The sequence below is a fragment of the Thamnophis elegans genome, chromosome 6 (assembly GCF_009769535.1).
Source record: "Thamnophis elegans isolate rThaEle1 chromosome 6, rThaEle1.pri, whole genome shotgun sequence".
NCBI lineage: Eukaryota > Metazoa > Chordata > Lepidosauria > Squamata > Colubridae > Thamnophis > Thamnophis elegans.
The window spans coordinates 41,136,930-41,425,287 of NC_045546.1; the positions used below are offsets into that span (position 1 = coordinate 41,136,930).

The 288,358-nt window shown below is 36.5% G+C and overlaps 1 protein-coding gene across 1 annotated transcript in view; it reads left to right on the top strand.

Annotated features, from left to right (window-relative positions):
- VGLL3 (vestigial like family member 3) overlaps positions 1 to 1,504 on the top strand; it is a 19,876-nt gene extending 18,372 nt beyond the window's left edge. The window contains exon 4 of the mRNA XM_032220009.1: positions 1 to 1,504. This exon is cut by the window's left edge and continues 973 nt beyond it. The gene's annotated coding sequence lies outside the window, so the exon portion shown is untranslated.
- The last annotated feature ends 286,854 nt before the right edge of the window (positions 1,505 to 288,358 follow it).

Sequence of the window (288,358 nt, forward strand, 5' to 3'; positions counted from 1 at the left end):
CATTAATTCCATTCTTACTGTTGAGCACAAAATAACTAATGCTAGCCTAATTCTTTTCAGCTTCAATCTAAATTAAAACACCTAGTTGGTACTTTAGAAGCCACTTTATATTGCACTTGTACATGTCTCTCCCCCCCTCCCATTGCAAATTATTTGGAAGTTTCCTACTTATACCAGCCTTGAAATGCATGATTATGAAGTACTTTAAGCAATCTATGTAGCATGTACAGTAGACTGGAAAGTACTAGGTGATGCTGCAAAGAGATTTGGTGCAAGTACAAAAATGAAAATTTAAGCAAAAAAGTCATCTAGAAAAAGTCTGGCTTTGTTATTGCTAATGGCTGACACTGACTTTATTAGACATACAGGTAATCCTTGAGTTATGAATGTAATAGAGCCTGCCAATTGCATTTGTAACCCAAGGATTCATTAATTGAATTACGTTAAATTAAATGCATTCGTTAATTGAATGTGCAGGTTGTTAAGTGCACATGAGGTATCAGGGGGGAAGACCATGGGGGACCTAGTGCTGGAACAAGCCACTTGTTTCTGAATCAAGTCTCTCCCAACTTACTGTGATATCTCATGCTCCCCCCCGCATCTTGCCCCGCTGGGTCTCCCTAGGCACCGGGCTTGTTTGTTAGCCTCCCAGATCCCAATTGCTCCTCACCATTCCATGTCTGATCCCTAACTTATTTTTCAAAGATCTTCAGATTTCCAGATCTATGTGGCAGAAACAGTGACCATCTTTAGTCAGACACTGGTGAAGCTATAATAATGAGAGAACTAAGAAAAGCAGCTTCGCCAGCTCTGCAAGCCTGATGACACAAATAAGGTCTGCACTGATTGGCTGCTGCTGCCTTTGCACCCCACTCCATGAAGCTGCTCACTCAAACCAGCCACCCAGTAACAAGCAGAAGGCATCTGAGGCACTACCCAGGTCAGAACCAAATGAGACCTGCAGGGACACTGGCCTCATGGCAAAAAAGCAATGGGGCAGGATGGGGGGGAAATAGGCAGGAGACATGTACTACCATCTCTATAGTCAGTCATAAGGATGAATGACCACTGTAACATATGTAACTTCCAGATTGGATCATAAGTACTTTTTTGGGGGGTGGTCATCGCCATAATTTTGAATCATCACTAAGTAAACTCTCACAACTTAAGGAATACCTGTATTTAATAACTCAATGAACATTTTGTTGAATCAACTGTTTAGTTGAATATGAAAAAAAGACATTCAACAACAATTTCAGTAAGGTCAGAGAGGTTAACAATAATAAATATGGCAAGCTTACCATCAAAATATTAAACACCAGTATTTAATGAAATTTATTAAAATTGTGCTTTGATTTCTCCAAAGTTACATTTTAACTAATTATGGATATTTCTCATGGAAATCATAGAATGAGGTGTGATGTACGCATAAGGGAAAATGGCTTTTGTGATTTGGATTAGGCTTTCTGTTTGTAACCTGATACATTTACAGAAAGCTCACTAATGTTAAATACTGGAATAAAGTTGTTCTTTTTTCATAAGCATTTTTCCCTTGCAGTCTATTGAATGTCTTTTCTACCTCTCTTCAGAACTGTTTTTTTACCCTGAATATATTATATTGATTTCTAGTTCATCCAAAGATTTCAAATGTTCTGAAATGTCATGTTTTCTTCCCTTCAATGTAAAGCTTTGATCTACTGAAGTTGTTTAAAGTTTTCCATGCTCAGAGATATATGTGCCTTTAAAAAAGAGGCAGGAAAAGTGTCACTGCTTGAAAAGGAAAAGGAAGGAAAAAGAGCTATGTGAGAGTAGAAAGAAGCAGAAAACCAGGAAGAACCGAAAATGTACAAACTGAGTCAGCCATCAAGTTGAGGTTATTATTCATTTTTAAAAAAGGAGCCAAGATTATATAAACTAAAGAGGGTAAAGTAAATCCTCTTTCTATAGTCTTTATTCTTTTTGGGGACATTTTTTCAAATGAAGTTCTCTTCATTTAAATAAGGATTTCAAATACTATAGGGCATTGCCAATCATCTCTTCTTTCTGGCGGCCGAAGCTCATAGTTCATTCACAATTCACCTCTGCCAGATAATCCAATGAAATTCTTGCATTTTATTCTGTAAGTTGACCAATTAATAAATGAGACATGCGACAGAACATTTGCTGGGCTGCTGTATGTTCCTATCGTAGTGGTAACTTGAAGTTCCAGCATATAACAAATGTGCTTGAATGATCAATTAGCTTAGCATTCATTCATAAACCTCAATATTATTGCAGCAAAATGTTAATTCTCACTAATAATGAATTCTAGTTAGTTTAATATTGCTTAAATAAAACATTTCTTGTGTTTTGTTCGACATAAGAATGGAAACGTAGGAAAGCATCAGAACATGTCCCTCCTTATTTACTTCTGAGGTTGCCTTTTGCCTTTTAGATTTCATTATTACTGATTCACAACTATCATGTTGTAGAGAAATGAATGACAGATAAAATTACAGCTTTACTCTTCAAGAAAGTACAAGAGACTGGTTTGAATTATGGGGAAAAATTATTTCCCAGTACTGTAAGAGCAAATCAAGGTCCCTTGGCAAAGAGAGTTGGAAATATTGATACTACAGACTGTTTTTACAAAAAAAAAATTCCTCAAAAAAATAATTAACTAGCTCATATTTCATAATCATGGCATTACCATTACAAATTGTATGCACATCATAACCTTTTGATAAATGAGTTCAAATAGATAATTTTATTTCTACACAGATTTATGCATGTAGAGTTCTGTTTTTCTAGGTGTGGGAAAGCTAATTTTTTGTGCTATAGGCAACTAGTAAACTGCATACAAATAAATGGCAGCAAATTTTCACAAGCAATCATCACCCATCATATTTATTTGTCATTTTTGTACTATGAAAAGGAGACTACAGTGATGAACGGGATCAGGTTGTAGACTTTTTTAACTGGAGATAGAAAAGTTCTTCATTTGTTTAGAAATACTTCATTGTGTAATATTGTTTTATGTCTCTTTTGCAAGAATAAATACAAGTGAGTAGATAATCCTATATTGCATAGATAAATTTAAAAAAATAGGATCATAAAACCAACCCTCTTCCTGCCACAAGCTCTTTATAAGATTAGGATTCAATGAAACAAACAGGAAATTCATCTCAAAATTCAACATATTTATTATTCAATGTATAAGTCCATCTGCCCAATTGGCACTGTGGGCAGTTAACAATATCTAAAAGCAAGCAAAAGCAAAACTAAATATAGCCAAGGTAAAAAACAATCAATTCACATTTAAAACTATCCTGTCATGAAAAACCCAACACAAACATGGTCCAGAGCAGATGTGGGTTCCTACAGGTTTGGTAGAACCGGTTCGTCAAATCTACCGAACCGGTTAGAAGAGGTTCCACCAGTGGACCCGGAAAGCAGGCCACAACTACAGAAGAGGTTGAAACCCACCACTGCTACACACACACACACACACACACACACACACACACACACACACAGAGAGAGAGAGAGACTGACACAGAGAGAGAGAAAAAGAGAAAGAAAGGAAGAAAGAACAAAATAAAAAAAGAAAAGAGAAAGAAAAAGAGTGAGAGAAAGATGAAAGAAAAAAAGAAAAAAGGAACAGAGAGACAAAAGGAAGGAAAGAGAGAGAGAGAGAGAACACATGGTCGGCAAGCCACTCCCACCAGGTCACATGGCCAGCAAGCCACTTCCACAAAGGAGGCCACACCCACAGAGTAGATTCCAAAAAATTTTGAAACCCACCACTGGTCCAGAGTCTCACAAAATGATGGTGGATCCTTTCCATAGAATTGTCCAGTTTGAAAAGAAATATAAAGGCCACAATAAAGATGTTTGAAAGTTGTCACTGGGGAACATATGAATTTGCCTTATAGTATTTTGGAGATGCTTTGCATTCTTTGAGACAATCCGTACTTTAAATTAAAAAAAAAAAATCTAATTTTGTGAAATAAACATACGGGTAAATAAAGGCAATATACTGTAACATTAGCCTTGACACTGTAAATGTTTCTAATAAATGCAAAGTACAATATCTATCATCACAGAAAGATAAATAGTGAGACAAATGGTTTGTCTGCAAATATGAGTTTGTATTATTATATTCTTTTTCTAAAAAGTGACTTAATGGTCTGGACATGGTATATTAAAACCTCACTAGGTACATTTCCATAAATCTAATACAACTGGATTAAGGTTATTACAAAAGCCGTTTGTTTGCAAATGTCAGGATTATAACTGCATTGCTTCATATTTCATCAAAACAATCTCAATCTTGCTGATCTTGCAAAGACACCGGGATTAGGGATGGTAGATTTCTTTTAAAATATACCATTCTGCCTCGTCACTTTCTATCCAAACCACTTGCTGAAATAAAGGTGATAACAAATTTTCTTCCACTTGATTAAGGAAGGAGTAAAACAAAAACAAGAAAAATTTGAAATTAGGTTAGTATCCTGTGACATTTTCAGCAGATCTCTATGTTAGGTGGACACGTAACGAGGAAGTACTTCTGCAATGGTCCAATTTTGCTTTGTGGTATTGCTGTTTCTGCTGGCCATTTACATCTTTTACCACAATGAATGCAGCATACAGATGTAAAGATGAGAAAGATGCAGATAGATTTTATTTTTTCTGTGACTTCTGGGTTAAATAGAGTATGAGAAGTACAGTTGATGGCTCTGGGATTTGGCAGTCCACTCCCTACCCACTGTCTTAAATTCTCAGGTTTGAGCTTTATAAATCAAAGTCCCCCTTTTAAGGAGATAAGACTGTTACTACGTTGTAACAGAATAATAGAAAAATCATTCTTAGTCCAAAAAGAACTAACTTTCATGAATCAACTGAAAAAGAATGTTGACAATTTTTTTCCAAGACTACAGTCTTTTCAAACTACATGAATTTTCATTGGGCCAAAAAGATATTAATAACACACTGTCCCCTGGCATACATAACAATTCTTTTCTAGATAGTGATCCCAATACTGGAAATAATAATATCCTTAATATTGTATACAAAAAAAATTAAAATGAGGGATAAACATTAAAGTGTTGAGTTCCTATTTTTAAGCCATTGGAAACATTCTTATTCTCCCAAATAAAATTACTTTTATTTATTTTCTATACGGAAATGGCTATTGATTGTACAGCAAAGAACATGTGGCTTTGAATATTATAGAATTTGTTTATATGCTATATCACAGATTTGAAAATGCAGGCTGTTGCCAGAAATATATTGATAACACTGATTTCCAGAAAACAGTGTAATAGATTCTGATACAAAAAACCTTTATGAATGTCTTTGTTAACAACTGTAACTATCAGTAAGATACAAATCCAGCCATTGCCAGGATTACTTCATTAATACTATTTGAATGATAAAGGACACTTTTGGGGGCCTGGGGGCAGGGGTGAAATCTACTTACCTTTGCTACTGGTTCGGTAGCAATGTAAGCGTGCATGCACATGCAGAGCATCAAAATGACACCTGGGCAGATGGGTGAGAGCCCCTGAAATCCTGTTTTCTAGCTAGTATAAATCATGTGTCACAGCTGATTGTTGGAAAAATCAGTTCACCTGAACCAGAAGCATTTATTTTACTCCTGGTTCAGGGAAAGTGGTAGCATTTTTACTACTGGTTTGTCCAAACTGGTAGCATTTCACTCCTGCCTGGGGGCCTTTGTTATGGTTTGCAAGTTGTCTACACTAATAATAATAAAATAATAATAATAAATAATAAAATTATGTGCTTGCAAATATAGATTAGCATATTTACAGTGTCTTGAAATAAATATGTAGTATAAATTATTGTGAATTCAGAATATTATGAAATGAGTTTCAGTTCTTGCATTGCATAGTGCATCACTGGACCAACAGGAATGTCATGCAACTATAAGGCATCCAACAAGACTTCAGAGCAAGCTACAGAAGCTGCAGAATCGAGAAAAAAATTGCCATAGTTCATGTTTACCCTGTAGTGGGAATACCTGTCATTATATCTGTTTTATAATATATTTATTATCCAACTCTTCGCTGATACAGTTTTGACAGGCTGCTTCATTACTTGCAACAGCAGTAAATATCTTTGTTTCAATGATTTCCATGACCTAAAAATATTGATTTGTTCTCCCCCACTCCATAAAGTAAGGCATGATCCTTTTATTCGAAGGAAATGGATGGAGACTAAGACATCTGGTAAAAATTTCCAATCATTGTTTTTCCTTTTTCTTTTGGGAATGAATTGATGAGAATATTTTGAAGAGGAACATATATGTAATTTAAGCAATCGCCCATCAAGAAGCCTGTGCTCTCTGATTATGGTCATTTGTTTTATATCCATGGATTTCAGTTGGATGTGCATATGCGTGCTGAGTGCTGGATGGTACCCAATATCTGCACATCTGCAGCTAGTTTTGTTATTGTTTTGCACTAGCAGGGAAAAATTGAGTCAATCCTCTGTTGCTTTTCAAATCATGCTTTGTAAATGATGATTGTATGATTCTTTTACAAAAACAGGCAGCTTGTCTCCAATACTACAAAGATCACTGCATCACATATTAATTCCTTTTTCATCTGCAGAATTCTAGAAGTATAGTCCCAATAGCTAAATAATAAAAGAAACATTTTATCAATAGAACTACAAGATTCATTATCATTCCAGGTATATATAGAGAGATCTGTTTTCTTCTGGTTGAACTCAAACAAAAAATATGTGTTGAAGAATTATCCCCCCCTCATCATATATAAAAGCAGAATCATTGAGTTCATACTGAAAAGAAAGAAATCACGTTATGGTTTAGCACAATATATAATTCTACTGTAGTTTTTAAACCATGATTATAGCTTATGTGAAGCCAGCAAACTATGTATGCATTCATATATGTATATGTATTATAGTATATAATAATGTATTAGTGGTTAAGAAACCATTGATATTTTATTTATTTAGTTATTTATGTAGCCTCCCATTGGGATTCTGGGCAGCTTAAAATTAAAACATACAAACATTGAAAACAATGAATGTTTTTATGCAGTACAGTGACTGGGGGAGCACAGACATTCAAAAAAAGTATAACCATTTGATGAGATCTACACTGGTCTCTGATCTGCAAGCCAGATGGCAAAGCCAGGTTTTCAAGTTATTCAAAAGGCCAACAAGCTCATGGCCAGCCAACTCCATGGGAACGATGTTCCATAGGGTGGGTGCAGCAGTTGAAAAGGCCCTATTCTTGAATTCTTACAAGTTGATATTCTCTAGCAGATGGAACCTGCAACAAGCTTCTTCTCCTGGATCTATGAGTAGAGGACATTTGAGATAAGTGGTCCATCAAATAACTTGATTTCATGCCATTCAGCACTTCATGGGTTATTATCATATCTTAAATTGGACTTGGAAGCAAATTGATAATCAATACAGCTCTCAGAGTAGTAGTATGTAATGTGCACTGATCCATGCTACTTCAACTGGGATGATCTGAAGTTTCTGAATACTCTTCAAAGACAGTCCAACATAGAAAGAATTATACTAATTCATAAATTCATACAGAAGGTTACCATGGAATTAGTGACTGAGTGTAGAACTCCTAATCTATGAATGGGTTCAACTGGCACATAACTCAAATGTGACAAGACTCTCTTAGTCATAACTGCCACCTACTTTTTGAACAGTATTCATGAGTCCAGAAGGATTCTTATATTGTGCATCAAGCATGGTGAATTCCTAGATTAAAATGTTCTCAAAATCCAAAGCCATTCAATCTTGCCAGAGTTAAACCAAGTCTATTGTTTTTCCATCCAAATTTGTATAGTCTCTAAGTACTGAGTCAGGACATTGGCAGCATCACTTACTTCAACATGGATGGATGTGTATAATTGGATATTGTCCACATACTGATACCTTAACAACTTGATGTAGATGTTAAATAGGAGCAGTGAAAATCAGGGGTGGTTTACGGCAGGCACTACTGCTGGTTCGCTTGTGGACACACTGCATGTGCAATAAAAATTGTTCTGCGCATGCACAGAAGTAAAAAACCAGATGGCGGTGCCTATGGCGCCACCCAGAGAACCGGTTTGGGAGTGTGGCAGGCCTGGGTTTCTGCCAGTTCCAGCAATCTAGGCTGCCAACAACTACTGGTTTGGCCGAACCGGTCCAAACTGGTAGGAACCCACTACTGGTGAAAATACAAAACCGTGCAGTGTTCCACAATTTAGGTATGGAGGATAGGATCATGGCAAGATTGTGTCTCAAAACATCCCCACAGGGGCTGCACCAAGGCTAGTATCAAGCTGAGTATGAACCTCAGTGATTTTGTCAAATCCTAAAGATGTATTCTGGAATCACCTCCACCAAAGCAAATGTCGTTTACCCTAAACAGAGCCTCCAGTCTGCTATCCTCAGATAAATAAATATGGAGACTTACTGATGTGAAATATTGATATCTGATATGCATCCAATAACATTCTGATTATGAGATAAAATTCTTCCAAATCAATCATATAAAGTTATAAAGTTAAAACTTATTAGTATGCAAAGAAGGTGGAAACCTATAATTAAATGTAAGTATATTCATTTTATGAATAAAAAGAAATTAGATATGTAACAGACTCCAATATATAATGTTCCTGAGATGGATGTGGATTTCAATTGTTTCTGGATCTATTCCCTGTAAACTCCTACTTGTAACCATTCCTATATACATATAAACCAAACATAATGAACAGGAATAAAATAGATCAGTACTAATTAACAATAAGCTAATCGAGATCATTTTCTTCTAAGTAGCCTACAGACAGCATTCCAATAAAAATGTTTAACCAATAGAAATGTTCAATCACAGGAACATACCAAATTTCATGTAGTTACAAATCCCTAGTCATAATATCATTTGATGAATTGGACATCAACTCATCTTGGGGCATCTTTTGTGCATAGTAAACCCCACTGGACAGAACTAAGATAAAGATTGTTGAAACTGAGATCACACAATGGAATTTACATAATTAGTACCTTGCTTTGTTAATTTTAGTGGACTGTACTTTGCCAAATTTGTTATCTATCCAATCCCTTCATGGGGTTCACATTATATGGGTAGGCCAAAGTACAATATATTTATTTTCTAGGTTACTTACATTATGTGAAGCCAGCCAATTTTGACAAAAAGCAAAAATTATTTCAATAAGAAACAATTAAGTAATAATCTATAGCAGTGGTGGGATTCATTTTTTTTTACTACCAGTTCTGTGGGTGTTTCTTGGTGGGTGTGCCAAGGAAAGGTTACTGTAAAATCCCAATTCCCTCCTGGTCAAGGACTCGGGAGGCAGATAATAGATGTGGGCAGGACCAATCAGAGGTGGCATTTACCGGTTCTCTGAACTACTCAAAATTTCTGCTACCGGTTCTCCAGAACTGGTCAGAAACTGCTGAATACCACCTCTGATTTGTATATACAGGGCGGGGCATAACCTTTTCCTAGGGGGTCACAGCAACACTTGTAATAACAACACAAATAATTCATACACCATTCGAAAGCCCATCAAAAACTGAGTTTATTGACACGATTTAATAGTCAGTATGACCACCATTAGCCCTTCGAACAGCATTCAAACGAGGTGGATAAGAACACAACAAATCTTCAAACAGTTCCGTTCGATTTTCCAGATTTTTCAACACAGTTTCCAAATTCATTCTCAAAGTTTCAACCGAATATCGATTTTGACCTTGCTCCTGAATCATCAGAGCTTCCACTTCATCCTTAATTATGGCCCCAATGTTCTCTGCCGGATTGAGATCTGGCGAATTTCCCGGCCAGACGTCATTGCCCCAAAATTCGACATTGTTTTCCTTTAACAATTGCTGAGTCGCATTTGCACGCATGCAAGGAGCTTTGTCATGAAGAAAGACAGCCTCACCAACCACCAAGACATTGTCTGGATCACTGAGAAATGGAATGACATTCTCCAATAAAATTTTCTCATGGAAATAACTGCCATCCCAGGATTCCCCTTTATCCTTCAAACCCAATGCAGTTTCTTGGCTGTGAAAATGACGAAAATCCCGATGCAAGTCGGATTGCGAACGATTTGTCGATATCGTTCATGTTTGGCGATGTCGTCGACGTCTTTAGCCCAAATTCGATCGTTCTGGAAATTCGGTTTTCGAATGGCATAAACGAAGAATTCGTCAGATGGCGCCAAATGAAGAAATCTTCCTCGGTCCATTCAGACAACCAATCGCACAACCAAAGCCGATCTTGAACGTGTGTTTGAGTTTTCAATGGTTTGCAAATGACGTGGAATGGCTTCAAACCTTCTCGTTCTCGATATCGGCCGATTGTCCTTTGATCAACTCGTTTTCCACGAATTGAAGGATTTCTTGGGTCACTTTTCGGTTTCCTTTTCGTTGTTTGCGACTGCCAGTTGCAATGATGGCTTTGCTTTCTTGGGACAGTTGCAGAGGACGCCCTTCTCCAAATTTTGTGAAACATTCTTGGGCTGTTTTGTTCCAATTATCAGTAACCCAATCCGGATGACGTTTCAATTTGTTTGCAATCCATTTTCGATTGATAAACGTCGCTCCAGCATCGCGAGCCTCTCGAAAGGCAATGCATTTTATTCTGTCAATGATCCTTTGTTCTTCCGAATCGAATTTTCCAGCCATTCTTAAAGCAAATTTAACATTTAATAGCTCATTCAATTCAGTTTTTTATGGGCTTTAAAATGAGGTGTCGCGGAAGTTGTAAACTGCTGTCGATCTTGCTGTGACCCCCTAGGAAAAGGTTATGCCCCGCCCTGTACATTGAGAACCACAATCACCAAATGCCATTTCTATCCAGGAGTTCTATATAACTGTTGGAGGTTGAAGGATGCTGTGTATACTGTATGTGTGTGCATTTCTGAAAGCAGCAATCTAACTTTACAAAAGAATGATGAAGCACATTTCATAATTATATATGAACAAAAGGTGATTTAGCAGAGGAAATACATTATAGCTACAAACAAAAGCTAGTACATATCTAAATATATCTTACTAGGATAGGAGACAACTAACATGTTCTCTTTGTGTGGGATGCTTGTGTGTGTGTGGTACATAAAAGGCAGAATGAAGTGACCTCTGAATAGCAATGTCTTAGATAAAGACAGAATAGAGGGGGACAGAATATATTCTTAACTATCTATCTATATTTTACTACTCCCTTGTGATAAGTTGGTCATAAAGTACTCCAGTAGTACTTCCAATAGTGTCAGCAATTGTTAAATAAATGCCATTTTCAAAGGTAGCATTTCAGGCTTTCGGAAGATGAAACCACTTGGGACATGATCAAAGACCATCAATCTTTTAAAATGCCAAAGATGCTCCATCATGAGAAATAGCCCATCTATGGAAGCTAGTTGGCAATGATCCAAACATCATTTCATAAAGCATCTGAAACAATTTTTCTGTAGCCTCTGAAGCTTGAAGACTTAGGGCACTGATGTCATTATATTAGCACCTAATGTTACATATTTAATTGATTTTGTTGTTTTATGTTATTATTTGATGGATAATTTTAATTGTATATTTTGTTTTATAATAAACTGTAATGTTCTGATTTACCAGCATATAAAGATAATAAACAAACCAATTTAAATGGTGTAACAAACAAAAAAAATTGAAAACACAAATAGATGTTTTATTTGTGAGACAAAATTATTTCTGCCATGAGTTCACATTTTGTGTCTTCTGGAGATATTCTCTTTTCTCCTCCACTGAGACATATCTAGTTTACATCTTGGTTTACTGCAACTTGCAGAGAGAATACAAAAAAGACAACAATATTTGGAATTCATTTGGTACACTCTTGAGTCAGAAAGATAAGATACTTTGGCTGCATTTCTAAGAACATATAGGTCCAATGAATATTGGATTGTACATTATTTACTTATTTATATTTCACTCAGGTTCTAAACTCTGACTGTCAAACTAATCTTGGTATGATTTCTTTTACCATGTTGCCCTAAATAAATATCCAGTACATTCACCTTTAAGGATCCAGCATATTTTTCTGTCTCCCAAATTTACTAAGATGCAAATGCCACTGCCTAATTGTAAAGGGAAATCTTTGGAAAGGAAAAAAAAGTTAGATAAGGCAGAAGACAATGGTTAACCACTTCTGTACTATTGAAAAGATATCTATATGATTATGTTCATGTACTATAATTATTAAATCAAATTTGCTTTTTGTCTTCTGCCTCTGATCTACTTTAATACATCGTGTTTTGGCACTTTGTCACAAATTTTTCTGGTGGAATAGATGTCCATCTTAAAGGTGAGCCAGCTGCGGGACCACAAGCAGAGCACAATAAGGAGAAGGTAGCTTTTATTAGTAAAAAAATAAAAAAAATCTATTTTATATTATTATCTCTAACCAGAAAATGTTTTAGTTAGGAGCAATTTGTTAGTTGTCATTTTATATTAAGCTGTGGGTGGAATTATTATGTGTTAAAGAATATAAACTACATCCCTTAGACAGGTCAAACACAATCAATCATGGTTTATCACTGCATCTTCACTGCAGAAAAACTGTTCATGCCTTTTGTCTGTTGGAAGAAAAAAGAGAACAAAGTAGTAACTCTCACAAATATCCAGCTGATTTTGTCATTCTTTCAGTAAGAAAACTAAGATAATTCAGGATCAAGGTCCCCCTCCCCATTATTGTAAAAATCTTAGTTTTTCTCCACTTTTGAGAGAAATAGATAAGGAAAATAACTGTGGTCTCGAACTCATTCCTCTAGCTAACAAAATAACATTGCTTATAAGTCATCAGGGTTAGTTTTGTACTGGCTTTCACTAAAAACAGAGCAAACATTTTAAAAAGTTTCCAAAATAGTTTTACCCAGGGAATGCATATCCACAGAGGTCAGTGTTGCCAGACATATTAGTGATGAATTTTAAAATAAACATAGGGATGTTTAGAAATATTTGTTGTATGCAAATATGTAAAACATGCAAAACAAGGCTAACAGCTGTGGGGTGTTCTCACAAGCCACATGAATAAAACCTCTCCCTGCCCCCTGCCCCCTCCCCTCAATAACAGGCACAGAAGATATTTGATGGCCTTCTACTCAAGAAGAACAATAGATTATAACTGTGAAGTAAGATCTGTTTTTTCAAAACTGTGAAAGCAATGCAAAGTCTCATATTCACATTTTATTTCTTTCCTAGATCAATTTTCAATTTCTATTACCTACTAAAAAGTAAAAAGATATTTAAAATGAGTTTGTCCAAGAACAAAGAGATTACCATTTCTGTTAGTCCCTTCTCTCATTTCTTATCTAATTCGTATCTAGATTACTTTCCTGTTTTTTTTATTGTGAGGGTTGGGACTTTTTCAATGAAGCAAAATGAGTGCCCTACACCTAAACCAAAGGTGTAAAATCATGGTTCTGAGTATTAGTAAATTTGCTGCTGAATTTGAATGGTCAAAAATGAATAGACAGATTGAAGCACTCATTACATTATGCCTATTATTTGCTATTCTTAACTGGCTCCATGCAAAGGAAAAGTTGGAACTTGCATTGCTAACTCAACCTGTTACAGAACTGTTTGGTTTTTAAATTATTTATTGAAGAACTACAGAATAATTATCTTAAAATGCTAAAATTACCATTACTTTTCTATGTGTTGATATGTTTAGACCCAAATGTAAATGCTATATATAGAGTTAGACAAGCTTTCTCTATATTAACTTAAGTCGGCATATCTGAAGCTGGAATCCAAAGAATCTGGAAAACAAATTGAAGGACAGGGTTTGCAGACCCATTCTGTTCAAAGACTGTGGTTCAATACATTATACGAAGCCCTAGGCCATACCATTCAAATACAGTACAGTCACTATTACTGAGAACAGATTTCCAAGATCTCAGATGAGAATCTTTTTTGGAGATGGGAATCTTTTTTGGAGATTCCTAACACAAAATTATGGTTCTCTCTACTGTTAATTCTAAATGCTATGTCCATGTTCTTCATCATTTAATTCCCAAGAACAATAATATTTAATAACAATAAGAAAAAAATATTTCAAGTTTTTTTCTGAAAAACTATGTAATCTACTTAGAATGATTTATTGAATTTCTCTTGGTTAGCCAATATATTCTTATTCATTTCAATAACATTCATATGATATGTGCATCACTGGAATTTAGCACTAAAGCCATATCAGCATTTTATATTTATGCACTTTAAATTTAAGAATAGCTTTTGTTTTCTTTAACATTGATATATCAGATGCAAAACAAATATTCCAGATAACAAAAGAAGCATTCATCAATAATCTCCAAAGATGCAAATGTGTGAACTGAAAAGAAAAAAGGACCACCAGCAGCAAGGTAGATGGACTCAATTAAAAAAGTGATGGTTTATCCTTGGAAAATTGAAAATTGATCAGTGTGAAGAATATCTATCTATAGTATTTCTAATATCATCAATAGCAATTTGATGATCAATTAAATTAATAATTAATTTAATCAATATTGTGTGTACATATATTTTTATACATCTATAGCCCCCTGCCATTTTTAGTATGTACCCATCAGTAAATCTGGAATTAAGGGCATGAATCACTCCATATTTGATTATCCTATAGATTTTTTAGAAGAAAAATGTGGGTCTACCTCCTTTAAGTCTAATTAGTTTTCTGTTGAGAAACACAAAGTGTGAGTTGTCAAAATAAAACTTTTTCTCTCCTCTCCCCAACCCCCTTTCTTGTTTTGTTTTACAGTTACATTCCAATATAAGTAGATGGCTGATTAGACTAACAAACATAACCACAGCTGTTAGAAGTCTAATACTACTTAGGCTGCCTCCTGGCTTTACTTTTGACAAGTACAAAGACATATGGTAATGTTACAATATTTTGTCTCCGTGTGTTGCTAAGCTAGACACTTTAGTTCAGATGCTGAACTCATTAGAAGGAAGAGAGGGAGGGAAGGTGGGAGAGGGGCTGAGAGAGCGTTTTAGTGAAGATCTTAAAACAAAGACAGATACAGGAGGTGAAAATGGGGATAAATTAATAAGGAAGCCCATATACAGGTAACTCAAACTATAAGGAGTGAATGTGTGACGAAAGTCCTGATATGCATTCCATATGAAGCAACTGTGAAGAACCAAATGAAGAGTCAGGATTCAACTTTGAAACTGGTGAAAATATAGTCAAGGAATAACCTTGAAAAAGTTTAAATATCTGGGCTATAGTGAACTATTCTATGGGATAATACGAAGAAAAATGATAAGTGAAAAATCCTGGACAATGGATGAAGGGCCAGATGACAGGAAGAAAATTAGGGGAACATCAGGAAAGGTAGTCTGAAAGCAAAAGAAGACTCTAGAAAGATAATATAACTTATTGTTGCATATTGAATGAATTAAATGCTTTTTAATTTGGATGCTTGCACTAAAGGGAGTTAGGCAATAGCTTATGGTGCTTTCATTCTCTAATTCTAACATAAACCGTTAGACTATGACAAAAATTAAATGCAGTTAAATGCAGGTAATATGACTGCCTACTCATTTTTAAAATTAAATTTGTCTTCAAGCACACTGAAAAATGACACTTTGATTACAAGACTTGGAAAAGCTCTAGTTTATGCACTTGTGTTCTAGTTCCTTAAGCAATGATTCTAACATGCCTTTTGCTTTAGAAAGATTATTTGGTCCATAGTATGTTAGATATTTGCATTATAATTAAGACTCTGAAAAAGTCATATTTATATATACATTACAACTAAGACTTTGGAAGGGCTTTATGTATGCACTAACTAAGCATTTACTCATTTATCCAGACCTTTTCTATATAAGACCTCCTTTATTTATTCTTCAATAAATATCCAGGTAGAGAGTATGATTTTCAATGTATTAGGGCTTCTTGATTCAAAAATAACTTTCCAAATTGCCTGGGTTTGTGCCATTATATGTATAATACACTACACTTAATTAAATTTGGATACTTGATTACTCACCATTACTTATAATACTATTTTATTCTGTTTAATATTAAATAAATAAATCTGCCCAGATTCCCTTGGGTGAGATGTGCTGTGTTATAAATTGAATGTTATATTTTTATAACTTTTATGTATAACCTATTTTTTAAAATAAATATTTAGAACCCAAGACAACTTTTAAAGTCACAATAGTTATATTTTAAAAAACCACACCAGCAGACTATAACAGGGATAGATGTGGTACAGGAAAAAAATACTTTTATAACTTCAGTCTGGCTGGTCTAAAACATGTTAGTTTCCTTCCTTCCTTCCTTCCTTCCTTCCTTCCTTCCTTCCTTCCTTCCTTCCTAAAATCTTAACAAAGACAATTCAGAAATATTATATATTTAGAAACTCAACATGCACCAATTTATGGTAGCCATTTCTCATCTTTATATATAGAATAATTAGCAATCAACTGCGTACATAATATTTATTACATTAATTGATTTACAGAATTCTGATGGGTATTAATAGGTATTTCAAATTTCATATTTTGGGAGGTTAAGGTAGTAAGTAATAGCCTAAAAATAATTGAGTTCTTGAAATCTGGTGGCATGAGCTCTTTGAAGACTGCCACTAATCATATTCATGTGCAAAGTACTGAAACAGCAAAATCAAGCTGTGTATGAAAAGATACCAGAACTGAACTTTTATCAGTAATCATTTTAATGAAACATGCATCTAATTATGTACAGTAGATAGATAGCCCAAATCCTAAAGAACTGAGATGTATTTAGTCTAAGTCATTCTATTGCTCTCTTGAAATAAATTGATCAAGCTGGCCATGATTAAGTCACATCTCATTAATTTCAATTAGACTAAGATATTACTTAGCTTTGAAGCCAATGATTTTCAGAAAAGTTTTGTGCAAATAGCATCCTATTTCTAAGTAATGACTGTCCTCTAAGCAGCAGAAAAATCACATTATCAGCTATGGAAATCAAAGACCCACAAACAGAAGCTAAGAAACAAATAACAATTTAAGCTTTCAGTTGCCTTCAGTATATTCAGTTCTAGTGGTTTATGTCCAATTTTTCACAACCCTATTGACCATAGCACACCATGACCCCTGCCCTTCACTGTCTCCCCAATTAAGAGTTTGGCCCAATTAATGTTCATTGTGTTGATGACACTATCTAACCATCTCATTCTTTGCTGTACCCTTCTCTTTTGCTTTCAATGTAATCTGTGTACTATTAAAACTCTTGTTTGTCATTATCTTTATCTGGGTGAAATGGTGCATCATAGGGCAACAATTTTTAACCAAAATAGTTCAAATGGGATAATTACAGAATGTATCTAAAATCTGAGACCTATGATTCCCTAGGTAGTAACATTAGGGAAAGTTGTAGATGTTTCAATACTACTGACTGCTTCTGCATTGGTGCTGCAGTCATGTTATCCTCATTGTCAACAATCTGTGATAGTTTCTCAGCCAGTCTCTCAAGCACTCACTGCCTCTCTCCCACCCAGCAGCAAGAAATTGATCAATCATGTGGCTGTAAAGAAGCAACAACTTTAAAGGCACATAAAGGAAAGCCTGGATATTTTTATTACTTTATTGCTCTTCTCTGACACAAACACATGCACATATATCTATATACAGAATTCTCTGAAATTTTTTAAGTCAGTGTTCTGGGTCAAGTGTATACCATTTCTTCAAGAAGTTGGGACACATCCTCCCTTTTCAATTTTCCCTATATCACTGTCAAACCCAATAAAGTTTTTTGTCTGCTTTTTATTTTCCATCGTTTCTATCCCTTCATTATCCCCACGTCTTCTTCATGTTTTCCGTCACTTCCTGCTTCTCCTCAATATCTAACTTCAAAATTCTATTTAGACTTGATTTTAGTGATTTATGCATTTTTTAAAATAATTTCAGGTAGTTTTTCAAATTCCCACCTTTCCATAATGTCCGGTTCCAAAATTACAGTTCTTATTTCAGAGTTCTGGTCCATCTTAAATTTAGCTAATTCAGCTGATGTGGAAAGGAAGAGAGGAGGGAGTCAACTTGATCCTTTGTTCTCCCTTCGGCAAAAAACCCTTTGTATTTTCCCAGTTCTTGATTTTATTTTATTTTTTCCCTTGTTACCTTCCATCTCTCATTGGTTATAATTGATATATTAATGAGAATGAACTCAAACATATCAAGTCTACGGTATGTTTCTCTTCACCTCCTGCTTTTTCCAAATTCTGATTTATGACAATTGGTTAATTAATACTTCCTGCTCAGAGTTTCACATTCCATTTGCAGCACCAGCAAGATTAGGTTATCAGTGATAAAATAGTGCTTTTTTCTTGATTTTTCCCCCTTGTTACATTCCTCCTCTCATTAATTGGAGTTGCTTAATATATGTTAGTTAGAAGAAACTAGAACGAAGTGAAGCAAATATCCTCGGTATGCTTTGGTTTCCATTTCACCTTTCTAGTCTCTTTTAAAGACACAATCTTTTCAAATTCAAATCCAAATTTAAAGTTTGTGTTTAAATGAAGGAGTTGAAAGGGGAGAAAGGAGAAGGAGAGAAGAAGGGGAAGTAGAGAAGAGAAGGATGACAGATGGAAGAAAGGAAGTAGGGAGGAGGAGGGGAGAGATAAGAAAGTAATGGATAGAGTACAAATACGGTGTATGTAGAGCAGAAGAGCCAATAATTGTTTTGGGGAGTTGATGGTAAGATGAATTGATGAAACATTTAACAATATAATATGATGTTGGTTATGTAATAGTATACATGTGGTTATTAAGAGCCTAGGTGGCGCAGTGGTTAAATGCAGCACTGCAGGCTACTGCTAGATCAGCAGGTCAGCGGTTCAAATCTCACCGGCTCAGGGTTGACTCAGCCTTCCATCCTTCCGAGGTGGGTAAAATGAGGACCCAGATTGTTGGGGGCAATATGCTGACTCTCTGTAAACCGCTTAGAGAGGCCTGAAAGGCCTATGAAGCGGTATATAAGTCTACTGCTATTGCTATTGCTATTACTGCTATTTGTTATGAAAATAAAAAAAAATAAAAACTTTATTAAAAAAATAATACAATTAAACTTTGGAAAATGTGGAGTAATTCTAACTGTAATAAAAAAATCCTCCATCCTACCTGTACTTAATTTATGATGCTTGTATATATTTAAAATAATGTTTCCCTTAAAAAAAAATGAAATAAGATAATAAGCATAAGACCACCAATATCTTGTAATGGTAACTCGGAAGTGAAAGTAGTTTCCCATAAGATTAGATCAAGAACACTCTGGCATGCATGATAGCTTTAAGTTTATAAAACAATTAAAATTTTTGATATTGGTAGTCAAATTATGCAATGGATTGGAGTCTGAAAGGATCTGCTTGATTTCATTCACAGCAATGCAATTAGAAAAATAGGACTTTATCTGCTGGCCCTGTCTCATTTAGCAGCTGTGCTATAAGCCTTAATAAGAATGTGGGTTTTGGCTAATATCTGTAGTCACTGAAGAATCCATCAACAGGCATTTGAAAGTGGGGTGTGCCTAGTAAACAGGAATCCACTAGCCTCTCAAGAGGTCACTGATTAGGTATGGAGAGAGTCATATGAAGATCTCTTCAGGAAATTATTTGAGATGATGAAAGAGGTCATTACAGAGCCTCTGTTTTCTGTGTTCTTGGCACTGCATTGAAACAGGAAATCAGTACAAAATCTGGCCTAGTTTATTGAAGAACATATCTATAAATTTATGCTAGAGGTTTCTGCAATAAAATTATTGCAATTTTATATTCATTGAAATTGTGAAATACTAATATAGGGAACATTTTCTGTTTTCTTCTTAACTCCTACATAATTTGTCTACATAATTGGGTCAACTATTCCACACCAACATGTAATTTTTTCCCACATGTATGAGTGGCTCACACTACTCTCTTACTTCTGATGCTGATCAGAAGTACCATTTCGGTTCTCATTAACCTTGGCAGCTTTGTACCTCTGGTGGTTTTAAAAACAAAACAAAACAGGGGGAATATATTTATTCAAGGCTTCTATTGTTGAGCTTTGAAAGACTATTTTTGCAAGAATCAGCAGCAATTACATTTTCCGCTCCAGATTAAGGAGATCATAATACTGTTAGTCTCTGAGCTATCAGATTTTTAATTAGCTTAATGATTCTTGAAATTTTACATTCTCCCAGAGGATCTGCAACTGAGTTCTTGGGATGAACAAATCTGTCAATGTCAATTTCACCCAGGTTCTCATTTTTTCTAACTTTAAATTCATTTTGTCCTGTTTCTGCATCATTGCCTTTTTTAAAACATGAAAAACGATTTCTCCTTTGGTAAGCACTTTTACCTTATTTTTTGCAAAGCATGCTGTAATATATTGCATTAATACAATTTTTTGTTTGAATATTATTTTTCCCATATTTTCTACAAATAATTTTTAACTGCTAAAAGCAGTACAATATTCACAAAATGTAACTATATAATGTTTGATTTTTATTACAGAAAAGGCTAATTATGTTTATATAAAAGATGAATCAAATTATTTGCTGTTGAAGTTCTAGATTTAGATGGCTTATTTTAGGACTATTTGATGAACTGATTGTGTTTTTATTCTCAGAAGAGTTTATGATCTACACTTTCCAGATTAATCAAATAAAAAAAGTCTTCTTTTTTCTCCTTACTCTTATTGCTAGGAATGTTTTCAGATTTAGGCTGGAAAAATCCAGAAAGCCAATCAGTGACAGGACATAGTGGGGTTTTTTTTACTTCTATGTAAGGACCTTTGAATCCTTGAAGATGAAAGGAGAAGATTATTCTTATTAATTTCACAAAATATAAAAAGTGTGTGTTTTCAAGTTGTTTTAAACAAGAAATTGACAAAAAGACAGCGGGATTCTCAGTAAGAATATCTGTAGAAGGGACACTAATTAATTTATAGCTTGTCCAGAGCTTCATTCTGATATTCATTACCTACAAACTATAACCTATAAATTATGAGTGAAGAATTCATAATTTAAAAATCTTCCTCCTTTCCATCTCCCCCTTTCTTTTACATCTGTTGAGCATGTTGTGCTCCTCAATCATCCAACTCGGCTTGAGCTTCACAATGAGCTCACTGTTTGAAAGCATGTTCAGATGGCATTTTGTCAAGCCATTTGCTTGCCAGGGGTTAAGGGGAGAGAAGCAGAAACAAAAGTCTGCTGCACCATCATCGGCCTGCAATCCACTTTTCAGCCTACAGAAAACTGTAAGTGACCTTGTCAGTAAGACATATTCTTTCTTTACTTTTTTTTTTGAAGAAGCCTTACTGCCTACAGGAAAAGGATACATTTCTTCCACCCTCTCACCACCATTGGTTCCAAGTCTTTAGAAAAAAAAAGCATTTGAGGATTGTTTTCATAAGGTTTTCTTTAATTTGGATTTTCCTGGGTGAGAAATTTCATTTTTGTGCCAATTGGATAGCATTTTGCACAGTACAATCATGTATTAAATGTAAGAAACCCATAAATAATGTTCTCTTCAAAAAGGCATTTCCAACCAAATCTGAAAAATGATTTGGTGATGCAAACTCTACTGAAGTTAGAATAGAACTGGGTATGTGACTCCTGTTTAAGTCCTGTAAAAAGCAGTTGTGTGGCTATATATTTTTGATAATGACAACTTACATTTATTTATCTCTTCCCAAAATGAGTCAGCTGTGATTCAATGAGATTTAGTTCCAAGTAAATATGTCCCTGGGATTGCATTTATGATCCTTTGCACTTGATGAGGATAGGATAATAGAGCAAATTGAGTGCATAATTCACTGCAATGCAGACAGACAGGTAAACAAAATACCAATCTTGAGACACAATGGACTTATTGACGGTGCTTTAAGCACAACAATTTCTAACTAACGCAGGTCCTGATGTCAGTGTGCTTCAAGTGAAGGATTCAGTAGAGAAACATTTCTGTTCATTAAAAAGTAAAGTACAAAAATAAAGTACAGTTCTGTAGTGTAGCATAGCTTTGGTATATTCTTAAACTACAAACAGCAGCCTTTTTAAGCATGGGAAAGAAGAAATTATACAAAATTCAGAGAATCAAGCAACAATTCCTGAAAAAGTGAGGTAAACCCCCAATTCTTTGTTGTTTCTCTATACCAAATGGTATGCTGGCCATGTCCTCCCACCATGAGCTCTGTCATCCACCATCTGGCAAGTTTCAAACAATCCCTAATGTGCCTTCACTATTTCTGTAAACTGCTGCACTTAGGTGTTATACACATGATTTCTAAATGTATTTTGTATTTTGCACTTTTGCCTAGACAGTGCAGTGAAGATAGTGTGCATGCAAAACTGCTTATTACCATATTTTTCACCAAGGTTTTGAAGAGGCAAATTAAAAAAAAAGTAGGTAGTTATATAGAGGGATAGAGAGGGGGAGAAAGAGAGAGAAATACAGTAGGTAGGTAGGTAGGTAGGTAAAGGGAGAGAGGGAGGAAGAGAAAAAAAAAGAGAGAGAGAGAGAGAGAGAAATACAGTAGGTAGGTAGGGAGACAGAGAGTGTAGGTAGGTAGATAAGGGATAGAGAGTGAAATAGAGAGAAATAGAGTAGATAGGTAGGGAGAGAGAGAGTAGTAGGTACATAGGTAGATAGAGGGGGGAGAGAAATACAGTAGATAGGTAGGGAGAGAGAGAGTAGGTAGGTAAGGAGGAAGGGAGAGAGAGAGAGAGAGAGAGAGATACAGTAGGTAGGGAGAGAGAGAGAGTAGGTAGGTATGTAGATGTTTCCAAATGTATTTATCCATGTGCTGGAGAAGGAAATTGCTGACAATCTATAGCACCTAAGACTTTGTTTCTGCTGGCACAGCACTTGATCAATGTAATTATCAATCAGTTAAAGAGCTTTCCAAAAGGGAAAAAAAGTTTTTGCACTCTGCAAATCTCCCAAAAAAGTCTTTTATTAACATTGGCTTTACTATGTTCAGTCATAGCTGGGACTTCACTAAGTAATTAAAATATTAAAAATATTAAAAAGTGGCAGGAATCATATTTCTTATGAAAATAAATGGGAAAACAGTACTTGTGTAATTTGCTTTTGTTTATCTAAATGAAATGTTGTTATCTAAAACAGATAGCTAAAGCTTACAGCTAATGATGCTCTAGTTACATTTCATATTCAGGAAAAAGTCAACCATCAATTATTAAGTAACATCAGACGATCTTTCTACAGCTCTCAGCATGTATGCAATAGCATGGTAGATCATATGGAATTAAAACACTTGCTGTGTTTATCCTACCATAACTGTAGTAAAAGCACAAGCCATTTTAATGGATGCTATATTATTAATAACCCAGTTCTTCCCAGTTCAGATCACAGTAGCAAGTACAGACCAGTGATCTGCTACCAAAATGACATAGTCATCCATGTACATAGGCTACAATAATGGCAAAATTATGTGACTAGTTAGATTTCTGATAAATGAGTACATTCATCCAAAGAAATATTTTGTAGCTAATTTACTCTTAGCAAATGGCTAAGTGCAGCCTGTTTTCACATTTAAATAAACTTGTAACATTACCACTTTTTTCCTGCTCTTGTCTCAGTGTAAGAGTTTTCAACACCATTTCAGAAATTTGCACAGAAAGAACTAACAGGACCACATAATGTTTCTAAAGTCTTTCTGGAGGCATTTCAGAACAGGCCTTTGGGGAAATGCCTAGTAAATAAGGAATTTACCAAATGACATATTTATTCAGTCACAACATTTTAATAACCAACAAGGTACTCCTGAGAGTAACTAATATACGTCTCACATAAATACATCTGAGATTTATCTGCAGAAAACATTTTTATGGGTTAGGAGGATTACATGTTTAAGAAGTACTGAGGACAACATTTTTTTGTAGAACAATTAAGATAATTTTCTCTATTGAAATAGAAAAAAAACTATGTTTGTGCAGATCAGGAAATGTAATGGAAAGCATGTTCTGTTCCTACAATGAGGTGAAACTACATCCAAATCCAACTAGGATTATATTGAATCATAATTGATACTTTTATCATTTAAGCAGATATTTTTGGATTCTGGAAGAGTTCAATCTCTTTCTGTGGAATGTGGAAATAATTGTTGAGGCTAGACTTTCTAAAAATACCACCTCAAATACTTTGGTTTTAAGCAAGAGTGCCAACAAAAAGTATTAATACATACACTCATGGTATGGTATTGCAAGAATAATAATTTTCTTATGATCATAATATCATCAGTATAGCATTTATATTACAGAGCCAGTTTGGTGTAGTGGTAAAGGGACCAAGCTAGACAGTGTGAGAGTGACACTATAAGTTCAAATCCTGCCTTAGGTTCAAATCTGGGTGACTATGGTCATGTCACTCTCTCCATCCTAAAAAAAGGCAATGGCAAACCACTTCTCAAATCTTGCCAAGAAAGTTTTATGAAGGTGATGGCCAAGGGTTAATAAAAGTTAAAAGTTAAAAAACCAAAAGGAATATAATGATAGATATTGATACCTGCATGTAATTTCTTCTCATCAGGGACAGCCTTCTATATGTTTGGATTCTTATATATTATGAAAAGGCCATAGTTCTATAATTTAAACAAATATGTGCATACATTACTGTAAGTTAGTAGTATGTTATGATACTGTCCAGAAGGAATGCAATTCTCAGAATCTGATGTTGATAGGGAATTATAAGAGCAGGAGTCCCAAGATCAACAGAAGGCACTGAAGGGAAAATGTCAAAAATGTTTGTCAAAGTTTTAAGAAGACATATTTGTGGGGGTGATTTTTTATTTTTACTTTTTAAATGAATGTCTGAATAGGACAATAAAAATTATGGATTGGAACCAGAGGTGGTATTCAGCAGGTTCTGACCAGTTCTGGAGAACCAGTAGCAGAAAATTTGAGTAGTTTGGGTAACTGGTAAATACCACCTCTGACTGGCCCTGTTCCAATCTATTCTCTGCCTCCCAGCTGATTGGGAGGAAATGGGGATTTTGCAGTATCCTTCCCCTGTCACACCCACCAAACCATGCCCACAGAATCGGTAGTAAAAATATTTAAATCCCACCACTGATTGGAACTATCCTTTGGCTTCAACGACAAAAGTTCTTAGTGCTCTTAATAAAATCTAAAATGGTATCCTTAATTCCTACCAACTATAAAAAAGCTGTGTAAACATGTAATATTCTGATATCATTCTAAATCATTAGTATTTTTAATTATCTCAAAAGACAGAAATAATTCACAAAAGCATGATTCTTTTCAGGAATATTCCTATCACAGGTTCATGATTATCAGCTCTGCAATTTGTTGAGTCAAATTGTTGTGCAGACAGCTGGCCCACAACCATAGAGCGTGCGCCAAGAGTGGCCACTGCCAAAAGACTCGGGTTGGAAGCCGCGGAAAAAGCCATGCTGGGATGGCAGCGGCGGCACCCTGGCTCCGTAATGAGAGCTGGACCATGCATCGTGAGGCTGGGAAGTGGGTGAGCGAGAGCGGAACAGCTGCTCACTCAACCTCCCTCTCCAGCCTTGCAGAGTGCCATTCACTACATTTGGAAGGCACCAAGCTGCAGGAGCCGGGCAGCGGAGAACAGGCGCTCACACTGCTTGGAAATACCCCTAGGTCAGTGAATGGCGCTGTGCCCGGCTGCAAAGGGGGTTTGCCAGGTGGCTGTTCATGAGTGTGGTCACTTCATGGCTGTTGTGTTGCGTTGCTACGACAGTGCAACACAGCCATTCACCCATGAGGCTGTTCCCGGCTTTTTGGGAGCCCGCTTGCAAGAGAGCAGCCACCCGGCAACCCCCCTCTTCAGCTGGGCACAGCGCCGCTCACCAAACTAGCAGGATCCCAAAGGCGCCAAGCAACACGATCACCTTTGTCTCCCCACAGGTTCCCGCAACTTGGCACCTTTGCGATACTGCTAGGTTGGTGAGCAGCGCTCTGCCTGGCCGGAGGTGGGGGGTTGTCCAGGGAGCTTATATGCAGAGGGGGACCTTATATTTTTGCCCACCAGAAAAATGTGGCATAGCTGTATTATGAGGACATGTATTTTTGGGAAAACACAGAAGGGAAGAGAAGGGGGCAGTGTATTTTCAATAGCTAAAGAATCAGGGCTCTATAAAATTTGGGGCTACATTATTTTTTTTTAATTTTAATTTAATAATTTATTTAAAATGTTTGTTGCATTGATTTTAATATTTATTAAATAAAAATGCTAATTTACAGTAGCATTTCTTTCCAATTTATCCAATATTATACAAGCGACATTGTATAATACGTCACTCTATCCAATCTTTTCTCCATATGCTATTTTTGGAACCAGTAGATGTGTCTTTTCTGCCATAGCTTTTGCTGTCTGTAATATTCTCCCTTCAGATATCAAGATGATCTTGGTCAGTTAGCTTTTCACAAGGCCATGAAAACTTTTTTATATGCCCAGGCCTAGGGCCAAAATGTGTTAATGGTCCTGTTTCCTGTTTATATTACCATCCATATTAACAATTTCACTTAGTGCTGTCTGTCTGTCTGTCTGTCTGTCCGTCCGTCCGTCCATCCATCCATCCATCCATCCATCCATCCATCCATCCATCCATCCATCCATCCATCTATCTATCTATCTATCTATCTATCTATCTATCTATCTATCTATCTATCATACTGTTTAAATGTTTTTATGTTTTATGATGTACATTTTCCAGGATTATTTTATGAGATGGCAATTATTTAATGAATTATTTTTTTAAAAAAATTTCTGATGTAATGATCAATTCATTTTAAATACGCTGTTCTAGATTTTAAATTTATAAAGTACTAATAATCAAATTTATAGTATTTAAAGAATACAATTCGAGTTTAGAAAGTGTGTTTTAATAAACACAAAACTCTATGTAGAATTTACTGGCAGATTATACAAATGGAAAATCATAGCAAAATCACAATTATACAAAATTTCAAATGGAAAAAACAAAGGTAGTAAATGTGGCTCCATTAAAAGTTTAATGAAGGTTAAAAATATCTACAAAGGTACACATTAAATGGAAAATCAGTTTCCAAGGAAGAGTATATAAAGATGGTTTCAAAACAAAATTAAAAATCAATTGTTAGATAAGGAAAATAGCAACAAAAGTAAAAATATTTGATATACAAATTGAAATAAAAGATAATAAAATCTGGGTGCCCCAGAAGCCTGCTGAAATACTAAAAATAAGGAAGAAAATATGTTTTTGTTCATTCAGCTCTATCAGGTAATTGTGAAAGAGCAACATGCAGCTTTAGGCTGATAAAAATAATTAAGAAACATTTATTTTTAAATTTCAAATCTCCAGGACCAGATGAATTGCTTTATAGACTATTGAAGGAACTTGCTGATGGTCTGTGAAATTCTATCTCTTATTTTTGGGAAATGTTGGGGCAACTTGGCTGAAAGATGACTTGAATATATTAAATGTAAACTTCTAAAAAGGAACAAAAGTCAAATTGACTTCTAAACATGAAACAATATTAATCTTTCAAGGGAGGAATTGATTATCAGAAGTAAACATGAATTTATGAAAAAGACATATCTTTTCAGATTGTCCAGTTGCAATCTGACCTTTGTGCAACTGAAAAAATGTTAGGTAAAATTAGTCCTAGTGAATATATACCAGATTTGTGTATTTGAAAAAGAGGGACCATGAAAATTACAGGTGAATTTAATTAAGTTGTCTCTAAATTTCCTCTTTATTGTTTGTTGGTTTGATTTGTTGGTTTACTGTTCCAGGTTTACACAGCTTCTACTTTGGAAACAGGCAATTGTTTATTTACATATATAAAGAAATCTGCACTTCGGATTATTATTGAAGCTTACATATTTGAACATTTTAGATAATAAATATCAGCATAATGATTGGTTAGTCACAAATATGTTGCAGTTAGTAAACATACAGTTGCAATAACACAACTAAAATTAATTTATGTGGAGTGAGAAGGATTACAATGGAAAATTTAACTCCTGGTTTACTTGCATTTGCTATATATCACATTTACAGAATTTGAATCCTGGATGGCTTCAGGTATAATACTTGCATAATAATATAACATTTGTATGAATAATTGCAAAGTATAATTGCTATAATGAGTGCAAGCAAGTCAAGAATGTGCTCTAGAACATATGTATAGTAACATTTGAACTTTTTATGAATTGATTTTTTTAAAAGGTTCCAAATGGCCAGATGTAAAATGTCATCACAGCATTAACAGTAGAAGAATCATAATGTCTTAGCAGTTTCCTCCAGAACCTCATCTTAACAAATGGTAGAAGTAAGTAATAAAAATGATCATGGTTAAGTAGTTAGAGGCCATTTTCTGAATTTCAGTAAACTCAACTCTAAACATTTCAATAGTTCCTCATATAGAATTTTGAGTTATATTGCAGGGTGGGGGGAAATAAAGAGATAAATATACTATAACATAATTAAAATATTGCAGACCCATGCTAATCAAAATGTCATTATCACTGCCTGCAAGTCTACTAGGCAAAGAGGCAGTTAAAGAGATATATCATTTGGGCTTTGATCATCAGCAAGCTTTTTGAATTTTTGAAATGACTTAATTTCTGGTAAATTACTGGGGTTGTGTTATCCTGATGTAAATTATCTAAGAGGATGAATTAACTGTATGCTTCCAACATTCACAACTACCTTAAGTCAAATCCCATTGTAAAGTTTGTTCACATTGTAGTATGAATATTCTGCAGATTTTTAATGTTGAAAAGAATTATGTATGGTATTAGAATTCTTGCCCCATTGTCTATAGTTTTCTCCTAATACAGGTATTCCTCAATTTCAAACCACAATTGATCCCAACATTTCTGTTGTTAAATGATATATCTGTTAAGTGAGTTTTGCTCTATTTTACGACATTTCTTGCCACAGTTGTTAAGTGAAGCACCACAGTTAATAAGTTAGTAACATAGATGTTAAGCGAATCTGGCTTCCCCATTGGTTGATTTTGCATTGGTACACAGCAAAGGTCACAAGTATGAGTCAGTTGCCAACATCTAAATTTTGATCACATAATCATGGGAATGCTACAAAGGTCATAAATGTGAAAAATGATCATGTCACTTTTTCAGTGCCGTTGTAACTTTGAATGGTCACTAAATGAACTGTTGTAAGTCAGGGACTATCTGTATTTTGAAATTGAAATCTCTGAGTAATTTATATCTATGTGATGATATGTTAACAGTGAATCATAATTTGGTATCATGATGCATTCTGCACAGTTTAATGCAACTGTAAGAATTTTAGAGGATAAAATATTCCATAAAATCACATGCCTAGTTTATTTTTGTTGGGGACAAATTTTGTGGATTGATTCCAGCATACTGTTCAAAACAGTTTTATAAGTTAACTCAATAAGCTTTATTATTTGTACAATTGATTGAAGTTCATGCTTTTACTGGTAATTTCTGAATAAAAATATTCATAGATGACAAAGGACAAATATATTGATTGAAACAGAAACTTCATTTGTGATGATTATATAAAACAAATAGATGAATATTTTATGTTCAGATTACTTTTACACATTATGCGGGGAGATTCCTGTGCAAATAGTATAATCAGGTCTATGATATATTTTTGTGATTACATCCATTTCAAAATGGATTTGGTAAAGCTGAACAGATTGTCAAAAACATAGTTTCTATGTATTTCCATAATGCTTATGGAATGTTATAATGTTAGTTTTTAAGTTCTTTCTTATCCTTGTCCTTGTCTTTTGTTCAGTGTTATGTGCCAAATTAACACAGTTATGACTGTAAAACCATCAGATGTCATGATATTAGTGTATAGGACAATGTAAACATGTATGTAAATAAATAGGTTTATTGTTCTAACCAGCATATTGTTCTAACTAGCATATAATATACCATAAAATATAATAAACCAACAATAAAACAGAAAAAATGTAAAATAAATTAATAAAACAGTACTTGGTGTAAAAAGTACTGCATAACAAGTATAGCAAGATAAAGCCAAAGCTATAGCTAAGAACATGTATTCTTTTCTAAGTTTAACAGAAGAGCAAAAGTAGCAGCTTGGATGCTGACATTGGGAGAATGTCTACCACAATATAGGTAATTTTTTGGAGATCTAAAACCTTGAGCTCACTTGCCATCAGTATAGAGTAGTGGAGTAATGAAGGCATTATGGACATTGAGATGATAAAAGAAAGATCATTAACTATTATTAATAATTATTAAAGGTCTGGTAATGCATAGTCCTTGGGATTCATTAAAGTATTAAGGTTCTTGGTTTTATAATTTTATAAATATATAATTTTAACTGTAACTTGAAGGCATTTTCATATATGTTATTACTGTAAACTACTGAGATCAATTTTAGCAGATGGAAAATATTAATGAATTAAAAATGAAATTAATGATGTGGCATGGAGAACAATAGTCAAACAATATAAATATAGTAAAAATCAATACAAAATTTACAAGTATTTTTATTATCAACATGAAAAAAATGAAAACATAATTTAAATGCAAGAAAAATACTGATTTGGCTATGGTAAAGCTTGGATTAAATAAATAAAAAGTTGAAAAATCTGGAGTGTCTGCTGAAATCATCCCTGAGTCAAAATAGATGCTTTAACTGTCTTATTCTTTTTTGTGTTAACTGTTATGCAAGGCTCATTACAAAACAATTTATTTAGCATTAATATATTAAACTCAAATCTTAAGAAACAATGTTTATAAAAGATAAAAATGATTTCATTCATTATGCAATGATCCTTAAAGATCAGATGATGTATTCCATATGTTTTTACACTATAGTATCTCAATACTTTGGAAATACATTGTATAAGTAGGATTTTTGGCTGTACCAAGAACAACAAGGAAAATGGGGGGATAAACAGATAACATCAAGATAAGACAAAAAAGATGTAGATTTTTCTTGTTATTCTTTCTCATGGTTGTCAATCACTGGAGTCTGTTCAACAATGCTTCATCACACAGACTTCCCTGTCTTTTGAGGATATTTCCTACAAATAAGAACACAACCTAGAATGTAATTCTTCATAGGAAGTCACATGATTTTGAAATAAAGCAGAAATTGTTATACTCATAAATCTTGTGGTTATTTTCAAAAGAAATATTTGGTTACAGTTGAAACTATTTTATCTGATGAGTTTACTTCACATACTTCTGCCAATTTCATTTCAGATACATCTTCCAATTTTGGAAAAAGACCACCAAACACAGTCCAATTAAAATTCAATTTGTAATAACTCTCATTAACAAATAACTCTTCAAACTAACAAATCCCATGTTATTATCTAGTTTGCAAAAGCCAGAGGTTATTCAAAATGCAAAGACAAAGTCTATTATTTCTTTTCTAAGATAAATGTCATGGAATTATAGTGTTGTCACTTGTCTGGCTTCACCTAAGAATGACTTGATTGACAGTACCCTAGGAGATGTCAACAGTCCATCACCTCCATTGTAGTCTTGCGTACCACAGCTGCCTTGGGACTTCTTTTTCAGATATTCCTGAAGAGCTGTCAACATACTAGAATGATGACTTCTTGTGGAGTTACTTGGTTAAGATAAGGTGCCTGCCTAAGTGAAAGACATCAGGCATCTACAGTACATGAATGGACGAGAAAGAACCTTATTACAGTATAGATCCCCTTCAGAAAGCACAGAGACTGAAATGTCCATATGAAAACATTATTGACAGGTCTTCTCTATTTTCTGCTTTGCCAGAAGAGGCTCTGACAGTTTTAAAGACAGAGCCTTTGTAGAAATCAGCAAGTGGTAGAACATATACTCGTCAATTGCCTGCATAACTGACATTCCATCCAATGTCCTGATGGAGGACCAACGTCCTACCTTCCCCATCTTTTTCCTTCCTTTTTTAATATTGCTAGAGCAGTAAAACAAGAACCCTTTTTGTGCTAATGGCACAAAATAACAATATCTGCCTATCCCAGGTCCTTGGAAAGGACTCAAGAGGTGGAAAAAAAATGCCAAACCCAATCCAAACATCTGTGACTGTGTGGCCAACCATAATAATGCTTCTTAAAATGTTTGTGGGATCTGTGGTCAATAAGTTTACTTATGAGAGGAACACTGGGGCAAAGCAAAAGTCACAAAATTGAAGGTGCCTGAAATTTGTACAACATTAAAATGGACTTGTGAAAGCATTTTACTTTTTAAAAATTCCAAGTCTTCTAGATTGACTTGATTAGTTGTACTGAAACCACAAAGTGGGAGAATTGTTTTATCCTATATTTATTTAGAGTATGAAGAGAACAAAAGTTTATGATTCTTGGAGGAACTTGTTGCATATATGTTAAAGAATAACTCACGAATAAACAATATAAAGGGATTGACAACAGAAGATGGATGATGGGTTGCTCAAGTAAGTTGGCACTTCACTGGTGACTGGGAAAGCATTGATAATATTTCAGTATATAAATGATGTTTATGATGACCTACATTAAAACCATCATCATCGTGTTGATGATGTTGCCACACAGGAAAAGAAAATTAGAAACTCTAAGACAGAATTACAATGGAAATATGGGATGTAAGTAACATGAACACAGAAGAGCTCAGTAGAGTGAAAGATGAATTTAAATGACTACAAATTGACATTTTAGGCATTAGTCAATTTAGGCAGACCAGGATTGTACATTTTCAATCATAGAATCCCACTGTTTATACTCAGGACATGAAAAACAACAGAGGAATAATATCGTTTCAATGGCTGTGAAGAACATAGCAAGGACAGTATTTGGCTACAATGCAGTCAAAGACTGAATGGTATCAATTAGACTTAATGGCTCATGGACAACCTGTTAATATGACAGTTATCCAAGTTTATGCTCCAGGTACTGATGCAGAAAAATAGGAGATTGATGAATTATAGGTAGTCTTTGTTGAGTGACCTCTTATTTAGTGTTTTCTTTTATAAAAATAACACAACAAACTCGTTTGCTTTCATCATAAGAATACGTGTAGGTTATTATGCTTTTTATTGCAATACAGGAATTTGAACAGGAACAGTACTTTCATGTTCATGGTGTTGATTTTATGTGCTTCCTCACTGTAACTATTCCAAGAGGTGAAAGGGGCAGAAAACCAGTTTCTCCAAATACTTGCCAAATGGTGCCATCCTGTTCTGCTTTTGGACCATCTTCCTATGTAATTCATTGAAGTTAATGAAGAATGATATGGACGACAAGCAACCATGCTTCCAGCTTTTACCTTTACACAACTATATTGGTTTTACAGAAATACATCCAATCTAATGCCATCTTTGAAATCATAGCATCAGTGAAGGGCCACATACTTGACTTGTCCTCTTTTCTCAAAATCTCAAAAAAAGCAATAAAGTAACTATTACAATTATTTTCATTTTCAGAAATATTCAATAAATTAAGCGGTGATTTGCAGCAGCAGTCTTAGCTTTTGGTTTACCAAAGAAATGCTAGTGGAGTATCAGAGAGGCCTATGTGCCACAGGTCACCAAAAATATGACCACACAAGCAAAATTAGTGACCATAATATTTAACAACTCAATTTACAGTCATGAACTGTTCAGATTGGAGGCACTAAAATAACAGAGACTAACTTCATTTTATAATGTATGGACATACAGAAACACCATAGGTTTAATTCCAACTCTAAAAATGTATGACTCTTCTGTAAATCATTCAGAAATTGGTTATAAGGAAATGAAGTTTCGTGGATTCAGAATATGGGTGCAGGTTTTTAATAGGGTGGAATAATATTTTCAAGTTATGATAATGACATTTAAAAAGAAAATAGATTCTCTTTTTAAAATAACCATAATACATACAAATTTTAAACAATGGCATTTTAAATAATTATTTTCAAGACTTACTGCTAGCAACATGATGATTTTATTTATGTTGGTTCCAGTGGAATTAATACAATTTTAATCTTGGGAACACTTACTTGTAATTATACTTTACACATATTTATAATTTCTATTTTGAAGTGCTCTTCACATTTATAAAATCATAAAACATTCATAGAATCAGGTTAATTGAAACACATTTCTGTTTATACAGTAGACTAGTGATTTACAAGCTTAACAGGGAGAAAGAATATACTAAATGCTGTAAAATGAACTTCTCATTTGTAAAGTATCTTAGACTAGTTTTCCAGAATTGTTATCATAAAGTTTTGAAGCTAACACTTGTTCCATCATTTTATAATATATGCAGATAAGATATGCATAATCTCATTCACTCATTAAAAGACTTCAAACATCTGCTATATATTCCAATGGGTACTTCCATTTTCATAGATATGTTAGAACAGATACCTCCTAAATTATTGCTTACCTGCCTACTGAAAGGTAATAAAGAACATAATCCACCATAGTGTAATAAAATTCCACATATAAACCTCAGTCTTGAATAAAATTACAAAACAAGTGTGATTATCAAGTCTTATATTCCCAGAATATACAGAATCATTTGTAGCTTAAAGCCTACATTCAAATCAATTCTGTCTTATAAATCACATTATTTTGTATTCCCGATAGTTCTGGTAATTATACAAGATGGCTAGAATAGTTATTTTGTTCAGCGCAACAATGTCAGAATCACATGAATTCTTCTGGGAGACTATGTGTAATTTTAAGCTTATATGGACTAAATCTCACAAAGTGGGATACTCTTGTGAGGTTTGAGGCACTTTTATTTTAATTTTCAGGGAATCAATCATCTATATTATTGTATTAATCTATCTGGAGATGGCTGATGTTGCAGTTAAAGGCCTAATAGGAAAAATGAAACCATATAATTGTTAAAAACATATATTAGTTCATGTGTGAAATGGCACATATAGAAACTGAAAGTAATCTTTTATATTCATGTGCACTAAATGTGTACTCACATTTATTCCTCTAACACTTAAGAATAATAATCCTAGCAAAACCATTTATTTAAAACTTTAGCAAAATGATTTCAAAAAATACCAAGAGAAACAAAGGAGAGATTTAGAAGGAACAAGTAATTCTTCTTTGTTACCATCCCAATAAGAGATCTTCTTTGGCTTTAGATTTCAAAGCTGGAAATATGACTGAATAAGTATTCTTGGCTTCTTGTTTAAGGTACTATGTTTAAATATCATAAGGCGCTTTGATTATATGTTCAAATGGAAGCAGCAATTCAAACGAATCCTGAGCAAATAAGCCTTTCAGTGGCAGAATACTGTGCAGATTGATTTGTCCATTACAGAAAGCAACATTACTTCAAAAATCCCTTATGTGATGTTTTTATATATTTGAATCAAATGCCTTTCTTTTATAAAAAGATTCATCTCTCAACCCAACTATGCAATTGAAAGAAAATTCTTCTAGCATAACTGTGATCATAAGGTAAGTGATCCAGAAAACATTTAACCCCAAGATTTTGACATTTACAGAACAGTGGTAACACAAGTGTAGGTACTATGGCTACATAAACAAAAGATAATTTGAATAGTTATTACTATTCAATATTGTTTTATAAAACCATAAATATTTTAGAATGTACAGACACATTTTGTATTTAAAAATCATTCTTTGCAAAATGATTTTGGTACTAAATTGTGATAATGATGATGAGAAATATTACTTTCAACTACTTCAATGCAGGGCAGTACAAGACATCTGTCTGGCTAAGTAGTTGGCTTACTTAGACAGGCGGGTGTCCACAGGGAGGGACGCAGTGGTGGGATTCAATTTTTTTTTACTACTGGTTCTGTGGACATGGCTTTGTGGGCGTGGCAGGGGAAGGATACTGCAAAATTCCCATTCGCTCCCCACTCTCAAAATTTCCACTACTGGTTCTACAAAACCTGTCAGAACTGGCTCAATACCACCTCTAGATAGACTCAACAAAATAGACAGTCGGCATAATCATGTGACCAAATTCCACCTTTTTAAAAGTGTGACACGTCTTACAGAGTAAATAGGACCATCTACTGCATCTGAAAGCATTAAGATTACATATATACATAAAACTAGTTGCACACTTCTTTGCACACTTTTTCTTTTAACCTTTGATATGTTTATTTATTAAGGCCTTGTCCTTAACAAATACTGTGCTGTATTTTAAAAAGAATATCCAATAAACTGTATATGAAACAATGAGTCAAAAGAATATCTGAATCTTCCTATTTTCAATGGTGAATCACTCTTAATTCCTTTTAGCGTAATTATTTGTTGAAAAATAAAGAGTAAATAAAAGGTAATGGCAAAGGTTTCTCCTGTCCAGTCATTTCTTTTTTTATATAAAAAAGTTTTTTATTTTTAGATAAACATAAAGCAAACAGACATAAACACACACAAAATAAAACCCTTCTCCAATTACTTAGTGTGTGTCAATTAGTTACAAAACATTTGTGCTTTTTCACAATAGTCTTCATTTGCAATTTACATAAAGACTCATATTATAATTCTAATATATATAATATTTATTTATTTATTTATGCACATACATATATACATACATAAATTTGTTATGGTTATTAAACATTCATTTGATTATAGCTATTATTACATCATTTTTACCCCTCCACTTTCAGATGCGCATGTGCGATGATTAAGATGGCTGCAAGGCTCTGTCCGCTCCAAAACTAGCGACGAAAATGCAGGAAAAACCGCGGGTAATATCTTTAAAATACAACACAAGAGGCTCGTTCGGGGAGCCCAAGACCCAGGGAGCCCAAAAAGATCAGTCAGCGGTAGGGGCTACCTCTTTGGGGATAGCCCCGAACCGCAAGGGCTCCGGCGTCTTTGGCGGTTTCCATGCTGGTCGGGCCGCTCGGCAGCGAAGAGGAGAATTTCGGCTTGGAAATGGCGGCGGCGTTTTCTGGGGGCTCCGTCGCTTGTTCCATCTTCTAACTGTGCTTGCTAGCGGCGGGAGCGCCCCACGATTGTGCGACCACCCCCAGGACCATCTCCGGGCCATTAGGACACTGCAGCCGCGGACTGTGGAGGCTTGGGCGGCTTTAGCGATCTCCGTGCTGCCTTATTTACACCAGCTGTTCAGCGGCGAGGAGAGGAATATCAGCTCGGTGGCAGTGGTGTTGTGTTTCGGCGGCCCCATTGCCTCCCCCACCCCTGCCCTCCGTTTGTCTGCTGTGGGATTGCGGAACTGGAAAGACCATCTCTGGATCCTGCAGACCTGGAAGATCCCATTGGCCTCAGAGACTCCGAAGCTTTTCAGGCTGCCTTGGCCATTTAACACTGAGGGAGCAAGCCCCATCTTGGAAACAGCAACGGGGTCTCTAGGCAAGTACAACGCCTGTTTCATCTCTTACCATTTATTTTTAATGGTGTGCCACTGGGAATCTCTTGGAGTGGCCCTATTTCCAGAAGAAAAACTTTGGATTTGTACTGCGGGTGGACAGATGATGATTGCACCGCGGGTTTGTTTTGAACCCCCACAGGACCTTCTGACTAACAAAGTTATAGAAAAAGAGAGGGGTTATAAGACACTCCCCCATATGTTTTTGCTTGAACTATAACTGGCCCTCAGCCATTTCAACTCTGATCATTGAGAGCCGACTTTTACCACCTGATCTCGCACTTTAAATTAATCAATTGCGCAATTTTTAATTTCTCCCCTTTTCTTTCATCTTTCTCTTCTTTCTTTGTATGGGATATGTATGAGATATGTGTGAGATGAATGAATGGCCCACTTTTATAACCATATTGTTGTAAAATTTTGTGTTTTTTAACTTTCACGTGGGGACTGCTTGGAAGAGTGTATGAGTACGCATGATTCGGAGGACCTGCCGGGAGATGCGGGGGCCACGGGGGTGGTTGAGGGGACTAGAGACACGGGAGAGGGTCGGGGTATTACGGTCGTAACAGGGAGAGGCAGATATGGCGGGGACTTTAGGGCAGGCCATTACCGGGGAAGGAGGGTTCACTACATTACAGAGATCCCTCCTTCCGGCCCTAGGAGTCCCACTCCGAGACCAGATGGCGTAAGCAGTCAGGACCCTGGTCTCAGGCTGTTGTCGCTAAATGCCAGGTCTGTTGTACATAAAGCTCCTCTCGTCTGGGACTTAATTTTAGACGAGAGGGCAGACCTGGCATGTATTACTGAAACCTGGCTGGGCCCAGAGGGAGGAGTCCCCCTTGTAGAACTGTGCCCAGAAGGATTTCAGGTGCTACATCAGCCGAGAGCCCAGGGAAGGGGTGGGGGTGTGGCCGCTGTTATCCGAGAGTCGTTAGTTCCTCGTAGGGTCCCTGCTCCGGAGATTGTCGGGTGTGAGTCTTTGCTGTTAAAGTTGGACCTCAAGGGTCAAGTGGGTCTGCTGTTAACGTACCTGCCTCCCAACAGCGTTGCAGCAGCCCTCCCCTCGCTCCTCGAGTCGGTAGCTGAGCTGGCAGTTGAGTTCCCTAGGTTGATGGTCCTGGGGGACTTTAATTTGCCGTCGCTCGGTGAAAACTCAGAGGGGGCGCAGGAGTTCATGGCTTCCATGACAGCCATGGGCTTGACCCAAGTAATTCGAGGCCCAACCCATTCGGCGGGACACATGCTTGACCTTATATTTCTCTCGGAGCAGTGGATTTGTGATCTTGGTCTGAGGGGGAACGACATCATACCCCTGTCGTGGTCAGACCACTGCCTACTGAGGCTCGACTTTCGGAGACCAAACCCCCACTGTAGGGAGGAGGAACCGACCAGGTGGTTCCGCCCCAGGCGTCTTATGGAACCGTTAAGGTTCCAGACAGAGCTTGGGGTTATTCCTGACACTTTCGCCCACAGTCCGGTGGAGACTCTGGTTGCTGCGTGGCACTCGGCAGCATCGGAGACCCTCGACCGGATTGCGCCACTGCGGCCCCTCCGAGGCGGCGGATCCCGGAGACCTCCTTGGTTCACCGAGGAACTCCGGGAGATGAAGCGCCGGAGGAGATGCCTAGAGCACCGTTGGAGGTCCGATAAGTCCGAAGCGAACCGAGCAATGGTAACCACCTGCACCAAGGAATACACCAGGGCACTTAGGGCTGCAAAAAGATCCCATATAGCCACCTTGGTTGCGTCCGCTGAGTCCCGCCCGGCCGCCCTGTTTAGGATAACCCGCTCCCTACTGAACAAAAGGGAAGCGGGGGAACCCTTGCAGGGCAGAGCCGAAGAGTATGCCCAATTCTTAGCGGACAAAATTGCTCGGTTTCGGTCGGACTTGGACTCCACCCCTGCAGCTCCAGCCGAGGCACAGGAGGATCAATTTGAACAACTCTGGGTTGAGTTTCAAGACGTTACCCCCGGGGATGTGGACAAGGCCATGAGGGCTGTAAGTACCTCCACCTGTGTACTGGATCCGTGTCCCTCATGGTTAGTTACTAACTGCAGTGAGGTGACACGAGGCTGGATCCAGGCGGTTGTCACCGCCTCACTTCGGGAGGGGAACTTCCCCGCCGCACTGAAAGCGGCGGTGGTGAGACCCCTCCTGAAGAAGCCATCTTTGGATCCAGCTATCCTTAATAATTATCGTCCAGTCTCCAACCTCCCCTTTCTGGGGAAGGTTGTTGAGAAGGTGGTGGCCTTCCAGCTCCAGCGGTCCTTGGAGGAAGCAAACTATCTAGACCCCTTCCAGTCAGGCTTCAGACCCGGTTACAGCACAGAAACCGCTTTGGTCGCATTGACCGATGATCTCTGGAGGGCCAGAGATGGAGGACATTCCTCCATCCTGGTTCTCCTCGACCTCTCAGCAGCTTTCGATACCATCGACCATGGTATCCTTCTGCGACGACTGCGGGAGGTGGGAGTGGGAGGCGCCGTGTTGCGGTGGTTCTCCTCCTACCTCTCGGACAGGTCGCAGTCGGTGTTAGTGGGGGGGCAGAGATCGTCCCCTAGGCCCCTAACTTATGGGGTGCCTCAGGGCTCGGTCTTATCCCCCCTACTATTCAACATCTACATGAAACCGCTGGGTGAGATCATTCGCAGGCACGGGATTAGATACCATCAATATGCGGACGATACTCAACTGTATCTGTCCGCCCCGTGCCAACTCAATGAAGCGGCAGACGTGATGAACCGCGGCCTCGAAGCTGTTATGGACTGGATGAGGGTTAACAAGCTCGTGCTCAACCCAGAAAAGACCGAGTGGCTGTTGTGTTTCCCTCCCAGAGATTCGACCAATATTCCATCACTCAGGCTGGGGGGTCAAATTCTACACCCCTCAGAGAGGGTTCGCAACTTGGGAGTCCTCCTGGACTCACAGCTATTGTTTGACCACCATTTAATGGCTGTGACCAGGGGGGCATTCGCCCAGGTTCGCCTGGTGCGCCAGTTGCGACCCTACCTGAATCGGGAGGCTCTCACAACAGTCACCCGGGCCCTTGTGACCTCTAGGCTGGAATACTGCAACGTGCTCTACATGGGGCTGCCCTTGAAGAGCATCCGGCGACTTCAGCTAGTACAGAATGCGGCCGCGCGAGTGATTGTGGGTGCACCTCGGTTCACCCGCATAACACCTATCCTCCGCGAGCTGCGCTGGCTACCTGTCGATCTCCGGATGCGCTTCAAGGTGCTATTAGTCACCCATAAAGCCCTACATGGCAGTGGATCTGGATACTTGAGAGACCGCCTTCTGCCAATTACATCCCTGCGACCAATAAGATCACACAGATTAGGCCTCCTCCGTATACCATCGGCCAGCCAGTGTCGGCTGGCAACTACAAGGAGGAGGGCCTTCTCAGTAGTAGCCCCGACCCTTTGGAACGAGCTCCCCGTAGAGATTCGCACCCTCGCCACCGTCCCGGCCTTCCGCACAGCCTTGAAGAACTGGCTCGCCCGTCAGGCCTGGGGGCAAGGATAGTTCCCCTCCCGAATGATGAATGTATGTTGTTTACTATTTTATTATATGTCTTATCTTAATGTCTGTATTCCCCTTCCCCGATTTTATGTGAGCCGCCCTGAGTCCCCTCAGGGAAAAGGGCGGCCTACAAATATTAATAAAATCTCAAAATCTCAAAAATCTTTATGTAAAATATTCTAAATTAAAAATATATTTATATTACGGCATTTCATTGCATCATCCTGAAATCATCCAATAGTATTACATCTTTATATTCTATTCTATATAGAATTATTTATCTTTTATAACAAAGCTTTTCAACATTGTCTCCATAGTCCTCACAATTTATATAAAATTTCATATTATAAATCTAATATGTATGTATGTATGTATGTATGTATGTATGTATGTATGTATGTATGTATTTTGTGTCACAACCCCTGGTATGCCCAAATATGGGAGGAAGCATACTGCTTCCTTTCTCTGTCTATCGGCTCATCCCAAGAGATAATATATATGCATTATTATCATTATTAATCATTTAACTATTATTAATTTATTTCATACATAATACTCTAAATTTAACCAATTTTTACTTAATTTTTATTCTAACATTTCATTTCATCATCCTGTATCCTTCCAATAGTAGTCCTATATCTCTTGCCATTTATGGTATTTGTATACTAATAGTTTTCTTGATAAGTCTTATGTAGAATTCTCTTGGTACCTTGTTGTTCCTTGTGTATCTTGTAAAGACTCGAAACCCTCCCTCTGTTCCTTCCATCCGCCTGCCTTTAGTTATCACCTGTGCTTCTGCCAGAATTTCTCCCATTGTTTCTGTCAAATTTTCTCTCTTTTCTTCTTCCATGTTTTGAGGTTTGAGATAGGGTTCCAGTTTGTTAATCTCTCCTTTCAACATTCCACTCCTGTCGTTTCCAACCACACTTTATTTGCTAGCAATATCAACAATTTTCTTATCATTTTGTTCATATTTTTCTTCAATTTTTTGAACTCTATCCTCAAATTTCATCATCATTTTATAAATATTCTCAACTCTTCCCTCTATTTTTTCTGTTTTTTGTTCTATGTTCTCTATCCTCTTTTCAATGCTTTTTGTACTTATTTGTACTTTTTGAATTTCTAACATAATCATTTGCAATGTTAATTCTTTTTTTTCTTCATGTTGCACCATTCTTCCAGATAAACCTCTCACTGAGAAGAAACCTTTTCCTGGAATAAGCAATTATTTCTCAAGTATCAAATTACACAAGCAACCTATATAGATAGATTTTCAAGTACTTTCTATGACGCTTCAAAAAAAATAACTTGAGTTCCTAAGTATTGCACTGCATTTTCCTTTTCCAAGTATTAATAGTTATCTGGCCCTGATGATGTAATACACTAGTGGAAATACAAGCTGCTATTAGCTGGCTTATCAGCAAAGAGCAGTGTTTCTGTAACTGGCATTAAAGTGATATTGCTGGCCAGTTAGAAATTAATTAGTGAGTCAGTTTTATTGTGGAGTGATAATATTTAAGAAAAGAATAGTTATTAGTAAAAATGACTGAATTATTCAATTCAGTTAATTAAATAAGTAAGGGGCCCTTTGTGTGATTCATAATGCTATAATCTCTTTCTCTACTGATTTAGAATTATAAAATTTTCTAAGCATATGCTTTCCTCCCCCATGAATTCAGATATCTTTGTGTTGTTGAAACAGGAACTAGGGATGATGAAAGATACATTATTCTGATTTTTTGGAGTTAATCTCATAGAATTACCATTTAAAAATCCTCGCAGATGTTTAATATCATAATAGTTGTTAGATACAGTTTTTCTCTACAAATCTACTATTGAATTTAGCCCCTCATAATGGAATGTCAGAGACAAACTACTAGATTATCTCTTAGCAGACCATACTACTATATAGACCATAAAGTAGCCAAACTGTACTTGACTGCCATCAGGGTCAGCCAGCAGATATTATCTAATAAAATTGCATTGCTTTGATAGCTTCACAATTTTAACTTCTCCCGCTTCTTTTTATTTTTATCTCTTCTAATTCTTTTAATTGTTATTTTTATCAACTATGTAGAATGTTAGATGTTATATATATATATATATGATATACATAGCACACACATACACACACATAGTCAAAACCATAGGATTTATTACTACTACAATTCAAAATACATATTACTATTGTGTATATATGCATGTATGCATAGTTAACAAGTGAATAAAATCCCCCAATAATAAGACACTTTCCTTTTGATTGTCTTGTTGTTGTTGGTTGCGAAGTCATTCCAATGCATCATGACCCCATGGACAATGTTCCTCCAGGCCTTCCTGTCCTCTACCATTCTCTGGAGTCCATTTAAGCTCATGCCAACTGCTTCGGTGACTCCATCCAGCCACCTCATTCTCTGTCGTCTCCTTCTTCTTTTGCCTTCAATCTTTCCCAGCATTAGGCTCTTCTCCAGTGAATCCTTTCTTCTCATTAGGTGGCCAAAGTATTTGAGTTTCATCTTCAGGATCTGGCCTTCTAAAGAGCAGTCAGGGTTGTTATCCTCAAGGACTGAGGAGATCAACCCTGACTGCTCTTTAGAAGGTCAGATTTTCTTAATCTATCATAAACATTTGTCTCAGGCTCAATTTATTACTATGCCACTATTATATCTATCTTCCTCTGTTTCACTAACTATTGCAGAACTATCACAATTGTGCTTTTTAAAGACTCACTATCATTAAGATATCTTTGGTGTTTTCTAAGCTTTGTTGTTTTCTTCCAGACATTTCATTAACCCAAACTGGGTAATATCATCACTGTTAGACCCTTCATTTCAATCCTGAGCTACAAATATTTTCTTTATCTTATCATTATTTTCATGAATTGAGCTGTTGGCAAGACAATAAAGAAATAATTCAGGCAATAAAATATAGATACTACAGTTCATAAAATTGCTATGGTCCAAGCTCTATAAAATTTACAGACATTGTATCAGTTTCACAGAGATACCATAATGTTCAACTCTGCCCTGCAATTTAGGGTCTTACTTTCAAAGTGATTTTCTGAGGAGCAGAGGAGCAATAAGGATTTTAAGGTGATTGATCCACAACTAGCCCAACATTATGATCTGACTTAATATACAAATATATCCAAAAATACAGTATAATCTCCCCCCAGTGAAATTGTGTGAATGCCTAAGAGAACAGAAGCTGACACATCCTTTATAAGGTATAAAGTCAAACTTGATGATTTTCTGTAAATTTGAAAGCACTTTATAATTATATACTTATAATTTGTCAGCAGTTGTTCACAGATTTAAAATAAGAAAACAGTAAATATGGAAGGTGCAGATGTTTGGATACCCTTCTGGTTAATACCTTTTAATAGCTCTTTTGGCAGAACTTCCGCTGCTAAATATGTCCTGTAGCCAGCAAAAAGACTTTTCTATTCTTACATAGATATTTTTTTCCCTGCAATAAGTCTTCTAGTTCAGAAATATGTTTTTAATGCAGTATTTGTTTAAGATCTTCCCTCGGGTAGTCAATAATATTCAAAACTGGGAATTATGAAGGCTATTCCAAAATCCTTATCATTCTTTCATATAAGCACTTCATGGTTGATTTGGAGATATGTTTTAGATTACTGAAATAACCAGTCTCTTTGAAATTCTAATTTCTTATCTGACTGTAGTAAAGCAACATCATGCCACATTGTCTTTTAATTTTTGTTACTTATTTGGGAAAGAAAAAAAAAGGGCTTTCAGCTCGTAGTATAATTTATCATATCTGTTCTGACTGCTGAAACAGCCTGGCCCAACTTGATGTCCTGCAGACATATTGGATCTGACTGTAATGGCTGGGAATTTTGGGAGTGTAAATGTGTACCATCTGGACTCCATGTTGGCTGAAAATGCTTTGAGTTCTAATCCCAGCATATCTTGGCAAAGTTGATCTGAGGCAACCAGTATGATATGATCATTTTGAAAATTAAGTGTTATCACTATGATTAACAGGAAATGAAGGATAAAACTAACTCCTGTACTGACAAGTTTAATCCAGTGTTAAGCCCATTTTTTATGTTCTTTCACAATTCCAATAATTACTTATTTCTTTGCCAAATTAGACATAAAAATTCCCAAGCACCAGTGTGACATAGTACAAATTAATAATAATTTTAAAAAAGCATTTTTTTTAAAAAAAAGGTTAATTTTAAATTAACTATTTGGAAGGAGATGGGTCTGATTCCATTCCAGACAACGGCTACTCAATACACCTCCATAAAAAAACATTTATAGGAAGAAAACTTCAGGGTAGCTTTTAGTTTTCTGATATCTGACAGTACAGATATGACAAAAGTAATGGCAATAATAATAATGCAGTCGATCAAATGAATTTCTGTACATTAAATTGCTTATCTCTCTCTCTCCCCGTCCCTCCCTCCCTCTCTCATTGTGTGTGTGTGTGTGTGTGTGTGTGTGTGTGTGTGTGTGTGTGTGGCTATGAATATAAATTAGGAGAAAAATGCAGAGAGCAAATTCTACCTGAATATGTATTTTGAACCTGCTCCTTTAGATATTACATTTTTATTGTTCTCACAAAAACTGTTTTAAATATAGTTCCAGTTTGAGAACTACTGAACTCAGATTTTCTCAAAACAGTCATGTGAACAGAATTCTGATTTTTTAACACTCATCAAAGAAAAGTTCATTTGTTCCTCTTTACCTGAAGGGAGAAAAATGCACAAGTGTAGTACACCTGTTATTTGGGTGATTATGTGACCAACTGCACAAGAATGTAAACTGTCTCCTTAAAGATCCTTGTCAGTGAACAAGTTATAAATCCCTGCAAAGTCAGACAAATTAGCCATTCTTGTTTTTCATACTGCTCTGAGTCTCTCACATGGCATTCCCAAATAAGGCATTATAGTGTAAGCCAACTCTGACCACTAGTAATGACTTAGCTGCAAAGGAATTATAACAGTCTGAATAACAGCGGTTTGCACTATGAATGTCTCAACTACTCCAGGAATGCCTGAGCAACTCTACAAACGTTCTTCTCATTGACTAGTCTGAAAGGCCAAGAAAGTCAGCACATTTTGAAATTGCTGTTGAGATGCCATGACAATAGTTCAGCAAGGCCATTTATTCTATGCAAATCAGGGGATACCTGAATCTTTTCATGTAGTCAAAGACAGAAAATGAAATAATTCATTTGTTCTTTGTCCCAAGGCACTTGAATAAAGGAACTAATACAGGAAAGTAATATATGTGCAAGCTATCATTGTTTTTCTAATTTTATTTTTTAGAGTAGGTGATTTCATATGTTGTGACAGTCTGTTTGGTCAACTTTGTTTTATGATTTGGTATGTTGTGAGAACTTGCCAAGTAGCTTACTCAGCATGTAAAAATCCCCAACCCACGATTAAATAAAGCATGGCTTAGTATAATGTGAAAATGCAATTTCAAAAATTAAATTTAGCTTTATAAATTATATTTAGGATCATGTAGGTCATCCTTGACGTATGACCACAGTTGAGTCTAAAATTTCTGTTGCTAAGTGAAACATTTGTTAAATGAATTTTGCCCCATTTTACAACCTTTCTTGCCATATTTATTAAGTGAATCATGGCAGTTAAGTTAGGAACATGTTAATTGAATCTGGCTTCTCCATTGACTTTACTTTTCAGAAGGTCGCAAAAGGTATTCACATGGCCTGAGCACATTGCAGTTACCATAAATACATGCCAGTTGCTAAGCATCCACATTTTGTTCACATGACCAGGGATATGCTGCAATGGTCTTAAGTGTAAAAAATAGTCATGTCACTTTTTTTCAGTGGTGTTGCAACTTTGAATAGTCACTAAATGAACTATTGTAAATCAAAGTCTACCTTTACGGCAGTGGTGGGTTTCAAATACTTTTAGAACCTCTTCTGTAGGTGTGCAACTACAGAAGAGCCACTTTGTGGGAGTGGCTTGCAAGCCATGTGACCGAGTGGGAGTGACTTGCCAGCCATGTGACTGGTGGGCGTGACCAATTTGTAAAATGTGGTGAAACTCACTTAACAACACTCTTGCTTAGCAAGCAAAATGTTGGCTCAGAAACTCTGGCATTTGAGGCACACAAGTCTTAAAGCTGTCAAGTTACAAGACCCTTACACCCCTAACCCTTTAGAAAAAAAACAAACCCCAGGAGTGTTCAAACTTGACAGCTTTAAGACTTGTGGACTTCAACTCCCAGAATTCTTCCTCCAGTCATGTTGGCTCAGGAACTCTGGCATTGAAGCACGCAAGTCTTAAAGTTGTCAAGTTACAAGACCCTTGCACGCCTAACCCTTTAGAAAAAACCCCCAGGGGTGTTCAAACTTGACAGCTTTAAGACTTTAAGGTTTAGATAGGACTCTTAGAGATGGGCGGGGCCATTGGTGAGCGAGCCAATGAGTGAACAGTGGGTGGGGCAAGCGTAGTGGAACCAGTTCTAAACGACACAGTAGATTTGTGGAACCTCTTCTATAGAAGAGGTTAGAACTGGCAGGAACCCACCCCTGCTTTATGGCCCAGGATAACTTCTTGAGGATTTACCTTTGCCCACAATTAGCTTGGCTAAAACTTTATAGCACAATAGTCTTCTTCGTATTGCTGTTACCACATAAAAGCTTATAAAAGTGTTTCAGGGATGTTTCATTTCTCAGCTAATCTGGATAAACTCATTAGGTGAGTAGACAGAGAGTTGTTGGGATATAAATGTTCTAGCTCCTAAATCCAACTGAGAAATAAACCTATGCAAGACAAATATGGGGTCCCCCTAACTAACTTGCTCAGACTGAAGAAGCTACTTGAATAAGCAGCAAAATGTCTTGAGCCAACCAGAAACGAAGTCCACCTGCCATGACTAAATTTTCACACAACTCTATCTGGATGACTGAGAATCTTCATTGACTCAACGTATAACTCATTTGAAAAAGTACACTATTATGTAAACAAAGATGCTCAGTGACAGGGCTATGGTATTTATCTCACTGAGGCTCTATCTATGTCTTTTAAAATATACATCATATAATAGTCTTCAGAATAATGGTGCTAGAAATTAAGAAATTAAGAACTAGACTCCCACACTTTCTTATGTCAGCATCAGCAACTGCCTCTCATGGCTGTGAAGGAGTGGCTATGTAGTCTATGTCTTTTTTATATTTTATAAAGGCATGCATATTTGTGGTCATATGGAAAACTAGTAACTACTAAATATATTATTTCTCATCTACACAGTTCTATGTTCCAAAATGCAGAAATGGCTGAGTGTATTCCATCAATTTTGGTTACTGAAAGATAGTTCCAAGCTATTCTTATTCTTTTTCAGCAGGTTCATGTGTAAGATAAAAAATGGCAACATTTCAGATTTTGACAGTTATTGTAGATCCAGAAGTTGACACCATATTCTAATGAAAACTCTTCTGAACAATAAAAAGATACATAATGAAATTTCCTGATGAAGACAGCTTATAGTTGATATGGAGAATTTTGAAAGCTTTTGAGAATAGTTAAATCAACATTAGACATTTGTTTATTGTGCAAAGAGACTAAGAAAGAATAACAAACACAAATAGAGTGAAATTCTACACTATGGTAATGGCTTGTGGAGCCTACACTTCTAATTGTTTAAGCTTTTGTTTTCATTCCATTTTATCATTCCATTCCATCAGAGCCATTACTCTATTGCCATCTGTTTTTGCTGAAATAGATGAGCACAGATCTTCCTCTGGATATTAAGACAATGAAGAATGCTATATGTTTGTTCTTTACAATTCCTACTTCATTTAAGATATAAGGATAGGGAGGGTCTCCAGATCCACCTGCATTACTGAGTCTTTTAAGTTGTACAGAAAATTTAGACCATGTAGCAGAAAGCTGGGCATCAACAATCCCTCAACAGTGTATTCCTAAGATCTTAGCCTGGAAATAGTTCATACTTTGAAATGTATGACAAACCTTTGATGCCCAGGCTGTAAGCACTTTCTTTCCTTGTCATCGCTCTCAAAACAGATTGTGCATGTTTTAAATAATACAAATTAGCTGCAAAATATTTCACAATGGCCAACATGGGATGATTATGTAAGCCTAAGCAATGATGTGTTGCTTGGCTGCTTTCAAAAATCTGAAAACAAAACCCAGAAGAAAACAAAACCCAGAAATGATTATTTCTATGCTCTCTCATGTCCTGATTCACTCCATTTATAATAACAATGCCCACTTCTGATGATAAATGATTAGTCAGTTTCCTTGTAAAAAACATCACCATTGCCTATAAAACATTGTTTCAACTCCGTCATTGATTGGTTCCATTGCCATATTTTTAACTTTAAGTATTGCTTCCATATATTCAAACTAACTGTGATTTTTCTATATGATGATTGATTGTGCCTTATGCTTTCTACTTTGCATCTCTGATAAACAGATGTTCAGTCTCATCTTTGCAATGGTCTTTTCCACTTTTTGAGTGATTCTGTAATGACTCATCTGCCCTATAAATTGTAGATGGATAGGACATCGCCTCATCTTTTCATTGCTGATTTCTGTATATTTTCATTTTTGCAATTCGTAGCGTGTACAATTTCTTGCCTAAGAAAAACTTCACAACATGAGCTGCTAGCTGTGTTTTCTGGAAATTCAGAGGTATATAGTCTAGTCTAGGTATATAGTCCCAATTAAATTGGGAAAAACTGCTCTTCCATTTTCATAGAAAGTAACCTCTGAAAAGTTTCCATAGTTGACAAATAACAAAATTCTATGCTAGAATTCTATTGATTATATCCAATGTTCCTCCAGCAGCTACAGGTGCTACTTTTAGAAAGCATCCTCTTTTTATCCTTGCTGTAATGGTCAAAGGTCATTGGTGAACTCTGTGATTGTATAGTGATTTGAATCTTTTTTTAGTCCTGTTCCAGTGCTTGCTGAATATTGCACAAACAATATATAGTTTTGCCTACTTTTGCCTGTTTTAGATCAAGAATATATAAGACTGGTGATTTATTGCAGAGAAAATGTGCTTCTCATAAAAAACCTCTCAATGAAGATTCTGATAGCAATCTGAAAAGATTTGTTCTGGCTAATGAAATCTGCAAAAACTGCTGCCAAATGAAATACTTTTATTTAATGTTCCATCTAACAATTTTGGGGGGAAGGGAGAAGGACCATACTTTTATATTGACTCTTGGCTGCTGACTGGATAGGCGCTTTTGCTATTTATGTATAGTCTTCATTGAAACTTGGTGCATCCAACTCTCTCTCTCTCTCTCTCTCTCTCTCACTCTCTCTCTCTCCCTCCCTCCCTCCCTCCCTCCCTCCCTCCCTCCCTCTCCCTCTCCCTCTCCCTCTCCCTCCCTCCCTCCCTCTCCTCCTTTACTACTGTTTACTCATATTAGACACTAAATACATATCCTCTGGGAATAATGTTTAGGGATGTGAAATACTCTGGAAATAATTCAGAAAAGGTGCTTCAAACCTCTCTGCCCTCTACAACTGCCACATGATCCTAAGAAAAAGAAATGTTGGTCTTTTAAATAAGTGCAAACAGGTGCTACTTCAGATATAGACATGAAAAGTGATGCAAAACACTTCTCCAAAACACATAAAACATGAAGCAGTGCATAGATCTACAATCTAACCAGTTCATTATTCCCATTTATGCCCTACTGCCAAGATAATTTATCACACGTATTAATTCCTTCCCTAGAGTAGTATGACTGTCACTCTTCTCTTTCTTTCTTCCTGTTTAATGTTCTTCCTGCTTGTGGTTTGTTTTATAAGCCTTGGTAACAGTCCACTGACTTATAGATACTTCTGATTAATTCAAATAATATATGAATTGAAGTCACTTTATGACTTTAATTAATTAATTAACATCCGGACTATGTCAATGGCAAATGTTGTGATCAATGTGTACCACTGAAAGACGCATGAAAAAGAAGAGCCAAATTATCACTGTGACCATCCAAGAGGAATCAGATGCAATCTGCTACCATTATGGCCTCAAAATGCTCAGAATATTATAAATTTATTGTTATTCCAGAAAAGTAAAATGCATTAAAAAATCCTAGGAACATGCTACACTTTTGTAGAATTCCATATTTGATTTTATAAATGAGGTTGTTATAAAATAAAAGTTTTTTTCTGTCTTAGTTTAAATTGTTTGAATCTAAATTGAACCATTACAGAATAAACACAATTTCTAACAATATATACATTATTATATAAAAACCTTTCAATGCTTCAGTGCTATTAAAGAAAGCACCCATTCTATCCAAAGCATATGCTGTATTTAAAGAGACAGATATACAACAAGAACCATTTTCATATATCTGATGAAATGATATGTGACCCATAGATGATTTGGTCACAGTATGTTTGTTAGTCTTTAACAAAAACGTAAAATTTCCTGTGTTTGCTGTAAAACATTGACATGATTACTCGTTTCCATTGATTTATTCTCTGTTAAAATTAAAACAGTATTTCATGAATGAAGTAATATCAAAGTATTTTTATCTTCCTTTTTTATTTAGGACTAGAAGAAATTCATTAGTCTCCAGCTGCCCCCTAGTGGTTATAGCTACAGTTGTAGAAGGAATTATTTATTTAGGTTCTGGATTTTTCCCCTGTTGCAAATATATTACTTGCAGGACCACCTCTCATCCCATCAGATCTGTCAAGAAAAATATGGTCTGAGTCCCTTGGGTAAAATAAGTGTCATCTAGGGGAACCCAGGAAACATCCCTTCTCTGTCACTGCCCCTGCTTAGGAAACACTTTACTAACAGATGTGGCAAAGATTTTCCCTAGTTCTTATGGCCAGATGGAACTTAATATATGTGTTGTAACTTGGTTCATAAGGTGCTGAATTATATAAATTACATTTGTTTGTTTGTGTTTTTTATTTATGGGCCATCCAGATTTGCTTAAGAAATATGTATCTTCTAGCTAAATAAACAAACAAGCTCTTCAGATATATATTTTGGGCAGAATATACAAGAATAACATAATAACAGAGTTGGAAGGGACCTTGGAGATCTTCTAGGCCGGAAACCCTATATGTATATACATATATAGAACATAGAGCATCGACTCATAAAACTGGAACAAACACTGGATGTCTTTTTATACAACCCTCCACTCAAGGCAGGAAACCTTATACCATCTCAGTTAAATGTCCAATCTATACTTGATAACATTCAGCAATGGTGCACCCACAATCCAGGAGGCAAATTGTTTCATTGCTCTCACTGCCATTGTCAAATTTTTTTTCTTATTTCTATGTTGGATCTCTCTTTAACAAGCTTATACCCATTATTTCTTTTCCTGCCATCTATTATTTTGGAGAATAAATCGATCCATTCTTCTCTGTGACAGCCCCTCAAGGTACTGGAAGACAGCTATCTTGTCACCCCTAATCCTTCTCTTTTATATGTCAAACATGCAATTCATCATATTATTTAGTCCCTTATTATCTTTGTTATTCTTCTCTACACACTTTCTAGCAACTTGGCATCTTTTTTGCTTTATGACATAAAGCAGCATTATTAGTTCTCTTGATTTGGATTTTATCCTTCTGGTTATGTAGCCTAGGATTGCATTGGCCTTTTTGGCAGCTTCAACATACTGCAGGATCATATTAAGTGGTTGTCCATTAGGACACCTACATCCCTGTCACAGTTACTTTGTCCTATGTGTACTTGGATCAGGTGCAGAAATCAGCTTGTCTTCTTTATCATTGGTTGGCTGCAACCCAGGGTCGTGCAGTCACTAGAGGCAGGGGAGGCGTGGCCTCACAGTCATGAGGAAAAGGAAAGAATTTTAAAGAATTTTTTTTAAATAATTAAAGCCAAGGTAGTTGCTACCAGATTCACAGTGACTTGGAACAGTGCTTAGTGTTAACTATAGGAGGAGGCCAGAGAAATAGGGGCCTCCTATGCATAAGCAATTTTTCGCCTTTTAAGAGTTAAGCAAAGGTTAACAAGCAAAAAATTTCGTATGCAAAGGAGGCACGTGTTTTCTCGCCTCCTGTAGAGGGCATTTTTAGAGGCTTTTTAGAGTTCTCTGGGAGCAACTAGCTCAGTCTGACTCAGAGCTCTGGCCTTTCATGAGGGCAGGGCAGGCAGAAGCAGAGTTGAAATCGTCTCTGAAACAGCTGGAAAAGGTGTGTGTGGGGGGAGGGGGGAGGAAGTCAAAAAGTTTGATCGGAAGGCAGCAGGGGAAGGGGGTTATGGCAGAGGAGCTGCTTTCAAGCCTTTGGAAAATATATCCAATCCAACTTCTGTGTTTGTGTTTGTTTGAGAGTGAGTGAGTGAGAGAGAGATCCAATTTTTCTGTGTGTGTGTGTCTGTTTGAGAGAGGGGGGAGGGAGAGAGAGAGGGAGGAAGGAGGGGAAGGGAGAAGAAAAAAATGGGAAAACTTATTTTGCAAGGGGGAAAAATGCTGTCACTTTAAATTGGAACTGAGCATGCCTGGCTGTGGAATTCTGGGAGTTGAAGTCCACAAGTCTAAAAAGTGCCTCACCAGCCATAAAGCTGACTGCACATCACTGCTGCAACTGTATGCTTTTCCTATCTGAAGCCTCAGGGTTATCCTGCTGCAGCTGTACTTCAGCCAAATCCCCCTCCGCCCCTCTCTCCTTTCATACCTATCTATCATCTATCTACTGTGTTTCCCTGAAAATAAGACAGGGTCTTATTTTGTTTTGAAATAAGCCTTGGCCTTATTTTCAGAGAGGTCTTATTATTTTTGAGGTGCAGGAGGCAGCAAGCATGGTCATAGATACTGCTGGGTTGCAATATTTTTGAGGAGGGCTTATTTTCAGGAGAGGGTTTATTTTAGCTCATGCACCCAAAGGCCCAATTGGGCTTACTATCTGGGAAGGTCTTATTTTTGGGGAAACAGGAATATCATCTATCTATCATCCATCATATCATCCATCATTTATCACAAAGTGTTGTGACATTTCTGTGTCACCTGTCCTATAGCCATCTTCAGCTGATGTTACAGGTATTTTTTTCAGAACTCAGGTGACTCTAGTTACTATCTTCCTGCCAACATTCAGTGAGAAAATTGAAAAATCTTCACTCTAACTCTCTCCCCTCTGTAATTGGATAGACACAAAAATGTTGTGTGAAGCAAACAAGCCTACAAGCCTTATTCCTTATCCCTCTCAAGCCATCATCATGTAAAAAACCCTGAAGGCCTGCCCACTCTGGGCTTTAATTATTTCTCCATTCTATCTAGTTCCTAGGATGCCAAAAAGTAAATAAAAAGGATATTCAGTCTCCTTCAGCAAACAGTTGCCCTTCCCTAAGTAAGAGCTCTGTCGTTTGCTTCTTTGCCTTCAGCACCGAAGTACTTTCACTGAAACAATTGCCAAAAGAAAATGTGTACTGAAATCTCAAGAGCTCACTGGCCCTCTGAAATAGCCTAGTTTCTCTCCCTCCCAGGGCTCTTTGGTTTTATCTCAGTATTCCAAATGTCTTTGAATGTATTATTTATCATACTTAATTATTCTGAAAGTGTACTGCTGTATATTTTTAGTGTGTATGGAGAGTACATACCATATTTTTTGGAGTATAAGACCCACCGGAGTATTAGACACACCAAGGCTTTGAAGAGGCATTTTTTTAAAAAAGTAGGTAGGTAGATAGAAAGATAGAGCGGGAGAGAAAGAGAGAGAAATACAGTAGGTAGGTAGGAAGAGACAGAGAGTAGTTAGGCAAGTAGGTATATAAAGGGATAGAGAAAGAGAGAGAGAGAAAGAGAGAGAGAGAAATACAGTAGGTAGGCAGGGAAAGAGAGAGAGTAGGTAGGTACGTAGATGTTTCCAGGTGCATTTATCCATGTGCTGGAGAAGGAAATCACTGACAATTTGCAGCATCTAAAACTTTGTTTCTGCTGGCACAGCACTTGATCAATGTAATTCTCATCAATCAGTTAAAGAGCTTTCCAAAAGGGAAAAAAGTTTTTGTACTCTGCAAACCTCCCAAAAACAGCTTGTTTTTTTGCAAAAACGGGCCCCATTTTTTTTTTTAAAAAAGGCATGAATAGCCTTGGGGAAGCTTGCACAGTGCTCCGGGTAGGGCAAAAATGAGCAAAAATGGCCCATTTTTCGTGAAAACTGGCTGTTTTTTTGTCCAAAGAATTTCATGTATAGCCCTATGGAAGCTTATAGAATGCTGCTGGGGACTAGGAGGATGAAAAACGGTCTGTTTTTTGTTCATTTCTGGCCTTCCCAGCCCCCAGGAGCTCTCTGAAAGCCTTCATAAAGCTATGCATGGCCATTTTGGTGAAGGGGGTGGGGCTTCAGGAGGCAAAAATTGCTGTATTCAATGTATAAGATGTACTCAGATTTTCAGCTTCTTTTTTGAGGTAAAAAGGCGTGTCTTATACTCCAAAAAATACAGTACCTTAGTACGGAACTATTTCTTGTTCTGGATCTAATTTTTTCCCCCCTACATAGAATTTATAGCTGAAGTTTTATTTAGAATTGAATAGAATAGTGGTGAGATTCAAATTTTTTTACTACTGGTTCTGTGGGTGTGGCTTTGTAGGCATGGGGTAGCTTTGTGGGTGTAGCTTTGTGGGCGTGGCAGGGGAATGAAATCAAAATCCCCATTCCTTCCCACCACACTAACCTGCTTTCCAGCTACGTTCTCCTGTTCAAGGCAATAAAAGAAGATCAGTTGGGAGGTTGGGAGGCGGGGGGGGGCAGTCTATTTGCTGGTTTTCCGAACTACCCAAAATTTCCACTACCATTTCTCCAGAACCTGTCAAAACTGGCTGAATACCACCTCTGGAATGGAACCATTAGAAACATGCATGTGTATGTGTGTGCACGCACGCGCGTGCGCGCGCGCGCACACACACACACACATACAAACACAGGTGAGGACAAAGACTGAGAGAGGGGGACATTGAACCACTTAAAATTGATTTGTGCATTGCAAGGCATGACATTCACATGTATATCCATGGCCATTGTAGAACTAAGCTAACTTATTCACCCATAAGCACTTAACTGAAAACAGCATTTATTTTGTCCTAGATTGAAAGGAAATAGGAAAAGTGGAGGGGCGGTTGGCTCAGCACTAGCTAAAAATGACATTCTGTAAGCAGATTAATCTTTCAGTTGTTTTAATAAACTCCTCAAAGGCTTCTCTCATCTATTCTACTACTATGCAAGTTTATGATTTTTTAAACCTCAATTTTCTGGTTTAGCTTGAATAGGAGAAAAGATTGCTTCTTTAGCACTCACGGTAATGAGATTTATAATAATATGAGTTTTCCAATTGCATCATTCAGCCTTCAGCTTCACTTCCAAGAACACACCTGCTCCATGCCAATATCTCAGCTCAACAAATAGCCTTCTTTTCATTGGAGCTTAATGGAAATTAATATAAGAGGCCCTGTGTATAATACTAAGAAATTAAAGTAGGAAAATGGAACCAGCAGAAGATAGAGGACGTATTATATAAATAGAAAACAAGAAAACGCAAACATGAAAGAAGATAAAAACATTCATTCCTTAATTTAACTCCTGAAGCTCTTCATTTGCATTTGAAATATAAGGAAAGAGGCCAATTTTTGTTTCTGGAATGATGTCTTCTTATCTTGTAGGTTTCTGAATGAAGAATGGTTATGTAATTATCTGCCTAAGAGAAACTAAATTTCATCCAGTCAAACAAATTCAACTGAAGGTCATAATATGCCCTGAAGCAAATAGGTTGTAGTGAGTCTCTCATGAAGTCTCATCTTCTAATTTAATGCAACTGCAACCATACACTACATGTTGTTCTTTAAACTGCTCACGTTTTTCTTTTTGAGGAACTCATCAATTCTATTCAGCCATGACTTTTTGTTATTCCCTTTTGCCTTGTAATTTGATTCTTTTCCATTCTCTCTAAGGGCAAGTCTACTCTTTTTTTTAATTTGCTCCCTCACCAGTTCCAGCTACCCATAACTTCTTGAATGCTAAGACAGATGATGTCAGGAAAAGAAAGGGAACACTCTATATCAGTGTTTCTCAAGCTTGGCAACTTGAAGATGTCTGGACTTCAACTCCCAGAATTCCCCAGCCAGCATTCGCATTTGCTGGCTGGGGAATTCTGGGAGTTGAAGTCCAGACATCTTCAAGTTGCCAAGGTTGAGAAACACTGCTCTATATCAAAGCCAAAAGAAAGTATATGAAAATGGGATGTGAAAGCATCTATGCAAGCAAACATCTGCAAAAGCAAGTGGAAAAAATGAAGATTAGTGAGGAGGGTACAATCCCTAAAATGATCTATTGGTACAGGCCAGTAAGTAAGCATGGATGGAAGGCAAAGATGCAAAAGGGTGATCTGCTGGACCATGTCCTGGTCATAGTTCAAATCCAGCCCCATTTACCTCCTTGCCAACTCACTGCAATGCAGATTAATATTCTTAAAGTCATATCAAAGGAAGTTTTTATTTTGAAAAGGCAACTGGACTGTTTTTTTTTTTTTTGAGGAAAAACAAGGTGTTCGCTTCCTATCCTGAAACTTTCATCAGTTGTATTATATGCTGTGGGAGATGGAAGGACAGTTGAGATTTATTGGTGGAATTATAGGTTCTGACAAGGATAGGTTATGACAGAATTCTTAAAGTCAGTTTCAGGAGCAATTGAGAGCAGCATTAGCAGCCTTAGTCTAGAACTGTCATAAACTGTATAGCAAATAGCCTGAATCTGCAAGTCAGGAAGGTTAGGGCCTAGAATGGCTTAAGACTGGCAACTAATGCAAAAAAACAACAACAGCAACAATTTTTTTCAGTATGTTAGGTAAAAAATAATAATCAAAGAACTGATAAGTCCACTAATGAGAGCAGATGGCAAGAGAGTAATAGGCAGCAGGGAGAAGGAGAACTGCATAATTTCTTCTTTGCATCATCTTTGCAAAAAGAAGAAATAGCACATCCAGTCAAAAATTGCATTGAGGGATATAGACCAGGTCAAAATAGGCAAGGAATTAATAAGAGAATACTATGCACTTTGGACAACTATGAATAGAATAGAATTCTTTATTGGCCGTGTGATTGGACACACAAGGAATTTGTCTTTGGTGCATATGCTCTCAGTCTACATAAAAAGACATTTGTCAAGAATCATAAGGTACAACACTTAATGATAGTCATAGGATACAAATAAGCAATCAGGAAACAATCAATAACAATATAAATCATAAGGATACAAGGAACAAAGTTACAGTCATGCAGTCATAAGTGGGAGGAGATGGGTGATAGGTATGATGTAACGTGACCAGACGTCCCGCTTTTGGCGGGACACCCCCGCCTTTTGATGCATATTCCCGCGTCCCGCCTGCTTTTTAAAAAGGCACGCTTTTTTTGGCGCTGGCAGCTCCCGCCCATCAGCTGCTGGGCTGGCTCATCGTTTCGTTCTATGCTACCTACAAATTTAAGCCAGCCCAGCCTGCCGCTCACTAATTTGATTGGCTTGACTCCAGCCAATCAGTGAGCTGGCCAACCAGCTCACTGATTGGCTGGACTCCTTAGCTGAGGACGCATGCGCGAGTTCTCCATTTTATTTCGTCTTTCTTTCTTGTTGGGGTTGCAGCTGCTGCGCTTACTCACTGGTGGTGAGTATGTTTTGTATTGTCTAATTAATTTGGTACCGTGGGAATCGGGAGGCGCTGGGGGGAGGAGACGTTGCTGGTCGCCGCGTGCTGCCTCGCTCGCGGCGGAGGAGGAGGAGGGGAAAGCAGCCCGGCGTTGCTGGTCGCCGCATGCTCCCTCGCTCGTGGCTGAGGAGGGGGAGGAGGGGAAGCAACCCGGCGTTGCTCGCGGAGGAGGAGGAGGAGGGGTGGAAGGCAAGCAGCCCGGCGTTGCGTTGCTCGCGGAGGAGGAGGAGGGGGGGAAGGCAAGCAGCCCGGCGTTGCACGCGGCGGAGGAGGAGGAGGGGTGGAAGGCAAGCAGCCCGGCGTTGCACACGGCGGAGGAGGAGGAGGGGTGGAAGGCAAGCAGCCCCGCGTTGCGTTGCTCGTGGAGGAGGAGGAGGAGGGGGGAAGGCAAGCAGCCCAGCGTTGCACGCGGCGGAGGAGGAGGAGGGGTGGAAGGCAAGCAGCCCCGCGTTGCGTTGCTCGCGGAGGAGGAGGAGGAGGGGGGAAGGCAAGCAGCCCAGCATTGCACGCGGCGGAGAAGGAAGCAGCCTGGCGTCGCTGCTCGCCGCGCGCTCCCTCGCTCGCGGCCAGGCTTTGGTGGTGCCTTTCCCGCTCTGTGCGTGCTGCCCAGACCAGACCTCTCTTCCTTCCGTGGAGTCCGTTCGTGAATCCATGGGATTCGCCGCGGAAGGAAGAGATATCGGGGGAGCGGCGGATGCCAGCAGAGAACGTCCCCTCGCTTCTGGGCCTCCCCGCTGCTGTCCCGATGTCTCTTCCTTCCGTGGAGTCCGTTCGTGAATCCATGGGATTCGCCGCGGAAGGAAGAGAGGTCGGGGGAGCGGCGGACGCCAGCAGAGAACGTCCTCTGGCTTCTGGGCCTCCCCGCTGCTGTCCCGATGTCTCTTCCTTCCGTGGAGTCCGTTCGTGAATCCATGGGATTCGCCGCGGAAGAAAGAGAGGTCGGGGGAGCGGCGGACGCCAGCAGAGAACGTCCTCTGGCTTCTGGGCCTCCCCGCTGCTGTCCCGATGTCTCTTCCTTCCGTGGAGTCCGTTCGTGAATCCATGGGATTCGCCGCGGAAGGAAGAGAGGTCGGGGGAGCGGCGGACGCCAGCAGAGAACGTCCCCTCGCTTCTGGGCCTCCCCGCTGCTGTCCCGATGTCTCTTCCTTCCGTGGAGTCCGTTCGTGAATCCATGGGATTCGCCGCGGAAGGAAGAGAGGTCGGGGGAGCGGCGGACACCAGCAGAGAACGTCCCCTCGCTTCTGGGCCTCCCCGCTGCTGTCCCGATGTCTCTTCCTTCCGTGGAGTCCGTTCGTGAATCCATGGGATTCGCCGTGGAAGGAAGAGAGGTCGGGGGAGCGGCGGACGCCAGCAGAGAACGTCCCCTCGCTTCTGGGCCTCCCCGCTGCTGTCCCGATGTCTCTTCCTTCCGTGGAGTCCGTTCGTGAATCCATGGGATTCGCCGCGGAAGGAAGAGATATCGGGGGAGCGGCGCCGCCAGCAGAGAATGTCCCCTCGCTTCTGGGCCTCCCCGCTGCTGTCCCGATGTCTCTTCCTTCCGTGGAGTCCGTTTGTGAATCCATGGGATTCGCCGCGGAAGGAAGAGAGGTCGGGGGAGCGGCGGACGCCAGCAGAGAACGTCCCCTCGCTTCTGGGCCTCCCCGCTGCTGTCCCGATGTCTCTTCCTTCCGTGGAGTCCGTTTGTGAATCCATGGGATTCGCCGCAGAAGGAAGAGATATCGGGGGAGCGGCGGACGCCAGCAGAGAATGTCCCCTCGCTTCTGGGCCTCCCCGCTGCTGTCCCGATGTCTCTTCCTTCCGTGGAGTCCGTTTGTGAATCCATGGGATTCGCCGCGGAAGGAAGAGAGGTCGGGGGAGCGGCGCCGCCAGCAGAGAACGTCCCCTCGCTTCTGGGCCTCCGAGAGCGTGGACGCAGCGGCAGCTGCCCGCAGACAACTTCCACGCGCTTCCAGGGCTCCTGTCGCTCGGCAGAAGCTCCTGAAGCGTGTGGAAGTTGTCTGCGGGGTAGCTGCCAGCGCACCCACCTCTCCTCCTGCCTCTTCGTGCATGGGATCACTGCCTCCGAGAGCGTGGGAGCGGCCGCGAGGAGTCCGTTCGTGCAGCGCCCCAACCTCTCCTCCTGCCTCTTCGTGTATGGGATCGCTGCCTCCTGCCGCAGGAGGAGAGGTTGGGGCGCTGCACGAACGGACTCCTCGCGGCCGCTCCCACGCTCTCGGAGGCAGCGATCCCATGCACGAAGAGGCAGTCCTGCCTCTTCGTGTATGGGATCGCTGCCTCCGAGAGCGTGGGAGCGGCCGCGAGGAGTCCGTTCGTGCAGCGCCCCAACCTCTCCTCCTGCCTCTTCGTGCATGGGATCACTGCCTCCGAGAGCGTCTCTTTGGTTCCCTTCACCACCTCCTCCTCCTCCTCCTCCTCCTCCTCCTCCTCCTCCTCCTCCTCCTTTCTGGCGCCCCTTCCTTAAAGATTTGGTACCAAAGCAATGGCGGTGAGGTCGTGAGGAAGTTGTGTCTTTTGGATTTTGCTGCACTGTTGTCTTTTCAATGGTTCTCAGACTGGTTGAACCTTTAGCAGCTGGGGTGATATTCTTTACTGTTAAGGTTACAATTGGATGTGTTGGACGAATCTTAAAAGATGAAGCTTTTATTAAAACGTTTGACTTAACTAAAAACGTCTTCCTTTTTCTTCTTCTTCTTAAATATGATTTATTTATTTATTTTTACTTCAGAAGTTTGATGACTGTTGTACAAACTAATCCAACCTAAATGTAGAGGAGGAGAAGAGGAGGGGGGTTAAAAAGAGCAGAAGAAAAAGAAAAGAAAGCATGAAGAAAACATAAAGAAAACATAAAGAAAGGGATGGGAGGGAGGGAGGGAGGGAGGGAGGGAGGGAAGGAAGGAAGGAAGGCACTTTATGTTGAAACAGAAAATATTATATAAGGAAGAAAATGGAAATAACTTAGGAAGGAAGGAAGGAAGGAAGGAAGGAAGGAAGGAAGGAAGGAAGGAATTGCACTTAATATTGAAGGAAAAGAGAATGAAGGAAAAAGTATTGGAAGGATTGAAAGAAGGAAGGAGGAACAAAGAATTACACTTAATATTGAAATGGAAAAGAAAATATAATGAATGAAAGAAGAAGTATAGGAAGGAAGGGAAGGAAGGAGGGAAGGAAGGAAGGAAGAAACAAAGACTGTTGAAACAGAAAAGATAATATAAGGAAGAAAATGGAAAGACGTAGAGGAAGGAAGGAAGGAAAAAAGGAAGACAATGTTGAAATGGAAAAGAATATAAGGAAGAAAATGGAAAAAATTATAGGAAGAAAGGAAGAAATGTACTTAATATTGAAACAGACAAGTGAATGAAGGAAAAAAATATTGGAAGGATTGAAAGAACAAGGTTTTCCTTGTATGGGATTGATAGTGTCATTCTTAAATTTATTCCCCAAAATTTTTCCCATTTGTCTAGTTCAATGTTATAGCCAAAGTTCTGTGCCCATTTTATCATTGGTTCTTTTACAGTTTCCAATTTCCTCTTCCATTTGATACTTCAAGAGGAATTTGTATATTTCCCCTATCATCTTTCTGTCCAGACTTTGAATAATTTTATTCAATTTGTGTGGTTCTGTTTCAATACCATATATTTTAGTGTCTTTATTGTATTTAGTTTTAATTTGGAGGTAGGTTAGCCAGTCACCTTTCATATTCTGATCTGCCAATTCTTCAATTGTTTTTAAATTTCCCTGTCTGTCAATTAGATCTCTGTATCTTAGAATTTTGTTCCAATCTGTAAAATTTGGGTGTGTCGTTCTTTCTGTTGGTGATAGCCAATTTGGGGTTTTCACATAGTGGATTTTTTTAATTTTGAGCCATTGTTGCAGTAAAGTTCTAATTAAATGATTTTGAAAGTATTTGTGCGTTTTATGTTTGTCATTCATTCCATAAGAAATTATGCCAGCCTGGCTGCAGGTCATGGCCTTCTAAGATCAGAATTCTTTTATTCTTTAACTCAATCCAATCCTTTGTCATTGTCATTGTTACTGCAGTTCCGTATATATAGGCTCCCTGTGTGCTTCCATCCATCCCTACGAAGATCTGCTGACTCTGCCTGCCTGCTGGTAAGTGAGCTGGGTTTTTTCTTTTATTTTTTTAATGTATTTTAAAATAATATTTTATTTATTGTGCATATGATTTTTAAAAATAGTGTTATTCTGTGTTGATTCTTTTTTTAAATTGTCTTAAACTATTTAAAAAAAGATTCTATCCAAAATAAATTGAAACAAGCCATTTTAAAAATTTCTATGCACAATACTTTGAAATGGACTCAGGAGTCATGATTGACACTGAGTGAATTTGCACTTTTAATAATCAGGAAGATACAATGGCATTGAAAAAAGTGACTGATGACCATTTTTCACACTTAGCGACCGTTGCGACCATTTTTCACACTTAGCGACCGTTGCAGCATCCTCATGGTCACGTGATCAAAATTTTGTTTGGCAACAGATTCGTATTTATGCTGGTTTCAGTGTCCTGGGGTGACCTTTTGACAAAATTTTTTTTTTTTAATAAAGCCCCCCCCCCCCCCCCGTCAAGGGTGTCCCTCTTTTCCAATCTGAAAATCTGGTCACCTTAGTATGATGAGAAGACTAATAGTAATAGTAATGAAGCCCTAGTGAATAGTTTGACAATGGTTAGAAAATTATTTGTTTAGCAGAGTGATGGCATTCGGGGAAAAAACTGTTCTTGTGTCTAGTTGTCTTTGTGTGCAGTGTTCTATAGCGTTGAAACAATTTATGTCAAGGATGCAAGGAGTTTGTAAATATTTTCACGGCCATCTTTTTTACTTGTGCATTGTACAGGTTCTCAATGGAAGGCAGGTTGGTAGTAATTGTTTTTTCTGCAATTCTAATTATCCTCTGAAGTCTGTGTGTGTCTTGTTGGGTTGCACCAAATGGTTTTACATCCCAAGTTTCTTTTATTTTTTTATACAGGTTTTTTTTTCATTTTCATAACATATAACCACATGTATATTATTACATAACCAACATCATATTGTATTATTAAATGTTTACATCAATTCATCTTACCAACAACTCCCCAAAACCAATTATTGGCTCTTCTGCTCTCCATACACCTTATTTGTACTTTATTCATCACTTTCTTCTCCCTCTCTCCTCCCCCTCCCTACCTCCTTTCTTCCCTCTGTCATCCTTCCCTTCTCAACTTCAGTTTCATATTTATCAATATTCCATATATTTTAACCGTTATTTAGTTATCTTTCCATTGTAATATTCAACCAGTTAGCAACTCCATTTTATTGTCATATTTAGGAATAAAGCCCTTATCTTAACTTTATATTTTCCCATATAGTAGTTTCTAGTTATTTGATTTTTTTCCTAGTAAGTCTTTTGTCCCACTTCTATGTTCCTGTCTTCCCCCTTTTCTTTTTTTGATACAACCACTCTCTTCAATTTTCCCCAGGTCACTATCAAAAGGATATTTTATATTTTTCTCTGTTGGGGCATAATCTCCTCCTTCAATTTTACTTATGTCACTAACAACTTCCAAAACCACTTTTGTCTGCTTTTTATTTCCTTTTGTTGGGACACCTCCCCTTTGTACAATTTTCCCTACACCACTGCCAGGACCAATGGAGTTTTTTGTCTGCTTTTTATCTCCCTCCATTTCTACCCCTTCATTGTCTTGCCCCTCCCCCCATTTTCTTTGGATACTTCTTTAGATATCTGCGTCTCTGGATTCAGAATTCTATTTAGACTTGATATTAATGATTTATGCATTTTTAAAATAATTTCACATAGTTCTTCAAATTCCCAGTTTTTCATGATGTCCAGTTCCAAAGTTACAGTTAATTATACAGTTCTTATTTCAGAGTTCTGTTCCAAATTAAATTTATCTATGGGAGATATGGAAGCCATCTTGATCTTTTGTTCTTTCTTAATGTCTAGTTCCAAAATTGCAGTTAGTTATACAAGTCTTATTTCGAGATTCTGGTTCACCTTAAATTTAATTCAAACCAGAAGAGAAGCTGGGGCCATCTTAAGAAGAAGAAGAAGAAATAAAAAAAACTTTTGTATTTCCCAGTTTTTGATACTTTTATTATTCTGTTATTATTCTTTCCCTTGCCACCTTCCAGGTCTGGTCGATTGTAGCTGCTCACAATATATTACTTGGAACAAACTTGCAATCAGCCATATTCAGGTATTTCTCTTTGCCTCCTACTTTTCCAAATTCTGGTTTATGGCAATTGGTTAATTAAAACTTCCAGCACAGACAAGGTTAGGTTATCAGTTATCAGAAAGAAGAAGTGCTTTTTTTTTTTGGAGTTAAGATATATTAGTTGGAAGAAATTCAAACAGAGTAAATCCTTCCGAATGTTTGGTTTCTATTTCAAATCCAAAACCAAGTTTAGAGTTTATACTTGAGTGGGTTTGTCACCGCTCTGCTTTCTCCCTTTCTGTCCAAAATAGTTTCAAATAAATACCTTTTGGGAGGGCTGGGGTTTCAATCCTCCATTTTCCTTTTCTTTCTTTCTTTTTGAAATAATCCCGATCTGATCATCAATATTATTTATGTTGTCAAGATTTCTTTGCCTTTCCCAGGTTTGATTTATGGCTGTGGGTTAGATAAATTTTCTTACCGGTCTTTTACAAGAAGCCAGTATCTTGTCAGCCATATTGCCGACTGCCACCCCGATTCCGATTCATAGGGCAAATCTCCGACCTGCGAGGGACCTGTTGCCTTCCTCTGGGTCTGGTGAGATGCTGCCCTTCTGCACCCTGCCTTCCAGGGGGGTTCTTATCAAAAAGTATCTCAGAGACAGGGTTTATGCGAGGCTCTTAATAGCCTACACACCCCATGTCTGTCCAGCTGAAGAACTTCCTGTCGACTCTCTACATCCCAAGTTTTTGAAGAAGCTGGTAGAAATGATCCCAGAATTATTGAATGTCATCTTTCAAAACTCTTCTAACACAAAGGAACCACCAGAACCCTGGAAAAGAGCTACTGTGCTTCCAATTTACAAAAAGGGCAAAAATAGCTCCAAGAAACTATAGGCCAATCAGCCTGACATCAATACTTGTGACAATGTCGGAAAAGATAATCAAGCAACTAATCTGTGAACACCTAAAAACAAGCAAAACTACTACTAGAAGCCATCATTATTAAATAGATAGATAGTACCACCACCAAATGGACTTACATTTGGCTGACCAACCACACGCAGCATGTAGTCCTCAATAGAACTACATCTGAATGGAGAGAAGTTTGCAGCAGGATACTCTGTTCTGTCTTGGGCCAAATGCTCTTCAACATCTTCATAAAATGATCTAGAAGAAAGGATAGAAGGGGAAATTATCCAATTTGCATTTTTATTACTATTCACATTAAATGGAAAAAATGATGAAAATGAAAAGGTTCATGGTTCTCCTCTACATGTAAAAGGTAAGGATTGGTTTAGCTCCCAGGAATAAAAAAAATATTAGGTAATTAAGTAAGAACATTCTTCCTATGGAAATTTAGGTTTCTTATAACTTTTCAGGAGCTTCACTGGAATAAAAGTAAAATCACAAAAGCTTAGCTCAGCTTACCAAATACTGTGAGAACAAGGGTCTGTAATTAGTTTTAAATCGGTGGTACATTGTTATATGGTAATGTCCTTTGCCGAACCTTTCATTTAATGGTACCTTATCAGACCTGGGAACTATATAAATAGAAAGGACTTTTCTTTGTATCTGATGAATAGCCGTCTGATTTGCTGGCCCAGTATTTTCTGTTCTGGATTACACCGGAGCTCCAGGGTATCACACAAATTTTTGTTTATCATCTGTAGTCTTTTAAACCTAGCATTTTAAATCTAGAGGAAACCTCAAGTTTACATGAGATATGACTAAACTTCAGCTCTGGCATACCACATAAGTGAAACATTTTCAGCTGCCAAAGAATCCTCACTAAGTGCCCCAGTTTGCTCCAGATATGCATACCTATGGAGAGATTCCAATGTGCAAACATATACAAGAAATCCCCATGTGCTTACTTCTCTATTTATGTGATTCTGTATATAGAGGTAGCATTTTCTACACACAATTTTCAGGTACTTTTATGCTGAACCCCCTTTTCCAAACTTCAGTTTGTAGTGATTGTTTTTATTTCTTATTTGAAGTGTTGAGAACGAGAAACAAAAATAATTGTTCCGCCTGAAGTTGCTACAGATCATGCAGAAAGAAGGAAGGAAGGAAGGAAGGAAGGAAGGAAGGAAGGAAGGAAGGAAGGAAGGAAGGAAGGAAGGAAGGAAGGAAGGGGATATATAGTCAATCCTGATGAGAAGGGCAAACTGGCAAAATTGTTGCAAATTATTTGCCTGCTCATTTTGTCTCCACTATTAAGGATTGCTAGTAGGATTTGAAGCCAGGAACAGAAAGGCAATGTAAGAGAAGAGTTCCCTCCAATGGATAAATAAAGCCATAACATCTCTTCCTGTATCTAAAATAAATGTAAAAATCCTAGTTTTATTGTGATTTCAATTGCACTGAAAATAAATTAGTTCACCTTACCAACTCAACTGACACGATGGGAAAATGTCATCTTAGCCTGCTTTCAAACTAGCAGAGGGATTATACAAATTTTACATTTCCTGTAATAATATGTCCTGTTCATTTTCAAAGTGAATTCTTGTACTTTTAGGGTTTATTTTGACCTACTTTTTAGAAAATAGCATTTCATGGACAATCTTGTAAGCACAATTATATTTTTAAGACAGATTGGAATTTAGTAGTCCACTGTATATGAGGGAAAGAAAAAGTTAGGTTGATTTTTTCGAAGATTACAAAAATGTGTTACAAAAATATTATAAAAATGTGACAGATTGTTAAGTGATACAAGGAGACAGCATCTACTCAATATGGCTAGTGATTTATTATATTTTGACAATTGGGAAAACATAGTAATTGAAGAAAAGAGAATTAAGCGTGGGACAATGATAAATGGACAGATATAAAGTTAACATAGTTTAAGAATGCTTGGTGAAATCAAACAGACTTCTTTAACTGAAAACTTCAAAGTTGTTTTAGACCTGCTGAAGGATACCAAAGTCGATATAATTCAGAAAGAAAATACTGAAGGAAAACTTTTGATCACCAGAAAAGCAATGCCAAAGCAGTTTTCCACATGTTATAGCAGACCTTTAAAATCTTTTAAGACAGTAATATTGTTAATAAAAAGAAAAAGGCTTCATAAAAACTACCAGCTTTAGTAGGCTGGGCCAAAGTCTGTCATCAGCCTGTGTTGTAGAGCACCCAATTATATGCATCTGAGAAACTTAAGACCAGGATAGGAAAAAATAGCTCTTCTTCATGTTGCTGATCAGAAGTGGTATTTAAAGAATACTGGCTATAACTAGTGGACTATAGCCTTTAACTACTCTATGCTCCATTAATTTATGCATGACTTATTTAAAACCTTCTAAAATGTTGTCATTACCCATCAAATTGTAGAGAATTCTGTAGTTTAGCTGTGAACTGTATAATGAACTAGATCTTCTATTAGCCTCTACATTGTGCTTCTATAAATAGCACATTATATGATATATTTTCCTATAATGACAAGGAAACATATCTCTGTTTTCTATAAATCTAGAGTGGAAGTAGGTAATTTCTGATTGGATTCAAGTTTAAAGGAAACTTTCTTTATCACTGAATTTATTCTGGAATTGGCAGGATTCAGCAGGCAGGAGAGAATAGAGTAGAATAGAATAGAATAGAATAGAATAGAATAGAATAGAATAGAATAACAGAGTTGAAAGGGACCTTGGAAGTCTTCTAGTCCAATGCCCTGCTTAGGTAAGAAACCCTGCACCATTTCAGACAAATGGTTATCTAACATCTTCTTAAAAACTTCCCGTGTTGGATCATTCACAACTTCTGGAGGCAAGTTGTTCCACTGATTAATTGTTCTAACTGTCAGGAAATTTCTCCTTAGTTCTAAGTTGCTTCTCTCCTTGATTAGTTTCCATCCATTGCTTCTTGTTCTACCTCAGGTGCTTTGGAGAATAGCTTGTCTCCCTCTTCTTTGTGGCAACCTCTGAGATATTGGAACACTCCCTTAGTCTCCCCTAGTCTTTCTTTTAATTAAACTAGACATCCAGATCCTGCAACTGTTCTTCATATGTTTTAGTCTCCAGTCCTCTAATCATCTTTGTTGCTCTTCTCTGCACTCTTTCTAGAATCTCAACATCTTTTTTACTTTGTGACAAAAACTGGATCCAGTATTGTAAGTGTGGTCTTACCAAGGCATTATAAAGTGGTATTAACACTTCATGTGATCTTGATTCTATCCCTCTGTTTATGCAGCCTAGAAATGTGTTGGGTTTTTTGGCAGCTGCTGCAAACTCCTGGCTCATATTTAAATAGTTGTCCACTGTGGGAAAAAAACATGCATTTTTTTTAATCTGCCACTAAGTAAGTTGTGGCATTTTACATCTAAAAAACAGAACTACGACACAAAACCATTGGAAATACCAATATGACTGGCTCAGCTATTGGAACTTGTTGGATCCTAAAAGGCCTTGGCAACATTCTAACCTGGAATAGAGAATGATTCAAACAATTGCCCTTAATTACTCTCTCCATCTGCTACAGAAGGCCCTATGAATGAACTGGAAGAGCTAAAGCAGCAATTTAGATAGCTAATGCGCAGGTGGAGGTAGACTTGATTAAAATCTAATAAGGCACAGCATAAACTCCATTTGAAGTTTTTACGTGTTATTGCATTTGTAGCATACGGAATGCCTTTTTTCTTCCTTCTTTTTCTTTCCAATGCACATGTTGTATCTCCAAACTCATGTTTAGATGAGTTGTTTTGGATTGTGACATGAAAAACTCAAACCTTTCAAACTGCTTCTCAAAGCTTCAATAGTTAATTGCTGAACCTTTATTTTTTTTTAAAAAAATATTCTAAGATATTTAAAGTAAAATACCAGAAGCTTTGATAGATCTCGATTCTCCTGATTTTCAGGAAGATTGTGAAAAATTAACTGTTCCAGAAGGCTTTTAGGATTTATGTATATGTAGAAAACAAAGTGCCAGGAATATTGTATTAATCATATTTTTTAGAACAATTTTATATTATATTTCTGATTATAGACTATTGTATATTACCATTTTTACTGCATTGGTTCTGGATATTGTTTTCATACTATCTGGCCTAGTCTTGACCAAAGCAGTTGATAAATTTGTAAGTAGATAGAATTATAAAATAGTTAAAAATAGAAGTAAATAGGTTAATGATTTTGGCCATACGGTAATAAAATTTTCATTATTAGGCCTAAACCAATTGCTATTAATAAGACAACATTGCACTGATGGCATTGTTTTAAATATGTCTTTCTCTTATAGATAGGAATACCCACCCACCCCGGCCCAATTTTTATTATTTTTAGTTTGGGTGGGCTTTTCATATTGCACCATGTTTACTAGGTTTAGGGTGAGGAGAGGTTCTTCAGACAGCTGGTATGGGAGGAGCAGCCCTGTCATTTATCTCATTTCCCTATCCTCCCCTTTCTCTTCCTACAGGCTCTCCAAGGGCTGGATGTTAACAAATTACCTTAATTATTCCCACACTCCATTCCTTTGGTGGTGGATATGGTACAAGCCATATGCAACTCTGTAGGAGTAAATTTATAAATGGAATTCCCAAAGTTTAGAGCTCAGAAGGTGATTGAAAGTGGAATTGATGGAAAAGGCCTTCGAGACCATATATTCTGAGCAATGTCAAGAATAAGTACTGCAATCTGCACTGCTGAAATCATGCAGGCAATGGCTTAATTACTATAATTAGCTTGGAATCAAAGCCTATCACAGAAACTTAATAAGTCCCAAGCATAATAAGTTACACTCTGAAATAGCTGATTTTTAAAAAATAGACTTACAGCAAAATGAGAAACAAAGAAAAGATAAATACTTCATTTAAGTATTCATTTATATTTGAAACACTTTGATGCTATGCTGGCTAGCATATTACAAAGAACAGAACAGTATAGTGGAGCTATGTATAATGCTATTTTAAAAAATTAATACAATAATTTTCAAATATGATGCTTGTAGTTGAAAATATTTAAGCTTCATAATGATTTCATGATGCATATATCCTTTTTTGCCACTGTCTTTTCACATAAGTGCTGTATGTTCTTTTTAATGTAATTTTATTCCAAAAAATTAAAAAGGAAAATAAAACTAACACAAACTAACATAAAATAAAAAATAACAAAAGAAATAAATAAATCAGAAAGAAAGCTAAAAGTAAAAGAGAAGAAAAAAAGATAAAGAAAAATGGAAAAGAAAGGAAAAGAAGTAGTTTCCTACCTTCTTTTCAGCAATTGTAAATACAATGATACATTTGCCTTTTACTCTAAGTTCTCAACTTGACTCACTTCTTTTTATGACATCTCCTGTTTAATCAAAATCATAAATCACAAGCTCACTTTTTCTGTTTTATAAAAGTGGTTTCTAGATAAATATATATAGATATTGTCTTTTATCAAAGACGGCAATATCACCAACTCAGCAAGTTCAATCATCTTCACTAACCATTCCTCTAATGTGGTAGTTGCAAATCTTTGCACATACAACAATCTTGCGACAGTTATCATATACAAAAAAAGAAATGTTCCATTACTTTTTCCCAGCTATTAAATTGATATTTAAAGTTCTCTGAATCAGTATGTAGAATCTAAAACATTCTAGGTTTTTTTTACATGTCTGCCAAGCTTTATAAAATGTCCCTTATTGCTTTTCATATTTCAAGCATAAATTTGAAGTGTCTTCATACATTGTGGACAATTTATCGAGTGACATATACCTGGTATGTCATATTTTTTTTAGTTTTCCTATTAATATTTCAATTCCCTTTCAAAGTTATTCTAAATCCAACTCCATACCATTTGCAAATTATATTTGTACATTTATTTTTAAAACGGTACTCCCACAATCCTCTCAACTTGCCTTATATTTCTATTTACTATTTCAGGAGCCAAAATAAACCACAGAGGATATAGTGGACATCCCTATCTTGTTCCTTTCTGTATCTCACAAGTCTTCGTTAGATCTCCAGTTACAATTATTTGTGTTTTCGGTGAGGTATAAATCAATCTTTCCCATTTTATAAAGCTCTGTCTCTCCAAACTTCATATCTTTCAAAACTTTGAACAAGAAAGTGCAGTTCAAACTGTCAAAGTCCTTCTCTATATCTAAGAAAATCAATATGGCCTGTTTTTCATTATGTTGCTTCAAATACTTCAAAATGTCCAAGGCAACATATGCGCACACACAGTGACTGTCATGGATGCACTCATGCACACACAGACATACAAACACAAACATACACACAAACATTTAAAAATTATAATAAAAGAATAAAAAAATTATGAGCAGAAAATTAAAAAGTAGAAAGAAAAGTTAAAAAAATAAAATGTTATATTACACACACACACACACACACACACACACACACACACACATTCTATAGAGCATCTATAGACCACTTCTACATACATCTGTTACCCAGGATAACAGTATTTCTAAGTCCTCATAGAGATGCATAAGCTTGTGGAAGAAGAAATGATGGACTAAAAATAGTGCTAAGAAAAGTAGAGTTGTCATTGTTACGTATTCAGGTCCGTTCGATGTCATGCCATAGGAGGGAGAGACCTTGGATGCTGATTGGCTAAGCCATCTGACAGCAGGGTTTTTAAGGAGCTGTCAGACGGGGAAACCTCGTCTGTTCATTCATAGTTTAAAGCAGTGGCAGTTAGCTAGAGATGTTAATAAAGTGTTTGAACTAAAGCTGTTTTGCCTCATTTGTCTACACCCACCTCCAATGTTCACAATATTGAACAATCACCATGATGAAGAACAAAAACTCAGTGAGTTCACTGAATCACAGTGGTTTTAGGAGAGGACAAAAGACCACCAACAAATGCTCCAGACAATTACTCAGTGTTTTTAAAAGTATACTAAGTTTGATTCTTCCTTTTCTAATCACAATAATCATATGAACACTGGGCCACTGGCCTTTCAGCTCCAACGGGCCTTGGAGGAAGCTAGCTATCTTGACCCCTTCCAGTCCGGCTTCAGACCTGGTTACAGCACAGAAACCGCTTTGGTCGCATTGACCGATGATCTCTGGAGGGCCAGAGATGGAGGCTATGCGTCCATCCTGGTTCTCCTTGACCTCTCAGCGGCTTTCGATACCATCGACCATGGTATCCTTCTGCGACGACTGCGGGAGGTGGGAGTGGGAGGCACTGTTTTGCGGTGGTTCTCCTCCTACCTCTCGGACAGGTCGCAGTCGGTGTTGGTCGGGGGGCAGAGATCGTCCCTGAGGCCCCTAACGTGTGGGGTGCCACAGGGTTCGGTCTTATCCCCCCTACTATTTAACATATACATGAAACCGCTGGGCGAGATCATTCGGAGGCACGGGATAAAATACCACCAATATGCGGACGATACGCAATTGTATCTGTCCGCCCCGTGCCAACTCAATGAAGCGGTGGACGTGATGAACCGGGGTCTGGAGGCCGTTAAGAACTGGATGAGTGCTAACAAACTGGTACTCAACCCGGACAAGACCGAGTGGCTGTTGTGCTTCCCCCCCAATAATTTGGCTAATATACCAACGCTTAGGCTGGGGGGTCAAATTTTATACCCCTCAGATAGGGTCCGCAACTTAGGAGTCCTCCTGGACCCACAGCTGACTTTTGATCACCAGCTGTCAGCTGTGACCAGGGGGGCATTTGCCCAGGTTCGCCTGGTCCGCCAGTTGCGGCCCTACCTAGACCGGGGGGCTCTCACAACAGTCACTCGAGCCCTTGTGATCTCTAGACTGGAATACTGCAATGGGCTCTAAATGGGGTTGCCCTTGAAGTGCATCCGGCGACTGCAGCTAGTCCAGAATGCAGCCGCGCGAGTGATAGTGGGCGCACCGCGGTTCGCCCACGTTACACCTGTCCTCCGCGAGCTGCACTGGCTACCTGTTGGTCTCCGGGTGCGCTTCAGGGTACTGATGACCACCTTTAAAGCACTCCATGGTAGTGGATCTGAGTACTTGAGAGACCGCCTTCTGCCGATTACTTCCCTAAATCGACCAATTAGATCGCACAGACTGGGCCTCCTCCGAATCCCATCTGCCAGTCAATGCCGACTGGCGACCACACGGAGGAGAGCCTTTTCTGTTGCTGCTCCGACCCTGTGGAACGAGCTCCCCATGGAGATCCGTACCCTCACCACTATCCAGACCTTCCGCGCAGCCCTCAAGATCTGGCTCTCCCAGCAGGCCTGGGGATAGGCTTCCAATTCACCCGCCCGAGTGTTTGATTGTTGAATGAAAGTTGTGTTTTACTATTTTTTCTTTGTTCACATATTGTTTTGTTTTTGACCTTGCACCCCCCCCCCTGTGGTTGTAAGCCGCCCTGAGTCCCCTCAGGGAAAAGGGCGGCATATAAATCCCAATAAACCTATAAACCTATATCTAAAAAAAATTAAATTCAATGTAAGTAAAAAATAAGGTTTCATGCTTAGGCAAAAAAAGCCAACTGTGCAGGTACTGATGAGGTAAAACTTGACTCAAAACTGGTACTAACTGTGAGAAGGATCTCAGAGACCAAGTGGACAATCACTTAAATATGAGCCAACAGTGTGCAGCAGCCACCAAAAAGGTCAATGAAAAGGTCAATGAAGTCCTAGCCTGTATTAATAGAGGGATAGAATGAAGATCATGTAAACTATTAGTACTGCTTTGCAAATATTTGATAAGACCACACTTGAACTACTGCATCCAATTTTGATCACCTTAACATAAAAAAGATGTTGACACTCTGGAAAGAGTGGAGAGAAGAGCAACAAAGATGATTGGGAGGTAGGTTGGGGTGGAGGCTAAAACAAGAACAGTTGCGGGAATTGGATATATCCAGTCCAGTGGAAAGAAGGACTATGAGAGACATGATAGCAGTGTTCCAATATTTGAGGGGCTGCCACAAAGATGAGGGGCTCAATCTTTTTTTCAGAGCACCAGAAGGCAAGACAAGAAACAATGGATGGAAACTAATCCAGGAGAGAAGCAATTTAGAACCAAGGAGAAATTTCTTAACAGTGAGAACAATGAACCAGTGGAATGGCTTGCCATCAAAAGTTATGGGTGTCCCATCAAGAAGAGATGGACAGGCATTTGTCTCAAATGGAATAGGGTTTCCTGCTCAAGCAGGTGGGTAGACTAGATGACCTCCAAGGTCTGTTCCAACATAGTTGGAACATAGTCCATAGTTCAACATATAGGTCAACATAGTTCCAACATAGTCTATGTTCAATATTCTCACGTTCAGAAATTGCTTAGTGACTATTTTTCAGCTATTAGAAACTATTAGAGTGACACATCTGAAAATACTAGAATACTACTTCACAATTAAACACAGTTACCTTAATAAGACATTGGACTGTTGATTTTATTTTTGTTGTATATATTCTAGTACAACCTCTGGCAATTTCCACAAACAAACAGTCAGAAAAACCAACCAACCAACAAACAAGCAAATAAAATGACTAAAGCACAGTAAAATCAATGTAAAACATATTTCTTTTTTTTAATAAATGTTTTTTAATTTTAATTTAAAACAGGTACAGCATCTTTCTTTACATCTGTAGAAAATGTGTCAATCAATTACAGATAAGTTTTGGTACATCTCCTCCACAGTCAACCAACATAACTCATATTAACTCAAGCATTATTATATATCCATTTTCATTTAACTGTAATTATTATTTAGAGATATTAATAAAAGTAATAATCTTGAACAATACCTGCCCACACTGGTGGGAAAAGAAAAAATCAAAAAGAAAGGGCAAAAAAATAAAAATAAAATAAAAAATAAAAAATAAAAATAATACAAAAAAAGACAAAAACGACAAGGGACAAGGCAGGAAAACAAAACAAAACACAGGTATCTATTATAAAAAAAAGAAGTATATCAACTGGTTACAACATGCTTTGGTGCTTCTCTTCCATTAACTCATATTAATTCAAATATCTTAACTCGAATATTTACCATATCAACATCATTATACCTCCAGTTTTAATTACCTATGGTTATTTAAACATCCTTCATCCTTAGCTATGCCAAAGAATTAATCCATAACACATGCTGACATTTCATTTACTTATTTGTAAAATCCTCTATTATCATCAAATCCTCATGTCCTATTTTAGCTGAACATCCATAATATTTAATTATATCATATATCATAACATTTTCCCAGTATTGATTAACATTTGATTGTATGTATTTTATTTAGTTTTTTTAATAGTGATAATTATTGTAGTTAATACTCTTTATGTATAATCTAAAAATGTTTTCTCATATCCAATTGTTATTTATCATATCAACTCCACATTATATACATTACTATCAATATCAATTATTATTCAACTATATCTGTTACAAAAAAGAGCAATTAGGTTTAGCTAGTTTTCAATTGTATTCTTCAATCTATCAGCCAGTTCCAAATTATATACATTTCTATCCATATCAGTCATTATTCAGCTATATCTATTACAAATTAAGGTAATCAGATTTAGCTAATTTTAAATTGCGTTCTTCCATCTGTCAGCCTGTGTCTCTCCAATAGCAAAATCTTCTCAAACCAATTGCCACGCGTTGGATAAATTTACCAAATGTTTTTATAAGCAAGTCCAAACAAAGATATCTTCGCACCTTTTGGCTCTGAATGTCGGTGGTGAAATAATAGTGTTGTCCCGGGCTTGTAAAAATTTTCAAATTGACTATAATTCTCAGGGGTGGAGTTTTCATTTCTCTTACACTCTGTCTCTTTAAATGAATCTTCTTTATAGCTCCCCCCCCTCCTTTCTTCCTCTGAGATAGACCAGACGCCATTTCTCACATTTTCCATTTGTATTTCAGGAACATTCAAACATTCAACGATCTCAGTTTTTCCTTCATATTTTAAAATCAGATCCAATTTTCTTTCCAATCTCTGAAAAGAGTCAAAAAGCTCTCGACATGCGGAAAAAAGAATCTGGAGTGAAGCCATGATGTGTCGCAGTTAAAAATTACAAGTAAAAAGACGCTGAAAACTGTGCAATCTTATCTGATCGTAAACACAACCAAGTAATAAAAATGTCAAATCGTGAAAGGCTAATTAGTAGAGAGTAAACTTTATGATCCACTTAGAGAGAATCAGAGGGGGGGGGATGTCGAAGAGTTCCTTGAAGCTTTTAAGAAATAAAGTAGCCACCAGCCATAAGTCCATAAAAAGGAGACCAATTCGCCGCTAGATTCTTCTATTCTTTGGTTTCAATTAGCTTAGGCTTTTAGCGCGGACAGTCTCTCTTGAATAATAAAATCAGCTTACCAGATGACATCACTTCTGCCATTCTTAGGGGCAACCTGCAGTTTCATTTAGCACGCAGCTAATCCAGAAAGGAATTGGCAAGATACCCCCCCCCCCGAGACTTTGCGAACGTCTCTGAGGTCACTGGGTCTCCCCTCACCTTTCACTGTCATCTCCGGGACAGTTAGGGTTCAAAAACCCGTCCAAAAATCCTTCGGTATAGAGGAATTTCAGGAATAGCCTGAAACTCCATCTTCTCACTGCTAAGCCCCGCCTTCTTCCAATGTAAAACATATTTCGATTAGGAACAGTTCTCATAAAAATAATCATACTTGAAGGCCTTATTTAACAATATTATATAACACTACTCTACAAAACAAATACATGAACAAAATAGGTGCCAATGAAATATCAGTAAAAGATGGGGAGCTGGGAGGAATTCCAGAGAGAAGCAATGAGGCTACCATTCCCATTATCATATCTGGAATGGCAATGTTTAGAGAGTTCAATGCAAGTTACAGTCAACCATTTCTGAAGGGCACAAGTTGTGATAAAAGCTATGTTAATCCCTTGAAACATTTAATCAGCAACAATAATAAAGACATTAAATAAGACAGAATTACCACATTGTTTAAAATATACTTCATTTGATTACACACCACAAACAGATCATTGGATACTGTTCATGTATCAGTATCAAGTATTAAGGAGTATCTGCACAAAACAGAAAACAGAGATAATAGGAGGATGACTCGGATGCATACCATTTATCAGCATTTTTCCTTAACAACTTATTCACAGAACTAGTACATATGAGCAGCTGACACATAGCAGGTGTTCTAAACTACATGCTGAGAAATTCATTGAATGTGAGCAATCTTATCACTGGGATAATTTTCGCCACTGCAAAGGCTTGAAATGATGTACTTAAAAAGAAGTGTTATCTGGTTGTGATGTTGCAGGTATTTTATCCTACAGAGACACTTCTATTAGCCCAATTATTTTAAACTGTTCTGTTATGACCACCCATTTATCTAGTTAAGCTACAATTGACCCTACTATCATAGGATTGTTATGATTTGGTGCACCGACTTCTTCACAAACTTCTAACTTTTATTGGGGACGAGGGAAGAGATGTGTATGAGAGACAGACAAGCAGGGGTGGCTTCGAATATGGCCTCTCAGGAAGGTGATTGATTCTGCAAACCTAAAAAGTCGGGAGGTTTCGTACTGCCACATATCTAATCTAAGTTTATTATTTGCCATTTTCTTTAGTTTATTTGCTTATTTTCACCTTGGAAAAATATTAGCAAATGTTTTAAGAGAAGATACATCAACAATTGTAGTTTCAGGTATTTCGGTATTCTGTCTATAATACCTCTCAAAATCTATTATTATCATTTTCATTTTTCCTCAATCCCTTTCAAAAAAAAATTTCTTCACTTTAAATAATTATAACATTCAAAACAATTCACTTTCCTCCACTGTAAAGCTCTGTTCTTCATTTGTTTTGTTCTTCAAGTTTTCTATAATAACAAAACTTTTTATTTTGAACTAAACCCTTCGTGGGAACCCAGTTAACCCTCTTCCATTTGAATTTAAATTATTCATGTTCTGGGGATTAACAAACAGGTATTTTGAAATGGGAGAACATTACTTCTCTATCTTTTTTTATTTCAAAAAGAAGAGAGAGAGAATAGATCAGAATATGTTTGAGACAAAGAGCACTCTGTTTTATAACACAAAAGGTTGGTTCATGTCATAAAATCAAAACCACTTCCTATTATCAAAGCTCAAACACATTATTCACATGTCAACCATATTTATAAATATATTCCCCATGGAGTTGAACTGAAAGCATGAAGTAAACAGAACACAGGGAATTATGAAGATGAATTAAGAACAGTAGTTACATGGTTTAATTGCTTCATTAGTCAATTAAAAGAGCAATGCTTTCACTTTAAAGTGAAGATTTTAAAGGACAATGTCAGGGCTACAAACATTAACAGGGATTATTAGAATTTTAGGAGTCTTGTTGATTCCATATGATCAGGATGAAAAAGGAATGACACAATTGCTATACTCTATAGAGAAAACTTTATTCAAGTCCCATATGCTACCTGCAACTTTTGACTCCTACTTCTCTCGTATCTATAATAATTTATTTGGGACACTTAATTTTAGACAAGCCAATGAAAACATAAGAAATGTAACTAGTCTATTTTACTTAGGTTATACAAACTGCATGCATGTATGCCTATGGAGATGTGTGCATGTGTGAATGCATGCATGAATGCATGCATGCATGCATGAACAAATAAATGAATGATACGATACTGAAGACCAGAAGCCTCCACAGGGTGCATCAAAGATGCCAAAATGGTATGCATGACCACATAATCAAATATCCACACTTTTTACCTGCATGTGATACATTCAATACACATTAAAAATTGATTCGGTTATTCAGTCACAACCATGTTGACTTAATGTATGCTCCCTGCAGATGCACTTACTGAGGCCATGCTATGGATTGTGCAGTTATATACACTGTTCTTTGGCAATTATTACCAGTGGCCATTTCATTCTTATTCTTTTACATATTAGAAGTCTTGCAGTGAAAAAAGAATGATCACAGGAAGAGCCAACATGGAAAAGTGGTTAGAATGCATACTGCAGACTACTTTAGTTGCCTGAAATTTGGCAGTTTGAATCTCACCAGGCTCAAGGTTGACTTAGCCTACCATCCTTCTTAGGTCAATAAAATGAGAATCCAGATTGTTGGGGGCAATATGCTGACTCTGTAAATCGCTTAGAGAGTGCTGTAAAGCACTGTGAAGCAGTATATAAGTCTAAGTGCTATTGCTATCACTATCTGCTTGGAGGGGAAAGCTAAAAGGACCTTAACATTTGTAACATAAAAAGGAAGTTAGGACTGGTAATCATACAAACGATAGTACTAGCTGCTATGTCCCCAAACATGAACATAACCTTCGAATTCTTGCCATCAAAACATGAATAGATCAAATTTAAAAACAAATTGAGCTAAGTTCTGCTCAGTGTTGTTAATACTTTTTCATCAGCATTCTGTGGCCTTGTTTGTTAAATCCCAAACCAGTCTTACTGATATACTGCATGCACTAAGTACTTTGCTGTTAGAACTTAACCATACAGTGAAGCCTATTGTCAAGGTAAGTTTTGTACTGCACAGTTCAAGTAGCGGTTCTAATACACAGTTCTCAAATTGGTTTTACTTGTCATTTGTTTGGGACGGCAATTTACATGGGCATAGGAAAACATAGTTTAATTTAAAAGCCTCTGATTCTTTATGTGAAGATAATAGCACTAGTCAAGTAATTACACAATACAGATAGTAGTGATGGATCATATTTTGGCAGAACTTAAAATACTGATATACTGTGAACATGAACCTTGCTACAATAGGAGGTAGTCTACAATGAAAGGATATACAATATGTCTCTCCACTCCTACTCTGTCACTTTCTCATCTTTCCTGTAAGAAATTCATATCAATATTTGTAAAGAGATCATTCATTTTTGAGTGACATTGCTATATTTCATAAGATTAAGAACATCTCTTTTTGAGACTCAAGAACTGATGAGAACTGATTCTGTTATCTCTTCTAACTGGTTATTGGAAGAAAAAGGCTAATGTTCAAATCCATCTTAAAATTGATAGTGGGTTATAGATTTAAGGATGGTTCTCTGTTTTATACCTGTATGTATTTGTGGTTGATTAGAATTCATTACATTATTAGCAATTTATTATTTGGTTTCATTTAAACATCCACTGTTATTTCTCAACATGGGATGCTCAAAACTTCTTTTCATACATGATGTCAAAAATTAAGGCTACTTGATAAAGTGGTCTCAAAATATTGAAGAACTAATAATGTTGGATACATGGGAAAGAATATGGGTAAGAAATGTGAAGTTCACACAAGCACAAAATCTGAGAGAAAATTTTTATAAGATGTTTTATAGATGGCATTTAGATCCTAAAAAACTGGCTTCTATATACCCGAATGTACAGCCTAAATGTTGGAGATGTGGTTCTCTCGATGCTACATATTTTCATATATGGTGGACTTGTCAAAAGGTTAAGGCATTTTGGATAAAAATGTGGTGGATTATGCAAAATATTTTTAAAAGAAGAATAAAGTTTACTCCTCAGTTATTTTTATTAAGTATATGTACTGAATTTACAGCAGTAGACTAATTTGGTTCTGCACTTAATAACGGCAGCAAGACTGTTGGTGGTGCAATACTGGAAGAAGGAAGACTTGCCTACAACTCAAGATTGGACATTGAAAGTCACAAACCTAGCCGAGATGGCTAAAATATTGGCATATCTTAAAGACCATTCAAATGAGAGATACAAACGAGACTGGAAAAAATGGATTGACTATATACAAAACAAATACGGAACTAAGAAATTACAGATAGCCTATGCTTAAGATTAGGAATAATTTAAACTGCTTAAAGTTAGTGCAACAGGAAGAAGCTGAGTTTAATGCAGAGATGTTATTAACTTCTTTTTTTATTTCCTTTGTCTTAATATATTTTAGACTGTATTTGTTAAAAACCTATACCATGTACGGGCTCTGGGAAGTCAGGGGGGGGAAGGTAGGTGGGGTATTAGGGGTGAGGGGGGAGGGGGGATATATAGTATGTGTTAGATTTTATAGTAACGCGATTGCACTTGTATACTGTTGCTCTTTAATTTCACTGTAAAAATAGGACAAGCTGAATATATTAATAGATAGTAGAAATACACCGAAGGGAGGAGTAGAGGGCTAGAAGAAAGAGGGGTAGAGAGGGTGGGAGAGAGGACGGGAGGGAGGGTGAGAAGGAAGGGAGGGAGTGTATTGGGAGAGAGGAGTGATAGAGGGGGAGGGGAAGTAGGGTAGAGGGGAATGTTGGAGGGAAGAAGGAAAGTTGGAGGGGGGCAAAAGAAAGTGTGTATGGAGGGTCGAAGTGGTACATTGGGTTTGTATTTTGGGGGGTATTGTTGACAAGAGGAATCGCTGTGTTTATTGTTTAATGTTATATGGCCCCGGTTATGCACAGTATATATGTGACTGTACGAAATGAAAATGGAAAATAAAAACACATTTACTGGAAAAAAAATTAAGGCTACTGATAGATTAGATTGTAAAACAGACAATCTAGAATTCTTTTGACTGGTGCTGGGGGAGCTTCTATATTTAAAATTTATCTATTTGAATCTGGGAAAGATATATCTCTGAGAACAGTTGCTGTTGAAGAGTTAAGCAAGGCAGATTAACATATAGTCCCAATAGATCTTGTTTCAAATAATTCAGTCTTTGGGGAATGTGTGCTTGGTACTGACAGAATTAATTTATCATTGATAGTTCTTCTATCTCTCTGATAGAGATGAGATTGGCCATTTTATCAATGTTTATGGTTGGCTTCAAATTAACTTCTTTGGCTTTGTGCCCGACTTTTCTTTCAAATAATAATGATCCAACAACAAGTCCTTGAATACTCAGCTTGGATATGTTTTGCAAAGGTTCATATTTTTTAAATTTCATTTCAAATTGATGGGATAGCTGAACTATTAGTTTTATTTTAAATACTGTGCCAGTTAAAGTTCTTAGGAAGCCACCAATCATTTTTACATCAATTTTTGACATGTGAATATAATAAAGCAGCTGAGTGAAAGAATAATAACTGTGAAAACTGTATATGCTTATTTATTTTATTTATAATTGAAAGTGTTATTTGGGATCTTTGAAGATCTTGAGTGAAAAGAAAACCTTTTAAATGATTTTCAGAGAGGGGGATAATGGAATTCTTGTTGGAAGAACTTCTACACCTGGAAGAAATTGAGATAAGAATTTCTTCTTAACTTGTGACTTAGACAAATCTCCATTTTAATGTCATATGAACAGATAACTTATTCAATATCTTGCAAATTCTGGAATGTAGCTTCATTGCCTCTGCAGTGAAAAGTATAAGTATAAATCTTTATTACAGTCAAAGACGAACAATACACATTAGTTTTTTACAATATGTTAAAAAGTACTGACGTTAAGATATAATTAAAAAGTTTCGCATGGAAAAGGCAAATGACCTATATGAACTGTTAGGACTATTATCTTCATTACATAGATTAATTAACCCTGGAACATTAGGTAAGATGTAGTTCATATTTTGGGGGAGAGGGCAGCTTCTATTATATTCTTCCCCATGGTATAATATCATTAATGACTCACATTGATTATGTAATGAAAATAATTCATCATTCTTTGGGTAAGAGCACAATTTTGTATTTTTTGAAACTACTGAAAAAGAGTGTTCTTTTTTTCCCTTCCTTCATACCTAGGTCAGGAAGTCTAAAAAGCACCACCTATTACAATAATTATAGAGCTCAGTCTTTTAATAGTCAAATATATTTACCAAGTAAAAAAATACACATAAGTATATAAGCCAATAGATTAAACATTTATAAAAGTTGACAATTATTGGATCATATCAAACATGGTTCAAAGCAAAAACCATTTGGCAGTGTATTATTTTCTCTGGACTTTGAGAGACAGGTGAACATTTCCACAAATATTAAAGTATATTACAATAATGTGTGAATTCTAATATAATTTTTGGAAGCTGAACTAGAGCTAAATTGTCTAGAAAATTCAAAGAAGAGTAGAAAAGGTACTTTGCAAAAGGTTTTCAGGAAAAATGCTTATGTTGAAATCTTTCCTATGTAAGTGAAGGATCTGAATATGGTCATTCTTTCTAAATCAATGAAACATACCTAGGAATTTGATATTTACATCAGGGTATTCACAGATGGTCTCCTTGATGTACACCAGCTCTCTTTCTCATTTGACTTAATTTTTAAAAATAAGCTTTAATTTTTAAATGTGAACCCTATAAACTGGCATACTACAAAGAAAGACTACAGACTTTATTCTAACCATTATTTGTAAGTATATAGCATAACCCAAAAGAATTTCCAAGTGCATCCCTAGAAGTAAAAATGATGGTGTTTTTTTTTGCAGCTCAATAATTTATATGGAAATGTACTCATCCACCTAGGAAACATAAGAAAATAGGAAATAACAAAGGCAGCAAAGACTTAAAACTGTTTTGATACTAGTCATTTCTAATACAGAGGCTATTTATTTTATGCATTTTATCCAAATCAATATTTCTGAAAACAGAAAACAAGCTACTGTGTCTTAGAAGAAGAATCTGATTACTGATATGTTGCCAAACATTATATTGTATTCATATTTCTTTATCCAGCATATATTTGCTTTCTAGAGGTCTTGGAAAACTTACACTGCAGTAGAATTTCTAAAATATAATTAAGTCCAAAGTTTACTTAATTAAAGACAAATGCAGTTTTATGTTTTTCCTAAAAGCCTGTCAATATATTGCACTAGAGAATTTGAAAAAAGTATATTCCAAATGAAAATATTCAGCATCATCTACGCAGAGCATCATATGAAATATAAAGGCAAGTATTATTAGCATAATTACAAGGCTACTTTAAATTGCTGTTATCAACTGAAAGAATTACTCATGCATCTATAATATTATATTTTCCTTAAAGCATATTAGAAGACTGCACGACTCAGCAAATATCTAACTGCCTTTTAATTATCTTCTACACTTTTTGCCAGAGACTAATGGGAAGAAATCTCAAATCATCAATTGGTTTACTGACATTTCAATGAAACAAAACAAAACAATTCTTTTTCTTTAAAAAGTATAAGTATCATATACTGGACAATGAATATGCATTGTATTCACAAATAAATTTTAAGTGTGTAATTATTGCTTACTAATAGTACTTAAATACTGCTGTACTGCTATTATACATAACTTTGTATTACCTGTTCTGCATAATACACACCTCAAAGAACTGGAGTCAATCCATTTAACAATGCATTCCTATGCTTGTTTGCAAACCTTGTTTTGAAGGCCTTTTAGAGGGCAAACAAGGTTGGGACCAGCTACACTTCAGGAAAAATGTTGTTTCATATGGCAGGAGCCATGACAAAAAATGCTTTCCTATGAGGTCCCACTCAATAAAACTCCCTAGCTGATGGGATCCATAGCATGTCTCTCCTGCCAGACCTGATTGGATGGGTATAAATGGGGAGAAGCAGTCCTTCAAATAACCTGTCATGTGGTGCATTAAAAGCAGTGGTAGGTTTCAATTTTTTTTAGAACCTCTTCTGTAGGTGTGGCCTGCTTTGTGGGAGTGGCTTGCTGGCTATGTGACCAGGTGGGAGTGGCTTGGCAGTCATGTGACTGGGTGGACATGGCCAACTTGTAAAATGTGGTGAAACTCACTTAACAACACTCTTGCTTAGCAACCAAAATGTTGGCTTAGAAACTCTGGCATTTGAAGCACGTAAGTCTTAAAGCTGTCAAATTACAAGACCCTTGCACCCCTAACTCTTTAGAAAAAACCTCCATGTTCAAACTTGACAGCTTTAAGACTTTAAGGTTTAGATAGGACTCTTAGAGGCGGGTGGGGAGATTGGTGAGCCAGCCAATCAGTGAGCGGTCGACAGGTCAAGTGTGGTGCGGACAGGTGGGGGAGGGAGCTGGAACCAGTTCTAAACGGCATGATAGATTTGTGGAACCTCTTCTATAGAAGAGTTTAGAACTGGCAGGAACCCACCCCTAATTAAAAGTCATAACCAATACCCGAAATTGGACTCAGATATATGCAGTTCACAAAGCATAGTATTAACATGTTCAGTTTTTGGACCACACATATAGCTACTGCATTTTGCATTATCTTAAGTATCTGATTAGTCTTCAAGGACGGTCCCTTGAAGAACATACTATGTAATCCATCCCGGAGTGACTAGGTCATGAGTGACTGAAAAATGTAAAAGTATTTTTTATATCTAACTTTTATTTCTTTCCCTATAAATTTCAAGCTTGTGATTTTAGGACAATAAAGAAATCCATTGCTTCCTGGGTAAGATATTCATTTAGATTTATAAGTGGTGCTGTGACATCTCCCCTTCTGCTAGTCTTACCTTCTGCAGGCTAAACTTACCCAATCACTTTATTCTTCACAGGACTTGATTTGCAATCTCTTCATTATCTTGATAGCTCTTTCCTGAAGTTACTCTGTTTGTTAAAATACTTTTTTAAGTGTTTCTTAAAAATTTATCTATATCTTACAATTCATAGATCTTTATTCACAAAAGTGAGAAAATCAGTTTGAAATAATAAATAACTTACTTTCATTATTATTTACTAAGTATTCATCATTTTGTTTTGTTTTTTAAAATTTTCAAAATCATTGTGGTAAGCAGAGCAATTGCCAATAAAAAAGACTAGTTAAATTTTGGAAACAGTTAAAAACTATTCAGATGATAATCTCTATGCAAATCTCCTTCCTGTTATAAAATCCACTAATCCTTATCAGATCAGATCAGATTCTTGCACCCAAGCATACACATAACATTTCAACCACCAATAGATTAGATATAATTGTGCATATTTGTAATCTAAAATGTTTCTTTTGTGATTAGAATCCCTTGGCCTGTGGCAACTAAAACAGCCGGAGCAATTCCATTCATATTGAATACATTTATCCCTTAGAAGATTATTACACAGATAAAAAACCTGTTTGGAGTTCTGAGCTTGGCTTGTCAAGAAAACATTCCCATAATAATCAAAACATTAAAATTATAGGCCATAGCTGTAGATGTACTAATTAGGAATCAGCAGGAGATTCATCAAGTTTCTTGGCACATTTCTTGGTTATGTACATTATTGAGTAGTAAAAGCCGCAGCAATTTTAGTGTCTGACAGTGCCCTTGACAACTGAACAACTATAATACAATATCTATCTCCTTTGCATCTGATTTTAGTAACCATATACCCAGATGTTATGGAATGTAAGAAAGTGAATCCTTTTTCAAAACAAGTAAATATGTGACACTCTTGCAACCCAACTCTGTGCATATTTATTTGAAATCACATCTTACTATGTCAAATGGCGCTCCTTAGGCATTATATTTCATACAGCATCCTAATGTTTATTAATTTAGCAAAAGGCCACTGCCAGGACTATAATTACTACCATTGGAAATTGTATGTGTGTGTGTGTGTGTTTGTGTGTGTGGAATATATCTTGTATCTTGTATCTTGTGGTATGTTTTTTAATTGTTTTGTAACAAATGCGATTACATTGTGCATGCCCTGAGCCTTTTGGAGACATGCTGCGAGATATTATTAACAGGTTTTTTTTTAAGCTGATACAAGTAGCATATCAAAAATTTCTATCAAATTTGGGATCAAAGAAATAAAAGCGGGTAAATTTCTTAAATTTTGCAGGGAATGAAAAATACTCCAATCTTTTCTCAAACAAAGGAATTTTTTAGATATAAAGAGTTTCCTCACAGCATCCCTTGGTATTTAATGGAATCATGGAGACCATATGCATCATTTGAGGAAGAATTCTACAAATGACCATTCACAAACATAGAAATGTACAAAAGTGCGACATTTCCCATATTAGGCTATGTGAAACAGTTATTTTCTACAGCAAATTCTTTTTCATCAGATTTTTGGGGAATAACGGAAGAATATTTTTCCTAGCAAGTAGGAAAGTTGTTAACCCAAGGAAGGGAATATTATTTGTCAGTCTGCAGAGCACATACTTTGAATGCAGAAAGTTTCAATTTCTAACCCGGGTACCCTCAAAAAATTTGGAAGCAAGTGATCACGAAGCCTCTGAGACTGGCTGATAGTCACAGTAGATAAAAAACGGCTTAGGTGGACACACTTTCTCTAAGGACACAGTAGATTTCTATAACTGCCTTGAAACCTCGGAAGTGGCTGTGATTAGAAAAGTTCAGGGATATATAACCACCAATATTTGTCTAGACTTCAAAACTGCCTTCTGTTCTAAGTCTGCTTGCGTAATACATTTCTTCTACTATAGTTATTGCAGAAGCATATCCAATGTTTTCCTTTAACCTAGGCAGAAGGGATCCTTGAAAATTCATCCGATTCAAGATGAATCCCTTCCTGCAATGTTTCATTTATGTTAGGAAAGTTGTTAGAATGTACTTACTGGCATTGCATGTTTTCTATTCTTTTCCTGTAATTACTTTTTGATACCAACATTTACATAACTGGGAATTTTATATTTGAGCCCCCATCAACATGGAAACAAATCTGGAATTGTGTGTACGATATTTATATCCAAGACTGAGGAATTGTACTTTCAGCTTTCATTATTTTATATAAGTCTCTGACCTTGAAGCTGAGGACCGAATAAAACAACAAAACCAAAACTGATCTCTTTGGGTCTAAATTTGAGCTACCTAATTATATGAATGCACAACACATTCATATAAATTAAAGCTGATTCCAGAAACATATAATTAATCATTTTTTTCTTAAGTGGAAGTGTTAGATCTCTAAAGAACAAAATTAATTGATAATTACTACTTCATATTTTTTTTAAACCCTCAAATTTCAAAACCATTCTAACTTTTTACTGACATCTAGTGGATAAGATAAAAATTGTGTCCTTCAGATTCTAATAAACTGAAAATCTTCTAAATATTGACAACCGGGTTTAAAATATTTCTATTACATCTGGAATAAAGCAATGAATGTTCTTATCAGAATGAGGGGAATTCCTAGAATTAACTAGTGCAAAATATTATATTTAACTTGGATCCTAACTCTGATTACCTGTATCTGTTTCAGGCTGGTATCAGGCTAGGATACAATGCAGAGACAGCACTGGTATCACTTACTGATAGCCTTTGTCAGAGCCAGAATAGGGTGGTGTGGTGATATTCTTCAGTGGCTCCCCTCTTTCCTCAGTTTCAATGGAGTTGCCAGGGAAAAATATCACATCTGGTGCTTATATAGTTGCACTTCCCCACCAAACACTGGTACACAACTTTAGGGGTCCATCTGAACTTTCAGCTATTGTTCAAAAGGAATTGCCAGGAGTTCATCATCTGCCCCAGTTGTGCCTTTTCCTTGATCAGGAAGTCTTTCACAAGTTACTCATTTCTTGGTAACCTTACAATTGGATTGCTGCTCTAAAGACCGTCTCAAAATTCAGCAGCACAAGCAGTAATGGGTGCTTTTTGGTATGCTCATATGTTACTGCTGTTACACAAGCTGCATTGGCTGATGGTTGTCTTCCAATTAAAATCTGTTTCTAAAATGTTATATGGCATAGGGCCCTGACATCTGGACATGACTTGTCTCCAATATTTTCTGCCTGCACAATATTTTTCAGCAGGATGGGTGCACTCTTGGTCCCTTCTTTAAACATTGTCATCTTGTGGTTCCAAGGTTGTATTTTCTGGTGCAATTCCCATTTTGTGAACAGCATGCCACAAGAGTTTCTGGAAATAGCACTTCATAGTGCTTTGTTCTGCTTTACAGTACTTTCTAAGTGGTTTACGAAATCAGCATATTGCCCCCAACAATCTGAGACCTCTTTTTACTGAATTCAGAAGGTTGGAAGTCTAAGTCAACCTTGAGACAGTCAGGATTGAACTCCTGGCAGTGAACACAATTAGTCTGCATTGCTGCCTTCTAACTAGTCTTTTCTTCTAGACCTGAGGTTGATTGTTTGTCTATGGATTCTGTCTCGTTTCAGTTGTTTGAGTTTTGTAATCTGTAAACCTGTAAAGGAACAGTCTGGGCTGTCTCTTTGGGTTTTATTTTAATTGTCATTTTTAATTTTAACCCCTTTTTATTATATGGTTATAAATGTTGAGATATTGTACTGTTTCAAAAGAATGATATTTTGTGATATGATTAGAAGTCATTACAATTCTATTACTTAGATAGGTTAAAGTTTTGAAAATAGAGAAAAGAAATAAAAATTCTTTTCTTTTTGAAATTCTGATAACTTACATCAGAAATGATTTTTACTGTACTCTTTAGCAGAGGTGGGTTCCTGCCAGTTCGGCCAAACTGGTAGTAACTTGGTGACCTGGGTCTCTGGAACTGGCAGAGACCCAGATCTGCCAAGCCCCTGAACCAGTTCTTTCGGTGGTGCCTATGGCAGCACCATCTTGTTTTTGCTTTCTGCGCATGTGCAGAGCAAACCAGCAGTAGTGGCAACTGGAACACACCCTATTCTCTAGTATATAAAATTTAACCTAGGTAGCAGTATACTGCATATAGGTAAAGGTAAAGGTCCCCCTTGCACATATGTGCTAGCCATTCCCGATTCTAGGGGATGGGTTCATCGCTGTATCAAAGCTAAAGAGCCAGTGCTGTCGGAAGACATCTCTGTGGTCATGGGCCTGGCATGACTAGATGCCTTAGGCACACGGAATGCTATTACCTTCCCACCAAAGATGGTCCCTATTTTTTCTACTTACATTTTTACATGCTTTCAAACTGCTAGATTGGGAGAAGCTGGGACAAATAACGGGAGCTCACTCCGTTATGCGGTGCTAGGGATTTGATCTGCTGAACTGCCAACCTTCCTGATTAACAAGCTCAGTGTCTTAGCTACTGAGCCACCATGTCCTTCATATTGCATATATAACAATATAAATAAATAACATATGAAAACATGACTCATCTTCTTGATGAGCACACTTGAACTGTGTTTTATTCGGTCAGAGACTAGTAATCTGACCCTTCTACAGAGGAAAAAAACAACAACCCAAGAGTTGTGTCAAATGGATAGAAATACATTTTAGTAACTCTTGGAAAAGACTTCTTTCCCCAACTTAGCAGAAGCTGAAAAATTAAGTCTAGCTTTTATAGGAGATCAATATCTCCTTCAGTTCAAATTCCATTAGACTTAAATCTGCTACAAAACTTTCAAGCCCAAATCCAATTCTACTCCTTCACTTAAAGAGCACCGCTTTTAGCCATTTACCTGTAGATGATTCAGAGTGCATATAAAAATCTATAAAGTTCTCTTTTTTCATGCCATGATCACAATAGTTCTTACACTTTCAAAGAATGCTTATGATGATATATTTCAAGCATTAACTGAGTAAATGTGAGCTATTATAGAATATTTTCAAGATTTTCATCAAAATCTTTATTCTATCCAGTCACCACTTTCCATCCCCCGATGCCAGTGGCATTTGAGAAGAAAACAATTTGGGTAAATGGAAGCACTTTCCACCTTAACAGAGCTACCAAACCGGGCTGTAAGTGTTGGGTCCATCATCTGATGGGAGAAAATTGCTTCTTATCTCTTTGCTACCATCTAGTTGTCTCAGTTTTGAAGCACAGATCTGGTAGCTGAAACCTTGTATTATTTATTTATGAAGTTTAATATCACCTTAACTCAGATGACCTATAAGCTGTTTATAAAAATTAAAATAAGTAAGTTCAGTTTTAAGAAGAACAAATTAGTAACTTAGTCTTAGGAGATCATAAAAAGATCTGTTGTTTCTCATGAAATTTACAACACATCTTTTACAACACATCTTGTAAGACTAAGTTACTAATTTGTTCTTCTTAAAACACATGGTGTCGAAATTTTCCTTTCTAGCTAGAATTTTAGGAGCATTCTCCAGCTATTGTTTTAGCCCTGTTGAAACAATTCTTGTAAAAAGGACAGATTTAAGATTAGGTGTAGCCCTCCTACTTTACTGAATTGAGTACTGGGAAAGCACTGTTTCAAAAGAAAAATAATAGAAAAGAGGTTGTTTTGCTCCATTGTATTATGTCAAAGATTTCTCAAACCATATTTTTTACTTCAAAGTGTCAGTGTTTTACTGACACTAAACCTATGGACAAAATGCTCCAGGCTACTAATGTAATACCCTTTCACCACTAAGCAGTACGTTTGTTAATCTTTCCATTTTCTATACGGCTACAAAAACAATTAAAGAATCTGCATATTTTCTCATAAAGTCTCCATATACTGATTTTTTTCAGTCCAGAAAAGTCATTTTTCATTAAATTAATTTATAAAAATATCTACTAACCACCAACCAATTACTTACAAAAATGCACATAGTCTTATAGTCCAACTCCCTGTTCAGGCAGGAAACCCTATACCATTTCAGACAAATGATGGTCCAATCTCTTAATAAATCTTTAGTGTTTGGAGCACCCACAACTTCTGGAGGCAAGTCATTCCACTGATTAATTGATTTAACTGTCAGGAAATTTCTTCTTTGTTCTAGGTTACTTCTCTCCTTGATTAGCTTTCATCCATTGCTTTTTGTCCTGCCTTTGGAGAACAGATTGACCCCCTCTTCTTTGTGGCGGCCCCTTAGATATTGGAACACTACTGTCATTTCATTCCCAGTCCTTCATTAAAATAGACAGATCTAATTCCAGCAACTGTTCTTTATATGTTTTAGCCTCCAATCCCCTAATCATCTCTGTTGCTCTTCTCAGTACTCTTTCTAGAGTCTCAGCATCTTTTTACATTACTGGATGCAGTACTCCTTAGATTTATTCTCTGTTAGGAATTTAATTCTCCTTGATATTTCAACAAAATGCATATTGCAGAGTTTCCTAACTATTATGTATTCATGGACTGATTGACACGTTTATTTATTTTAGACAAATGTTAGTTGCATTTCGAATTGTGGAAATCTTATAACTAACTTCATTTTTATTGCAAGCGTCTTCTGTTTACTGAGATTATAATTCAGGATGTTCATAAACTCAACCATCACTTGATAATTTAATTTTTAATACTCTTAGCCATTATTCTGTTTGTATTGAAAAAGCAATGAAGAGGATGGAACATTGCCATTCTTAAGAGCAATTCAAAGAAATAAAAGAGATTTGTAATCCATTTTACTGGAGAGAATTCCAAATGCCCAAAATAAAATGCATGGTTTAAGATCAAGGACAAATGTAGTTTCACTCATCAAGCTTAGTGATCTGCTATATCTTCTATGCATGTCAGAAACAGTAATAAGAGTAATAGTGATGTCCAGTGAAACTGAATAATTTCATAGTAAGCCCCACTTTGCAGTAACATCACTATGCAAGCCCATCTTTTATGTTCCTGCATTGTTATATCTTTAGGGAAGAGCGTGCACATTGACATTGCTATACAGTAGATGCTCAGATCCTACAAAAGCATTTCTTGCTTTTTGCTTATTAGTAAAAAAAAAAAAAAAGACCAGGAAGCTCAGCTCACTTGTTTTCCACTAGTAATTGCCAATGATCATCTGAAAGCAACTTTCTGTTACTAGCTTTTTCATTTTTATCAAGCATATTGTAAAATCCTTGCTATAAGTAATTGGAGAAGAGACAAAACAATGTTCTGTTGAATAAAATAAAGTTCTATTTAAAAAATAGAAAATAAGGAATTCATTCAATTTTTAGATTTCAAACCAGAGCACAGCAAAGCAGAATAGCTTTATTTGGCCAAGTGTGGTTAGATATGCAAGGAATTTGTCTTCAATACACAAGCAATCAGTGTACTTGCAAAGCAGCAGAAAAGTACAGCATCCTAATCATCATCATTGTCTGGCTAACATTGGCAAAACCTACCTGATAGTGAAAGATCCAGCAAAACAAGAAGCACCAGGCAATTACAAGTCACTTACCTGCTTACCAACAACTTTCAAATTGCTAACTGGTCTGATAGCTGATGGAGCCCAATGGCATCTTGTTGAAAACAAGCTCTTTCCAACTGAGCAGAAATGAAACCACCCCAATAGCAAAGGAGCAAAATATCAACTCCTAATTGACAAGATGATTTTGTAAAGAAAAGAAAGACACCTGGATATAGCATGGATTAACTAAAAAGCCATCTGCCTCTCTACCACTTGACTGGATTATTAAGTGTCTAGAAATAATAGGAGTCGGTAGAAACATCAGATGCTTTGTGCAAAGATCAATGGCTCAATGGAAGACATGGTTGAAGGTCAATGGTGAGAGACTGGAGATATTAATATGAAGTGAGGAATATGTCAAGGAGATTTACTACCAATACTACTATTTGTCACTGTCAACAATACTGAGTAACTCAGGCCATGGCTATCAAACATCTCACTCCTTTACATGGATGATCTGAAGCTCTATGGAAAAACACCATCTGAAATAGAATCACTGCTCAACACTGTCTGTATATACAGCCAAGATATTGCAATGGAGTTTGGACTGGACAAATATGCCACACTGACAATCAAAGTAGGAAAAATAATGAAAGCTGAAAGAATCAACATGCCCTATGAAAATAACATCAGTAGTCTGGAAGAAGATGATTGCTACAAATACTTGGGTATCCTTCAAGTTGACAACATCAATCACAGTCAAGTAAGAAAAAGATTAGAGATGACTACATAAGATATTGAAGCAGATCTTAAAGTCCACACTTAATGGGGGAAATACCATCAAAGCAAACAACACCTGGGCAATTTCAGTTATTAGATATACAGCTGGAATGGATTGGACTCAAGCAGAAATAAAAGCAATGGATATATAATGACAGTGAATCATGCCTTTTATCCTTGCAGCGACATTGACAGAATCTACCTACCAAGGTAAATAGATAGGTGTGGAAGGTTGCAAGTATACCAAATGGTTGAAAAAGAAAAAGAAAAGGCTTTTGAAAAATATCTAAAGAACAATGAAGAAGATGCACTGAAGTAATATTCCTACACATTAGGTTCTGATGTTTCCACTTCAAGTCTTGGGAAATTATAGAACCCAAATATGTGAAGGACTCTACTACTGACACCATAGATAGGTGAATCAAAACCATACGGTTGAATATGGCAATAAAGAGTAAAATGGAAGGGCTCCTCATAAAATCCACTATCATCTGTTCAGTTTTAAGTATATTCACCTCCAGATTGTTATAGTTCACTACAGGTTGAGTTGTTCAATCTTCCATCTATATGCAGATTCATCACTGTCTCAAAATGAGGCCAAGACTGTTATATTGTCTGTGAACTTCAGAACTTTAACAGAGGATTCCCTTGAGGTGTAGTTATTGATATAGAGGGGAAAAAGCAATGGAGAGAGCACCCAGTCCTAAGAACACACAGTCCTAAGGGATGCCTATGCCAATTGCCCATGTAGTGGTGTATGTTCTGTATGTTAAATAAGTATTATAACAGGACCAATCTAAAGATTGTCTAGAAGACCATTGATCCAATTTAGTTTAGTGGTTAAAACATCAGTCTAAATCTATTGATGGGGCAAATTAAAGGAGGAAAAGTAACATTCCCTAGCATAACAAACAGTAACATTTAAGGTAGTGGAAGCAGAAAAACAATACATTGAAAGAATGTCAAGAAAATGTGCCTAAAATCTTTTTTTGTAATAGATGAAAGGTTAATAATGGGCAATGTCCATTCCTGATATCCAAAAACAGTCAACAGTCAGTGCTGATCCGTCCATGATCACTATATCTAGCTACCAGGAAATAATTGCAAATTCATGCTTCTCAGACACATACTGTATTGAAAACTTCAAGCATATTGAAATGTGCACAATGTTTTGTTACTACGTATTTGTGAGAAAGAATAAACTCTTTAAGCAGTTTTATACTAATAGGAATCTGTCATTGAATCACCTACTGTGGAGGGAACTGTGATTGAACTCTTCACTATGCATATTCATGAAAAAATTAAAAGAAATTATGCATAATTTACTGCTGCCTGGGAACTGAATTGACATGTGTGATTTCAAAACTTTACAGGGGATATAAAGAAATCACAAAGTATTTTTAAAATTCACTATCATTTGGTGCACGTTTAGTGTCAATAATTTCAGCCACATAAACTTGTTTGTTGTTTGTTGTTATTTATTTATTTATTTATTTATTTATGATTTGATATGGTTTTATTTGATTTCTATAGCTGCTCATATCTACAAATGACTCTGGATGGCTCACAATTCAAAACTTTCCAAGATGCCAACTATTTACCACTCTGCAACCTGTCAAGAGAATCAGTGATATCATTTGTTAACAAAATATGGGATTAGATTACTGAAACGGTGAAAAACTGATATTTTAGATTGTATTATTGAAATTACAAAGACATAGCAAAACAACTATTTCTAAGCTTTACTTCTACAGACTGTATTTTTGAAATGGTATAGAAACGTAAATAAAATATTATACCATACAGACAGTGTGAAGAAAATTGATGACTTATTATATCTTAGATATTGTGTACTTAGATCAGTACATCAGTTAACTATTAAGTAAAAATAATTTGAAAATCCTCATTCTCTTTTCAGCTGTCAAAATAATACATTTAGTTAAAAATCTATATCAAAGTGAACTGTCACCCACAGGCAATCCATTTGCAAAGATGGAGACGATAAAATACATCTTAGTTATGTCCACTTCACTGCAGCAAGTGACCTCCAGGTCCTTAGTGATTCATTTTAAAAACACTTTAGACAAGGCAGTGTTATGTGTGTTGAACAGAAGTGTCTTTCACATTTCTTTTAAAATTAAATGCCAATATTCTTTGACAAGGGTAAAAATGACAAGATGGAGAAGCAACAATGAGAAATGAACAAAAAAAGTAAAAAAAGTAAATTTCAATGTTGCAGGTGACTACATTACCCCGAGATCTCATTTTCACTCATAAGAGCTCATCTTCTAAAATTATCCTTATTTTCTGCTCTTAGGCTTTTTTTTATGGCTTTAGGATGGATCTACCTTTGCTCACAGATAGTTAGAAAGAAGGGACAAAATAACCACTTTGGATTATAAGCGTTGTAAATTTAATGTGAACACAACCACATCCTATACAACAAACAGGAATTTGATAATATATGATAAAGCCATAATGTATAGGACCAAGTTTTTAATTTGTTCTGCGATATATGTAAAAATTGTTGCAATGCCCTGTTGAATTGGAACAGCACATAAGATCTAATTTGTCAGTCAGATATTGTAAATAGGCAGGCTGGCAGGCACGCGGTCACAACCAGCGAACTAATGTGCTGAAGCTGACCAGGCTGTTTGCTAAGGACACTAGCCAAATGAATACCGATGGATGCTGGTAGGCAGAATTTCTTTTTCTTATTTTCTTCCCCAAAAAGGTGTGTCTTATACTCCAAAGCGTCTTGTACTCCAAAATTACGGTATATTACACTCCTTGAAAATTCAACACGACGTACCAGAAAAGTCCTGAACAATACAGACACTGGTTCAATTTCACCTGATACAATTTTACATGAAACCCAAAAGTCCTGAAGATATAATCAGAGAAAGGTTATAACCAGAGAGCGGTTATAAGAAAAAATACATTTTTCTGTGTTTTAAATTTAGCGCCAAAGTACCTATTCCTTTAAAGTATCTCTTACAATTTTTGCTTTTGTATGTTGCCATGTCTACATGTCTAAAGGCTTGTTTTGAATCAGAAAAAAAACAGGAGGCATAAATAAATTATATCAGAATGCATTTGTGATGAAACAAAGTATGGTGCTCAAAATTTTTGGCAAACAAAATCAGCAACATTTTGTAAAACATGATATGATGTTAGAATGCCAAATTGCACATCATGACTGATCAACTAACTGTGACTTTGGGTAATAAAGATTCCACATGGATCATGTTGCTCAAACAACATCTTGAATATAGAGGCAGACAATATTATTCAGAATTCCCTACAAACAGCTTAATATTTCCCTTTCCATTTATCACTGTCCAATAATGTTGCTTAAGGTAACAGCAGAAAAGATAATTTTGGAATGAAAAGCCCGACACCATAAGAGAATGCTATTTATTTTTACAGGTTAAAAATGTCATGCCTAATACCATAATTTGTTATCAGTCATATTTATTTAAATTGTCTAAAACACATGAAACAGTCTGAATTATTAAATAAATTGTAACATTTATGGAATGAATATCCTAGAGAAATAATAATACAATGGATGTTAAGTATAACTTTTTTCTCTGGAACAGTCTTGATGTAAAGTTGATGCCTGACTTTTATATTTAACAATATCTATAACTTTTTAAAACTTGAAGTTGAATTTATGGTGGATTATTTTAAGAAAGTCTATTTTTATATGGTAACATATTATTTATGCCTGATCTCCTTTTAAATGTGTTAAATTTTGACTCAAATTTTTTGCTACTGCAGTTTATTGAAACTAAAATTCAAAAACTGAAGATTGTTCTATAAACTTTTTCCATATAGATCTGATATCTCTTCTTTCTCTGATTCTTTGATCATTCTCAGCTAATGATCTCATAAACTTTTTTTGGCATGGAATGTTATATTATTATTATTTTCAAAATTCAAATTACAGTGGCCTACATATTGGTTTAATATGGAAAAGATTCTTAAATTCTTGAAGCTTACAATTGAATAAAATAATAAGCAATACTACATAAGTTAGGATAATATTTAAATGATATATGCAGTTATATTAAGATTCATTTCATTTCCAGACTATAAATTTAGGGAAAAATCGGATTTTTCAACTAATAAATATCAAATATTTATTTATTTATTCTAAAAATATTAATAAATATATCATACACATACACAAATATATAAATATACATATTTATGATACTTCCAGTCAATTTATTCATCTGTGGTGTTGTGAAAGGAATTCTTGTGAAGACTTTGATCTTGATTATAATCTTGATATTCCTTGACAGTATTTTATCCCAGTATAATTAAGCCTTCCTAGCTAAGAATGGCTTCTGCTACATGCTACTACCATGCTGAAACATCATAGTAAATGTGTTTAAGAATGTAATCTTAATAAAGTATTAGGTTAATTGTATGCAATGCTCAATTTAAAATAGGGTTTTGTTATCAGCTACTCAATAGAAATGAATGTATTATCTATATGTCTATGATAATTTCAATCAAAGCTATACATAATTAAACAACATTGTAACACTGCTTAGGATTCTGTAATGAGGCATATTTACATATCAGCCTTTTCATTTGCTTATTGAATCAGTTTTGAAGTGATGAAGCATAATGGTAGAGAGTTTAAGCAAAATACCCAGGATGTTCTGGCTTCGAAGCTTAAATTCACCATGAATATTCATGAAGTTCTACAAGAATCATTATTTTTATCTTTAAACCTATTAAAAATAGAAATAATAATATTAGCTTATTCTACAAGAATACATCTTGGGATAATATCCCCTTGAAAACTAAGTTTAGATGCTTACCTTTTAAGTTTTAAAACTAATATTGCACTGGTATAGTAATGAATAGTGATATTGGAATGCAGAACTTTTAAAAGAACTATCTGAATTACAGAATGATTATTTCACTTATTAGAAAAATGGGAAGTTTATCCAGAACTTGTTTCTTTCTGTGGCAGTGGCACTAAAGAGATATGAAAATACCAAGAGGTACTTCTTAAATTACAGGTAGTAAGATTCAATTTGATGTGGAGAATCAAGTTTCAAAAAAAAAACAACAATCCCAAAAGAAATAAACAAATAAATATCAAGCAATCCCAACAAATTCTATATGTGACTTAATTCAAGGTTAGATCATAGGCTATGAAGAGTTTATAAAAGTAAACAAAAGGTGTTGAAAAATCAAGAAGGTGGTAGTCCCTTTAGAAACCAAGTTTTCAGCCAGATAGAAACAAGGATTTTATTTAAGTAAGTTTCTGAAACATTTCCTCTTTTAAGGCAGAAATAGCAGGGTTAAGTAAAAGGCAGCAGACTCCATAGTGTTCAGTCCTTGGTGCTTTCTAAGTTTGGCTGTTTGCTTGAAGATATTTTATTACCCAACTAGATAACATCTTTAGTACATTTATCCTAACAGCCACTATGTAAGAGAAACATGCAGAAGACTAGCAAAGCATATGAACATCAAGCAGAAGTCCCAATACACAATGAAAATTCTTAATCTCACAAAAGTGGATAGATTAAACTAGGGGTCGCCAACCAGAAACCACTCTGTGCAAACAAGCAAAGTCCCATCTGCAGAATGCAAGCAGCACACAAAACCATGTCCCTTCTAGTCGGTGGAAAAACCATTCTCCATGGAACTGGTTCCTGGTGCCCACAAAGTTGAGGATTGCTGGATTAAACCATAGTTTTGACTGAGAAACTGTCAGCATCCCAGACCAAGCTAAATTCCAAAACTTGAGGGAATTCCTAGAAGCTAAATATTCAGATAAATCAAGCTCCAAGAGAAAAACACAGAAATATACAATATTTATACATTATTCAAAATAAACAATAACAAAGCTAAAAGGGAACAAAAAGAGGAGAACACTTGCTTGTCAGCAATTATCAGCAAAATGAACAGGGATTAATACCAGGATTAACACCAGACAAACAACCAAGCAGTAAACAATACCTTAATCAAGGAGCTACCAATTGAGAGAAACAATCAGCCAGTAAATGGCAGCCTAATCAAGGAACTATGAAGGAGAAAACAATCTTCCCACCAACACTAACAAGGCAAGATATTGTATATAAATAGAGAACAAATCCCACTCACTTCTAGTACTAAAGATGTTAATTAGATATTTGTTACTAATCTGGTAACAAATATCTGCAAACAAAAAAGGAACCAAAAACTCTATAGTTTAACCCTGAGCTGCATGTTCCCTCTATAGATTTATAAGTAATTTACACCAGTGTAAATAATTTAACAACTGGCTCTCTGCACTAATGATTTCTTCCAACAACCAGTTCCCCCAACTGCTCAGAAAGATAACAATTGCTTCTTTCGAAGTGGTGTGAACTGGCTGAATCCCACTGATTTATACTTAATATTATTGTTATACATAATTTAAAAATTGTTCTGCAATTCCTATTAACTTTTACTTTTCCCCATACGAGTTTTCCATACATAAAGAACTGAAACATGATATTTCTATTCAAATTAGCCTTTTTTGCTGGGTTGAGTTTTTTTTAATAATATAGAAATTGGTATTTAATTCTGTAATTCTTATTTAAGGTTATTTATATAAAGAATTTAAGTTTGGACTGTTATTGCTATATTGTAGAGAAACAAAACATGAAGCATATTCAGCCAGTGGCTGAATTTCTATCCACTCTGTCTGGTACATGAAGTGGACTGTGTACATTTATATAAATTACTTAAGTTTATACACATATATTTCTTGGATGGTTTAGAATGGAATTTGTTGCAGATTTTCACTTTGCTATATCCATGTGCATTAGCAATAATAAAATTACTTTATACAATGGCTCACCTAGACTTTTAGTAATGATGATAAGTGGCTGTAGAAAAAAACTGCAATAACTTTTAATAAAATATATTTGGGTATTATCTAAACATTCTCGGATAGAAATAATAGAAGGATATAGAAGAGTAGAGAAAAAAAATAAAGGATGAACAGATTTTTTTTAAAAAACTTTTCATAAATGTTATATTTTGAGTGTGTAAACCAACCTTGGTAATAAATATTAAATTTAGTTTTGATAATCAACAAACATTTAACTAAATTTAATACAGATTTTTAATACTTTCCATTTATCTTGAAAAAATGAAATCCTCTAAAAATAAAAGGTAATTATCTTTTGTATGTTGAATGATTTTCTTTCTTGATTATAGCTTGTGACTGCTGAATTGTTGTGTGATATTATCAGATTTTATTAATTGGCTTGATAAGAGAGGCCACCTTCATAGACCTTTTAGTTAAATATGGCTTTATAATTCTAAGCTATTGTACATTGTGAATTACATTAAAGTTCTTTCTTAAATACCCTTGACCTCATTAAAAATAACAAGACCTCTCTATAGCTTTGCAAGCACTTAGCTATGCTGAAGGGTGTTGCAAAGAGGGTGGAATATATTATAAAGTGCCATACAAAATCCAAACTAGGTATGCAATTAGTGAACTAATAATACAGGTGCAAAAGTAATTCCTTAGAAACTGTTAATTTTGACATCAGTAAGTAATTATCATATGTTGCTAATACAGCATAAATGCATAGCTCTTGCTGGTTTAATAACATGGCTCCAGAAAAGATAGGATTTTAAACATTGTAAATATAATCTTAATATCAGAAACATAAAAATATAGAATATATTTTATACAATTACACTGTATTGCTAAGTAATTAAAAAAAACCTCTACATTATTTTTCTGGATTACACTGTGAGACAAGCATAATGTGGCTCAGAATGAACACCTAGTTGGTTGTTTTGTTTTGTTTTGTTTTTATTTACTTTTCTATAACAGCTAGAGCAAATATAGCTTCTCTGCTTTCTCTGTAATGGTGCCCTCCTTGTAGAGCATTTTCTTCCCTGATGTTAGGTTTTCTCCTTCTGTGCTTTGAGAAGTCCCTCAGGACTTGATTATATCATCTCAACTTGGGGGTCTTTGACAACTGGAGACATTTTTCAATGTTCCACTGTGAGTAATATTTGAGCCATAATGTTTATATATTTTAATTGTTTATATTACATGTTATTGTATTATATATAAAATGTATATATTATTATATACATATAAAATGTATATATTATACATTTTAATAGTTATTGTTATGCTTTTATAATGATATTATAATATTTATTATAATATTTTTATTTAACTTTGTTTTAGATGGGTGGCATATAATTGAGATGGATGGATGGATGGATGGATGGATGGATGGATGGATGGATGGATGGATGGATGGATAGATAGATAGATAGATAGATAGATAGATAGATAGATAGATGATAAATAGATGTCCAGTTATAATAAATTTAGATTTAACTGCATATGAGTTTTCTTCTTCATATTGTACTTGTGGTGCTAGCCTTAAAATGTTGAGTGAAAAAATGTTTGTTTTATCATGAATATTTAAGAATTGCTTTAATATAGCCCAGAAATATCCATAGCCTTATGCAAATTTCCACCTATCGCCTGAGAATAGTTCCTGATTTTATTTTAATTTGGTTGATAATACACAATACTCCTACCTTTGTGTATCTGTTAGTTTTATATACTGCCTTTATTCTAGAAGTATAAGGTTGCTACTCAATATAGTTCTATAGTTCCATTTCCTTGTCTATCTTATCCCCATAGATATTCTCGCAAAGTTGGTTGGATTTTAAAAAGTGGCAGATTCTCAGCTGCTCATGAATTTCCATGGCTCAAATTGGATTAGGGCTGGATCTACCTGATGTTCATTCAATACTTAATCCAATGTGATTGATTGATAAAAGCCCACTGAAATCCCTGGTAATATTGGAAATGTGATTATTTTTCAGAAATCAGTTCTCATTGCAAAAATGCAATATTTATCTTCCATGTCATTCTGTAAGAATAGATGATTATGGAAATTATTTGTCATTAAAAACATTTATATTCACTGTTTTCCATATTTTGTTCTCAGCCTGAAAATAAAATAAAAAATACATTGTTTTTAGGTCAATTTAAACCTACAGAGATGATAGCTATTAACCACTGGCAGAGAGTTGCAGGAGTCTGTCACACCCGAAAATGGCCCTCTTGAGCTCCATTTCCCTGGGAGAGAAAACGGAGCTAGGGAGGGCTGTTTTTGCTGGCAGAGGTTTGCAAGAAGCTGTCGCAGCTGAAAACAGAGCTCAGGAGCCTGTTTTAAGTGGCACAGCACTCAGCCACCATAGGTGACCCCGACATGAGTGATGTTGGCCACACCCACCCTGACCATACCCATCCCGCCCTTCCAAGGTCAAACACAACCGTGATTCAGCCATCAATGAAATCAAGTTTAATACCTCTCTGTTAAATCATTCTGCCTTGCTTTGTGAACTTTGGTTACTGTTCTCCTTAACTTGAAATTTTTTAATTACTAAACTTTTATATACTGGATTATCATTATAAATGTTATAATTAACTGAAACTGGACATATATGAACATATTTGCTTGGAATTCTTTTGAATCAGTTTAGCTATTGCATTTTATTCCCTGGCTGGTACATTTCAGCTGACTGTTTCTATTCAAAAGTAGAGGCAGGTGCCAATTTGGATTTGATTGTGCAGAGTCCTTGGTGCTCTGCCTGAGCTTGGTTATATTTTTGCCACTATTTCATCACCAAACCAGGTAACATTAACAGTGCTTACATCCAAGCCTAGAGAGCACCAAGAATCCCACACTTTATCTATGTAGTACAAATATTCTTCTCTATCAGATCTAATTGTTTACTGTTATTTTACATTCCCAGTCATTCATCAAGGATTAGACCTACATTACTGTGCTAATACAGTATCTCTCAGTAGTACACTGGAAATGTTTTAAATTCATCTTTACCAGTAAAACCTAAAAACTACTTTCTTTATATTGGGAAATTGTGTCCTTTCACAGTCTTTATCAACATCAATTGTCCAATATAACTTCGTAGTTATACTGGAGATTGCATGATTTTTACTTCTATAAGGAAAAAATATATGTTTTCTATTAAAAACTGGTTATTTACTTTTAACTTTTTGTGGGGGAAAATCCTCTCATGCTTTCAATGATAACACTGTTTCAAAGCTGCTTCTTCTTCTTCTTCTTCTTCTTCTTCTTCTTCTTCTTCTTCTTCTTCTTCTTCTTCTTCTTCTTCTTCTTCTTCTTCTTCTTTTTGTCATTCAGATATCTTGACCTACCACATAAAAGTATTCCAATTAAGACTTTTCTTGTGAAAGATTATGGATTGGATTTGTCATTTAAATACCAGTTATCTTTCTTGGGTTTTAGATGAATGGTATATGCAACATTAAAAAATGGAGGCATTTTCAGAGATCATGACCACTGTAAATTAAATAATATTACAGTCTAAACCACACATTCATTATCGGTAAAACATTTATATACTTTTATCAAAATAACTGTTTCCAGAAGTGCCATCATATAAGAAAAATGAGAGAGAAGTGAAGAGGTCACATAGACTTGTGCTATCATAATAGGGTAAATATGAAGCAATATATTTAAAATAAAATTGCCATGCACTAGTGTGATAAGGGAATCTCTACTTATTTTTGATGAAATTATTCTTCTCAGCAAATGTATCAAGGCTAATAAAAAAAGGCCAGGAATGAATATTATATGGTGTTTGGAAAATGTTATTGAGATAATAAGATAATGAAAGTAGGAAAAAGGATTATGACCTGATCCTTTATTCTGGCAGAATTTGCACTGGGCAAAAAAAGCATGATCTTATAGTTGAAACCTGTTTTATAAAAACTGACTATATTTGCTATCAGGCTAACAGTTCTTCTCAGGGGCCATTTTTCCTGTGACAAGATTAATAAACATTTCAAAGATCTTGTTTTGTAATACTTACACATACATTTTTTCTGTTTTGTACTCCTAGAAATCAGCTTCTGATATACAGCACATGCATTCATCAAAATAATAATAAAAAAAACTATTTTTGTTGGTAGAAATGCTTTATATCAATAGTAGGATTTAGATTTCCCAACTGTATCTTTTGAAAAAGATAATGTTCTGGAGAAGGTTCCAGAGATTTCTTTCCCCACTATAATATACTGTAGAGAGAATTTGTTTTTATTTTTTGTTCCTGCATCCTTGTGGAAAAATGAAGGGCTTGATAAATGTGTTGTAATTCTGCTGGGCCCTCTTGCCAGAGCTTGTCAATCCAAAAGCAGTGTTTCAAAATCAAAAGTGCCCACAGCTTCTAAATCACTTCTAAACCAGTGTTTTAAACACACATTCTCTTATTCTTTTTCTGAAAGAACTACTTATTAATTAATTAAGTTTACTTGCTGCCCAGCTCTACAAATCCTGGGTTTTTTGGACATCTTATGTCCAGGAGCACCTAGTTCAGTTCAAATTATTTTATTATGATTATGGCTCAAAATAAAATTCAAAATTAAAGCATACACATTGCAATAACGAGTAGAGAAAACCTACATGTGACTACTTATTTTTAGTTTTCTTTAATTAATTGGATTTTTTAAAAAGAATACAAACAGTCTATTTTATTCTTAGACATATCTTTTTGCCTTGGTGAAATGCCATGCAATATTATTGAGTGCAGAGTGCTACCATGCTTTATAAAGTATTTTGTGCCATTTATTCCAGTAATCATTATTATGTTGCATAACTTCACACAAAGAAATAAGCCACCTATTGACCACAAGCTCAGCCAGTGACAACAGCAAAATACATTTTAAAAGGCTGTGGGTACCAAAGAAGTAGGTCATTCTCAATATACACATAAAAATCATCCAATACCACTTATTCATTTGGGTTGGAGTGCTTAGTCTTTTATGCATATTTATTTCCTTCTCCATTTAAAATTGTTTTATTTCATTTTCATTTTCATTTTATACAATCACATATATACTGTGCATGATTAAGGCCATATAACATTAAGCAATAAACACAACTCTTCTTATATTCCAAAATACAGAACCAACATAACGCTTCAACCCTCCATACACCCTTTCTTTCTCCTCCCTCCAACTTTCCTTTCTCCCCTTCAGCATTCCCCTCTTCTACTTCCCCTCCCCCTCTAACGTTCCTTTCTCCCCCTCCCTTCCATCTCACCCTCCTTCCATTCCCCTCTCACTCCCTCTCTACCCCTCTCTCTTCTTTCCCTCTACTCCTCACTTCGGTGTATTTCTACTATTCGTCAATGTATTCGGCTTCTTATTTTATACCAAAATTAGAAAAAAAAGAAAAAGGCAACAGTATACAAGTGCATTCTTGTTATTTTAAAGATTAGCATAAACTATGTTTCCCCCCTCCCCCCCTCCCCCCTATGATCCCCCCTCCCTTCCCCCCTTCTGACTTCCCAGATCCCGTACCCGGTATAGCTTTTTATCAAACACAGTCTGGAATATATTAAAACCAAGTAAGTTAAAAATTAAAAGAGAAAAGAAAAAGGTAAAAGAAAAAAATAAGAAAAAAAAGATCAATAAACTCTCTGTATTGAGTTCAGCTTCTTATCATTACAAAAACTTAAGCAGTTTACATCATTCCTAATCTTAATCAATTAATTACCTGCAGGATTTCAAAATATATTAAAACCAAGTAAGTTAACCAAGTAGAATTCTTCTCTAGCTAGGGGCCTTATCTCTTTATCTAGATATCTATCTGTTTCAAAACCCTTAATTTGTCCCTTTTATACCTCCTTCCTCTATGACACAATTTAAACACATCTCAAATTCTTCTCTCAGTTTTCTCTTCCAGCTCTTCTCGTCCCTGCCTCTGTCTGTATCCATATACATACACACACACATACACACACACACACACACACACACACACACACACACACACACACACATATATATATATATATACATACATATATATATATATATATATATATATATATATATATATACACACACACACACACATACATACACATACATATCTTTTATATTCATTCGTACTCCTCTCATATATGCTCCGCCTTAGTCTCCTGCAAGCTCCCTGGATGTATCCTTCCAAGCAGTATATTCAAATAACAATTTTTACAATCATCAATATACTTTCCGTCTCAAAGTAAGCTCTCATTCGACCTCCACTACCCTCCCGTCTACACCACACCTCCCACCTCCATCCAAGCTGGGCCGCGATCCAGGAGAATCACGACAATCTCCGCCCTCCTCACCCTGGAAAATGAGTCATCAGTAATTTATATAAAAATTCAAAATTATCCATCAAGTCTTTTTAAATCCCATACAATAAATCTTCCAAAGAGATCAGCATCAGTTCGTTCAGCCTTAATGTCTCTTCATCGGTATACAACTATACCATTTTATGCAAAACAAAAGTCACAGAATGTTGACCAAGTTCAAAATTAAGAAAATATTTTGGGTCAGTTAATTTAATATAATTTTCTTACAGAGAAATTATATCGTTTTTGAGCTGTTTGATATAGCAAGTTGTTTACTTTCTCTTTTGTAATGAGTTCATACATATCTCCTTAATCAATGGCTGATGATCATAGATGTTGCTGCGATCCACTTTATTTTCCATTCATCTGGGAGCACGGCTAGGTCCTTGTTCTCCGGTCTCCTGCTCTTCCGGAAGGGGAAAGCGATACTTCCTGTCTTGTAATTGTGTGTTCTGTTGTTTCTCTTGTCCTTCTCTTTGTCTTTCTCCAGGTCCAGGTGATTCAGGATGTCCCACCTTTAGGATCTTACAATAAAAATCTCGGGCTTCCCATACAGAGTTGAGACGATATTTTTGCTCACCGAATGTAATTATAATACCAAATGGCACATCCCATCTATACTGTATCTGATGATTTCTAAGTTCTTTGACTAGAAAAGCATAATCTCTCCTGGCTCTTAACATTTGGGGTGGTATTTCCTTGAAAACAATCAAGTCCTGTCCGTCAATTTGCAGCCTGGTATTATAAAACTCTTGTAGTATCGCATTTCTGGATTCTCTTGTAGCAAAATATATAATTACATCTCTCGGAAGCTGTCTCTGTTTTGCCGCCCACGAATTATGACGGTAAATTTTCTGGATCTGCCAGTCAAAGTTGAATCCCGGACTTCCCACCAAACGACTGAAAGCCTCTAAAAAAATCTGTTTCAAGTTCTCCTGTTCATTTTCATGCAATCCCCTAACTCTTAATGCAAGCTCCATCTTTTTATAATTTGTCATAACAAGTTGTTTTTCCGCGTTTTCAACTTTCTGTTGCAGCACTTCAATTTTGGATATCAGGTTAGTGTTGGCTTCCTCCAGAAGCTCCAGCTTATCTTCCATTCCAACAACATAGTCTGTCAATACAGTTACAAATCCTACCATATCATCCTTTGTTTGGGCAATCCTGGTATCAAGCTTATCACATAAGTCTGTAATAAGTTGCTTCATCTCCTCTCTAAATTCTTTAAGAGTCTCAAAAAGAAATTCTTTCGTTAACAAATCTCCAGTAGGGGGGCGTAGAAGATAAGGGCTGCAACTTTGTAGCAAATGCCTGAGATGTATTGCTAAAAGGACGTCTCCCCAACTTTGATTTTGGTGCCATTATAGAAAGGAAGCAAACAAAGTTCTCAGGTCCGGTCTCTGCTCACGTTGATTTCAGATAAAATAATTTCAGTAAACTTTTAGAGGTTGGTAAGAGGAGATTTTCAAGGGAGTGGAGCTAATTAGTTTGTAAGAAGTTATTCCTTTGATTCTGTGCCAGGAAGTTGGAGATATATCATTATAGCAAATGCGGAAGCTATAAAATTGCCATTTTGAAAACAATTAAACAAAGGAGTTTTTTTATAACATTGAAGCTGGTATTTTTGATAGAAAAAAACAAATAAAGTTCTCCGGTTCGGTCTCTGCTTGTATTAATTTTCAGTAGCTTAGTTTCAAAACATTGTCCTGAGGGGGGGGGGGTTTCCTTGCCTTGTGCTGTGAAAAACAGCTGAGAAATTCTGGCCGGAGTTAAATGACTCAGCCTTGGCTGATCCTCCCCCTCCGTTCACAGCCAAAAAAAAACAACTGCAAACTTCAAAGAAGGTTCTTACCGACTGAGTCGCTCTCTGCTTTTTTCTTGCCTGAAAAAAGAGATATCTATTAGATATTAAATAGATAACGAACCAGAACTCTGGGGGCAGCTCAGTTAAGCTGCTGGCGACGGCAACCCCTCCCCGGAAGTTCTTTATTTCCTTCTCCATAGCCTATTTCATTTCACTATTCATCAAGTATCCTTCTTGATACTTTACATTAGGATGATCTCACTTCTGTGGCATTTTGTAATGAAATTATTTTTATTCTGCTCCAAGCAGTTTCTATAACATATTTCTGATACCCACTGACCATTCATTCTGCTGGTAGGTTAATCTAAGTTGATATGTAACAATGTTATTTGATTTGGCTTAATTATCTTCTAATTCATACCTTTATTTACCACAGGCATTCTAATTTCATTCATTCAGTTCTTTCTCTTCAAAGTCTATTTTTCTCAATTTCACTATCCATTACAGTGAACCATAGCATGCACTACTACAAATCTATGAATTCCTACTTTAATATCCCTCGGCAGTAATCTACTGTAGATAATGCTAATTCATACTTTACCACCCATTATTACCATTTACCAAGATCTCCTATTTATAGATGGACAACTACATAAATTCATTAAATACATTCATACATATTTTCTGGTATGTATTTTAGATCATTCATTCAAAATAAAAGCTAAACTTTCACTTCTATGGGCATTTATTCGAATGAATTACATGTGGCTATATAATCTTAATGCACACCTATTACATCCTTTCCTCTTCTTAGTTTTTATTTTGTATCATGTTATTATTTCATATCCTTTTCTATTCATTCCTCATATATTTCAAGATGTAGCTATATTTCATATAGCATCAATATGAATAATAAATGCATACAAACAGATTAACAGAGTTGGAAGGGATGTTATAGTTCTTCTAATCCAACCTCCCCACCCAAGCAGGAGATCTCATGAATAATAAGTTATTAGCTTATCCAAGGGTTCACATTATGTATTTTATTAAGAAAGAGGACATTAGGATACCACAAATAGCTGACTCATGTCACATGCAATAGTTCATGCTAATGGTAACAACACAATAGGGATAAATTTGGAACACCAAACATAATCAAAGCCTACTATTAACCCAAGCACCCTTGCATACCCCAAATATCTTTGCAAGCTAAAATGTCTAACCTAAAGACTACTTTCAAAGTCTAAATTACTTCTGACTGCATTCACCCAAGTAGGTGAGATGTACAGTGTATTGGCTCTATTATGAAACATTCTTCAGCTATATTTTGATTTATTGGCTGCATAGAAGAATAGGTTATACTTCATTGTGGTAGGCGTTAACTTTGACCAGCCTCAAGTCTACTCTTCTCTCCCCTCTACCATGTTATGAAGTGGAAATAGGAAAAAAATAATGATTATTCAGTTAACTGCAGTGCAGCATTTTATCCAGACCCTAAAATGTAACTAACTTTGACTACATGATTTGTTAAAATAGGTCAACTGCAAAGCTCTAAGACATTTTTAAACAAACCATAATTAAAATTAACTATAGTTAATCATGCTGCTTTGAGCAACTTAACAAGCTAGCATGAGCAGGTATAAAGTTTTAAAATTCTTGCAATAATATTTTGTGAAACCAAAATTAGCCCAGGCACATGATTGTGCAAACAAAACCATATGCTATTATCTCCGGCAAATTGATGCTAATATCACGACCTTTATAAAAGTCTAGGGACACATGCAGAAGTTATTTAGGAAGATTTAGAGCACTGAAGCCAAGAGCGAAGATCTTAATGTTCCAGCAATGATTTTGATAATTAATTGGCAGATAATTTAGACATACAAACTGGAAAATCTGAAACTACACTTTAGGCAGGTTTTTTGAATGACATCCAAGTAACTGATCACAGTCTTCTTGAACACTGCTGGCTGAAATAAATTTGCTTGCTGATTATCGCAGTCTGTGCAATAAAGTGTACATCAAATATGCAGGGGGTGGAACAGATTTAATGAACCATAGAAAATGCTGTGGATTTTTTTTTAGCTGCAAGTATAATATTATCTATATGGATGCTACTTTCCTGAAATAATGACTGAAAATACTGAAAAAATAATATTATTTTCTTAAGCCATAACCGCATACCCCCAAAGCAACGTCTATCCAAGCATACTTTTCTTATTGTAGTCTGTGTCATGTCAGGCAGTGAGAGTTTCAGGCAGAGGGATTAACTCTAACTATATCAAATGGAATAAAAAGAACTGCAAAGTGATATCAAGATAGTTATAAATTGGTGGCTGGGATTCCTTCAGACATGGGAAAGTCTTATGGAGTCAGACATGGAAAAATATTGGTTCTGATCTGATTCACTGATAAATGAAGTCTTGAGATGAGAATTGTTGTCCTTGGTTAAAATAAATCAATCTTTTAAAGACTGGAAAAAGGAGAGCTGGTACATTGGCTGTTATGAGAGTTGACAACGTATAGGCTGAGAAAGAATACAAGTAGACAATAATCCCAAAGTATGACTGGAATCTGTGTGAAAGTAGAAATCCATGGGCTATTTATAAATTATACTCCAGTGAATTTTAATGAAAAATAAAATCATAGACTTTGGAGAAAAAATATGCAGCCTTCTGAATGAATGCAATTTAAAGAAAAATTAAGTAACTAATGAAATGTGGGAGGGGAATGTCACTGTCAGTGAGATAGACAGCATATAAATTTAATAAGAAAGGAAATGAAATAAGAAAAATAACAAAAATGTAATTGAGTTGTTAAGAAACTACAAAATGAATGTGAATTTTAATAACTGTATGACTATGGACTTAAAAAGGGTGTGTTTCCAGTATTTGGCTTATGTCTACAGACAGAGAGCGCAAAGGAGTAAATAGTGATCAAGAGCATGACATTTGATTCTTTAAATAGTCACAACTTAAACTAATAAATAAATAACAGGATAAATTTGTACTATAGGCAATTTGCAGTCTGTGCTTATCTTCAGTTCATAAATTATATGATTACCTGTTTTCTCTCTGTGTGTGTCTCTCCCTCCCTCCCTCCCTCCCTTTACTTTACAGAACTATCCAAGGTGCAGTTGTAATTCTGTGTGGATAAGGTTATAAACAAATGAACAAAAAGTAACCAAAATAAAAATAAACAACTGAAAATACCCATAATTCTCTTAATTAGCTCATTTATTACTGATAGCTCAATGTATGGAAGAAGAGTCAGGTTTTTAAAGACTTGTGAAAAGGTATTTGTGTGTAAGGATGGGGTGAGGAATACTGCTTACAAGTTTGGGGCCAGGAAGCAGAAGGCACACTTTGTGCGTGAATGCACTGTTTCACACAGGTTTTGTGGGATTGACAGAGATGATTTGAGGCAATTGGTCCTGAAAGTAACTTACTCCTGTTTTATGGAGAGTTTAATACAGGAGTATCAAACTTGATTTCATTGACAGCTGCATCAGGGTGGGGTTTGATTTTGGTGGTGGGGGCTTAGTTAGTGTGGCCAGGGTGGGCATGGCCAGCTTGATGTCATGCAGCCCTATACCGGTAAAATCTGAGCCCAGGAGGGCCATGCATGGCCCTCTTGGGCTCCATTTTTGACTGTGATGGCCTCCTACAGCCGTCTGCCCTCTGTCAGCAAAAATGGAGCCCACAGGGCCACCCTGGAAACAGCAAAGGACTGGCCTGAAGTGCCTCTTCCAGTGAACACAGAGTTTGGGAGGGCTGGGTGCGCCCCCTCCCTGGGCTCCATTTTCTCTGTCAGAGAGCTGCAGGACACTACCTCAGCTGAAAACGCAGCTTGGGAATGCCATACATACTCCTCTCAAGTGCCATTTTCACTGACAGAGGCACCAGTGGGCAGTCCTTCGCTGTTTCCAGGGTGACCCCATGGGCCAGATCTAAGCCCCCCATAGGCCGGAGCCAGCTCACAGCCTTGAGTTTGACAGTCTTGGTTTAATAGATCATAACCAGTATTTCAAATTGCATCTAAAAGTCTACTGGAGCTACCTGAGCTCATAGAGCAATGATGGAACATGGATAAATTGTGATGGACTCATAACTATCCAGGCCATTAGATGCTGAAAAGCAAACTTCAAGAGCAGCATTATAAAGAAAACATTGGTATATTCCAAACAGGAAGTGCCATGTAGGAGGACCTCCTGATCCATGAATGGCACAATTGGTGCATAAGGTGGAATTATGCAAAGGCACTCTTGGCCCCATTTATCAAATGGTCTTTGAATTAATTTTCTCTCAGTAAGTGCTACTCCATCTGGAACTAATGAGAAGTTTCCCAGCTCTGGGCTACCTAAGACCACAATTACTGTTTTGGACCAGAATTCAGATTTAGACTCTGACAAATGTCTATGGAGAATTCAGATTTTAGACCCTGACAACATTGCTGCAGCAGGGGATTGTCAAGCTTGGGAATCTTCAAACCATGATTCATCTGAAGAGGCTGAGCAATAGGCACCTCCTGATCAGCTGCAGCAGTCAAATGATGAGGCACAATGTCCAAGTCCCAGGTCTTGATGCATGCAATAGCAAGCAGAACAACCCAGTCAATGAGGCTTCTCACTAGGCAAAGGACGAAGATTGGGAAATTATAACCTCTTTGTCTTTAGTCTTTGTTGGAAACAACTATTTGGAATCCTAGTTTGTGACTCTTGCTCTTGAGTTTATTTACTATTGAACTTTGAATACTGCCTGACCAGGGGTGGGTTCCTGCCTGTTCTAACCTCTTCTATAGATGAGGTTCCACAAATCTACAGTGCCGTTTAGAACTGGTTCCAGCTCCCTCCCCCTGCCCATCCGCCCATCATCAAGATGAAGAGTGAGAGGAGGAATTCTGGGAGTTGAAGTCCACAAGTCTTAAATCTGTCAAGTTTGAACACCCCTGGGTTTTTTTCTAAAGGGTTAGGGATGCAAGGGTCTTGTAATTTGACAGCTTTAAGACTTGCGTGCTTCAAATGCCAGAGTTTCTGAGCCAACATTTTGGTTGCTAAGCAAGAGAGTTAAGAGAGTTTCACCACATTTTATAAGTTGGCCATGCCCACCCAGTCACATGGCTGGCAAGCCACTCCCACACGGTCAAATGGCTGGCAAACCACTCCCACATGGTCACATGGCAAGCCACTCCCACAAATCAGGTCACACCTACAGAAGAGGTTCTAAAAATTTTTGAAACCCACCACTGTGCCTGACACAGCACTCAGCACTCTGACTCCTGGAATTAATTTGGACCACTCTATTGCTGCTTAAACTGCAAACAGTCTTATTCAGGCAAGCTATCTTTGCACAGACCCCGATTTATGTCTACCGCTTTCTACTTAATTCCATAGCAACTGTGTATGCATGTATGTGTTTTGCTATCTGAGACAGAACATTTGTTTTCAATCCTTAACTCTTAAGTGACTGAATAAAATTTATTTTGTCTTTGAAAAGCATTGCAATAATCCAGTATGGAACAACTGACGGCTGAAAATCTCAATTAATTTAGCAAATTGCCTTACTCACTGTTCAACTGCAAGCTAGGTGGGTTCAGCCAGCACAGGAAACAGTCGCATATCCTTCACATCATAAATATTTCATTTATCAGAAAAAATTGACAAAATGTTATCTCAATTTCATAGTTTCTCGGATCAATGTATAATTTAATACAGAAATCTGAACCTGAGATCTTAAGGCTTCCCTACACATAGAGTTAAAGTTGGATTTGCCATACATTTACTGAATGGAACAGCTGTTAAGTGAGCGCAGCAGAATTTTTAGTGCAACAGAATTCTTGTTAGAGAACTTGGTTGAATTTAGTCAGCATTACAAACGATGTTAATTACAAACAATTAATAGTCATATTTGTGAAATAAAACTAGGACACTGCTCTACATATGTGACTTCAGGTTAATTTCTCAGGATTCAGCCTGGAATGAAGGAGCCTTGGTTGATCAGTTCCAGTAAGGGTGCTGATGAAATCCTAGATGAGTTGGTTAGAACTGAATGTCTGGATACTTGCATTAAATAATATACAGTATGTATATCTTTGACTAGATGTTTGGTTACAAAATGAAAAGTTAGAAATGAAAGATACAAGCTTATTACCAAACTTCCTGAAATGGAGGGTTAGGATTAGGGTACCCAGGATACTAGGCTGTCATTAGCCTTTCAAGAAACCATCTCCAGCAAGTTCAGAATAAATGGTCACAGCTCAAGCCCAAATATCACATAGCCTTCCATCTAAACATCTGTTACTTACTTACTGTTATCCTGCACCTTACTGCAAGCCATAAATATTCAAACTATGATTGACTCAGGTAAACTGCCAAATTATGGACTTACATTTTCCGAAAGAGCAAGGAATATCCACCAATTTCATTCAACCCCTATTGATGATCGAAACCAGTGGTGGGATTCAAATAATTTAAGAATCGGGTCTCTGCCCTAAAGGCCAGCTGTACAGTCATGGCTTGGTGGTCATGTGACTGGCTAGTCATGGCCAACTCAATGTCACTTACACTGATGAGCACTTCACCTTAGCTGTTACAATGTAATAAGGTTTAACCAGAGAGGCAGTTTCTGTAAGCAGGGGAATAAAGATTAGGTTAGAAACAATACCAGAATGTTTCCTTCCTGCCTTACAGGATTAGCCCTTTGAAATGGAAAAAAAACCAAAATAAGATTTCTTCCAACAATTGGTTCTCCGAATTGCTTAGAAAGTTAACAACCGGTTCTCCCAAATAGGTGTCAACTAGCTGAATCTCATGACTGGTTGAAACTCTTGATGATGACCTTTACATTCAGAACAAATAGTCAGGTCCACACCTAAGCTTTGAATTTGTTTAGGTTAACATTGATAACATGTGGAATGCACTCCATTTCCATGTTATTTTAGAGCTTGAATAACTTCAAGCTCATTATCCACATATTATCTTATCCGAATGCTCCATAATCTGGTCACCTGGTTGCAGAAATCATGTGAAATCAAGTACAGTTTTTAACAGCAGCTGAACTCACCAAATAAACTTGTCAAGTCTTACCTGCCAAGTATGCTGAATATCAAGATGTATTCAGGGGAAAAAAGGAAGCAGATCAATTGCTTCCTCACTGAACTAATGATTGCCCCTCAATTGATCTTGTTCCAGAGGGGCCAAGGTTCCATTGATTGCTTGTATTCACTTTCAGTACCCAAAGTAGCTACTAAATTTCATACCGTGTTTCTCCAAAAATAAGACCCTGTCTTATATTTTTTCCCACACAAAAAAGGCACCAGATCTTATTTTCAGGGGGAGGAGGGAATGTCATCCACTGACTCACCTCACTTGCGCATTGCTCCTGGCCTCTTTTTCACTATCAGAGCTCTTCAGAAACTTCTTCAGCCAGCAAGACTTTGCTGAAGGCCTTTGCAGTTGATAACAGAGCTCTGGATTGATATGGAGCTCTGTTATTGGCTAGAGAGCCCTTCAGGAAAGGCCTTTAGGAAAGGCTTCTGCTTTCTGAGTAGGTCGTATTTTCGGGGAAACACAGTATGTAAAAACTTGAAAATAGGGTTTACTGCAGTTATTAGTAGAACCAACTGCCTCCAATCAACTCTGTACCTTAGGTCAATTGCCTAAGGCTTGAACAGTAATTTTTTTCAGATTTACATAATTATTTGGATGCATCTAAAACAAAACACACAAAACACCACACCTCTAATGACCAATTCCATCATTGGTCCAGAAAGATAACATTGGAACACATCAAGAGGTCCAAAAGAAGCAGTTGAAAAATAATTAAATATAATGTCTAAAGTACTTTATTTTTATGAAACATGATATATTACTCTCAATATAACATGCAAATAAGAAAATCATGCTACTTAAATGGTATGAAATAACATGTTTGCTTAGAAACAATTTCCACTGCAATGCATTTTAATTAGAATGTTGCTTCTCTTTTCCTATACATAGGATGACAAATGTATTCTGTATTTTGTAGATTCTCAGGAAACCAAACTAATGAAACCTCCCCAGAATATAATAAAAAATAATCTGTTTTATTCTATTGTAACAGAACCTAGGTGATATCAGAGTTTAGGGGAAGGCCCTTGCTCATCTATGGACGCTTGGATTGCTACTATAAAAAAAAATCAAACAAATGCTATGTATGTTATATTGAATGGAAAGGTATTATAGAAACAAAAATAGTAAGGAAAACTTTTAAAACTTGCTGAATTTCAAACTTGTTCAGAATTTGTATACTTTGTTCGTATGATACAAGAACCTATTAGTAAAAGTAGCACACTACATATAGTAGTAACATACTACAATAGTAGTAGTATAGAATAATAGTAGTAGCATACTACATATAGTAATGTAATAGAATACTGCACATAGTAATGTAGTAGTATAGTGTAATATGTCCATTTCTTGCTTTCTTTTATGACCATTTCTCTATCTACAGCTGTCTGTATGTGTTGGAACTATAATCCTCAGAGCTGCAAGGAACCAAAGCTACAGTGGATCTGAATTCTACAAACTTAACATACCACAACAGCAACAAACTGAGGAAGACTGCTTTGGATTCACCTCTAGCATGGCAATAAATTCTGTGATTTATTTGTGTCAAGCCATAGCTCATATAATGCCCCCATCCTTTTTTTTCTGAAATTGTCACATCCACCACAATTGTGAGATTTTCTTATTAAGTTTCAGAAAGCTATTTACAGGGGGAAAAGTAATATGGAAGGAATTCTTCTCTGTGCTGCCATACACGGCATTCTCCTTCTGAATTACTATCACAAGCAAATGTGCGAGTGTTGTCACTTATTCATTGAAGAAGTTAGGTCCTGCTGTTACCTTTTGATAACACCATTTAGCAGAGCATATTTTACAGAAAAACTTATTGGACAGAATATAAAACTCCACAAAAACTAGTCTGCAAGACTATTACTCTGCCTGAAATCATTAGGACTTTCCCTACATCCAAAACATTTGCAATATCTACAAATAATCAAGCAATGGTTGAAAATGCAATTCTGACCTCAACAATTCAAAAATCCATTTCAGATAGATGGGCCCTGTAATCAGTAAAAAATGATTAGATTTTGCATGCCCACTAGACCATTTTGAAAATGCAATCCTTTCAAATCCATAGGAATAACCATGTGCAAAACCAGAGAATCAACACAGCATGATACTAAACCTAAAACTTCAGTCAATCATTACAAATAAGATTACTAATAATTGGATTAGTCAGCATTCTTCTACTGTTCGAGTGTCACTACCATTTTAAAGGAAAAGAGGGCAGAAAATAAAACAAAAACTTGGTATTCTTGTTTTGTGAATATTGTGAATATTCCACAATGTTCCAAATCATATTAAATAGTTTGCTATATGATTGCCTAAATTTCTGTATAGGTACCAGTGGTGGTTTCAAAAATTTTTGGAACCTCTTCTGCAGATGTGGCCTGCTTTCTGGGTCGACTGGTGGAACCCCTTCTAACCGGTTTGGTAGATTTGACAAACCGGTTCTACCGAATAGGTGCGAACTGGTAGGAACCCACCTCTGATACAGACTGTATATACATCAATCACAGTTTTTAATTATTCATATGCATTTCATTTCACTATACATCCATCTATGATCCTTGTCACCTAATTTAACAGTAACATAAATGGAAAGAAACTAAGAGAGGAGTGGAGAGAAACTTCTTATTATTCTCTTCACAAGCCCCCAAGTTTGCCTATAACCTATGAATTGGACTACTTTGCAGTCTTGGATAGTACTGTGTCATTGTCCAAAACTAGTGTAAGTGAAAAATTGCAGAGGTGAATGCAGCCCAGAAATAAAATGTTTGATTTCACAGCATTGATGAACATGAGCCAAATATGGAAAAGCAAGGACATCAGCTGGCAACAAAATGTAGGCCAGTCTGCTCTATTGTGTTCCTTGTGGCTATTTATTATTGTGAAAGGTGGAGCTTAAAAAAGCAAAACAGGAAGAAAATTGACTGGTTCTGGTAAAGACTCCTGAACATTTCTTGGGCAGCAAAGGTGGCCAACAAACAAGTACTAGAGCGCTGTTATGCTGACCAGGCATGTCACTGAAAGGCAAAATCACAAAACTGTGTCTCACTTATTTTGGCTATGTCACATGGGAAAATTCACTGGAGAAAGCAATTAGGTTTGGAAGAGTTAGCGATAAAAGGAAATCAGGACGCCAAAGATCATGGTGACTGGACACCATCAAAGCTAACATCACTCAGAACATTAAAAAACCCTCAAAGAAATAATGCAAGATCAGAAGTGTGGCAAGACCTGGCCCCATAGAGTCATCAAGAGTTGGACATGGCTGTATGGATATCATCATCATCACCATCACCATCATCATCATCAAAGTTGAAGGAAACTTTTCCAATGTTCTGGAAAAACTTCCACCTCAGACCATGTTCTTCTGGTACATGCAATTAGTACAATTTGCTTTGTAGGGGATTAGTGTTCTAGAAGAATGCTCAAATAAAGCCTAAGTAGTATCAGGATGGAATACCTTTATGATCAATCAGTCAATCAATCAGAATAGAGCTGGAAGGGATCTTGGAGGTCTTCTAGTCCAAACCCTGCTCAAGGAGGAGGCCCCATACCATTTCAGACAAGTGGCTGTCCAGTCTTTTCTTTAAAAAAACTCCAATGATGAAGCATCCACAAGATCTGAAGGCAAGTTGTTCCACTGGTTAATTGTCCTCACTGTTAGGAAGTTTCTCCTTAATTCCAAGTTGCTTCTCTCCTTGAATAATTTCCATACATTGTTTCTTCTCTGGTGCTTGCTGTGGACAATAAATTGACCCCTTCCTCTTTGTGGTAGTCTCTCAAATACTGAAGTACTGTTATCATGCCCCCCCCCCAAATCCTTCTTTTCTCTATACTAGCCAAAACAAAATCCGCAACCATTCTTCATATGTTTTAGTCTCCAGTTATTCAGGCAACCTTAAGGATATGGCTCAGAGTCTATTTCAGATATCTGCTATAGTTACCAAACCCAGCTTATTCATTTATTAAGCATTAACTTTTCACTTCTCAATTTGAAGTAAGTCACCATCCATCCAGGTCCCTTACATTTTTCCATTTTTCTTTCTTTGCTTATGTGGACCACTTTCTCCTTTTCTTCTTGCTTATGGAACCCATTTCTCCTTTTTATGCCCTGGAACATGTTTAGTATTACATATTTAAAATTATAGCATTGTCCCTAACTTTTTATTAGATAATTAAAATGTGTCTTCTTGGTGGCATGGTTGACATTTTTTTCTCAGTTATTTTAAAGTTTTATTTGACATGGAAAAAGAAACTAAAAAGTCCAGCATCAATGTCCTATTTGTGTCTGCCATTAGAGGAAGTCAAAGTCAAAGTAGAGAAAAGGGCTTTTATCTTCAGGCTGACAAGCAATTTCTTAAACAGAAATTCAGATATTGGCATCTTGATCCAATATGCTGGAAAAGAAATCTGAGTTGGCAATCTTTCTTCATGATCTCAGCAATGACCAATTAATCCTTGAAGTGAGACTACTTTCTTTTCCTTACTCAATGCATGCAATAGAATAAAATAGAATTGGAAGGGATCTTGAAGGTCTTTTAGTCCAACCCCCTGCTTAGGCAGGAAACCCTATACCATTTCAGACAAATGGTTATCCAATCTCTTCTCAAAAACGTCCAGTGTTGGAGCATTTACACGTTCTGGAGGCAATTTCTTGATGCTCCTGGGTTGTTCATCCCACCCCTTTAAAACAGTGAGCTATTTTGTTTTCTGAAGATCAATGTCCTATTTCTATGCTCAGTTCTGCTTTCCTACAGAGGTTATTTCAATAATTTCTTGGTCAGCATTCTATCTGCTTAGGATTTCAGCATTTTCATGCCTGTTAACTTATTTTGTACTGCTTGTATTATCATATAGCAACAGCAATAGCACTTAGACTTATATACTGCCTGATAGTGCTTTTACAGCCCTCTCTAAGTAGTTTACAGAGTCAGGTTATTGCCCCCAACAATCTGGATTGTCATTTTACCCACCTCGGAAGAATGGAAGGATGGAAGGCTGAGTCAACCTTGAGCTGGTGAGATTTGAACTGCTGAACTGCAACTAGCAGTCAGCTTATGTAGCCTGCAGTACTCTAACCACTGTGCAACCTTGGCTCTTTCATATAGTGAGTGTCATAGGTCTTATGTCCTTCTCTGTTACATTATTCTTTTAGGAATGTTGTTTGTTCCCACTTCATATACTTCATGTATACAGGAATCAGTGTTGAACAGGTAGTTTTATAAACCTATCATTTTCTACCATGTTTTCAATATGTGCAATAGGAAGACTGCATATTGCTTGCAATAGATTCTGGTCCACACACATTAGATTTTGCCTTTTGTAAGCATTTTTCTTCATTGCTAATCTTTGATTTGATAGCTTTTTAAGACCTGAGGAGTTGTCCTTTCCATTTTTTCTGAAGATGTTGAGCAGATAGAACTATATTAAGTGGTTGGAGTTTTTCTTCCATATCCATATCAAGAAATAGGTCAGCCATCCCAAGAAACATGAACTTTCTCCTTGGTTGTTCATTTTATTTCTTTTCAGTTGTCTTCATTCACTTTATTATATTACCAGAGTACCTTTTCCTCCTTTGAGTCATCCTCTATCTTCTTCTGGTTCTGGACACCTTCTGTAGTATGCCTTCTTTGGAACTCTCTTTCTTCTGGTCTTCATGGAGAGTTTTCTCTATGATATGTGTTCTTTGATTTTTCTAAGGATCCTAAAGAAGACAGATTTTTCAGCCCTTTCAACTTTTCCTGCGCAGGCTGATAAATTTGCATTTTTGGATAAGGCTAGTAGCACTTTTCTGGTTTCTCTTCTTCCAATAGGGCTTTAGGTTGCCCTAGTTCTCCTCCTGTGAACTCTCCTATTTCTATTTATTCATTCGCTTGTGTGCTTCTAGGAGCATGTAGCCTTTCTAAAGAACGCTATCTGGTACTGAGCTTCTTGCTAAAGTATGCCATTCCAAGTGAAGATGATTAATGCTGCTGTAATCCTCTTCCCTTCAGATCATGTGATCACATTGTATCAGTGGTGGGTTGCAAATATTTTTACTACCGATTTGGGTGTGCTCCTGTGCGTGCTTGTGTGTGCAATGCTTCTGCGCATGTGCAGAAGTGTCCAGGCAGGTGGGCGGGGCCTCCTATTGCTGCTACTACCGGTTTGGCTGAACTGGGCCAAACTGGGAGCAACCCACCACTGCATTGTATAATCAACAAACAAGGAAATATATATATACACATTCATGCACAAATAAACACACACATACACAAACAGCCCAGCTTGCTCAGATCTCCCCCCCCAAAAAAAATGAAGAAAAATTCTACATCTCACAATCTTTCACAAAAGTCTTATATTGTTGCTTCATTTATTGTATGTTTGCTTTCCTATATTGTCAATCTACATACAGGCATCATGCTGTATTCTAGATTATTCTCAATGGTACTTCACCAATCATATATTTATTGAATTTAAAGTGTTACGTAAAGATAAAGCTTCAGAGGAAAGGATGAATAGGAAATAACTGTTCATAGAGATTGTCTATGGTTGACACAAAATTAGGTTTCAACCTTCTTTTGGAAATTCAAGGAAAGAGGGCACTAAAGGGGAAAAAAACCCTCAAAATTTCTAGGTGTTACGTTTAAACAGGAATTGCTGTTCATATTTTGGTATGGATTGCAGCAGAACAGAAGGAAGTTGTTGCATATTCTCCTACAGATTTTCAGGGGGAAACAATCAGATTGGTGCAAACTCCACTTGTAATATTTGTAAGTGTTGCCTCTTCATTTTCTGCTCAATCTAAACTATAGAAGTACTGATTAAACCCAAGTATATCTGAAGATTAATGTGTAAAGCTAGAGAGAACCCAGATGAATACATAACAGATGACTTCCTGCTGTTTTAATATTGAGCCATGTGAAAACATGAGTCTGTGGGAAAGGATGTAATGTACTTCAAGTATCTAGGCCTGCAATCCCAGAAGATGTATCGTTGCAACAGTTCTAGCTGAATGAGTTCTAATTTGCCACTCAAGTGGCAACCTACCAGGTAATAACTATGAGGCTTATACAGTGTGCCTAATGTAATGTTCTGTGCTCTCTTTTTAAGACAGCAGCTGATGTGAAAATTTGTCAGCTTCATCAAAGTTTCTGTCTTCTGTCTTCTATTTGAAACACATAACTACCAGTAAAAATAAGAACAGTGTCTAAGATGGGCATGGAAAATTTCTCAGTAAGTGCTGCACTAAACTTAGTAGGTAATGTAGTAGAGTCAAAATAAATTGGGGAGAGAGATTGAACCTTTGGGGTCCTTGATTTTCCCATTATTTATCTAGTCCTTAATTGGGTGAGGGGACCTAGGCTGAATGTTTTGATCTTGCCTGCTTTGTGCTATTGTTTGTTTACATTAACATCCAACCACAATAAAAGTGACTTCCAGAGGTAGGAATTAGGGAGAGGTAAGATCCATAGGTTTTGTACCTTTCTTCTGACTTTTCAAATGAGTGACATGAGTGAAATTTGTCACTAGCAATTCTAAGGCTGTCACTGCTAATTACATACATGACAGTAACTTTCTAAAATGTGGAATAGCTTTTTTGGTCTTAAACTTACAAGAAAAGATCCAAATTTAGTCCTATGTATTTCCTTTTTTTCTGTCTGTTTTGTCTTCAAAATTGAAAGTATATTTTATCAGACAAATATGTTTTTATGTACAAGCATATTATTTTACCAATGAAAATTTAAATTTTTAATGATATCACTTTCCATTGTCTTCTATATAGTCTCTTCAGTTTTAATGGGTTCTTATTTATTGCTCATGTTACATTTACTACTCATATCTTGATATGAGCAGTAAATAGATGATTATCTATTGACCAAATTGTTCTTGATACTGAAATAATCAATATTGTGTATACATACATGCATAGCAATTCTACAGCATTAAGTTTTTATAACTTAAGTTGGAGATACTCTTTAACTTTTTCATTATATATATAGAAAAATAGTCAGATAAAAGCATGTTAGACAGCAAATCAGAATATGAGAAATATTCCATAATTCAGAATATAAGAACTTGAAAGCTTGTTAGTCATCCTCAGCTCTTTCAGTGAAGGTCTCTATGAAGGGCTTTGAAAACTAAGTACATCCGGTTACTTGAGAAAAAGTAAATCATGATATATGCTGCTCTCATTCTATTTAGGGATAGAATACCATAAAAATATAACAATAAATTAAATTTACAATTTATTGTATTGCAAAGAAATCTGTCAATTAGTCTTCGGTCTTCTTTGTTGCCTTTAATTTTTGATCTGAAAAATCCTTTACAAAAACATAATTAAAGAGAAATCACTGGATATTCAAGAAGTAACAAATAAAATGGGAGACATATATTTTTGTTGCTTCATACATGGTAGAGTCCTGCACATGGTAAGAATTTTTTTCTGTTTTGTCTCCCCCCCCCCCTTCTCAAAACCAAATTGATAACATGGTACAAAACAGTGGAAAACCACTTTATATGCCAATAATTTTAGCTGGTCTTCATAGAGAAAAAAATGCCACCAGTATCACTTATGTCTTGCTTTATTAAAGAATACTGAGATGAACAGATAGGCATGTAGCAGCTGAAATAAATTAGAACAGCTTTTATTAACAGAACACAAGTCAATGATAACTATTTACAATTCAATAGCAATAGCAGTTAGACTTATATACCTCTTCATAGGGCTTTCAGCCCTCTCTAAGCGGTTTACAGAGTCAGCATATTGCCCCCAACAACAATTCGGGTCCTCATTTTACCCACCTCGGAAGGATGGAAGGCTGAGTCAACCCTGAGCCAGTGAGATTTGAACAGCCAAACTGCAGAACTGCAGTCAGCTGAAGTAGCCTGCAGTGCTGCATTTAACCACTGTGCCACCTCGACTCTTCAGCACCTTGCCCTGCCTGATAGCTATTTATATTCAAGCTGTCAAGCAGGGCAACCAATAACAACAGCAGAAACAGTCCGAGTTCAGCCAGCCATGCCTTAACCAATCAGGCGCAGCTTAGCAGTTGCCGGTTGTCAGTCATATGTCAAGAACTTGCGGCTGGTCGTAAGTCAAGGACATAATACTGCTCCCTTAACAAAGGCGCATGCGCAGATGTGGCACAAGTGTAGTAGTTTAAATAGGCCGGGTGGCGCCAGACCCACCCAGAATGATGCAGTAGCAGTGCTGCAGGCAAAGAAGCAGGGCATGCCTGTGGTAGCTCCTCTACCATGGAAGTGGAGCTCTGGGTGATGACAGGAGGACCCTCCCCAACAGGGGGTGGCATCTGAGAAAGTAAGTCCAACAACAGTGGTGGTTCGGCTTTAGGCTGGTAGTGGGCTGGTGGCCGGCTGGTGGCAGCATTATAGGAGAGGCCTGACTCAGGGAAGGCCTCGGTTGGTAGGCGGTGCCTCAGTTGGTCCACGTGATACTGCCATTCACACCCATCTGGGAAGCCGACCCTATAAGAACAGGGTCCAGTTATTTGGGTGATAGTGGCGGGCACTCACCTAGGGTCCCCAGTGTAGGACCTGGCGTAGACTAAATCCCCCTCCCAGAAAAATCTAGGAGGCTTCTGGGACAAAAAGGAGGAGGACTAATGTAGTGAGGATGTAACCTGTTCAGGATAGTCCTCAGGCAGTGGCCCATCAGCAGCTCTGCAGGGCTTTTGTGAGAGATGGGGTAGGTGGCTGAATGCTGGCCCAGGAGGTAGGCCATGATTTTGTCCGGCCAGCCACCATGGCCCATTCTACACAGAGCCTTCTTGGCCGAGCCTACCGAACGTTCTCCCCGGCCATTACAGGTAGGGTGCGGTGAGGGTATGGTGGATGCCCAAGCCAGCCAGGAACACCTGGACTAAATTGTCAGCCGTGAATTGGGTGCCATTGTTGGACACCAATGTGTCCGGAATGCCATGTGTGGCAAAAAGCTGGCGCAGCTTATGGATGGTGGCCTCAGCGGTGGTGGATGTCATGATGAAGAGCTCTACCCACTTCAAGTAGGCATCAACCACCAGGACATTCTAGCCATGGAAGGGCCTCATGAAATTAACGTGGAGCCTGGACCAGGGCCCTCGGGGTAGGTCCCACTCCCTAACCGGAGCTGCCGTGGGGTGCCACTTCCCTGGGCGGTACTGCAGCATATAAGAATTCACCACCAATAATTCAATCCATCTGGACATCTGCAGTGAAGGAATTGGTGGGGTGGGCTGGTCACCGGCCAGAAGCCCAAGGAGAGGCTTGTGGTTGGTGATCACGTACTTGAGAGACCACCTGCTGCCAATTACCTCCACCCGACCGATTAGATCCCACAGATTAGGCCTCCTCCGAATTCCATCCGCCGGCCAGTGTCGACTGGCGACTACCCGGAGGAGAGCCTTCTCTGTGGCTGCTTCGACCCTCTGGAACGAACTCCCCGTGGAGATTCGAACCCTCACCACCCTCCAGGCCTTCCACAAAGCCCTTAAAACCTGGCTGTTCTGTCAGGCCTGGGGCTAAAGAACCGTTGCCCCCGTCTCGAATGGTATGACTGCTGTGTGTTTTAAACTATGTATTATTTTGTGTCATTTTTAATTTTGTCTGTATCCCCCCCTTCCCTGGTTGAGTTGTGAGCCGCCCTGAGTCCCCTTCGGGGGGAAAGGGCGGCATATAAATAAAATCAACATTCAACATTCAACATTCAACATCAAGGTGAAGTGCCGCCCGTAAAAGTAATCATGGAACTTTTTAATCCCGGACACTGCAGCCAGAGCCTGCTTGTTGATCTGGCTGTAATTCCATTTGGTGGAAGATAGTGTCTGGGAGTAAAAAGCAATGGGGGCTTCCGAGCCATCAGGAAATACATGGCTCAGGATAGCCCCCACACCATAGGGGGAGGCATCACATGCTAACGTCAGCAGCAGCATGTCATTATACTGTACTAGGACAACCGCTGATGTAAGCATGGCTTTGACAGCCGCGAGTGCATGCGCTTCGCGGCTGCCCCAGTGCCAGGCCATCGATCAGTTGAGCAACCAATGGAGCGGCTCGGCAAGTGATGCCTTGTCGGGAATGAAAGGTGCATGGAAATTGAGGAGGCCAAGGAACGCCTGCAGCTACGCCTTATAGGTAGGAGTGGGGGCGTTCCTAATGGTGGCAAGTTTGGAAGAGATGGGGTGGATGCCCTGAGTGTCCACTAAGAAGCAGAGGAATTCCACCTGGGGAACAGCAAAAACACATTTGGTGAGTTTCAATTTGAGGCCCGTGCCCCTAAAATGTAGGAGGACCTTCCGAAGTAGTTTGATGAGCCCTGATCGACTGCTAGCAGCAATTAGGACATTCATTAAAATATGGGACCACACCGGGGAGCCCATGGAGCAATTGCTCCATCAGGCTCTGGAAGATCCCCGGGGCGACGGATATGCCTAATTGTAGCCTACAGCAGCAGAAAGCACCCCAGTGGGTGATGATGGTCTGGGCTGTGGCTGCCTCATCGTCCACCAGAAGCTGCAGATAGGCCTGGGCCATATGCAGTTTCGCAAAGATGTAGCCCTGCCCCAAGGAATTGGAACAGGTGCTGCACCACTGGAACTGGATATGGGTTTGCCTGGAGGCCTCTATTGATCGTCGACTTATAGTCGGCGCAGATCCTTATAGAGCCATCGGCCTTAATGGGGACCACTATGGGGTCTCCCATTTGGCATGGTCGATGGGCTCAAGATACCCTGTGCCAACAATTTGTCAAACTCCGCATCAACTAGAGGCCTCAAGGCAAACAGCACCTGCTGTGCCTTGAGCCAAATAGGAGTCACCTGGGGGTCAAGGTTGAGGCAGATGGGTGATCCCTTATATTCACCTAAGGTGCTGTCGAAGATGTTAGCGAACTCAGAGATGATGTCTTCGACAGATGTTGAGGAGATTGAAGTTTGTGGACCCCCAAAAGTGAAAGGCCAAGGGATGGGAACCAAGCAAGGCCCAGGAGGGCCAGCAGGGGCTTCCCAACAACCAGAATGGGAAGCCTGCCATGGAAGGCCCCGTAGTACACCCAAACACAACAGCAGCCCAGGGTTGGAATCTGAGTCCCCTTCAGGGTGGTATCTGCTGGATTCAGCTGGCTTCTGGAGATGGCAGGACACATCTTGGAGAGAGTGCTCCAGGAGAGGAGGGAACGGGAGGACCAGAATCCACCTCCATCACACATGGAGCCCCCTCAATGAGCACAGAGACAGCAATCTATTTTGTGTCAGCTGAAGCCTTGCTGTCTGAGGCAGTAGAGGCATCATGGTGCTTGTCAATGGCATAGCAGTCATCTCTCTGAGACAGCTGCCGGCGCTGTTGGTGGCTAGGGGCCAGTCAGTAATCGATTTGAGGCATCAATGGCAGGGTAGTGTGGCTCACATGAGTGAGTTGGCCCTTCTTATTGCAGTAGCAGCAGGTATCTCCTTTAAAGGGGCAGGTTGCCCGAGCATGGTTGCCGCTGCAACCCATGCAGCCAGTTGCCTGGGATGGGCAGAGGCAGGGACAGGCAATCTTCTGGTTTGTGCTCTGATGCAGTTAACCTGGTCCTCGTCTATGTCTTCAAAGAGCTAATTCATCAATGAGGCAAGGTCATTGGGGGGGGGTGCAATCAGCTGATGGCAGCATTGAATCTCGGCCATAGAATGGTCCAACAGTTCCACGGCTCTGGCTTCATATACCATCTGCTGTGGGGTGATATCAGCCCGGGCTAGCAACCTCCGCTTGAGATAGACATCCCACACCCTGCACACAAATTGTTCGACCAGGGAGTCATCCAGATCGATGAACTTGCACTGGATGGCTGCTGTACAGAGGGACTGTAGGAACTGGCTGACCGTCTCCATGTCCTTCTGAACACACTGATGGAAGGCATATTGGCGGTCTATGTGTGAAGGTGTAGGTACATAATGATTTTTTAAGTTAGCAATCAAAGTGTCCCAAGTCAAAGCGTGGACTGGCAAAGGTGAGGTGAGGGCTCTGGCAGTATTAAACATCTCTGGTCCACATGAACTGAGGAAAAAATGCATTTTCTGTCCTCAGGCAGCTGATCATAATTGTTAGCAATTAGAAAATACTCAAAGCATTTGAGGAACCCGGACCAAGATTCAGAGGCCGAGCCAAAAGGCGCAAATTGCGGCAGTGAAGCCATAGCTAACAACAGGAGAAAAAAGTGTGAGAAGAGAAATTAAAAAATATTTTTCCTTCTTCTTACAGCTGTTCTAGCCAAAGACCTTCAGCATCCCATCTTCGTTGCCAGTAAAGAATATTGAGATGAACAGATAGGTGTGGAGCTGCTGAGGTAAATTATAACAGCTTTTATTAACAGAACACGAGTCAACGATAACTATTTACAATTCAGCACCTTGCCCTGCCTGACAGCTATCAAGCAGGGCAAGCAATAACAACAGCAGAAACAGCCTGCGCTCAGCCAGACACGCCTTAACCAATCAGACGTGGCTCAGCAGCTGCCGGCTGTCAGTCATATGTCGAGGACTTGCGGCCGGTCGCAAGTCGAGGACATAACACTTATTAAAGGCAAATTTCTTTCTTTTTTGTTAGATATACGATGCTTTATAGATACAGGTCTGAAGCAACAACATACGTCTCACGATTTAACTGATTGAAATAGATGAGTTTACACTTTTAAAAAAAGTTTAAAAACTAGGAACAGAAACAAAAAATCTTCACACAAGGCCACTCTATATCATGGTGCCAGGAACTGAGTTTATTATATGTGATGCTTTCGTTTACTGCATATAATGATAACCTTAGAGCAGTTTCAAGGCATCCCATACATTGCCTTCTGATAATACAACCATTTAAGTTAGATCAGTATTATTTCACACTGCAGAAAGAGCATATGCGTGTGGGTGGATATAGAGGATGAGAAAATGAAGCCTGCCTAACAGTTTGAAACAAGGTACTGGAAATATACTGTACGATCTCTAATAATATTACGTTGAAATGCTGTATCCATTTTCCATCCAACAAATGAAATTGAACTAAAGGGAACTTATTTCTGAGTAAAATTGTGTCTCTCTCTCTCTCTGTATCACAAACCAAACAGAAAGAAAAGTAGCTTTTCAGTAGCTACTTTTGGAAAACTATGGTGATTTGACACAGGTTTGTACAAGACAAAGGTAATGGATCAAACTTTGTTATTAATTTCTTCTATGTAATTTTCCCAATCAATCACATTTCAGAAATATTTCATCCTTCAATATCATGAAAATGTAAGATATCTTATTTATTACATTTTTCTTAATAGGAAAAACAGCAGTAAAGATAGACAATAACTTAGTTTGGAAACATTGTGCACACTGAAGAGAATTAAACCTTTTTTCTCCAGCTTCATGACTGTCATTTTTTTACCTCATCTTTTGGTTTTATGAGGAATGAAGAACAACAGGATCTCGGATGGATGCCTGAAGGCACCAGACTGGTTCAAGTGAATAGGTAGTTCCAATCAGCAGCTGGGCCCATCTACCCACCCCAGCGCTATCCCATCCTATATATTGTTGTTTGTTTGCTTCCATTCGTGCATGCTCACATTTTCGTGTTCTGGGTGAACCGGTTGTTATAGTATATGATGTCCACCTCTGATGCAGTTCCACATTTTTAAAAAGGTTATGAATTAAACCTATTTGTACTTAGCTTTAATTCTACACAAAGAATATTGCAACAAATTCTTACATACTTGGTTTTAGATGACATGGATTTTTTTTGTTTGTTATACCTTTGAAAATAACAGCAATATAACTAAAAAATTATGGGGCTATTTTGGGAAATACCCCTTGATATTAATGCTTTTGTTGGAGTCTATGATTTTTCAGTTTTGAAAAGTGCAACTTTTTTTTAGAAATAGGTATTCATTTTTTATTTAGATTTAGATTATTTATTTATTTTAATTAGATCATACCATTTATAACCTCAGATATGAAAAATCAAGAAGAAACAGTGGCGCTTTCATAGTCTACAAGCATATAGCAACAACAATACTTGGGTACAAAACAGTTAATGGACAAATAACATCAATTAGACTTTGCTGATAACCTTTTAATATGACAGTTATCCAAGTCTCCAACTACTGATGCAAAAAACAAACAAACTAAGAGGTTGATGAGCATTAGGGCCAAGTTGTCTCTGCAAGTCACAGAACATGCAAGAAAGATAAGTTGCTTGTTGTTGGGAATGTTGACGTTAGGAATAATTAGAGGAAAATGTAATTAGACTGTATGGCCTAGGAAAGCAAAATGAAGCAGGTGAACAATTTATCAATTTCTGGGTATTCATTGTTTTGATTGCTAAAATGTTTCAAGAAACTAAAATGACCCTTTTAACATTGGCATTATCAGACCAATCAAATCAAACTGACTACATTGTTGGTGCAAAAAGGTGAAAAATTCAGGTATAAACAATAAATAAATATCTAGAGGCTAACTATGGAACAGATTGTGGACTGCTCAGGTAGAAGTTCAAAGTTAAGCTAAAGAGGAAGAACAAAACCAACCAGTTTCTATGATATGATCTTAAATCTATAAACCCATTTCTTTCACTGGTATCCTAAAGGACTTCAAAGGACATGCAGTAATTCATGCAAATATCAAACATGGAAGGAGTATGCTGAAAAGATGACAGAACATTGAATAAATTCTGTATTTAAAAGAAATCCAAGTATTAGAAGATAAAGTTGGGTCAATACTTCAGTCAATACAAATACTCATATCCCTATGAGTAGCCATAGGGATATCTATGGAAATTTGATAAACAACTGATAAAAGAATTTTTTCTGGATCCCTTCCAATCTGGGAAAAATGCAAGCAATTAGGACTCAAGACAAACAGCTTTTGGAAAGTAGGTTTCTCTTTATTTATTCTCTTTATTAAAAAAAAAAAAACCAAGGGAGCTTATTTTTGGACCAGCTATCTACTTCCTAATACATCAGCAAGATTTTATAGGATTTTGAACCCTTTGTGTTATGCTTGTGAAGTGGCCACAACACATCTTATATGTCAGCTTACATATCAATATCAAAGAATGGAGAGTTAATAGTGTGCAAGCTTTATTTAATAAATTAGCAAAATAATCTTTATGATCATCCATGCAGATTAAAGCCCTATATGAAAAAAAAAGATATAGATTCTCAAGTTTTAGAAAAGATTACATAATGTTGATGTATATTGGATGATTGAGAAAGCCAAATCTATACCTATATCCTGACTATACAGTACATTGAAGAGGCTATAAAGATAAGACATTAAAGATGCAATGTTCTATGGCAGTGAAACTTGGATGTTGAAGAAGTAGAATAGAAACACTAATGAGGGTTTTTAACTTTGATGTTGGAGAGCATTCATGTGCATACCATGGATATTCAAAAATAAACAAATAGATAATTGAACAAATCAGTTGAAGGTTCTCACTGAAGACACAAATAATCAGGATCATATTATCATATTTTGGATACATTAAACACAGAGCTATTTATACTGAGTTGTCTATATTGTTGGAAAACGTAGAAGGAAAATGATGACTAGCAACAAATTGGATGGACCTGATTACAACAGTAATACATACATTGTTGAAAGAATTGAAAGGTCAAGTTCAGGACCATCCTGTAAAAGGTGTAGCTATATGATTGATAACAGTTTTCACCAATTTGATGGCAATCAATAATACCCACTATATAATTTTATACTATACTGGATTGACATTTTCATTGAGTTCTCAGCAAACCAAAATTCATCCAGTCCAGCTCAGATCACATAAAACTATTTTGAAAAATAGGATGGGGAAGGAGGGTGTACATTGACTGTAAGAGAGAATTGACTGGTCCAACTAATTTCTTCTACAAGGAGTATCAAGTATTCTGCAACCTAGAGGAGAAGTGATAACAATTCAGAACATTTCCATGGCACTGTAATTATGAGAAGTAATTAATATATTTATTAAAGTAGCCCCTGTCAAAAGTATCTACCTAGAAGAGTGAATGTGAACATTGAGGAAAGTGCTATATGTATCTAAAACCCCATTTTTGCTATATATCCCTATAAAATATTTTAAAGTGGGATATTTTTAATGGTGCAGTATCAGAGTTTTCCCAATAGATGGAACCATCCTCAATGCAGTAAGCCTGAGCAGGTACAATGAGTTGTATGAAAATAAAAACCGGTGCTAATATTTGTACTTACTTTTTAAAAAATATTTTGAATATAGTATATTCCTCAACCATAGAAGTATCTTTATTATTGAACTTAAATGCTTTAAATAAAACATTATATAGTCTTTTACCAGCATTCTAAGTGCTATCGCTATTATCACATTTTTCCTTTTCATGAATATAATGATTTACAAATGATTAAAGGGATTTGCAGTCTCTGGGCAAAATTGCTATTAACAGTTCATTACTAAATTTGCTAAAATTTAACCCCTCCAATAAATACTAGCTTTCTCTAGATTTGGTGTCTCTAGTTTTGGATTTCATTTTCCATTTAGTTCCCAATTAGATATAAAATTCAATATAATGGAAAATGCCAGACTGAAAAAAGATTCCATTAATGTAAGTGTTTAATTATGTAAGAGAAACAAAATTGCTTAGTTTTCATATTATATGAATGCTATTATAATAGAAAATTAACATTATACATAAACCAATACAAGTAACCAATGTGAAAAATCAATATGGATCAATCAATACCCTTAAAAGACTGTTTAAAGCAATGTTAATGACTTGATTCACATGATATCAGTTATCTCATGGTAATATGGGTGTCCAATAAATTTCATAAATAATTTAATATTTCGGGACCAGAATTATGAACATATTGTTGGGAAACTCAAAGAGAATTATACATACTATATGGGGGTGGGGTAGGGTAGAGAATAAGTGAACTTTCATTTTGGCCTTACAAAGCTACTGGACAGCAACATATTAAGATGAAATATTTAATTATTTTATCTGAATCCCTCATACATAAAATCAAATTGGCCTTTAAATTGCTAAGAAAATTATAAGTATACATATACGTATGTATATGAATAAGCACACCGACCCACACACCCATCCACACATTGAAGCCAAGCAGTGATTGGGAACTATGAATTTTATCATCAAACCATAGATAAAAGTAAGGTGAGATTTTTTTTTTTAAAAAAAGAAAGAAATGCATTTACTGACCAGAGTCACTAAATTCTTGTTTCAAAAAATCAGTGCAGGGTGCTTCCAAATGCAAGCTGCTGGAGGAAAATGTGGAAGAGATAACTCTATTTATATCCTGTTTATCGGCTTCCTAGAAACATCTGACCAATTGTGATAGAAAACAACAGGCAGGATTAAACAGAACTCTGAACTGATCAAGCAGGCTTTTCCTTGGTTTCAAATCACTTTATATCAATCTGATAGATCAGATTTTTCCCAACCTTGTGCTGTCCAAATTTGTTTGGACTACAGCTCTCAGAATGTCCTGCTATGTAATAGATATTCTGTAAAAGGTATTTTGAAGAAAGTTTCTATTAAGAAATAGACAGTTGCTCCTATAAAAAATGAGCAAAAAGTGAAGTAAAATAGACATTTGCTTGCCTTCTCTTCACAATAACAGAAAACACATTGCAACAAATGCAAAAACAGTATCCTCCCAATAAAATACTAAGACTAGTTTCAATTATCAATATGAAGATGCATTCAACCTTTTCTTCACTGAGTGTCTTTTTTAAGAAAAAGGAAGAAAACAATCATCTATTTGCATATAAATCTGGCCAACTCATTTTCAGAAAGATAGAAACCCCAAGAAAGATCAAAGAATAGCAACAAAATAATTACAAAACAGTTGGGATTTGCCTATAAAGAAGATTAAAAGAGCTAAATAAATATGTAAAGTTTGGCTAAGCACCATCTGAAGAGAAGCACTCTAATCATCTACAAATATTTGATTGGTTTAAACACTTGGGAAAGTGAGGAATTGCTTTATGCAGAATGAACAGGAAGGAAGATAAATTAAGAAATTTAGGTGGAAATCAATTCTCCTTATTAGATGGTCCATTAGCTTGTAGGTAGTATGATAGCAAATGTACAACAGAACAGTATTCTGCCTTGATACGAAGGAACTACATGACCTGTTAGGTCTTTTCTATCCTGAATATTTATGATTCTATAATTAAGCATTATTAAATATAATTGCCTGTGCCAATGGTTGTCTCTCACAAATGTTTGACTAATACCTTGGGTCAGAAGTGTGCAATTATTATCTAAGCAAAGGTCTTTCACTTTACCTCATCCACTCCATTGAAATTACCTTCCAGATTTGATGATTTACAAGAGCTTTCATGAAAGCCACCTGTTAGATCTGGAAGTACTTTCTGGCACACAGATCTGAAGCAAGAATGATAAAATAAGAACTGAGATAAAAGGAGGAGCATGAGGGATAGCTGATACATCATGTGTGATTCAGATAGAAGACCCCTACGTAGGTGAACTAATTTAAGCTTTGTGGAATAAATGATTATGTGAGGGAAAAGAAAGCATACCATAGATATACACCTGGTGATTACTTTGGCTTTTTTGAATCCTAATCACATAGTAACTCATATCCTCCCTCTGCACTGCAACTGATGTTCATATGCATGGGAAAGGAGCTATTTACAAAAAAGCAATTTCAGGAAAGAAGTATTGTAATTTCATGAAGGTAGCTAGATGAAAATTTTAAAAAACTATTTTTCCTCTTTTTGCATTTGTTTTCTGGTAGATGTCATGATTTGCTTTCAAAGACTTTCTAGTGAAGTATCCAATCTTTTTATGTGGGAAGAACTATGATAAAAGGAAGTCAAGGGAAGTTTCCACAACAATTGGCATCTTCTATCATAATGGATGAAGACGACGTGTCTCATGTCCACTACACTAAAACATTCAGTCAGCAATAATTGCAAGGGTTTACTGTTAAATAACGTGAATAAAAGTAAGAGGTCAGTAGACAGAGAAAGATAGTTTCTCCCACAGAATATCTCTGATATCATTGTCCATGTCTTTTTAGCATCAGGCAAGGAAGGTTTTTTTTCTTACATGGCCTCATAAATTTTCATTACACTAGCTTATTTTTTTTAGCTATACGACATAGCTTATTTATTTATGATTGTATTTTAAGGCAGTTTCTTTTTAAAAAAAAACACATTTAACTGAATTTGAATCCATATCCTTTTTATATTGTCTTTATATTTTACTCGAGATTTTTCAAATACTATCCTAAGATATCTTAGAACAAGGTTCTTCAGCTCTTTGGATCTGAAATCAAATATATATACTGATACCATTGCCATATCTATCAGCATTTTCTTAAAGCAAATGTGTTTTTTCATGAGAATACCTTCTTCTCTTCAAGCTATTGGTGTAAGATAATGATGTTCATTATAATTGCCTGTACATTCTGTCATTGTCTGGAAGGCACTTCATATAATAGTTATTTTGGCCTAGACTGTTTAATTTAGACAAAATGATGATGAATACAAAGCTTTAAAATTACCTGTCTAGGAACAACATATTGTAAATGAAAAAAAAAAAAAAAGATTGAACCTTATCCTTTAGGTTTGATGGGAAAATATTTGTTCACATTTAAAGTAATTGCACTTCCTGAACTTTATGAAAACTACTACAGTTATACAGATTTACTAAACACAATTGATACTGGCAACTCAATTGATAAATGAAGTGGTTGCTAAATGGAAATCGTGTGATTGACAACTCTTTTCTGACAAGATTAACCAGTTTCATAACTTTGGTTTATGAGGGAAAAGGATTACCAGAGAATAAGCAGGCACACACTGGGGAATACACATCAACAACAATGTGTTGACACTGGCAACTTCCAGAGCATTCCTTTCAACCTGTACTACTCATTGTGTGCCTGCTTAGTCTCTTGTAATTCCTTCTCCCCAAACTCTCTAAGGGGAAAAAATCCAACAAGACAGAAAGAGGATAATGAATACCAACTGCAATGGTGATCATGTGACTGAGGGAGAGCAGTGTTGAAACTTTGAATGGTCATTGAAGGATACAAGCAAGGACTACCTGTATATGGATATCATAATATTTTAAAATGTTGTGATGTAGTTATGTACACATATACAATAACTAAAAAACATGCAAAGTATGGATAAATAATAAAAATATTCATGTGAATTTAAAAAGTAAACCCAATGAAATTAAAGAAAATAAACAGAATTAGAATTTATAGAATTGCTACCTCCAGTTTAGATATTTACATCTGGAAATCAGTGGCCAAAACTTTTTCTTACCTGATGTGAAATTCTTTTTATTTGACTTCATTCTGAAATTTATCAACACCATAGCAGAGTTTTAATATTTTTCATAAATAAAATTCTTAACTTTATATAATAGAATAGGTTACTTAATTTGCAGTTGCAGTATTTTAAGTGATTGTTCCTAATTAGTACCATGCACTAAACATCTTCATTTTTCAGTCCAATACTGGGAATCCGAAAATACATTTGGGATCACATGAGACAAAATATGATAAGATAGTTGGCTGTGTGAATTCTCAGACAAGCAGTTAAGGAACGACTGTTATATAATTAGTTTCTCATTGTAGTTTCTGTGAATCATAAGAAAGGATAAATAGCAACCTTCTTATCCATAAGAGGCAATCAAGGGTAAGAAAGCCATCCAAAACTACATCTCTTGGAAATAAAGGCTACATGTTGGTACTGAATCTCTGTGATATGGATCATAATATTAATGAACTTAAATTGGAGATCAACATAGAACAAGATGCATGACAAGGAAAAGTATTTTACAAACTATACTGGGAAAAAGATGGAGTAAAAATAAATAGTGCCTATTGAAATCACTTAAATTTGCATACATACATACACACATACATACATACATACATACATATATATTTCTTCTCTCTCTCTCTTTCTCTCTCTCTCTCTCTCCATATATATATATATATATATATATATATATATATATATATATATGTGTGTGTGTGTGTGTGTGTGTGTGTGTGTGTGTGTGTGTGTGTGTGTGTTGCATTTGTGCTGATAAATATCTTTCGCAAATTGATTTCAGTGGAAAATGATACTAAAAAGGAAATTGAACGAGGAAAGGAAAAAGGAAAGTGAAACATGGACACCAACCAGAGGTGAGTTGCTATTTTTTTACTACCGGTTCGGGCACACACTCGCACGTGATGCTTCTGTGCATGTGCAGAAGCATCCGGGAAGGTATGCAGAATCTCCCGTAGCCATTACTACTGGTTCGGGGGGATCCGGGACGGACCGGCAGCCACCCACCTCTGACACTAACCTCAGGTAAAGACCCTTTAGGAGTCAGGCATACTAGACACTTAGAAGATTCTAAATGTTTAATTTTGATTGATTTTCTCAGTGCTAATAAGACCTGAGAAAGACAGAAAAGTGGATGCATCTCTTCAAAAGGTGAGGAAAGTGCTACAGAACTTTTGAAACACGGAGGAAGAGAAAAAAAACTACAATACTTGAAATATGTCATTCTTAAAGATTTCTTCACAGAGTGATTCAAAAATGAACATGATTGCATAACACTTACTAAGTAAATGTTTGCCAGCATAATGATTTACTGTGTCTCTTTCACCATGTCAAAAAAGTTTATGTTAATTTGAAGGAGAAATTTTGCTCCTTCAACAATAATGCTTGTAAAATTAACCCTTGTAGGCACTATATTATGATAGAAGGTATGGTGTCCTAAACCTCTATTAGGATCTGAAGAATAGTTAAGAGAACTTCTATGATCACTTACCAAAAAATTCTTTGATCATTTCCTCCTTGTATTATAGCATTGATTTTACATTGTGCATATATTTGTGTTTCTGCATTGTAGTAATGAAAAATGTAGATTTTTAAAAATACTTTACCCTGTAATTTTCCCCTTCATTTTGTTCAAATGCATTCATAGCGTTCTTTACAATTACCATTTCTATAGAAAATAATAGAAATAGTTTATAATGTATTAATAAAATCATTTTAATCTCTGCATAGTGTATCATTTCCACTTTATAAAAAGTGAGACATATATGGGAATACTTCTAACATGTGCACTTTAAGGCTGTATATATTCAACAAGGGAGGAAGAAAAAATTCTTGCCAAGGTTGCAATCTATTTCAATCCTCTGGAACGGAAAGATTTAGTAGAGAAATGTAATGTGAGCACAATTCACTTCAACATGAATTTTCTTATGTGAAAACAATACAGATAAAGTTCCTAAGGTATGGAGGTGATCCTAAATTTCAACCTTTGATTTTGCAGAAAGTCCCTGGAATCACCTGTTTCTAGTTTGACATTGGTGATTTTTCTTGCAAGGATTACTCTGATTAGAATTTTCATCATATTCTGACTTCTAAACTCTACCTTAGAGTCAGAATGTTTAAACTGGACACTAATTTCCTTGAATTATTCATGTGATTTTATAAGGCCCAAGTAGCTTATTAAATAAAAGTAGCAGCCATTGTATTTTTCTTATCCTAACCAGCGTGAATGTACTCTATTCCAGTTAGATCTGGATATTCAATTATTTAAAATATCCCAGAGAGACTCAAATCTGAGGAACTAATTTATCATACAATGATATGATTGGAATAGACTTTGAAGCTATTTTATGCTGTTCCACTGCCCAGGGCAGGAACCTTCATTCCAGACTCATAGCTATCAAATGTTTGCTTGAAGACCTCCATTGATGGAGTGCTCATAAACAGAAGATAGAAGACAGACTGCTCCATTACTTAAAAGATCTTATAGTCAGAAAATTCCTCCTTAGTTGGAATTTGATTTCCCTCTGTAAAGCTTCCACTCATTGCTTCTAATACTATTTTCAAGCATTATGTAAAATATGAGCTTTGGTGGCGGCAGTGATTAGAATGCAGTATTGCAGGTTAACGCTGCCCACAAGCAGGAGGTTGATCCTGACTAACTCAAAGTTGGTTCAGCCTTCTATTCTTCTGAAGTTGGTAAAGTGAGGACCCAGATTAATGGAGGCAATCTGCTGACATTTGTAAACTGCTCAGAAAGTGCTGCAAAGTATATGGAGCAGTATATAAGGCTAAGTGCTATTGCTATTCTTATTGCTAAATCTATACTGTCCACTCACTCTGATAGTTCTTTAAATATGGATACATTGCTGTCATTATTTTCTTAACTCCTCTTTTTTTAGACTAAACATATTTATTTCTTTAACTATTCTTTATATTATTTAACTTACAAGCCCTTCTTATCCTTGTCCATACACTTTCCGATTTCAGTTTCTTTTCTTTATTGTGGTAAATGGAACTGAATATTCCACGCATAGAATATCCAGAATATAATATCCCAGGTGCTGTTCTGACCAACGCAATATGCAGCAGAATGATTACTTCTCATGATATAACATTAAACCTCAGTTGATGCAGTCCAAGACTGCAATGGTTCTTTAGAAGGCTGAAACACCCTGCTGGCTCACAATTAAAATAATTATAATAAGTAATATGCCAATCCACTTCTCTCTGTGATCATGCATCTACTAGATGTAGAAACTTATATATATTTTTACCATCGAGTTTCATATTTTGGCTAGTCTGACAATATCCTCTTGAGCCTTGAACCTGTCTTGTGAGGTATTAATAATAAATGGCAGTTTTGTGTGATCTACATATGTGATGGACATCTTTTAACTTGTCTAATTTTGAAAATTAGTAACTAGTTAATGCTTCCCTCCATGTAGACGTTGATCCATTAAGGACCATCGCTTGAGAATAGTTATTTAGCTAATTGTAAATTTATCAAATAGATATGGTGTTTGCTTCTACATTGTGAGTTATCCAGAATCAAATAGATTCAAGCGGTGTCTAAATTAAATAAATAAATAATAGGACCATCCTTCCCTACTTGTTTGACTTCCTTGAAGAAGGTAACTGCAATTAATTTCATTAAGTTCCTTACTGAAATCTAAGTACAGAATATCTATAGTATTCCCTTGGCCTACTAATCTAGTTGCCTTATCAAAACAAGCAGTAAAAATTGCCCGACTTTATCTGTTTTTACAAAATTATGTTGCCTTAGAATAATTATTGTGTTTCTTTCTAAGTGCCTGCAAACCCGTTGTCTGATCATTTGTTTTCTACAATTTTCCCAGGTTCTAATGTCAGGCTGATCAACTACCCAAACTGGACTGGGTGATCTTTGCTTTAATGTATAACCACTAAAAAGCCGTTTATCTCTGGCCGTTATACCTTTTACATACGGAGGAAAACTGTCGTTTTATTGACTAGATATAAAAATGTCTGACTCCCAGCAATAGTTTCAACTATAAAGTGACTATAAAATGACAAAAAAAGATGTTGATCCAGATAAAGAGCTATACAAAACAAAAAGAAAATGACTTATTTATAATATATACCAGTCCATATATTTATTTAAGGTTCTATATAGATACTTGAAACAAAGTTTTTTGAGCGCACCAATAAAATAGAATAAAAAAATCAGTGTTCCACAGAGGGTTTTTTCCCCAAATGCCAATCCTCTTCTAATAAGTGCTTCAAATTTACTTCAGTTTTCTCTACTTTTGTGGGTTTCACCTTCTTTATGTTCTCTCTGTTTTTACCTCTTTCTTCCATCTTTCTTAGTTTAACAATTATCATGCTTGTTGCAACTTTGTTATTACATTGGATAATGTACTTATTGTTTTTCTTTAATCAGTATCTAGTACATACATTTAAAGTCATTTAAATATATGAACACACACACACACACACCATCACACCAGGGGTGGGTTCTGGTAGGCACTATTGCCGGTTCGCTTGTGTGCACACCACACAGACATGCACATTTTATATATGCCGTGCACACACGCGCAGTACAATTAAAATTGTTCTGTGCATATGAACTGAAAAACAATATGTCGGCGCCTATGGCACCACCCAGAGAACTGGTTTGGGGGTGTGGCAGGCCTGGGTCGCTGCTGGCTCCAGCGTCCCAGGACACCAAACCTCTACCGGTTTGGCCGAACCAGTCCGAACCGGTAGGAACCTTCCACTGCATCTCACACACAATATATGTACCTACTGTACAAGCATTTCTAATCATTCTAAAATATTCAGAATATTTAAAATTTTAAAAAGTTACATAGTTTATCTGTTGCAGAGATTTATAGAATGAATACTACGTATGTCCATTTTAGCACAGGTCTTCTTCACCCAACATATGTTTCTTAATCTTTTCTAGATGCTGATTGCTCTGTTCAGTTATTACTCCTCTATTCAGTTATTTTGATAGTACATGTAGTTCTGTATTATGTCCTGACAACAATTTATTTAATGACCATTCAAAGTTACAATCCCACTGAAAAAAGCTACCTATGACCATTTTTCAAATGTACAATCATTGCAGTATCCCAATAAGCATGTGATCAAAATTCAAATGCTTGGTAATTGGCTCACATTTATGATGATTGTTTCAGTGTCCCAGGACCATGGGACCATCTTTTGCGACCTTCTGAAAAGCAAAGTCAGTGGGAAAACCAATTTCACTTTACAACTGTGTGAGTAACTTAACAACTGCAGTGAGTCACTTAACAAATGTGGCAAGAAACATCGTAAAATGTGGTAAAACAACTATCTCACTTAACAAAAGAAATTTTGGGCTCAGTGGTGGTTGTAAGTTGAGGACTACCTGTATACCAACTACATACACACATAGAAATAATATAGAATATAGAACATAGAATAATAGATTTGGAAGGCACCTTAGAGGTCTTGTAGTCCAACTGAGGTAGTCCATGAGTCCATGAGCCAAGGTGGCGCAGTGGTTAGGGTGTAGTACTACAGCCACTTTAGCTGACTGCTAGTTCTGTAGCTCGGCGGTTCAAATCTCACCGGCTCAGGGTTGACTCAGCCTTCCATCCTTCCGAGGTGGGTAAAATGAGGACCCAGATTGTGGGGGCAATATGCCGACTCTGTAAACTGCTGAGAGAGGGCTGAAAGCCCTATGAAGTGGTATATAAGTCTAACTGCTATTGCTAACTGCTATTGCTAACCCTCTGCTCGAGCAAGAGATTTATTGTTAAAATTTATATGCCGCCCAATCCCAAAGGATCCTACATAATTTCATATAAATGGTTGTCCAGTCTCTTTTTGAAAGCCTTCAGCACCCAAAACTTTGAAGGCCAGTTGTTCCATTGCTTAATTGCTCTAACCATTAGGAAATTTTTCCTTAGTTCTAGATTGCTTCTCACCTTGGTTACTTTCCATCCATTGTTCCTTGTCTTGTCTATTGGTGCTTTGGAAAATAGCTTAATTCCCTCATCTTTGTAGGAGCCCCTCAAATATTACAACAGTGCTAACATGTCCTCTACAGTCCTTTTCATTAGACTAGACATACCGTATATACTCAAGTATAAGCCGGATTTTTCAGCCCACTTTTTGGGCTGAAAAAAGCCGCCTCGGCTTATACTCGAGTCAGTGAAAAATTTGCCCAAAATGGAGGAGAAAAAGGGGTGGGGCCATGCCACTGGATGACGCTTGTGAATGGCCCGGCGCCCCTGTGAGTTTCCCCTCCCTCTGTGTCAGTTTGCCGCGCAGCGCGCACCGCACCATCCCCCCTCCTCACGTTCTAATGTAATGCAGGGCTGCTTACGATTCCCCTTCCTCCCCCTCCTGCTGCTCTGCAACGATGTCCCACCTCCTCCTTGTTATGGCAAGCAGCCACATAGCAATGTCCCACCTCCTCTGGTACAGTGATCCAATGATAGGAATCACTGTGCCGTGTGTCATAGGAGGCGGGACATCGCTCCCGCGGCTGCACGGGACATCATCATCACAGCGGGACATCAGCATCATGAGGTGAGTGAAGTATTTCATTGAATACACCGGTATTGTGTGATAATAATTTGTTATCCAGAGCAAATTTTTACAATGGCTACTGTATATTTAATGGGCACAGGCAGACTGTATATGTTATTCAATGGGCAATGGCATTATTGGTATCTATTTTTATTTTTGAAATTTACCGGTAGCTGCTGCATTTCCCACCCTAGGCTTATACTCGAGTCAATAACTTTTCCAGTTTTTTGTGGTAAAATTAGGTGCCTCGGCTTATATTCGGGTCGGCCTATACTCGAGTATATACGGTATCCAATTCCTGTAACCATTCTTTTTATATTTTAGCCTCCAATCCCCCAATAATTTTTGGTCCTCGTCTTTGCACTTTTTTCAGAGTCCCAATAATTTTTTCAAGTATTGTAGTGATCAGAAATGGATGCAGTATTCCAAGTGTGGTCTTACTATGGCTTTGTAAAGCAGTACTGGAACTTCATGTGACCTTGATTCTATCCTTCTGTTAATGCAGCCCAGAATTGCACTGGCTTTTTTGGCTACTGCTGCTGCACACTGTTGGTTCATATTTAAGTGATTGTCTGCTAGGACTACATGATCCCATTTGCAGTTACTGGCATTAAGCCAAGTTTCACCTAGTCTATTTATACCGTTGGTTTTTCTTACCTAAATGTAGGGCATTTAACCAATGTATGTTTTCTATGTCTTTGTAACTCTGTTTGTATTTCCCCTCCCTTTTTGAGTTGTGAGCCGCCCTGAGTCCCTTCAGGGAAAAGGGCGGCATACAAATAAATTAAACCAAACCAAACCATTACTTTTATAATGAAAGACTTTGTCTTAAAATGCATAATAGCTAATAATGAACTTGTACACACAGACACACACACATAAATGCCTATGTACGTACATACGTATGTAGGTATATATGTATCAGTGGTGGAATTCAGCCAGTTCACACCACTTCAGGAGACCGGTTGTTAACTTTCTGAGCAGTTTGATGAACTGATTGTTGGAAGAAATCATTAGGGCAGAGAACTGGCTGTTAAATTATTTGAATCCCACCACTGATATGTATACACAAATGTCTCCCTTTATTTATTTATCAGCACAAATGCAACACAAAAATAGTTTTCTGCCTGGAAGGCTCCTAGGGTGGAGCTGAAAGGCAAAAGGGAAGCAGTATGCTCCCTTTTTGGGCATATTTGGGCATACCAGGTGCTTTGACATCACACACATACACACACACATACACACATACACACACATACACACACACATACACATTTCCAGAGCTAAAAATAATTTATACCTTTTTTTTCATTTTCTACAGAGTATGGAAATATTTTTCCCCACAGAGTAGGGAAGTAAAAATGCATACTTCTAGAGTTGTAAAATATATAGCTGTTTACTCATGTGTAGAGAACAAATTACTTTTTTGGTAGCCTGAGAATATTAGACTTCTGAATTGAGGGATATTTTTGTTATCTTAAAGAATGTCAAGTCTTCTTTTACTGGATAATTTTTTTAAGACAACAATAAGAAATTACTTTGCAGCAGTGATGTATTGTTAAACTCAAGGCTTCACATATTTTGCATTTCTTTCTTTAAAAAAAAAAACAGTTTCCTGGATAGCTTCTGTGAAAGATAATTTTCTTCTCTGACATCCTCTAGATAGTATCTGTAGATTGTCCTGAGGGGGAAAAGAATAAACTCCCATTAGTGGCCAAAGATGACTATTCTTTTGCAATCAACATTCTGAATGAAATGATTTCCTTCACCCAAATTTCTTCATCTAGTTTAAACTCTCAACTCACAGTTATATGTCTGAAAAATCTACTTTGATATAGTTGCTGAGGGTGATTTTTTTTGTTTCTTTGCTTTGTTTCATTTTACTTCTGTTTTGCTATGTAAGGTAGCACCAGATCAAATTCAGCATTTACGTTTATACAGGGTTAATTCCTGGAATAAATGAAGTATGAATAAATGAAAACTGTCCTTGAAAAAAACAGAGTGTATTTCTGTCATATCAAATAGCTGCTAGTAATTTTAGAAGCCACATTGTTTCTTTTTAAATTTATTAATAGCTACCCATGAGTGGGGATTTATTTTGGTCTTCTGAAGCATCGTTCTTCCTAATCAGGAAAAATAAAAGCATTCCAGCATTGTCCACTAAGTCCAATTCCATATTGCCTATTTAAGCTGATCCATCCATTGCTCATGGCAGTTTAAAGTTTTTTTTTTTTTTAAGTTCAGGATTGCATAGTTTCTTACCAGTGGTGGGTTCCGATCCCGTTCCAACTGGTATGGTTGGAACAGGCCTAGCGTCTCCCACATGGATGCGCACAGCACACATCTCATGCCTGCCTGAGACGCCTTGGCAAACCTCCACGATGCTCCAGCTGCTCGGCGAAGCATTACGCAGGCGCCGTACACATGAGCTCCATACTGGAATGGTACCCAGTGCTCTGGGCAGGTTCCGGTACGTCCATACAAGGCCATACTGCCTGCAACCCACCACTGTTTCTTACCCTTTTTCCTCAAGCACCTTGAAGATGATAAAAAGATGCAACTTTTCATTTAAGAGGTCTTCTGTGAAGTAGCTAATGAATGGTTGTGATTAGCCAATAAGAAAACAAAGTGCTCTATGACAAAAGTACTCATGGCAGTTTAACAGCACTTTCTAATGACAGAAAACATGCACCTGCTACAGGAAGCCATGAATATGACCTTGTAGAATCTACTTGGAGATGGTTATAACAACATATTCAAAAACACGCGTTGTGCCTAGGAAACAGTGAGAGGAAGAGACACACTGATGATTCCCTGGGGTGTAAGAGTGACAGAAGAGAAAATGCAGTCAGACTTCTAAGTTTCCTGATCTGGTCAATCATGAAGGGTATGATAACTGGAGGTCAGCTATTCATTGGGAGATAGTAAAAGCTGACAGTGTTCACTTTTGCTCTTGGAAAATGATTGTGGTAATGGTGCAATTAGGTAATGTGGATGAACCTTAAAAGGTTCATTATGACAGCTGCAAGTAAATGCAGTTAAAGCTAAGAAAATATTTTTGAATAAGCCTCTTCTTGATGTGTATGATGCAGAGGTGGTCAATTTTTGGCCTTCCAGATGTTGCTAATTACATCTACAGATGAACCTAATTGGTATCCCTCACTATTAGCTCTGCTGACTATGGTTGCTAAGGATGTAATTGAGAAATGCCTGGAGGCCACAGATTCCTCATTCAGGGGTATAATATATAAATAATATATATCCAAGTGCTTCTTTTATGGCTAAGATATTTATCAAGTCTCACTCTAAATATATAGGAAAAATAATAGTAATTCTTCTGAGAATTATAGTAAAGGTAATCTACACTACCAATTAAAATGTTGTAATGCACAAATAAGAAAAAGACATCTGGATATACCGAGAAGGAAGAAATACTTCAGTTGTGCTACTGAAACTGGAACATGAAAATCTAGGCAACCTCTAGATAGAAATAAATATAATACATGATGCCATTCAAGATAGATTTTTGCATCTTGTAGGGTAGTCATAGTTGAACTGAAAGTTAGTCCCAGAACCATTCAGTCTTGAAAAGGTTTTAGATCAGGCTACTTGTCTGCAAGATGTTCAAAATATTTTGATTAGTATCTACTAATCAAATTCTACTTTATCCTTGGAGAAAAAGATAATAGAAAATAAGAATCGTATAAGAGTGCATATAAAAAAAAATCAACTAAACATCCAGAACCTATTTAATGACTTGACAGCTAGTGTCTGTCTGTCTGTATAAAAATGTAAAAAATCATCATGTTCTTGTTTATCTTCAAATTTGTTTCCTTTCATCATGCAATGAACTCCAACCACATACCTTTAAAATAAGAAATATCAATACCACATCCACTCCTTGGTACCTCCTCCAATTTTGTAAACATGTATACAAAAATAAGGAATACTACTCCTAGATTCCTCTGTTACTTATCTTGTATTTCTTATGTTAATATAAAGATGATGAACTAATACTATACTTGCAAAAAGAAATTTTCCATGAAATAATGAGAAAATTTTAACAGATCCCTTGATATTTCTTTAGCTGGCTATTATTTCTGTTTGTTTTACTGCAAATGATTTTATCCAAATTGTAATTATTTCATAAAACCTAAAGTAGCTTAAGAGTTTTTATGGAACACATCAATTTCACCAGACACAATGATATTTTCCCCATTTCTAAGTTATATTACATACCACCCAGAATCTTTTCCAGCTCTTAGTTTTACTCTTCATATGTTTTTGTTATCCATCCAGGCACCATATCTGGGTATCTCGCAGGCACTATATGTGATAATCTCTGCTCTAAAAGTCCTGCATTTAATTTACTTATTTATCTTTGTATATTGTTTGAAGTCTCACATTGTTGCCTCTTCAGCCTTCTCAAAGGTCCAGACTTTTCTCTTCTGTCAAAGACCTTTTTTATGTTTCCTTTTCCTTTCTATATTATTTGCTTCCAAAGAACACCACATATTTGCCTCCTCCAATCATTCTGGTGGATGATGTGAGAGATAATTCTCCTGATTGTGTTATATACTGAAATATTGTTTGGAGGTCTTTGGTAATCCTGTATAACAGGGTGTAACATTCGATGTAAGAAACTATCTTTCTTATGGACTGGAGATATCTCAGTTTAGCAATACTGGGGTTTCTGGATCTCAAATATCTGTCAAAAATCAGATTAAATTCAGTACAGTTTTTCTAATGGCCAGCAAACCTCATTAAGATATATATGGAAAATCTAGGTTATCTTGTTTGTCAAAAATTAATAATAATTGGTTGTAGAGTATAAATTGATAATAAAATATGATTTTGAGCACCTGAGAAAACTTGCCTGTAGTCAGAGATGAGTTCCTACCAGTTCGGCCTGGTAGTGGTATGGTGGTCTGGGTCACTGGAACTGGCAGTTCCCCAGTCAGTAAGTTTTAATTGAACTGTGCATACATGCACAGCAAGCATCCAGAGCGCATAGAACAAGCTGGTGATAAAGTTGGCCGGAACCCACCCTTGCCTGTATGGAATAGAATACGTAACAAAAAAATAAGATGTCATTTGACTTCTGAATAACAATACTAGAATGGATTGTGAAATAATAACAACAAAGCAATATGAATGATGAAGATGGACAAATAAAGATGAACTTTTGTCTTTTTAGGTGTACTGTAAAGTGCACCTAAAAAATGCACTTTACAGTACACCTAAAGTGAAATGCTGGTCCAAAATGTCAGTGAGTGGATTATGGCAAAGAAATCTTACAGCCAAAATATGACAAAAGAATATTTTTTAAAAAAAATCAAGCAAAAGTTCAAAATAACAGATTGGGTTAGAAGGAAAATGTATACCGAGGAGACATAAAATATTTTCAAATAATGCTTATATTAAATAGTTTTTGGAAGGTGAAAACAATGGGATTTTTTTGGCCAGGGGAGGGGAGAGGGGGAATGTCTATTGAAATCAATAATCCAGTAAGTAAAAATATATGAGCAAATCATATATTAAGAATCTAAAAAGTGTATCTAAAATAATTATGTGTATTAAATGTAATTTAATGGTGTAATTTTAAATATTAGTAGGACCTCTTTCCATGTAAAAAAAAAATCCTTCAGCAAAACTTGGAGTCATTGAAAATTTGTCCTATGCCATAGCACAGTTCCATGCCATTTCACTTTAAATAAACTCACTCATTTCAAGTAAATTTAAGATTGCTAAACCTAAAAATATTTTATTACAGAGATTATCACTCTACCACCTCTCTCTCTCTCATTCCCTCTCTCCCTCTCCCTCCCTCCCCCTCCAGGTTTTCTTGCTCGTTTCCTATTAGTTTTGTTTCCTTATACAATTAAGTGGTTTGGCTTTTTAAAAATTTATGACTTCATTGATGTTTTTAATCTTAGGTTTTAAAAAGTGCAGTGTATCGTTTTGACTCTAAAAGAAGACAGATATAAATCTTTTAATCCAACTAAGTCAATTATTCTGTTCCACCATTAACATTGGCTGAGTTTCCACAATCCATTTAAAACATACTTATTACCTACTATGTCCTAGAACTCTAAAAAAACATTCTAGATACTTTTTTTGTTTTGTTTCTTAATTTGTTTCTTAATCTTGAACAAGACCTTTTTGCTTTTATTCTTATTCTTAAATTCTGTCTACTTATTACCTTTTCATAATCCCAAACTATTTAAAATAGTTTATTTGACCATCTTTGGGTGGCCCTCTTTGCTCTTTTCATTGCTATAGTTATTGATTTGTTTGTTAAACTTCAATCAATTATTATAACTATGTTTAGATTTCATTAAGTTATGTCATTTATTATGTATTTATATTATGCATGTTTTGATTGTCAGTTGTGCTCTGAATTCCTGACAGTTTCAGTGATACAGAAACAAAAATAGATCACAAGCCTCATCCTGTAAGCAATATTATTCTTTTCACATTCAAAGTAATAGAAATTAATTGTTCAGATTTTACAGAAAGCACCCAACATTGCAAAGTTTCAATTTAGTTTGCTTTTATTACTATTACCTTCCTGGTCAGAGATAGACAGACACAAAATGTTGGATGATCTTACCTAATGTATACTCAGTATTACTGATGCAGAGACTGGCAGAAATTTCAGAGTGAATCCTTTGCATAGAGTTTCTACATGCTTAATTTTTACACAGATATTTGAAGTTGGAGGAAAAAAATAGAGTTCAATTTCCTTTTTGTAATTTGAAAGATGCCCTTTGTTGATCCCTAACTAATTGTACTATATTTGGTAATCAGCAGATGTCTAGGTACAGTCCCATTAGCATATGGCTTTTGATTTGTATGAAATATTTTTGATGTTGTTTTTTAAAAGAAAGCAAAAAAGAGACTTCTTAAAGCTGGTCTTTAAAGAGTGCTCAATTACCATATTTTTCAGACTATAAAACACACCACAGCATAAGACACACCAAGATTTTGAAGAGTAAATGAAAAAAAAAGTTTTTGCACTCTGCAGGTCTCCCAAACCCTGTGCACCCCTCATTTTTTTGTGAATACAGACAGTTTGAGAGGCTTGCAAAGTGCTGCTGAGGGCTGGAGGGGGCAAAAAATGGCCCATTTTCCTCTTGTTTTTGCCCTCCTCAGCCCCCAGGAGCACTTTGCAGGTCTCTCAAACCCGCTGCATGTCCATTTTTGTGAAGGGGGCGGGGTTTCAGGAAGCCAAAAATGTTGTATTCAGTGTATAAGATCCACCCAGATTTTCACAATCTTTTTTGTGGGGGAAAGGTGCTTCTTATACTCTGAAAAATACAGTAATGCTATACTGCAGTGAGATGAGCAGCAAACAAAGTTAATAAATACAAAAATAAATAAACATTAAGTATAAGATTCTGTCCTGGTGCTTTTGAAATTGATGACATCTTCAACTCCTGACTACTGTGGGCATTACTTATTATAACTTTATGTTTTAAGCAGTAGCTCCTCCACTGGGTTTTCCAAGTAAATGTATTGTTTGGGTTTTTTTTTGATTAATATTCAACCTTGTTGAACTTTGTCCCTACAGATAAGTAAGTGATCAAGATACAGCTGGATTGAAATAATAATAATAAAAAATAGTGACCCGCCCAATTGAAATGAAGTTCAATTTCAGAAGGAAATATAAGTCAATACATTCCTTAAACAATTAACATGAAAAGAAGGTAGAGAGGATAAGCTGATAAGGATAATGTCAGGCCTGGAAGCCATCTTTTGAGTTGAGCCTTCAGGCCTGACACATTTATTGTGAGAGAAAACTGGGAGGGGGATTATATGTAGTGGGGTACATATACTCAAAATAACAGTCCTTTCTCAGAGAGCCAAGGACATTTGCCCTGCACCTGGAGTGGGGTAACTGGGAGGCATCTCCAGTTGTGATGGTGCTTGATTGGACCATGTGATGGACATGTGGGTGCTGTGCAGGGACTTGAACTTTTGTTTGAGAGGGGAAAACCTGGAAACTTTCAGATTTGGGTTTTCCCAGATGTGCCAAAATGACATCTCTAATAAAATGGAACTTTGAGGAATCTTAAGCCTCAGAGTCTTCTTTCATTAGGGATGTTACTTGGAATCCTGACAGATGATAGACTAGGAACTTTCAGCAGCTCCAGTGGTTCTCTTTGCCTATTATTGCTTTAAATCCAACTAAATATATCATTTATCTCATAATAGCTTATTGCTATATTTGAATCATCATTATTTATTTATAAATGGATGAAGAGGTAATGTATCTTTCTGAAGAAGATGGAAAATGTATGTCGTCCTCTATCTTTATTATGTTTTATGAAACAGTAGGCTAGATTCATGTATCATGTTAAAATGTACTGTAATCTTGTTTTGGCTTATTACACATCCATTCTAAATATGAACAAGATATTCAAGAAAATTCTACCACTAATTGTGTTCTAAGATGCTGAGCTTGTCAATCATAAAGGTTGGCAGTTTGACGGTTTGAATCCCTAGCACTGTGTAATGGAGTGAGCTCCTTGTCCCAGCTTCTGCCAATCTAGCAGTTCGAAAACATATAAAAATGCAAGTAGAAAAATAGGAACCACCTTTGGTGTGAAGGTAACAACATTCCATGCACCTTCGGCAGTTATTTATGATGGCCACATGACCATGGAGAGTTCTTCAGCTTTAAATGGATATGAGACCTGCCCCCTAGAGTCGGGAACAACTAGCACATATGTGTGAGGGGAAGCTTTACTTTATACATTCTGAATTATGCCCAGCAATGGATTTGTCTATGTGAGGTGTGATTTCAGCACAAAAGTGGACAGTGACTGGTGAAATTATATTATAAATTAGCTCCTGGAAAAATGCTCAGTTTCTGTGTAATTTCTTTTAATTATACCATAGGATAGACTCAATTTTTTTGAGTTACAATTGTGTAATGACAGTTGGCTGTCATTGTCATGATTTATGAAATAACTAATCAATATGGAATTGGAGTCCTTTCAAAAAATGGACCATTTTTTGTTTCATTCATTTGATTCCTGGCAATTCAGCATTCAATATGCATTGTCAGAATTGAACAGAGTGGTGATGAAAATGGGATGAAGCATTATGAGATGCCACTGCAGATCAGTCAGTCATCTGAGATTATTAATCACCTTATTGGAATCCTTCTCATCACACCAGCACTGTCTACTCAATAACCTTTATAACAAAATTAAAAAAAAATGTACATGTTAAGAAAGAACAAAATATTACTGAAAATATTTAAATGTATTCAGTTTATTATGCCTATTAAATTGAGGAAACAATAATTTGCAAATGCAAAGATAATTTATAAGTAAATAAAGATGTGAAGTTGGCATACTTGATCCCAGTGAATGTTATGGACTTATCCATGCAGGAAAGAATTGATATATGATAGCAAAAGAATTCAAACTATATAAACATGCTAAATTAGTCCAAACAGAAAAGGATGAGAAACAATTGGAACAGAACTGTGAAATGAGACGAAATATACAAGGAAAAAATAAGTGAGAATAAAAGAGAATTTGTCAACTAGACAGATTCTTTGGGTATTAAAAGTTTCTTTACCATGTGGAATGGGAAAAAGGATGATTATCCTTAAGATTAGTTGTTCTGTTTGCTTCACCTAACTAAAACAAATAGGATATTGGTATTAATACCCCTGTGGGGAGGTAAATGAGTAATGAATGTCATATCTGTTTTGGGAGATTGTGTACGAGGCCTACATGACATAGGAAAGGGGTCTACATGACACAGGAAAGGGGTCTACATGATACAGGAAGACCAGGTATTTGGGGATGATCGATAACCTGGCTAAGTGTATAAAAGACTGTGAACAACTGCCTTTCGGAGTTCAGATTTTTGCTTGACCAACTGCTGAACCTTTGTGCAAATAAACCTCTCCCCCTGACAAAGAGCTGGTTTTGTCTCATTTTCTGCTACAAGAAGACTTAAAATGTTTGAAAAAGTGAGATGGAAGACTACAAACCAAATCACTAAAAGTAATATGCAATATGCAGAAGGCCCATACACTAAAACACATAATTTACTTTTAAAAAGTCTGAAAGATTCTGTTAAAATAATCAAATAGATGCAAAAATGGCATTATACAGAAGCCATAATGTATGGCTTATGTATGCTGTATGTACTAAGCAACTATGATGCTTAGTACAAATATTGCATACATAGCAAAACGTTGCAGTATATTTCCAAACATTAATACAAATCACTGTTCCCTCTAAGGTGCGCGCCTGCGCGGCCGCGCATGTTGCAAGAAAACCCCGCGCAGAAGTTTTTATCTGCCGCGCAGAGATTTCTTAAGGAAGCGTGTGGAAGTCCTTTGCAGGCGGCTACAACTGAATCCGGCAGTGCTGTTGCCTGTTGGAGAAGGAGGAGGCGAACTAGCCTTCCACCACCGCCCACCGCCAGCCCCGCTGCTCTTCCCACCCCCTTCTTAGCCCCACAGTCCAGCGGTCGCAGCAAAAGCAGCCCCGGGGCTCCGCTGCCGCTCCCCACATTTTCTGGATGGGGTCTCGCAGGAAGGAATCCCCTCTCCAAGGGATCACCATCCAGAAAATGCGGGGAGCGGCAGTGGAGCCCCGGGGCTGCTTCTGCTGCAACCGCTGGACTGTGGGGCTGGGAAGGGGGCGGGAAGAGCGGCGGGGCTAGCGGTGGCTGGCGGTGGCAGGCTGGTTCGCCTCCTCCTCCTCCTCCAACAGCACTGCCGGATTTCCGCCTAACACTGCGGGGGTGCCAGCGGGAGCTTTGGCGGCTTCACCTCAGCCGCAGCGCTGGGCAGCAAATGTGTTGGTGCTGTTGGAGGAGGAGGAGGAGGCGGAGGCAGCAATAGCACCTGAGGACAGGACAAGAACCAATGGAAACTTGTCAGGAGACTCAAGCTGGAAATAAGGAGAAATCTGACAGTAAGAACAATTAAAATCAATGGAATCTTAATTTATTTGCTACAGGTTTTCAAAAGACTGGAGGGCCATTTGTCTCAGATGATATAAAGACTCCTGCTTTGGACAAGGCGCTGGACTAGAAGACCTCCAGTATCCCTTCTGATTCTATGATTTTAAAAACCACAAGCTTTTTACAGCTCACTTGCAACGTTACCAAATTTAATTCAGCCATTTCCTTTTGTTATTAAATGGGTATTGCTAGTTCAATGCACATGCACTCCACTTTTAAGATGCTGAAAAAATCCCCATGACCTGCAACAAAATTCATTCTTCCACTCTTATCTTGCCCTAACTTCTGATAGGTTCCTGAAATATAGATCTATAAAATTTAGTAAAAATATCTATTTTAATACAGACTCGTAAAACAGATTGGGACAAATGACATTAGTGTTCTGGGATAATAGCAGGTTTACTCTATTTGGATTTTCAGATAAAAGGTATCTTTTGTGCTAAGTTCTAACAATGTAGTTCTCTAATGTAACTATGAAACAGTCCAAATATATAGTTCCCCTCAGGGAGGAATTCTGGGAGTTGAAGTCCACAAGTCTTAAAGCTGTCACGTTTGAAGACCCCTGGGGTTTTTTTTTCCCTAAAGGGTTAGGGGTGCAAGGGTCTTATAACAACAGCTTTAAGACTTGCGTGCTTCAAATGCCAGACTTTCTGAGCCAACATTTTGGTTGCTAAGCAGGAGCGTTGTTAAGTGATACTGATATTATATAACACTTTTAATTAAGTGGGTACCTTGAATAAACATAACTTTGAGTTTCAAATAATACTGATTTTGTTGTTGTCTTAGGTGACATATGTGAAAAAAATTCAGGTGCTCAGGCATGAAAATATGCCGCTCAAACACTATACTTTTCCGCTCACACTGAAAAAAAATTAGAGGGAACATTGATACAAATTAACACTTTTTCTCCTATTTGGAACATGGGAACAGGTTTCAATAAAGGAAAATATTTGTAGCTCAGGGTTGAAAAGAGAGGTCCTTGGTGCTCTCTGAGCTTGCTTGTTTTCTTGCAGATATTTCATTATTCTAACTAGGTAACATCATCAGTGCTTACTAGTAGTACTGTTTGCTGCATTCCTTACTAGCATTGATGTTACCTAGTTAGGATAATGAAACATTTGCAAGAAAACAAGCAAGCCCAGAGAGCACCAAGGACCTATCAGTAACAGGTTTATTGAATCAGGTCACCAATCAGGGTGTTGTAGGTTGGGCACAAGAGACATACTATATGGATTCTCTCTCTTGTGCATCTATCAGGTAAGGTTGAATTTTCAAGATCAGTCACCATTAATAGGTTTTATGTACTGTATGTATTCAATCTCCTTTTAAAGCCATCCAAGTGAACAATGTATCATATAGTAATGAATATCAAACGTTAGTTATATCCTGTAAGATGAAATGGTCCTTTTTGTCTGCTTTATATATCCTGCCAATCAGTTTTATTGCATATTCCCTGGTCCTAGTATTTGACCTACTTTCTCTGTGCTAGGCATTTCATGTCTTTCCAAATATTTGACATCCAGTTTTTCCCCTCTCCAAAGAGTGCCAAATATTCTAATTTTCTTGTTATAAAAAAGGAATGAATATGCTAACCATTTGGCATGATCTCTTCCACAGTTTTTCCAGTTTGTTCCTTTTTGTGCCTTGCTATTATTATCAGATTTTGCTCTTCTTCTTACAATATTCCTAAAGAGTTTGGATATCCCATGGATTCTCTTTTAATACTTGGTTGGTTTCCCTGACCGGCCCACCCAATCAGTTAGGCATCTATATAACAATTTATGTGAGGTACAATAATTATTAAACTATTATAGTAGGTAAAGTGAAATAAAGGCTTTAATGGAATGAGAAGTATTAGAATGCCATTCATAGGAGACAGTGGAAGAAGAGTTACAGTTTTCACATCCTGCTCCCTTGTGCAAAAGTGAGATCTAATGTAAAATGTGAATCTGTTCAGTTATTCTCATTTTATTTTTAAAGGAAAAGTTAGTTTCTCTCTCTCCTCGGCCTTCAAGAGCTTCCTTGACAGTGAAAGTCTAATTACCATGTTTAATTTTACTATTTTAGCATGCTCTGCAATTCTTGTCATTGTACAACTGGGAAAAGAAGTTATTTTACAGCAGCTTCTTGATTCTTGGCCTTGGAAGAATAAAGCTGCAACACAGAATCCTTTGATTGTTCACCCTCTTAAAATTACCTTTCTTCATGTTTTCCTTTGTTAAGAACTCTCTTTGCATTTGCTTCATATTTTGGGATGGAAGAATATGTTTGCTTTTTGGTAGTTTGTTTATTCTTCTGCATTCAAACAGTGAAAAATAAAATACACCACTCTCTTTTCTATTCTGTGATCTTCCTGAATGCAATATAAAACCAATTGAGCAATAATCTTATAAAAAAAACGTTAAAGATTTTACTCTGCTAGTCGTTGTGGTTTCAAGGCCATTGAACTAGAGCTGTCCGAAGATATTTCTGCAGTCATGTGGCCACATGATGTTATGACGTGCTGTTACCTTCCCACTGAATGGTACCTATTTATCTACTTGCATTTGCATGCTTGTGAACTGCTAGGTTGGCAGGGATGAGGTGAGGAAAGGAGCTCATTCTGTCAGCTTGCATTTGGGTCTCAAACCTGGACTGCCAGCTTTCCAGTAAACAAGGCCAACATCTTAATCACTGAGCCACTGTGCACCCTAAAGACATAAAAGACTATTACAGTGTTCAACCTACTGAATCTACCTGGAGGTTGATACATAAAGAAATTCCTAGTAAGAAAAAAGAAATCTTGTTGGAAAGAAATGTTAACATTTTATTGCCTTTCTGTTGGCAAAATGTTTCATTTCCCTGACAGATCAGAGAAGAGTACAGTATCAAAGATTAATTCTAAACAATTTTGTTTAGCTATAACTGACAAACATGGTTTTACAGTTTTAAATTGTAATGTATTCAGATATCGCTACAAATATAGCAATCAGTAAGATCAGAATCTAGCAAAGTTAAACACACTGACTTCAGAATTAAGTGAATGTTTAATTTTGTTTGATTTAAAGTAATAGAGATGAGATATATCACTTATCCTAAATTTTACATGTTCAATTGTATAAGACTAAAGATAGCTATGAAATTCACCTACTGGGGATTTGCTACAGGACACATCATTGCTGTACTGGCATAAATATACCATAGTAATATAGAATAAGTTACAATTACTACATTTTCTCTTTGTCTGGTCCCACAGATAGTTCCTGAAAACTACTTATAAAAGTATTGCATATGAAAAAATTAAATTATATCCTTAAAGTTATTTTATTATATTAAGGAGAATATTGGTGATCATTTATATATAATTTGGACAATGTGATATTACATTTGTGTATACTGTATGCCACACAAGTTCCTTCTTTTTAAGACCCAGGTATTTCCACCTTTAAAACAGAATAGAATAAAATTCTATATTGCCGAAGTGTGATTGGACACTCAAGAATTTGTCTCTGGTGCATAAACTCTCAGTATACATACAAGCAATAAGTGATAAATCATGATCATAGTCATCATAAAAATACATTCATCATAAATCATAAGATACAACATTTAGTGATAGTCATAGGATACTAAATAAGCAATCAACATAAATCATACTAGGATACTAAATAAAACAATATAAATAGTAAGATACAAGCAACAAAGAAGATAAGGAGATAGGTAATAGGAAAGATTAGAATAATAATAATAATAATAATACCCCATAATAAGTCTGTTAATAATTTAATTATCCCTCTACATATATTTAATAGGGCAAAGTATTCATAGACCTGAATGGAAGTGCCTGCATTTTAAAAATAAAAAATAGATTTAATGCAGTTAAAAAATAAACATCAGTAGATTCAAGCATTTTGTATCAGTACTAAACTTACAATAATATGGTTAAAAGACATAGAACATAGGGTCTATGTTCTATGTTCAACGACTTAAAATAGACATTGAATAAATATAATGGTAAGACTCCACGACAAACTTTTTTCATCACTAAATGTACATTGTTTTCTTGTTTCAACAAATAGTGCAATATTAATATTGTTAGGATTAGGTTTCATAGGCTCATATACTGCTCTGATTCTTAGCAACACTGTTTATATGATATAGTATTTTTAGAAGTATGTTTTAAATATGTTCTTTCACAAAGTCTTTCTTTCTAAATTAACTGCTTCTGAGAAACTTTTGAAAATCATATATAATAAACATGGAAAATTATAAAGAGTGATTGATTACAAAGACGTCAATTTCCTGACCAAAGAGGCTAGCAGAATTGGTAGTCTTTTTTTTTGTAGTTTCATTCATGCATAAGAAATACTCTTATGCAATTTTGACTAAGTTTGCCATAAAAATCTCATAGTAATTGCCTGAATTATAAGAAACTGACAAACCTATATATATTCACTGATGATTTGTATTAACTCTTTAGACCTCTTACCTATTCTCAAAACAAACTCAGATAAGGCTGACAAAACTAGCACAAACACCTAGGATTTGCATTATCTCTTTTGCCTATAGAGTCAGCTACGACCATTACATAACCCCAATAGGAATCAAGAAGGTATAAAAATAGATCCACTCTAAACTCCATTTTGTCAGCTGCCCTGAACCACAAACCCTAGTGGTTCTGTTCATCAATAAATGGACCTTATTTCCAATCAGTTTCCAGCATCCATTTGATTTCCAGTGTCTTTCTCTTGGCTTGGAACTGAACCAGATGGATTTTTCTTCCAACACTATTTTTGTTCAACTTGGTGAACATTGTTAATTAAATATTGTTTTACACTCAAATATTTTTTTAAAAAAATAGATTTTCTTCAGATAGTAAAGCAGTATTGCTATATGGAATATTATTGGTTTCTCAGTGTACAGAAATTAATGATATCATTAAATCAATTTTTTTCTTTTATTAATAAATTTTGCTTCTCTTCGTCCTATGACACAGAATAGGACAACACTCTATAAGTATATGGAGTTTTATAAACTAAACCTCAAAACTCCCACATGGTTCTAGAAACATTTATCTCTTTTCTAAAAATAGCAAGCTGATCTGCAAATCTTTAGCAACTACAGTTCAAGAAAGTCTGCTGTTTTTGCTAGTCGTAGACTGATAAAAAGGCGCAGAGAATTACTTTTTGTGAATCCTATTTTATTCTAAACTCAACATAAAGAATAGTTATAAAAAAATCAGCATATGTTTAACTCAATTTCAAAATACTGTATATTCACATATAATCAGTTCTGTGCAGTTATAAGACATATAAAATAACACACATGCCATCCAACAGTATTATTCATTGGATTGGAAAGAGACATTAAATACCATATGTGGTTATAATTTGGAAATGCTATCCAAATCATTTGGATCAATCATATTGAAAAAAAGACTTTGATGAGTTATGTACATGTGTATGATTTATGAGTTAAATCTATACTGACAGAATCCTCATTTTTCTGTCAAGTTATTCTTCTGGTACTATACCATGATCATTATTATGGAAACAGAGCTTGATCTGGCATATAGTTGATTCACAATCACTTGGCAGTAATGAGAATCACAGAATAGGTGGCTAGTCCTATATATTATTATTTTTTTTGCAAAGTGAGTTCCTTCATTTGGTTCTGACAATTTTCACACTAAAATAATCACCTACTATACTAACATAAAAATCATTTCTCAGTTAAACTCAGTTTTCCATTTCACATGATGCATTATCTGGTACTGAGCATATGCGTGGGGTTTGACTAGTTTATAGTTCAGTATATTATATTAATATAATATACAAAAACAAATGATACAGTATATCATTTGTATTGTGTGTGTGCACTTCAGGAATAGCCATTTCTGTTAATAATGCTAATTGCATTAATTGTTTGAATTGCTGTAGCTTTAAGTATATAAATAGATTTGTTCCAGATTCCATTTATGATGTATAACATGCAAACAATAATGGGTTTAGAATAGAACTAGGGACATAAATCATATAAAATCTGTAAGGTATTCTTAACACTTAAAGGAAAAAATGGAGAAGATCTGAAAAGATCTCAAAGTCTGGAAACAAACACAATCATTTTCAAATTCTTATGTCTCATCATAAAAAGATGAAAATAAATTAAAATTTTAAGGTTATGTAAATTTAAAATTTAAAACTATGCAAAAAACAGAACAAAAACAGAATCAAGAAGATGAACAGCTGGGGATGAGATGTTCTTAACCTGTCAACCACCTCCAGCAATGAATGTCCCCTTGGGGCCCCAAGCCAACCTATAAAACCAAATTTTAATACCTTCCCAGAAGGCCAAAACAATAGGAGTAGTTCTCATTTCCAGTGGTAGAATGTTCTATAAGGTTGGGGTCAAATGATGATAAATATGCCAAGGTGTGAAACCAATTGACATATTAAGGAAGGTTAGTCCTTGCTTAACAACTCCTTACTCTGAACAGTTCGAATTTATGATTGGTGTTTGGAATTTCAACTTTTGCAGTGTTCCTATTGTCATGGGAGTGTGATTTAGGTGCTTGGCAATTGGCTCACAATTATGACACTCTCAGGGTCCTGCAGTCATGTGAACCTCACACAGTAGTTCTGTGCATGTGTACTAATCAATTGATGAAAATAACAATAAATTCATTGTTATATACTATGCCTTGCTTTATTAGTGCTGAATATTAAACATAATAAGAAAAATATATGAAACATTCAAGACAAGCTATTCTAGACAAATACATGTTATATTGATTACTGAATATTTTAATGATCTGCTATTGCATACTAGCAACACATCTAATTATTGATTGTGGATGTGTGTATTCACCTGCCATGGGTCAGACTCAAAGAAATGGCAAAGAAATAATGTAGATGAAAGCTGTTGAGATATAGCTGGACATATACTTCAATTCCTTGGACTTTGATGTTAAGATTTTACTGTGAAAAAAATAAAGTCTCCTTTATATAAGTTAATTAGGGAAAAATAAATAGCAGGTATATATCAACAAGATCAGGGATCTTTTTTATATATACTCTTTAAGGACTGGTTGAACCTGCCAGATTTTTCAGCCAGCTCTGAAATACTCAGACTCCTAGATTATTTACCAATATTTAAAAATCAGCTGGGTCTCTTTTTATATTTATATTTTCCAAGCTAAAAAGGTGGTTTTTATAAAGTTCATACTGAGAAAGTTCTTAATGGAGATAATGTACTATCTCTGGAATTCTAGAAGCTGTGGCTCACTAAAATTCAGACTGGCTAAAATTTCTGTAAAACTAAAATGGTTTTGGTTTTAGTTTTGGCTTGCCTCTTCAGTTCTTCTGGTTCTTGACCCTCAGATCCTACACTGTTTCCTTTCCTATGTTTTCCTTACACATACATACACAGGCATACAGATTTTCTATGTCAACTAATTTGTACTGTAGATTGCTAATAATAACCTTGTGAAACACTGAGTAATTAAAGCCATATGTTTATTTTTTCTGCTGGTGAAGAATTGATTCTTTAGCTATGTGTAGAACCTAAAAAAATCACTCTTTTGGTCCAGATCAGTGGTGGTATTCAGGCAGTTTGGACTGGTTCATTGGAACCAGTAGCGGCAACCTGGGCCATCCACCTGCCTTGGCGCAATGCCATCCTATTTAGCCATGTTTTCTAAGCCATGCACATGTGTACATATGCGCAAGAGCCAAGCGCATGTGGGGAAGCATTCATGCCAGGGGTTGGTTTCAGCTGGTGTTACTGTTGGTTCACTCATACATGCACTTTGCGCATGTGTGCTGGTTGCGCACTGCGTGCACATGCAATTGTTTTGCGCATGTGCAGAACTAAAAAAAGATGGCGGTGACCAGGGAACCAGTTCGAGGTGTGGCAAGCCTGGGTTGCTGCCAGTTCCAGGCCAGAATGCCACTACCGGCCGAACTGAGCCAAAGCGGTAGGAACCCACCCCTGATGCACAAATGTGTGGAAGGCACGTGTGCGAGCAAAGCAAACTTGCGCACACGCACACACATTTTCGGTGCATGGCTAACTGGTGGTAAAATTATGTGAAATCCAACTCTGATCCAGATGCCAATTTTCATAATATAGAAATATTGTTCAAAAGAATATTAACATTTGAGAATATTAAATGTTGTGTTCAAGTTGAGTTAACACATGCAATAATTTTCCTCTCCCAAATGAGAAAGTATTTTATACTAGACATATAAGTGGAAGGTTAATAGCACTGTATATCCAAAAATATTTATACCAGTCTTTTCTATATAAGTGCAGTGGAGTCAATACGTCTGAAATATTTGTATTGAATAAGATCTAATCTAAGATATACAGTATTGAAGGTTTTTTGTACCAATGCCAACTTCCCTAGTTTCCCTTTAGGTCATTTAAATCTTTTGACTTTTCCTTCCCTTTTTTGTGGATTGGTCTGAGGATTTTTGTTGTTGCAGGGACAGCCTTCAGCAAGGCAATAAATTTAAGTCCTTGTTCACAATAAATTGGCATAAGGGAATGAAGATAATCACAGATAATCTTCAAACTGCTTCTGAGCATTTGGTGTGCGAGAACAATGAAAATGCATAAATGCTTTTGGTTAATACTTGCCTTCCAAGGCCAGTAAATACAGACAACAACCTGAGCATATTGTGATGTAACTGAACTCAGAGATAGTTAGAATGGGTATGAATTCTGTATGGTAAAGCTAATTTTCATTATCAGATCATAAAGCTTTGAGGTATTGAATACATTTGTAGGCTTCAGAGATACCAAACTCAACAGAAAAAAATAGAGGAAACTCTTAAGAGTTCCATGATTATTTGCTGTGGATAGTGAAATGAAATTGTGCCCTAAAATGTCAGCATAATAAAACTGAAGTTTAAGAACTTTCAGAAAAATGTAATACTATAACACATGTTTTCCTAGATACAATGGAATTTTTTATCATTCCTGACATATACTTATGCTAAAAGAACTTTTGACTTCAGAAATAGGGCATAGCTGCGCTGGCATCCAGTAACTTCACAATTCAAGGTGTTGGTCATGATCTATAAAGCCTTTATGGCATAGGGTCAGACCACTTGCCATATCTTTCTCCCATTGTTTCTGCTTTCTCCACCAGATCTAATATTGAGGGAAAGCTTTAGATCTCATCTATTAAACAATGGTAACTTGTCGGACCCTAGAATTGTAACTTCTTGGTGAAATCAAGCCGAGCACTTTTAACATCCTGCATCAGAAAGTACATCCGGGCAATCAGGACGTCAAAAAGAACTTACATTGCCACTCTGATTGCGTCCGCTGAGTCGCGCCCAGCCGCCCTGTTCAGGATAACCCGTTCCCTCCTAAATAGGAGGGATACAGGTGATCCTTTGCAGGGCAGGGCTGAGGACTACGTCCAGTTCCTCGCGGAGAAAGTTGCTCGGTTTCGGGCGGACCTGGACTCCAATCCTGCAGAACCAGCCGAGGCACTAGGGGATAATCTGGTAGGTCATCGCTGGATTGATTTTCAAGCTGTTACCCCTGAGGACATGGACAAGGCTATGAGAGCTGTAGGTGCCTCCACATGTGTGCTGGACCCGTGCCCCTCCTGGCTGGTTGTTAACAGCAGGGAGGTGACACGGGGCTGGATCCAGGCGGTTGTTGCCGCTTCCCTTCGGGAGGGGGTCTTTCCCCCCACTTTAAAGGCGGCGGTGGTGAGACCTCTCCTGAAGAAACCATCTCTGGATCCAGCCGTTCTAAACAACTATCATCCAGTCTCCAACCTCCCCTTTGTGGGGAAGGTTGTTGAGAAGGTGGTGGCCTTTCAGCTCCAGCGGTCCTTGGAGGAAGCCAGTTATCTTGATCCATTCCAGTCTGGCTTCAGGCCTGGCTACAGCACAGAAACCGCTTTGGTCGCATTGACCGATGATCTCTGGAGAGCCAGGGATGGAGGCCACGCCTCCATCCTGGTACTCCTTGACCTCTCTGCGGCTTTCAATACCATCGACCATGGTATCCTTCTGCGATGACTGCGGGAGGTGGGGGTGGGAGGCACTGTTTTACGGTGGTTCTCCTCTTACCTCTCGGACAGGTCGCAGTTGGTGTTAGTCAGAGGGCAGAGATCGCCCCCTAGGCCCCTAACATATGGGGTGCTGCAGGGTTCGGTCCTGTCCCCCCTACTTTTTAATATCTACATGAAACCGCTGGGCGAGATCATTCGACGGCACGGGATAAAATACCACCAGTATGCAGACGATACACAGTTGTATCTGTCCGCCCCGTGCCAACTCAATGAAGCGATGGACGTGATGAGCCAGGGCCTTGTGGCTGTTAGAGACTGGATGGGGGTTAACAAGCTTGTACTCAATCCAGATAAGATCGAGTGGCTGTTGTGCTTCCCTCCCACTAATTGGCCAAGTGTTCCATCTCTCAGGCTGGGGGGTCAAATACTACGCCCCTCAGATAGGGTCCGCAACTTGGGAGTCCTCCTGGACCCACAGCTGACTTTTGAACACCATTTGTCAGCTGTGACCAGGGGGGCATTTGCCCAGGTTCGCCTGGTGCACCAGTTGCATCCCTACCTGAACCGGGAGGCTCTCACAACAGTCACTCGTGCCCTTGTGACCTCTAGGCTGGAGTACTGCAATGTGCTCTACATGGGGCTGCCCTTGAAGAGTATTCGGCGACTTCAGCTGGTCCAGAATGCAGCCGCGCGAGCGATCGTGGGTGCACCTCGTTTCACCCACGTAACACCTATCCTCCGCGAGCTGCACTGGCTGCCTGTTGATCTCCGGGTGCGCTTCAAGGTGCTAGTTGTCACCTACAAAGCCCTTCATGGTATTGGATCTGGGTACTTGAGAGACCGCCTACTGCCAATTACTTCCACAAGGCCAATAAGATCCCATAGACTAGGCCTCCTCTGAATTCCATCAGCCGGTCAATGTCGACTGGCAACTACCCGGAGGAGAGCCTTCTCGGTGGCTGCTCTGACCCTATGGAACGAACTCCCCGTGGAGATTTGTACCCTCACCACACTCCAGACCTTCCGCGTAGCCCTTAAAACCTGGCTGTCCCGACAGGCCTGGGGCTAAAGACTTCAACCCCACCCGAAGAGTATGATAGTAGTATGTTGTGCTTTTTAACGATGTATTGTCTTCATGTGTATAACTTGTTTTGTACTTCCCTCCCCCTGAATTGTGAGCCACCCTGAGTCCCCTCAGGGAAAAGGGCGGCATACAAATAAAGTTAAAATCAAAATCAAAATCAAATCAAATAGCTTCCACCAGATATTCCCAGGACATTTCTGTCAGGTGGGTAGATGTACTCTGTTGACATCAATGTTTTTTCATGTGTGATGTTATTGTGTAACCTTGGGTGCTTATAAAAATACAAGACAACAATGTCTTTGTTAAGGAGCATACATGGTTACTAGACAAACCTATGTCTAGTATAATGTAAGTTTGCAAAAGCCAAGCATCAGAATAAAAAAAACTCATCTTGACTCTTAAGACACATGTTTCTGGTGGATATTCAAAACCAAGGTTGTCAAAGAAATACAGGTTGTCCTCAATTTAAGACCACAATTGAGCCTAAAATTTATATTGCTAAGTAAGACATTGTTCAGTGAGTTTTGCCCCATTTTATGACTTTTCTTGCTACAGTAGTTAAGAGGATCATTGCAGTAACACAGTTGTTAAGTGAATCTGGCTTCCCCATTGACTTTGCTTGTCAAAAAGTCACAAGAGGTCATGATGTCAAACTCGCATTGTCACGGTGGAATCACATGACATATTGCAACTTTTTTCCCCTTTGCTAAATCAGACGTGGGCCTGGCCAGCACATGACACATCTGTTGTAGCCTGTCATCTGTCAGCCCATCCAGCAGCTGAATCAGAGGAGGAGGAGGAGGCATGGGAGTCAGGGTCAGCATCAAGGCAACCTGAATGTTCCAAGGAGAAAAAGTGAATGGAGCTGGCAGAGAGACAGAGATGGAGCCTGGGCCATCTTTCAGCTCTAAGATGGAGAGTCAACAGCCCCCAGATCTGGAGGTGACTGATGAGGAAGAGGAGGAACAGCTGGGTCCAGTGCCTGATGCATGGATGTGCAGAAGGCAGCAAAGAGGAGAACAGTGGAAATTTATGGGCCGATCCTTGGGAAGTAAAAACCACCACTGCTAGAGAAGCCCCACCCTAGCTCTGGGGATAAAAGGCAGAAGGTGGAAATGAATAGATGTGGCAGACAACTATTCATCTTTCAGCTGGATGGACATTAGCCTTCACTGAGAGAGAAATCTTTTGCAGGGGCTGCTGGTGCTCCTAATAAAGGAATCTTTGAGTTAACTTCAGAGTTGTATTTGAGAAGCTGTTTCAGAACAGCATCCGGCCCATGGACCATGAGTTTGACAGCCCTACAAAAGGTGACATGGCAACCATCATAAATAGTCAGAGCCAGTTGCCAAACATCTGGATTTTGATCTCATGATGCTGCAAAGGTTATAAGTGTGAAAAATGTCATAAGCCACTTTTTTGTAACTTTGAACGGTTACTAAAACAACTGTTGTAAGTCGAGGACTATCTGTAAATATTTTCAGGCATTAAATTCCATCATAAGCAAATTTCCTTTTTTTAATGTAGCTTTTCTAGACGTGATAAAGTTTTTACAAACTCACCTAATGGTTAGATGTGATTACAGCATGCCATTTACCATCTTTGTTTTATTTTTCCTCAGAGATCCAGTATGGCTTGCAGTTACCTACTGATAGGCAACAGTGAAGACTAAGAAAAGAGATAGGTGTGAGAACTGAATCTGTGATAAGAATCAACAATGCTCAGTAGCTTTCAGCAGTTGACCCTGGATACTGAGGATATATATGTAGCCTATATATCATTAAAGTTTATAATTACCTGATTGAGAAAATGAAATTGCCCAGGTTTTTTAATATTACAAAGTAAGCATTATTTCCAAGAAGTTTGCTTCTTGGAAATTATGCAGGTATATTGTCAAAGGCTAGTTTAACTAACTTGCTCAGATAGCAAATGCTTTTTTTGAGTTCTATAATGTTAGCTTCCTGCTTTGCTGAAACTCTAATTGAAACTCCTGGGTGTTCTGAAATAGCAGATTTTGTGCAAACATAGACAAAAGAGTGGTGTGGGTGGTTTTTTCTTTTCTTTTTTGGAAAAAAAATAATCTTTATTCTCATTGAAACCCTCATTGATTGTTACAAACTGCATGACTAGGCTGTCTGATCAGGCAGCCTTTGTTGTCCTTCCTGAGTATCTCTTCTCTCATTTGGGTTAATTAATCCTCTTAAATAGTTCCAGCAGATGCTTTATATGGCTGTTACACCAACTCAGTGCTGTTTTTCTTTTCTCTCAAGTGTGATGGGTTTTCAGCAATAATAAGAGGGCTGAAATTCCAAGCACATCTCTGCTGATGCTATTATTCTTAAACCTGAACATAATAATGTAATATGCACCAGCAAAGGTTCTAAAAGAAAAAAATAAGCAAATTTGGGTATTTTCAAAAAAAGCCTTTACATATAGACCCAATATAGGCCCAACAGTTCTGAAACAGCTGGATTTATTGCCAGAAACATTTCAAGCCTAATTGTCCTTAGTGTATAAAAGCTTAGTGGGTTAGGCACAAAGTACTTACAGAACCAAAATAATACTTTTGGATATCCTGTTCTACAATCTTAGGTCTTTAGTGGAAAATCTTCAGTCCTCAGCATGAAATAATATTAGCATAAAATTATACCATTCCCCATATTGTAGAATAAATTGCTATTAGAGTTTAGGTAAAGGTAAAGGTTCTCCTTGCACATATGTGCTAGTTGTTTCCGATTCTAAGGGACAGTGCTCATCTCAGTTTCAAAGCGGAAGAGCCAGCACTGTCTGAAGACATCTCAGTGGTCATGTGGCCGGCATAACTAAATGCCAAAGATTCACGGAACACTGTTACCTTCCCACCAAAGGTGGTTCCTATTTTTCTACTTGCATTTTTACATGCTTTCGAACTGCTGGTTTGGCAGAAGCTGGGACAAGTAATGGAAGCTCACTCTGTTACACGGCACTAGAGGGTTTAGAGTTTAGGGGTAGGTTTAAAATCTACAGATAGTTCTCACTCTACTGCTGTTCAGAAGACCAATAAGGACCTCAGTTTTCACCCAGACCTTTGGCAAAGGCAGGTGAGATGCCTTTCTTCATTCCATCCACACTGTCATTTTAATCATTTTTTTTTACCTTTTATCAATTTTAGTTTCTTTCTTTGATTGCTATGCCCAAAGTTGTTGAAGTTGGGTGGCATTCAAACTTAATATATTAATAGTTTGCAGTATAAATTTGCTTAAATAAATTATAACTTTATCCAGCACTTTTTAGAAATTTAAAAGTTTTAGCATTCAGTTCCACTGTTGTATAATTTTAAATAATTTAAAATATTATGCATCACAAAGATTTATATTTTCTTGTAAGCTGCCCAGGGTTTTTAGAATAGACAACATCTAATTTATTTATAACTAAATTGTAGTGGAAGGTTTTATTGAAACTAAACCTGAGAATATATGATAAAGCTAGCCTGTACCTGTACTATTTTCAGTCTCTCCATTAACACCTATGTTCTATCCTGGTGCCATAATAATGTGAGTTATCCAGCCAGAGGACATAAGGTTACATTTTTTTTCTGTGACTAAAATAAATTCTACTTCTACAATTGTGCATCTCTGTTTCAAATCCATCTAAATCCACCTGTGCAAGGTGGCAGTTCAAATGCCGGTTGGCCTCATTCAGCTTGATCTGACTCACAGTGTTATTATCAGATTACACCAATTTTATCCCTCATCCTATTTGAACAGGAATAGATGCAAATTGAATGAACAGATGCAGCCTCAGGATTACACTATATGTAAGGTAAAATGCCCTGCAGTGAAGCTGGATTCTTGCTGATTACATTCATGCAGTTTCCTCGCAGCATTACATGAGGGGTTTGTTACCTTCTTCTGAGATGTTTATTTCCTGTTGATCTTATAAAGTGCATGAATTAATATTTAGGAAGTTAAATTTTGTTTATGTTTTTGAATATACCTACATAGATACCTTCATAGGGTTTATGCTGCTATCAGTTTTAAGTCCAAAATTCTAAGTGACCGATTCAAACCTGAGAGGCGATAAACCCTTTAATCTTTGCAAATAAAATAAAATATTAAATGGCTTCATGTTATTTACACCAACCTTCAAAAAGGTTTTGAATCTTTTGATTTATACAAACAGATTTTTTTACAATTATGTTTTAGTATCTTTTATCTGACATAAATACTGACTGAAACTTAGAGCGCTCTGCTTCGGTAATGACCGCACTTTCTGTAAATTATTTCCTAAAGCAAAGTGTAAAAAGAAACAGATTCCCACTGATTGGACATTTGAAAAAACAACTTTGTAGGATAGATGTTTAGAACATTCTTAAGCTAAAATACAATTAACTACAGCATTGGAATGGACTTTAAAAGCAAGGGGGTGTAACATACCCCAATGTCACTATTCTGTAGCATAAAAGCTTAAGAAACTGACAGTACACTATCTTATGAAACATATTCTACTATTTAATGTATATAACAAATTTCAAGTTGGAAATCCTTTCTTGGTATAAAAGTTAGAAAGAAATTGAATTGAAAGGAAAACATTGGCAAAAAAAAAATGTAAATTTAAAAAGTATGGAAGATTCAAAACAAGTGGGATGAGAACACATGCAGATGGTTACCTGTAAATTGCTCAACCAGTATGAACAAAATATATGAACATGAACGTGCGTAAATATATTTTAAACAACTTTATTTCTTTCATGAATAGGGCAGAGTATTGCAGAACTGTAAACAGTACAATCCTGGAGTGGCTGCATTTCTTTTTTCCATTCCAAGTTCCAAAAACTTTGCATTGGAAGAAGATAGTAACATATGAATATTGCCGAGCCTTGACATATCACTTTTTTCACTGAAACAATTTGCCATAAAAAATGAATACTTAAATAGGGCCTTGGCAATGGGCAATACTACCTCTGCCAAAGGTTTTTTCTACCACAGAATCATAGTAAAAGTGCCAGTGAGGGTTGATTATTTAAGATTAACATGACTCTTTTAGAATATTTGTATACTCTCATACTTGTATAGATAAAGGAGGTGAGGGATAATTTCCAATGGATAAAAGAAACTGAAGTTTTTGATGAATACATCTCTTCTGCACTTTTCAAGCCTGTTATGAAGACCAGAATATATTGCAGAGAAATTAAACATTATATTAAATACCTTAAAATGCAGAATATTATGTACAACTCTTTATGTATACTCTGAGGTTTTATGCATATGTGTGTGTGTGTGTGTGTGTGTGTGTGTGTGTAAATGTTGGTCATAAAGAGATAGCTTGTCAATCATTTGCCATTTTCATTTTTTTAAACCTTGTAATTTTCAATAATGTGGAAAGTGCATGTGTATTGCTTATTCAATGATAGCTTCCCTTGACTGATTAAATCACTGTCTTCAACCTTCAAGGAGTCAAAGAATAAGTGATATAGTGCTATTACACAGATAAATATACAATTGCACTGTAGTTCTTAATTCGTATGACAAAGGATAAAAGTATGCCCCAAAATACTGACTATTAAAATATATACTTTACAATTACATGAAGATATATAAATACCTACAATTATAATGGACCTTGTGAAAAGAAGTCATTCTTTTCCATCTGTTTAAGTCAAATAGGTAGAAAAATATTTCATAAAAAACAACAAAATTGCACTTTAAAAAATGTTCTGTAGCAGTGACTGATAACTAACAATGTAATATAAATAGCGTCCAGTTCTGGCATTCAGATCAAATGTGTTGTATATTCACCATACAAGCACACCTAATAAACCTTGTCTCCTCCTAATAATATCAAGTTAGGACACATATACAAAAAATGCTAATGTTTGGAGGATGGGAGAATCATCACAAATACACTAAGGCAGAAGCTTGTCCATCCCAAGGATAAAACACCCAGACACAAAATGAGCAATGTGATATATGCAGTCCAATGCAGTGAGGCATGTATGGATCTATATATTGGAGAAACAAAACAACCATTTCACAAATGCATAGCAAAACATAGGAGAACAAACCCATCAGGACAAGATTTAGCAGTCCATCTGCATTTGAAAGACAAAGTCCTTTCTTTTGAAGACAACAAAGCCCACATTCTGGACAGAGAGGACTGCTGGTTTGAAAGTGGGGTCTAAGAGACCATTTACATTAAGATTAAAGAGCCCTCTCTCAACAGAGGGGGTGGAATATGGCACCATTTATCTCCTGTTTACAACACTGTCTTTTCAGCAGTTCCAAGAATATTCCACACCCATTTGCACTATTCAGGTAACCTTAAAGGCACAGATAAACCTCCAGGTGGCTTTAACGACTCTCAGAAACAGTGCTAACAACGAGATGATTGCAAGGAATATAAATCCTTCCATCTTCTACCATTTAGTCAGAACTAAAGAAGCTTCTTGGATGAGAAATGAAACATCTTCAAGGAAAAACAAAGTCCAGTTGGCCTTTGAAAAAGCATCTTTGGGACATAAAATAAATGCATTTCTTTTAGTAAGGCAGTAGAACTGATTTTCAAGCAGCATAGGTGTAAGTATTTAAAAAACATGCTGAGAATACCCGGCATGCACATGGGTTAATCAATAAAAAGTTATGTTAGAATAATATCTTTTTTTAACCAACACACTGACTGATAGTGGAGACAAACGAATGCTGTGAATGTAATATATTGTAATGGCAGTAAAGCACTTGGCAAGATATTTCATGATTTCCTTATGGTCAAATAGACAAATATGACCTGGATGGTTTTGTAACCTGATGAACAGATGCTTGTAATTGATTTTGTATTATCCCAGAGTGTTGAGTGGAGTTCCTTATGTTCTATTTTTTCAAGTGTTATTCAACATATTTATAAATGACCCAGAGGATGGAATGGAAGGGATACTTATCAAATTTGATGTCAAGCAAGGAAAATTTAATACATGAAGTCAACATTATAATTCACTGTTCTGGAACAGACAGGATGATATATATCTGTGACAACAGTAATATTCTGCATTTGTGTGAATTCTAGTAGATTAGCAACTAGTAGAACAGCAACTCTTGTCAAGCTGCTATTTTAAGTTTTATTCATATTATTTCTTTCTGTAATTTCTATTTTTTAAATTATAAATCTAAAATTTTAATAAATTGAATTATCATGAAGAGTGCAAGAATGTATGATTGTTACAAAGACGTTATAACAGACTAACTGAAGTTTTCCTTGGGATACCTAGTTGTATTTCACTACAGAAGTCATGTCAAGCATAATGCATAGAAATAAGAAATAAGGCTGTAATTTGTTATGATTTAAACTGACCTAGTGAAGAATAATAATTATCTTCTCATCGTCTTAGCATTTTCCCATGAATACAGGATTCATTTTTCAGTTCAATGTATGCTATTCCATAGAATTCAAGGCAGCAACCAATTCCAACTGGATGATATTCATGTAGTGTTAATTGTGTCCTGCAACCGTTGATTTGATCTGATCTTCCAGGCATATGCCATCAATGTTAAAGTGTAGCAGTGAATGTGATGACATTGGGTGCTGGCAGTGGTGTAATTCAAAATTTTTTACTACCGGTTCTGTGGGTTACAGAAGAAGATCCAGCCAATCAGCTGGGACTCGGGAGGCAGCAAATAGATGGGGGCAGAGGCAGGCAGAGGTGGTATTCACTGGTTCTCCAAACTATTTAAAATTTCCGCTACTGATTCACCAGAACCGGTCAGAACTGGCTGAATACCACCTCTGGCTGCTGTTCATGTAACTTTACTACTGTAGGCATTTTCCCCACATTCTCTAGTATTGCTGCAATGGTTGTATGCTACTGGAATGTATTATTGCTGTTATGGTTAAAAAGGAATAAGCTGAATGATGAGCAGAGCATGTCATGTAAAGGATGTTCAGCTCTTTAGTGATTGGCTAGCACTCAACTCATCTAATGCTGCTGGTGGACTTCATGGCATGGAGTATTGGCTGACCACCAAAAGTTCTAAATGCTCTTTAAAATTTATGTTGCTTCTCTACCTGGGGCAGAAAACTGTACAGAGATATAGATTAAAAATCAAAAATTAAAATGTCACAGAAGTGGGAGATGAATGTGTAAAAGACACTTTGGAGATTTATACTGATAGATTACTTTGTAAATGCTTCATTAGTTGACTACTGTTAAACCATATATTCTCGTTTGACAAATACATTTATTTCATTCTTTCTCTCCTGAAATGAGCCATGTGATGATTCAGAAGTGTCCTTCTATCACTGCAATAGTGATACAGATAAGGTAGATATACATAGAAGATTCTCTACCCAATTAGAATGTTCATGGATTTATCTGAACAGAAATGGAAAATCATAATCATAGAATACTTCCAGGCCCTGAAATAATTATCTATTTTAAAGAATGAAAAAGCCAACAGTAACAAATATCAATACATCTTAAAATGATTTCTTAAAATGATTTCTTTCATGTAAAGTTACATCCAGGGCATATATAAAGGTGTATAGACAAATATATTAGCATAAAATATTTTTTCCTTACAGTTATGTTTAATTCTTTTCCTTACTAATTGAGAAAAATACAGAAGTAATTTAAATAGGATAATACACTGAAATTTTAAATTCTTACTCTGCTTTCATAATGCACATCAGATTAATCAAAAACACTGAAAATTATGAATCAAGAATGCAAACAATAGGTCATAAAGCCATCAATATAAGTATCACAATAATAATAATAGTAATAGTAATAATAATAATAATAATAATAATAATAATAATAATAATAATAATAATAATAATAATAAATAATAATAAAACTCCGCCGTTGCCGGTTGAACCGGGATCCATCTTGGAAACAAACCAGTTAATGTACAGCGCAGCTGTAATAGTCACTAATGAACTAGGCATTAAAATTAAAGTACCTAGTCACACAACAGAAAAAGCATCAAAGCCAAAGTGGAAAATCCGTCTAGAACAAAAAATCAAAAAATTAAGGGCAGATGCTAGTAACTTAAAGAACATGCATGAGCAACGGCTTAAAAACAACAAAATCATAGATCGGCTAATCAGAAGATATAGATTGGATACAAGAAACATCAATGAAGCTGTAGAGATTGTAAAACAGCAGATAACAGCAACAGCTAGAAAAATTGAAAGATATGAGGCACGAATCCTCCAATATAAACAAAATCAGCAATTTCGATCAGACCAACGGTGTTTTTATCAAAGTCTTAATGTGAATGGTGTCACCAAAAGTGAAAAACCAGAAAAGCAGGCCACAGTTGAATTCTGGAAAGAATTGTGGGAAAATGCAAAGGACTACAACAAGGAAGCAAAGTGGATACATGACTTTGAGAAAAGCATTGGCAACAAACAAATGCAAGTATTAGAAATAACAACTGAGATGATCAAAAATCGAGTTAAAAAGGTAAAGAATTGGACATCACCTGGAAAGGACCAATTACATGGTTTCTGGCTCAAATATCTGACCAGTTTACATGCAATATTGGCCAGGCAACTGAATGAAATTTTACAAAAGGGCCAAATTGATGAATGGTTGACAACTGGAAAAACATACTTGATTCAGAAAGATCCAACTAAAGGAACAACACCTGAAAACTATAGACCAATAACATGCTTACCAACAACCTTCAAATTACTCACAGGCATTATTGCAGATAACATGATGGATTATTTGGAAACAAACAACATCTTGCCAGTAGAGCAAAAAGGCAACAAAAGAAGGAGCAGGGGCACAAAAGATCAGCTCCTAATTGATAAAATGATATTAGAAAATTGTAAGAACAGAAAAACGAACTTGAATATGGTCTGGATTGATTACAAAAAGGCATTTGACTCACTGCCACATAGTTGGATCATAAAATGCTTAAAAACAACTGTGCCTAAGAAAATTTTAGACATCACACTGGTTGAGAAAAACAAGGTTACAATCATAGATATCGCAATACCAGGTGATAGCAGGGTCGCCGAGAAGGAACATGAAAAAATCGCAAGATACCAGGACTTAAAAATCGAAATTCAACGACTATGGCACAAACCAGCAGTGATAATTCCAGTGGTAATTGGCACACTGGGTGCTATTCCAAAAGCACTGGAATTACATTTAAAACAGTTAAAAATTGACAAAATCACCATCAGTCAAATGCAAAAAGCTGCACTGCTTGGATCTGCACGCATATTACGAAAATATGTTACAACGTCCTAGGCCCCTGGGTGGGGCCCGACTAGTAACCAATGCCAAATCTGGCGAAACAACTGGCTGCTGTGATACAATTGTATAATCATCATCATCATCATCATCTTCCCTATTCTTCAACTGGAAAGAATTATAACTAAGCAAATTTAAATTCAGTTCAGGTCAGATCTTGACTTATTGCATTCTAAAGAGCAATCTGATATGATCATCAGACTTCATTTTACTCATAATAACCTGGAATGGAGGAGAAATAACCAGGAAACTTCTCTGCTTCTATGAGAGCCAAAATATTGTAATGGAAGCTGAAAGACCATAATATAAGTATCAGATAAGCTTGCCTGGGAAGGACATTCATAATGTTGAATTCAACATAGCCAATAATATCTTTTAGATTTTTGAAAAAGATATTGGATATTTTATGGTTCTTTATAAAAAGACAGATTATTTTGCTTTTTAACAAATAAGTCTATAAATAAGGCACAGGTTGCTTTAAAGGGTGAGGTGTTTGTTTAGAAACCTCTAAGTCAGTATTCATAACATGGATTTTTGCTAGTTTCGGATTTTTTTCTCAATTCTATGGCAAATCTGTTCACTTGATGGGATTTTATAATTGATACATTGATTTGGTATCAAAGAAAGAAGGATCTCTCAGACTGCATGTGTCTCTATGTGTTTTGATACTGTTCGACTTCATTATTAAGCAATAATACCAAGCTGTTCACCAAGATTGTTGCTAGCAGGCTTGAATAGTTCCTGCCAAATGTGATTAATGCAGATAAAAGTGTGTTTATTCAGTGGAAGAGATTGACAGGCAATATTTATCATTCCTTGGAGGGAAACTTGGGATTTCCAGGTTGTCATTAAATTGGTGATATCTTCAGAACTGAGGGGTATTAGTCCAAACTGAAAGAAATAGTTGGGAGAAACTTACATTCCTATCATTAGCACAGAAAATCAAAGTGATTCCCTGGGAATTAGATTTGCATCTAAAAAGCTACTCTTGGTAATGAACATTCATTCCCAACAAAAAAGCAAATAGGCATCCTGCTAGCAGTGACAATATTTTTTTTTTAAAAAAAAATAGGAACACAACAATTGCAATCACTGACTGAAACAGTAGATGACTTTGTTTCTCACAGGCTGATACCATAAACTTCAGAGGGAATAAGAGGCCTTGTATTTTGTAAATTATCACAATCTTTAGTAACTGCACTGAGACTCAGGATTTGCCAGCATCTTCATACTGTGTTGCAACCATGTGCTGTAGCTATGAAATAGAGAGAATAAGGTCATTTTATTTCTTCTATTGCTTCCACTGATGCAAATGAGAATCAGACAGATTCTTTGAACTGAAATTCCCATGCTGTATTCTTCACAAAAGCGACTAGTGTACCATAGAAATGAATTCAATTTAAAAAAAATGAAAAGCTCCCCACTGTATCCTTGCATGATTAATGGATTGTCTACCCTCAGCCAGGTTTCCATTATTTAGGCTTTACTGGAAGCAAGTAATGCTTCTGGGTTTGAGGTATCTTTAGTTCATGGGCGCACAACTTTTTGGAATCAAGGAGTGTAAAAGTTGAGATATATTTGTTGGTAGCACACAAAGACCAAATTGAATACAGCCAAAACAGGAAGTGGCAATGGTTTTAGTAATCTCTCTTTCTCTTTCTCTCTCTCTCTCTCTCTCTCTCTCTCTCTCTCTCTCTCTCTCTCTCTCTCTCTCTCTCTCTCTCTCTCTCACACACACACACACACACACACACACACACACGGTGAAATTCATTTTTTTTAACTACCTGTTCTGTGTGCGTAGCTTGGTGGGCATGGTAGGGAAAGAATACTAAAAAATCCCCATTCCCACGCCACTCTGGGACCAGCCAGAAATGGTATTTGCCGGTTTTACGAACTATTCAAAATTTTCGCTACCAATTCTCCAGAACCTGCTGAATTTCACCCCCGATATACACTAACATTTGCATTCCATTTTTTTAAATAAGCAGTTCTCCTTTCCTCTCTCTGCCTTACTCAGTTTCAAAATTGCTTAATTTTAATTCCTTGAAAATTATCAGCAAATGAAGATTGCACAAAAAGGAGTTTGTTTAACTCTTGATCAGAAGGGCTAAAATGTTTCAGTTCAGGATTCATCAAATGGCTTATACAGAATCCTACGTTTTCACAGGAGAAAGGGGGAGGGGAAACTATCTGAAAGGGAATGAGGATGAAGAAAGGTCTTAGCCATTTGTGGAAGGTTGTGTGTGTGTGTGTGTGTGTGTGTGTGTGTGTGTGTGTGTGTTTTCCCTTAGTTCCCTATGGAAGGTTTCTATAGAGCAATAAGGATCTGCAAAGGACGAAAGCCAAGAACAGCAATAGCCATTTGGAGACTTATTCCCTTTATCCCTTGTAAAGACAATTTGCTTGTTCCCTTTAATTAATAAGGTTCAGGAAAAGAGCAAGGCTTCTCATCTGTCATTTAGAAGTTCTATCTCTCTCACCCTTGTTGATCACTCTGTTTGAAGAAATATCATTTTGGATTCAGTTCCAAGTGGGGAGAAAGAGAATGGAAACATGGTGGCTGTTTGGACAGATGGTTTTTAATGGTGGACAGGAGCACATGGTTTGAAATCCTGGGCAAAAAGAAAGAGATGGTGAGAGTGCCTGGGTTTTATGCCTTCTCTGAGCTTTTGAATTTGAGCTTGTGTTCTCATTGGTTGTCAGACTCCCATGGAGCCATACAGGGGTAAGTTTGTAGGTTGTCTGTGTCCCAGGCTTGGTTGAGCCTGGCTGGGTGATGATTTAATGAAGGGCCTTTGGGCAATTCCTCCTATGGGTGTGCCTGGAGGAAGTAGATCATTGTTATGTAGACTAGACTGGCACAGGCTATGAAAGGTGGGGGGATGTGTTTCTGCCTCCCTTTTAGGGGAAATATTCTGCCCTTTTAATATTTCCTAAAACATCTCATTTTCGTAGGAGAGGGGTGAGTGCTAACTACAACCCATTCCAGATTTTTTTTATTTTATTTTTAATGAAATTCTACTATCTTTTGAAAGCCCTGCTTTAGGTCATTCAATATTTCCTATACATATTCAATATTTCCATGTAATGTGGAAGAGAAGGTGACAATACTTACATGCCTGACATTGCTTAACCATAGAAAGCTAAGCAACATGGTTACTATATCCACAGCAAATTGGCTGGAAATTTCCATGGGTATTGGCTGGACAAAAAAAAAAAAAAAAAACCCATCTTGAAATAAGCTTGTGGCAAGCAAATTCTGAAACACTAATAGGAAAAAAAACACAGGTAGAATCACCAGGAGTTAAAATTTTGCTCTGAAATTTTCAGAGTAATAATGGTAATTTTTCTGAACATCATTATTAAAACTTTGTGTAAGTGAGACATGTCTTCCATTTAAAAGTGTACAAACGATCAACTGTATTTGAAATATTACTCTAAACTTGTCTTCTCCCACAAACATATACTGTATATATATTCAATTATTCCCTCTAGCTATTGCTTGTGGAAATGGTAAAGGAAAATACCCCTGCTGTTGTGACTTTGAAAAAATAAGGCATGAACTTTTGACTTATGATTCAAAGACCATTCCCTGAAAATAATGGAGACACAAAAGAGAGAACTAGAAAAGAACATAGGTTGTTGCCTTGGTAAATTGTGTTCATTGTATGTGAATACAGAGAGAGGATGCCTTTATATATGACAGTGGGATGCCAATCAATCTACTTTACTTGAATTCAGCTCACTGGTTTTTCAATCTGGCAACAGTCCAAACCAAGATTTCCTTTAGCTTCATATATTTAGAATGAAGTATGTGTACAGTTTTCTGCTCTAAAGTCATAAAACACAATGCTATGGTGGCTTTGTTACACAACCATAAGAATCACGGCATTACTGATATTGGAATCAAATCTCCCAGTATTAAAATTCAGGTTGGTAATGGAAAAGATTAAAATTACCTCTTCAAGATTGGAGAGGTCTCACTCAGAGACAAAAAGTGGACATCAATCCCCTTCTAACCTTGTAGGAAATGTTATTGATTCAGGAAGCAGCATGAAAAGAAGTAAGGGCATATCATGTTAAATCCTGGGAGGCACTGGATTCAGAGATCTTCACTAGTTTCCAAAGACAATATTGACTGGATATAAGCTATTTTCCTGTTCTAAATTATCTCAAGCAGTGATAATGAATCTGAGTAATAAAAAAGAGACTACAACAGCAATAGAGAAACATGGGGGAAGAGATAAGGCACAAAATATTTGAAACATCCAATATAAGAATTCTCAGAAGATATAAGGAAGATTCCATGTTTTGCTTTGAGTCACACTTTAAAATTGAAACTTGAATAGAACAGAACTGGAAGGAGCCTTGAAGATTTTCTAGTCTAGCCCCCTGCTCAAGCAGGAGAACCTATACCATTTCAGACAAGCAACTGTCTAGTCTCTTCTTAAAAACATCCAGTGATGGAGTGTTCATGATTTCTGGAGGCAGCTGTTCCATTGGTTACTTGTCCTCACTGTTAGGAAGTTTCTCCTTAATTTCAGATTGCTTCTCTCTTTGATTAGTTTCCAACCATTGTTTCTTGTCCTGCCGTCCAGTGCTTTGGAGAATAATTTCACCACCTCTTCTTTGTGGCAGCCCCTCAAATACTGGAATCATGTCACCCTAATTCTTCTTTTCTTTAGACTAGGTTAGGAGTGTCAAACTCAATTTCATTGAGGGCACATCAGGGTTGTATTTGACCTTGGAGGGCCAGGGTGGGCATGGCCAGCTCAACGTCTCTAATGTTGGGGCACCTGTGGTGGCCTGAGTCCTCTGCCAGCAAAAACAGGCTCCCAAGCTCCATTTTCAGCTGCAATAGTCTCCTGCAACCCTCTGATAAGAAAATGAAGCTTAGGGGGGCTGCCCATGGGCCTTGCAAGCTCTGTTTTCAGCTGCAATGGCCTCCTGCAATCTTCTCCCAGTGAAAACACATGCAGCTGCATGCAGCCCTCCCAAGTTCTGTTTTCTCTGGCAGAGGCATCACAGGACGCTCCTTTGTTGTTTTCAGGGCAGTCCTTTGGCCCAGATCTAAGAACCTCATGGGCCGGATCTGGCCTCCAGGGTTTGAGTTTGACATCCCTGAAGCCCAAAACCTGCAGTGTTCTTCATATGGTTTAGTCTCCAGGCCTTTGATCATCTTAGTTGCTCTTCTTTGAATTTTTTCCAAAGTCTCAACATATTTTTGTAGTATGATAACCAAAACTGGTGACGGTATTCCAGGTGTGATCTTATTAGGATTTTATAAAACGACACTAATATTTCATGTGATCTTAATTCTATGTCTCTATTTACACAACCCAGGATTGTATTAGCTTTTTTTGGCTGCTGCTGCACACTACTGGCTCATATTCAAGTGATCACCCACTAGAACTCCAAGTTGCTGTTCTCACAGTTCTCACAGTTGCTGTTTTTGAGACAGGTCTTGCCTAATTTGTACTTATACCTTTTTCCTGTCTAAATGTAATCCTTTGCTTTTCTCCACATTAAAATTCATTTTGTTGGTTAGGGCCCATTGTTCAAGTTTGTCAAGATCTTTTTGGATCCTGATCTTGTCTCCTTGTCTTCTGGGTGTTGGCTATTCCTGCCAGTTTAGTGTCATCTGCAAATGTTATGAGTTTCCCTTCTATTCCCTCATCTAAGCCATTAATTGAAGATATTGAAGAGTCTTAACAGAGCCTTGTGGTACCCCATTGCTTACTACTTTCCATGTGGATGTAGTACCATTACGGACTACTTGTTAAATATGGCTTGTAAGCCAGCAACAACTCCAACTGGTGATTATGTAGTCTATTCCATATTTTTCTAGCTTATCAAGAAGTAGATTATGGTCTACTTTGTCAAATAAGTATTAATAATGCTCTTGCATTAGCAGAAATAAATATTTATTAATTCAGTATTCTTTTGCACTTTGATTCCATCCTTTCTTCAAGAAACATAGCACTGCCAAGGAACATAGTTTAACCTCTTTTTATACTTCTAATAACTTTATGAATGAAGTTATCGTAGGGGACCCAGACCAGAATTTCCCAGTGATTAGGTCTTAGATTAAAAAAAAAAAACACTAAAGCCTGCTTCTTGAAATAATTAGAGTCATTGAGAGGAGCACACACAAGCATAATAAAATATTAAATTATTCTTATTCTATTTATTAAAATGAATATTTATTGATTAAAGGAAGTTTATTTCATGAAATGAAATTTGATTCTTGTCCATAGCCCTTATGCACTGCAGGCAATGAAGCCAGAAATGGGCTTTCTTGTTAAGCAAAAAGTAAAACATCTTGTTAGAGAGTTTGGGGATTCAATCCTCTAGCATCAGCTAAAGGCCAAAAGTGTTTGTCTTGCATGTCTATATGTCACCTCTGACTCCCTTCAGAAATCATTTGAACAGAATTGGAGACTTCCTCTGAGTGCTTCTGTATCTTGTGACAGCATGACCTTATGATAGCATGCAGATAAACAAAATAGGTCAGAGATTACTTTCTTTCCTATCTCCCTGGGCTGCTGTTGTTGCCATTCATTATACTGCTGCAGTAAAGATTGGGAGGATTGCATAAGCATGTCTTGATCTCCAAGATTGCAACAGAATTTGAATCAGTTTGGGCTGATTCACTGTCTCCAAATTAAAATTCCACACAGCTCACATCACAGACTGCGGAATTTTTCCACTTGCAAAAGACAAGGAAACCGGGCTCAAATTCTACAAGCTTTAATTAGAAAAGGATTTTTTTAAATAAAAAAAATTGTCTTAGGGATGCTTTCCCATGTGACATTCTAAGAGTTCTACTGAAAAGATGAGACTAATCTGCTATACTATTTTTTAAAACTTAAACCATGTTTCAAGGACAAATCCCCCCCCCTTTAAAAAGAAGTAGAAGAAGGATTAGTTTTTATTGCACTGTTTCTCATAAAACTGACACTGGTGAAGCTTTTAAAATTCTGTGAATGACTTGTGTAAACCTTTAAGAGGCTTAATAAAAATGAAGTAGGATGTTTTGACTATGCCTGCTGCTTCTGAAACAGTATCAGGAGGCCCTCACCCAGAAGAATCACAGAAGGTGGGTATAAGTACATCACTCTATTCCAAGCAGATAATTGATACAATCAGTTAATTGATACTATTACCCCAGGACATTTCTATGAAAGGCCAATTATAAAGAGTATTTCCTTTTGGGAAGAAAATTACATTCTGAAGGCTTTACTCTACAATAAAAAAGTTCATGACTATGAAAACAAAGACAGAAATTACATCATAACATTGCTTGATATATAATACCTCCAGCAGGTACAGACATGTCATTTATATATGAGCAAAATATTTCTAATGTGAAACAGTTTGAGACTGAAATGTTTGATTCAAGGTTGAAATACTCTGCGCCAAGGTTGAAATTTCTATTCTGAACGAAAAATGCTGCAAAATTGTTTCAAGCTTGAAATATTTCCCAAATGGTTAGAACTGTGTTGGAACCCATTAGAAAATCTCTCTTGGATTTGCAACAATTGTTTTAGCTATGATCACATATATAATTATAATCTTTATATGTTTCAAATTAATTGAACAATAGAGCTGGAAACAATCCTTGATCCCATGCCTTGATCACAGCATTGTCATTTATTTAAATGCAGTGAGTTAATTATAGATGAACTTGCTAAGTTTGTAGACTTTTAAAGCTTTTTACAAGATTTCTAATGTTAATCTTCCAAGACTAAAAATCATGTTTGGAATACAGCAGCATATACTTACGGCTGTCAGCTCTAAAAAAGGGAGTTAAAATATCAGCAACCGAGAGACCTGCAGAGGGGTAGGATTAGAGAATATCCAACAGTCGAAGGAGGCAACACCCATTGATGTTGGTATCAAATTCTGTTCCCTACGTTCTCTGAACTTCATAAATATTTTCTACTTAGATGTAAAATATGTATACTTCCAGGGGGAAAAAAAGAACTTGTCCACTAACAGCTTAATAAAATACATATCTTACTTCTCTGTAAGAGAATATGTCCTGTAGGAAGCTAATCACAACTGAACTTGTTAAATCCTATCCTGTGTTAAAACTGCTTGAGATGATGTTCTTGATTATTTTGAAACTATTTTAGGAAATATGGGTGAGATGAAAGTAAATAGGATACTATTTTTCTTTTGTTTTTCCTAGTAAACTGTGCATCAGTTATCCATTTCAGGAATCCATTTCAGAAAAAGCACAATTAATAAAATGTTTTGGGTCTAGAGTTGGGTTTAGAGTTGATGGATTTTTTGTTTTGTTTGATGCCTTCAGGTCTGTCTTCACTTCTGAAAACTGCATGGACAAATTCATTTTTGGAAATGGATTTCCTCTTCTTCCTGGGTTTGAGACACAATGAATAGCCTAAAGACACCCAACTCCAATTTCTTTAACCACTGCACCAAATTGGCTCTCAAGGATTCAGAATACCCCTGCATAAATGCTAAACACAATTGCATCACAATTCTGGATCTGTATTTGGCATGTTCATCCATTTTAGCAGCTGCCTTTTATACATTTTGCTGATGGCATAAATTTTATAGCAAAGGTTCCATGCTTGAACTTCCAGAATATTGTATGTCCTTGAATGTAGCTTAAAATTATTTTCACATGGCATTAATATATTTAATAGGTCACAGTTTTGGATGATTTTTCCTTACTAGGAAAGCTCATTAGAGGTTGTACTATTTCCAGCAGTCTGAATCTAATTAAGATCTCTATTGGCAAGTAGAACACACTCTATTTAGCAAAGAGGAAGAAAGATGCTGCAGATATTTTGTCCCAGACTGCTGTTATCCATCATTTCCAAATTGTTAGACTTCTAGAACTGCTAGGAAACTGGCTCCCCTCCCCTCCAAGAGGCAGCATTGTGCGCACACACACAAACACTCAAAAGTGTTTAGTTTTTCCAATCTTTGGGTTTACTCAAGTCTATTGGCACTTTTTTTGTGAACAATAGTTCAAAAATTCTGCAAAGATACCGCACTCATAACAGAACATTAAACAAAATCTGTTATTTTTATGGCATTATGTTTTAACTGTGTTCAGTTTGGATACAGAAAGAAATCCCTACTAAACTAAGTTATTGACCTTCTTACCAATAGCATCTGCAAATGTAGTAATATATTCTGTGTTCTGAGTTATGTGAGGTTTCCCCAGTAGTTGCAGTTTAAGAAAAATATATGAGCCTGGCCATCTGCCATTGCACAAATAATTAATGCCTGCAGTGGGAAGTTGACTAATTTGACCTATAATAAACATCTTTTTCTTTGAAAGCTTTTAAGTGGCTGGAGTAATCTGACACGATAGTGCCACTTTTGGCATCTTCCTTAAAAATCTGATCAGTGTCACAAGTTTGTGACAGCAAAAGTTTCCTGAACAGCCTGAGTGCTGACACCTGGTGAGCAGGTGGGTTGCCTTGGCAACAAAATCCTAGCAAAGAAAAAGTAATTGCTAAATAGACCTCAGCATCAGGACCAACTGTAGCCTACTGTGGGTAGAAACAAACACACAATCAGAAGACTAATTACAAAGAGCCTGATAAAAGCCACAAAGAACAAGAAGACCATGCTGCAGATCAGGAGCAGATATTACTTTATGTGGTTGAGAACCTGGTAAATCTACCGTATTTATTTTTTCTGTGGTCTTAATTATGACTAGTGACTAATATAATAAAATAAGCAATCCTACACAAACTGGTTAAATATTCATTGTTTTTACTTGTATAGCCCTTAAAATTTTTGATGTCTACAGTTCAAATGCACCAAATTTGGAAACTATTTATAGATCAAAAGTAGCCTAATCTGTAAACATTTTATTCTGTTTATGAGAGTTTCTTTAGTAAATCCTTTTTGGAACGATTATCTGACATACGGTGCACAAAACTCTGAAGGTTTGATTTATGTGAAGATGAACAACGTTGACTTTGGTAATTGGCATCCCATTTACGCAAGATGTTATGGAATATGATAGAAAAGGTGTTTTAGTTTTAGAAGTGCATGCCATGAAAAATCCTTGGGCCTTCCTGAGTTGCAGCTTGGATTTTAATATGGAAATTCATGAGTATATAAATCTTTTGAAAAAATAATTCTTTAAAAATAAATGGTAAAATATTATTGGAAACTATGGCAGAAATCACTGTAGTTACTTTAAATCAATTAATTTTTTCAGCTTCAAATGGAATTGGTCTTTTAAACATTGAGAACATTGGCAATATATTCATTTCAAGCATGCTTTCATAGCTCAGTGTGGCCCAGATGCTTTAGTTGCTTCAGAGATAACCAAGGTGATTTATTTGAGAGAATCCATGATTAAAATCAAGCCTAAAATTTATATTTTCTTTCCCATTCAATTTGTTCCAAATTTTGGAGACTATTTCAACAAGTCCCTCAGTTTCTTGGCGAGATTTTTAGGATTTGTTTGAGAGAAAGTGAACAACCTGCAAATATCTTGGCAAGGTTTCTTCTTTGAGAGAATATGATTAGCCCCTGGCTGTCTAGATAACTTTGTGCTTAAGGCAAGACGAGTATTCATAGTCTCTCATTTCCTGCCTGATACTTACATTGAACTGGCTCTCAGAATTCATATTTACGAATAATCAAACAGTTAAATAACATTTTAAAAGTGATTACCACTGGGATTTAATAACAATGTACCAAAGAATAAGAATATCCAATAATGCCACATCAATGTTACAAGTCTTTAAAAATATAAAAGTATATCTGATTTTGAGATTAAAATTGACTTATCAAAACTTTGTATTTTCAGGATACTGTGTTTAAAAGGATGAATATCACATTTCCTTTGTGAAAAATGTAAAATTTTAGGGTTTATGACCAGCATGATTTACTTGTGAATTACTATCATGTTTTTCATCTAAATAAGTAAATTTGTAGAAAAATACATCAATGTTACTTTTTATTTATCAAATTATAGTGTCCTTAGTTTAATGTACAGGAACAAAGTTTAAGGAAGTTCTTTCATAGCACATATCAAAACAGAAATCTCATGAAAGATTCAATTACAATCTTTACACTAAACTAATGTGCCATATTATCAATAGCACTTAGGCTTATATACTGCTTTACAGCCGTCTCTAAGCAGTTTACAGAGTCAGCATATTGTGCCCAACAGTTTGGGTCCTCATTTTACCCACCTCAGAAGGATGGAAAACTGACTCAACCTTGAGCCTAGGGAGATTTCTAGTCAAAAGTTTGTTTTTTTAACATACCTAATCCAAAGTATACTAATACATCTTAACAAACATTTTTTGAGTATTCAATAATATATCAATTCCTTTTGCCTAAAAGCCTCTTCAATTTTTGTTTGCTTTTCTGCTTTCCATACATCATAATTCATCTTCAGCTCTTCTCTTCTATTTCTCTTTTCCTCCCTACCTTCTTTCTACACTCTGCCCTCTATCTCTTCTCTACTTCTCCTTGCTCTCTCCCTCTCGGATACAAATTTTCCACTATCCTCATAATGCTGTTACATACTTTTACATCATTAAGCTCCCCTATTTTATCACATTTTATGATTTTAACTATATATTATTAGGCGTATTTCCATCTTTTACCTCCATTTTTCCCCCTTCTTCTAATAACTTTCCCAACTAATATTTTTCTTATTTGTAACCCGCATAATCATTTCACCTTCCATTATTAATACATATCAGCTAGCCTCTTTTTTGCTTGCAATCCTTTCTATACCATACACACATATTACATTTCATGTTACAGTTAATTAAAGTTCACAATAGCATATGCTTTACAAACATTCTCCATCTTTCCCCTCTCTCTCATCTACCAATTTTTATTTTCCCTTCCATTTATTTTTATCTTCAAATGTTTTATTTTCATTTTTTCATTTTCATTTCTTACAGTCACATATATACTGTGCATGATTGGGGCCATATAACATTAGGCAATAAACACAGCCATCCTTGTACTCCCCAAAATACAAAACCAATATACCACTTCAACCCTCCATACACCCTTTCTTACTCCCCCCTCCAACTTTCCTTTCTCCCCTCCAACATTCCTCTCTCCTACTTCCCCTCCCCCTCTGTCACTCCTTTCTCCCCCTCCCTTCCATCTCACCCTCCTTCCGATCCTCTCTCCCACCCTCTCTCCCCCTCCCTCTTCTTTCCCTCTTCTCCTCGCTTCGGTGTATTTCTACTATCTATCAATATATTCAGCTTCTTATTTTTATACTAAAATTAAAAAAAGCAACAGTATACAAGTGCAATCATGTTACTTTAAAATCTGGCACATACTATATTTCCCCCCTCCCCTCCTCCCCTCTATGACCCCCCCTCCCTTCCCCCCTCCCGACTTCCCAGAGCCCGTACACGGTATAACTTTTTATCAAACACAGTCTAAGATGTATTAAAACCAAGAAAGTTGGGAAAGAAAATAATAATAATAATAATAATAATAATAATAATAATAATAATGGGGGGGAGAAAAAAAAAGAGAAGAAAAAAAGTCAGTAAAATCTCTGCGTTGAACTCAGCTTCTTACCATTACACAAACTTTAAGCAGTTTACATTGTTCCTAATCTTAATTGTTTGATTACCTGCAGGATTTCCCCAGAAGTTATTTGTTGATTCAGCTTTTGCCTGTACTCTTCTCTAGCTAGGGGCCTTATCTCTTTATCTAAGTATCTGTCTGTTTCTAAACCCTTAATTTTGTCCCCTTTGTGCCACCTTCCTCTATAACACAATTTAAATACATTTCAAATTTTTCTTTTGGTATCCTCTTCCAACTCTTTTCATTTTTACCCTTGTTTCTGTCTATATATTTTTTTTGTATTCATCAGTACTCCTCTCATATATGCTTTACTTACATCTCCTACAAATTCCCTGAATATACCCTTATTCATATTCAGAACAAAGTAATCAGATAGCAATTTTTAACAATCATTAATATACTTTTCATATCAAAATAAACTCCCATTCGACCTCCAAGACCTTCTTGCCTGCACTACCCTTCCCAATTCCGTCCAGACTGGGTTATGATCCAAGAGAACCCTCGCCACAATCTTTGTCTTCTTCACCCTAGAAGATAAATCATTAGTGATTTGTATAAAATTCAAAGTTGTCCATCAAGTCTTTTTCCCTTCTAGAATTAGGTCTAATGCGATATATCTTCCAAAGGGATCTGCTTCAGTTCACTCAGCCTTAATGTCTTTTCTTAAATATACAACTATACCATTTTTCTTTTGCGTAGCAGAGGTCACAAAATATTGACCAAGTTCGAGGTTGAACAGTTATTTTGGATCAGTTAATTTAATATGAATTTCTTGCAGACAAGTTATATCGTTCTTGAACTGTTTGAAATAGTAAAATATTTTCTTTCTCTTCTGTAAAGAGTTCAGACATAACTCCTTGATCAATGGCCGATGATTATTGAGGTTGTTGCAATCTGCCTTGTTTTCCCATTCGTCTGGTAGTCGTACGGCTAGGTCCTTGTTCTCTGGTCCCTTGCCCTTCTGGAAGGAGGAAATGGTGCTTTCTGTCTGGTAGTTGTGTGATTTGCTGTTTATCTTGTCCTTCTCGTAATCTTTCTCCAGATCCAGATGATTCAGGGTGTCCCACCTTCAGGGTCTTGTGATAGAAATTTCGGGCTTCCCATACAGAGTTGAGACGATATATTTGCTTATCAAATGTAATTATAATACCAAATGGCACATCCCATCTATACTGTATCTGACGGTTTCTGAGTTCTTCCACTAGAAAAGCATAATCTCTCCTGGCTCTTAGCATTTGGGATGGTATTTCTTTCAAGACAATCAAGTCCTGTCCGCCAATTTGTAGCCTGGTATTATAAGACTCTTGTAATATCACGTTTCTAGAGTCTCTTGTAGTAAAATATATAATTATATCTCGAGGAAGTTGTCGCTGTTTTGCTGCCCAAGAGTTAATGCGATAAATTTTTTCGATCTGCCAGTCAAAATTGATCCCCGGTCTTCCCACCAGACGATTAAAGGCCTCTGAGAAAATCTGCTTCAAGTTCTCCTGTTCGTTTTCATGCAGCCCCCTGACTCTTAATGCAAGCTCCATCTGTTTGTAGTGTATCATAACAATTTGTTTTTCTGCATTTTCGACTTTTTGTTGCATCACTTCAATTTTGGATGTCAAGTTAGTGTTGGCTTCCTCAAGAACCTCTAGTTTATCTTCCATTCCAGCAACATATTCTGTCAATACAGTTACAAGTCCCACCATATCGTCCTTTGTTTTGGCAATCCTAGTATCAAGCTTATCACATAAGTCTGCATTAAGTTTCTTTATCTCCTCTCTAAATTCTCTAAGAGTCTCAAAAAAAATTTCTTTCGTTAGTAAATCTCCAGTAGGGGGCGTAGAGGGTGAAAGCTGCAGCTTTGTGCCAAGTGCGTGAGGTGTATTCCTAAAAGGACGTCTCCCCGACTCTGATTTTGGTGCCATTATTTCTTTTCTTCAAACAATTATTCAACAATTATTCAAACTCTGCTGGCCCGTTGTATAGCTTGCGAGAGAAGAAAGTATTAGGTCCCCCCTTTATTTGTTCTTAGAAGTTTTTCAAAAGGTTTCAGAAAAGAGCATTGTAACAAAGCAAGTTTCAAAAGATTAGCATTGTTATGAAACAATTCATATTCATCTCTGTTTAGAATGTCTCTATAGTAACAAGGAGGCTTTTACAGCTTTTAAAAGTTGATAAGAAAAAAATTCTTGGCAGGTCTTCAGAGAAACAAAACTAATTAGTCAGAGAATGCCATCTGGCTGTTCCTTTGATCTTTCTCTCTGTCGGACAGTTAAGAATGTGGCATCCGCCATTTTAGGAGCTTATATTTTTTTTAGAAACCCGATGCACAAAGAAAGCTCTTTCTTTTTTAAAGAAAATTTTAAAAAAAGGGGGGGACAGATAAAGTTCTCAGGTACGGACTCTGCTTGTATTAATCTCAAATAGATATATCAAAAATTGTCCTAAGCGGGGGTTCCTTACTTTGCGCCGTAGTGGTTACGGCAGAAGTTCCTGGCTCGGAGGTGTGATTCAGCCTTCGGTAGGCCCCCCTTCCATTCGCAGCAAAGAAAAAAGCTGCAAACTTCAAAGAAAAGCTCTTGCCAGCTGGATCTCTCTCTCATCTTCTTTGCCTGAAGAATGAGTTTATCTACCAGGTATTTAGGCAGATAACGCAGCCAGGAACCCGGGGGCAGCTCGTTAAGCCACCGCCATCAGCAAGGTCCCGCCCCGGAAGTCCCCTTCCATTTATTTTTAAAGAATCTTAAATCCCAATCTCTGAACTTCTGCTTTTCTCTGTTATTTATATATCTTTTCTTCCCAGTATTTTTATAGCTTTTTGCTGTACCATTCATCGTGCCTTCTTTAGGATTTCCTTTTGTCTCCTCAGTCTAGTTTCCCTTTTTCTTTTCTTATTATATTTCTCTCCTATAATAAACTCTTTTCTTTCTTTTATCATGCTGCCTGTCTGTTCCATTCTTTTCTTTTTTCCCCTTTCTTTTGTTTTTTATTGGGACACGCTCTTCCCTTTTCTTTGTATCCCCATTAGGTCCAATGATCCTTTATCTGCTTATTATTTTCCTCACTCTCTCTTGCTTTTTCTGTCTTTGGGTTTTCATTTTCAATTCTTTCCATAATATCAAAGCTATCATCCTTTCTCAACCCTAATGATTCACACATATTTTTCAAATTTCACATATTTCTTTAAGATCCCATCCCTCCATAATGCCCAACTTTTAATTTGCTATTTTCATTCTTCAGGTCTTAGCTCAGTTCTTTCAATTTCAAACCTCCCCCTTTCAAACAAAAAAGGAAAAGGGTTTCATTGTAAAAGAAAGTAGTCAAACTGTTTGTGCTCAGTTCAAAGTCCCCCAAAATCAGGAGCAAAATCATTTTCTTTTGTTTTTCTGAATGGGTTCTTTCTAGTAGAAATGTAAATGTAACTTTTAACTCCATGAAGACACAAAATGCAAATTGTAACAAAGAAGTAGGAAAGGGGAGGGGATTTCTTCTTTAGATTTTAAATCGTGTTGAAATCATGTTGAAAGCAAGTCTCTTGGTTCTTGTTATTAAACTCTGGCCACCAGCTCCTTCAGTTCCCAATTTCGTCTCTGCCTGGTAATGGTTGTTTTCTGGTAAATATCTCTGCTTCTTAGCTTTGTTCTTTTTTTTTCAGTCAGATATCCTAAGTTTTGAATATAAACTTTAATCTTTAACTCCACAGGAGCACAGAATACAATTGTAGCAGAAAAGCATGAAGGAGGTATTCTTCAGTTTTAAATCATAGCTCCAAGGGATTTAGGGTTTATCAATTACCTGCTATTAATCCAAAATCTTTCCAGGGTTCAAGTTCAACTAGAGAGAAGATTTTTTTCTGTATTAATAAGCTATTCAGTCCTTCTTTTAATTCCGCCTCCTAAACTGGGTAAACAGTCCGTCTTTGGGCTTTAATGTTTTTAACCCACCATCTTTTTTCCTCTCTCTTTTTTTTACCATGCAGTTCCCAATTCCTCCATTTATGCTAGTTTACATTTGAATTCTCTCCTAATCTCAACTCCACTCTTATTCTATTGATGGGTTTTAAATCTTCTCACCTGATTTTATTGCTTTGTCCAGCCATAACTCCTGTTCTTGTGCTTAGCCCAGTCGCCTCCAATTTTATGACAGACATTTTGCCTTGTCTGCCTCCCCCATTGCCTGGTCATAGAGCTAGTCTCTGTCTTTCAAGGAACTATTTTCTTCTCTCTTGGCTACTTGAGATGCCACTCTTTTTTCACTTTCTCTCCAAGAAGACTCTGGTCTAAAAGACCCCCAGGTAATGGTTTGTCAGCGCCGAAATTCATGAGTCCCTCAGGAGCTGTTTTCCAGTCTGTCTCATTGCGGCACTAACCGGAAGTCAGATCGAGCCTAGAGAAATTTGAACTGCCAAATTGCAGGCAGCTGAGGGTCAACAAATTAGCCTGCAGTACTGCACTCTAACTACTGCGACCCCATGGCTCATATTGTTAATTAGTTTGAGAACAGTCCTGCATGTTAAAGGATACATCTGAATGACCATTCGAAAAAGACTAAATTTTGAAACAAAGCCAACACTATGGTAGCATTCAACCTGAGGCTTTTATTTGAACTTGGATGGCATAGAGTTGTAAATGCTTGAAAACTATGCATATAATTTATGCTAGAGCCTACCTTGAGTATTAGTCACCATTATTGTTGGTTTGCTTGGACTGAGACTCACAATAATCATTCTCTTTTAATGACCCCATAATTCCTTGCGCGGTGGAATCTGGGCAACTGAATGAGCTTGCAGAGTGATTTTTAATGGCCGTATGCCCTTCCTGTCCTCAATGCAGAATTTTGTTTAGCAGATATATTCTCAGTGGTCCGAGAGAGAGAAATATCTGCCTCTATCTAGGATTGAACTCACAATCTCATGATTATGAGGTGAGAACTCCACCTCTAGGCCACCCTACCACTCCTGGGCTGCGACTCACAATGAAAGTTATACAAGAATACTTACTGAGATTTATATCATTCTTTCCATCCAGAGGAAGAAGGGGAGGAAAAGGAGGAGAGTGTGGGGGGATTATTTTAGTCTTTGGTGGAACCTTTTGCTATTTCTCAAAATGCTATTGATGTAGATAGTGCTGAATTAAAATATCTTATTTTCTCACTTCATTGTTTTACTATCTAGTACTGCATCAATATACCTTCATATTCACAGAGATAAAACCTGGAAACTAATTTTATGTCTACAGTAAGAATTATTAGATAAAGCATAGTTTTAAAAAATGGTTAAAAGGACATTCAAACTGAAATTGCATGTACAGGAGGCATTTCGTGGTATAAATTTAGTTCTTAAAGGTTCCTAAGGACACTTTTACAATTGACTTCTGACCTATCAACCTTTCCTTCAAAATGCATCCATGCCTTCACTGTATCCCCACAATTCTCCAGATTCATCATGAATCAATCAGATACAGTCCAAGTCACTGTTCAGCAAGTTTCTACTCAATCCTTTGGTTACTGCTTCATGAATTTATATTAACCGTTAGAGATAAATATATGAAAAGTATTAGAATGATGGTAGGACACCAGGTACTTTGGCTTGAGAGGAAAAGAGAAAGAACCAAAGGTGGGTTAGGGTGAATATTTTCAACAAAGGGGAAATGGCTTGCCTCACATGTTTGACACTGTTATTAAAAGACTATTTTTATAGCAAAGCAATAGAGTTTAGGCTTATATACCACCCATAGTGCTTTATAGCACTCTCTGAATGGTTTACAAATGCCAGCATATTCCCTCCAACAATGTGGATCCCCATTTTACTAACCTCAGAACAGGGACGTGCAGTCACTAGAGGCAAGGGAGGCGGGGCCTCACCAGTCTCCTGAGGGAAAGGAAAGAATTTTAAATAATATTTTTAAAATAATTAAAGCCAGGGTAGTTGCTACCAGATTTCAAGTCACAGTGGCTTGGTGTCTGCTCTCAGTATTAACTAGGAGGAGGCCAGAGAACTCAGGGCCTCCTTTGCATAAGGAATTTTTTGCCTTTTAAAAGTTAAGAAAGGGTTAAAAAGCAAAAACTTTCATATGAAAAGGAGGCACTGATTCTCCCGCCTCCTGATCGGGGAGCAGCGAATCATGCCTTATGAGCACGCTTACATTGAGCACGCTTATGTTGGGTGGACAAGAGGAGAGTTGAGAGAGTTTCCACAGCTGGAAAAGGTATGTGGATCGGACGGAGGGAGGGGGGGATTCAAATTTATTGTAATTAAATATGTAATTTTCTTTATTGTGGAGTGTATGTGTGTGTGTGTTTTTCTTTCTTCACAGCAGTACGGTGGGGTCGGAGGAGGTGGGGGGTTGAGGTGGCGGAGTGCGGAGGCCGCTTTGTCCCAACAGGCCAGGCGTCTCGCATTTATGTCCACCATAAACGTGAGACATCTGGCCTGTTGGACACAATGGTGGCGGGGGGAGGAATGGGCTGGGTGGGCTGGCTGGCTGGGGAGGGGGGAGCCCTTTAAAGCCCTGCTGCCACATCTTCCCAGCAAGACTTCCTTTTGCTTCGCGGTTTCCCTTGCCTGCCTTAATAACTTTAGAGTGCCGGCAGGCAGGGCTCGGCTGCCATTCAGCAAAACATGTTTCGCTGAATGGCAGCTGAGCCCATGCCTTTAAAGTGCTGGCTTGCCTTCTGGGCCAGCCGGCGCAGAAGGCAAGCCGGCACTTAAAGGCATGCTGACACTTTAGAGCTCGGCCGCCATTCAGCAAAACATGTTTGCCGAGCTCTAAAGTGCCGACATGCCTTTAAAGTGCTGGCTTGCCTTCCGGGTGTCCCGACTCCATCTGAGATGCTTCTCGCCACCATCACGCTCCACCACCTTGCCCCCTGCCTCCTCCGACGAACAATCCTGCTGCCCCGGCCTGCAGCCAGCCCAGCACCGAGCGGGGAGGACGAGGAGGAGGAGAAGAGTGGTGAGTCTTTGTGCCGGCTGGCCGGCCAGGCAGGGAGCAGGTCAGGAGAGGGATGGGTGGGCTGGCTGCAGGCCAGGGCAGCAGGATTCTTCACTGGAGGAGGCGGGGGGGCAAGGCAGTGGAGCGCAACGGCGGTGAGAAGCAACACCCCCACCGCTGCGTCCAACAGGCATCTCGTGTTTATGTCTGCCATAAACGCGAGACGCCTGTCGGACACAGTGGTGGGGACATTGCTTCTTGCCGCTGCTGCGGTCTTACCTCACCAACGGTAACCCTCACTGCATGTCACTGCCTCAGAAGGAGGGATGACTAAGTCAACCCTGAGTTAGTCAGAATTGAATTTTTGGCTATGGGCAGACTTTGCCTGTAATATTGCATTCTAACCACTGCACCACCACAGCTCTTATAACATTTGCCTGCACACCACTGCAAGAGTTAATTGGAAGTTAGCTAGTACACAGCAAGAGTTAAGTGGAAGTTAACTAGTATTGCAGAAAAGCTGCAGTAACCTGCTGACATTGTATAAATGTAGCAGCAAATGTCGTTGATTCTAAAAGTGCTTCTTTGATGTTTTTCTCTTTCTAGTGGGAATTATAGCACTAAAGTGGTCAATATATGAAATCTAGTTTCTGAAGATTTTTTTTAGATGAAAGAGATCAGTACAGCACATTGTTGGATAAATGATGCCTGTCTATAATATGGATTCCCCCTCCCCCCATTTATATCATATAGTTATCAGGTGGTATTCAGCAGGTTCTGACCAGTTCTGGAGAACCAGTAGAGGAAATATTTAGTAGTTCGTAGAACCGGTAAATACCACCTCTGATTGGCCCTGCACCCATCTATTTTCTGCCTCTAGAGTCCCAGCTGATTGGGAGGAAATGGGATTTCTGCGGTAACCTTCCCCTGGAGTGAGGAGGGAATGTAGATTTTACAGTATCCTTCCCTTGCCATGCCCACCAAGCCACACCATGCTACAGAACTGGTAATAAAAAAAACATTGAATCCCACCACTGGTTGTTATGCTGTATATATATATATATTCCGAAAAATGAATGAACATTCTGAAGTCTGAAGAATTTGCCTTCCTTTCCCTTTCCATTTCCATTTCCCAAAGTTTCTAATCCAGTTAGTCTCAAATATCAGATCATAAGGAAAGTGAGACTATTGGAAGGAAACAGAAGCCCTGGAATACCATCAAATTTAATTTGGATTTTATAACAAATAGCCTAGTTGATTTGCCTACCAATCCTATTCAAACCTAAGGGAGTCTTTAGTCAAACTCTACTAAGTAGTCGGGAATCAAATGCAGATTTTGCATCCTACCAAGGTCTGTCTGTCTGCCATTCTCTGTTTTCTAATTTTAGTTTCTTGCTTTAGAAATAGATGGTTGAGCTCTGAGGCAAATTAAAGGCTCAAATGACCAGAGCCTTTGAGGCAACAGAACACACAGTGTTGTTATACATGTAAATAAATGCTATTCTGTATCTATATAGAACATTGACAAACAATCTGGATAATGTAATGTAGATATAACAAACTTTTAAACTAGTTCTGTAGAATAAGATTTTTGAAGCATTAAATGTGGTTCTAGTTTTTTTATAGCTAAGTATATGTTTTGTACAATTTTAGATAACATCTTGCCAAGGACTTTTAAAATGAAGGAGTGTTGCATCTTAAGTTTCTGAGACTAATTTATGCAATACAAATGTAACTCTCTTAACAGTTAAGGTAATGTGAGAGAAATTATAGTCATAATCCACAGGATAAATTCATGGCTGCTATGAAATCCTAATAATACTTTTCCAGTAGACTGACATATCCAAATACAATCAGAAGGCTGTAATTTATATAATGAAAAAATACTCCTGAAATATGTTTCTTCCAGAAAGTTAATATTGGTATGATTCTTTAAAATAAGAAATAACAATAATAATAACATTCCAAATCTGAAATAAAAAACAATAGTTGAAAAGCTTATTCCCTAAAATTATTTTACATTTGCACCTTCCCTTTTCAAAATATGACCATGTAAAAAAAAACTCTCAAAGCTTCATTTTTTAACATTAATTCCACAATCAATGTCAAAGTACAGTGTATGATTGATAAACTACAGATATACCTAATATGTTGCATCAGCAATATTATATTCCCAAAATATATTTGTTAGCAAGCATTGGAATAAATGATCCTTTTGGAATCAATACATTTATATATTTTCTTGGAATTAAATATTATTGAGAATAATGAGGCTCACTTCTGAAGGTCATACACAGGATTCCTTTGATAACATAATTAAATCCCAATATAAGTGCAGAACCAGTTTTATTCTTGAAAGTTTAAAGTAACTAGAATCAATTAGGATTACTCCTTTCTTCCCTCCTTCCTTCCTTCTTCCTTCCATCCATCTATCCATCCTTCCTTTCTCCTCTCCTCTCCCTCCCTCCCTCCCTCTCATCCATCCATCCATCCACTCATCTTTATATAGCTATTCTCCTCACATAAATGATTCTGGGTGCCTTACAATAAAATTGATACAAACAATAAAATACACAATTTAAAATAAAAAAAATGTAACAGCTGAATTTCAAAAAATAAGTGTCAATAAAGAGATGATCTTTATCCGGTTATTAGAATAAAAACATTATTATAAAAAAGCGCAGAGAAGAGGAACAAAGATTATTACAGACCTGGAGACTAAAAGCTGATGAATGGTTGCAGGAATTGGGTATGGCTTGTCTAGTGAAAAGAAGGACCAGGGATGACATGGTAGCAATGTTCCAATATTTGAAGGTCTGACACAAATAAGAGGGGTCTAAAACATCTGAAGGTAAGAAAATAAACAACGGCTGTAAGCTAATCAAAGAGAGATAGAACTAAGAATAAATTTCCCGACAGTGAGAATAATCAACCAGTGGAACAGCTTCCTTTCAGAAGTTATGGGTGCTCCATTACTGACAGCTTTTAAGAGGAGGCTGGACAACCATCTGTCTGAAATGGTATAGGGTTTCCTACTTGAGTAAGGGGTTGGACTAGAACACCTCCAAGGTCCCTTCCAACTCTGATATCCTATGTTCTAGCAAACTCCCAGGTCAGTAATAAAGCCAACTTTTTATGATCCTGTTAACAGGGTCAATAGGGTTGGTGTTAATCTAATTTCAGGAGAAACAACGTTGAAAATGCTTAGCTGATAGCACTTAGGAGCATGTCTTTCCTTGGGTTTCAGCCTACAATTTGCCACTCTTACTTAAAATACTAGGTAAAAAATAGTAGCAAGGAGATGCAATCTAACATAAAACATGCAGCCAAGTTTTATAATGATACATCTCTTGTGAGATTTATTCTTATTAAAGTAACAAATTAAGCACATATTAAAAGTGATGGTCTTCATATAGTTTCACAGAATAAAGCACATATTACTTCATTTTCAAACATTTCTCTAACTGCTTTTATAATTACTATTGTAAAATAAAGCATTCTTAATCCAGAATGTATCATACACTGAAATAACAGGGTTAGAGTATGGTGCTGCGTTTCCAGATATTGGATGAATGCCTGGAAGTTGCTTAAGAAACAGCTGTGTATTTAGCATTTAAAAACATTTAATATACAAGATATACTAAGAAACTTGATATCAACATAAATATACAACGCTGAGATATTTTGCAAAGAAATTTTGTTTATATAGTAACTAATATGAATTAAGAAATATAGCAATTGTGTCAGAAATGCCAATTAATTCTGAATGTCTTTTTATAAGCATGCTTGCTCTAAAGCAAAGATTCTAATATACCTTAATTTTGTTCATAAAAATATGGTTACTATTGTAAGTACGTACCTTTATTTAACTTTTTAAAATGAACACGAATTATTTTCCACCCTGCAGAATTATTCCTAATGCCTTCCTTAAAATAGTTCTCATTTGAGCTCTCAAATGGAAATACTGGAGTATTATAGAATTTTAAAAAATATGAATACAGATAGCTGTATGCCATCTGCTTATATTATCTGTGCATATCTACTAGGAAGAGATTATCAATCTCATCATGAACTGCATATACATTTGTTTCATGAAATGTCCATTTAGCAAATTCAATACTGAGATCCTTTATGTGATCCAGAATTTGCCAAAAACTGATCATATTTAATTATTCATGCCTACAGCCATTTCAAAGATGCTGTTTTCCAAAACCAAAAGTTCAAATGCCTTGATTGGAAACAGTACGAAAAAGGATACATGGAAAGTCTATGAAGATTCTCAATCATCCAGATCATGGTTGTCCCAAAGATGCTTTTCCAAGAGGCAACTGAACTTTCTGGTTTTTCTTTGAAGATGTTTTGTTTATCATCCAAGACGCTTCTTCAGCTCTGAAGCTTCAGAGCTTCTCGGATGAGAAGCAAACCATCTTCAAAGAAAAAAGAAAGAAAGTCCAGTTGCCTCTTGAAAAAGCACCTTTGGGTCACTTCATGGAAAGGAACATCAGCTAGCCAGCAAGCAACTCAAAACTATGAGTCCCAAGGCTGGAATGCTAAGTAGAATGTTTAATTTACTGACTTTTAAAATGCAGCATCTTACTATGTGAGAGCCAGTTTGGTGTAGTGGTTAAGGCATCAGGCAAGAAACCCAGAGATTATGAATTCTTGGACCAGTCATTTTCTGACTGCTGCAGGAAAGGAAGCAGCGACAAACCACTTCTGAAAAACATTGCCAAGAGAACTGCAGGAACTTGTTCAGGCAGTCTCTGAGAATCAGAGACGATTAAATAGAAGAGGGAAAAAAGATCCTATTATGTGCTTAATCTAGCAAGTTATTAATTCAATCTTATTACAGCTTCCATTATATATATAATCACAATATAGCACTATTTAAAAGCCTAACATTAAAATAATGTATATTTACCATTTACAAATGCCTTATGGTGGATAGAAAGTCTTGTATACTATCTACAGTATCATGCTGTTAGGTTCCTTATTTGTACTGTTGCATGGATGCTGGTGGATCTCAGTCACTTTCAGGAAGTACTCTTCACTTCACAGAATGATTCCCTGCATGAGAAACACTGTTTCCTATTCATATATTCCTATTCTGATAATACAAAGTACACAGTGATCCATTAGCTATTATTGACAGAGTTCATTGTAGAGATGAAAAAGAAAACTGAAGCCTTCCAGCAGTTTTCTTTTGAGTTATGAAATAAAATCATGGGGAGAACAGAAAGAAAGAGGCGTTAACTTTCCTTCTGCTAAACTTTTACCTTTTCAGGTGTCTTTTTATACTTACAGACTATTTTTGAATACTCAGCGGCAAACCTCTATTGATCTTTCCATCTGAATGCTAGAATAGCATTGTAAAGAGTGCCTTGCTTTCAAATATTCTTTTTTAAAATGTGACTTGCTGAGTATAACAACTTCTCAGAAAAAAAAACTCTTTTTTAATCCATTATACAGGTGCACAGCTTTATTAACTATTGTTAATTATTGTAATTGCTGGCAACTTTATTCTAATCCAAATTCTTGTTAGATTGTGGTGATTCCTTTTTAACATCATTGTACAACTGATTTTTTTTTTCTGAGTCACAAGAAAAAGAAAATGCTGGTATTTTCTTCTTTAGCCTCTGCAGTTTATTTGGTTTTAGTAAACATATTATTTCAGAAAAATTCATACTCCTTTCACATATGCTCCATCAATATCCCATTTGTGATCTTTCTTGGAAAAATCACTTTTCCACATCTGGGTTTTTTCAGATACATTGAATGTAACAATATTTTCTATTTGCACTCAAGTACAGTATAATTTTCATTTTCATTTCATTTTTCTGCAGACATAATATACAGTATAAATTGCCTCTCCCTTTCAGGCCAACTCTCTTTTCCTAAATTATATTTATTTACTTGTTTATTTTATCATGTTATAGCAATAGCAATAGCAGTTAGACTTATATACCTCTTCATAGGGCTTTCAGCCCTCTCTAAGTGGTTTATAGAGTCAGCATATTGCCCCCAACAACAATCCGGGTCCTCATTTTACCCACCTCGGAAGGATGGAAGGCTGAGTCAACCCTGAGTCGGTGAGATTTGAACAGCCGAACTGCAGAACTGCAGTCAGCTGAAGTAGTCTGCAGTGCTGCATTTAACCACTGCGCCACCTGCAGTGCTGCATTTAACCACTGCGCCACCTTTATTTAATATTTTAATTTTTTTTTTAATTTTATTTGGATTTATAGGCCGCCCTTTTCCCTGAGGGGACTCAGGGCGGCTTACAATCATTAGGGAGGGGGTGAAATTCAAAACAAACAATATGTGCACAAAATAAATAAAGTAATAAAAACACAACTTGCATTTGACATTCACACTCGGGTGGGGCAAATCGAAGACTTATCCCCAGGCCTGTTGGGATAGCCAGGTCTTAAGGGCTGCGCGGAAGGCCTGGACGGTGGTGAGGGTGCGTATCTCGACGGGGAGATCGTTCCACAGGGTCGGAGCTGCAACAGAAAAGGCTCTCCTCCGTGTAGTCGCCAGTCGGCATTGACTGGCAGATGGGATTCGGAGGAGGCCCAGTCTGTGCAATCTTATCGGTCGGAGGGAGGTAATCGGCAGAAGGCGGTCTCTCAAGTACTCAGATCCACTACCATGAAGGGCTTTAAAGGTGGTCAACAGGACCTTGAAGCGCACCCGGAGATCAACAGGTAGCCAGTGCAGCTCGCGGAGGATGGGTGTTATGTGGGCGAACCGCGGTGCGCCCACTATCACTCGCGCGGCTGCATTCTGGACTAACTGCAGCCGCCGGATGCACTTCAAGGGCAGCCCCATGTAGAGCACATTGCAGTATTCCAGCCTAGAGATCACAAGGGCTCGAGTGACTGTTGTGAGAGCCTCCCGATTCAGGTAGGGTCGTAACTGGCGGACCAGGCGAACCTGGGCAAATGCCCCCCTGGTCACAGCCGACAGATGATGGTCGAAGGTCAGCTGTGGATCCAGGAGGACTCCTAAGTTACGAACCCTATCTGAGGGGTATAAAATTTGACCCCCCAGCCTGATAGGTGGAACATTAGCCAAATTGTTGGGAGGGAAACACAACAGCCACTCGGTCTTGTCCGGGTTGAGTACCAGTTTGTTAGCGCTCATCCAGTTCTTAACAGCCTCTTAATATTATATTTAGAAATCACACATTTCCCTCATTGGGGACTCTCAGCAGTCCCAAATATTTTATTTTAAAATATTATTATTTTATTAAAATATTAAAAACATACAAATAGTATACAAATGTAAAAGAGGCAAATAATGGTCAGGTAATGATGAGAAGTCCTTCTTCCTGGACCCCACTAGTCAGAATTCATGACTAGGTGGACAGGCTGATGTAAAAGGATGAAGGCAGTTCTGTAGATAAGCTGATCCCATGCTGTTTAGCGCTTTAAAGGTCATAGCCAATTGGATTGGATTGCATTGGATCCAAAAACAGATTGATAGCCAATGAAGCTTGTGCAGAAGTGGTGTTACATATTAAAAAGTACATCAAGATACATTAAGATACAGATATTTCAGCATGTTATTTCTTGTCCCTTCCTAATTCGCTTTCCAGATCTTAGTTATTACCAAACGTATTTCAGTAACAATTACTATGTGACCCATAAAATGAATTAAATCACACTGTGGTACTATGGTCAGTGGATAAATGTGTTATATTTCATTTATTTAAGCACTTTTTATTTTTTTTTAAAAAAATCAACATTGTTCAATAAGAACTATACACAATATGAATTAAAAGAAATGATATAAAATGTAGGGTTAAAATTATTGAAACAATAAAAAAATAACTGTGTATAGAATACATGCAATGTAATTATGTAGGGTCACCAGTAGATCAAAAAGTGGGTTGATCAATATTTTCAATGTATAGCAACAACATTCTGTAGAATGGCCGATCCTATCTTTACTATACCTTAATTCCACAAGAAATAATCAGTAAAAAGAACATCCACTTTGAAGTGCAACTGAATGAAAATCAGAAAGCCATGATCTGCTCATTTTGATCAGATATACATTTTTGGTAATCCTGTATTAGTCTATATTTCATTATACATTTTGGTGCTGGCTTGTCTCTGAACCAATATATGCCTTATTGTTTAATTAAAATGACTGAATAATTTAATGAGCATGAGCCCTTGGAGATCCAACTCCCTCCTTAGGCAGGAAACCTTACACCACTTCAGACAAATGGTTATCTAACATCTTTTTAAAAACTTCCAGTGTTGGAGCATTCACAACTTCTGGAAGCAAGTTGTTCCACTGATTAATTGTTTTAACTGTCAGGAAATTTCTCCTTAGTTCTAAGTTGCTTCTCTCCTTGATTAGTTTCCACCCATTGCTTCTTGTTCTGCCCTCAGGTGCTTTGGAGAATAGTTTGTCTCCCTCTTCTTTGTGGCAACCTCTCAGATATTGGAACACTGCTATCATATCTCCCCTAGTTTCATTAAGCTAGACATACCCAGTTCCTGCAACCGTTTCTTAAATGTTTTATTCTCAAGTACCTTAATCATCTTTGTTGCTCTTCTCTGCACTCTTCATAGAGTCTCCACATCTTTTTCACATTGTGGCAACCAAAACTGAATGCAATATTCCAAGTGTGACCTTACCAAGACATTATAAAGTGGTATTAACATTTCACATGATCTTGATTCTATCCCTCTGTTTATGCAGCCTAGAACTGTGTTGGCTTTTTTGGCAGCTGCTGCACATTGCTGGCTCATATTTAAATGGTGGTCCACTAGGATTCCAAGATCCCTCTCACAGTTATTAATATTGAGCAAGGTACCACATTCAGTATATTGTACCTGTACATTTTGTTTTTCTTGCCTAATTGTAGGCCTTTACTTTTTTCACCATTTAATTTCATTTTGTTAGATAGTGCCCAATGCTCAAGTTTGTTAAGATCTTTTTGTATTTAAAGCCTATCTTCTGGAGTGTTGGCTGTTCCTGCCAGCTTGGTGTCAACTGCAAATTTGATGAGTTCCCTATTTATCCCCTCATCTAAATCATTGATAAAGATGCTGAAGAGCACTGGGCCTAAAACAGAGCCTTGGGATTCTCCACTGCATACTTCCTTCCATGTTCAGTTCCATTGAGGCCTACACGTTGAATGAGGTTGGTCAGCCAGTTACGAACCCATCTGGTGGTGATGCTGTCTAACCCACATTTTTCTACTTTATCTAGTAGTAGGTTATGGTCTACCTTATCAAATAGCTTACTCAATTCAAGATTTCTGCAGTTATGCCATCCCACCCTCCTACTTCCCAGCCTATTCTATATCCAAGAATTTGCTTTACAAACCAATTGCCAGATAGGCCATTTTAGAAGAAATGACTACAACTTAAGGCAATCAGACTGAAAAGACACTTCTATAATCTATGATAAAAGAAGAGAAGGAACTTTACATCCTGTATAAATTTATGAAGTGAAATCAGATATATTAGATATAAACTCTCCATTTTCATCTGTGACAAGCAAGAAGATAAGCTTTCAAATTGTTTTAAAATTTCAGTTTATTTTGCTTTTTATATTACTTTACTCTTCAAAAAGCCAAAAAGAGAGGTCTTCTTTTCTTAGATTTTAGGTTTAATATAATGTGAACATTCTGAATGGATTAACTCAGTGCAAACATTTTGAATTGTAAGCACAGAAATGACAAGAAATAAAGATGTTTCCTTTTCTCTATCCATCCCACCTGTCCTATATGGACCAGGAAGAAATTGTGTAACTATTCTGCTTTAGATGAAGTCCTCTAACTACTTGCTGATAAAGTCAATTTTCTCATAGACAATGTAAGGTTCTTCAATACATGTCTCAGGACTGAAATACATATGTACTTTTCAGACTTACAATTTTTATTTGCATGGGGCTTTTGAAAACTATGGACTATTGCTTAACACTACTTGATTGTTTGCTTTAAAATAATTGTAGATCTCCCATATTATACCAACTTTGTCCTGGGTACAACAAAACAAGAAAAATCAATACTAGGGGAAAAGTAGCATTGTAAATTATTAGCTAATAATATTAAAGAAGATTGCTCATAGCTGTATGAGGTTAAAGTTGACCAGTTTTGTCTTTGGGGCTTTGTCAAATGCGAAGTGGTTTAAGACATTCAAGAAAATGTATCTGAGACTCTTTATTCAATGGATGTCACAAGGACTTTTCAGGTCCGATACCAACATGATGTCTTGCAATGAAGCTTTCTCCCCCCTAAAATCTTGTTCCTGGCAACTATGCTGAAATTAACCTATATGTGCAAAACATTTCTATATCTGCTGTTGATTTAGCATTATTGAACATTGAGTTAATCAGTATAAAATAGAACTCTCTACATTCAAGTATTATGCCTATAACTCAGACTAAGTCTGACATATGTTAGCTATACAAACAAAAACGAGATACTTTAGCAAGAATACTTTTCCATTTCAATAAATGTTGTCTACACTGATTCCTGATATAATTCATAGGAGTAAAGGATATCTACTCAAACATCCATTTAAAGCCTGTACATGTCTAAGTGGTTCTCTAAAAAGTATATCCATCCATAACAGTTTCAGACCGAGTTGTATTCTACCTCCAGTGCTTTTTAATTCCTATCTCAATGATTTACAAAGATTCCTGTGTGTTGCAGACACTCATGATGTCTGTGCAGACACAGAGATCTGTGACAAATTTGTTAATATACTTCTATATGCTGATGACATTGTTCTAATAACACATTTCTGAATAAGAAAGACTGCTACAAAAATTTAAAGCCTATTGTGGTCTTAATTATATAAACTAAGTCTAAAGTGATGGTATTTCACAGAAATAATGTGAAATATAAGTGGCAGATAAATGAGGAGCCTATTGAACAAGCAAATACTTTGACTTATTTAGTGTTGGTGGGTTTTGCCAACACTGATTTGTGATTAAATTTTTTTTTTAATTGGCATGAGCAAAGTAAGTACTAAGAGATTATTCAAATTATTAACAACTTGACTTTTATGCTGAAAGCATTCAGGACAAAAATAGTCCCAATTCTGACTTATAATGCAGAATTATGAAGCCTTAATAAAGGCTACTCTACTTGAACAAATGGGTTCACCGACCAAAGGGCGAACGACAAAACCGCGCCCGACTAAACTGCATCGCTGATGTCATCAACAGGGGGACAACAGCGTGGAGACAGAAGCACGCTGTCAACCCTAAACCTAAACTTAACCCCTAACCCTTAACCTAACCCTAAAACTAACCCTAAACCTAACCCTTAACCTAACCCTAAACCTAACCCTAACCCTTAACCTAACCCTAAATCTAACCCTAACCCTTAACCTAACCCTAAACCTAACCCTAACCCTTAATCTAACCCTAAACCTAACCCTAAATCTAACCCTTACCTTAAGTTGAATCGGCTTTCTTTCAAAGCGCTATTTAAAGCGCCCTTCTTTCTCCGCACTGGCTGTTGTCGCCATGTTGATGACGTCAGCGACGCGGTTTAGTCGGGCGCGGTTTTGTCGTTCGCCCTTTTGACGGGTCATGGAACAAGTGCAGTCCTGTTTTTTAAGATGCATATTGGAGACCTAAAAGAATAAATTTGCTCTGGACTTCTAACTGTTGCGGTGGTATCAGATGTGAGGAGCAAGTCTCCCATGCAGAGTTCTCCCAGTAGGAGGGCTCTGAAAGGAACTAAAGCCACCCTGTAGGGGTGATGAAACATAGAAGGGTTCCCTGTAGTTCAGAAAGAGCAGCAACTGTCCTGCTGGACTCAGGGTTTCTTCCCCCTCCCTCGATGAGGAGAAGATGGTTCTCATCTTCATGGTTGCCATGAAGCTGGGATAACCGAGGCAACAAATAAATATGCAGGAGCAATGCAGATGAACAGTGATTGGAGCTGGGTGGAAAGATTCCTTTTTATTTAAACCCCAACTTTAAAGAAAAAAGAAAGAGGAAAGATCAAAAAGAGATAGAACTATTTTTTAAAGCGGCAAACTATCATAGAGAGAAAAATCCTAGACCCGAAAGAAAGGAACTAAGGGGAGAAAAGCTACAAATCTTTTAAAATATAGAAAATTGGACTTTTAAATTGGGCAGGGTCTGTTCAAAATGCTGGACTATCTACTTGAATTTACTTGAATAGTTGACTTTGCTTCCATAAACTGACTAAATATGGATTAATCAAAGCTATAAGACTTGAAATAACTTTGAAACCTAAGCTGATGATGCCATCTACTGGTAAATGAAATACACCAGACCCCTACAAGTTTTTTAAAAAAATTGATGAGAGAAATAAATAACATTCACCTTGAGGACTGTGGTGACACTTACTGTTCTATAACTGATTACTTTATGATTACTGTAGACTCTATTATGAGAATAAGGAAGACTTTTAAGTAAAGCAAAGTGACTTTTGACTTGCAAAAGCTTTCTGGACTACTTAAATGGAACTGGTTAATAACTCTGAGATGTAAAGGACTATGATTACTGAACTTTCTGAGGAGCAACATTGGACTGGAATATATTGCTTTTGGACTTGAGTAAGAGCAGGACTTGTTAAATTAAGACAAGATGCTCTGGGAAAGGAGTGAGATTTAAAGAGAAATGGTGTTGATGTTTCAAAGTGTTAGGGGCAGAGACGTACAGTCAGGGAAGGCAGGGGAGGCAAAGCCTCACCACTGTCATCATGAAAAGAAAAAAATGTAAAAGGAAAAAGGCTGAGGTAGTTGCTGCCAGAGTCACAGTGAATGACTCTGCCTAGTGCTTAACTGTTTAAAAAAGCCTCTAAAAAAGCACCCTATACAGGAGGAGGCAGGAGAATGACGTGCCTCATCTGATCTGACTTTATGATCACTCGAGCAGAGTTAAGCAAGGGTTAAAAGCCGAAAAATTCCTGACATAGATGAGGCATGTCATTCTCCTGCCTCCTCCTGTAGAGGGCGTTTTTTTAGAGGCTTTTTTAAACAGTTAAGCAGAGTCATCCATGGTGACTCTGGCAGCAACTAGCCCAGCCTGACCTCAGTTCTTGCCTTTGTCCTTTTACATTTTTTTTTCTTTTCATGATGGCAGGCAAGAGCAGAGTTGAAATCCTCTCGGAAACAGCTGGAAAAGGTATGTGTGGGTCGGAGGGAGGGGGAGGAATTCAAACTTCATCCTTCTGGTGCAACTTTGTCTGTGTGTGTGTGTGTGTTTGTTTGTTTGAGAGAGAGTTTGTTTGAGTGAAGAGAGAGAAGGGGGTAGGAGAAGCAGGGAGGGCAGCCCACCTTACCTGGCTGGAGGGGTGTCGCCTCCAGCTTCAGTCCAGCCTGCGGTGCTTGCAGCCCACGCCAGCTCCTCCAGGGACTCCCAGGCTCGGCACCGTGGAGAACCATCATGAGAGAGGCTGGCCAGGTTGCCGGGTGGCAGTAGAGGTTCCCTTTGTTCTTTCGGGGGGGAAGGGGGGAGAGGCTTCCTCCACTCCATCCATGTCCCACCTGCACTGCCCTTGCCCAAAAAGAGCGCCCCAGATGCCGCGCAGCTCTGGCAGGCAAAAGAAAGCACTTTAGTAAGTGAAGCACTTTCTTTCGCCCGCCTGAGCCTAAAGCACTTTCTTTCACCCACCTGTGCTTGCGGCAGAGCTCAGGTGGGTGAAAGAAAGCACTTTAGTCAGTGGAGTGTCAGGAGAGAGGAGAGAATGCTCAGGCATTCTCTCCTGTCCCGCAACACGCCACTGATTAAAGCACTTTCTTTCGCCCGCCTGTGCCCGCTTAGGCAGGCTGTCCCGAGCACAGGTGGGTGAAAGAAAGTACTTTAGTCAGTGGGGTATCGAGGGAGAGGACTGCCTCACCAGCCATAAACCTCACCACACGTCACTGGTTAGGGGTACTATAGAGAAAAATCACAGAGAGATAAACAACCTAATGCAAGGTATATATGAGAAAATAGAAAATATGCTTCAACTGATAATGAATGAAGATTAAAGAGTCCAGGAAAGAAAGGAGATAGCAGAAAGAATGGAAGAAAAGATGCAATGGACAAACCAGCCAGCAAAGCAAGAATATGGGAAGAAGTTGATAAATATAATAATGACTGATGAAATAAATCAAGGGAAAAGCACTTTGAGAAATTTAAAAATAGAATTGGATAATCGGGAAGATACTTTTGAAAAGAAAATTGGGGCATGGGTGGATATTCGGGCAGTTTAGAAAGATATAGATGGGAGAAATATTCAATCTGAATGGTGAAGATACAGATATTGATAGAGATAAAGATCCAAGAGATCCAAGAGGCAAGTTAGATAGATAGATAGATAGATAGATAGATAGATAGATAGATAGATAGATAGATAGATAGATAGATAGATAGATAGATAGATAGATAGATAGAGATAGATGATAGACAGACAGACAGGTGTAGAGGTAGAGGTAGAAGTGTATATATACTTTTATTTTTCTAATATAATGATGGTATGATTAGAAATTTGAATAGAGGTAAAATAAGAATACACAACTTTATATGAAGCAATAGTTAGATAGAAAGATTGGAGGTTGAATAAGGGTACTATAAGATATATTTGCTATTGCTATTGCTATTGCTATATTTAAATAATGGGAAGATGATACTTGATTAGTATATTGTGACTTTGAATAACTAAATAATGAAGGGCTATGCCTTATATAAACGTGTATTAATATTAGAATTAGCAATAGTGAGCTGATTAGAAGTTAGAATAGAGGTAGAAATAAGAAATAGGAGGAAATATTAGCAGATATAATTTTTAAAAAATAATTTTATTGAATATTTTAATTTTAAAAACACCACAATAAAAAACAAAATACAAAACATGCATAACAATATAAAGTTTACAGCCTTCTATATTGGCTTTCCTGATTGCCTTTATAATTCTCCATTCTGCATTGCCCTCCTATTGCTTTTACTTTAATATAATTATAATGTAATGTAATGTTTATATCTTTTTTATATAATAGAATAAAAGTAATAATTTGATGGAAAATATTTGAGAGGGCAAGATGGTATTACTGTGTATGCTTACAACATTATTGGCATTAAAATGAAATATTAAAATATTGAATAACTAATTTAAAAAAACATGTATATTAATACTAGAATTATATATGTTTGATTAATATAACAATTATTACGATTATCATTATTGATGTTTGTATCAAAATGAATTATACCCAAAGACCACACTGTTCATGTATTGATATTGATGTACATTTAAAAATAAAAACTAATAAAACTGGAATAAAAATCTCCAGAAGTTGTAGTTGGTTGAAAATGCACTGGCCCACATAGTTTTGTGTAGGCCTAGGTGTGGACATGTGTCATCTCTGCTACAGGAATTTCATTGTCTGCCAATTTGTTTCAAGGTCCAATAAAAGGTACTGGTTATCACCTTTAAAGCCCTATATGATTTGGAACTAGGTTATTTAAAGGATTGTCTTCTCCCAGTCACATCTACCCAACCTGAGTGGACAGACAAGGAATATTGCAAGTCTCCTCTCTTAAGATGGTGTGTATCTAGTGGGACCAAGAAGAAGCGTCTTTTCCTTGGTGGGTCCCTGACTGTGAACATCCCTGCAGAAATTAAATTGCCTCTCACTCTTTCTCATAGCCTTAAAGACCTGGTTTTGACAATGGGCCTGGGGAGCCCAGATGGGATAAAGCCCATCAAGTGGCTAATTTGACTGACTTGTTATTGTTGCCAGAGGGTTGGAGGGGTGTAGCTTTTTATTGTTTTATATATGATATTTTTATTTTTGTAATTTGCCTAGAGTTACTGAAAATGAAGTTGGTAGCCATTTATAAGTGTTAATAGATAAATAGACAGACAAACAAACCAACAAACCAGATGGATATCATTATTTTTATAAAGCCAATTGACTTTATTCACCTTCTATTGCTGTGATAAAAGTATAAGAAACAAAGAATTATTCCAACATTTGAAGCTAAATACTCTGTAGAATTAGATTTGGTTCAGAAATCATAGCAATCCTGTTCTGCCCTAGTAAATGTGACACGAGTTGTTCTATTGTAATGATCCCTCCTCATCCCACTCTTAATTGCTTTCAAATAATACTAATATAAAAAGGTTAGCTGTGTGAGAATATTTCTGATTCCTGCTGCTAATTATGAGTCTGCATCTGCACATTCTCTACACACACACATGAACACACAATCATACAATTATAATTACTCACTCTCACACACAAATATAATCATAAAGCTATAATATTTCAAATATACATAATATCAATAGCTCAAGAAACATGTCAGCCACACAACTGAAGCAACAATTTTATGATCTACTGACCTGTAAATTCTTAAGTACTTATAATAGTTTCATTTCATACAAGACAGATGCCCCCCACCACTTGCTCACAGTTCTTGACAGCAATATTTTTTTTGGTCCTGTTTGCACCTAATAAAACTAGAGCCTTATAGAGGATAAATTCTATATTTGCTCCCCTTTTGTACTTGTAGACGTAAGTAACATATCTACACATTGACTTTATGACTCCTTGGAAATTGAACATACCATTGTTGTGGAAAGCACTTGCTGGTGTTTGAGTGACACAAGTGTAACCTATCAACAAAGCCTAAGACTTCTTTATGCTCTGTAGAAACTGATAAATAGCATCAATTCAGTTAAGTAGGCATTTCAAATCTTTTATTTCCAACAGAAGTTTGAAATCATAAAGCTAAAAAATACCAAAGACTGATAACACAACTATGGTACAGTAAATGCTTTACCTTTTCTATTTTATTTACTATATTCCAAGTTTTCCTATAACTGTTTAATCAAATACCAAAAGATAAAATATTACTAGATAATAACTAGATACAATAACTATAAAGCACTTTATTTCATGGCTATATCATTGTTTCCCATTCCTTTAATTAAAATAAGTAGAGATATTTACCTGAAAATCATTGATTCAGAGATCATGCTGCTGAATGATGTTCATTTCATAAACAAATTGATACATAATAGCCCATGTATATTCAAACCAAATGAGTAAAACAGTGAAATAAAAATATATAATGGCATAGGCAATTGGTGGACCTGGCATTCATAAATATTCCTTACTCACTTATACTGCTGTCTTTAGGTATACTTGCTGAATATGGTGCCATACTGTGTTTATCCATGAATTTAAAATAACAACCTCACACAAAAGAAAGAATAGAAAATACCATTTTATATATAAAATAATTTTCTGTGCAATTTCAGTTTCCCCATCTTACCTGTTTAATATTGCTGTTCCTGATGAAATGACTCCTGAAGTTTTCTCTTTCATCAATAAATAGTTGCATGGATTGCACTTATGTGTGGATATGTACCTTTCAGAAATCATACATTAAAAGATGGAAAAGCAGGATTTTTTTTTTTTAAAAAAGTGAATGGTTAAAATTAATTCTCTGTAAAATAAAGTATTCTGTTTATAAAATTAACTTATCTTTCTTATGTATAGTCCATCTGTTTTTTCATCATGCAGAGAAACATACAGGCCATAATCATATTTCCTTTCAGGAAGACCTATTAAAAAGTAGAAGATTTAAAGGCTAAAAATGGAAATAGATAAACTACTGCAAAACATTTTAAATTCCTCACTGAACAGCTAGTCTTATCCCTTTAAGGTGGAACATATTTGAAAATTGTGGTATTGATCTTAAACTACTCTTCAAAGCCAGAAAGCCCCATGTATGTCAAGGTCGAGGCAGTTCAAATGGGTATAAAGATTTTTTACAAGCTTATGCTCTCTACAAGAATCTGAAATATTAACAGTCTAAGCAAATTGGATAGTGGAATTCAAGGTGGGACTTGGATCTCCTATGGGCACAAAAAGACTTGTGATTGATGATGTGTTTACTTTGAACCCCTCCCTCAGGCTCAGCTTAGTCCTCTCCTACAATACATAACTAAGAAAGAACTATACAATCCTGCCCACAATCATCTTACCCAGTGGTGGGATTCAATTTTTTTTACTACCAATTCTGTGGGCATGGCTTGGTGGGCATAGCTTGGTGGACATGGCAGTGGAAGGATACTGTAAAATCTCCATTCCCACCCTACTCCAGGGGAAGGATATTGCAAAATCCCCATTTTCTCCCAATCAACTGGGACTCAGGAGGCAGAGAATAGATGGGGGTGGGGCCAGTCAGAGGTGGTATTTACTCGTTCTCCAAGCTACTCAAAATTTCCACTATTTCCCATTCTCCAGAACTGGTCAGAACCAGCTGAATACTACCTCAGATCTTACTTTTATGGCTCTCAAAAGTGTTAACATGACTGGTGAGCACACTTTAAAACTTGTCCACCTCTGATACAGATTGAAAACATTCTGGAATTAGATTTCTAAATTCAAAGAATATTTATTTCTTGAAAAGGAAATATGTTATTTTTAAATTTTCTATAGCAGGATGCATTGTAATTCTTTTGAGTGGTTTTTAAATGTCTTACCTTTTTATGGCCAGAAGATAGTATGATGGTAGTAATACTGGTACTTCTCAACTTACAACTATTATTGTGTCCAAAATTCTCATACTAAGTCATGCTGGTGCATAAATGGGTCACTACATTACCACTTTTACAACTATTCTAAATGAACAATGTAGTCATAAAATGAATATAATGCAATGGACATTTTTTTTCTGGGATGTAGAAGTAAATTCTGGTTTCTGGCGAAAGAAAGTTGTAAATTTCATTCATATGACCACTGACTACTTCAAATGGCTATAAAATGTGGACTGGTTGAAAAATGCCAAAAATGAAATCCCATGATTGCAAAGGAAGGGCAGCCATCACAACTTTGAGGTTGTATGTAGCCCTGGGAATGTCCATCATTGAATAGTTGTTAAGTCCAGAACTATAATATCTTTAGTGATTGAAAGGAATGACAAATATTACAATTATTATATTTAATAATTATACTAATTTGAACTGTAGAAGAATATTGTTTTGTTATTATTATTTATATATAGATGTCCTGCTTCCTTTTCTTCCATTTGAGGAAATTTTCTCAAAGTAATAATAGACTATACTAATTTTAATGGGATCTTGTCAGTTGGTTTAATCTCTGACATCATCATAGTACGAAAACAAAAGCCACTTGATGCTAATGTTATCAGGTCATGACCTCTACTGGAATGAGTGATTACCTTTACCTTAGCCCCAATCCTGTATGGATTCAATTTAAAAAAAAACTAAATGAATAATTAATTCTAGGCTTTAGTTTGGAAGCAATCCCATGTTGTGAATTAGAAAATAAATAATATGCACATAAACATGGTTGCAAAGTTTAATTGATAGACAAATGCACAGTAGGAGCAAACTGTGCCATTTTGTAAGAAAAAAAACAACAATGTTTGTTTTACCCTTCAACAAGATTAAGATGGTAACTTACTTCCACTTGGCAAAGTGAAACTGATAACACAAATACATACATATAAGCATTTTGATGCACATCCTTAATAAAGTTTTATTTCTTCTCCAGCAGGACATGAAGATTAAGGCAACAATATATTTTAGTATGACAAAGTTTAACTACTAACACAAATACTCACACACATATCCCTCAACTCAGCAGAAAGAAACAATATCCCTTTGGCTAGATGTCTAGATCAATAATTATGGTTCCTGACAGGTGCTGAAGTTAGTTAAACTGCATTTAATTTCAGTTGTAAATCAATCACCCTTTTCTGTTAGAAGATATAAGAGTGATTTAAATGCTGCTGAGTTCTTAAACCATGCTGAAAACTTGTTACAATACAATATTAATGTGTTGTGAGGTAATGATTTACAGTTAATGGTCAGCATTATTAAGACTAAGGAAGGACATATTGTTCAGCTCCTAAGAAGTTGAATCCTATGGTATTCAGTCAGATTCTAGGAGGGGAAAGATGTCATCTGGTTGATTTTGGTGCTGAAAGAGAAATTTTCAATTTGTAATCCATGTGCTGTATTTGTTAAACAGTGGGCTGTTATAAAACAAGAAATCATAATCAAGACATAAATATATACCATAGACTGGGTATTTCCACAGAAAACACAACTGACTTTCACAGATACACATCTTTGAAATACCTCTTGATATAACAAGTAGTATGGGGTGGCTTTTGGGGGGGGAGGGGCTCACAGACTTCAACAAAAGCATTTATGGGTGGGAAAGTATTTGTGTACAAACACACTGCATAAGTAATAAAAACATATGGAATGTCTTGTTCTTTCTTATATATTGTGTTTTTCAACTCAGTGGACTATGTGTCAACCAAATTAATGCTGCGTACAGATGCATTTTTTTCTCTGCTTGATAATAATGCATTTTTTATTGTATCTGTTCATTTTAAATTGATCAGAAATAAAATCTTTGATGGTCATGAGACCATGATCATTTTCTTGAAGTGCATTCCTGTATAATATGAAACCAAATTTAATACAACTTTCAGACTCTAAATTCAATAAAATAACTGTGTCTGTTAAAAATAAAAAATAGCAAAAATAGAAAATGTAAAATTAAATGGAATCTGTTCTGTGTCTTCACATCCTGAAAAACAGGGGGAATATGCATTTTATTGTCACGATCTCCAGTTATTATTGACCATCATTCCTTTTGGGTTGCCCTTTAAAAAACATTTGTTGCATAAGGCACAAACCTAGCATCAGTGATTTATTTCTGAAATCCCTTGATACACATGGTGGCATAAAGGTCTTAAATCTGCTGACTAAGATACATTGCATGTTGGAGTGCAGTGCACTTAACAAATGATAATGTAAAGTACAGAAAATATATAGCATCTGAAGTAGGGAGTGCAGTAACTGACCTGATAAGAAGTATTTTAACACAGCATATGAATACATATTGGGGTGCAGGGACATTACTTTGACTTCCCACAAAAAAAATATCAGAATTTAGTTGGTACATACCATTTGCTAAGTACATGAGTAACTTGCAAAAAAACAAAAAAACAGGCAAACTTCTAAAAGGAATTATAATTAAGCATGAACAGTAAATACATAGTATATCATCCATAATATCAGTAAGACAAACTCTCCAAGACTATTGAATTTTGGGAATAAGAACACATCTTTTTTTTACCTTGAGCTTCAGCTGTGAGAGTATAGTTAGGTCTGAAGACTCAGTGGGCTTGTCAGAATAACAACCAGGGAAGCTTACAGGGAAGTATTGATTATAGTTCCACAGGGCCCTGCTGTAGGCTTTTGGCTGATCAATATTTCTATCAATGACTTAGATGAGGACGTTGAAGAAACACATCTAATCACAGATGACTCAAACCTGGGAGGGTGTCTAATCCTTTAGATGAGGGAGATATTCAAACAATCTAGATTTGAGCAGCAAGTTTGAAATAGGATGGAATTTTGCAGCCATAAAAGTAAAATTCTATATCTGGAAAATAAAAATGAAAGGCACATAGGATAGAAACCTAGTTTGGTAGTAGTACATGTACAAGAAAGCTGGGAGTCCTTGACCACTGAAGTTCAACAAGCGACAGCAGCGAGGTGCAGTTTCTAAAAAAGTAAATATTATTTTGGAGTACATTAATAGGAACGTAGAGACTAAGTCATTGGAAATGATTCTTCCATTTTATGCTTGCTCTTATATTCAGAGTTGGAGGATTATAGCCAATTTACCAGAGTCAAAGAGGAAAGCAACAATTTGGAATGAATTCACTGGAGAATTAACAAGTTGGTGATGGAAACCAAACACTATGAGAAACAATTAAAGGATCTGGGTACATTTATCCTTCAGGAAATACTTCAGAAACTAGATACGCTAGCAGTTTTCAAATATCTGAAGGTCTATTACCCAGAAGATGGAGTGTACTTATTCTCTGCTTCCCCAGATAGCAGAATAAATAGACTAAATAGACTAAAATGACTAACGGAAAGTAGAACCCAGAATTTCCTGACTGTACAAGTTATCAGACAGTGTATACATGTACCTATATAATTGCTGCCATATAAGTCTCAATGGTGCTTTTTCAAACGCCAACTGGATTTTCTTTTTTTTTTATTTGAAGACGTTTTGCTTCTCATCCAAATAGTTACTTCAGTTTTGCCTGGATGGTGGGGAATGGAAGGATTTATATTCCTTTCAGGCAGTTGGTCATTTGCATTCTTTTATAAAGTTGTTGATGCCACTTGGATGTTTATCTGTGTCCTGTGGGTCATCTGAGTAATTTAGAGGATTGTGTTATAGACTGGAGATATGTCATATCCCTCCCACTCCGTTGAGAGAGGGCTATTCAATTTTGACATACATGGCCTCTTTGACCCCTCTTTCAAACAGTAGTCCTCTCTGTCCAAAATGTGGACTTTGCTATCTTTAAAAGAGTGGCCTTTGTCTTTTAAATGCAGATGGACTGCTGAATCTTGTCCTGATAGGTGTGTTCTCCTACGTTGTCATGCTTTTATGAAGTGGTTGTTTTGATTGCCCAATGTACAGATCTCCACATGTATCACTGCATTGTACTGCGTACACCTTGTTGCTCAGTTCAGGCCACTCTTTTGAACACAGCAAAGTCCACATTTTGGACAGCTGATTTGAAAGAGGGGTCAAAGAAGCTATCTATGTCAAAACTAAACAGCTCTTTCTCAATATATAGGGAGGGATATGACATCATCTATCTCTAGTCTACAACACAGTCCTTTCAGCAGTTCCACACCCATTTCCACTATTCAGGTGACCCCAAGGACACAGACAAAACTCCAAATGGCCTCAATGATTCACTAAAAGAATGCAATTGACCAGCTGTGTGCAAGGAATAGAAATTCTTCCATTGCCCAACATCCAGTCAGAGCTGAAAAAGCTTCTTGATGAGAACCTACTTCTTCAAACAAAAACAAGAAAATCCAATTTCCTCTTGAAATAGATCCTTTGGGGTAACCATGATCTGGATAACTGAGAATCTCCATAGACATGCTTCCATATAAGTAGTCAACTTTTTATTGGAGATTTTCAGATAGAGGCTGGTCTAACGAATGGCTGAGATTGGATAGAAACAATATTTTTTTTAAAGAGAACCCTTTCATTCCCTTAGCTAAAAAGAAAAGCCATTCCCTGTCAGGATCTGTGGAGATTTCAAAGTTACTATTAATCCATGATTTCAAGCTGAATAATATTCTTGCCTAGAATTGATGGCATTTTTGCTAAGCTCACTGAGGCTACATTTCATCAAAATAGACAAAGGTCACACTTTTTAGAAAGGAAAAGTCATGAACCAAATTCCACAAGACACCTATAACTTTTCAGACGTTATAATTGTTACCAAAGAAAATAAGTCCAACCTTTGCACAACCTCCAAACAAAATTACAAAAAAATGCAGCACACAAAGAAATCGTTATACATAGCATATAACAATGTGTTTTATAACCCAAAACATGTTTGCAGAATAGCTTATCCCCTGAACACCATTGTGAAACTGTGGTTGCATTGCAGCTTTAGATTATAAACTTTAAAAGTGTCTCTGATTTTCTAAATAAAATCAAGGTTGTCATCATGAGGGAATGGATTCTGCCATAATATTTCATCTTCTGGGAACAGGAAGTTTTCAGTTGTTGAAATGCTATTATGTAATAGTGTCTTCATTAACTCCTCAATGGTAGTTTATTGACAGTAATTGAAAAATCCAGTTAAACCTTTTCTGTTTTAAAAGAAAAATGTGTGTGTGTATGTGTATGTGTATGTGTATGTGTATGTGTATGTATATGTATATGTATATGTATATGTATATGTATATGTATATGTATATGTATATGTATATGTATATGTATATTATTTAATTTTATATATTTAATGGCTTATAGCAGAGGTGGGTTCCTACCAGTTCGCACCTATTCGGTAGAACCAGTTAGAAGAGGTTCCACCAGTGGATCTGGAAAGCAGGCCACCACACCTACAGAAGAGGTTCCAAAATTTTTTGAAACCCACCACTGACCCCCCCACACACAGAGAGAGAGAGACAAACAGACTGACACACAGAGAGAAAGAAAGAGAAAGAAAGGAAGAAATAAATAAATAAATAAGAAAAAAGAAAGAAAAAGAGTGAGAAAGAGAGAAAGATGAAAGAAAAAAGAAAAAAGGGACAGAGAGACAAAAAGAAGAAAAGAGAGAGAGAGAGAGAGAAAGAGAGAGAGAGAGAGAGAGAGAGAACACATAGCCAGCAAGCCACTCCCACAAAGGAGACCATACCCACAGAGTAGGTTCCAAAAGTTTTTGAAACCCAACACTGGCCTATAGTCTCAAAAATCGTTACTTTCTAATGAGAGTTTAGATGAGACAGCTATAAAAACTGTACTGGATATAATATATTTTTGTCAATGATTAATTTTTTAAAGGAAAACAATAAATATAAGATCTGAGATTCAAATAAATCATTATTGTAGGTTATGTTTTCCTTCACCATCAAATTATTTACTAAGACTGTATTACTATTGTTTTTCTCATCCTTCCTAGTATCTATCTCTTCCCAGTAATGGCTATAACCATGTTGCTTGTATCTTTACAATTTATATTGGTTTATTGGTTCCTAGTATCATTTGATTGCTTATTAGTATCCTATGACTATCACTAAGTGTTGTATCTTATGATTCTTGATGAATATATTTTATTTTTTCTTTATGTACACTGAGAACTTAAGCACCAAAGACAAACTCCTTGTGTGTCCAATCACACGTGGCCAAAAAAGAATTCTATTCTATTCTATTCTATTCAGTTGTATGTATAGGTTATGTTGTCTTCTTTGTTATATGGCATATGGAAAATCAGTCCTGTGTTCAACAGATTTACATCTAAAAATGCAGAGAATATAGCCATAGCCCTTATATGTTGGGCCATAGGAAAATGTTTGAGTAAAGTATGTTTAAATTTAGGAAATGTTTATGATGTGCTAATGAAAGATGCTAATTTTTAATTTATAGAATAATTTTCTACAATTTAACTGTAAGACAACTCTGAGCTATTGGCCAGGGAAATTAGTACTAAGAATTCTTTAATATAATAGATTGTAGACCACATAGTGTCAATTCCAATGTTATTATATTGGATAAAAGGTTCATGTGCTTCAGCTTTAATAAATAAAGGAAATTCCATGATCATTTTTCTTTTTTATAAGAAATCTGCCAATTTTTTTTTACTGAATCTTGTTGCCCATAAGAAATCTTTTATTTATAAGTGATTCAATCTGATGAGATATGTTATCAAATTATTTGAGAAAACATCCACTGTATACAATTAAAGTTATTACTACATGACTGGTAAATAATGTCTTCTACACTTTAAAACCAACAGAGTAGGAATTGCCCCTCAAGATTATTTTGAAATCTTAGCCTTACTCCTGAAAATCAGTGCTACTTTTCTTGTGCAATTGTAGATATATTTCGCTCATTTTCAACTTAACTTTTTCCAAACTCTAATGTGGAAAGGTCATGCCATGACTTTGTAATTTTATGTTTTATTAATATATTCCAATTTTTGCAAATGAAGGACCTTATTGTGTCACTTCTGGTTCAATAAAAGTGGGAAGTTCAGAACAGCTTGCCCTTTTTTCCTTCAAATGCATTATTATTCTCACCAGACTGATGCTGTAATTAAGTTAGAAATTTATATATTTTTTTACTTTAATCTATTTAAAGAACCACTTTGAAAATTCCACAAGTGATTTTTCTGAAATGAATGTGTTTGAATGCAGAATACGTACTGCTGTTTACACTGCCAGAAAGCAAAGAAAAAGATTAATGTATTGTAGCATTTTAAAAATGTGCAATGCTAGATAGGATTGTTTAGATATGGCAAATAAATAATAACACAGATGAAGAAAGACTAAAAAAACATATCAAGAAATGTTTTGCAATATCCTAAGTGAGACACTCAAATCCAGCTAATGTCACAAAATATAGGTTTGATACAATCATCAAATTCTGCTTCTACTATTTAAACAAAAAGATACCATAGACATTGTGGGGAGATATTATATTAGGGACAAAGAAAATTCTTTTCGGAATTCTTCTTTTAGCACGAATTTCCTGCCTGCTGTTGCCTTATAAAGGTAACAGAGTAACTGTGGATATTAAACAACAGTATTTTGGAGTGTGGGTGGTATTTCAGGAAACTGAAACAATGAATGCTAATACTACTTTTATTATAAGCTACAATACATTTCAAGTCTTAATATGCTTCTCTTATCCCTATCTTTACAAGATAATTAGGGAGGGTCAAGTTTGATATTCTTTCTCAAATTATATTCCTGCTATGGTCTCAGATTTGTGTTGTGTAGGTTGCAGCTATTTTTCCTGTTCCTCAAGGTTATTCTCACAACTTATTACTGTGCATGTAGGATGCTTTCATAAATCTTCATTAGATGGTTTGACTCTAGTGGCACAAATGAAATTTTCAAGTGCTTTCCCAGCATGTCATCAGAAGGACATTTGTATAGCACTATTTTCCTAACATCCATTTTCCCTTCTTTCGGTAGCTAAAACTAACTCTGAAGGGAATGGCAAGCTAGACATAAGATGTACATTAGAGGAGGAGAAATTTGAAGAAATATGGACTGTAATCCATCAAAAGTACTTGTTTTCTATAAACAACTAGTTCTTATCTTTAAAAGCAATGTTACATATTATTAAGCAGAGTGTAGATCTTTAAAATAAGAAAAGTATTAAAAGGCCAAAAGAAGATCAGGGAACTAGCCATGCTATAATTCCTTGAGTAATTTATCCAAGGGTTTGATAATATATAATACCAAAGTATGTGGATACAGAGGAAATTGAGAAAAGGTGCTTCTTCAGCATTAATAAGATTTCAAGCTATTTTAGTCTGTATTCATATTTCTTTTAAAATCTTACAAGATATTAACCCAAATGGCATACTTAAAGAAATGTAGAGACACAAAGAAATATTATTTAAGATTAAAATCTTTGAGCACAAAGTGAGATGGTTAATTTAGGAAATTAAGACTCGGTTGTGATTTCCTGGGAAATTGTTGATAATTGATTAAACTAAACACATTTATTTTTAACCCCCAGCAGAAATTCCATGCCATAAAACATGGTGGGCAACCTTTTGATAGATGGAATTAGTTTTTTATATGGAAAGAAAAGTGATTGTGAACTGCAGTGATTAGGGTGATGACACAAAATAGTTGGAACAACATTGTGTATATGAGGTTTTCCATACTTTTGGGCTCTAAAGAATGGGATTCGGTAACATAGGTACTGAAATATGTATACCCCCCTCTACTGTAAAATCCTATAAGTATATCATTATGACATTTTTGGAATTAATCATATCTAATAATTGTTTGTTAGAACTTGTAGCCCATATTTTTTTCTATTCAAGCATGTTTATTATCTCCATCATCAAAGACTCAACAAAAGCCTATTTATTTTTACCATTATCTTTTTTATGGTATTACATAGGAAGGCTGTTAATTCCTATTTTGTTGGACCTGAATAGAAATTACAAACGTTTACATAGCTATTAACCTATGTATGTACTACAGGTATCTTCTTAAGCATTTACCGCTACTTAATTCAGTTCAAATATGTTTTTGTTTTCAAAATGTGATCTCAGATCTATGAAGATAGAATCTTTAATTACTCAAATCCTATCCAGATGTTTTTTTTTTAAAAAAATGCAATAATGTTATTGATGCAAGCAGAAGAACATTTGGTTTTTGAATTCTTTAGTTTATAGAAATAAAAGTTTCGATACAAATATTTTTAAATGATGGGAAAATAAATTTACTTGATTAACATGATGACTTCTTGCCTGCATTCCTGGAACTATAAAATGCCCGAATATAAATTATACTTGTCCATGTGCAAGTTAATTTATATTAACTTGAGGAAGTGTACATTTTTAAGCAATATATTAGGCAATCAAAAGAAATTTAATAGGAACAAACATTAGGAAGGATCTTTTGCTAAGACTGAACCACCCAAAAACCTGCTGGTTGTGTATTTTTTATTTTATTTGGTAACAACCCTAGAATGAGTGTTTTATGTATATTACAAAAATGTCCTTATTTCTGTTTCACCCAATTGATTGCAAGAACACTTTAACTGCTTCACAAAACACTGTTTCAAATGTTTTATGTAGACTACCCTTTAAAAATAGGAAAAATAGAAGAATTGTTGGTAATCTACTAGAGATACAGTAAAACCTTATATAAGAGACCTATGAATATTAAAGGTAAATTTATAATGTCCTCAACAGTGACTTTTCTCAGCTCCAAATTCTTACATCTTTGGTGAAATCACGTTGCTTCCACTGATTTTGGTATTCCTGCCTGTCTGTGCTCAAGTCTGAAGAATATAAGGTGTAATTTCAGTGAAGACAGGAGGTATTTTTTTGCTATTTAACTGCAACTTGTAAAAATAAAATAATGGAATTTGACACCCAGCTTTAAAAATAACCACAATTAGAGTTTTGCCATTGTTATGAAGCTATTATTAAATTGTCTCATTAGCAGGTAGCATATGACCTTATAACACAACATGAAAAACAACAATATTCTTACTTTAATGATACGCAGGCACACACAATGTTGTTACAGAACTGTTCTAATAAAATATTTACAGGTACTATATAATAAAATAAAAATATTAAAATTAAGTAATTTAGCTGATTGTTACATTAAATTCTAAGATAAAAGACAAATTGTCATTTAAGAATAGTTAATTATAAAATATAATATAACTAGCTCCATAATTTGTTAGGGTCCTATTACGTATGCACAATGTACATGGAATTATAAAAACAGGATATATATAAATTTATTAAATGGAAGAATTATACTTATTTTCCAACTAAATTTCACAATTCTACAAATAAATCCTCCAAATGGATATGTAGTTTTGCATAACAATACAAAACTATTATTCAAATATTCCAATTTTTATAAGTATAATATTTAATCCTGTGCACATGAAATGGATATATACAATCCTAACTTTACACTATAATAATTATTAGAGAATTATAAATTAAAATAACCATACATTAAACTTTAAGTTTGCCTATTTAATACCAAGAATTGCTGTTTATATTTCATTGTGCACTCACTGAGTGGCTTGAGATATAAATCAGAGATACTTACTGGAATGATTTAGATTGGTTGGAACCCAGTTATAGCAAATGAGTAAGCAAGATTCAGAGCAGGATGTGATCTACTCCCCACCTGTCTTAAAATAAACTGAGTTTCCAAGTCACCTTTATTTTCTTGATAGATGTTAAACAAGTTTCTGATTAAATTGCTTTTGAAACTCTTGAGCAGATATTTAAATCTTCTGTAATTGACTAATGGCTTGTTATGTGATTCATATGAACAACACACAGGTACAATAAACATTTATAGGATGTAATTCCAACTAACAATGGATTTAAGCAAGACTGTATCTTACTTCATTATTATATCAATGCAATAGTGTAGTATTTAAATGAAAGAGAACATCATATTTTCCAAATCAGCAATCATCTATACAGGTGGTTCTCAATTAATGTTCACTTTTTCAGTGACCATTCAAACTTCTGATAGCACTGAATAAATAGTACATAAAACTTCCCTTTGGAGTACTAGCTGTCACAGCATTCTGTGGTCATGTTGTTACCATTTGCAACCTTCTTTGCTGGCTTCCAACCAGCAAAGTCATTGGGAAGCCTGCAAATAACAATCACATTACATTAGGGGTATCAAACTAGCATCGTCACGGCGGCATCATGTGATGTTTTGTGACTTTTTCCTCCTTCGCTAAACCGGGTTTGGACATGGTCTATAGGCTGGGTGTGTCACATGCTGGCCACGTCCAAGCCTGGTTTGACAGCCCTGCATTACATTAAATGATTCATGTGGATTTGCTTAACAACTGCAACCAAGATTATGAGAATTGCTGCTGCTAAACAGTGTGATCATGTGATATCATGCTTTAAGACTACATTGCTTAGTGACAATTAGTCCCAATTAACATTAATCAAGGACTATATGCACTGCATTGTGCAGATGATTCAATAATATTTGCACAGATTTAGTGCAGGAGTGTTGATTCTGGATGCTACCGTTGGAATGGAAGAAATTATTGCATTTAAAAAGGTATGAGGGTGATATCCCATTTATAAAAGATTATTTAACTTTTTTTAGCAGTTTGGTTTTTATTTTGGGATTTTCTCCTACATTACATAAAGAAATGTAATGCCCAAATTTCACAGCATATCTAGAGAAGTTTCCTTTTTTCTCTCTGGGATGTGCAAATTATTCCAGCAACTACCTAACTAATCTGGGTGGAGTTCAATTAAATGTAGGTATGAATTATGTTAAGCTAAAAAGATTTCAAACTACTTTTTCATGAAAGCTGTTTCAAGTAGCCAGGTACATTCCTAATGCACCACTACAGTTGAAAGCAAGGGCCTATGGTTGAAAACTAAAAGTTAAAGCAAAGGAATGCTAAATGCTTTTCAAATACTGTCTAAAGATTAATCTCTGACTCTGAGACTCTTATCCCACTAAACAAATACCATTCTTCCTGGAAACAGCTAATTGGAGATAAACTTCAGAAATAGGATTTGCATGAGAGATGCTATTGACTTTGGGGCAAGAACAGATTGTCAGTTCTTAAACAAAGGATCTTTGCAAATTGGCTAAAGTAAAATGCCACACAGAATAAAATCAGGACATTGTAAAATCTGTTTTAAACTGGCTTTAAACAACAATAACAACAAATTCCACAGGATTTTTTTAAATCTTTTATTTTGGTCATAAAAGAACATACAGTCATATCAATAAGAATTACCACTATTTCTGCGAAGCCTGTAAAAGATACATAAAAGCTAGTGTTACTAACACAAAGCAATTTTAAAATGTAGTGAGATTTCTATATAAACTTTTTTAAAAAATTAAAAATTAAAATTAAGACTACAAACTACATAGGATAAATATAACGTACAACAAAATATAGAATAATATAATGGGGAAATAATTACAATATTAACTAGCTAAAACTATAGAAGTCATTCTCATATGAGCATGTATGTAAATATCAAGAGTGGCACCATGCAGAATAGCCAAAATAATTATTTACGTTCCAATAGTAGCATCCAGATCAACAGTCCTGCACTGAACAAATGGACACTTTCTTCCTTTAATTATTAATGAGGCTGGATTCTCACAACAATAAACCAGGGTTAATAAAGTCAAAACAATAGTTCTGATCATATGGCATAGTTTTTATATTCTGCTACATACAACAATATTATGGATGGCTGCCAACTCTAATTCAGGAATGATAACCACTAGTCCCCTTCCCTTATCTCATCGTTATGCACAGACATATGCTCCACAAATCCCATAGTGTTTTCAAATTGTTGCCACTTGTTATTTTGTCATCAGGCATATGGAGTTGTGTTCTAGAAAACCTCTTATGAAAATAATGATTTGCCCCATCAGTCTGAGATTATTGAATTATTGACCAGATTTTACTGTATTGTAATTCATATAGAACACTTATAGGAACATGTTAAGGCCATTGCTGGACAACCAGATGCATTTTATAATTCATTACTAGTTGTACATAAGATTGTATTTTCCAATAGTAAAACCTTATGTTTGGTTAACAATAGTTTACTTTTGTATTGATTACTGATAACACTAACTAGGTTATCAAATATCTAGAATATATTACTCAACCCACCATATTATTTCATTCAGAATGCAAAATAGTCATCCAATATCCTACTCTGCGTCACTATTCTGCTACTGTCATGCATATAAAAGGGTTAAAGCTTGAATAACCCAAACTATTCATTATTCTGCTAATTTCACAACATATAAACAGATTTCACCATAGTCTCAATAAGGGAAACCTGACCATCCTAGACCAAGCCAAGTCCAAAAATGCTAGGGAATTTCAAGAAGCCTGGTACTTTGACAAATCAGCCATAAATAGGCACATAGACATTAACAACATATTTAGACTATGCAAAAGGGACTATCACCCAACCCAAAAAAGAACAAAAAGACCCAAGCATCTCTGCACCAGATCAGCATATGATGGCTAACCTTTTTTGGATCGTGTGCCAAAAGCAGAGGGAGCGCAGGGGAGTCGTGCATGCGCATGCTCACACAAATAGTGATATGTGTACAACCCTCCCCCATGCATGCATGCAAAACTCTGCCCTTCCTCCACTTCTGGTGAGTGATGAATCTGTTTTTTGCCCACCCCAGGCTCCAGAGGCTTTCTAGGGCTATAGAGAGAGAGTGAAAACAGCCTCCTGAAGGCTCTGGATGCTGAATAAGGCAAACCGGAAGTCACTGTTTCTGAACCTCAGCTTGCCCATAGGGCCGTTTTTCAAACCTCCTCCCCCCCCCCCCCCGAGCCTTGAGGGAAGCCATACATTTTTAACATCCATTAGGAACAATTGTTTAGTTTTAAGTAATTAGATATGAAGGGACTCAGTGGCTCAAAGGCTAAGATGTTGAGCTTATCAATTAGAAAGGTAGGCAGTTCAGCAGTTCAAATCCCTAGTGCCACCTAACAGAGTGAGCTCCCGTTACTTGTCCCAGCTACTGCCAACCTAGCAGTTTGAAAGCATTTAAAAATGCAAATAGAAAAATAGGAACCACCTTTGGTGGGAAGGTAACAGTGTTCCATGTGCCTTTGGTGTTTAGTCATGTCAGTCACATGACCACAGAGACATCTTTGGACAGTACTGGCTTTTTGGCTTTGAAACGGAGATGAGCACCACTCCCTAGAATCGGGAATGACTAGCACCTATGTACGAAGGGAACCTTTACCTTTAATTAGATATGAAAATTATTGTATTGCTTTTTTGAAGTAATATATAAAAAGATAATACATAAGAAGAACTCTAAAGCAAATTGAGAAAGAGACACACTGGGAAACAAACATCAGGACTAAGTGCAAAATGCCTGAGCATACTCAAATCCCACAGAGGAAGAAAACAAGCAGCACTGCTGTTAATGCATGTGGAAAGGCAGGCAGGTAAAGGAAGAGAAAAGAGAGTCCTTTCAGATGGTAAACGATAGTACAATAAGGGAAGTTGTTACTCATTTATTGAATAGAATCCAGATGAAAATGCCTTTCCTTCTTTGCTGGGTTGCTACATTCAATGAAATGTTCATCACAGTTTGAAATGTTGTTGAAACACACCATGTTTTTTAGGTATTTGGTGTCTATGTACTAGTTGGTAAGCATTCAGCTTCTTTTTTTAATTTGTAGAACAGTGCCTAGTGGAACAGAAAACTCAGGAAGGTTCCTAATAAAAGAATCATGAAAAGGGCTTCTGGAAGTTTGCAAACATATTCAAAACTTGATTAAGAATGGATGATACTGAGCATTAACCATTTTTTACCTGAATGATTAGGCAAGCAGGTTTACTTTGTCTCCTACTTAACCTACATTGCCTGTCTATTGAAATTATTATTTCTACATATCCATATTATTGCTCTATAAATCGGCATAAACTTTATGTTCAAAATGTATACTTTCTTTTTTATTTTTCAGGATGATGGAAGTTTGAATATTTGGACTATCATGAAAATAAAATTTCAATGGAATTTCCCTATTTTATATTAATATTACCTAGGGAATCCTTTGCAGGTTTTTTTATACATAATAAATTAATATGGACTTGGTTGCTAAATTAACCAAAACGGGGCTGGTTAGAAAATGAAAATGAACAACAACTCTATAGAGACCATAACCAGCTGAAGAAATTGGTTACAGTTTACACTTCAGTTACACTAGAAAACCATGTTATTAGATGCTTTACCATATGATTTGAATACCTTCTTTCTTGAAACTCACTCTCACAGAATAAAAGGTTCCACTCTGTAGAAGGCCCTTTCTTTTGTCCAGCCAATGGTTTGCTTGCAATATAATTATAAGAGGTAGATCCACATATGTGATTCATGAAAGCTAAGTAGGAAATTCTTCCGTTGACCTTTTTAATAGTATTTAACTCCAAAGAAGATTCTATTAATATTTATTTAGTCTTAATTAAATAAGAACAACATTTTCTGGCATGCAGTCAGGAAGTTAATTTGCCCCTTTTTTTCTAACTGAGTTTTAGATTGGGTTGTCTATTATAATTTCAGAGATATTTCCTTACTAAACAGAAAAGCAAAATTACCAGAGGTGACCATGCAAAAAGGGCAATAGCAATAGGAGTGACCTCTGACATTCTGCTGGTAAACCCATTGGGTTTCCTTGGAGAAACCTGGCAGGGAGCATCAGAAATCTTTCTTCTTCTCTCCTTCCCTTCCACCTTTCATTGTTTTCTCCCCTCCCTCCTTTTATTCCTAACTATTTATCCTTCTTAATTTTTCCCCCTTTCTCTTAATTCTAGCCAGCTCCCCCATTTACTCTGCTTGTGGAAACTTGAAGGGAGAAAATCACTGAGGTACCCAGTAGGAAGTGGCAAAAATCCAAGTACAACAAGCAGTTGCTGCCAGTTGGGGAAGGGAGTGAGAGAGTGTATGGTGTGTCAGTCAGCAAAAATACATAGATGTGTATGAGAGTTGCTATATGGGTTGGGAAGGTTGCGTGGTGTGCACCAGAGATGCTTTGTTGGTCTGGGTCACGGAGGGTGCATGGTCATGTAGTATAGAATGGAAAGGATGCCTAGAAGTACAAGAGATGCTGTATGAATTAGGTAGGGCCTGTGGGAGAGGCACTTGTCAAGAATGATATGTGTATATAATGTGGGTATGTAGAAGGTACTGGGAAAATTATCAGAGTGCTTGGGGGTGTACAAGATGTAGTCTGCAGGTCATTGATGGTATTTTGATGGAGATGTGAGTGAGAAAGTCTGTGAAGGGAGCCAAAGATATGTTGCATGGCTTGGGAAAGGAGTATGAGAAGAGCAGAGGTTGAGGAAAAGGGAAGAGGGGTGCACAAGAGGTGTTGTGTGGGTCAGAAAAGGTGTATAGGCAGTTGCACAGTTTAGGAAGTGTGCATGGGGATACATGAGAAGTGCTATGCATATGAGAGAAAGGGCATGGAGTGGTGGTATGGTGAGGGAAGATATATCAGTATACAAGAGATGCTTTGTGGATTAGGAAAGGTACACAGGGGGAAAAATAAGTTGGGTAAGCGGCAAGGAAAATGGCATGGGCTGGGAAATGTGTGCAATGATTCCTGCTTCCTTTCTTCCCTTCTCTTCCCTTTGCAGTAGGCAGGTAAGTGGATGCTGTGGGTGTGGAAGATTGTGAAAGATTGCCAGACTGGTTGGGAAACTATCACATAATGTTGATTATGAATCATGTGACTGCAGCAGCAACAGCCCAGCAACAACACAACTTTTCCAAATCTTGTTCCCTTGGATTCATGAGTCCTGGATTCTGGATCCATTCTGAAGTATCTTGGTTCAAAATAATGTTGCCCTATGATGCAATTCTTGCTCAGTTAAAGGTCATGATGATGAAAATTTTAATAGCATATAGATGAATACAATTTGTTTCCAGTCCTGATCATGAAAGGGCTTTTGTACATAAAATCTTTGCCGGTCACTATGGAAAGGAAATCAAGTTCTCCCTTAATACATTCTCCTTTTCAAATTCAAAATTACAAATTAGAATAGGTTCTAGACAAAGATCAAAGTGCAACTGGAAACACCAAATATAATCAGATGAACATTTCCCTTTGTCTAATCCTAGCCTAATATCTTTTTGATTCTAACATGAAATCTCTTTGATCAAATAAAGAAAAAATTCCTTTTACCCCAAAGAGATCACAATTTTCAATCAACATATGCTAAACAATAAGAAATCACAGCTCAGTAAGGTGTTTGACTATAAAAGGCCAATTTCTTGAAACATCAGTTAGGTGAATCTTCTCAAAATTCCTAGACACCATATTTTTGTAGGCTTTTGAGGAACAAAGGTAAGAATAAAGGCTTTTGGAAGAAACCTAATCTGTTGCCACCTATAAAAGCTTATTTTTATGTACCATGCTCTCGGAATAAACTTTACCCCTGATTCAGACAACCACCTGCTTTCTTTATTCTTGGATTGGAAACAAATCTGGTGGGCTTTTTTATAATATAATTAATAGTGAAAGAATACTATAATGGTCTGTAATGGTTCTATTAGGGACTCATCTATTCTTTAGTAGTGTCAATGATCACCATCATTCCAGATGGCAAATATATAATTTCAAGCTATTTGACCAAGATGCGGTACCTGCATTTTCCCTCCTCCATATTTAAAATGAGTGTTGTGAGGAACATAAGGTACAGTTTAACAATCTGTACAAATCTCATAAATCTATGTGAAATGTGAATAAATTGTACCTAAAGAAAACAGTGTTCCGTGAGCCTTCAGCATTTAGTCATGCCGGCCACACGATCACAGAGACATCTTAGGACAACACTGGCTTTTTGGCTTTGAAACAGAGATGAGCACCACTCCCTAGAGTCGGGAACAACTAGCACATATGTGTGAGGGTAACCTTTACCTTTACCTAAAGAATATATGCTCAAGCTAGTATCTTTCTCTTTTTCTCTTCAGGATTTCTTTATTTTGTTAATCCAAATATTTTTCCTGACATTTAACTATGCAGCAATGCATCCTCTCCATGCTGACTCTAAAACTAACAATAATTATATCATTAAATATTTGTATATATCACAAGAACTTGTATAAACGTGGCATTTATTTGATGAAACTAACAATTCTTTCCTGTTTTATATTTTGAAACCTAAAGATTGGTGTTGCCTCAAACTTTTTAGAAAAGTTTTGTTTAACCTACAGAGATTTGCTGGTTTGTGATTGAATATTCCATACTAAAAGTTGCTTCAGGCAAATTTGTTCTAGAATGTTCCAATAAACTCCTTGGAGGTTGATTTCTAAATGTTTTATTCAGAAGTAAGGGCTATGAGAACAATTGTGGATTTAAAAGGTAACTATTTAAACACCACATGAAACAAAGATTAGTAACATTAACACTAAAACATTAAATATGTTTTTAGCTGAACATGAGCTCCGTATGCTGTTGTTTTGTTATGTGTAAATAATTAATTTTAATATGGTAAATTATCTTTTTCTTAACAAAAAACAAGAAAAAAAACCTTTGTCAGGATCTTGCTACATTGGGCTTAGAACATCAATTAAATATTTTGGGGGTGGGGGGTGGGGGTAAAGTAATCTAGGTTTTGTCTTCCAGCAACAGATTAGAGAATGAGTGCTTACATTTGGCAAGGTATTCTTTTGTTCTCTGATTTACTAATACACCTTGAAAATGAATTTAAAAAGTCACATTGAGAAACATGTCAAATCTTTCTGATAATGTGACCAGTGTTATAATTATATTTTTTCCAACAAAGTGGATCAGATTATAAAATGTCATCTGACTAATGTTAATATCAATTGGCAAATGTCAGCTCTGAAGTTACAAACATACAGTGCTGTGAAGCCTGTAGGCCTGATAGTTATTTTTTTTAACTCCTTTTGAAATTTACAGAAACTAGAATTTATGCTTGATAAAATCTTTCTCTCTCCATAGAGAAGAGAAAATAATCACAATAATAATCTATATCAATAAAACAGCCTCACAGTCACTGGAAATACACATTATTTAGCACTGTTGTCAGTCTGTTTTTGCGCACCTTTTAAAATGGAGGTTTTGCTTTAATGTCAAAATGGAAATCAGACTTCTCATTAATTGCTGTTACTAAGCCTGATTATAAGGGATCACAGACACAAGGCTGGCATACGTGAAATATATGTGTAACAATACTGCTTGTCTGAATAAATAAATGTTTAATTATAGAAATTAGTACTTATAACAGTTCATTGGAATATGATTTAACAGATTTCTACTATCTACTATATTCTGAATGACTATTGATGCATTCACACACACACACGCACACACAGACACATATGTACAATAGAGGAAAAGGATTTGTAAATAATTTATAGAACTGAGCACTAGATTTTGAGTGAAATCCAAGTGGCAATGATACAGAAATAATGCTAGTATATTCACATGTCTAATGTCTCCAAATGATAAATATGCTGATATAAATTCCGGGATGATATTGATTTAGGCAGGACAGTGGCAAATTCATATTAGGTGACTATTATTATTAACAGTGATTATTACAAAGAAACAAGATGCAAAATAATATTTGTTTAAAAATGAAACATGGGTGTAATTTATTTGTACAACCATATTCCTACATCTAATCTTCTAGGTCAATCACAACTCCTCTTGTTATTCCTGCAGGAGTTCTGGCTCCCACTCTCTCAGCAGTTTATATGGCATATCACAACAAAGTTAACAAGAGAGATTAAAAATTGTTATCAAGATCAAAGTCATCAACAATTAAATGCCCCTTTAAAAATGTAATCATGGAACTTTTAAATAGTTGAGAAACAGACCATTCTCTTAAAATCTACAGGAAAAAACATTTATGCATTTTACCAGGAATCCTGCTGGCGCTGTGGTTAGAATGCAGTATTGCAGGCTAACTTGTCCACAGCCTGGAGTTCGATCCTGATGGGTCTCAAAATTGTCTCAATTGAGAGAGGGCAGGAACCATTATCTTCAACAATAATACATTAAATCAAATATAGTTGAGTAAAAAACAGAAACTTCGTGTATTATGTTGTCTTTGGAATTGAGATATTCATACCTACATATTATTTATCAGTGTAATTATGCTGCATTAATTATAAAAATATAGGTATGTTTTACTTGTTTTCATAGTAAACATACCTGTATTTACAGTATTTTTTGGAGTATAAGACATACTAAGGTTTTGAAGAGGCAAATTAAAAAAAAGTTTTTGAACTCTGCAAACCTCCCAAAACTTTTCCGTTTTTGCAAAAACGGGCCCATTTTGTCCAAAAAAAAATGTGCATGGATAGTCTTTAGAAGGCTTGTAGAGTGCTCCTCGGGGGTCGGAGGGTCAAAAATGAGCAAAAAAGTCATGCTTTCTTGCAAAAATGGGCCCATTTTTTGTAAAAAAAAAAAGGGGGGGACATGGATAGCCTTTAGGAGGCTTATAGAGTGCTCCTGGGGTGGGGTTGGGGCAAAATTGGGCAAAAAATGGCCTGTTGTTTGCTCATTTCTGCCCTCCCCAGCCCACAGGAACTCTCTGAAAGCCTCCTAAAAGCTGTGCATGGCCATTTTGGTGAAGGGGCTGGGTTTCAGGACACAAAAAATGCTGTATTCAGTGTATAAGATGCACCCAGATTTTCAGCCTCTTTTTTAAGGGAAAAAGATGTGTCTTACAATCCAAAAAATACAGTATATTAAAAATATTTCAGAAAGCATATATGGCTGAAAGATGAAATGAGGAAGAGAAGAAAGAGAATAAGTATTAACTTTATAGTATGAGTATGATTGTGTGTAATCATATCACTATAATTGTTGGTCCCATTGAGTATCTCCCAAAGAACGAAAGGTTCCAAAAAGTACAAGATGTAAAACCCATCCAATACAACTGATATCATACAAATTTCTATATAAGTAGCTATAAGTAGCCCGAGCTAGCTACTACCACTACTTTACAGATGTGGTAGTATACATACGCTTCTAGAATAACTGTTTATCATATGAAACACTGAACATTCAGTAACTTTCAATCACTGAAATTCTCATTTCTCCCCTAACCTACAGTTTTGTAAATCCTTGATAAATAACCTAACCTCATCCATACTCATGACAGCCTAGACAGATCCCAATTACACTAAAGAATAGACTTCATTCTGTAATCCTTTTAATCCCTTAATCTTTAATTATTGAAAGGATTGTTGTTAAAGATGGACTATTTATTGAGAAAATTGTCTCTTATCATATGTCAATTAATGCTTTGCCTTGTATACCAACAACACTTGCTACTAGCAAGGCATATCACTTAACTACTTTCTTTCCATTTTCTCCTTGCAATAAGTCTCATAGCTGCTGTACTTTACTTAGTATCATTGAATTAGGAGTTTATGACAGGTGGTTTCAGTTCATCTATTTCTGTTCTTCCTAGTTTTTATCTAGCAGCTGCACAACACTTACATTAAAAAAGCAGGTAGTGTGATAGAAATAATAACTACAGCCTCTGAATTACTTACTGTATATTTATATATTACCCAGTTTCTGAAGCTCTTAACATAGTGTTTATTGATGTGTAATAATGTTAGACTGCATCAGCAAAAATAAAATTATCTTGTAAAACCTTGAAAATCAACACATTAATTTAGTCCATGTTTCTGTGAAATATGATAGCCAGTTTATTAATAATTATTGGTTTTCAAAAACAGTATATTAAAAATATCAACAAATATTTAAAAAGAAAAATAAGAAATAAATATGAGAGAAATGCAAAAATTAAAGAAGAAAAATGGAAAAAAAGAATGACCACATTTTTTAGTACAGATATGAATTTAAAAAAATAACAAACTCTTATTTTAAGGTTAACTTTTGTCTATATTATTTGTATAATCACATATGATCCTAATCAAATCCCAAAACCAACATTTTATTTCTTTCAATTTCTCATAAATTATCCAAAAGTGTTTTTCATACAAAAAAAAACATGCAAGTCTTTTCTTTAATCAAAATTGTTAATTTTGCCTTTTCCAACAGCCATTCTTCTATTATATTTGTATTATAAGCCCTTTCACCTGTGTGTATATAAAAATCTCACTGATATGATTAAATATAAAAGTAAAGGATGTTTTCAGTCAACTGGGCCAAAAATTTGAAAAACTTTAAATTGAAAGATTTTGCTAATGATTAGGTTTTGGTTTTACAAAGTCCTAATGAAAGGGATTGGGTTTTTGATGGGAAAAAAGATTTTGGCACATTAAGTCTGGAAAAGAGCTCAATTTCTGTGATTTACATGAAAAGATCAACTGTCCAGAGGCCAAGTAGGTCTATTTATGGTTTCTTCCTTTGATCTGGAGGAAAAAGAAGCCCCACACTCAGTACATTTCCCCTACTGGAATCTGATCAGTTAACCAGTTTTTTAATAAGAAAAGTATCCCATGTTCTATCCCATGTTGATTACCATAACTTCCTATATATATTGGGTGACTTTAAAAAGTTCAATTGTCCAAATGTTAGAGCCAAACTTCTAACTAGGAATTATCATAGCCTATTCACTTGATTTATAAACGTATCTAAATCTCTCTCATGTATTAGCTAAAACTCAAATGAAAGAAGAATCATTTTTATATATACTTCAAATAAAACTGGGCAGAAATCACAACTCATCTTTGTAATTTTTTTATTTCTATTTGGACAAAAATAATTGGACAACTTGACAATGGAATAGTCAAATCACCTATACCTCCCTATTATTTTTCTGTCCAATTTTATCTTACATGTGATTACTGGATAGGTAAAAAATAAACACATGAAAATGTCACAACAGAAGCCCAAAATAACCCCAGAAATATTCCTGATGGATAACATAACTGACATTGAGTAGGATCTGAAACAATGGAGATGCTTTAAATTAAATGTAGGTTGTTGGAAATTGGTTTCCAGAACTAGCTGACTGGCCAGGGTAGTTGTATAACACATGTATCTTTTCCAAGAATGAATTAGTCTATCAGGTAAACCTAGCCTGTTGTAACCTTGTTACAACAACTTTACCATCTTGCAATTAATTTTCATTTCTCTTTGTGACCTAAAAGCTGTATATGATTTGGGACCAAACTATTGAGAAGAGCATACTCTTCCATAGAAGTGTCTGCCATAGAATATCAGTTGAGCTTGATTTTTTTATCGTCCTTTCATACATTTTTTTCACAAAGACTTTTAAATTTTTCTCTTATTCCTAACAGATGTTCTAGTAAATGCAATTATTTATATTATCTCAAAGAATGTTTTAATTACAGTTGATCTATATTTTATTATAACATACCTTGAACATAAGTTTTAGTGCATGGATATGTAGTGAAGTAAATAATTACCAGGTATTTATTGCTTTTTAGATAAATCTAAATAATAAGCAAGGGGTTGAGATTAGAACAGAGAATATAAAAATACACTGTATTATATTATATCACTTCAATCTTTTTCTAATAAAATAGTGTATTCACTATGAGATTGTGAAGAACTGGATTTAAAAATAGAATTGAGTTTGATATAAATACCCTGAGCTTGAAAGAAATATGATGAGGGAATCTCTGTTTACTTTAAATAAATGTAGATCTACACAACTACAGATAGATGAATTATATCATAGGTTATTAAATGAATGATAATTTATATATTATCTTTAAGAGATACTGCAGAACTGAATAATTGCCACATAACTGGAGGTTGTGATGATTTAACACAATATAAAGGCAGACAGCAAGGAGCTTGAACCAGAGGTTTGTCTTTACTCAGCAGCATCTTACAACAACTTGCTGCCTCCAGATCACATGACTAGAAATGTAAACTGTTTCCTAACATGCATAAAGAATTGGGCATAACAATAGAACGAGATATAACATAAAGCATGCACATCATTACAGAGGTTAGAGACCATTGATCATATATTTAATAAGAGGCTAAAGGAACATCACTCAAATTATAGACTAGTTATTCTAACACTGATAACCTTCAAATCATGAAGACATTAATTTGTTAATAAAAAATCTTCCCACAGCAATTTTGCCTATTTTTCTATTTAATTCCAAATCAATGTTAGAGGCAAAAATCCCAAACAGTAAGGGTGGTTTACCACTATAGAGGTGGTGGGCTCTTCTTCATTGGATGTGCTTAAGCAAAGGCTAGGCAGCCACGTGTGCTGTCATACAGATTCCTGCACTTAGTAGAGGAAGGCTCAGTTACATACCTGCCCCCTACGATTTCAAACATAATCTAAATAGTTAATTTTCATTTATATGTTTTTTTTTATTCTAAAGATTAGCCATGGAACATTTTGATCAAAGAGCTCTATTTTATGCCTTACTCCCAAAAGCCACCTTTGCCACATCTTATTTATTTTATCAGATCAATATATTTCATAATTCTCACTGTTTCAAAAGCAGTTTTTCAGTTTACTGTAGAATAGTATGCTTAAGAGACAGGGGGAGGAAAGGTAAAAGCTCTTTAGATATGCTAACCTGGTCACTTTTACATATTTGCTATTGAGTTACTTGGTAGATGGGAAGTGCTTACATCTCTGAGGAATCTGAAAATTGGAAGAACATATACATTTGAAAGCATAACAGATTGCAATTTTATGAAGAGAAAAAGGAGACAAAATAAAGGAAGGTAATTTGCCTTGTGCAAATGACTGCTTCTAGTAAAGAACTGAAAAATATGATCTGCTCTGAATAAATACATTTTGAAAGGTCACATAACCCAAATATGACCTTCTATGGTTAAAGATGAAGAAAGTAGCAGAAATAAGGAGAGAGAAATGGGAGAAAGAATGGTGGAGAGGCAGAATACATTAACATTAAGCAAAAAGCCCTGGGAGAACAGGAAACGCTTTGGGAACCACAAATAGATTGAAATTGGGAATAAAACTCATCACATTATAAGTCATAAGGAAAGGGGTTCTTCTGTTACCTTGAGGTCAATGTCATGCTTTAGAAAGAACTATTTCACTCCTGAAACTTTGCTCCTCAACTTTGCAAACTTTCCAACTTCTATAAGAACGATACAACTATTTATTAATTAAGGAGTCTCATTGCTTCAGATTTTAGTAGTATCCATTGTTCAATTGTTCAATTTGTTCCAATTAATAGATATACAGCTTAATTATATTAGCCTTCCTCCAGTGTGATAGCCTCCTGGCCCTATACAGGCAATCACAACTGTAATGGTGTCCTATTTTCTTCTCTACCAGTTCAGTAGCATTAGCGTACACAGAAGTGTGACATCTGGGTGGGTGGGTGGGAAGAGCGTCACACCGACATCACTACCAGTTCTGCCAAACCAGTGCAAACTGGCAACATACCACATCTGAATCACAGACTACAAGCTGAAATGTGGAATGATATATATATATATATATATATATATATATATATATATATATATATATATATATATATATATATATATATATATATATATATATATATATATATACCTCTTGTTCATGACCAGTACCAATTCTACTATTGGATATTTTATTGTATTTGTCCTTATGACTGTGGATATGATTTAATTTGTCGTATTTAATTAGCTAGTTGGTGGTCATGAAAAGAACAATATTTACAGATACTTGTAATTATTTGGAATAATTATTTTCTACCAAGGGACATTCTGATCATTATTTTTGGAAATCTCCCAGAGCAAAATTGAAAAATTCCCATAGGAGAAATAAAAATAGATTCATCTTATTTTAGTGAACTTCTGAGTTCACAATAGCATGCCAAGCAAAATTGAAGCAAGTAGTAAATTATCCAAACTTGGACATTCAAATATGCAGAATGTGCTGCATTCCATATAACAATGAAGATTGTCACCGCTCTTGATAGATCCTGATCATATTTTTGTTCTATTTATTTCCTTCTTAAGCTTTTCCTTGTATTCTTGTATTATATACTGTTCTGCTTTGTGCCGTTTTTAAAAAAGCATGTAAATTGTGGAAATTTATTTTATAATATTGACCAAATTAAAAGTGTTATACCAGAATTCTTAAATAAACTAAATATTAGAGAGGTCTTATTTATTTATACATTTACTTTAAAAATATCAATACATTTTTTTATCACCATGGCTTCTTTGATCTTGAGACATGATCCTTAGGCCCCCCAACTGATTTTCGAACCTATTTTACAGCTCTTATGCATTTCCTAGCTTGCTTCTGACAATACGTGAAAGACAGCATATTTTAGAAGCCATATCTATAGAGTTAATGCTGAAAAGCATTTTCTTGGTATGAATCTAAAATGGGTAGCTTACAATAACTGAGTAATGCATTCTGAAGAGATATGAGTACTTTTGCGTACTTAACACTCAGATTTTCTTTTTGATCTTACTCTGCACATTTAAAAGCTTCCTAATCTTGTTTTTTTATAGCTCATCTTAAAAGTTTATCAAGAATTGCTTTCATACTGGATATACATGCACACTATATAATATATTTCTTTTATCTTATTTTTTTTAAACAAATACATACATAACATTTTTTTTGTAAAATTTTATTCATCTCTCTTTATTTCCCTATCACTTTGTTAGTCATTGATTGTATAAACTTATTTTGGGTTAAGTGGAATATTTCATTAAGGTCTGTTGAGTGTATTATTATTATTACTAAATTCGCTGGTTTGCTGGTGTTTATTGATGCTTCTTTGTAAGTAATATTTTAATGGGTATCACATTTAATGTGATTTAATGTGCTAGGCTGAACATTCACTATTTTGGTAAATGTATCCAAATCTACAGAAACAGCACCAAATTATTCCTAAAACCTATCCTTATAAAATGTGGAACTCTAGCTGCTTAACTTGGTCGAAGCGGTTGACGTGATGTGCCAGTGCCTCGAGGCTGTTAGGGACTGGATGGGGCTTAACAAGCTTGTACTCAATCCAGATAAGACCGAGTGGCTGGTGTGTTTCCCTCCTACTAATTGGCCAAGTGTTCCATCTCTCAGGCTGGGGGGTCAAACAGTATGCCCCTCAGACAGGGTTCACAACTTGGGAGTCCTCCTGGACCCACAGCTGAATTTTGAACACCACTTGTCGGCTGTGACCAGGGGGGCATTTGCCCAGGTTCGCCTGGTGCACCAGTTGCGTCCCTACCTGAACCGGGAGGCCCTCACAACAGTCACTCGCGCCCTTGTGACCTCTAGATTGGACTACTGCAACGTGCTCTACATGGGGCAGCCATTGAAGAGTATTCGGAGACTTCAGCTTGTCCAGAATGCAGCCGCGTGAGCGATCATGGGTGTACCTCGGTTCACCCACGTAACACCTATCCTCCGCGAGCTGCACTGGCTGCCTATTGGTCTCTGGATATGCTTCAAGGCACTAGTCGTCACTTATAAAGCCCTTCATGGTATTGGACCTGGGTACTTGAGAGACCGCCTGCTGCCAATTACCTCCACTAGACTGATCAGATCCCACAGATTAGGCCTCCTCCAAATTCTATCCGCCGGCCAGTGTCGACTGGCGACTACTCGGAGGAGAGCCTTCTCTGTGGCTGCTCCGATCCTTTGGAACGAACTCCCCATGGAGATTCGCACCCTCACCACCCTCCAGGCCTTCCGCAAGCCCTTAAAACCTGGCTGTTCCGACAGGCCTGGGGCTAAAGAGCTGTTGCCCCCGTCTTGAATGGTATGACTGTTGTATGTTTTTAAATTATGCATTGTTATGCTTTGTTTTGTTTTTTTTTAATTTCTTTTTGTCTGTATTCCCCTTCCCTGGTTGAGTTGTGAGCCGCCCTGAGTCCCCTTCGGGGGAAAAGGGCGGCATATAAATGAAATAAACTGAACTGAACTGAACAAATGCCTATGGAGATTCTCAGTCATCCAGGTCATAGCTGTCCCAAAGGGGCTTTTTCAAGAGGCAACTGGACTTTCTTGTTTCTCTTTGAAGACATTTTGCTTTTCACCCAAGAATCTTTCTTCAGCTCTTAGAGACTGAGTCAATGACAGCTGGTTATCAGAAAAGAAAATGGCAATCAAAAATTAAATGTCACTTGCCTCTTCATCTAATACATCGTTTCAGTAGGGCAAGTGTATAACATGCAGTCAAGGATTGTATCTAATTCTTATATCTTTTTATGGTGACCTCTCAGAAACCAGATAGAACAGTTTCCTACCAGTTTGAAATTGGGAATGTATAACACAGTAATTCTATAATCGCTAAGACAGGTTTACTATAATTTAAGAACAAATTGTCCTGAAATATGACACAAACTATTTTGTGATTCTCAGCTCTCTTCTTTTGACATCTATACTTTCATAAGTGTGACTTTAAAGAAGCAGGTTCCAGATCAAAATCTGATATATATCTTTGAAGAAAATTTATATCTTTAACTGCAAGCGTAGTATTGTGTATGATGGTCCAATGTTGTTGTTGTTGTTGTTGTTGTGTGTTGTCTCTGATTGGAACATAAAGAAAATATCAAGTAAAGGTAGAGTACAACTCATAGCCAGTAATATTTATTCAACTCCAAGTTCCAAGAATAATGATGTAATTAAAGTTGCTGCCAGCAGAATTCATATATGGCCTTGATTATTCAAGAGAGACACATTATATTGCAATGCAATTTTTATTTGTCTACAGAACCCTACAAAGATTTTCTAGAAATAGTTTTTTGTAGTTAGTGTAATGGAACTTGGCTTGAAATCAGAAGTTATTGAGTTCTAATCCCCTCCTTAATTAGAAAGCCAGTTGGGTAACCTTGTGCCTGAAACTCTGTTGAGCCTTAGAATGCAGATAATGGACAACCACTTCTGAAATCTGTAGAGGGGAGTCTACAGCATTAACACTGACTTGATAGCAGCAACAAATAAATCCATTGAATCATTCATCTAAGTAATATTGTATGTTGTAGAAATGTTACATAAAGGAGTTTTAATATAATATCACAAATATTGGGTCCAATACCAAATTATTTTTTAAAATCGCATTTCTGTAAATGTTGAGACTCTTTTCTGAAATGTGCCTTTTGATTATAAAATAATGTCTACATAGAACAATTGTATAACATTAAAAGTATTTCTTCAAATGCTATCAATGAATCATCTAATAGAAATAATATAATATAATAAATAATAATCAATTTATAATCAGATACTATTGCAGATCTTTTCATAAATATTATTGTAGTACAAGATTCCTCCATACTATATCTGTACCTATTATTTCTGTTTATTAAGTTAAGAATCCTGTTAAATTTTATTGTTACCTATTGCAACCTATCATTATCAATTGTAATGTTTAAGAGCCGAGGTGGCGCAGTGGTTAAACGCAGCACTGCAGGCTACTGCTAGATCAGCAGTTCAGCGGTTCAAATCTCACCGGCTCAGGGTTGACTCAGCCTTCCATCCTTCCGAGGTGGGTAAAATGAGGACCCAGATTGTTGGGGGCAATATGCTGACTCTCTGTAAACTGCTTAGAGAGGGCTGAAAGCCCTATGAAGCGGTATATAAGTCTACTGCTATTGCTGCTATTGCTATTTACAGTTTTACAGTCGAGACATATTATTTGTACAACATAACCACAATTTATGAAGTAAATTATTGATTTAAAAATGAAATATTGTCTGTGTTGTTTATGAGGTTCTTATATTCTTATTTCTTTATGACCACTTGTAGAATATTCTTAAGTGTTCATGTAAAAATGGTCTCTAGGCCTATGGTGCCTTTTTACCTTCCTCTTGTGAAGATACAGGGATTCAACCAGGGGTGGGTTCCTGCTGGTTTTTAACTGGTTCGGTAGAAGAGCTTCCACAAATCTACCATACCGGTTAGAAGAGATTCATCATGGAGCACCTGCCCCGCCCCCTTGCTCGCTTACCTCGCCCGTTCCATCACCACTCATGGGCAGTAGTTTGTGCAGCACAGCTGGCCTCCTAGGACTTCCCTGAACTTGCCTAGGAGGTGTGGCCACCAGCAAACTATTCCAGGGCATTCCAGGGTGTGCCTGCCCCCCACTGGTTGTCCACCTCCATTCCCAGCGAACTTTTCCAAGATGTGCTTTTCCTCTCATCCATTGTGCTCAGCTCCCGCTGAGCTCCGGTAAGAGTCTTTGGGAATTGAAGAGAAGGAGAGATGATGAGGAGGCACGCACATGGGGCCATGCCAGCTGGGCAACTGGCAACTGGCAACCGGCAGAGACAGGAGGGTTCTCAGAAGCGCCGAGAAACTTCCTGCCTCCGCTGGATTTTGCACTGTTCTCTATGCACTCCTCGTGACTGCAATAGATGTACAGAAGTGGCTTTTGTGGTTAATGGGGTTTCAGCTTGCAGCCCAACAGCCCCCACTGCTTCTGGACATCTATTGCAGTCACAAGGAGTGCGCAAAGTCCAGCGGAGGCAGGAAGGTTCTCGGTGCTCCCCATTTGCTTTCATGGCTTCCCAGAGCACTATGCTCTTCTCCACATGCTCCTCCATGCTCTGGGAAGTCACAAAAGCGACTGGAAAGTGCCGAGAACCTTCCTGCCTCTGCTGGACTTCGCGCACTTCTTGCAACTGCAATAGATGTCCAGAAGCGGCGGAGGTTGTTGGGCTGGAAGCCCAAACCCCATTAGCCACAAAAGCCTCTTCTGGACATCTATTGCAGTCACGACGAGTGCACCGAGAAGAGCATGAAGTCCAGTGGAGGCAGGAAGGTTCTTGGCACTCCCCAGTCACTTTCGTGGCTTCCCAGAGCACTGAGAACCATCCTGCCACTGCTGGACTTCGCGCTCTTCTCTGCGTTTTCCGGCGAGCGAGGGAGGAAGAGAGGATCAGGCTGCCTGATCCTTGCTCGCTTACTCACCTCACTACCTCCATCCTTCTACGCCCGGCAGCTGTGGCAACATCATCAAGATGAAGTCTGGGAGCACCAAGAAACTTTCTGCCTCCGCTGGACTTTGTCTTGCGATGTCGCCACAGCTGCTGGGCGCAGACAGATGGAGGTAGTCAGAGCGGCCCTGAGGCAGCCCAGTGAGCGAGCGAGCAAGCGAGCGATGAAGGATCAGGCTGCCTGATGTTCGCTCTCTCGCTCACCGGGCTGTCTCGGCGCAGCTCTGGCTACCTCCATCCTTCTGCGCCTGGCAGCTGTGGTGATGTCATCAAAATGAAGTCCAGCAGAGGCAGAAAGGTTCTCAGCGCTCCCGGAGAAGAACGTGAAGCTTCTATGCTTAATATTATGTTAGAATTATTAGCATTATATAAACTTGTTTGAGATGGGTGGCCATAGAAATTGAAAAATAATAAACAAACATTAGGTTTATATTCCTTTCTCTGATTGGACTCTTTTGGAGTTTCATGTTAAAAATGTCTGCCTTATTCACAAATGTAACTCTAGGCTCCAGCGAGGTCTGATTTAAAGCAAGGGTGTCTAACTTTGGAAATTTTAAGATGTATGGACTTCAACTCCCGGGAATGCTGGCTGTGAAATTCTAGGAGATGAAGTCTACCAGTTTTAAAATGCCAAGGTTTGGACACCCCTGGTTTAAAGTGAAAAAAAGGAGGTCAGAGCACAGCAGTGCTTTCAAAGACACTTCCTTGTATTATCTGTGCACAATTTGAAGAAAATCTCTTTCCCAGCCTCATGAGAAGCTGCTTGAAGATCACACAGGAGAGGGTAAGCATTTCTCTTGAGAAAGAGCTTTTCCTCACAATGTAGTGGGACAATAATAAATGGAACAGGATTTCTAGCAGCTGCCTTTTGTTTTTGTTTTTCCACCGCATTTTGATGGGCAGCTGTTTTTTCAACCTCCTTCTCTTGTTGTGAAAGGGAAGAAGTCGCCTTGTTTTTAATTTTGGACTGAGAATAAAACTATATTCCTGATTGGAATATAGATAGAGTCCTTGACTTACAGCCATTTGTTTAATGACTGTTTGCTTGCACTGAAAAAAGAGGGTGTATCATTTTTCACACTTATGACCATTGCAGAATCCTTGTGGTTACCTGATAAAATTCAGACACTTGGCAAGTGGCATGTATTTATGATGGTCATGTTGTCCCGGGGTCATGTCATCACATTTTGAAAGCAAAGTCAATGGGGAAGCCAGATTCATTTAGCAAATTTGGCTAGAAAGGTTGTAAAATGGGGCTAAACCAGGGTCCTCAAACTATGGCCCATGGACCAGATATGGCCTGCCAAAGCCATTAATCTGGCCTGCATAGGACCATGAGGCTGCCCCGCCCTCATTGCCCCACCTACCCCCTGCCAGCCCCCACTCACCCTCTGGAGGTCGAGTAGGCCAAAAACAGGATGCTCGTTTTTGGATGGCAGAGTGGCACTGGAGGCCAAAAATGAGACACATAGAGGCTCCCGCCGCTTCTAAGCCTGACAGCTAGCACCTTACCTGCTGCCTGGTCACCTGCCTATTCCTTGCATCCATCGCATAGGAAAGCTGTTGATTCTGCCTGCTGGTAAGTGACCCATTTTTTTTCCTTTATGCTTTTAATGTTTTTATTTTATTTTATTTATTGTGACTAGAATATTTTTAATGGTTTTATTTGCATGTACTTTGGGAGATTTATGTGTTTCTGTAGTGAATTCGCTACAGAAATAAACACAAAACCTGGCAAAGCTGCCTTACACCAAACTGGCCTGCCTATAAAAAAAGCAGCCACTTTGAGACACATAAAATTTATAACACTTTTTTTTTTTTTTGCTTTTCAGGCCAGGTTGGTGCAAGGCAGCTTTGCCAGATTTTGTGTGTTTCTGTGTGATACCTGGTGGTTTAGGTCATTGTGGTTCCTGGTTCTGTGAGCTTCCTGGCACTGTCCTTTATAATTTCCAGCAATGTCTGTGTCTCTTCTTTGTGCAGGCCATTCATTTGAATCAGTGATATGGAAGACTGGCAAGGACAGTTATCTTCCTTCTGTAAGTAGCTCTTTCATTGTTTTGTGTACTTATTTTAATCTTATTTAAGTAGTAAGTACACAAAATAATAAATTTCCTTTTTTATATCTTTTGTAGATCATCCATTGGGGCAAAGAATTTAGTGACATCGTCTTGGCCACTCCCACCCAGTCAAATGACTGCCAAGCCACTCCCACCCTGTCACATGATTGCCAAGCCATTCCCACCCAGTCACATGACTGTCAAGCCACTCCCACTCGGTCACATGGCCGACAAGCCACTCCCACCCGGTCACATGGCTGGGAAGCCACTCCCACAAAGCAGGCCACACCTACAGAAGAGGTTCCAAAAAGTTTTGAAACTCCCCACTGGATTCAACCTTTTCCATTCATCTGGCATTATGCCAGTTTTCAATGGTATATATTAGTCTCAAACTCTCAAATTTCAAATAACTTTTTCTACCAGTTTGAAATAGTTTCCTGTTATAAAAGATATCATTTGAAAACAACAGAACCAAAATGTGAGTTGACTATTTTTTTATTTTCTATGTTAGCATTTATTTAGTATCTGATGCATTAATTCTATTCTATTGTACACATTTCAACAGATTTAAAAGAAGTGTTTTTATCATTTTTTATTTTTACTACCCATAAAAAGTCTTAACTTGTTGTGAGCTTTAGTTTTCCACAAAAAAAATCTCTGTTAATATTTCAGAAAAGAGAAAAAAATGTCAAAAGAATGATATTTTGGTGAATGCAAACCAGACTTACTGATTTCAGCTCTATCCAATCATTCCTAGTGATCACTTTGTGTGATAGAACTTTTGACTTTGGAATTTGGTGATTAGATTGATATAGATTCAAGAAAAACCATAGCTTTTAAAATATAAGGTTATTCACATCTAACACTTTTTTAATATGCTAGACTAAAATTAAGAAAAGAATATTTTTTAAAAAATGGTACTTTAGAATGTTTATAAATATTTTAATATATTGGTATTTATTTAAAATTAGACATGGTGGTACTTTTATTATCTCTGGACTAAAAGAAAGTTAGAAGTCATCTTTGTTATAAATTTATCATATGTTTTGATCAGTTTTAATTTAGTCTATTGTCTTTTTACTTTCTCTTTTATGTTAGTTTGTATTTTAATGTCTGACTTTGAAACTAAATAAATATATTATTCTTAATAAAGGAGCTTATAACCTTTCTATTCTATTATTCTTCTCTTGTTAAACTGTAGCCTGAAACCAGCAGGCTGGGGAGAGCAATTCAGCTCTTATTTCTTCTACCATTTGACTATTTATCTCCCTTTAGTTTTTATTTCCTACATTCTGTGATTTATCTTAATATGTTAACTTTTGCAGTATCGTATACCATTTTATTTTAACCAACTAAATTGCAGAAGCATTACAAAGCTGGAACCAGAAATTTAAAATATTATCAGCACATTAGCTACCTTGTTCATATTATAAAGATTGTAGCTGCGCAAGTCATAGATTTCAGTTAAGAAATATGTATCTGATTGTGTGAGAGTCACACAATCTTGAAAAATATGTGACTTGCTGTATTTTATTTGAAGCACAATTTGAAATCAATTTCAAAGCATTGCACAACTCTAATCAAAATGGTCTTTAGTAACTGTGGTTGTAGAAAATGTGCTGGCGTATATTGAATGAAATATATCTTGGAGTTGGCATTCTTCATTAATTTATTCAAAGATATATTCATTCAAGCAAGAGAAATAAGAAACAGAGTGTGCCAACTCACACAGCTTGTGCAGGAATGAACACAGGAAAAAAAAACAGAATCCCCAGCAGTGTTTCTTCCCTGACACAGAATGTGGATTGTGGAATACTGAAGCATTTTTCACTTTGTTTGCTGGAGCCATTATGCTTCTTCATGAAGGTGAACAATTTGATCAAGTGATGGAAATACTCATTTTCTACTTGAAGGGATGTCAGAGAGATGTGCAATATATTTGGAGAATCTCTGATATAATCCTGGGCTTTTTACTTGAAAATTAAGTCTGTTATTTTCTTTAAGGGTAATAATGGGCAATCCAATTTCTAATACAGTGTTTTTCAACCTTTTTTGTGCAAAGGCATACTTTTTTCATGAAAAAAATCATGAGGCACACCACCATTAGAAAATGTTTAAAAAATTTAACTCTGTGCCTATATTGACTATAGGCGGGTGTTTTTCCCACGGCACACCTTACACTATGTCACGGCACACTAGTGTGCCACGGCACAGTGGTTGAAAAACACTGTTCTAATATAATCCAACTCCCTCAATCTTTCATTAAAGGATAATTCATTATTTTTGAATTTTTTTTATACTTCCATTATTTTTGTAGTTCTGCGATCCTATTCAGGATTCTTTAAATCTTTCTTAAGATTTATGTTTAGAACTTGGCAGAATATTCAAGGTAGGATCTTAAACAAACCAATAAACAAGTCCCAATTTTTGTTTTTGAGGGCATTGCCATCTTGCTTTAAAGAAGCTACTGTATTCCTAGCAAGATCTTTAAATCTAAATTGGCGATTGTTGTCATTTCTAATAATTTGTCCAAGTAACCTTTCTATAATAAAGTTCTTAAATGTTGGATTCAAGTGTTGGTACTGGTCCTTAGTTGATCCTAATGCCAGTATTCTTTAGTTATATAGCGGTCATTAAAGACAACCAGTCAATGCAGTCATAGCTGTCAAAATGCCCAGGGTTAACTATTCTGCTGAGAAACAATATTATAGTCATCAATGATTTAAAGTCTGATCACTTCTGTCTTGCTTCCTAGATATTAGCACCAACATCCAGGCTACTGTTAACTTTTAAAGTTATTAAAATATAATAATTAGGTAATTAATCTTATTAACAAGACATTAATTAATCTTATAACAATTTAAAACAAGTTTGAAGGATGTGTAAAAAAGCTAAAAGAAATTAGATATGGCAAAATGCTAAGCCCGACAAAAAGAAATAGAACAACTGTGGCAAAAGAAAGCAAAGGTGGTACCAATAGTAATAGCTTCCTTGGGTGCAACCACAAAACAACTAGAGCAACACTTGAAAACCATTGGCATTGGCAAATTCACCATCAGTGAATTGCAGAAGGCAGCTTTATTTGAAACACCTATATCCTGCAACAATACCTTTAACACTATCAAACACCTACATCTGCCTATCTCAGGTTTTTGGGAAAGACTCCATAGGTGAAAAAAAGGTCCAAAAGGTGCCATAGGTGCCAAATGCAGTCTGAACACCTGGCTGACTATGCAACAAATCATAATAACAATGACTTCTTGGATAGTCCCCTTGACTATTAGAAGATAATATTTACAACTTTGTGGAAGCCTGATTTAAATGAATCTTATTAAAGATTTCCTGGTGGTATTATCGGTTTGACACAGTGTTTGTAGACAGGAACGACCAATGAAGACTTAGAATTGGAGTGAAGCAAACATAAAGAACCAAGAATAAAAGCAGATAATTTAGGAAGCTGTCTAAAGTTCTCAGCTCTGCTGAAGAAACAGATTTTTTTTATTGTTCATATCCCAGAACACCCATAAGATGAAATCAGTTTGTTGCTCAGATCATTAGGACAGATGAATTTTTTTCATGCTAGTATCCTTCCAATATGTCACAGCAGAAAATTCCATCCCAGACATCATTCTCACTATGTGACTTAATTGTCTGCGTAGAGGCAAGAACACCACTGTTCTGAATATAAATGCAAAGTGAGCTCCCACTTGGCAAATGAAATATTTGACATACTTTTATGTGAACATTTTCTGAGCAGTGCCACACTCACACCAGGTAGCAATGCAATGTTCATCATTAGTGCTGAAGAAATCTCAAAAGAGACAATTAAACTAAAGAGTCCACTTAGGCAGCAGATGCCAAAGTTTCAGTATTAGATCTATTTGTCATAATACACAGACTCTTGATAATAATGTGCAAATAACAACAGCATCATTAACTCTCTTTCTCCACTCACAAATATCTCAAAAAGTGCTTTAAGCTGGGCCATGTAAGTTGCTTACTAAATGCGGGAAGGATTCAGTATAGCAGCTGGCTTTGTCACAAAATATTTTAATAATTAGTTTTAGCTTGTTATTAAACACATAATACAATTAATGGCTCTTCAAATAAACCACCTTCTCAGTAAAAGCAATAGAGAACGGTTCTAAGTGTCAGATTATGTTGGACCTTGATCTTTAAACCATCAAAATGGCATAATTAATTCCTGCTCAGGCACTATATTAAAACTCTGAATGATTTTATTCTGTAGGCTAACTGATACATTTAAGATTCCTCACACATCGATCTGCAGTGCACTGCCTTTGAAACTATAGAATAGTCATTAAATACACATTTTACATATCTGTAGATGAGCAGCTCCACAGTTTAATTACATCTTGATTTTCTTCTATTTTACAAAAACAATGGGAAGCATTTATCTGAAGCTTATTTATATACTGACAAGAAGTATGTCTCTATTGTTTGGGAGAAAAAGGTAATATGATTGCAAAATAGTTGCAAAAAACTGCAAAAACTGTGTGCCTTAGCATTTATAAAAATGGATACATCATAGCATTTACAAACCATTACACTCCTGAAGCATACATACATACAATAGCAGAGTTGGAAGGGACCTTGGAGGTCTTCTAGTCTAGTTCCCTGCCTAGGTAGGAAACCCTATACCATTTCAGACAAATGGCTATTCAACATCTTCTTAGAGACTTACAGTGTTGGGGCATTCATAATATGGAGGCAAGTTGTTCCACTGATTAATTGTTCTAACTGTCATGTACGTTGCTTCTTTCCTTGATTAGTTTCCACCCATTGCTTCTTGTTCTCCCCTCAGGAATAGTTTGACTCCCTGTTCTTTGTGGCAATCCCTGAGATATTGAAACACTGCTATCATATCTCGCCTAGTCCTTCTTTTCATTAAACTAGGGATACCCAGTTCCTGCAACCGTTCCTTATATGTTTTATCCTCAAGTACCCTAATCATCTCCATTGCTCTTCTCTGCACTCTTTCTAGAGTCTCCACCTCTTTTTTACATTGAGGCGACTAAAACTGAATGCAATATTCCAAGTGTGGCCTTACCAAGGCATTATAAAGTGGTATTAACACTTCATGTGATCTTGATTCTATCCCTTTCTTTATGTAGCCTAGAACTGTGTTGGCTTTTCTGGCAGCTGCTGCACGCTGCTGACTCATATTTAAATGGTTGTCCACTAGGATTCCAAGATCCCTCTCACATTTACTAATATTGAGCAAGGTACCACCTATTCTGTACCTGTGCATTTCGCTTTTCTTGCCTAAGTGTAGAACTTTACTCTTTTCACCATTGAATTTCATGTTCAAGTTTGTCAAGATCCTTCTTAAGCCTGTCTTCTGAAGTGTTGGCAATTCCTGCCAGCTTGGTCTCATTTGCAAATTTGATGAGTTCCCCATTTATTCCCTCATCTGAATCATTGATGAAGATGTTGAAGAGTACTGAGCCTAAAACACAGCCTTGGGGTACTACACTGCATTCTTCGCTCCATGTAGATGCAATTCCATTGAGGACTACATGTTGAGTGCAGTTGGTCAGCTAGTTATGAATCCATCTAGTGGTGATGCTATCTAACCCACATTTTTATCTAGTAGTAGTTATGGTCTACTTTATCAAATGCCTTACTGAAGTCCAAGTAAATTATATCTGGTCCACTAATTTTGTCACTTTGTCAAAGAATGCAATAAGATTAGTCTGGCATGATCTGTTTTTGACCAACCCATGTTGGCTTTTGGCTATTACTTCATTTACTTCTAGGTGTTCGCTAATTCGTTGCTTGATTATTTTTTCCAGAATCTTCCCTGGTATTGAGGTCAGGCTGATAGGTCTATAGTTTCCTGGATCTATTTTTTTCCTTTTTTGAAGATGGAAACCACATCAGCTCTTTTCCAGTCCTCTGGCAGTTCCCCGGTGCTCCGGGATCTCTGAAAGATATAGTTCAGTGGTTCTGAGATCTCGTCAGTTCCTTCAGAACCCTGGGGTGTAATCCATCCGGTCCTGGTGATTTGAACTCGTCGAGGGTATACAGGTGCTCACTTATCATTTTCTTCCCTATTTCAACTTGTGTTCCTAATCTGATTTTTGTGATGCTGTTTTTGATAGGTTTGACTGTTTTTTCCCTTTGTGTAAAGACAGATGCAAAAAATGAGTTAAATAGTTCTGCTTTCTCCCTGTTGCTTGTCACCTTCTTGCCACTTTCTCCCAGCAATGGACCAATTGTTTCCTTAACTTTTTTCTTGTTTTTAACATGTTGGAAGAAGCTTTTTTATTATTTTTTACTTTTGTGGCAAGTCTTTCTTCATTGTGAGCCTTAGCTTTCCTCATTTCATTTTTACAGGTTCGGGCTATTTGTTGATATTCTGCCTTAGTTATGTCCTGCTCTTTACACTTTTTATACTTATCTTTTTTGTCTTTCAATTCGTCATGCTGGTTTCTTTTGGGAGCTGTTATTTTTCTTCTTCATTGGTATTGTGCTAGACTGGGCTTTTGTAATCTCATTTTTTAAAATTTCCCAAGCTTCTTGAATTGTTTTCCCCTTGAGGATTCTCATTCATGGAATTCTTCCCAAGCTCTCTTTAAGTTTATGAAAATTAGCTGTCTTAAAGTCCAAGACTCTAGTTTGACTTTGTTCTATTACTTGTGTTTGCATAATGTTGAATTCCAATATTGCATGGTTACTTGCCCCCAGGATTCCTATGGCTTCAACACCTTTTATTATTTCCTCTCTGTTAGTGAGAATTAAGTCCAATATGGCTGATCCCCTTGTTCCTTTCTCTACTTTTTGGGAAACAAAGTTGTCTGCTAGGTTCATTAGGAACCTGTTGGATCTTCCACTTGGTGCAGAGTTTGTTTCCCAGTTGATGTCAGGGTAGTTAAAATCCCCCATTACTATTGTGGTGTGCTTCCTACATATCTTAGATAGCTGCTAGTCAGTTAGCTGACTAGCAAAAAGTTCACCTACTTCCTCTTCTTGGTTGGGCGGACTGTAGTATAGATGTATGGCAATGTAATCCCCCCCCCATCCTTTAATATTGACCCATATGAATTCGAGATTGTTCTCATCATTGTTGTGCTCTATTTCTGTAGAGATGTAATTATTTCTTATATATAATGCAACTCTACCTCCTCTTTTATTTGGTCTATTTCTTTTAAATAATTTAAATCGTTCTAGCTGTATGTTCCATTTGTGGGTTTCATCCCACCAAGTTTCTGTAATGACAACAATATAGTATCTGCCTCATTTATTTGAATTTCTACTTACAATTACAATAGCAGAGTTGGAAGGGACCTTGAAGGTTTTCTAGTCCAACCCCCTGTGTAGGCAGGAAACCCTATACTGTTTCAGACAAATGGCTATCCAACATCTTTTTAAAGACTTCCAGTGTTGGGGCATTCACAACTTCTGGAGGCAAGCTGTTCCACTGATTAATTGTTCTAACTGCCAAGAAATTTTTCCTCAGTTCTAAGTTGCTTCTCTCCTTGATTAGTTTCCACCCATTGCTTCTTGTTCTACCCTCAGGTGCCTTGGAGAATAGCTTGACTCCCTCTTCTTTGTGGCAACCCCTGAGATATTGGAACACTGCTATTATGTCTCCCCTAGTCCTTCTTTTCATTAAACTAGACATACCCAGTTCCTGCAACCGTTCTTTATATGTTTTAGTCTTCAGTTCCTAATCATCTTTGTTGCTCGTCTCTGCACTCTTTCTAGAGTCTCCACATCTTTTCTATATCTTGGTGACCAAAACTGAATGCAGTATTCCAAGTGTGGTCTTACCAAGGCATTATAAAGTGGTATTAAAACTTCACGTGATCTTGATTCTATCCCTCTGTTTATGTAGCCTAGAACTGTGTTGGCTTTTTTGGCAGCTGCTGCACACTGCTGGCTGATCTTTAAATTCACCCTGTTTATTCCTCATACTTTGTGCATTGGTATATAGGCATTTGAGTCCATTTTGATTAACCCTGTGTTTACTGTCTACATATCTGTGTTATGCCTGACTGCCCCTATTTTCTTGCCACTTGTATGATTCATGCACATTGTATGGCACTCACTATTAAATGCTTGGTTTTGTTTGACAGCAGGAGTGATAATCTTACCCTCAAAAACATCTATGTTACATGCACTGATAACCCTATAAATTTTAGATTGCTGGGGACAGAAATGTTCTGCATCAATTAATTCTTTGTCCCCACTATTCAGTTTAAATGTTTATCCAGAAAATCTGTGAATTTAATGCCAAGTAACTCAGTCCCTTTCTTAGATGGGTGCAAACTATCTCTTTTGTATAGTTTTTCATTGGACCAACTGCAGACATCATGACTAATAAAACCAAAGCCTTCCCTTTTACACCACTCCTTTAGCCACACATTAAACTCTGCTACACTCTGGCCCTTCCCTTTTTGTTCTTTATATACTGGTAAAACCTCTGAAAAGATAAGCCTACAACCTATACTACTAAGTTCATACCCCAAGTTCTGGAAATCATTCTGCACAGAAAGTATATCTTTTTGGGACAGATCATTTGTGCCAAGATGTATAATAGTATCAATGTCACAGTCCTTACTTGCATTCTTGACTATCTTAAGAATACGCCTCTTGTCTCTGCTGGCAGTAGCACTTGGCAGACACCTGACATCTTTTAAAACCTCCATATCCTTTCCTAAATTTACATCCCTTATGATTGAATCATCAACAAGAAGGTGACTTCTCTTTTTACATACCTTGCTCTTCTTGTGCGACTGATGTGTGATACCTGGTTCCCCATTTCGCCTTTCTGAAGTAAGTTCTTCATTTTGGACCACAATCCCCTGCTTATTTATTGTTAAATAAGTAACCCCCTACTTATTTATTGTTTAATAATAACACATGCATTGTTAAAGCATGTATTATGTAGGCAAATAAAGCCTACCTAATACATGCAGATTCCCGCTTCTCCCTAGTTTTACCTTACCTGTCAAAAAGCCATACTGGATTTCTAGTTTTGAATTATAATATTTTCCATGAACACAGTAAATGATGCAGGTTTGTAGTAGAAAAACTGCCATATTGATGTGTTTTTCCATATACGTGAATGCTGAGTTAAACATTACCTTTTGTAACATTAAAATTGATAGAAATATGTATGAGCATATAATAGATGTCCAAAACTTTTCAAAGATAGCATGTAGCAAAACAGTGCCATCCATATACCAATATAAGATATATTTAGAGAGGTGCAACAGTAAGCTTTTTGATAAAACATAGCATGACATCCCTTTAATCAGTACTTCCATTATTAATATGATATATCATCATCTCCATTAGATGACAATTTAGACTATTGTTGTGGCCCACCAATGGTAGTAGAGCTGACAGCAGAGTCGGACAGTGAGGAGGTTGGGGAGGAACATGGGCCAGTCCTGGGGACTGAGGAAAGCTCAGACAAGGGCCCTACATCATTCCATTAGTTCTAGTAACCATCTGCAGCAATTTAGCAATTTAGCAATTTAATGGGTTTATATGCCGCCCAATCCTGGAGGGGGGGGGATGACTCAGGGCGGCTTACAAGTACAAATAAAATAAAATAACATACAAGGGGAAAACATAAAACAATACAAGCAGTTTAAAAACACAACGTACATCCGGTTTAATTGGGAGTTGACCTAATTTGAGTCAGCAACCCCAGGCCTCCCGGAACAGCCAGGTTTTGGTGGCTTTTTGGAAGGCTGTAAGGGTGGGGAGGGTCCGGATCTCTGTTGGTAACTCGTTCCACAGAGCCGGAGCAGCAACAGAGAAGGCTCTCCCCTGGGTGGTCGCCAACCGGCATTGTCCGGCAGACGGCACCCAGAGGAGGCCTAACTTGTGAGTTCTTATCGGACGTTGGGAGGTGTGTAGCAGGAGACGGTCTCTCAGATATCGAGGTCCAGTGCCATGTAGGGCTTTAAAGATAATTACCAGCACTTTGTAGTGCGTCTGGAAACTAATAGGGAGCCAGTGCAGTTTGCGGAGGATAGTTGTAACACAGGTGTACTGAGGTACCCCTGATATCGCTCGCGCGGCTGCATTCTGGACCAATTGCAGTCTCCGAACACTCTATTTTTTTTAATTAATTTTTTAAAATTTTTAATTTAAAACAAGTACAGCATCTTTCTTTACATGCTATAGAAAGTGTATCAGTCGGTCACAAATAAACTTTCGTACATCTCCTCCACAGTCAACAAACATAACTCATGTTAACTCAAGCATTTTAACTCAAATATTCATACATCATCATATATCCATTTTCATTTGACTGTAATTATTATTTAAAAATATTGATAATAATAATAATCTTAAACAATACATGCCCACACCAGTGGGAAAAGAAAAAGAAAAAAAAAAGAAAAGAAAAAAGAAAAAAGCCAAGAAAAACAAAAGACAAGGCAGGGAAGAAAAAACAAAACAAAACAAAAAAAGAACACAGGTATATATTATTTAAAAAAAAAGTATATCAGCTGGTTACAACATGTTTTGGTGCATCTCTTCCATTAATTCATACTGATTCAAATATCTTAACTCAAATGTTTACCATATTGACATCATTATACCTCCACTTTTAGTTAACTACAGTTATTTAAACATCCTTCAACCTTAACTATGCCAAAGAATTAATCCATAACCACATGCTGACATTTCATTTACTTGTTTGTAAAATCCTCTATTAACATCAAATCCTCATATCCTATTTTAGCTGAACATCCATAATATTTAATACCAAAAATTCCATCTTCCATGCAGTATTGTTTATTATCATTCTCCCTTCTTTATGTAGTTATATCGTATATCATAACATTTTCCCCATATTAATTAACATTTAACTGTATATATTTTATTTTATTTTTTAATAGTGATAATTATTGTGATTAATAACCTTTGTATATAGTCCAAAAGTATTTCCAACCTTCCTTTCTCATATCCAATTATTATTTATCATATCAACTCCACATTATATACATTACTATCAATATCAATTATTATTCAGCTATATCTATTACAAATAAGAGTAATTAGATTTAGCTAATTTTAAATTATATTCTTCCATCTATCAGCCTATGTCTCTCCAATAACAAAACCTTCTCAGTCCTATTGCCATTCGTTGAATAGATTTACCAAATGTTTTTATAAGCAAATCCAAACAGGGATATCTTCGCACCTTTTTGCTCATGATGTCTCTGATGAGATAATAATGTTGTCCCAGGGTTGTTAAACTTTTCAAATTGACTTTAATTCTCAAGGGTGGAATTAAGAAATCTGCCAATGATGTTTCATAAAGTGTAGATTCTTTAATACTTCTCATTCCTCCTGCGCTCTGTCTCTTAAAATGAATCTTCTGTATAGCTGCCCCCCTTTCCAGCATTGCATTTCTTTCTTCCTCCGAGATAGACCAGACGTCATTTCTCACATTCTTCATTTGTATTTCAGGAACATTCAAACATTCAACATTCTTTTCTTCATATTTTAATGTCAAATAATCCATTTTTTTTTCAAATCTTTGATATGAATCAAACAACTTTTGAAATGCAGAAAAAAGTATTTGAAATGAGCCCTTGGGAATATAAATCGATGCCATGTTGTGACGCAGTTAGAGGCTCTAAGATATTTGCAAGTAAAAACACGCTGGGAGCTGTGCGATCTTATCTCTTAGACCAACACAGCCAAGCAATAAAAGTGTCAGATCGTAAAAAGCCAATTTGTTAGTTTTACAACCCACTTAGAAAGAGTCAGGGGGGAATGTCGAAGAGTTCCTTGAAGCGTTTAATAAATAGGGTAACCACCGGCCATAAATCCATTTAAAAAAAACCAATTCGCCGCTAGATTCTTCTGTTCTTTGGTTTCAATTAGCTTAAATTTTAGTGCGGACCGTCTCTCTTTGAGTAATAAAATCAGCTTACCAGTTGAATCTACTTCCACCATTCTTAGCGGCAACCTGCAGTTTCGGTTAGCATACAGCTAATCCAGAAAGGAGTTGGCAGGAGGGGTTAATTCCAAGCCCCCCAGAGACTTTGCGAATGTCTCTGAGGTCACTGGATCTCCCCTCACCTTTCACTGTCTCTTCAGGACAGCTAGGGTCCGACGACCTGTCCAAAATTCCTTCGGAATAGGGGAATTTCAGGAATAGCCTGAAACTCCGTCTTCTCACTGCTAAGCCCCACCTTCTTCCTTGCAGTCTCCGAACACTCTTCAAGGGCAGCCCCATGTAGAGTGCAGTAAGTGAGTGCAGTAAGTTAGAACAAGTCTAACCCACCACAATATGGCTGCATTTCAGATGTTTGACAGCAGCAATCATGTTCCTCTTCAGTCTTCTTGAGCTAAACATACATAGGTCTTCTAATTATTCTTTGTAAGACTTAAGATGCCAGTCATTTTCCCTTTTGGTTGCTCTGCTGTACACTTGTTCAAGTTTATCTTTGTCTTTTAAACTGGGAATGTAGAACTGAATCTAATACTCAAGTGAGGTCTGACCAAGGCAGAATGAATGGGGTAATTACTTCTTGCTCTGGACTCAATGTTCATCTTCCACAAATATAACTCTTTGTAGATGTATTACAGTACTGGGATTTGTGGAACTTGTAAACCATTTGTACATCCAAGTCCTTCTTGCATGTCCTACTCCTGAGACAGATTCTGTACACATTTCTTTTTTGTTTTCTTAGTTAGATGCATGACTTTCATTTTCCCTTCTTAGATTTATTCTACTTGCATTCTGTCCACGGTCTAGTCTGTGCAAGTGTTTCTGAATTTTTCCTTCTGCTCCTAAGAGTCAGTATTCCATCATATCTTTATATCATCTACCTCCTTTATTTTTGGTTTATAACAAGCTGCTTAGTTTGCCAACAGAAAAATTACTTTGAGGACTACACAGAAGTCTGCTGGGATATGCCAGAGTTAAATTTGCAGTAAGGTTGGTGTGCTTGTAGAAGCTCAACTTTATGGTAAGACAAGATAGTCTGCTGTATCTATTCTTCAACAAAGAAAATAATTTGGGCCCTGGCCTTCATTTCTCAAGACCAATACATACATCTTTAATCCAGCCCTACTGACATCACTTTTAGAAGCACTAATAATCACAGAAAAATTAACCATTCCCACCAGAGTACATAAAATTGTTGTATATATAATTTTATAACCCCAAATAAATACATCTGGGTTGTTCACAATTTCTGCATTCATGTACATCAGCATGTTAACACTTTTGCTTTCTTTCTGAACAAAGTGTCTTGAAATTGTTATGATTCTCACAAGTCACATCTTATCAGAGGAAAAAACTAAAGGGAGAATTGGTAAAAGAGCCCTAAGGGCAAGAGTAAAGTCTTCCCTGAGATTCTAGTAAAGTCTTCCCTGAAATTCACTGGGTGACATGGGCAGAGCCAATTTCATTTACCTCTTTGCAACCTCCAATTTGGCCCTGCCCTCCCCCCCCCAGGCTAATTATAATAGTGGCTGCTGGTAGAGGCAATCCCTGAAGGGAGGGATTGGAAGACAATTGCTTCTATGTGAACATACCAGATTGGCAAAAACAACTGGGAAAAGGTAATCCCAAAGGTATCTGGATCCTAAGCTATTTAGGTCTTTAAAGTTCAATTAGTACTTTGAATTGTATTTTGAAGCCAACTGACAAGCAGTGCAGCTTTTGAAGAAGTATTGTGTATATTTCACTACATGGGGAGAAAATAAAAATGTTACTTGTGAATATTTGCCCTAACCTAACTGATTGTTTAAGTTCTCTTTTTATTTTTATACTTTTGCACATAAACTGAATAAAATATATATTAGTCCGTGTAAGCATTTTTCCTCAGTGAGACATCCTAATGATGTTTCATTTCACTTAGATCACGGGTGTCAAACTCATGGCATCAGGTTGTCATCATGTGATGTTTCATGACATTTTTCCCCTTTGCAGAGCTGGGATGGGCATGGCCTGTACGTGATGCATCTGCCCCACATGCTGCCAGTTGGACACCTCTGACTTAGATGCTTTGCATTACTTCTTGAGCTTTCTTCTGCACAGCCAACATGTAGATCAACCTCTTCCAACACCTCCAGTTCAATCTGAATTTATGAAGGTGACCTCAGTAATAATGCCAAACAATAACACATCTTCTGTTAGCTTTTAGAATATAATAATATATGACTTTTAACTATATATTGTTTTATGAAGCACTTTTTATGAAACTGAAGAAGAAGAAACCTTTGAAGTTTTGCAGACTCCTAAATTACATTCATTTTACCAATACTTAATGGAGAAACAGCTGTTACTCTAGCTGACATGAGTATGTTTGAAAAAAGAATCTTTAATTCTCAATGCCTGGTCAAATATTACAGCTTATTCATTATCTCTTGTAGGAAAAAGCTTGAGCACACTCTCACAGGAATTAATTATGAAGCAATTAAGCCCTGTTAAAGCTCCTACTTGCTGCATTTACAAAATTTACAATACTGCAGATCACTCCCACACATAGGGAAGGGGAGGAAAAGGAAGTTGTAGGGCACCATACAATTCATTCTCAAAATATTGTTCCCTAACAGCTGGCTCATTTTTCTTTTAAACAATGACACTACCTAGGGTTTCTTTCTTGAATGTAAGATATTATCTTCAAAATAAGTTTCAGATGAGTTCTACCTTTCTGTAAAATAAGACATGCACAGCTACTAGGGAGATTAAAATCTAATTTTGCTCACTGCTTTTTATGCAGCAGTTAGAACAGTAGTCTGGATATTGGTAGGAATCTTTTTTAGATGAAATATGAATAAAGTGACAAAAATAAGGTACTTTACATTCAGTTCTGGATGCTATTGATATCAGTAATATAGTGCTAAGAGGTTCCATAAAATGAAATAAGTAAAGAAAATGAATAAAAAATATTAATTGGTATTACAGAATGCTTTCAAAATACTTACAACATTTAAATATTTTAAAAAACATTGTATAAATTGGACTGGGGCAGCCTTCCAGTTATTGCTGAATATCTATTGTACATAATATCACAGACAATTAATCATGCCTGGTATGAATGATCGGCTAGAATTCAACAATATCTTGAGGATTACAAGTTTGCTGCCCTGATTTGAAAGGAAGGAAAGCAGAACAATGACTTCCTGGAAAAAGGAAAAAGGCAACTGGCTTTGTTCTTTATAAATATGAAGTAGTTAATATGGTTATAGAAAGCTTTGAAGAGATGCTTGACTTGATGAAGCTTTGATTAAATTACCCTATTAAAGCAGATTTACTAATATAATCTAGCATTCATTCTGAAGCAGCAAATCAGACCAAGTGTCTTTAGAGTGCTTTGCAACAACCCATAACTCTCAAAAGATTCATCATGACTCTGGACAGCCTACAGAATACAACATGACAATACAATATATAGTATAATGCAAGGCATAAAATACCAACTTCACTTTCATAGTCAGGCAACTCATCTTTTCTTCATTTTATTAAACTGTGTTCTAATCAGACCAATAGTGCGGTGTGCATTTGTGTCAAGGTAACATTGTTTTGCCTCTCATTAAATTTTTCAGCTTTTTAATAAGATCAGCTGGAAGGTTTAGTTTTGTATTCTCCTACATTCGTGGAATTTTATAGTTCTGGAGTGGCCCTGGGAATTTAACTTAGCGCTTAGAATATAAAATCAAGGTTGAACAACTCATCATATAGCAGTAGAGCAAAGCTTATTTAAATTCTTCATGGCTAAGGTTTAGTGCTCACACCATCAATAAATTGGTGTTGAGCTAATGTTTACAGGTATAGACCAAAATATTTTCTGTTTTAAAGAATATATGAAGAAGAGAGATAACATGGTACAAATGCCATACTCTTTCAGACTAACCCTAACCTCTTCTGTTGTTTAATTCCACTGCCTCCATTTCCTATAGAAGAGTGACAAAATGCTAAGATAATGCTGAAGTGTTTTCCAAACTGAAAGCAGTACATGGAATCAGAACTACAGAAAAGCAAAGATATCCAGGATCAAGATACAAACATTAGATGTTCAATGGAGAAAGGAAGATAATTACAAAACACATTTATTTTTGCTTTATTTATATAGACCACAACAAATTGTAACCCCCTTTAAAAAACATGAGGAACACACCATCTAGGTCATAAAGAATTTTGTATTTTGACAAGGAAAGCACATGGAACAATTAGGGTTCAAAATTGGAAAATAAGTGTGCCCAGAATGTATATTGTCTCACTATTTATTTAGAATTATGAATAAAATAGAATTAAAAATAGAATTAAAAGTACTGGGAGAAATAGTCCACGAGGATATTCTTTTCAAGGCTTGTATCTATGAAGATTTAAATCATCTCTTTTGAAGATGAAAGAAGAAAATGCCAAAGTCAGTCTGCTGCTCCATAGTAAAAATACATATTTGTCCCACTCCCATTATGTCAACATATAAGGCTAATCCAATACAAATAGATAGAGATAATTAAGTGCTAACAAATCTATTTTCCTATTTCCTGAGCTAACAAAAGGTTAATCACCAATCACCAAGGATGGTGATTGCAACCATGAAATAATAATTAAAAAGACTTGCTTCTTGGGAGAAAGACCATGATAAATCTACACAAAATATTATAATTTAGAAAAATCACACTGCCAACAGTAATATATATGGCCAAGAGGGGATTTTCTCAGTGTTAACATATGACTGGAAAGATTAGATAATCAGACAGGATGAACTTGGAAAAACTGACACCATTGAATTTATGCTTTTTGTATAGTGTTCACTGGATGCACTAACAATGAAGGTAAAGTTTTAGTATTCTGGATGCATAATGTGAAAACAAGGGTTTTGGAGCTCTGATCTTAGAACAATTGAAACCAAGAGTAAAAGAGACTTATATAAGACAAATGACTGTATATTGTCACTGATATCATAAACATCTATATATTATTGAATTCTTTATATATTATTATATAATTTATTGGCCAAGTGTGATTGGAGACCCAATGAATTTGTCTCCAGTGCATAAGCTCTCAGTGTATGTACAAACAACCAAGTGATATATCATAGATCATAGTTACAATTGTTAATCATAATAAGTAACAAGTGAAAATCATAGATACCATAGGAGAAGGTAGTAGGAAAGATGAGAAAACAAGAAAGATGAGAAGATAAAAATAGTAATATTGATACAGCCCTACTACATGGGTAAATATCTTTAGTCCTAAGAGAGTGCTGTGGGAATTAGGTGTTCAGTAAGGTGATGACATGGGGGAAAAACTGTCTTTGCACATTCATCCAACTTGTGCCACTCCTGCACATGAAATCATATTGTATATCTATGAGCAAAGGAACTTTAGTTGAACTGATACATCACAGACTTACTGGTCTGTGGTCTTAGTTATTAAATATGGCTTTATGCAGATCAACCTTATTACTCATAATGCTTACCTTTTGGGCCAAGGTGGCGCAGTGGTTAAATGCAGCACTGCAGGCTACTGCTAGATCAGCAGGTCAGCGGTTCAAATCTCACCGGCTCAGGGTTGACTCAGCCTTCCATCCTTCCGAGGTGGGTAAAATGAGGACCCAGATTGTTGGGGGCAATATGCTGACTCTCTGTAAACCGCTTAGAGAGGCCTGAAAGGCCTATGAAGCGGTATATAAGTCTACTGCTATTGCTATTGCTATTACCTTCTAAACATGGTCATAGCTAAAAATATGAAATGCTGCAATAATTTTATTAAGCATTTCATATTTACATAAAAGCATTCCAATATATTTTTCCATCATGTAGATGGAAACTTTTATCTACACACATAAAGGTGGCAGAGAAAAATTGTATTGTTTTGCAAAGACATGATTTCCGCATGTTATCCTACATATTTGGACAAAGGGAAAACAGATTAAAATACTTTAGTTTACTGTGTCATAAAAGCTTCACATTTTATCTATTTATGATTATGCACCAAAACAGCCATTATAAATTTTCATAGAAAGGAAAAAAAAACTTTGCTTAAAATAGCATTACACCAACTAGGTTTAAATAATAATAATAGAATTAGAGATAAGGGGAATTGTTCTTTGGGCAGTCAAGAGGCATAGTTATAGCAAAATTGCAGTACAGGGATAAAAACCCCATGCCACCGTTAGTCTAATGTAGAGATAGTTTGGATGATATTTTTTATAAAGTTCACTTTGATTGTCATTAAATTTGTGTTGGGCGCTCTTGAAAAATGGCATTAAATATTACATAAACTGATTAAATCATAATCAGATCAGAACAAAAACAAGTTACCGTATGTCAAAGTCAAACATCAACAACAGAAATAAAAAATGAATATTTCTTCATTTGATTCACAGTATTTTGTATGCAATTTTGACGTTGGAAAAATATAGCTTAGGTTTTGTTTTAGTTATTAGTAACTAAAGTAATTAGAATGGAGGTGATTTAAGGAGATGGAAATGAAGGTTAAATCAAATAGCATCTTTATAGAAAATAAAGAAGCATTGCCAAATTATCATCAGCTGAAAATAGCTTAAATGCTTGTAAATGTTTGTGCCTCATTGTAGATTGTACTATTTTGCCTGTAATTTGAAGAAAAAAGATTGAACTAATGATTCCTATGCTATTATTATTAAATTGACATCCAATAGGAATACATTAAATATGTATGTGCATGCTTACAATGCTACCCTATAAGTGTCTTCTCTCAAGTAAATCTCATTAAGTCTAATATGATTTGTTTCTATATAAATGGATGTGTATGTATCAGTGGTAGATTCCTACCAGTTTGGCTGAACTGATAGTAGTTTGGGGGCTGGGTCGCTGGAACCAGCAGCGACCCAGGCCTGTCACGCCCCTGAAACGGTTCTCCTGGCATTGCCATAGGTGGCATCATTTTGTTTTTTGCTTCTGCACATACACAAAGCAATTTTACTGCGCATGCACACACAGTGCACATTAAGCACGCTCACACAACATGTCCCTGAACAAACTGGCAGTAGTCTCTGCTGGAACCCAGCACTGGTATGTATATGTATATTTATGTGGGAAATGACCACGTGTATGTATGTATTATGTATAGATGTTAGATCTCTATATGTATGTGTGTATGTATGTGTGTGCACGCAATAACGTTCCATCAAAAAGTCCTCAAAAGGCTTTTCATGATAAAGTTTAAATATAGTTAGTAAAAATGGGACCCAAATATCTCCACACTGTGTTTTGCTGAGCCTGAATGCTGCTAACCTTCTTATTAATGTCTGAATGAAAAAGGGATACCTTTTCACCATGTACAGAATGTACATGAAAAGGGGCCCATATTAAAAAAAATGTTACTCTGACAGCTGTCTCTGCTGCATTGAGTTCTTTTGATGCACTTTCATAATCTCTATAAAGTTGGAAATTTCTCTGAATGATAAGCAGTTGTTTTAATGGGGCATTTACGGTAATTTTCATTCTCCCTCTAAAAGAGGCAGACCATAACTAAACTAGGTCTTCAGATGGAACTTCAAATATTTCAGGAGTTTTCACTTTGGGAAAAAAAATGATAGTTCATTCCATCTCTTTGTGAAACTCTGATCGTTTCCACAAATATTGAGATTTCAATAAACATGTTTTGGTATCTTTTTTAAAAGTTTTATTTATATGTTCTGATGGCTTTTTTTAAATGAATGACCATAATACATTTAAATCATCATCATCAGGTACTGCAGTGGTGGGATCAACCGGTTCGGTGAGATCACACTTCACACAGTTTTGAGAACTTATGCTTTACTGCTGGGAAGGAAAACAGCTGAGGCGTGGCAATCCTCTCTGTTGTGTGACTCAACTGAGAAGATAAAGTTCAGTAAAGTGCAGGGCAGGTGGGCAGGCCCACGTGATCATCAGAGTGAATGGGTTCCCTTCAAGCTGATTGTCGGAGCTACCGGTTCACCTGAACCAGTCCTAACCCGTAGAATCCTACCCTACCCCTGATATAATGTCACCTTATGGACCTAGAAAGTATGCCTTCTCTGTTGTAGTACCTCTCCTCTAGAATAGCATCCCCACCAAAATTTGGCATTTCCTAACCCTGCAAACCTTTAGATGTTTTTTTTTAATTGCCTTAGCCCCAAGTTCCAGGACACATTGGTGATCCCTGCATTTGATGTATTGGGGTTGTGATATGTCGCCTCACTATCTCTCATAATAGCATTATGTGATGCTATTTTAGTACTGAAGATTATACCTAGCTTGGTAAAGAAATGTCTACAATAAAAGAGCCAAATTCAGTGAACTCTAAGGACCCCACAGTTCAATCCAAAGCTATACATAGTGCTTTATATTGGTGACTTATTTGTTTATTTATTTTTAGGCATTATACTCATTTTGTATAATTGTATGCCCAGAGTCCACTCTGATTGGACCAACTTTATACATTGATATTAGAAATAAACATATAAATAATTTATCTTATAATTAAATAAGAAATAATAAAAACAGAAATTTAGGAAAATTTGGGGAAATTCTCCAATTCAAAATATATGGCATTACCTAGCCAATTTGATCTGATCTCCAAATATCTAAGCAAGGTCTAGACATAGTTAGTACTTCAGTGGAAGAACCCAAGGAAACCTCAGAACTGGGGAGAGGGAGAGAGAATTTTGGAAGAATGTAACTACTTCTACAATACTGACAGGAAAACATCAAGAATGCATAATTATAGTTATAAGGAAACAAGTCTGACCTATAGAATGTTTTACCTTTTCGTCTTCTGAGATACATTCTGAATGTATTTATCTTCAATCTGCCAAGATTGAGAAGCACTGCTTTATAAAGATTTAAAGATGTATAACAGCAAAAAATATTAGCAGTAGCACTTTGACAACCTCTAGGATAAAATAAGATTCAAAGAGAGAGAAAACTATTTTTTCAAGCATTCTGATAATAATGTAGGGTGGGGGGGAGCCTGCTTCATAGAGAAATAAAGTATGAGCTTGAATGAGAGATTGACAAGGATTGTTTTAGCTGAACTTGAAACTGAAAATAAGCAGAGTAAGCAAATAAGATGGGGAAATGTGGAAAAAAACATGCTTTATTAGAGGCCTTCAACTTTTAAGAGATGATGGGCATATTTAGAATGTTGACCATGTATCAAAAATAGTAAGCTATGTGTGGGGGGGGGAGTCTATTATTAAGCAGTCTAACTGTTGCAAAAGTAATACAAGAGTTTCACATTTGAACTCTGATTCTCATTCATGTACACTTCACTGCATATTCAACCTTTCATTGTATGCCCCTCATTCCTGGGAGATTTGATAAATAAAATAAATAAATAAAAAAGCTGCACTGCTTTGTTGCAGGGTGTATTCCCATTTTAAAACTTATTTAAAAACAGGAGACCTAGGGAACCTGATGAGCATCATGCTATGTTATTAGATATACTACTGCCTATAGGCATTACATAATATTTCTTTCTGGGTCTGTGAAACTTCAGCATTCTGGAATTTGATTTAAAATTATGGACTACATTATATGTTGTGTTGTCCAAGAAACCTAATGCATAAAAGCTCAAAAGAGACTTGTCCAAAAATAGCCCATAAAATCAGTTCTGCAACTTAAGAGTAAATACTTTTTCTCTTCAATGAAAACAGTGTTAACTGCAGTTGTGAGGTGATGAGAAAAATACTAAATGCTAATAGAAAAGAACAAGAATTATATAGTAAAAAGCTTTCTTTTGCAACTGGCTTTTTTCCGAGAGCTTCAATATCCATGGCATTTGTATGAGTTTAGATATATAGCTCAGAATTCTGCACTTGGAGGAAGGAAGAAGCACTGATTTTTTTCTATGACAACATTAGGCCTTAAGCAATTCTTTCTCCTTGGAGGAATCTGGAAAATGGAGATATTTCTTGGTGTATTGGGAAAGAGAAGAAAGTTGAGAAATTTATGGGTGGCGAGAAAGCTTACAGAAGCCTTGAATTTCTGTTTCCCTAGTTCTTTTACTATTTTTACTGAAAATTGCATTGTCAGAATTTTGCTATTTTGCTGCAGAATTTGTAGTGTGCCATTTGAGAGGTATAAATGGCATGCTAAACCTATTTATTCATTGTTTCCTAATTCCTCTTTGCAATTTAACTCATATAAATAGAATTCACAAGTATCCCCACCACCACACATAATGTTAGTTACCTACTAGAAAAGATGCCTATATTATTCTGTAATAATTTTAGAATCTACAGTTGTTTAAAATACAGATTAGTATTATCTACAGTAAAAATATGGTATTGAACAGATCCAGTAGGTGGAGTAATGCTAAAGCAAATATCAAATCATGCTTGATCTGTCTGTCTCTACAATGAATTATTATGATACAAGTATTTTATATAATAGGAAAAATTAATGAACTTCTTGAATCTACTATTCTAATAAGGCAAGTTCACAGAGAAGTGAACTGCAGTTTACCACAAAATGACTTTGATTGCATTCAGATTGCAGTTTTGAAAATGAACTCTGAAAAATCTAGGTAAGAAATAAGAGAATAAGCTTCATTTCCCTCAGTAGGATATAATTCTGAATAATGTCCTTAAGACTGTCCTATAAATAACTTGTTTTCCAATTGAATCTCTGTATTAAATTTGTGTCAACAATTTTTCAAAGTTTATGTATTTATTCCAAGTTATTACCTTTTTTATATATCAGTGTTGTTTGAATTTTAAATGGATTTCTTATTCTTTATTGATCATGGAGAAAACGCTACTGAAATATATAAGCAAAATAAGTACATACAGTATACTTAAGCATCAAAGAACAGATAACAGAAAGCATTTATTCTCATTCAGCATCCCAGATTTACATATTATTGATAAACATGAAGAAGTTTGGATATTGCTGATTCTTTGCCCCCATTATCATTAACAAATGGGCCTCTGTGTGTACAAAATTAAATCTGTCTCTGTCTGTCTGTCTATCATCTATCTCTTTTTATTTATTTAGAGGGTTTATATGGCTGCCCATTCATTCTTGGTGACTCTGGGGGACATTATGAACCATGAAAAGAATAAAAATAATAATCGTCACCTGCTCTGGAGACAACAAGGAATCAAATAAGCTACTTTATAGGCTCCATCCACATAGAGTTCTGGGTTCCCCAGGCCCATTGGCAGAACCAAATCACCAGGGTTTTGTGAAAGAGTGTCAAAGTGGGGACCAGTCTAATATATACATATATATTAGACCAGTCTAATATATACATATATACATGTATGTATGTATGTATGTATGTATGTATGTATGTATGTATGTTGTATTTGTGCTGATAAATAAATAAAGGGAGACTAGTATAGATCTATTTCAAGCTATTTAGCTCTCATCAGCTAGCCATACCCTTACTGGGATTTGAACCTGGGCTATATTACATATTAGGCAGACATCTTAGCCATTAGGCCACAGGCTCTTATCCGTTATCAGCCAGCCAGGGTGAAAGGTATCTATTAGATTTTTTTTTTACAACCCCCAGTATGCCCAAATATGGGAGGAAGATCACTACTTCCATTCTCTGTCCTTCGGCTCATCACAAGAGACCATCCAGGCAGAAACCCAATATTTTTACTGTTGCCTTTTTGTTACATTTTGTTGTATTTGTGCTGATAAATAAATAAAGGGAGACTAGTATAAATCTATTTCAAGCTATTTAGCTCTCATCAGCTAGCCATACCCTTACTGGAATTTGACCCTGGGCTACATAAAAATAATAAAAAAAATCATATATATATATATATATATATATATATATATATATATATATATATATATATATATATATATATATATATATATAGTTGTTCGGGTTTTCTCCCGCGTAGAATTGGAGATGTCTTGGCGACGTTTCGACGAAGTCACATTCGTCATCTTCAGGCTGCTGCTGACTACTTCAGGTTTGGTGTTTCCAGGAGTAGTTATATATATATATAACCATCTATAGTAAAGATAGGTAGAATAGGGTTTTATTATGTTGCTTTTGGTTTTATTCAGTTTTTCTCCCCTCTTATATTTGCTACATTTAATTTCTGGATCAGTTTGAGATATATAAAAAAGAAAACTTCATTATTAAAATGTATATATGCACCAGTGTAATAAGTTTCCTTATACACATTTTAAGCTTTATTTTAAAATAGTGCATTTTCATTAATATGCTCATTTGATGTGAACACTTATTCTGAACTACTCTGAATCTTGGCAGCTGGGAGGTTTAGACATCCATTCAAACAAATAGCATTTGTTTAAATACTTCCCAAATTAATGACATCAGATAGTCTATAAAAATTAAGAGCAAAAATAATTTACTTAACACCAAATTCAATAAGAGATTTAAATGTCTTGTGAAAACCAGCAGGCCAGATGCTCATCATATTCCTAAATCACTATTGCATGGGGTCATTAAGGTGCTAACATCCATGTCCCACTGATATGAAACAGTGATCTTACTCATGCATGCATGAGCTGACAGATTTCACTTGGAGTAAATGATTTCTGAAATATATCTGAAAACTAGTATTTTAAATTGCCCTTGAAAATATATTGTTAATCAATGCAGCAACTTTCAAATGGGCTGTAGTGATTTTTGCTGGATAACATGCTGGTTGCTGAACTAATTTTAGTTTCTGAGATGATTTCAAAGGCAGATTGGTATAGAATAAATTACACCAATCCATATATGATCTGACATGAGTTACTGTTGCCAGTTCTTCACAGTCTGGATAGAACATTGGGATACCAGCCTAACTACAGACGTCCCAAATTTTAGAACTGCATGCAGTACTATTATTGGGGTCCTATCTATGCCAGAATATCTCTTGACAAGCAACAGTTCTATATTGCTGGATTAAGCTGAGATTTTTTCCCTTAAGCATCCACATCGTAACAGTACTTGACATTAGGTTAGAATATTCAGAGTACCTCTGGCTTCATCCAGATGGTAATATATAGTTAGGTGTCATCATATTGATGATCACAATTGAAACTTACCAAAGTCTCATAAGGAAAAGGCAAGAGTTTATGGCTTCCTAGATTGGAGTAACCATAAACTCATTATTATTCTCCCATTGCTATTGACCAGAACCATCAATGAAGGTATAGAACTGAAACACCATACATGAACCTAATTTCTGAATCCAAAGGATTAGAAGTGTCTGCATCATCTAGGAATCTGTAGCATCAACATTTTTGACTTCCATAGAATAAATAGGGGAGGGAAGGGGAGGATAGGGGAGGGGAGGATAGGGGAGGGGAGGATAGAGGAGTATTGATAGGGTAAGGTAGGGACAGGACGGGACAGGACAGGGATGGGACAGAATGGAATACAACAGAACACAACAGAATGGAATAGAATATTCTTTATTGACCAAATGTGATTGAATAATCAAGGAATTTGTCTCTAGTGCATAAGCTCTCTGTATACATACAAGCAAAAAAGTGATGCAATCATAAAAAAATCCTTATCCCAGAAAGGAAGATTGGAAATAGCACTTTTTTTTTCAGTGTAATTGGACAGAGAAATAGCTTCTTCAAGTGAAAACTGATTTCAACTTCTTTAAGGCTTATGGAATCTTGCTTTCATTCAAAGAATTATTTATCACCAGTTTAATTCAGATACTCTCACTTTTGATTTAGCCAGGACAGATACAGATCCAATCTGTTAGTAACAGGGCTCACACTAGAGAGAATTCTATTTCATTAATTTCATAAAGTTAAGGGAATCTCATTAAATGCTGCAAGGTACTAGTGTTGGCCAAAAATCATGGGCAAATTCCAAGACAACATGACAATTTCTATCCATAAAACACTTTGTAAACACAAGATAATTCTACTGTCTGTTCTTTCATGAAGAAATGTATTTGGTAGGTTGAAACATTATTAGGGCTATAGGTAATTCTTATTTAGTGACCACAACTGGACCAGTAACTTGCTCATTAAGTGAAATATTTACTTCTTGAAATCACAATTGTGCTTATGATCTAACTTCAGCTTTCTTTTGCTTACAGACCTGTGAAAGTCATAAATGTGAGGACTGGTCATAAAGGGGATTGATCATTAAGTTATTTTTTATATCACCTAACTATAGCTAAACCAGGCAGTTGCTAAATGAGGGCTACCAACACTATTCACATATGGATTCAAAAGTTTGAATTAATAGTGGATGAAGAAAATTTATGATTTCTTCCTATTTATTTTGAACACTGTGTAAGAGTTACTGTTATTGAGTGATGCTGAAATTTTGTCTTTTCTTTCTGGTACTTGTTAGTTCATATTCATATTCTGTTCCCAAATGTTTCCATATGTTCTATTTCTTTGTCCATCAATTGAGTGTTTGTATGCAGCCATAACTGAACCGAATATATTGCAAGTACCTCAAAAATTACTCTCATATCAATATTTATTTATCTAGAAAAATGGAATAGAAAATATTCACAGGAAAATATAAGAGGTTTATCATGAGTGTAAGAATAACTGATAAAGTTTTATGCTCATGATGATTAGTTCATCATTCCTATATATAGCCCTTCCCATTTTACCTCTTGATAGATGGAGGGTGGCACTCTCTGCCCAATCCAGGGTGGGCAGGTAGAATCTATCTGGGAAAGGTAGGCCCTGTGTCATATAGAGCTTTATAGGTGATCAATATAACTTGAACTTCACTTAAAAATATATCAGTAACTAACTCTGTTTCTACAACAATAGTATTAAATAGTATGTCAGGCAACATTGTCAGCATCCAGGAAGCATATGGGATGCTTGGTTTTTCACCAGTTATAGATTCTGAGTGGGCTTCAACTGCAGTCCAATATAAAGAAAAGTAAAAGTAATCCAAATGATAGATAAAGCATGTTTGGCTATCTTCATTGCTTCCTGTTCTAGGTAAGGCTGCAATTAATACTAGGGGCCTTGGCTATTGTCTCCATGTGCTCTTCCAGTAGGAGCTGTGAATCTAGGAAGATGTAGGCCTGCCTTCTACAGTGAAGCATGTACTAAATATGTTATTATCCTAGAATTAGCAGACTCCTTGTTTGCTTCCCAATTTGCTTGTGCTCTAAATCTGTGTGTCTCCCTTCAAACTCTAATAGTGTCTAGACACCATGCCTACCACATTTGTCCCATATATTGTAGTTACTTCATCACAGATAACCTTTCCCAGAAACTTCACATAAATACATTTGGATATTGGGGAGAGGACCTGGGTTGGGGCCAGCCAGAGTGAAATATACAGAGGTCAGAATCCTAACTCCAATCTACCACCTCCTATAACTCAAAAGTGGTACCTCCACTCCCAATCTTCAGAGGTAGGCTAGAAGGAAATTATACTATCAACAGTTCAGAAGGCTGTCAAGGTGACTGTAGCCATGAAAATGGTCACAGTATCATCAAACCCTACTATATATCATCAATATGTATTACCAGTTTGTTTTCAGTCTGAATCCTGACAGGCCTGGATGCTCTGTACAAACCTGTCCAGAAATATCTCCAAGAAATGCATTCAAAGAAGAGGGTGAACCAGTGCTTCTGTCAACTATGCTGGCTCTTAGGTCACCTTTGTCCTGGCCACTTCAAACTGGTGGGGGACAGGATGGGACGGGTGGTGACACCGAGATGAATTATCAAGGGAAGTGTTGTGACCACTATGTTCAGTATATTTACCAGGACTGAATTTAATGTACATTTGACTTAATGTAGCATGGCTTAAATGCTAACGTTGCATTTTAAATAAAACTGATTTTAGGCCTTTGAGATTTCATATTAATTTTAATATTTTTGCCTGTATAAAAAAATAAGGTATTGGAATGATCCAGACATACCTATATCTGAAATATTTTAACACATATATACTATATGAAAATGAATTTTAAGCATGTATAAGAAAAGAATCCTGTTCAGAGCTGATGCTTAATTAGTTTCCTCTCCTAGAAGCTGCTTGATTCTGCCTATTGTACATTCAAAATCTGAAACTGATTGAATTTAAGTGAAAATGTCAAGGCATGTTATTCATTACTATGGACACACTACAGCATCTAGTTATTTTGTAATTAAAATTATGATACAAAGTCACAGGAAAACCACATAAGCTGCTTTAAAATAAATTGCACTTAAAAAAAATAAGGAATACTTGTTCTTTCATGAAATATTTCATTACCTTCAGCTATGGGAGAGAAGAAGTTATAATTCTAGTTGCCTGTTGTGACATGGTGTTTGTAAAATAGCAACAATAACTTGGATTGAAAGAGTGGGCCTGAGAGAAACTCTATAAGGAATTAGATTTACCAAAATTTTACATTTTGGTTTGGAATGGTAGACTGAAAACAACTCCACCAAAATGGAACTGATGTCAGCAGCAGAATGAAGAGCTGCTGAATAGACCAATAGATCATTCCTCTCAAAGAATGGACTTGAATTTTCTAACAAGTGCTCCCAACAGTTGATCCTCATGAGGAAACTATAAGTCAGCAGCCTCTGGTGAGATTAGAACTTTGGGAGATGAGGAAATAGTCAACTTGCTCAAACTGTGCTTTTGAAAGACCATCAGGTTTGTATAATTTTGTAATCACTTTCAGAATGGATTGTTAACTGGTTTTCAGCTACTACCAAACCTTTGGATCAACAAAGTTCATAGCACCAGATGGTTGCCACTCAATTCTCAAGTTTTAAACATAGGTTTTAGGACGTAAAACATTTGGGAAAGAGTAATAAACAGAAAAGGGATGATAAAAACTTTGATTTTAGAAAATAGTAAGTGGACTAAAGAGCCAGATAGATTTGAAATAAGATTTTTAAATTAATTATAATTAGGCTTGCTATCATCTTATCAGCATTGGGATTAGGGATAGGTTTGGTTAAGTCAAATTTCCAAAACATTCAGATTGGAAAATATAGGCAACATTAGATAGATAGAACAGAGGGAAAAATTTAAAAATAATTGAGGGTTACAGTAGCTGGGGTGCTGTTCAGTGTTTAACTGAGTGGTTGTGATGGCTGTGGTGATTAGGAGTGGAAGCATTGGAAGTGCTCAAGTGATCTCTTTGGGATGGTGTCAGTCATGATGTTCTCCTCAGTGGACTTGCACATAGCCTGTATACTATAAGTTGTGCATTCTACCCTAGACCCTACCTCTAGGCTTACAGATATAATGACTTGAAATAGATAGAAGTGAGAATATTGACATTTATAAAACAATTAGAAAAAGAAGCTTTATTTGGAATACCTTATATCCTATGATGGTACATTTAATGCCATCAAATAAAAATATTTCCCTATTCTAGGAGCTTGGGATGGACTCAATAGGTGGATAAAAATGCCAAATCTAGTCTAAACATTTGGCCGACTGTGTGACTAACCAAAAATAATGTTTTTGTAGGATCCAATCTAAATCAGTCACTGGGACCCAAGGTTTAGTTTTCTGAGCTGTCAGACTTGTGCTGGAGCCCATCTTCAGAAAACTGAAGAGTGTGCGCTTTGTGCTATACTCATGGTATTTATGTGATGCCTATTGTTATGTGGCTTTTTAGATGTTGATTGGAGTGTTGATGGCTGGCTATTATCATGTTGGTGTTTGTTTCCTTGTGCTGCCATGCCCTTGGTTTCTAAGTACTTGATAAGCTTGTGGTAAATCAGCACTCTGTTGACTGACAAGGGACTTGGGAAACAGGAAACAGGAGTGACTTGACATAGAATAGCCCAAAGCACACACTCTGCTAGAGGAAAGTTCCCTTAAGATAGGTTCCAGCCATGTTTCTGAAAGCTCAGGAAAATAAACCTCTGGTCCCAATGATTGACCCAGATTGGCTCCTGCAACATTGTCCTGGGACGTGAATATTCGCCTTCATTTGTGAATAACAGTTTTCTTCAAGTCTAGCTATGGAAATCACATTAACAGAATATCTGACATTTCTACCATTAATTTAATTCCAATTACTTTTTTATATTCCAATTACATTTTTATAGGCCAGTATTTCTTATATATTCTGCATACAAGTAAACATTTTTATCACACTCCATGTTTTAAATCATTTGGTTCCTCTATATTCCATTCTAACCATTGCTCCTTGGCTATCATGCAAATTCTTCTATAGGCAGATGAGGTGGTCCTGTGCATTACCATATATGTAATAGTTAGTCATAATATATTATGTTTTGTCCTAGTCAAAGCCTTAGCGTGTGAAGAAAAATAGATGTGTTTCCTTGTCATTCTCATTTAATAGTTATGCTCATTTTTATATGGCTTATTTTATCATATTATTTATATCTGGAACTCAACATTTAGTTGGGCAATTTTCCTGTCTCTGTTGCCCTTTGCTTTCTCTCTCTCTTCAGTTACTTTCAGTGTACCAGGAAGTCTTTTCACTTTTTTTGCGTATCAGAATATTTCTAATAATGTCAAAAAATTCAGTCTAGAGATCTTCAGATCTTCTATCAAATATCATGCATTAAAATCATGTTTTATTTATCTTCATCATGTAATGAGATAAAATACTGTTGAAGACATTTTGGGGGCTCTAATTATATTGTTTTCTTTGGTTTATGTTGTAATTTTACAATAAAAACTTGGTGATATGAACTGGAGTCAGCATACAATCTTATTTTTGCTGACTGAATAGAAATTCTCTATCTTTGTTTGCACAGTGTATAACAATTTAATTTCACTGTTATCAATTTGTAGAAGTACATGTATCTTTGTTGAAGATATTTGTTATAAATATCTAATTGTTTTTTGGTCAAAAAATATCAGTCTGCTCTTGCTTTGTTTTGTACATTATGGCATTTTCTGGCATTTTTTCTGTTATTCTAAATAAAAGTTTACTTTGTTTTATGAGAGTAGAGAGATGATAGATAAATAGACAGATAGACAGATAGACAGATAGACAGATAGACAGATAGACAGATAGACAGATAGACGGATAGACGGATAGACGGATAGACGGATGGATGGATGGATGGATAGATGGATAGATGGATAGATGGATAGATGGATGATAGATGATAGATGATAGATGATAGATGATAGATGATAGATGATAGATGATAGATGATAGATGATAGATGGTGACATATGACAATTATATTAAATGCTATGTATACACTGTATAATATATAGAGAATGGGATATTTATTGGGTAGACAATTGCTGTATTTTTGGGATGCTCCAAAGTATAAGATGCACCTAGCTTTTGGAGAGGAAAAAAAAAAATGCCTCTCCTTCCCAACTATTTGTCTCCTTGCAGCAAACAGCAAACAGCCTGTTTCAGTTTCAGTTTCAGCACAGTCTGATTACAACAAGAAAAAAAAAACTTTCTCTGCCTCACAGAAATTTGCCTCCTTACAGCAAACAGAAAACAGCCCATTTCAGGTTCAGCTTCAGCACAACCTGAAGCACAAGCAGCTGATTGTTGGTTGGCTCAGCTTCCTGACATTCAGCTGTTTCAGGCTGCAGGAATTGCTCTATTGTATTGCTGCCTCTGCATAGCCCATTTTTGGCCTCCACATCTCGTTTTCATCCTCCAAGTGCACCATTTCCCACCCTTTCCAATTCCCACTGCCTGGAATGGATGGAAAATGGGGTGCAGGGAGGCAAAAAATGGGATGTGCATAGGCAGCAAGACTGATCCAACTGGCAATCAGCTGCTAGTGCTAATCAGCCTGTGCTGAAGCTGAAACTGAAAGAAGCTGTTGCAAGGAGGCAAATTGCTGGGAGGTAGAGGCTGGCAGGTGGTAGCAGACGGGTGGGCAGGGCTACAATCAGTGTATAAAATGTACTCAAATTTTCACCCTCTTTTAGGGGAGGTTAAATGCGTCTTATACTCTGAAAAATACAGTATTTCATTTTTGAATTGAATATGACTTTAATACCTTTCACTAATAATGGCTATTTCATTTCTAGTATTATTTCTAACTTTTAGAAAATCTAATGTTTTCCTGATGTGATCTATTCAATCACATCAGATTCATCTTTGTCAGAATGCTCACTTCTTGATAATTCTAATCTGTCAATATCAAGTTTGCCTGGGTTCATGGTTCAGGCAATCCAGATATCATTGATATACATATTTTACACTATTGAACTTTCCTTTTGCCTCCAAATACATCAGCTGCTAGCTTTTTACCAGCACTAAACTTTGTTTAGTGGTTTTCTTTTACTTTATACATAGTACAATTATAGTACAATAGTACAAATATCAATATTGTACTATTGATACATGCACAATTTTCTGCAATTTTGTTGACATTGCTACAATTGTGAGTATCCATTTAGTTTTCTTGGCAGAATTTTGGAATAGCTTGTCCTCTTCTTTTCCAGAAAATTGTATTTAGTTTGATCTGTCAGCTATAACTGCCGGGGGCAATTGCCTACCCACATTTGGTGCAATATGAACACAGTGCCAGAAATTGAGCTTCTCAGTTGAAATTTATTGAACAAGTTACTGGGAAGAACAGAGGGCAAATATGACCTTTCTGGGAGTATACACCACAGTAGTAGAGCATCCCAGCAACAGCATAAGAATTTACCCAGGTAAAATAGTGTTCATTGTTAATTAGTCAGTTACTGTTTTGAAAATTTTCTACATTTGCACTAGAAGTCTTTTTCATACTTGATTGTAATACAATTATGTTATTTTTATTCTTTTGATTTATATCAATACTATCTACGTGTCTTCAGCAGGCTATATAAACTAGCCTCTTCCTGGGGTGTGAATGGCCTGCTGTTGTTTTCTCCATAATTATTAGAACTTAAAATGACTTATGAATTGCAGAGAATATTATCAGCATGTAATCCCCCCCCCCCAAAAAAATATGAAGACCCCATTTCCTTCAACCAATATTTTTAATCATTCTGTATGAATAAAAACCCGTAGGGCTAATGAGAGATTTGGTGAGTCTGGAATCCTCATATACAAGGAAATATGAAAGCTAGATTGGTTTTTTTCCCTGAAACCTTGGTATCCGTTGCAGTACACTCTGAAAAATGAAAAGATTTCCAGAAAGAAGATATTAATCTTTTTTTTTTTTTTTGCAATTCTGTGGAATTATTGAAGAGTTGTTCTTTGTTGAATGAGCTGGTTCAACTGATTTTGCTATGTTGTCTATAGTTTCTTTCTGAAATTTATATTCTTTTCAAAAGCACTCATGTCTATGTTGTCTTCTTTGTGTTTTTTGAAAGCCTCTTAATTTATTCCTCTGTTTCTAATGACTCATGCACCAAAAGGAACATAGACATGCTAATACTTTTTGTGAAGCCTTTTTTTGCCTCTTTAGCTGTTTTCAATCTCATTGTCACAAATGGGATATTACTAGCATCAGCTTCCCACTTGTCTTCTGTGTATTTTTTCATCTTCTAAGCTTTATTTTAAACTAGCATGCTTAAAATAATATTCACTGACTTCAATATATTGAGTCTAGTGGCAATTATTTACAAAAATTGATTACCACAATGTAATCAAACTTAGTCCCTATTTTATTTATTCTCATCACAAACTTTACTAATTCCTGGACAAAGTCTTTCACTTTATATATCCGTGGTTTGTCATGGCCCAAAGTTGATATATAGATTAATATGCAGGATTAATATGCAGAACTTAAAGCATATATCTGTCTTTTTTTTTTTAGGACAGAGTCAGAACAACACATGAAATGGCAGGACTGTATGATGTCTAGCAAACTGCTTTGAATAAGTTAGCTTAACTAATGCAATGCCTTATTCCTACTTAAATATCCAAGCTCTTAAAGAAGTTTTAAAATCCACTTTCAAAACATAGTTCATTAAGGAATGACTATGAAGAATACAATTGCACATTTCAGTATGATATAAACTGAACCAAGGATGAAGACTCCTGGAAATGTTTGCGTGATAATAGCATTAAAGAAATACAAAGAGATGCTATATATTGTAACCAGCTTGGAAACTTTGGCCACATAAGCAATATGGTACAGAAATACCCGTTGAGAGTCTATTTTGTTCAGATGGCACTTGATGAGTACATGGTATTGTGGGAAGAGAGAGGCTTGCAAAAAATGGCTAGAACAAATTGAAAGAGTGTCATTCTATCAAGGTTTAAATAATGTGTCTATGTGAAACACAAAATGACACAGTGGTTCATTTATCTGACTGCTATTGTCAACAGCCTCCCTAAGTTGCCATGGATTATGAGTACATAGACGGGAAAGGCAGAAGCAATATGGCACATAAAAACCTGTGTGCAGTCTATCAGTGTCATACTCATAATAATATGTCCATGTAGAGCATGTTTGGCAAGGCTTGGTAGCCTTGGTCAGATTTGAATCGCAGAATAATAGGGCTAGAAGAGGCCTTGGAAGTTTTCTACTCCAATTCCCATTTAAGTGGTTTTCCAGTCTTTTTTTAAAAAAAAATTCCAGCGATAGAGCATCCAGAATCCCAGGAGGAAAACTGTTTCATTATTTAATTAATTGATCTCACTGTGAGAAAATTTCTCCTTACTTCTAGGTTGAATCTCTTTTTGACAAGCTTCCACCCATTATTGCTTAGCCTTCCCTTTGGTAACCTAGAAAATAAGTCAATTTCTTATTTGTGACAGTTAGTCAAGTACTGGAAGACAGCTATCATGTCTCCCTCCCCCCAATCCTTCTATTTGATCAGCTAGACCAAAGGTGTCAAACTCACAGCCTGCAGGCTGGATGTGTCACACACTGGTCACGCCCCTGCCTGGTTTAGCGAAGGGGAGGAAAGTCACAATATGTCACATGATGACACCATGAAGACACATGTTTGACACCCCTGAGTTAGACATACCTAGCTTCCTCAACTATTTGTCATAAAATTTGGCCTCTAGACCCTTTATTTTCTTTGTTGCTTTTCTCTGCACACTTTCTAGGGTCTCAACATCTTTTTTGTATCATTATGACCAGAACTGGATGCAGTATTCCAAATAAGGTATCACAATGTGAAGCAGTACTATCATTTCTTGTCTTGATATTGTTCCTCTGTTGATGCAGCCTAGGATGCATTGGCTTTTTCAGTAGCTGCAGCTGCTGTCTCACACTTAATGGTGATCCACTAGGACATCTCATCCCTTTCACAATTACTAATGTTGAGCCAGATATTGCCTGCTCTAAAGCTATTCATTTGGTTACTGAAAGACCCTGTTGGTCCTTGGATGTTACTGGAACATCTGGAGGAAAGAAGTGATTCTAAACAGGAACAAAGACCAAAACAGAAAATGCATAAGTGAAGTGAATAAGAGTGTGAAAAAGCAGAAAAGCAAGGTTACACATAACAGAAAATCCATGAAAATAAGAACAGAATTTTCTTTTCCCCCCCTTTTTATTATGTGAGTGTCCTCCATTCTCACTGCCATGTGTGAAATATAACCTGCAGAACAAGCAAAATCTAAATAGGTGTTATATAAAAAACCAAAATACCAAAAACAGAAATATAAGAGCATCCTCACCACAAATGACCAGGCAGAGTGTTATTTTGATAATAAAACTTACTGACCATCCAGTCCTGTTCATTAGAGACTTTTCAGTATTCCGCCTTTATGTAATTGAAACTGAAACATTGTATGAAATCTGATGGGATCCCAGACACATCAGGAAAGCTACTGGATCTCTGAAGACCTTTAAAACCACCCAATTCATCAATACCTTAATTTAAAGGAGATCCTCTTCACTTCAGATCTGCTCTGAAGAGTGTTGTAAAGCCTTATCACTGAATGAATTCCACAGCTCTATAGTTTTCATATGCAGTTATTCATACCTTATCTGTTTTATTATTATAAATGTAATGTGAAACCACCCACATTACAAATATATCAGCCTATTAGACTCAAATTTTAGTTTCTATTTATAACAAAATAGTCCTTTTGTCAAAAAATAAAATAAAGACAAGAGGTTACTTTCATAAGAATTTGCAGTTAAAAAGCAATAAATAAATAAAGCATTTCTCCCATCTACATCCGTTCTTATGTACATCAATTTTTTACGTACACATCATATGAGCAGTGATAACATGTGCATTTCAAATGAATTTTTATTCTTATTGAGTGGATCAGTGCTATGAAGCACACAATAGAACTTTTAAATAGTCTGAAGGCAAGAAAGGAATTGAAAGGAAAAAGCATAACTATCTACCGCAGTACTTAGCAAGGTATATCAGAAATGAAAACAGGATCTCATCTCTATAGAGTTATGCAAATTTCTGTTCTATAAATATGTCCTTGGTATCAAAGGATTTGTTCATTATTAAACTTGTCTTGTGTTTACTTGCCTATTGCCAGATTGAGGAGCTGTTAATTGCTGTATGTGTCATTATCCTTGACCTTCCTGTTAACCACATTTTTAATGGAATGGATTAAGGGGATTGTGTTTTCTATTTTTCTAGGAATTATATGATTGTTAATTCATAATGGGTTTATATCATTGACAGCTACCTTCATCCTTATTTCTCACTGTGGGTTAAGGCTAAGCTTAAATAGTTCTAGCAAAATTATGATTTATTTTTCTTTTCATAGTCACCTTATGCATGAAAGGTTATTCGAAAATAGTAGTAATGATTTATATTCTTTAACCATGCAGTCTTGGGATCATCTAAAACATTAAAACAAATAGTAAGCTTATTTCCTTAGGCCTCAGGGTTGTATACATTTTATTTGCAAATAAATCCCATCAGACTCAGTTGGTCTTACTTTCAGGTAAATAGATATGCTAAAAATTGAATTCTAATGACCTAATAATGAAACTAATATCTGTTATGTTTAAAGAACATAGAGTTTAGAATAACTAAAGTCATTGTTTCAATTACAATAAAATATAAATCTGTAACAAACTTAATTAGTAAAAGCACAATATCATGCTAGTAAAATATGTCACTATGGATAAGGAACCCCAGACTAAGACAGACTTTATTTATACCTGCAGGTTAAGCACTTGATGACTATAGTACCAGACAGGGAGTACAGTCTGATGGATTTTCAATAGGTTGAACCACTACATCAATGATGGGTCTCTACCAGTTTGGACCGGTTCTCCCAAATCAGTAGTGCTGCCCTCAAGGAGAGAGCAAACTGGTTCTATGTTCCTTTGAAAGTGGGCGCTCGCCCGCCCCTGAGTTATACTTATCTTTATTTCAACTACTAAAGTCCAGCTGATCAGGAGAAGCAGATTGAATTGCCGCTCCTCAGCTGTTTTCCTTGTTTTCTGAAGCGGTATATAAAAATCTGCTATTGCTATTGCTATTGCTATATTGTTTAACTGTGGTGGAGAGACATTGTGGTCTAGAGGTGAAGATGCTTATGTCTCACTTGGAAGATTGGGAGTTCAATCCTAGGCAGATGTTTCTCTAACAGGAGGCAAAGAGAAAAATATCTGCTGAAATCTCTGTATAGGCATCAGGAAGGGCATCTGGCCAGTAAATGCTCAGCTCTATTAAGTCACCCCAACTCCATCCCAAGAGATTACAGGGTCGTAAAAAGAAAAATAATGTAGTGGTTATCAAGTCCTTTTTTGATTAAAAAAAATCAAACGCACATGCAATTGATTCAGAGGATTGACAACAGGATTCTAGAAATCCTAATGGAGCTACAATCAATTATAAGCAAGAATGGGCAGGATTATTGCAATGCTCTTTCCATAGAACTACCCTTGAAAATTATGTGGAATCTTCAGCTGGTGGATGTGTAAGCTCTATTGGATTCCCAAAGTGTACTCCATTTGCTTCCATATCCTATTCAAAATGTTGGTCATCACCTATAAAGCCTACATGACATGGTACAAGGCTATTTATGGAACTGGCTTTGCCCACTTTGACCAGGCAGGGAAGATATTTTGCACACCTTATCAGGTATTTCTACTGGCTGGGCCTAGGAAGACAACCTTCTCTGCTACTGCCCTGCTTTTTTCCCAGAGTTGAGATGGGCTCTCACTCTCCTGGCCTTCCATTAAGGGTAAAAACCTGGTTCTGCAACCATGTACAAAGGACAATGCAATCATGGGGCTGATTGGTGCTCTGAGAGACATTTATAATCTTTATTAATCAATTTTAATGGAGTGAAATTGCCTTCTTGGAATTTCTTGTCTCTTTGAAATTGTTCTAAATTTATAACCTTATAAGTTAAAAAAAATGTTATCTTAAATCAACTCTAATACTTTAATATTATATAATGTTAATGATGATATTATACTGTATGCTGCTCAGACTCCCTCCTTGATGCAGATGGGTGGTCTTCAGTAGAAATATGATGATAGATAGATAGATAGATGATAGATAGATGATGATAGATAGATAGATAGATAGATAAATAGATAGATAGATAGATAGATAGATAGATAGATAGATAGATAGATAGATAGATAGATAGATAGATAGATAGATAGATAGATAGATAGATGACAGACAGACAGACAGACAAATAGAATTAAACAGTGAAATGCAATATTGTGCAACAAGTTTACTGAAACAATTATGTCATTATTATATTGGTTTTTTTAAAAAAACTGTTTAGGTTACATTTGGATACTGTGGCTAATTAAAAAAGACATATATTAGAAGCAGGTTCAGAAGATTGTTACTAGGATGTTATGACATGTGTTTCTGGAAGTCAAATCGAGAAGAAATTATTACAGGATGTGGACATGTTTACAGAAATAACTTTCATCCAACATAACCAGAGGTTTTGCAAAAATGGTTAATGAATCAAAGACCAAATATATATTGAAATATCAAATGCAAACTCTGCTTTATATGAATTTGCATTCAACACAAATTCAAAAGGAATAGACTTTCAAAACAAAATCATGAACTATGTTTATTTATCTGCAACCTCTCAGCTGTTCTGCAAGTCATAGATTTCTGTATACTGATATATAACCAGTAAATACTTATTATTTAACTATATAATTATTATTATACACAATAATATGAAATCACAGCTACGGTTCCTTAGCTGTTACTGGCTTTCAAATTCTTCCCATGATCCTAAGATATTATTTAAGTATCAGCCTAGTATATGTGCAGATCCAAGCAGTGTGGCCTTTTATAATTAACAAAACACTTTCTTCTACTGGACTACAAATTAAGTCTGGTTTGTTGTGTGCCAAAACTTTATCACTTTGTATTTATAAATCCTACAATATTTTAACCTGCTCACGTTCAACTACTTTCTCACTATATGGACCCACCAAATTTTCATTACTGGCATATGATAATTTTTAAGATGTTCCAATGAATCATTTTGGTGGCTGATTTATGTCATTGTTTATAGTATAAACTGAGCACAAGAATTACTGTTTCTTCTGCTTCTTTGCACAATTTACACTTCAGTTTATTTGATGATTTGAGTTGTTTAAAATATCTGAAAGGGTATCACATGCAAAAAGCTGTGGATTTGTTCACCATTGAAACTAAGGCCATGAAAAGACAGTGGTTTAAAATCAAAAGATATTAAGTACAGGGGAATTGTTTGTCCCAAACCCGATGAAACTTTGATTTTCAGCACCCCAAAGTTGCTATAACTCATTGTCTTTGTCTTACAATCGTCTCCCAATGTAATTTCCTTTAAACATGTTGAAGCAACTCTCAGATTTCCATATAAAATGGCCTCATTGAGGACACTAAGCAAAATTAGTGAATGTTGAGTTTTACTGTCTAATTTACTTTGTGCACATCTCTTTTTGGTATTGTCCTACACTCACCACTCCCCTTCCCTTTTTTGATTGTAAGCCGCCCTGAGTCCCCTCAGGGAAAAGGGCGGCCTATAAATAAACAAATCAAATTCAAATTCAAATCAAATTAGGAGGCCTTATAAACAGAAGAAATTGAGTTTAAGGCTTGAAATTATAATGAGAATTATGATAAAGTGAATACATTTATTCTTGTCTATGTGAAATTTTCTGAAGTTTAGTATAGCACTAAGTTATTATATAATAGGCCCAATTTAAGATCAATACGTAGAGGTCAAAAGCTGAAACATTAGGCAAGAATACCTTGTTTCTCCAGATACTGAATCTATTTAGTTTTTGACAGTAACTTGAATCCATTAGTTATTTCCTCCTAGCCTTTTTACTAAGATTTGTACATCTCACTTTCAAGAATTTCAGAGGATCACTGAGTTGGCAGTTGCATTCCTTATTAATGGGTTAAGAAACAACACACATAATAAAACTGAAATTACTCTCCCCACTGCAATGCTGCTTATCTCATATAATTTTAGGCTCAAATGGGGCTCCCAAGATTTGAAAGAAAATAAATGTTCTTTTAAAACAAGATAAGCTAAATTATTATATATGATGTGGTTCAGCTCTAAATCACTAATAATTTTCAGTGTACGAGATTAAAGGACAAAAATATAAACTAATTATAAGGATTTGCAATGGGGAACTAATTATTTCTATGTTGAAGACCAGAAAAGCTTGAATGGTTTCTTGCACTCAGATATATTGACCAGCATCATGATCAGACATGTTAATTAGGATTTAATGTGTAATCATGTCCCATTCGGCTGCCACTGGAAATAATTGAGTAACACAGACTGTCAATTGCATGTATTGTTAATAAGGATTGCGACTACAAAGAATGATTAATTATTACTACAAGAAATAAAATTCGCCGGGCAAATCAAATTCTAAATCCTGTGAGACAAAAGATCAAATTCAAGGCAACCAGATTGAATGTCACTCTGCCACCTTCCTTCAAATGTATATTCCCATTCCAAAAACAATTGGCAATCATTTTCCTGAAAGAAAATGGGAAGGGGGGGGAACAGTAGGAATTAT